This window comes from Arvicola amphibius, chromosome 12, assembly GCF_903992535.2.
Source record: "Arvicola amphibius chromosome 12, mArvAmp1.2, whole genome shotgun sequence".
NCBI lineage: Eukaryota > Metazoa > Chordata > Mammalia > Rodentia > Cricetidae > Arvicola > Arvicola amphibius.
Genome location: NC_052058.2, coordinates 4,905,990 through 5,183,826, shown reverse-complemented (window position 1 = coordinate 5,183,826; position 277,837 = coordinate 4,905,990). Strand labels below are relative to the sequence as shown.

Genomic DNA, 277,837 nt, shown 5'->3' with positions numbered 1-277,837 from the left:
GAGAGAGAGAGAGAGAGGAGAGAGAGAGAGAGAGAGAGAGGAGAGAGGAGAGAGAGAGAGAGAGAGAGAGAGAGAGAGAGAGAGAGAGAGAGAGAGAGAGGACCTGCACTGGGCTTCTGCAACCCCACCCCAGATCCCTGCATTCTCTTCCTTTATCCTGCTCAGTCAGTCTCAGCCAGACCTGTAGCTGGCTGTAAGGGACTGGGGTTCCGAAAGGCATGAGGGGTTAGGAGGTCTGCCTCTAGGGGCATGAACCTGTGGGCTTTGGGGACTTGAGCAGTCATTTGATGCAAATCACTTGTTCTTCCACCTCCCTCCTTCCAACACGATAGAGGCTGGACCTCGCCGTGTGCACCTTTGTACTCACCAGTAACAGCTGTTTACCAAAGACAATTTTACCTGCTCCCATACTGCAAATGGTTGACGCTTAATAACAGCCACGTTCGCTAAAGAGCGGCTTCATTTGTGTCTCTGTAAGCATGCATGACTACTGCAGCATTAAACCATCACATGATAAAAATTATCGCCGAAACAGGAAAGCAGCGGACGATACAAAGCCCAGTGGCTTTTCATATGTCCGACACTGTGCCAGGAATCGGTGGCCAGGCCCCCAAACTATGATCAGCCAGTTCCACCATGCTAAAATGAGTTTCCATCAATGCTGTGGCTGTCTTTGTTTTACCTCCGCTGATCCTGCTTCCCTGGGGAAGTAGAGGCAGCCTGGGTGTACCTAAGGATGGAGTGCTTTCAAGCAGCTGTCAAGAGTCTTTCCTCAGCAAATGGCACCATGGCATAGGTCACCAGGTTCATTAGCATGGCAGTGTTTCACCTCTGGCTACCCCCTGAAACATGTTCTCAACTTGCATTTCCTTCGAGGGCTGCACCTCTTCCCATTGCACCATCCTTCCCTGTTAGTCTGTCGGTTCTTACCAATGTGCAGCTGAAACTCAAGAGATGTTTCTAAAATAAAACCTTTGCTTGCTTTAAAACCTTTGCTTGCTTTAAAACCTACCCCTCTTGGTCGCATGTGTGTGTGCGCACGCGCGCACACGCACACGCACACACACCAGGGATGTTGAGCACTGTTATCCCTCTCCCCGTTTCCTAGCTCCTCTGTCCTCTCCCCCTGCCCTGCCCTACAAGCCCTGTCCAGAACGCCATGCTGTCTACACTCCGAGGCCCACGGCCCTGCCTTCCCTCTCTTCAGCTTGGAAGCCGCAGCCTCCCACCAGGGTTCTGTTTGCCAGCCCTGTACTGTACTTCATTAGGCAGCTCTATTTAATGGTTTCAACAAAAGCCATCATTTTAGCCCAACTGCCTCGACTAAATTAAAATTTCCAATCTCTGTTTTAGTGTTCTGCAACTGATGTATACATAAGCAAAAGCGGTCAACATCTGCCAGGGGGTTGGCTAAAAGTTCTGTAAAGACACACTCCGCATTTCTGAAGCACGTGCAAAGTAATAGCGCCCTTATCCCCCGGAGAGCTCTCAGGGCTCTGCTTCGCCATTTGCTCAGACACACTTTAGCTGCATACGAGCCATCCAGTTGATTCTCCCCTTGGTTCTCGTTTGGTCTGTAGTGTCATTTTGAGTAATTGGGGTATGGTAACTGATCAACTTACAGGTTTCTCATTGGCAGAAAGGGACTGTATTGGCACCAAGAAAGAATATGATGGGTCCTCCCGGTGTGTGAGCAAGTGTCCCTCTCTTGCACTTGGCTACCCGAGGCCATTAAGAAATAAGCTTAATAAAGCCTTCGAGTGTATACATCCTCGCTCTTCCCGGGGCAGAGGGAGGCACCTATAGGAGCAGCATGGCACACCAACCTGGGAAGGTGGTCAATGTACATATTTAGTCAGTGATCTGTGAAACTTTTTGAATTAGTTTTTAAAGCTTTGTTAAGACCAGAACGCACAGATGTTGAAAACAAGTTCAGCTGTAGCGACAGATGGTATTTGATTATGAAGCAGACTGTTCATATAATACAAAGATGCTGCTTCTGCCATACACAAGTAACTGCGGAGAATGCAGGCGAGCTTTTGGAAGGCAGGCAGTTCAAGGGGGCCTTTGTGCGGCAGTAACTCTCCCATTTTGCAGCAGTGCTAGAATTGGGATAATCCCGGACTCCCTTTTTAATCAGGGCCTCTCTCTCTGCTCTTCCCGACTCCACCTCCCTGGCCAGCCTTGTCCTTGCCGTCTCAAAGACACCTCTCTTTGCTCAGCAAACAGCCACCATTTCCTTTACAGCCTCGCCATTCGGGTTGGAGGCAGGCCTGGGCCAGGCAGTGTCGGGGAGGTTAAGGTCGGCGGTGTCCTCACAGTCTGTGTGGAAAGACCTGCCCTTAATGATTTGCTGTGACAAGTCAAGCTTCACTTTGCCATTTTCTTCTGGTGCTGGAGCCGAACCCAGATCCTTGAGCATCCTGAGTCAGTGCTCTACCACTGAGCTACACCCATGAGGTGTGAGCCTTTTCCATAGGGACCAGGATTATGACGTGGCTCCAAATGTGCTTTACCATGTGAGGCTGCCTCCTGAACATGGGCTGGACTGAGCTGCCTCTTCTGTAGAATGGGTGACAATAGCCCTGCTCATATGCATGCATGTCATGAAGACCCCATGAGATCCCGGGTTAACAAATGTCTTGAGTGATCTGAAGTGCTATTCCTAAGCATGTCACCATCACCATCAAGGAAATTGCCCTGTACCTTGGGGATTCTTAGTTGGAAATCCATCTCCCGTTATCCCCAGAGTCCCTAGGAGATGCTGTGGTCTCAGGATGCATGCTTACTGAAGGGTGAGAAGGACATGGCCCTAGCTGTGCCCTCCAGCCAATTATCTCATTTCTTTACACAGGGTTTTGGAGGCTCGGGCATGGAAAGGTTGGGGTGTTTCCCAGACCTTGGCTGATGGCTGTGTGTTGAAGGAAGGGGACAAGACTCAGAAATTAAACGGAAAATTTATCTGGCAGTGCGTCTCCTTCAGAACCCACACTGAAGTCTAGGTAAGTCATCAAGCTTTGTTTCTTTCTTTCTAATTTTTAAAAAAGATTTATTTTTAATTGTGGGTGTGTATGGCTTTCTGTAAGTATACACGCATAGCTTCAAGTGCCAGTGAAGGCCAGAAGGGGGCGTTGGATCCCCTGGTGCTAGAGTGACAGGCAGCTGTGAACCACCTGACACGGGTGTAGGAACTGAACTCAGGTCAAGGGAAGCAAGTGTCCTTTGCTTCTGAGCTGCCTCTTCAGCCCACCCATCCAGCTTTGTTTGCAAAGCCCTTGGGAAATGTTCTCACTTTCCTTTTTTTGGCATATTTGTGTGGTGGAGTGTGTCATGGTGGCACTGTGGGCAGGGATCTAGCGGGCGGGAACAGCCGTGCCAGCACAGCCCCATTCCTGAACAACTCACGAGCCCACCCCCTGCCTCCCACAATCCAAGTCTCTTGTTTTGAAGAGCTTGTAGTGTGCCAAGCAATATTTAACACACACAGAAGAGCAGTAGGAGACGAGGAAGGGGCTGCCATGCCAAGATGTACTGGAGGACAATCCCAGGGAGTGCTGGCCTTCACAGAGCTCTCCCGGGGAACGAGAAGTCTGGAAAGAGTAGAGTTCAGTCTGGAGTTAGATCTGGGGCATAGAGGACATTTTAGGTGCCTGCCTGGGGTGACAGGCCACCTCCTGAAAATACCTCCTTCATTCGTGTTATCCCCGGCGGTCTGCGGGCTAACAGATCGACCTAGCTCTGTTGAAGGTGATACTGATGTGCTAGTCAATGAGAACAAACCCCTGGGGTCTGCTTAGCTGATGAAAAAATAAATAAAAGAAAGGCGGATTGTGGTTCTCCCTCCACATCGCAGATGGAGGATGTAGTTCTTTGTCTCTCATGGAGAGCACTGGTGACATCTTTTGCTTGACCCTATCCAAAACAGGAATGCAAAGCCCCTCTTCAAAAATCATTAACGCTGTTTTGTTTCTCTTTTCCTTCCTTCTATCCTTCTCTTCTCTTCCCTTCCCTTCCCTTTTTTTCCTTTCTCTCCTGCCCCTCCTGTTGACAAAGTCATACTGAGCCAGACTGGCCTTGAACTTTACTAGTAGCCAGAGCTGACCTTGAACTTTTGAACCTCCTCCCTCACCTCTCAAGTGCTGGGATTCCAGGCGCCTACCTACCTGGTTCATACAGTGCTGGGGATTGAACTCAGGGTACTGTGTATGCTAGGCAAGCCCTGTGCTAACTGAGCTGCACCCCTGGTCCCTTAAATTAGTAAGGGTTTCAAGAGGGTGGCAACAGCAGCCCAGTTAAGATAGACTCTTAACGACAAGCTTCTCTTTCATGCAGCTGTCCCCCTGCATGGTGTGGGGCATGGGCCCAGATGTCTCTGATCAGCTCCCACCTGAATGTCTTCTGCACATAGGTATCCCCTGTGGTTTGAGAAGCAGTTTAGTGAACTTCAAGACACAGGCAGAGTCCCATGACAGGGTTGCAGCCGATGGTGACCACAAGCTCACTACAGAAAGTGCTGGAGGGGACAATGGGTTGGATAAGGAACCGTACATCCCAGGAGGTTCCAAATCCTCTCCCTAAAGAGGCGAATATATGTGCCTTGGAGATGGTGATGTGCACCCCAGGTTTGACTGGATGGATGTTAGACTGTGAGGTGACACTTGGGCAACTTAGAACCCTTGGTCAGGTGTGCACATGGCAGGTGGGGGGCAGGCGTTAGCGGATGAATCCACCAACTGCTCAGGATTTATGGAGCATGCACTCAGGGCTGCAGTGTGGGCGACCGAAGGACCAGGCTGCTATGTTTTCCTCTGATCCCGGAGGGAGAACATTTAAGTGGAAGTATCCAAGACCTGAGGAGGTACACAGATGCCACCAGATGTCTCTTTGGGTAAAGAAAATGGCTCCAGAAGAGGCTACGTTAACCCGCAAGCATGACAGCTAGCTGTGCCTTGGTGATTGGCAGAAACACTGTCTACTATGAAATTGGGGCCATTAGAGACCTGTGTGAAACGAGACAGGTTCGTGTGCAGAGGTGCAAGTGGGTAGGACTTTGGCTGTGACTCGGGCCCTGTCATCTGTACCTGGTCCTTCCTCTGGCACACTTTTAACGAGGACCACTCAGGCTTTTGCTCCCTCCCTCCACTTCCTGCACACCTTCTGCTCCCAGAGACAATCTATCTTTTAATGTTATTTTGTTTTTAAATCTTTACATGTATGGATGCTTTGCTTGCATTCATATCTGTGCCCCGTGTGCGTGTGGTCGGTGCATGTGGGGTCAGATCCCCTGGAACTGGAGTTACAGAGGTTTGCTAGCTTCCATATGGGTGCTGGGAATTGAACCCTGGTCCTCTGGAAGAACAACCAGTGCTATTAATGCTGAACCATCTCTCCAGCCCCAAGAGATACACTCTTTAAACCATTGCAGGTTTGGCAAATTGTTACATATACATAGAAAATCAATCTATATTATTTTACCTTCATATAGTAATAACTGCCACTTACTATATATTTGTCAAGCACCTGGCCTTATACTAAGATATATTGCCTTAGCAACCTGGTGATGAAGTGTTTGTGTTTTCTTTTTTAAGAACTTCATGCATGAGCGCTATATCTATCTACATTCTCTTACCCTTTCCTCCCATGACCCCCCGCCAATCTCACGATCTCCTCTTTAATTATCATCATTCAGTGTTTATATATACATATACATATACATATACATATACATATACACATACACATACACATACATATACATGCATACACACATTTATGTATAGCCTGCTCAGTCCATGTCGTGCTGCTCATTGTACAGGTGTCTAAGGCTGACCACATGGGCTTGGCCAACCTATGTGGGAACTTCCCGATGGAGGAGACTGATTATCCCTCTCTGAACAGCCATTGACCACCGATAGTTCTTTATCCTGGGGGTGAGACTATGTGGAATTTCCCCTGTCTGCATTGGCGTGTCAGCTGGCATTATTATGCTAGTCTTGTTCAGGCAACCATATTGTTGAGAGTCTATGGGTGCGTGTCCCTGTCATGTCTAGGGAACACGTCTATCAGAAGGCATCCAAGGCCTCTGCTTCTTTCCATCTTTCCTCTGTTTTTCCAGTGATTTCCCTGAACCTTAGGTAGAGGGTTATGTTGCAGATGTATTCTCTGAGATTGGGCACCCCCATCTGCATAGTATCTGTGTTTTAACCACCAGCGCGCCTCTTTAATAATCTTGTTGGAGATATTTTGAAACCTATTTCGGTTGTAATGAACCTGCATATGGTATGATGTTGGGTCATAGGTGCCACAGTAGAGAGAGAAGCTCACCTAGATGCTAAACCTTCATTTTCCAAAGGAGCAGAGGGGTGCAGCTTTCTTGGAAAAGACCAACACCCCTCTAGCTCCCTCCAGCTACTTTTTCCAAACACGCACAAGGTTAATGGGGGCTGGGAAAGGTTCCAGCTACTAAAGCCATCTTGCTCTTGCTGCCCACGAGAGCAGACAACCCACACACAGCGCAGGCCCTTTTGATTGTGGCTTGCTTAAGAACCCCAGGTCTGCCAGGCAGGAGTGTCTTAGGATCAAGGTCGGTACAGCAGCAAGCTCTCCCGTAGCACCAAGTGCAGACTCTCCAGCAAGACATTTCTTCAAGGTTTAAACGGTCTCCAAACAATTGCTCAGCCTCTGCTGATTAACCCCAGTGTAGCAAGGGCTTTGCTGAAGCATTTCTCTCCAAGCCGGACACAAAGGCTTTACTTACGGATCACTACCCCTGAGCCGCATGTACTGTGTTCTGGATCTAAGAGTAAAAGGTGGGAAGGTTGATTGGAACCCAGACCTGGCCTCTTCCAGAGTCCACAGCTGCACACAAGGGAAGTTTCTCTTTCTCTGATCCCGTTTAGCTTTTATACAGCTCACCATGCTACGGACAGATCATGGGCCTTCTCAACGCTTGAATTTTCCCTTCCCATTCTCTTTCCCCCAAAGGTTTGGGTAACTCTAACCCAAGGCATATTCAAATCCTTGCTACTGGCCTCCAGGCTATAGCCTCGGGGCTCACTAGTCTTCCTCCATGTGACACAGGTCTCGAGAAAGTTCAGGTTGGAAAGAGTTACTTTGGCCCACAGCTTCAGATGTTTTGTTTCCAGTGTGTTTAAGCCTGTGGCAAAGCTGCAGCATTAAGGCAGAAGGGCACAGTGGAAGGAAGCTGCTCACCCAAGGCAGCCAGGAAGCAGCAAGAGAAGGAGGAAAGGACCTTGGCATGACCCACTTCCTCCAGCCCGCCCCTGCCTCCTAATAAGACATTCTGCTATGAACTCATCAGTGGGTCGATCCTCTGAAAAAACTAGCTTTCTGGTAATCTGATTACCCTGCCTAATGATACTGGCTGGGGAGCCACACTGTCAATCCATGACCCTTCGGGACATTTTATACCCAAATCATAGCATTCCCTCATCCTTTGTTAGAATTTTGCTGTTCAGACACCTTCCTGTCTCCTGGGATGAGGTTCTCTGAGCTGGAGCCCTGTTAGCTCAGGGATTCTTCACCAGGGCAGCTGCTTGGCACCCACAATGCCTCAGTGGATACCACAGCTCCTATTACTTTTCTATGTCTTTGTAACAAACTAGCATGGGTTTAATGACATAGAACAGCAGCATTCTCCTGGGAGCAGGAGTCTGGTTCCCGAGGTTTCATGGGATGAGGTAAAGGTGTCAACCAGGGCTGCAGGCTCACTGTCCAAGTTATCCAATTGTTGGCAGAACCCAGTTCCTTCTGGCTGCAGGACTAACAGCTGTTTTCTGATTGGCTGATAGCAAGGGACCAGTTTCAGTGTTCAGAGGTTGCTTCCCGCTTGCTGTCTGGTGGCCGTTTTCTAACAGTTTCCAACAGGGTTGCCTTGTCAAGACCTACAAGGGGCTCACTCACCTGTCTATGTAACCAGGCAAGGAATGCTCAAGATCGTATCTATTTTGGTTAATTCATAGCTTCCTTAAAGTCCTTGATTTTATATCTGCAGATACCTTTGCTTTTACTGTATAATGTGGCATAGCCAGGGCATTATCTTTAATCAAAGTAAGAAGTCTACACAAAACATACGTACCAGCAAATGGAAACACTGAACCCGTTTGAGCCTGCAGACTGTCCAGGCTGAGCATAGTGGAGCTTTCTCGGCACATAGAGGTCCCCAAGATTTTAACCTGGTATCTTTCTTTGTGTGTGCTCACATACATGTGCATATGTGTGCGTGTATGTGCATGCGTATGTGCACATGTGTGTGTGCATGCATGTGTGGTATGCCTGTACATGTGTGTGTGTGTGTGTGTGTTCATGTGTGAGTGGGTACATGTGGAGGCCAGAGGCCAACACTGGGTGTCATTCCTCAGCAGCTGTCCATCTGTCTTTTGAGAGAGTAGCTCTTAGTGGGGCCAGGAGTTGGCCACGTAGGCTAGACTGACTGCAGTGTATCTCAGGGACCAGCCTGTCTCCGCTTCTCCAGTGCTGGGATGGTAAGTGTGCCTCTGTGCCCAGCTTCTTCATGTTTCCAGGGATTGTCCCCAGGTCCTCATGCTTGCATGACACCTTACCAACTGAGCCATCTTCCAGACCTTTGGTGTCATTCTTAACAGTGCCTCAGGGACCTTTCGTGTGGATGATGGCAGCTGTGTAGATGGCCCTCGAAGGCAGAATGTGTACAGGCGGTTAGGAACATCTCACCTAGAGACGGTTTCCCTTCACTTCGCATCCTCCCTCTGCCCATGGTAACATTGTCACCCTCCAGGTCTGTCTCTTATCCGTGCCAGGACATCATTATGACTGTTTCTCCAGGAAAATGATTAGTGTAGCGTTCACACATTCCCTTCTTCCTCTGGGTTCTAACACGGGGTGCTTTTTGCATTCAGATGCAGTTCTTGGGCTCTGTTTGGATGTGGAAAATCTAGGCAATGGGCGAATGTTAGAGAACAGACCAGAGACCCAAAGACTTCCCAGAACAGGCAGGGTAAGCCTTAGGAACATGAGTTCTGGAGCGAGCCTGGGGTTGTGATTTCATCACTTACTAATGCTATGACGTCAGGCAGATAGCTTCTTTTGTCTTCCATGTCCTTGTGAATGGCTCCATCAGCAGCCTTCATCCTACAGGGCTGTGAAGATGTAGTGGGTGATCAATACTGAGACGCTAAGACAGAGCCTGGCCTTGTCAAATTCTATGCTTTCCGTTTTTTTGTTATTATCTCAGCCTGTGAGAGGCTGGGGAGGGCAGGAGGATGTGTGTGCATATAAGGATTCGAGGAGCTTTGCCGTGGACGTGCGAGTAGATGAGTCCCAGTTTCTTCAATGAAGGAAGCAGAGATGGGGACGGTGTATCCTTTAGATGCTGCTGGCTTTACTCTGTCATGTAGTGTTTCACCCAGAGGTTATGGGCGGGTTTAAGGGGCTCTTAATTGTTTGCTTCAAGAGAATTTTTGAGAATATGCTGCCAGGCTCAGACTTGGCTCTGCACTCAAAGATATAATTGGGTTCCACACCATGCTTCTCCAAATGGGGGTTTGTGCGCATGAGTGTGTGTGTACCTGTACATGGGTGATGTGGGAGTCCCCTCTGTGAGCTGTGATTACCATGAATGAATAGAGAAATTGCTTTGGATCTATAGCAAGGCAGAACTTAAGTAGGCAGGGAAAGCTAGGCTGAATGCTGGGAGGAAGAAGGGCAGAGTCAGAAAGAAGCCATGGAGCCACCAGTGACAGACGCTGGAACTTTACCAGGTAAGCCACAGCCACATGGCAATATATAGATTAATAGAAATGGGTTAAATTAATATGAGTTAGCCAATAAGAAGCTAGAGCTAATGGGCCAAGCAGTGATTTAATTAATACAGTTTTCTGTGTGATTATTTCAGGGCTGAGCTAGCCAGGTGGCCGGGGAGAACAAGCGACCTGCTGCTGCACATGGGAGCCAGAAATGGACATTGGCTTTTTCCATTAATCACTCTCTACCTTGACTTTTGAGAGAGGATCTCTTGCTGAACCCAGAGCTGGCCAATTTGTCTAGACTGCTGGGCAGTGTGTGCAAAGAATCCTCCTGCCTCCTCTTCCCAGCACTAGGATTGAGGGTGTACATCTCTGTGCCCAGCTCTCATGTGAGCACTGGGTACCAAACACAAACCCCCATCTTTGTTCAGAAAGCTCTCTACCAACTGATCCATCCTTCCGGCCCTTTGTTTTCATTGATGGACAGAAGGTACGACCAGAGCTCGTGTGTTGTAGCAGCTACTGTGAATGGCACACAATCTCTGCTGTCCAGAAGTCTATGGCTTGGACTTGTCCAGCACAGAAGTGTGAGCTAGAACTACCCGCCCAGGGCACTGCCTCCAGTGGACCTGGTCCTCTCATATCATATCAGTCTTATGAGGGCATTTCCTCAACTGAGGTTCCTTGTTTGTAGGTGACCCTAGCTTCCTATGAATTGACAAAGACTATCCAGCACAAATGGGCAGCATTGTGACCCTGACTTTATAGGCCTTGACTGAGGTTAGGGATGTTACCTGATGCGTGATTTTCCCCATCTGGGGCGCTCTGATGACAAGGATTCCTTCTTCCCACATGAAAACAAGACAGAGGAACAACAATGTCACTCAGCAGAAAGCAGAGGTGGCACCGTGTTTTCTCTTGGATGAGATTCAGGGAAGGTGCTACAAAAATGAAATAAAAAATGTAATCAAGAAAATAGTTTTTTTTTTTTTTACAAAAAAACAAAACAGGAACTACATAGTGGCTTCTGAGGAGACAACAGGGTCTCCTCTGCCCTGGAAATGCATCCTTTGATCACGTCTCAATGCTTTTAGATATGTCTGTAAGTGACAGACATTGCCTGTTGATTTTCAGAATCAAGAATGGAGATTTATCTGTGTGAGATGACACATGCCTGGACCCCAGAGCTTAGGATCATGGTTTTGAAGGTAGTCTCAGTTTTCATGCTAAGACCTTATCTCAAAGGAGCACAAATATACAGGCAAACACAACAACAAAATGATAATTTCACTAATTTAGGTGACAGCCTCAATTCTTGAGCAGCCTCATTTTGTGGTGGCGGTGGTGGTGGTGGTGGTGGTGGTGGTGGTGGTGGTGGTGGTGGTGTGTGTGTGTGTGTGTGTGTATGCACACACATGTGCACACCCACACACACATGCTTGTAGGTGCTGGGGATCTGAACATATCTTCATGCCTGTACAGCAAGCCCTTTGCCCACTGAGACATCTCCTCTGTCCCATATTTTTGACAAGTTCACTGTTGTGCTTGGTGTATGATTCAGAAATGTCTCCTGAGTCCCCTCGTTAGATGAGGCATTCTTCTGAGCTCTAGGGAAGCAGCAATAACCAAGAGGATGATGCTTCTACCACCATAGAACTTTTTTTTTTTTTTTTTGGTTTTTCGAGACAGGGTTTCTCTGTAGCTTTGGAGCCTGTCCTGGAACTAGCTCTTGTAGACCAGGCTGGTCTCGAACTCACAGAGATCCGCCTGCCTCTGCCTCCCGAGTGCTGGGATTAAAGGTGTGCACCACCGCCGCCCAGCCACCATAGAACTTTTATCTTCACGAAGGCAGATGACTGATGAACAAATAGACTCAGGCTATGTCTGATGCTAAGCCAAGAGAGAAAGCAGGGCAGGTGATATGGGTGGCACAGGGGGTCAAGATGCTCGCCATCCAGCCTGGTGACTGAGCATCTCAAGGACTCACGTGGTGGAAGGAAAGAAGGGTTCCAAGCAGAGAAAATAGCATGGTTTTATGTTTTATTTATTTATTTACTCGGGTGTGTGTGGGTTCATCATGTGCCATGGTGTCCATGTGGAGGTAAGCCAACAACTTACAGAAGTCCTTTCTTTCCTTCCACTGTGTGGGTCCCTGGGGATTGAACCCAGGTGGTCAGGCATGGCAGCAAGTGTCTTTACCTGCTGAGCCATCTTGCCAGCCCCATTCTGCATTTTACATGAATCTGTGTTTGTTAACTTGCTGCTGCTCTAACAAAACATTTGAGGTGAGTCATTTATAAGGAGAAAAGGTTCATTTTTACCCACGATTCAAAGGTCATATGACCCTGCTGCTTGGGGCCTGCAGTAAGGAAGGGACCTGGGAAGGTGGGCACAGTAGAGTAGACTGGTCATGCTATGAAAACTGGAAGGGGGAAGAGAGACAGGAAGGGGTAAGGGTCTCCCCCCAGTGACTCACCTCCTCCAAGACTCCACTTTCCAACACTGCTGTCAATTGCAGGCTGTTCTTCAACACACAAGCTTTAGGAGGGCATAGCAGACCCATCCAGAGCAGGGTCAATCCAGCTGAATCTAGCCAATCATACGTGGAGAGCAAGAACAAGATGAGATATAGGAAGCTTGGGTGGAAAAATCATGGCTGGGGGGGGGGTCTGTGGTGATATAGACAGTTCTGGTTTCTCAATATGTTTTAAATGCTAGTGCATAGAAGATTAACAAACTAGTCAGCTATAGAATGTGGGAGAAAAAGAAAAAGCAAAGATTTTGTTCAAAGGTTTGGACATCCGGAGCTAAAAGGCTAGAATGGAGTTTACTGAGTGAGAGAAAAATGTTCTGTGGGCTTGGATACAGAAACACTGGAAGTTCAGGTTGGGGATTGTTAAACGTGAAATGTGTTGTCGGCGTCCACATGGAAATGTTGACTAGACAGCTGGATGCAAGAGTCTGGGGGTTCATCCAGCTGGAGCAGCATGCTGGGGAGCTGTCAGCATATAGATAGGATTTCAAGCTGTAGTCTGGAATAAGCATGCCAGGGGGCTGTGTGCAGGGCAGGGGAACTGCTGGCAGCCCTGGGTGCCCGGACTCTTTCTACTGGTCTCCTATGCCACTGCTGATTTCACCAGGTATCCCCAGTGAATCTCTGCTTTTGTTCTGTTTCCCCCAGCCTGAGACTTGTCTGCTAGGGTGAGGACAGCGGCTGTCTTCTGATGCTGGCCCGCCATCCCATTGCTCTATCATTGCTAATGATGATGGCTTATTCACTTCCCTGGAACCATCTTTGTGTCCTCTCTGTAAGGCCCCTGTGTTGATTCTCAGTGGTGAGGTAACCGGAAACAACTTAGGCTGTTATAATTCTGACTTCTGGGTGCTTCTAAGCCAGTAGGCGGGAGGTGTGTTCCTCCTCTTCTGGGTCAAAGTCATCCATTAAATAGCGGTTGGCCAGCTCTCATAGCTCATGTGCTGTTTCAGGCTCAGCATTGTGCAGAACAAGTCATCTTCCTTTAGCCTGTATATTTTCTCGCATGGCCCCTGTACCACTTCCAGGATAGATGACTTAATTGTTAATATTGAAAGACTTTTTTTTTCTCCTTTTGACACAGACTCTCATTCTGTAGCCCAGGATGGCTCAGAACTCTATGTGGCTGACTGTCCTCAAACTCACAACCCTTCTGCCTCAGTTTCCTGAGTGCTTGAACGATAGTGTGCACTACCCTACCCAGCTAACACGATTTTTTAAACTAGTGGTTCTCAGCCTTCCTGATGTTGAGACCTTTTAATACAGCTCCACATGTTGTGGTAACCCCCAACCATAAAATTGCTTCATCAATACTTCATAAGTATAATTTTGCTACTGTTATGAATCATAATGCAAATATCTGATATGTAGGATATCTGATATAGGACCCTTGTGAAAGGGTCATTCTGCCCCAAACACGGTTGTGACACACAGTTAGGAACCACTGCTGTAAATACTCCCATTGCCAGTCTCCTTCCCAAACAGGAGAATCATGACCCCAGCTTCTTTTGGTAAAGTGTTTGCGAGGCAAATGTTTTTCTAAAATGCATACATGCTTTCTTATGATTCAATAATGAAATTCAATTCTATAAAGCCTTGTTACAGTTTAGGGTCTGTCTTTCCCACTCTTAGTGTCTTTGTTTGGTTTATTTCTTATTCTCTTGGAGTTTCTATTTGATTTATTTTTTTTATAATGAGAAAGATGACATAATTGTATTACCATTTCAACAATCTCTTCCAGCTTCTTACTCACTCTGCAAAGCCCATGTGTGAGTCTCTTTTGTCTTCCTTTCTGAAGACGCCTTCTTGGAACCCTCAAGTTCCTATCCTAACTTGACCCAATTTTGCTCTAAGCCAGCCACTCAGCTTCCGACTTGTCTTGTTTACAACTTCTGTTTTCTCCTTCCTTATTCCACACCTCTGACATTTTATGGTTTTCATTTTCATTCAATTGGGCTACATCATAGGTCAGTTTTTCAGAATGAGCACAGTCACTGTCACCCATTGCAGGCATTGCTCCTGGGTTGGACTTACAGGTTGGGTTGTTGTGTTCTAGGTCCTCTGAAGAGTTACCAAGAGGCATAGCAACAAATTGGGAAAGAAAGGCACCCAAGAGCAGGGGTTGTGTATGCAACCAAGGCATCCAACCAATGGACGAATCCCAATCAACTCAGTGCTGGATAATCCTACCCAAAGGCAAAGATGAGAGCAGAGGGCAGGAGCACCTGAAGCGAGGCTGAAGGGAAAGTGGGGTCCGGTCCATTACCCGAGAGACTTAGCTGTATTACTGCAGTGACAGAGGCCCTCAGAATAGTCTTCTTCATCTGGGCAGCACCATGATGAGAGGTATGGTTCAGAATGATCAATCACTTCCAGCAGCACACATTGGCTGCTTCAGAGGCCAGCAGGAGCAGCCCCTAGAGCAGGAGTAGAGAAGACCATCTGAAAGCCTGTGGACTTTATCACGGAGCAATGGTAAAAGACCAAACTGTAAATAAACAGATTGGTGTTTCATATTAAAACCTTAGGAAAATCGCACGAAAACTTATTGAGGTGGGATAGGAAGAGGCAGGTAGAAAAGCTGATGCAGTAGCTGTGAGGGGACGTGGACGGGAACGGTAGCTAGTATGGAGAAAAGGGTGCATCATGTGATGAAGGAAGGGAGTCATGGGCCCATGAAGTAAGACCAGGGCTTGCGGACTCTCAGCCTGGACCAGCAGATGTATGGATGGTGACAGAAGTCATTTTGGGGGGAAGGTGTCATCACCTTGGATGAAGCACTCTGCAGATGTGGGGTTTGTAGATCTCTCTTCTTTTCTCTTTGAATGTAACTCGCCTTCCTCTGTCAGCCGAGACAAACACCTGCTGTTTTCCCTCCTAATTACCCCAGCCTCTCCCAGAACCCCCTACACGCCTTGGGCTCCACATCTGCACAATTTTCCTTCAGTCCCTCAAAGCTCTACACAGACCCAGAATCTGTACACATTGGTCTAGATCTGTTTCCACTTTTCTGGCCGCTGGACACGTATTCATTCTTTAGAAGTCAGTGTTGGTCATCTCCCCAGGGATGCTTGCCTGGTCCTGCCTGCTCAGGGTGTCTTTTCCCTCTGTTCATTCCTTCCCGAGTCTCTGCTCTGTTCCCAATGACAGATGCCTTAGACTGTGAAATCATTAGTGTTTTATGAATAATAATTTTCCTCCTGAAGAGTTGCGCCTTCGTGAGGGTAAGAAGCATTTCCACTGTTTCCAAGGTTAGAACAAAAGCTGACTGAAGGAATGGTACAAGAGTCAAGTGTGGTTTCACTGTGGTTGGGGCTTCTTCTCCCCTCCTCAGATAGTGTTCAGTTGCTGTTTGAGAAGTTGTGTTACTAATTTCTAGTCAGCAATGTACGCAGGATCCTGCTGAGGCCCCTGTGCACAGTTCATGTGAAACAGTGTCTTCCAGACTCTGAGATGCACTTCTACTCTGGGTGAGGAGAGTCACACTTGCCTGCTCACTGCCCACAGGGAGATTATAGTTTCGCCTGAGAGACAGATACCCACACCTGTTTTGTAGACTATGCATGCAGCCTGGGTTCAGGTCCTGAGTCTTCCTGAGATGAGCTTAGTACATATATATATGCAATACACAAATGCATGTCTTGCTATGGTTCTACTCAGCTGCCAAGAATCTGCTACCCTCTACCTCCTGTGTTTCTGAGCTGCCTGACTCTTGTACAGATGTTCCAGTGTGTTCTGGTTACTATGCAACCAGATAGGTAGTCCCTGCTATAGATGGTGACAGAGGGACCCTCTCCTCCTCGGGATCAGTTGGGATCTAGGAAGACAGGATAAGCTTTGGGTCTCTAGTCAATTGGGTTTCTGTTCTCAATGACTCCTCTTAACGATGTGGGAGGATGCTAAAGACAGGTGGCCCTGCTGAGGCACACCCCTCCCCACAGAGAGTGATGCCTCAGCCTACAAGACTGGGTGCTCTGTCTACCTGAGTCCCCAAATAGCAAGTCTTTTCGGCTTGCGGTCTCCGTCCAGGCTTAGTTGGGATGTGGAGGTGGTCTACCTTGCACTGTAGACATGAAACACTTCATTTCATTCATCTCAGGGACAGTGCTGGTGACCCGCGTGGATCTGGTAGATAAGCCTTGACATGAGTGTGTGAGTCAAATCCTAGAATGGCCAGACCAGGCGGCTCCTATGGAGGAAGGGGCAGAGTTCTTCTCCTCAGCCTCTGCCTCTCCTCTGCCATCACCTGCACCAGGGCACAGGGAGGCTTCAGAGAAGTACCCGGTGAGTTAGTCTGTTTAGTGTGTGAATGAATAGATTGGGTTCATACGATGACTGGGTCTCATCACTCAACTGCATCGATTGCAAGGCATGCCATTGTTCCAGGTTCTGCTAAGAAGAAACTGTGCCCAGACCCACAAAACACTGTTCATGCCATGTGAGTGCCAGAACTATTGGTGCAGGGAAGACTGAATTCAGGGATCAACAACATGCCTTACTACATTATTCTGCTCCTAGGTAGTTTTTCGGTTAATTATTTGCTTTGTCTATCTTTCTTCATTGCTATTAGAAGGGCCCAGTTCACTGCAGATACCATCCATTGATCTCCCAAACAAGGAAGTCGCATAATGTGTTTGATTGTCTGTCTGCTGATGGACAAATTTCTGCATTTGAAAGCAATGTTTGAATGGTGCTTCTTGGATGTTGTGTGTGTCTTCTGAATGCTTCCACGTAGCAGACATAAATTTGCACTGGATACAGGTCCAGGCCAGGGCGGCCCCCTCTCCTCTACTGCTTAGGGTCTTAGCTGGGGTCACCGTGTGGATTCCTGCAAGTTTCTCTAGAGACAGGTTTTCTTGCTAGTCCCATAATGGCTCCCTCAATCAGGATGTCCTTGCTCTCATCTCTGTCCTTCCTCGATCTTGACTATCCAGTTCCCTCAAGTTCTTCTCCCCTCTCTGCTTCTCCCCCCTCTTCCTCTTCCACCCTTCCTTTTCCCCCACCCCCATGCTCCCAATTTTGTCAGGCGATCTTGTCTATTTCGACTTTCCAGGTGGATCTATAAATGTTTTCCTTAGAGTTCACATTGTTACTTAGCTTCTCTTAGAACTATAGGTTCAATATCCTTTGTTTATAGCCAGTATCTACTTATGACTGAGTATATGCCATATTCATCTTTTTGGGTCTGGGTTATCTCACTCAGGATGGTGTTTTCTAGCTCCATCCATTTGCATGCAAATTTCAAGATGTCATTTTTTTAAACCTCTGAGTAGTACTCTAACGTGTAAATGTACCACACTTTCTTTATCCATTCTTCAGTTGAGGGGCATCTAGATTGCTTCCAGGTTCTGGCTATTACAAATAATGCTGCTATAAGCATGTTGAACAATTGCTTTTGTAGTATAATTGAGCATCTTTGGGGTATATGCCCAAAGTGATATTGCTGGATTGATTCCCAATTTTCTGAGAAACCACCATACTGATTTCCAAAGTGGTTGTACAAGTTTGCATTCCCACCAGTAATGGATGAGTGTCCCCCTTACTCCATATTTGAGGGCCTTGGACCTTCCTCAAAGCAATGTGTCTTACCCTCTCTGTGGAGTGGATAAGGGGTAGAGGGGGAAGTGGAGGGAATGGGAGGAGGGGAGGGAGTGAGAGTTTGGATTGGTATGTATAATGAAAAAGATAGTTTGTTCTCTTTTTTATAAAATAAAATAATTGTGAAATATAAAAATTTGGCACTGCCAATTTGTTCCCATTAAAAAAGGAAAGAACTGTCTACAGTCTAGCTACAGTAGTAGGCATGTCCCCATTCCTTGGTCAAATCTGGATAACAATGTTTTCTATTTCTCTAATCTCATTGGCCAAAAGTGACATCATGTTGTAGCTAGCGCTTCTCTGATTGTGAAGATAAGCATGCTTCCCAGTGTGCTTTGGTCATTTGCTTTGACCATTCATACCCCTTCATTTAACCACCATGTGGTCCTACCTACCTTGACTGACTTTCAGATGGCTTTATGTAAGACCACAGGATGGGTAAAAGACGAAGGGAATGAATGGTCCATATTCATATGAAGTGTGCTTCTTCCTGCTCCTCTCTGACTGCCCCATACTCCCACTGCTGTCGTTGCTGAGATGCAGCTTTATGTGACTGCAGGTATCTCATCTTCATCCTCGACTTGACTGGATTTAGAAACACCTGGGAGGCACACATCCCAGCATCTCTGTGAGGACTTTTCTAGAGTGGCTGAGCTGAGGAGGGAAGGTTCATGGCTCAGTCCCTGGCATGGGGGTTCCAAACTGGATGAAGATGGGAAAGTCAGTGGGATACTGCCATTCATCTGTCTGCTTCCATCCACAGTTGTGGATGCAGTGTGACCAGCTGCCTCACACCCTCACCACCACAGCTAGGGTCACCCCTAGGGCCACCCCTTTCCCATGATGATGGGTGGAATCCTCACACCAGCAGCCAAAGCAAATCCCCTCTTCCTTCAGCTGCTTTTCACCACACTCATGAAGGAGTAACTGAGGCAGTGACTGTCTTTCAATTTACTATTGTCTGTGGCTTCTGGATCTTGTTGTGTTTGAAGTGTTTTCTAGACAACACATTAAATCAGTTTTCCAGGTGTGTGTGTGGTATAGGAGGTCCTTCTGTCTTTGTGTTTTTTTTTCCATTGGTTAATAAAGAAACTGCCTTGGCCTAGTTGATAGGGCAGAACTTAGGTAGGCAGGGGAGAGAGAACTGAATGCTGGGAAGAAGAAAGGTGGAAGAGGAGAGAGACAACATGCAGCTGCCAGAGAAGATGTACTAAATCTTTCCCAGTAAGCCACTGCCATGTGGCGATAAACAGATTAATAGAAATGGGTTAAACTAAGATATAAGAGTTAGCCAATTAGAAGCTAGAGCTAATGGGTCAAGCAGTGTTTTAACGAATACAGTTTCTGTGTGGTTATTTAGGGGCTAAGCTAGCCAGGTAGCCAGACGAACAAGCGGCCCTCTCCCTTGTACCGTGTATGCGCACATGCACGCAAGCATACATGCACACACACATTTTCAACCTTTTATCAAGAACTCATTTTTACATATGACATGCAGTAGGGATCTAAGTTTGTGTTTTTAATTGATTTTTCTTATTGTGGTTAACTGGTTTGGTTCTTTGAGGATCCCATTGTACAGCCTGGGCTAACCACAGACTCAATCCTTTTGTCTAAGGCAGCAAAGTTCTGAGTCCAGCCATGTGCCACTAAGCCTAGAATTTGTCTTCGTCTCATGAGCAGATTTACCTCATATTCCTTGCTAAGTGGTTCATCTTCCCCTGACCTGGAAGCAGTTGTTAGCATTGGTTAAGTTACTGTCCCTGTCTGTGCCTTTCCTGGGTTTCAAATCTGCTTCTAAAATGTTCTTTCTCAGCCTTTATTTTAATAATGATGGTGGCTTCATGTTTTGTTTGTATATCTTTAGGAGAAAACCATAGGGAAAAGAGATCAAAATGTGCCTTTACCAAGTGTCCTCTGCATCCCAGCCTCTGTTGTAAGGTTCTAAGTGTCTGACAACTGTACTGAACTTTGATGGCAATCATTTCAATAAATTGTAGTGGTTTAATTCTAATATTTCATCAGCTGATACGCCCTCTAGCTTTGCTGTGGCTTCCCATGAAAGCCTTTTCCTCTTCTTGGTAAACTTTAGCATGGTCTTCAGGGTTCCACGAACCATTTTATGAAATCTGATTGAGGTCGCATTAATTTATACAGCAGATTTATTGCATTGATTTTCAAGGTAATGCAATTGAATAAATTAGGGAAAAGAAATGTACTTATCATTCTGAGTCTCCCCATTCAAGAAGTTACCTTGCCTTGATGTGCCCCAGCTTCCCTTATTATAAAGAAAGTGATAGTATAATTTTAACCACCTGTGACAGTTCCGAGGACATCAAAGAAACTGTTGATGCTAAAGTCTTAGAGGACATCCTGGCTCGCTGAAAGACCACAGCACGTGGTGGTTACTGCTGTCAGTCTTGCCTGTATTTGTGAATGCTTCCTTGTGCTTTTGCAACAGGGCTTTAGGTCTCTGGACCTAATATTTATATGTCTGAGTTCTATTTCATTTCTACTGTATATTCTAGTTATTCATTGCTAGCACATAGGAAAAAGTACATGTTAAATCTTTGACTATTTATTAACTATCTTGTAGAGTCCTTTCTCATTTCTTCCTGTGTTCTCCTTATGGCAGTACTGGAGAGAACCATGGTGGAAGAATAGAAGCCAGATTCAGACAACATGAACAGGTTGTTTCTTTATAAGGTTGGTGTGTCAGTTTTCTAAAACCATAGACACATGCTCAACGTTGCATTGTTTCTTGTTACTTATCTTCCCCAGTTGGAACACGTGGAGAATCCCTGCATTGGCCATGGAAATTGTCTTAGTCAGGGTTTCTATTGATGTGAAGAGACATGACGACCGTGTCAACTCTTACAAAGGACAAACATGTAATTGGGGTGGCTTGCATTTTCAGGTAATGGTGGCTTGCGCCATTATCATCATGGTACAGCATGGTGGTGTTCAGGCAAAAATGGTGCTAGAGAAGTTGTCCAGTGTCCTACATCTTGACTTCCAGGCAAGAGGAAGTGGCCTCAGATGGAATTTAGAATCACCTTCCTCCACTGCCCATTCTGTTTTTCTCCCCCCACCCCTGCAAACACCTCAGCAGGCCTTGGCTCTTTTCCTGGAAGAGTGACCCCCCCATCCCTTCATTCCTCACTGGCCTGTGCCCTTTGTCAGCCTGATGGGATTAGGTTCTTGTAGATCCCATTAGCTTCAATCACAGGGTGCAGTAGCACCGAGAGACACCTAAAAGGATTTCCTTACTCTAGACATAATCCTTACCCCCATTGTAGAGAATCCAGTTTCCCCTTGGTAATCTGGACCTATCCCCATTCCTAATTATTGCTATTCCTTTCTTAGCCTGTTGGTTTAAGAAACCCAAAGTGACCAGGGGGAAGTCTGAGCTTCCAGTTCAGTGGGATGTTTGTTGTGGCTCCTGGAAGGGGGAACACGCCCTCTGGAACCAAAATTTCTAGGCCAGCAGATTTTGGGGTTGTGGGAACAGGAGGCAAAACTTTCCTAGCGGGTTACTAATGGGTGACTGAAAGTGGAATGACTCATCCTTCTACCCTTTGATTCCTGGACCCCTGGATCCTGGCTCTTGGAGAAAACAATACCATATATTGGACACCCATTCAAAGCACATACTTCCATCTGGAGGACCCCGCCCCAGCCCCCCATGCTGTTACCACCTAATTAGTGCTGTGACTGTGTCTTCAAAAGGCTACCCCATCTTTCTATCAGGCCAGCTATTTCAGGATGGGGGAGGTGGCAGAGCCTTGGGATACCTGCTGAAGAAACCTGCGAACAGGGAGTAGGAGCAGCCTGAAAGTGTATTGCATTTAGCAACGCCTGCTGTCTTTCTTTCAACAAGGCCTTATATACTCCAACAAAGCCACACCTCCTGATAGTGCCACTCCGTTTGGGGGGCATTTCTTTCAAACCACCACAGGTACCCACTGCCATCAGCATCTTTGAACATTGACTTTGACCATCTACATTTATGATAGTTTGAGCGAGAATTGTCCCCATCGTCTAAGGCATTTGAACACTTGGCCTCCAACTGATACGACTACTTGGGTGGGTTTAGGGAGCATGATCTTGCTGGAGGAAGAATGTCATTGGTATGGGCTTTGAGATGTCAAAATCTCACGCCATTCCTAGCGCACAGTCTCTGCTTCCTGCTTGTGGTTCAAGATGTGAGCCGGCAGCTGCTCCAGCTGCTACACTTGCTGTTTCCCCACCATGATGGTAATGGGCTCCTATACCCCTGGAACCAGAAGGCCAAAGAAACCCTTTCGTTTCTCAGTTACTTTGGTGCTGATAGTTTGTCACACCCACAGGAAAGTCCCAATACAGCACTGTGCACAGTCCCTTTACCTGAGGCCCTTTTGAGAGCTGAGCGTGTTCCAGGAGAGGATGGAGCTTGGTGGGTTCCAGCCTTGTCGGGATGCTCAAGGGGGAGCGTGCCTGCGGTCCCTCCATAGTTCACCAAGGCATGTTGGGGGCATGACTCTCAGTTGACCACAGCAGTGTGGCTCTGAGCCCAGAGGAACGCCTCCTCTCTTCTGCCCAGCCCATCCAGATCTGCTAGTCCATTGGACAACATGGTTATAAATTTATATTCAAAAAAAGTATATGATGACTGCTGTGCCTATCAGAGTTTTCCCCCCAAATCCTCACCAAGCAAAGTCTCTCCCTTGAGATTTGGCCCCTCTCTCTTGCCTTTCTCCTGTTTGGGTTCCTTGTCTTTCTCTCTCTGGGAAGCACTGCACACCCTCAAGGTGATGTGTAGATTTACGTTCTTTCCAGCGATTGTGGGGCTCACATGGGTCCAGTTCAGCCCTGCCGCTCTGAGCAGACTGAGCCTCATCTTTCCTTGATTCGCTCTTATGAGAACAGCAGCCCCTCCAGTGTGACTGGCTTGGTTCCACTATGTCAAATGTGTGCAGCGGAGAAAGGGGATACGCCAGCAGCTGGAGTGGCTGAGCGGAAGGAAGGAGGTTAAAAGGTATTAATCCCATTTGAAGCAGCAGGCAGTGTGCCGAATGCTTTCAGATACAATGCCATGTTTAATCCCCCTAACAGTCTTGCAAGGAGAACATTGCTACGATTATTTCCACACACAAAGATGCCGAGGCTCAGTGAGGTGGGAGTGATCCAGAGCTGTTTATGACAAGTCCAGGCATGGGTCAACAGTGCCACCTCATTCTTCCTCCCTGCTTAAGCTATCAGAGACCTTAGGTCTCCCAAGAATCCTTCAGACAAGAGCTGTGTCACATGGAGGCCAAAACACGAGTTGCCATGAGCCAAAGGAGTCACCTGGCCATGGACTTCTTGCAGGCAAAAATATTCCATCAAGACTTCACCCGTGGACAAATCAAGTTGTTCCCCAGAGAAAGGAGACTCGTGGTCAGCAGACAATACTGTTGTCTTGTGCTATCCCCCAAGTCTATGTTCTAGAGCCAGGTCACCACCCTTTCTGAACTTTTTCAGTTTTGCTTAGAGAGTTAAGATCAGATGAACAGGGCTGAGGAAGCTGTAGGCAGACAGAATTAGCAAAAATTCTTTCCCACAACACAGCCTTCCATTCTCCTAGCATACCTCAAGTGCATGCCCTCGGCCAGCACAGATCTGGTGAGAGGAAGATTAACAATGATGACAAGAATAGCCCCTGACTTGATAAAACAAATATCAGCTGGGTCAGGGGACAGGAATCGCCTGTAACTGGCCTTGGGGTTCAGTGTGTTCTTCGCTAGCAGGGATTGCACCATCTTAAGTATTTCACCTCGTGCTGACTCTGAAGTTAGACCTTAGACCACTGCCCTTGAACTCGGTCAATATTTGCAAAGGGTGGGAGGGGTAGAGGCTTCAGAACCACAGAGAGGGAAGGGGAAGACATTTGGGGATAAAGTTTGGCTTTCTCTAACTGCCAATCTGTTGACATTTCAGGAACAGTCTTTGAAGTCGTGTGGGATGATGGTCCCTCTGCGATCAGGTGCCTGGTGGGGACAAATGTGGTTGACCAATTTTCATTGAATCAAACGTGGCTTTGCCTTAGTCCAAGTTCCCCAGGCTCCTCTCAAGATAAGGATGAGCTCATTGAACAGATCCCATCTCTGGATCAGCAAACACTCTGCGGGGGTCAAATTCCAGCCCCAGACCTGGGCTCCTGCTCTTTGGGGCACATTGATTTTCCCTTCCTGGGGCTCAGGGTGAGAGGTCAGGGAAGGTGGGGGCATGGGTGATGAGATTTCCTGTCTTCCGGTCATGTTCTTTTGCACACTTTCTCTGGGGCACGTTTCCGATAGTGAAACATTCGGTTTCACTGTCTTTGTTACTGTCCCCCATTCTCCTGTTTGACCATCTACCCAAATGCCCAGGAACATATATGTGTCATCATAGACATGCACATGTACACACACATATGTGTACATATGTATATATATATATATATATATTATATCTATATTTCTGTTTGGGGATGGAACCCAGTGTCTTGGATGTGTAAGTGTTCAGCCATGACTATGCCCTCAGGCCTTGTACCATCTATTTTGTTGTTTGTTTCTTTTTAAATCACTCTTGAACTCTGGTTTGTTCAAAGGAAACTTTCCTCACAGCTTAACCTGTCTCCCTCATCTGTGCTTGAAACCCATCATTCTGTGGATCAAAACAAAAACCTAAAAGCAGCAGGTGTGTGTGTGTGTGTGTGTGTGTGTATGTGCACATGTGTGTGTGCACATGTCTGTATAAGTATGTGTATGTGCTTGAATGTGTATGCATATATATGTGTCTGTGTGTATGTAAGTTTATATGCATGTGTCTGTGTGTATATAAGTATTGTGTGTATATGTTCATGCATGTATACATGTGTATATTTGTGTGGTCATGTGCATATGTGTCTTTGTGTATATGAGTGTGTATATGTATGTTGTCTGTGTATATATGTGTGTTAATGTGTCTGTGAGTATATGAATGTATATGTATGTTGTCTATGTATGCATGTGTGCTAATGTGTCTGTGAGTATATGAATGTATATGTGTGTGTGTGTATGAATGTATAATATGTATATGTAAGTGTGAGTGTGTGTGTACATGTGTGACAGTCCCTTCTATTTCTGACACACGTGTGTGTACACACTCTGCTGGAAGACAAGATACATGCTCGGTTCATTCATTCAGTGTCTGCCTGTTCCTGCCAGGAGCTCCACAGAGGCTTTTTTGGTCTGTTAAGCTGAGGAAAGCAAAGACCACAGCCACCACTGGTGGCACCGAGGTTTGTGACTGTGCTTGGGACCAGCAGGCCTTCCCTTGCTCACTGTGAGTGATGAGTCTCCCTCTCTGACTTCTTCTTCCCGTTGAGCACGGGCTACCCCTGGCACATCTCACCGCACATTCTACTCATTCCTCAGCTCAAAGAATCCACAGCATCTGATGAGGAGCAGACCCTGACTTAGAAGCAGTGGCAGGCTTCTGGTGCAGCCTGAGCTTATCCCCATAGCACAGAAACCACAGAGGCATCTCCCTCCCTCTGGAAACAGAAGTGCAGAAACAATGCACTGAACATACTGACGGGTGGCTCCATCTCAGGGAGGAGCTCAGTTCCTCTCTGACAGCAAATGGTTCGTGTCCCCGTGTCTCCTTATATGCTCCCTGTTAGGAAGTGGCATGTTTGCTTGCTGGTAAAACCCTAAACATTATAGAAGTTATAAAGTCCCCTAATGGCTGTACTAAACAAGTGGCAAGAACCGCAGCCACCAAGTGGTCGGAGGAAAGGGTCCTGAGTTCACATTACCAGGGAATATGACCTTCTTCACTTCAGGGAGAGGGCAAGGACCTATGGAGGATATGAGAGTCCCAGGTCAGAAGCTAGGGAAAAACTTAGTTGATAAAGAGGACCTGAGTTTGATCCCCAGAACCCTAGTACATATGTCAGGTGCAGTAGCAGTTGCTTATAAAGTCGTTAGGAAGGCAGGGGAGGTGGGTCCCTGGTGCTCACTGGCCAGCTCTCTACTTAACAGATGAGCTCTGAGCCAATGAGAGACACTGTCTCAAAGGAAGTGGGCAGTGCTTCTGAGGATGGCATCTGTGGTTGTCCTCTGGCTTCTATAGGCAAGTTCATGTGCACCCGTGTCACACACACACACACACACACACACACACACACACACACACACACTATGTGAATGCACAAATCCCGGAAAAAGGAGTTTGAGGTAGAGATTCAGTTGAACTATAGGGTGAAAGTAAGTAAAATTTTAGTAGGACTACGAATACAGGTCTGGCATACCTAAGTACTCATGTACTCATGTGCAGATCTGTGCAGGAAATTGACCGCCAGATAAGGCGTCCACAGAGATGAGTCCAGCACATCCGAACTTGCGCCAGGCTCTTCTATGATTGGTGGTTCCAGCTCATCTTGCTTATCCCTAGAACAGTTGGACAGAGACATCTAGCCCATGCCCTGCCAAGCTGATGCTGCTGCACCTATTTAGAAATATTTACCTATGTCAAACGGAAAAAGTGTCCCCTCAGGTCTTTTTACCGCTGTTGACTTATGTGAGTTTCAAGTCTACCCTGGGGTTTCTTTCACTTTTGGAGTTCACACTCGAGGATGGAGGAGCGGAGGGGGAGTGCCGTTGTTGAGCTCTGTGTTGTTCCACTTCATTTGTGCTTAGGAGGTTAAAACTAAAGTAGCTCCAAGTAAGTCAGGTTTGGGGGCACACACCTGTTATCCTAACACTGAGAAGCCTGAGGCAGGATAGGGAATTCTAAGCCAACCTGGGCTACAATAGTGAGACCTTATCTCACTAATAAGATAGTTGATAAAAATTAAAAACTGAAAGATAGGGCCGGTGATATGCCTCAGTGGGTAAAGAGACTTGTAGTGCAAACCTAGAAATAGGGGTTTGATCCCTGGAGGTACAAGGTGAGAACCGACCCTATGGGGTTGTCCTCTGACCTCCACATGCCTGTCTTCCACCCCTCCATTGCAAAAGCACATACACACACATGATAAAGATAAAAAAGACATGAAGCAGGTCTCATACCAAAACATACACATCTGCTATCCTAGCATTTGGAAGGTAGAGGGAAGGTGGTCAGAGTTCGTGGCCAACCCCAGCTGTTTAGCAAGTCCGAAGCCAACCTGAGGTACAGGAGTCTCTATCTCAAAGATAAAATAAAATAAGATGAATACTTCATATGTTCCTTTTGCCACAGTGTTATTCTGTATGGTGGGGATTCTGGGAAGCACATTGTGTCTCCTGGAGAGAGTGCTATTTGGGACAGATTTCTCCATAACCTAGCATCTCCCTCTTCCCTTGCCAGACTTGAAGAAATAGGCTGTAACTAGAAGCCAACATTTCAAAAAATAAAAATGCTGGAGTTGCTTTGGTATAGAATGGATAATTTGTCTTTAATTGGCATACTGTTTGTTCTAGACTTCTTGCTTTGTTTGCTACAGACTCTCAAATAGCCCCAGCTGGCATTGTAGTCCCGGTTTGCTCCACCTCTACATCCCAAGTGCTGTGCGATACAGGTGCAACGCAAGTGTTTCTGAGCCTGGAACCCAGGGCTTTGTGTAAGCCCTCTGTTGGCCTGGCTGACCCCAGCCCCGGATTTCTTTCTTCTTCTCTGTTTAATAATTGAAGGAAAGGCTGGAATTCGTTCCAGGTGAACCTGGCTTTGTCCTAAGCCTTCAAGTTCCAAGAAGACAGAAGTGAAAGGTGACTTCAGAGTTAGGCAATGCGGCAAACTGATATGTCAAAGGGCAAAGTCTGCTTTGTGACAGGAACAGGGGACAGCAGGTGGCACTTGAGTGAGCCCGCAGTTCCCACAAGACACACCGATCTCTGCTGTCATTTCTTCCTGTGTCCTTACCTGGGAACAAGTCTGGGCCTTCCTTGAAGTCCACTTGTTTGTGGCGTGCTCGTTGTTCTACACTTGCTGGAATAATTAATTCTACTTGCCTTTCCCATTTGTGTTCATGAACATGAGCTTTGCAAGAGAGAGTTGAACGCCTGTGCATAGAACACATGAGCAAGATGTAATATGAATTGTTTCGAATACTTGGCTATACTCAACCGTAAATCTTTAGAGACCAAGTGCTTTGGGAGAATATGAGTAGATACTGGTTTAATTTTTTTGTAGTTGTTTATTTGTTTCTTGGATAACTTTGATCATTTCTTCTATGGCCCTTGTTTCTATCAAAATTTCATAAATTTGTGTCTCTGTGTGTGTGTTTCCAGGGATCAAACCTGGGACCTCTGGTGCACTAGCCAAGCACTGTAACATAGAGCTAACGTTTCTTACCTCTTGGTAGATTATAATTTCTCTCCTCTTTGCTTATGGATTCACCTACCTTACCAGGACAGTTCATATATGCAGCTATGGGGCACACAGCATGGATGGCTGGATCCCGAGTGGAGGGAAGACAGGGGACAGCAGGTGGCATTGATAGCCACCTATCAGTGGCTATATTCAACTGATAGCCTGTGCATTCTTCGTGGGTTTTCTTGGAAGGTTTGGACTCCTCATATACACGGCACCAGGCTTTGAGGCTTTGATCTAATTACCATGTCACTTGCTCAGTCATGGAGGGAGATGGATGAAACATTTTCTTTCTTAAATGGTTAGCAAAGACTTTCCAGTTGGGAATAACTGGAAGTAAGAATATTGGTTTTGGGGAATCGTCTCCCAAAAGGCCGAAAGTCACAGCAAGGACAAGACATCTGTTGCTGTAGCTGCTGGGACCTCAGGCTCCTCTCACTAAGCTGTTTCCAACACCAGTGAGCACCGGGTGTTGTTTGCACAAACACCAGGCAAACCCAGTCTTTCTACACCGGCAGGATTTATTTGCAGAGACACAGGCATTTTTTCCAGGGTAGCTGCCAAAGGTCTCCTGAGCCCTTTCATTTCACCTGGGCCACCCCACAGGGGGCTTTGCAAACAACGCCCTTTCCTCTGCCAGGGTAGGGTGCCTATGCATTCTGTTTCAGTGTGTGATGGTGCCTTGATCTCTCTAAGCTGCCCCACTCCAGGACTGACCCATGCTGCAGGAGTAGTTAGAGTTCTGAGCTCAGAAAATAGCGGTAGGGAGACAAAGGCTGTGGGTCGCTGTGTCCTCTGTGTTCCTCAAAGTCTGAGTGTTTTCACTTTGGAATCTGGAGTGGGTTAGGGTGTAGTTCTGAGTCACAACTTAACATGCACTGGCAAGATGACAAAAGCTACCGACCGTAAGAGAAGGAGCGCTAACTAACTGTGGTTTGCACAAAGTCTGTGCCAGGCTCGCGCAGTTCCTATGACATAATCTCTCTCTGGAAGGTTTGATGGAACCCACATGCTATTGTGTAGTTTAATTTTCACTGATCACGAAAGATCACGTATGCAACCCAGTGAGTGCTGGGCCATCATTGCTTAGTAGACAAATCTTTTAAAGATAGTTCCATACGACATACCTATTTAATTTCATGAGCACACTACAAGGTATCACATTTATTATTTACCATGTGTGTGTTTATGTGCGCTGTGATGATACAGGTCAGTGGACTGCCTGTGGACGTGGGGTTTTTCCTTCTGCCTTGTGGATTTCAGAAATAGAACCTGGGTCTTTGTGCTTGACGGCAAGCACCTTTGCCCTCTGAGCCACCTTGCCAGTCCTCATGCACACATCTCACACAGAGATCTTTTATTCTATCCAGGAGGTCATTATTTCGAGCAAGAGAAGTGCTTTACCAGAGAACTTTTTAAGTTCTTTGGTATGATAATGAAAATGGTTCTGTTAAGAGGTTTTGACCTGAGAGTCCCAGAAGCAATAACGCATTGCTCTAGAGTTCTGGAACAATCCCCTGAGACTTAGCCTAATGCTGGGGCTGGAGAGATGGCTCCGTAAGCGTCATCACTCATGATGGCACGAGTTCCCGTTCTAGCACCCTGTGAAACCTGCTGTGTCAGTGCACATGGCGCTGTGTCCCTGTAGCCCCAGGAGTTTGCCGGCCCCATCCTTGCTCCAGGCTCAGTGAGAGACCCCGACTCAGGGGAATCAAGGTAGAGGGTGAGAGAGCAGGACACCTGATGTCCCTTCTCCTCTGACCTCTGCACACAAATGTCTGAATCCACTGCACACATTTACACACACATGCACATGCACACACAAATGCACATGCACACATACTCACATGCGTGCACATGCATACACTCACGCATATACTTATGCGCACACACACACACACACACACACACACACACTTCTTTGCTGCTAATTGTTGTTCCTGACTGGTGGTGAAGGGGTCTCATCCTAACAGGTCTTACACCTGGGTTATGAGTCCATGACTGGAGACATTGATGAAATCAGTTCTGGGGGAATGAGAAGGAAAGCTGGAGGCAGAAACTGGGCGAGGTACAAGGTGCAGCCCCTAGCAATACCTCCCAGAGACTAGCCAGCCTTAAGTGGGTGGAAGAAGCCTATCTAGTTCCTTGCCACTCAGTCAGGAGACTTGGGACCTCATGTGAAGACAGCAAGTCTTTATTTGTGCCTGTCACATCTCAGCAGTAGACTGATGGCAAGAGAGGCAGAGTCCTTGATCTCTTAACTCTTGCTTTACTAAACAGTCTGTCCCTGTGTGTCGGGGGAGGGGGCAGGAACCGCTAACACCCAGTGCTTGGCAGTGGGCCAAGATGTTTACTGAAGGGAGGATAGTCAGACACTGAGACAGGTCCATCCACACTTGGCCACCTTCCGAATTTTGCTCTTGCCTTGTTTGCTCTTTGGCCTAAATTTCTCATGAAAAACAAAAACGTTGTAAAGAAAAAAGTATGTTTTCTTCTGTGCCTATGAGTGCTTTGGTGGAAGCCAGCATACTGACTGTATAGGACTCTAACCGTCCTATCTAGCCTTGAAGGCTATCTAACCTAGCTCTCCTGGGACACTGGAGTGTTGGAATTGAGGGAATGTAGGCAGGCAGGCAGGGTTTCCCTCAAATTGAATTTAGTTTTCGTTTCAAAAGTAACCAGTGGGTTTTCGCCCCAGGGCATTCCTCCCTCCTGGTGATGACAGGGCATTTATGTCTTTTGTACATTTTATAATTCTCATAGTTACCAGCGTGCTTTTAGACATGCTTCCCTTGCATTTTATGACTGAATGTGAATGTGATTGCTCACAGCACACCAGGAATCCCAGACACGGGGAAGGCTTGAGTTAGGTTGTGAATTCAAAGCCAACCTGGGCTACTTCCCTAGGGAGGCTCTTTCTCAGTGAAACAAAATGTCTGTAGACCCTAATGTATGGCATTTTATTTAGATTATCAAAGACTTTAAAACACTTTAACAAAACAGTTTGTATTCAGCATGTACAGTGCTGAATCATGAGGAAATCATGAGGAAACTTGTTTCTGAATGAGCTGGACCTTGGGTCCATCTCCTGTCTTCTTTGCCTTTGCCTTCCCCCATTCTGTTTTCCTGTTGGTCACTTTCGTGCTCAGTCTCCCCCTTGCTCTCAACTGTCTGAATGTGTTGGTATGTATCTATGTAAAATCAATCTCCACACAGTAGCACAGGCATGTGCGGTTAAATAGGTTCCTGGGACTCTGATTTGGGATATCTGTGTCCTGCTCAGCGGTGTGTTGGTGAAGCCTCTACAAATATATGTGGAATTTTAATTACTAGCTTGAAGGTACGCCTGACCCTTTGACATCACCACACATCAATGTCATCTGGAGAGTTCACACTTGAGAACAAGTTGCTGAAAAAAATAATCACCAAAAAAAAAAATCTCATTATGTTTAAAGTGAGTAGGGTCTGTATTGGGCATCAGTTGAAGACATCCTTGGCCACATGAAGGCTGGACACACTTGCATGGAAAACTTGTAAATTTTAAAATGAATAGATTGTATTTTTTACCAGCTTGTCAATTATGTGTGCTCCAGTAGAAACTGGGTCCTAGTGTCCCTCAAGAAACGTGTGCTGTGAAGTTTGGGTCTGGAGGGTTATCCAGGGCTGGGGACAGGGGTCTGCTTGATTCTAAGATAATGCCAGCAGACAGTCAGTCCCACAGGGAAACTTTGAGACCAGTTCTTTAGGTTTATTTTTATTGCTTTGTTTGTTTGTTTTTCAAGACAGGGTTTCTTCATAGCTTTGGAGCCTGTCCTGGAACTAGTTCTTGTAGACCAGTCTGGCCTCCAACTCACAGAGATCAGCTTGCCTCTGCCTCCTGAGTGCTGGGATTAAAGGCGTGTGCCACCATCAGCCAGCAATTTTTATTGTTTTTAATTTTGTGTATGTGCTTCATGTGCCTGCAGTACCTTCGGTGGCCAGAAGGGAGGCATCAGATCCCTAGGAGTTGGAATTACAGGTGGTTGTGAGCCATCCAGCATGGATGCTTGGAACTGAACATAGGTCCTTTGCAAGAGCTCTCAACCCCTGAACCATCTCTAGCCCCAGAAGCATTGCTTCAATTAACTCCTGTGCCAGAAGGCATTTCTGCCGGCTCTCACTTGCTTGAGCAACCCTGGATTATCCAGACAGCTCCATGCATGGCAGTGGAAGCTTGCTATATGACCGTGAGCTTCCTTCTAAGAAAAATGGGTGTGAGATGAGTGATTCTATTTGCTCTGTTCTGGGAGTGAATATTTTGGCAGGAGAAACAAAGGCTCGCCCTTTTGTACACTTTAGCTAGGAAAACTATAATTTAAGTTTGTGTTGTCAAGAAAGAACCCAAAGAAGAAAACCACTATTATTGTTTGATAAAGTTACAACATCACATTGACTGCATGCAACTTTGTGCCAATGCAATTGTAAAAATAAGATGAAATTTTTCTGAAAGTGAGAGAGACCTGAGGGGTGGAGGCCGTCTGCAGTAGTGAGCAGAGACTCGGTAGAGCAGTGCAGTGGGGGAGGGGGAGGAGACACTAGTTACCCTCCGGCTAATTCTTCTGATTCTTGATAAAGAAAGATCTAGGCCACTTTTAGTTGTTGTAGCAAATACCAGAGGCCAGACATTTCATTAAGATACAAGGTTGTTTATTTAATTCACGCTTTTGAACAAATTGGGTAGTTCTACCCACTGGTTCGCCCCAGCAAAACCTTCATTGTAAATGGAGGGAACACAATGGGAAGAGCCCTTTCTAATAAGATAGGGCAGGAAGACAGGCAGTGCCCAAATTTGCCCCTTGAAGCCAACTAGTTCTTGGCAGGAACTTACCAGGGCCCCTGCATTAAGCCCTTCCTATGATGAAGGTTCCCCATCCCGCCCCCATGACCTAGTTGCCTTATATGGTATCCCATCTCTTAAAGATCCTTCCCCTTCTTACTGCCATACTGGAGACCAGCCTCTTGGTTCCTGAAACTTTGTTGAGCATCTTCAAACTGTATACAAGCCAAACAAGTGCATAATAATGTTTTTTAAAAGCAAAGTTAACATATGCCGTCTTCTAAAGCCCTGCGCCACACATAGCAGCAGGAGAAATACTGCCAATAATGTCTGAAGGAACATTTTAGGATGCTGTTGGAGTTTTCCTCCCTTTAACAGTGGGACTAACATAAGCACGTGCACCCCATGCTTAAGAACCTTGTTATGTGACTATGAGGACCACCTTTTCTCTTTCTAAGTGATGGCAGCAGGCTAAGGGCTAAGGTTAACTTGGAAGCCCCGCTAGCCCAAGGACAGGTGACTTCCTGGGATGCTCGGCTGTGGGCTTGTGAGATAACAAGTCACGTGTTTCAATTCTGCAAACAAGGTTGGCTGCCCCACCTGTTCAGGCTGTGCTTGATAATAGGGAGGCAGAAGACACAAGATGCGTTGGCAGGAAATAGGTTGGGATATATGCTTACCCCTGATTGGACGAAGACAGGAAGTCCCATAGCCTTGTGGGAATTTGCTTTTACAAGCATCCGACTGACCTAAAATGGGAGCCATTTCGCCCAGGTATGGACCTGGCCGGTGTTTATTTTCCCGGTCAGTACTGAAGAAAGCTCACTGTAATCGAATAATCGTGGTGATTCTCAGGTTTAACTGTAGCAATTGCTAACTTAAAGGGTTTCTATACACTACAACTTAAATCTTTGTGTGTGTTTTCATGTGTGTTAAGTATGCACACAGGCATAGAGGTCAAAGGGCAAACTTGGGTGTAGCTCAGAGGACAATGTCAGGTGCAGGTCCTTAATTTTCATTTTGTTTGAGACCAGGTCTTGTTTGCCTCTGAGTACCCCTAGACTGTCTGGTCTGTGTACCCCAGTACTAGCTGGCCTTAATCCTCAGGCCATCTGGTCTTCATCTTCAGGCTAGCTGGCTTACAAGCTTCCTAGAGGCTCCTGCCTTCACCCTTCCAATATTTCACCCTAAGAGTGCTGGGATTAAAGACTGCTCCCACGTGTGGTGATAGCTGAATTCTGGGTCTCCACCATCTCAGGTCCTGTCACTCACGCAGCAAGTGTGTACCCAGAAGTCACCTCCCCAGGGTGAACTACTTTCTCTCTTCCCTCAAGTTGAGGGGTACTAATGTTAAATCCAAGTGAGAAGTTCTATTAAAACAACAACAACAACAAAGCAAGCCATTCCAGCACGCCTGACACAGAAAGGAGATTTTCGGGCATGGCCTGGAGGAACGTTGGGTTGCATGAGCGAGAACAGCAATGGAAGGAAACCTACAACCTGATATCAGTCAGACGGAAGCCTCAGAGGTCCAAAAACAAAATGTCACACGTTTTCAGAAAAAAAAAAATCCCATGAGATGAGCTTGTAATGTATATTTTATTTTGCACAAGCTTGCATATATACTGCACATACATTCAGTTCAGGAGAGGATGGAAGGCACACAAGGCAGTTGACTACTGCACCCTTTAGTGGTACAAAGCAAACGGTCCAAGTTCGGAGATATAGAAAAGCTTCAAACACACAACGGAAACCCTCCCCGCCCTCCCCATGACAACATTGTCCTTTATTTTCTTCCTTGTTTTAAAATTTAGTAGCTGCCAAACTAAACTGATTTACTTTTTACTTTAAAATCAATTGTCTCCGGCACCTTTGTTTTCTTTTGAAGATGGACAGGGAGTCTCACTGTTTTATCCTATCAATTAATATTACAGTACATCCTTGGTAATACAAAATTGTACACCTTCATCAAATAAATTAGGATAAATTAAACCAATAAATTATGCAGTCTTCAGAACAACAGACAATAACAAAATGCACAATTGAAATTGCCTCTAGCTAAAAAAAAAATCAAAAATGACTTTATCAGTTCAGTTATTGTACTATATTCAAATCAAAGGGTCTTTATTACAAAAAAGAGCTTCATAATGCTATTTACAACATATTGCTAAATCATATAAAGGCAGTGTTTGTCACGGTTTATACTATATACATATGAGAAATGGCTGGGACAATGTTGGGGGAAGCTGTGACCTTTGACCCTTCTTGGGAGCTGAGACCAACTCCAAATACATCATTTTTCCTAAGTCTAAATTTGAAGTGGCAATATACAATTTTAAAATGCCTTATTCCCTCATACGCAGAGGAATCTGTTGTTAAAAAAAATATCTAGTAAATCCATTTTCACAAAGGCAGGACTGCCATTTGCCTGCCTGTTCGCGTGTGTGCACATCAGGGGGGTGTCTGATTTGAGAGCGAGCTCAGTCGAGAAGACTCAAAGTCCACGAGCTTCCACATAGTCTTAGAAGGGTCCTTCAAAAGGACGCAGAGATTAAACACCAGTGTGAACCCCAGCTCTGAGGATGAACATTTTAGTTTCACTTTTTAGGTGGTTTGAAACCAGCTGATCTACAGAGGCAAAGGTGCGCTACCTCGCATGTGACGGGAAGTGCAATGCGGTGGCGCACGTACCAACCATTGTGTTTTCCAAGGGGAGCCTTTGAAAACAGGGCTGTAATCTAAAGACACAGAGTTTACACCAGGAGGAAATGGTTGTGCTGTTCACACCAGGAATACTCTTTAATATACACAGCAACGATGTTCGTGTCCTTACACATGTTGCTGCTCTGGGGAACATCGGCAAACCGCAAACCACTCTTTGATTAATTTATGGTCACTTTGGGGGACCCTCCCGAAACTCTGTAAGTAGTCAATATTAACCTGCATGTGTGTGGATGTGGGGGACAATTTACTAAATGTCTTCATGTACACAGAAAAGAAATGTCACAGATTTACAGAGACGCCATTACCCTTGCCCTTGACATCTGATAGAGACTATTCTGTTTTGCTAGTAGAGAACAGGATTTCTGAGAATGCTTTCAACTGCCTGTAGTTACTGTAGTGTCCCTAATAAATTCAACAGATGCTGTGATACTGTAGATATTTATTAAAATCTCATGTCTTACGTAACAACGGCCATGAGGTTAAATATTTACATTTCCTTATAAAAGTTCCCCTTTGCTTTAGTGTTTCTGTTTTGACGTTTTAAATTTTTTAAAATGATATTTACCCATATTCCTAGCACAGTAACAAGGATTTCTTCAAACATAAAACACTTCAATTAAGTAATACTCGGAGGCACAAAGCAAACTTCAGGAATATGGGAGAGAACAGTTACTGAAGTAATTACTATATCCTAACATCTTCCACATATTCTTACCATTTAATGCAAAACATCTCCATTGAACAGCCAGAGAGACAGTAAGAAGTCAATGTTGTGTTGTTGCAAATAGAACATTCTTCTCACAAAACATAACAAATGCCTAAAATAAGCTCTTAAGTCTAGATAAGGAAAGGTAAGCTTTCCACCTCACACGCATACATATGTATATTTTTTTACATGTGTGTGCCTGTGTGTTTGCACCCACACCTCCGCACACACATTGCACATGGTATGAAATATTGCTTCTATAGTGCTTCTCATTAGGCTAAGAAAACACAAGAGTTACACCACAGTTACAAAAAAAAAAAAAAAAAAAACTGGCTTCTACAAGAATCTCCAAAACTCGAATGCTGCTCGAACAATTGAGGAAAAAAATAATTTGCGGTGTATCAAACTGTTCTAAAAATTTCTCTTCTTCAAAAACATTATTCTCCCGCTTCGTTTTAAAAAGACGCAAAATATGCATAGCTATCAACATTATGTCAAACAGCCAGGAAAAAAAATGTAGTGTTTATTGCAGCTGTAGTATTGGAAATAAAGTAAAAAGAGATGAAACAGAAAGCCTCAGAAGGCACAAGAACAGTTGTACTGGTGGGGAAAGAACTGGTATTTTGAAGGATTCTTAACAATCCCCGCGCTGGTGCAGTTTAGATCTAGGCACAGACTTATCACCTTGAGTGTACGCACAAAAATAATATAGGGCTAGCAGAAAAGAAGTGAAGATATGGAATTGCAACAGACTTTAGAGTTGGTCCCCACTCTCGCACTGTGAAAAGTCAACTTTCTCCTGTGCACAAAAAAAAGAAAAGGTTTCACTTGGAGAGAGCTGAGTCGAGATTTGAAAGGTAGTAGGCTTTTGTTACTGTTATTGTTTTATTTAAAGCCTAACTGCTTGAGAGGAGCATTGCGAGACAGGCTTGTGTGATTTTACCATTGTACTGGGAGGACACATGACCTGATGGCTGTATTGGGAGCAACCACCTCAATGCAAAGTCATGGAAACCTGCTTCCAACATAGGGCTGAGTCTGTCTTCAGACTGCCAGTGTGAAGTCACCTCCAGCCATAGTGAACACTGAGGGGAGAGTCTAGGTACATACGGGCAGTGACAGTCAGCAGAACACACACATTTGTTTTTGCTAAATTTGCCTATTTCAATTAGAAAGGCAGAAGAAAACAATATTTTAAAAATCCAAGTAAGTCTAGAATCAATATTGATTTGCCCCAGATTGTGAAGATACCTAGAAATCTGTCTTCCCAGCTGACTACACTGCACCTTTGCCTTTGACCTTGCGAAGGGTGACGAGGTGGGGATCTGACTGGCATGTGACTCGGAACAGCCAGGACCCTGCAGGGCCCTTGCAGGAACCTTCCAGACAAAGCATGTCAAAGACTTCCATATTTTTTACTGACTGGGTTCCTGATTCTGTCGTTTGACTTTTAGCATTTGTTTCAGTGGTGTGGTTGGTTACCTGGGCTTCTTGTTTCTAAAGACACCCAGAAAAATAAGAAATACACTCTTAACAATTTTATATGCATCTCTGGGTGCGTGAGCGCTAGGAGATGCCATTGTAGTGAATGAATAGTGTTGACCATAATTGTTCATGCTCTGTCCTCATTGCTAGGGCCTTCTGGCCTCCTGGAAGATGCGCGGCCTCGCAGAGCTCCACTGTTTAGCTTAAAGTCAGCAGGTTTTCAGGCTTTGTGCTGACAATAATTGTGTTCGTACATTCCTGTCCATCAGCAGAATTTATAAATGATGTTGAATTACAGCGATCCAGCCAGCTAGACAGGCACAAGGGCTGACCTGCATCCTCCAAAGTCAAATGCTGATTTTTACTTTAAAAAAAATAATGAAAAACAGTGTTTCTGTTCTTTATGTTTTAAATGCCAGATTTGTTACTGTGTTGTTTTTAGAGTGTGTCTGTCAAATTATCTAAGGGGAAGAAGGGGCCTGGACCACACTATTAGAGTGGACAGTGCTGTTCACTGCATCTGTACACAAAAATTCAGCCAAGAAAGCAAGTGTGAATGGTACCCAGCATTTTAAATGCAAGCATAGGACATGGTACGTCATCAAAAAACTGGGGGCGGGGGAGCCATTTGAGAACAGGGAAAATAGCAGCTAGCTTTCTCAGTATGCTGAAATTGTGTCTTCTTGGGTAACCCCAAACTAACCTATTGTATTCTTCTCACACTTTGGTCAATATTAGCTTCTGAAATAGAAAAAAGACATTATCTGTCGCTTTAAGATATTATACCCAAAGTGAAGAGAGAGACTGCCATCCTGGCATACTCATGTAAACGAGCCATTCCTGGGTGGTGTCCTCACAGAATGTGAAGGTCGGGTCCACCAGCAACTGTCAACACGCTCCAAGAGTAGGCAAGGATTTCATGGCCAGTGGCATTTCTGAATTCCTTACTATAGAAAGGGATCCAGAAGTGTGTTAGGAGAGAAACAAGAAGGGTTAAACAGCAACAGCAACGCTAAGCATATGAAGTCAAGCAAAGAATACATCTAAAAGGTACATGCCTTTTAATACCTGAAGCAAAATAAATAGGAAATGAAGACAAAGTACAGGGTCTTCTCTAAGTCAACACCTCTGAGAACACGTCCCACCAAGAGCCTGTTACAAAGTTTACAGGGACAGCCGGTCCACCCGCACAGATTTCCAGTCTCATCTCGAGAGACTCGGTTTTGTAAAAATTTAGTCTGGGGTGTATGCCATTTCTCTTAGAAAAGGCTTGGTGATGATGACCATTCTAAACATCTGTCCTTTGAGGGTACTTTTGAGTGTGGGCTGCCCAGCTGCCGCTGGCATCTGTGAAAACGTGTAAGGAAAAGTTACTTATGAGGCTCAAATTAAACAAGCTATTCCAGTGTGTGAAGCGCTTTCCTTGAGTTCTAGCAGAACTTCTTAACCCTAGAAACCAGAGACACGGCACGGGGTGGGGTGGGGTGGGGGCGGTGTCCTAGTCAGGGTCCACTCTGCTGGTGGCCATTTACAATAGGCTTCCTGGTGCAGAGTGTCCTTAGCTCTTGTAGACTTTACACAGGCTGACATTCCTTTTTTCTGAAAAATCAACCCAACCTCAAGTCTCCAAATATTAAGGGCCTTGGGCAAAAGTAACTAAAGGCGAAGAAGGAAGGTACCCATCCCCCTGTAGTGGGGAAAATTAAAACAACCCAGAGGGGATGAGCAGGAACCACCAGCTGATATCACAACACACCCATGCCTCCCCCCCACACAGATAGGAAATAAAAATCTAGACACACAGAAGTTAGACATCCAAGGGGGACTTCTTCTATTCATACATTCCAAAAAGAGTTGTTGCAATCTCTACTCATGAAGGAGTTCTTGGAGACAGTTCGGGGATTTGAAAATCTCAGGAACTTCACTATCCAGCTTGCAGATGACCTTGTATATGGCCTTCTTCCAGGAAGGGTCAACATCTTTGCCTGCGATGATGGCATTGAAAAACTCCCGTAATGTGATCTGCGCAACTTCCAGGAACCTCTCTGGAACCTGCTGATACAGGGAGAGCACGGCATTAATAAAGTTTTCAGTTTCAAGTCTGCAGTTCTTCAAAGGAAATGGAGCTAACTCCGTGCCCTCAGAGAGGGGCTTTAGACGGCACCTGCATGTTCTAAAAATGGCCAGCCTCTATTCTCTTGTGCAGGGTTGTTATATATAGCAGCATTGTGATAGACGGCGGCTGCTCCACGGATCTCAGGAGAGAGCCTTGTGCTGAGGACAGACACAGGCCCACCAGCACCAGGGTTCCACTGTGAACACCACTGCAGAGAGAGGAGGCCCACAGACTCATAGAGGTGGGCAGATCACTCTAGAACAAACCTGCCCACTCCTTTTTGGAATTTTATTTCTTTCTCCTTTTGACTTTCATTATGAAAGAAAAAAATGTGTTCTCAGAATCGAATAATAAATACTGGGCATCTATTGTCAATGAGGAAACTCTGAAGTCAGTACCATAAATGGTAAGATCACAACACAAAGTCCTGAGATATGAGATTTGAGCTGAACTCCAAATTCCTATGTTTTGCTTGGACATTAGACTTGTTCTTAGACAGTGGGTTGTGTACCTGGTCACTGTTGTACTTACTGGGTGTTAGCTGTGACAGGCACCATGTTACATCTCATACTGAACGCCATTCCCTTCTTCCAACCTCAGTGTAAGACGCTATCTCAATTATACAATGAGAAAACTAAGCAGGGTGAGATCCAAAGAAGTCACTCTAGGTCATCCCAAGATAACAATCCCCAAATCTTTTTGTAATTTCTCTTTGTCAAGCCTTTGTATCCATAGCAACATGAGCTGTCTGTCTGTATCTCTTACTCGCTGACTGGACAGCCTGAGCTCTTGACTGTGAAAAGGAACACTTAGTATTCTTCAGCAGTAACTCACAGAAGAACATGATAGATTCACAGAATAATTACATGAAGTTGTATTTTTTCCAGTACACGTTAGTGAGCCCTCACAGATATACCACGAAAAACCTTCACCACAGTTCAGAAATGCCAGTTAGGGAAACAACAGAGAGATCATTGACCTATGAGCACGTCCAACACCTTCCTCTTGGTCTTTTCTCAACAAGTGTAATGGGCATGTACATGGGCCATACATGTATTAACACACATATATGGATGGCAGATGACACAGAAAACTAAAAAAAAAAAAAATCACTGCATGTCCCTGGATTTCAAATTTCAAATTGGACAAAGTAGCTCATTGCTTCCAATAGCAAGTCAATTGTTCTTTAGGGAAATCTAGTAATTTCCCAGAAAAAAAAAGTGAGACGCACCCAACATGGAGTCTAGAAAAGGAAAGCACCAACTAGTGTCCCACATCTTTAATCCCATCTAGCACTTGGATCTCTGTGAGTTCCAGGCCAGTCAGAGCTACACTGAGGCCCCACCTCAGAAATAAAGAGAAGGGTACTGAGCAATCTCTCCCAAAGGCGTTTCCCCTGGTCTGTCAGGACAGAGCTCAGAGCTGACTGGAAGAACACGGAGGGAGGGCCTTCTGCTCCCTGGCTGGGCAAACAACAGTCTGCTAAGAACCCCTACAGCTCCCCCACAGATTCCCACGGAAGCACCTGCACACTCGCGGATTTCCTGGAGGGAGCATCGCGTTCCCACCCAGTGACAAGTCATAGCAAACTTGCCTTACTGAGAGAGGACACATGGCTGGGGCACAGGTTTGCAGCCAAATGCTACAGGAGCAAAGATCACTGGTGCCAAGCAGCGTGCTCTCGCTGGCTGCTGGCAACAGAACCTCCATGGAAAACGGTGTTTCTCAGACAACAAACCCAGAACTTCAGGAGAGAGGAGCTGAGAGACACAGGTGTGAGCTCTAGAGAAAGGGGTAAGCCAGAAGTCCCATCCACTCTAAGGACTCCCATCTCCCACCCCCCCAATGCACACACAGTCAGGAGCAAGGACATGGGCCTTGTGGGAACTGCCTGGAGCAGAGCTGTCTGGGTAACTCGACTATAGCACAGGCCCTGGAGGAGCAAGGGTGGTTTAAGGACTTTGGGAGAACAGCGGGACTTCAGAGATGGAGCTAAGTCTGTACTCACTTTCTCAGTGGCCGTGAGCCTTAGCTTAGATCAGTGGTTCTCAACCTTCCTAATGCTGCGACCCTTTAGTACAGTTCCTCATGTCGGGGTGACCCCCAACCACAAAATTATTTTCATTGCTGCTTCATAACAGTAATTTTACTACTGTTATGAATCATAATGTAAATGATCTCTCCTTTCCTGTGTTCTTTTTGGGATCATGACCCATAGGTTGAGGCCTGCTGGATTAGTGGTCTGTTTTAAACATCCATTTCTTGAGCTCATCCCACCAGCTGCCTGGTGACAGCTTTTGTATTGTGTCTGGCTTTTCACTTCCTTGTAACTGGTTTCAGCGTCCTCATCACAAGGTGTCTTTGGCTGAGGAGCCCAGGTCTTCCTTCGCTTACACGTTCAGTGGCAGGCCTTTTTATAACTATTCCACGAACATTGTTGTCATTAACAAGAAGACCTCCCCTCTCTGCTTTCTTCCATAATGCTCTGTAGTCTCCTGACATTCCCTCTCTCAGTGCTTTGAGGAAAGGAAGCCCAGGGCTGATACAGCTCGGTGACAATATTTACTGCCTGTGCAAGGTCCTAGGTTTGATCATCAGTATCACTATCAAGACCAAAAAAGAAGCAACTTCATGAAAATTTTCAGCAATATGGGTCTCAGAAACTATCATTTTATAGGTGAAAAAAACCTAGGAGATTCTCTGAGATACAGTAATCATGGGATAAAGATGCTCGTCAACTGTGCGAGCCAAGGCATCTTTCCCCTAGAACATGCTAGATGCTAAAACTTCATCTTTTGAGGCAGGGTCTCATGTAGCTCTGGATGGCCACGAACGCACAAGTAGTCCAAGATGGTGGTCTTGACCTTCAGATCCTCCTGCCTCCTCCTTCCTGGGTGCTGCAATGACAGACCTGTACCCTGAGCCTGGCTTTAATGATTTTATCAAGACGGGCTGACCCACTGTAGGCAACAGATTCCTGACAAGCTATGTGTCTACGACTTCAGAAAACCACCCCCAGGGAGCCTGTGACCTTAATGTAAACAGAAGTGGGCACAGAGAGGGAGCTGTCGGCTGGTTATTGGGAATGGGTACCTTCCCTGTGCACAAATGAAGCAGCTTGCTAACTTACTGCCTGCTCTGGGTAGTGTGCACGCAGGACTGCGCTGGGTGAAAGGTTTCTTGGAGATCCTCTCTCTTTGGTTGGTGGCTCCAGAGGTAGCGTGGGTCAGTGACTGCTATTCTCAGAGAGTGCCGGGGGATTCCACCCACAGAGAGAGACCTCACCCATGGAAACAGGGAGCCTTCTCTCTCTGATCAAAAACTCTCTCCACCTTTATTTGTGTAATAAACTAACATCTTCCTGATGTTTGGGGGGACACTGGGGTTCAGGATTAGGAACGTGATATTGCCTGTATTTTGTGCACCTCCTCACAACTAATGGCTTTCCAATCACTAATAAACATCTGCAGAGAAGCCCTTGGTGACAAGTGATCCCTTATCTAGGTTTCTTTTAATAGAACCCAACAATCTCTACAATGAACCCTCCAGTCTCTCTCCTCAGCATCAGGTGCAACAGTCAATCAAGTCACTGGAATGCAAGACAATGCAGGCTGCTGGGGGCGGGGGAGGGGGAGGCCAGGCCTTTGGACATGCCACAGGGGAAAAACAAAAGGCTTCCAAAGTCTTTGGCAGAGTGAGGAGGCTATTGTGGGAGCTGCTTGGCCAGGAGTTCTTCAGGAGAGGAGAATGGAAACTTTGCCTTGATAAAAAGGCATCCTGGCCAAGGAGCCTCACCCCCAAACGGTCTTGCCTTGACATTTAGAGAATACACTGGTAATGAGGTACTTGAATACAGTGGTCACTCTGAAGGGAGCTGGCCAACAAGCATCTGTCAATTCCATCCCAATGATTTGCTCTTGCTTATTGATCAGAGTGAGCCAGTGGCTCTTGGGTTTCAGGAGGATAGGAGGAGTTCACATCTGCTGGGTCCACAGCTGGGCAGCACACACATGCAGTGGGGTGGGTGAGTGGATGTTTCCCTGCTATCTGCTGGCTCTCCTTCCCCCTCCCTCCCTGCCTCCCTGCCTCCCTGCCTCCCTGCCTCCCTGCCTCCCTCTCTCCCTCCCTCCCTCCCTCCCTCCCTCCCTCCCTCCCTCCCTCCCTCCCTCTCTCTCTCTCATCAGACTGAGTGGCAAAGACATCCCCCTCCTGTCTTCCTCCTCCTCTTCCCAGTTGCTTTACCTTCAAGGATGATTTGTTTTATTAAACTGGCTGTCCCTAGTCTCTGCAGTCCATAATGAAAGCCTGACATAGCAGGCTGCCTGCCTTCTGTGTCCTGCAGACACTCATCATAAGTGTCAGGACATACCAAGGTTAGCGGTCACTGGAAGTGTGCTCGCTGGCCCAAACCTTGCCAAACGCTCTTGGCAGCTGAATGAATGTCACAGAGAATAGAGGGGAATGACAAAGGTTGAAAAGAAGACAGCCTCCCCTATTTTCTGGAGACAGAGAAGCTGAATTTTCACACCTCTGAAGCATCCACCAGTTCATTCATTGGCCTCTTGTGGGGGGACCATAACCCTGCCCTTTGCTCAGGTCCCCGTGGACACTTCTCCACCCTTGATCCCCTTCAAAAACTGGCCCACTGGCCTCAACCCACCGGTGGGATCATCTTTACTGAAATGGCTCGAAAACAAGCCAGGCATTGCCTCTCTCCCGAGCCCCTCCCAAGAACCACAGCCTAGTGGCTCATTCAGCCCATCAATAGATTCTGATCTTAGGAAGGAAGACCTTTTTGACACTATCGTCTAAGCTATTTCCCCTCAAACTTGAACATAAAAACGGAAACGCGTGTGTAAGGATGGACAGGAGTGGCTGACGGTGTATTTTGGTGATATTAGTTTGTGTGTGGGTTTTCTTTTTCTGCTTCTCGACTTTTTTTTTTTAATACTATATAAGGCAATAATAAAACGCTGACTGTAGAAGACAATTGTCAAGGAGAAAGGGGGTGCTGGCATGTTGGATCCTCTTCGCCGCTCGCCTTGAGAGAGGGTTATTCTTGTCTCCGGCCTTTTTGTCTGCATCTGCTGACGGCTTGCCGTAGCCAGCCGCATACTTGGACCGTTTTTGTCACCTCCCAACATCACATGCATCAGCTGTTGGGCTTGTTACGGGTATTGTAGGACTAATCCTCGTGGCTGCTCCACTGTGCAGTAAATAAAACAGAACCCGGCTCCTCAGACCGCTCTGCATGAAATTTCAGACAGCTTTTTACAACTCGGGGAACTCACCAAATCAAATAATAAATATCCCCAGCCCCTCCCCATTCACTGAAACAAACAAACAAAAAGCCTCAAACTCGCCCCAGATGCCCCCAAGTCACCCTGCATGGACGGCAGGGACCCGAGCCGGCAAGCAATTGTGTTGGTGGAGTTGAAAGAAAAGTGGTCTCAACTTGGGCGCTGCTGAATTCGTTTTTACGAGGACAGCGACACGCATCTGAGGCTCAGGCTGGCTAAGCAGTTCTGAAAACCTGCAGGGCCTCCTGGGGGCAGGACTTAGTCTGTCCATACAGAAGCCTATGCTTCCATAGGTTCATTCCATATATGTGTGTGTGTGTGTGTGTGATGTATATATAGCCTTGTTAAACTGCTTTTATCGCTTCTGTGTGCAGTTTCTTCCCTTCTCCTTATCTAGAAGGGTTTAGGGCAAGATGCATGTACTTGCCATTCACCCCAGGGTACTTTTCCAAAATGTGTAAACCTGCATAGAGGTGTGGACAGAAAATCAGACTCTAGAATGTTCTTCGAAACTCAATTATACATCACGAACCCTCTGCAAGTATGAGTACTATCTCGAGCAAACGCAGCTAGGCTTTCCCGGATGATTTCCGAATGCCTTCGGCAGAGTTCAGGAAAGGGCATCGATGCACCCCACGCATGCACACGCCTGGCACATAGAGGTCCCAGGAAAGAGACACGTACTGGACTTCTTTCCCAGCCATTCACCCTGGTGGGCACATGATTCCTCTAAACAAACTCGCCCATCCCTGCTGTTTGTTAAGTCAATATTGATCAAGGAGAAACCTGTCCCCTGACAGCAGTGACACAAGCTGGGGACTCGGACTGCATAGACGGAGTGGATGGATGGACTGCATAGACGGAGTGGACGAGATAGATAAACTCGGATGTTGCAGTTACTCTTCACAAAGACTATCGGGTAGAAAAGCAGTATAGATACACGATTGGAGCTCCTTGCCTCTGTCTTGCTCACCCTAACTCCGCCAGATGCAGAAAAGATAAGTCATGGGACTATGAAATATGGTCACAAGATGCCAGCCACGCATGCACTTAGGTTGTGTGGCCAGTCCAGCCTCCCAGGCCTTTCAGAAGATGGGGAGATCCAGGATGCTAAGGGTGGCATCATCCTGGGAGTCTCTCCCAACAGCTTCTCCCTTCGGGGAATGTGCCTGTGTGGGAAGGCACAAGAGACCATGTCCAAGAAAGATGTTGGGCAGAAACGTTAGAATGGTCCTCACACTTAGAAGTATCTCACTGTGGTTAATGAGCTCATGAAAGCACGGGTCTGAGGGACACTTTGAGGAGGTCCGCTTGGGCGATATTATTGGCTGGGTCAACAAATGGAGAAAGATGCTGTGTGGGACTCAAAAGTCTCACCTGTGCTGTCAGGGGCTGGATGGAAGCAGGCTCTGCCCTGGGAAGAGCCAATCTGGAGTCATCTTTAGAGACATTTTTATGCATTAACCCTGAGTACCAACGCCTAAGAGTAAGGCGTCCTGCTTAGAGTTCTCACCAAAGGGCCAAATAGCATGCAAATGCTTAGGACATTCTACCCATGTGCAGGAGGAGGGCAGCCGCCAGGGATACAGCAGACTAGAGGGAAGTTTCCACAACAATTAAGAGTGGGCCTAAACCTCCCTCTGATGCTACAGGGAACATTCAACTTTCAGGCACCTTGGAGGATTCAATTAATTTAATATTCTTGTAATATGGGGCCCCAAGCGTGAACCCATTTCCTAACTACACACTTAGCTACTTCAACATTTGAAGACTAAATACTCTCAGGAAATGTTTTTGTTTTTTGTTTTTTGTTTTTTGTTTTTTTTTTTAAAAAACACACGCAGAGAAAAAGCCTGCATTTCCTTGGTTTAAGCAAAAGAACACATGATGTAATGGTCTGTGCCCTGTCTTCCCAACACACCCTGCAACCCTACCCCCTTATATCTTAAAACAAAGCTACAAGAGAACAATGTTCCGTTGAGCAAAATTCAGTAGCATTCTGTAAACATTAATTTAAGAAAATCAATAGGCTCAGGGAGCTAAAGCCATATTACAAGATAAACTGGCCAGAGTGTCACTTTGTCAAATAGATTTTCCTTTTCCTTGGCTGGATAAAGACAGTTTCAAAACGGGGCAAACGTGTTGCAACCAAGGTTTGAAAAGTATGTGGCCTTCAAACAGCTTGTCTGTCCCTACTACAAAGCTGGGCAAACACACTTTCAAAATGGTAAGATGGATTTGTGTTCAAATTTTACACAAAGTAAACTTTCTCAGGTGAGGAAATGTTAAGTGTGTGTGTGTGTGTGTGTGTGTGTGTGTGAGAGAGAGAGAGGGGGGGGGAGGGAGGGAGGGAGGGAGGGAGGAGGGGACAAGAGCAGAGGGTGCCTTGGGAAGAGTTTCAGTTGATGTTTGACTTTTAAAAAGGAAAGGAAGAAAGAAATCTTTATTCATGCTGACCCCATGGGCAATAGGCCTTCTTGCCAAAATCCCAAAGCCAGACTCTCCAGTGAGCTGGGGATCAGAGGGTTCAGCTGGTGGAAGCTGCTCCCAGCCCACACTCATCAGGCAATGTCATGGTAATGTGGAAGGGCTGTGGGGATTGAGGGACGACCCTGGCCCCAGGAAGGAACAGGAGCCTTGGTTTACCCCAGAGCCTCAAGGCTTCTCTCTGCTAGATACGAAGGTGATTAGGAAAGCTGGTCAAAGAGAAGCCTGACCCTTTGTGTATTCTCCCAGGCAAGACCTGCGACCTGCTCCAACAGCACCCCTGCCTCTGTCAATGCTAGCGCCTCTGTCAATGCTAAAGCCCATAGAGTCTCCCCCAGAGGCCACTGTGGAAGGGAGCAGTCCCAGGGAGACCAAGAGAGAGGCCAGGGTCGCTGGAAAAGGATCAGAGGGAGGGACCTAGCTGGAGGGGGAGGGGGTGGCCGCACTGTGATTGACACACACTCCATCTGTACATCCCCCTCACGACAACAGCAAAGAAACACCTGGGCATTTCCTTTTGTTTCCTTATCTGAAGTGTGGCTGCCTTTGAGAATTTAAATATTTAGAAAACCCAGAGCTCCACTATAAGATTTTGACACCTTTAAGATGTTGATAGCATACATACACATCACAGACACAGGGTGCTATGGATAGCACCTTCAGTAGCTATGATTTCCGGGTCACAGAAAACATATCTTACCATCGTTTCTTCCTGCTAACAATCCAGGCGTGCATTTTAAACCGCATACACATCCCATGGTCAACTCCGTGGACAGATAAGAAAATAATAAACTCATCTTTTCCACCCTCACAGAAGAGTTGGTGCTAGCAACCCAGGCGCAGAATGAGTATGTCTTGAAAGGTTTTCCACATTTATTTCTGTGGGGCTGAAATCCAGTTCTCGAATATACTTGAAATAGTCACTTCACTTGCTCCTGCATGGGAGTCTTGAAGTGCTACGCTAGGAAACCATTTGTTGTGATTTGTGGGGGAAGGGGTTCTTCCTTCTCAAATTCTTCATCTATCTCAAAAGAGTGAGTCAGAGTTAGAACTGACAAAATAAAACAAACAGCAAAAAAAGGCACGGAAACTGAAACCAAGTATCTCTTCCCATCTTCCCGAGGTGCCACACAGAAACCTGAGATCTGAGACACCACCAGAAACACTCTGCTGAGGCTGCCCCTGTTAGGCTGTGGTGGTAAAGGTTAGACCAAGATGACTCCACCAAACAGCCATACGATTCTGTAGCTTCAGACACTGGAGGGATATCTCAGCCTACTCCGTGTTTTCAATAAGGAAAGTGGCCCCCAGCAGAAGTCCTCAACCTAGATAAAGGGTGGCTCTTAGATACACACGCTTCCTTCTTGCAACTGTTTAACAATACAAAAGCCATGCTTAGCACAGGCACTGTCAAAGAGAAACTAACAGACCTGGCACGCAGGGCATAGCTAGACAACTTCTGTTCAAAACCTGACTTGAAGTCTACCAGATTTCTAGATGCCAAATGCTCTCGCCTTACGTAATAATCCCATGGGCACACCAGATGTTCTTAGGGGGAGCTGGGCTTGACTCCCGGCTTCACCCTGCAATGTCTCGCCGGACGTAGCTGAGGCTGTCCAAGCTAATGGGGATAGAGGTAATAAGGCATACACAGAGGCTGGGATGGACGGGAGTACATCCTGCTTTGATTAGGAAATTGAGTATTTCCTAGGAGTAAAGGCTTCACTGAGCCCAGCAGAGATGCCTGCATGCTTCACGATACACCTCATCCCTTGCTTCCACCTTCAGAGGGGAAACTGGGAACTGAAGCCCGCAGACCAGTTGCTTTGTAGGGCTAACAAAACTACTCATCAAGGCAGCCTAGGGCGTGTGCCCCTGGCATCAAGACAAGCTAAGAGTTCTTGAGGTTAGCGTTCCTGACAATTACAAGCTGAGGTGGTTAAAGCAAACAGAGCCAAGCTCGGTGCCATTCCTGGATAGAAGATTATCCAAAATCAACATGGCCTAATTCTCTGATATTGTGCTAAGGGAAGGCTGGGGCACAGGTAATCCGTAGTGACTCCTGTCCTGCTGGACAATGCATTATGTGATGGCTTTCAGCAGCAGCCTTCCCGTCATGAGCCAGCCCCGCTTAGGCCAATATTAAACCTGGTCTGCTTGCCCTGTGTTCCTGTGCATGGAACAACATGAGCAACATTCCTAGGAAGATCCTAGGTGCAGAAGGGTAATGAGGACAGCCTTGCTCATGGTAAATACCAAAGAAAGCATTGACAGGGACGGAGAGACCACCCATGGTGGGGTCTGCTGACAATGACTTAAGATACCCCAAATAATCTTCCGGTTGTTTGTGGGGGAAGGAAAGATTAACAGACACAATTCCATCACTTGATTTTGACTACAAGATCATTGCTCTGCCAGAGCGTTTTTGTTTTATTTTTATATCTGGGGAATTCCATCCATCTTTACTTCATGACTACACTCTGCAGAGCTGAAGGTAAGCTTGTGGAATTGACCTTCCATCTCCACAGAGCTGACCAAACTCAGATGCATGCTATCTGGAAAAAAAATGCATCTCCCCTGAATACTGCATAGTTTTTTTCCTTTAGCGTTATTACTGAACAGAGCAGTTTAGGAACCATTACCACAGACGGTGATAAGGCTTCTACGTCACGCGATGTACATTCTACATCATGAGATGACTTACAATATACAAGGAAGGTTTGGACAGGCAGCATACTACACCATTTGATATCAGGGAACTAGAACACCCGTGGAAAAGCTGAGCTCCACAGACAACCATGTAGACACAGAGGGGCCACCTGTACCTCAAAAGGCACGAATGAGGATTCTGCTGACTCTGAAATCTCTCAAGAAATATTGATGGCTTGGAGAAGCAAGGGAGAGTTTCTAGGATAAACCAGGGAGCATTGGGGGGCTGGAGAGACTCTTCCCAATGCCCAAGGGGACTTGAGATAATGCTGGGTGCCTTGCTGCCAGGCACACTTAGGAATCCACACACAAGACCGTCTCGCAGATGCTCAAGTCACTAAAATAACAGATCGTTGAAAACGGTCTCTGTATTAAAGGAGAGGTAGTGGCCCCGAGACCAGGGCCTTTTATCTTCCTCCACTCACCCCAGGGTCTGGTCATTTCTTCTCAGTGAATAGATTACCTTGTATTAACACTCACCACCGAATGCAGCAGATTTGACAATGGTAAGGGAGCCTTAAAGAAACAGAAGTTGGGTATACCAGCCCTAAGAAGTGTGAAACACACAAATCCAGGAGGACTTGCTGCCTGCCCACAACATACCCGCACACATGGAAATAATCCCATTGCTGGTCTTGATGACTGAGGGTCTTTCAAGGGAAAAAAAAAAACCCACCATGCCTTGCAGTAGAGGCAGAACACTGCAAACAGTGCTAACTCTTCCTTGAAGGAGGGGAGGGAGAGGGATAGAATAGTGTGTTCAGGTGTTGAGGTCTGCAGCCCTCCCTGGTACACACAGATCCAACCACATGGTAGAAACCCAGGTGAAGAGCCCCCACTGCCATCTCATCCAGTGGATGGCCAGGTCAACCAAGTGAGCAGCGAGAGCGTCTGTGCCAAGTCAGTCAATCAACTGTTTATCAATTTGAAAAATTAGTCGCTATCATCCCAATAAGGGAATTTCCTCATCTCCAAGGGTGCTGTTGAAATCTGGATCTGCGAAGGCGGCCTTGGGAGGAAAGGAAAATGAGCACCCTGGAGACCTTCACTGAGATAATTAAGCTGGGCAGAGTCACATGGGTGGAAGTGGCCCCACGTGGATGCCATCTGGATTCCCAGGACCTCGGCACTCATAGCTCACGGCTCTGAAGCACAGAAAGGGCTCCAGGGGCTTTTGTGAGAGAATGCAGGATGCCCTCTACTCTGGAGTCGTGGCACTGCCATGTTAGAGCAAGGCTGTATCTACTCATGTCCCTTTCCAGGTGAGCTTAGTAGCACCCAGGGGAGGCAAGCATGGCCACAGCCTGAACCTGCGACTCTCCTTCCTGCAGCCCTCTCGGAGTCCCCAGGCAGTCCCGGGATGGCAGTGCCTTCACGGCCAGGACTGGGCAAGGCAGGAAAACCCACCTTCTTTCTGAAAACTAGTTTTGCATTGATTAGTTGACCCAGTTCTGAGAAGAGCTGTTTGGTCACTGCTAAGAGTCAGGAGGAAGTGATGCAATAATTGGCTATTGATGATATAGCAATGATGAGGTTCTGTATGTGTACATGTGTGTCTGTGTGCAAGCGTGTGGAGAGGCCAGAGGTCAGCGTTGGGTGTCCTTTTCAATTGTTCTCCACCATGTCTTAGAAAGGTTCGACAGCTTCATTCATATACATAATTTTATTCTTTCTCATCCCCCTCCCTCTCCCTTGCTCCCCACCACACAGCCTTTTGAGACAGGGTCTTCAGTTGAACTTGGAGCCCAGTTCAGCCAGACTGGTAGGGCCTCGGCCTGCTCTGCCTCCCCAGTTCTGGAATACATCACTATTCAGTCTTCCCCGCCTCCCCAATGGTTCACTGTCTCCACTTTTGCTTCTCCCTAGCTCCCTTGGCTCCACAAACCAATAAAAGAAAGGGCTTTTGCAGGGTTCACATTGTGCTAATAATCCCGCGTGGGTGCGCTGAATTCTCACAACCCTGAATACGTTCAACTCTGGAGCGGCACCTCCACTTACAGATGAAAAAGCTAAGCACAGACCCTTGCCAACATTTCTGAGCTACCAAGCAGCAGAGCAGAGAGTGGGTCCTGACTTGACCGGTTGTAGAGTGCACGTCTTGAACGGCTGCGCTAACACTGGTCCAGGACCACTATGGCAGACATCCTCCAGAGAATCTTCCTAAGATTTCAAGGTGATGCCTGATATAAAATGTTGGCTGCCTGTAAGTAAACTTGCTACACATGACCAGATACAGAAGAGCCAACATGTCTCACCACCTCTGTCCTTGCTACCGACTCTTGTCCCAGACCACAGTTTTCATTTACGAACTCTGTGAGGACACACACAGTAGCAGGGTAGACCTGCCCACTCTTCCTCCTGTTGGATATGTCCTGTGCGCACAACTCCATCTACCTGACTTGCCAAGAATCTGATAATCCTTTTTGAAACTGTACGGTCAGTGAGATCACGTTAACCAATAAACTACTGAGGGGTTAGGAATGTAGAGCGCGTGCCTATCAGGTACAAGGCCCTGGGTTTGGTCCCCAACATAAGAAAATAGAAAGAGGTACTGAGATACATCGCCTAAGAAATCCAACTTCTGAGGATACACTGGTAAAGCAGTCAACAGAGTGCTATTGGGCGTGCACAAGGGACAGTCTTTGAACCGTACCATGGCTACCCACACCAGGAATTCTGCCTTGCGGTTCAGTCACCAAAGTCATCCCTGGGAATAACCCTACCAGGCAGAAACACATTGTACAAGGCAGCTAAAATGATGGGAGCAGCCCACCGACTGTATGCGATTAGGCTTTTAAAAAGGATTACCGCTCCTTAATCTGTAGAGGTGAAGACTACGGGGGAACAGTGCTCAAAGTCTATGAAATCAGAAAGAAATAGAGAAAATGGCTGTGACCCTATCTGCAAATCCCCGAATTCTATCCCTCTACAGCTTCAAGGGAGCCACTTTCAGAGCCATCCACACAGCGGACTATTTTCACAGCAGGGAATAAATTTAGAGAATTATTATTTTGAGAAGTGGTATAGTCTGAGAGGGAGGTTAAGTTTTAAAACGTTTTAACAAGCCCTGGGGTGACAAAAGCAAAGGATCCGGTCCTGGGGGGTCCATCTGAAAAGTATGGACGGCACATTCTAGTTCCTCCTGAGGCTCCTGCCCAGGACTGACATGGGGCTGGGTGGTCCAGCGATCCTCCAGCCTCCTCTCTCTCCACCTCGTCAGCTGGACTGTTCATGAATATTCGGAACAGGGCTCATGCATATCCTTGTGCCCAGTTTTGGAATGTATTCTTTTCGGGGAGTTCTCCTTAGTCCTTACCACAGTCTTTGTCCTAAGATTCTGAATTAGAATTCAGGGGAATGGTTTGACCGTGAGCGCTGTAAAAATCGGACGCCTTTAACGATACCTTCAAGGAAAACTCACAGTTGCTGCTCACAGAGCGATGTTTATAACATGCTGTGCTGTTGAGGGGCTAAAAACCAGTTAAATCTCAATGGGGACGCTGCTGGTCACACAAGAACACAGATCAATTAATTCAAATTTAAGGGGGAATTAAACATACCAATTATATAGTCGTCGTCACAGCCCAAGATATTAAGCTCTGGAATGGACTGAGGTTCCTGGAGGAGGAGCCAGCCCACCTTCCCAGACTGGGCTCTGCTAAACTTTCTAGAGGGAAGAGAATCAGCTCCTTCCCCCATGAGCCAAGCGTTAATCACTTCAAGCATCTAATAATAGGTGATTGTTTGGGGGTTGGGGAGCTGGTTGCAGAAGGAGGGGCAGTGGATTATGGTGGGGGGTGGGGTTGGGGGGCTAAGGCTTCGAGTCCATTTAGAGAAAGCAAACTTTTAACAATATAGCTAGCTTTTGGATCACTGGTAGGATGAGGCACTAAGCAGAAGGGCCACAAGGGGCATGGAAAGGGGGTGCTTGGGGCTGAGAAGAGAGAGGCTTCCCAGAACAAGAGATAGCTAACAACTCATGCTAACCTTGCCTGCCACACAAACTGGAAGGGATCCCTTCGTATCCCTTCAAATTGCAAGTCTGAAAAAAAATCCCATACGTTAGTTCTGGCGGCGGGGAACCGTTCAAAGTCACTATTCACGTGGGGAGCACCAAAGCAGCAGAGGTGGGAAAGGCGGGGGTGGGTACGCGGTAAAGTGTCACCTTGCTTCTCCTTGTGGACTTGGGAGTGATCTGGGCAAGAAAACTGGGCCATCTGGAGTTCAGAAGTCAAGGGAGATGGGGGAAGAACCAGGAAGATGAACACACGTTCATCAGCCACACAAAAGAACGGAGCAGAAAGAAGCCTGGATTTGGGCACTCGCGTCTGGCAAGGAGGCCGGCAGCAGGGCTAATGAAGCATTTGCAGTGTGGGACCTGTGCCAGTGCAACAAAGATGTGCTGGGGCTCTGCAGATGTGCCAGGGCCCCCAGAGCAAAATAATGACATAATCACCAACAGTGTCACAGACCAGACTGTACACAAGGTGACAGGGGAGGGAGGCCTGGAATACACACACACACACACACACACACACACACACACACACACCAGAGGACTTTCCACGGCTGCAGTGGCTGAGGCCCGCCCTGTCTCAAGTTCCTAGGTGGAGTTGGTGTCCCTCTCTGCCCGGGTTCTCACCCAATTCCAGCGAACATGAATGAGGAATGGGGAGATCTGAACCACTTCGGGGAGACTCGGAGTAAACAGCAGAGGCTGAAGGGAGACAGGCAGAGGGAGATGGAACTCCAGGGAACTCCAGAGAACTCTAATAGCTGCAACTTCTGCTCTGTGTGACTCTGGTCACAAGCTAAGGCACAGGGGAAAGGAAAATACGCAAGGAATAGTCTGGGGCAATCTGAGCGGGCAGACCACAAACTTACGAACAGCACAGAAAAAAGGGGTAACCTCAAACTGGGGGTAAAAGCAATGACTAAGCATGAAATGGAAGGCAGACCGGCCCTGTTCATGTTTTAAACAAGATCTCCCAGCAGGCCCTGTCACCTGCCCTGGTGGCTCTTGCTCTCAGTAAGGTGGGTGTGTTGGTACAGCTGTCTGGCTTTTAAGTGACTTTTGTCAGTCTGAAAGTGAAAGTCTGTTTGAGAGGTTGAAAGAACAATAGCTTGGAGCCCGGAAGAAGAACTCCAAGCACAAAGGCCTCCTACACCAGTGTCCCTTTTCATAGCGTCTCATGAAATATTCATAAGAAGAACTTTAATTTTTTATGACCCCTTTTTGGTTTGACTATATTACTTGTGTCAACGCCCACATTCAGGTTCTCCTTAAATACCAAAAAGGTCTGCTGTGACAGTGTTTCCAAAGAGTCACAGGGACAGGGTTGGCGGCGGCCATCCGCCATCCGGAAGGCCTGTCCATACAAACAGAATCACTAGGAGGGACACAGATTTCTTTTCAATATGGTTCCCGTCAGCCTTGAAGCTGCCACCCGCTCTGCACTGTCGATATTTTAAACCTTACTAATTTGCTAGCTCAACTCTTCGGAAGAACGGTTATATTTGTTTTTCTTGGCTTCACCCTACTTAACAGAAAAAAAACCCAGTCTAATGATCAGCCATAGAGAGTTCTTCTTTCTTCCCAGTAGCGCTTCTACCTTCCATCGTTACTTTGTATCTCGGCCAAAAGTGGGAGGGGGCTGGGGAACAGATTGTATTTGTTTTTCTGTCATGTCACCAAACAGCCCTGGAGATTGGCTTAAGGCAATCTTGGAGGGTGAAGCCCGATTTTAAAACTAGAATAATCTACTTTCAAGAGTTAAACTCCGATGCTTCACCCAAAAAGGCTGTTTGCGAAAACAGTGCAGCCAACTCAGATGGGGGGATTGAAGAGACACGAGCAGATGACGGTTAGACATTCTGCCCTGTGACTGACAAGGAAGCCAGTTGTGAAAGCTAAATACTACCCTGTGGGGGACAATGAGAAGATTGGATTTGAAATTGTCATCCAGGTGAAAGGGGAGGGGCAAGTCCCAGCAAGCTCTGGGTTTGCTATGGGAACCTGTTTAATCCAGGCCACATACTCAGGCTGGCTTTCAATGTGGTGTCAGAACTTCTCCAGACATTCAATCCAGGATAGACAGAACACAATAGCTACATCGCACCAAAAGCGGCAGCCACCACCAGCGGCTCTCAGGAGGGAACTTGTGCTCTCCGTCCTACTGATAACCCTTTGTGGGATGAAGGAAGAGGCGAGGCCAAGAGGACGGCACGGCAGACAATACACCCCTCCACACTGTCCTCAGACTTTGCTCATCGTCCAAGGATAATTAATTATGAAGGCCTGAGGGGTAGGCCGGAGCAAGAGAAAGCCCACCACTGCCCCAGCACCCCAGCCGCCACCTCTGTGCTTGCTAAATGCTTTGCCTATTGGGGTACAGCCGCCAGGGAGCCAACAGATCACGGGGAGGGGTGAGCGGGAGAAAAGCAAAAGATTTTTTTTTTTGTATGTGCGTCCACCCTTGTATAATTCCATTCTCACTGTGAACTCATCCATACACAAAACACAAGGACAATTTTTTTTTTAGAGAGAAAGAGCCACAGGGTAGGTTACAGTCAGAAATGGGCTCTCGGTGGTGTGTTAAAAAGATGGTCTTTTCACCAAATCGTTTCACAGAGGCAAAACAGACAAACACAAAGAGTTGAGAGTTTTTCTCCTACATTAAATGGAGTAACTGATAAGGTCAGACATGTGATACCTAAAGACACGGATCCACGAACTCTTGAAGTCAAAGGGCCTCTGTGCGCCGAGGCGCAATCTTTCAAAGGAAACAGATCACAGAACTCCACTGAACCCCCTTTAAACTTTATGAAGCAGGAGGGGAAAAAGCTCTAAGTAGGGAAGCTAGACAGAAGAGCCTTGAACTATTTTCTGAAGGAGAGATGAGGCCTCCCTAGGCCGCCACAAAACACCTTTTTTTTTTCTAAAGGCTCCTCTGAACTTTGATATGTGCCAAGACACTGCTATTGAAAGCTGTATAATTACGTGCTATAGCCACTGTAGAAAATTCTTTGTTCACCCCAACAAAGGACAATGAGCACAGTGGAGCGACATTACACACTATCTTTTTCTTTAAGAATGTTCGTTCGCAGAGGTCATGGGACGCTATCACTAATAAAGCTGTTGAGTAAGGGGGTTTTAAAGTTGTCCTCTCACTGTGCTTGAATGTAGCCCAATGACAAAAAGGGACGTGGGGAGCTTAAAAAATGCAATATTGCCAAACAGACCATAAATCAATGGACCCCTTGCTTCATTATACTGATGAACACTTTGAATCTCAGAAACAGCAAAGAAACGGTGCCTTGCTCTGGGTGAGGGTGTACCCTTCAGCCCCACTTCCAGCCTGCTGCTTACCCTCCCTCCCCTCCCCTCTCCTATTTTGAGTGATCATTCTGTGGGTACCTTCCCAGTCAGCCATGTGTGTACGTGTATTTAGGGATCATTTATTCAGTCTCTTAAAAGATCAATTTGGCTTGTCACCAGTGAGACTGGCACAGGAAGGAACGGAAAGTGTTTCTCCTCCTCCTTGCCACCCACTAAGAGTGTGTTGTGTGGAGCTTGTTCAAATGGCTTGGTGGCTTTGAGGCCAGAAGACAGCAATAGCGGTAAAGGGTTTTCAGTCATGCGCCAGTGAGCCAAGCCATCGCTCATATTTAAGTATCTATTTGGAGCAGAGGGAAGGGCTTCCAAATTCCACCTGTCTTCCTGCTTCTTTATAGAAAGGCTTCCAAACTTGCCCATTCTGCATGGGCTGGCAGGCTGGGTAAGGAAAAGTTCAGTGCATGCCGAGGGGAATGGTGGTGGAAGGGTCTCTTGGGGGAGACACACTTTCATTTTCAATGTCCAAGAAGGAAGTGGGAAATTACATAAAAAATTACACAGACGTACCCCTCTTGCCTGTCATGTGTCATTAGAGAAATGTCAAACCCACAGGCTCTGTGATGGATATACCCAGTGACATGCTATGCCTATTGCTACCGTAGGAAGTGGCATTTACCAGCCCACTAATGAATGAATCAAGTTCCCGGTTCTATTTATTTCTAAGCCTTCCAGCCTCCAACCTGACTGAGCCCTTAGCAAGGGGCAAGGGAGATTAGTTGGTCTCATTGGGAACTTGGACTCTGCTGATGGGCTGACTAGCCACTTGAGGGGCCTGCGAGGGGCCTGCCTTTCCACAGTGGCATTACCTCATGATACCCACTGAGAAAGTGGGCCCCATGTGCCGGGTAACAGTTATCACATCTCTCAATTCATACTCATGTCACCCCAAGTCCCCAGTCTCTACCTCATCCTGTCCTCTGAGTTGCACCGAGGCAGCATCCATACCTTGGCTCTCTGGGCTCCAGAAAAAGTGGGATTAACCTCTGAGTCATACGGGTTAGGCACCGAGCTTGGATTCTTCACAAACTGGTAACTGGCTTTGGGAACTAACAGGCATCATTGCCTTCCTCCTCCCACAGTGGAGGGGGAAACAAAAAAGCAATAAGATCTGACTGCATTGGCCCCTGAAGTCAGAAGTGTGGGTATGATTTAACAACTGGAAAGCAATGCCAAACCTCCTTTCCCTACCCATAAAAAAAAGTCTTTTGGAACCCCTTCAAAGTGAAGTGAGAATAAAACATAGAGCTATACACCATCACACCTGGAAAGGTGGATTTCTTGCTGCCAATCGCATTACACGGGAGAGGCAGGGGTGAAAGATGCTGCTGAGATCGCACACCTTCTCCCTGCACGTCTGTAACTCCATCTAGAAAGGACACACCCCGGGCTATGGAGCCAACTCCCCTCCCTTTGGTACAAACCCAAAGCTGCACTGCTTTCTCCCTTTAGTTCTTCTCCCACGTTCCCCTGGGTTGTCTCAAACTCTCAACACCCCGAGTTTGGATGCCATGCCAAGAGTCCTGGCTATTGTGAAAGCTGATACAAAAGGCAGTCAGAGTAAGCTCTCCAGTCACTTAGAAGTCTAGGGAGGACAGAGCCCTGCAGGCCACTCCCTCCTGCCCGGTGACAAACCTTCCTCAACTGCCGTACTTCCTGGTAGGCCAGGAATGGGCAGCCTTTCCTCTGCAGAGCCACCAGAGTCAGAGACTGAAGGAGGCTGGTGCTAAACAAGGGCAGAGGACACAGGCTGGAGGGTGGCACCCAGGGCCTCCCAGAAACCAGCAGCAGCAGACAGAAAAGAAGGAAGAAAACGTCCTAGTACTGAAGGGGAAAGTCAGAGGGAATCCCTGCTCCTGGTCCGCTGCATGGGCCCCACCCACTTGGAATAACCTAGAAACCATTCAAGCCTTGCCTTCATTGTTCTGTTTCTATCCTGTCACTGCTAGTACCCCCAGCAGGAAGTTAAAGCCATGAATCCCCCTAAAGGAATATCAGTAAACAGTCAACAGGTGCTAGCTGTTTTATTATTGTTATATACAACTGGTGAGAAAGTGTGTGTGCGTGCGTGCGTGCGTGCGTGCGTGCGTGTGTGTGTGTGTGTGTGTGTGTGTGTGTGTGTGCGCGCGCACATGTGCGTGCATGTATATGTTTGCTTGTATGGGGACATGTACACAGTGCATGTGGCAGTCCGAGATTGGCAGCTCACATCTTGCTCTGTAAACCCCCCCCCCCATCTTATTTTTAAGACAAGGTCTCTCGCTGAACCTGGAGCTCACAGTCACTGAGCTCCAGTGATCTGCCCTCCCATTTCCCCTTCCCCAGCTTTAACATGGGAGCTGGGGATTAGAACTCAGGTCCTTGTGTGTGTCTGGCAAACACTGTACCAACTGAGCCGTCTTACCAGGCTTAGGAGAATTTTAATATGTAGTCTATAAGATGTTGGATGGTTTGAGCAGCTAACAGGGGGATAGCCTATTCCTTTGTACTGACTGGATCTCTGAGCATCATAGAGACGTAACCCCTGTCTCTACTACGCTTCATCTCTGTTTAATGTTCTGGAGATGGAGACGACGTCCCCACCTTCCCCTCTAGCTTATGCTGAAGCTCCTGGGCTATTTTAGTTGATGTTAAGAAGAGAGACTTCAATGCAAGAGTGAAGCTGTGCACACTATCATCCCAGGCATTCGGCAAGAGGTGCCGGGGCTACTTTTGGCTTGCAGCCACAGCCCACACTGGCAAAGCTGCAGAGATAAGAACAGTGGCTTTTTAAGCATCTCACTTAAGCAGTGACCTCCATGCTCAAAGGCACGGAAAAGGAGGGACCCCTTATCTGAAGCCTTGTAAGTCAATGTGCCAGACTCAGAGGCTGTGTTAAAATCTATTTAGTGGTGGTGGTGGTGGTGGTGGGGTGTGTGTGTGTGTGTGTGTGTGTGTGTGTGTGTGTGTGTGTGTGTGTGCTAAAGTACAAGCTGCTGAGTCTTGCTTTCCACATTTCTAGAAATGTTTTGTTTTTTGCTGGTTTTTTTTTTGGTTTTGTTTATAAATGAAGGAGGAATCAGCCTCAGAACAGTCCAATAACTTGCCCAAAGTCACATGAGAAGTGACAGGATTCCTGCCTAGGCCCCGCTCTCCTCACAGTGGAGCGGTCTTAAAATAGACTATGCAGATAAAGGAGAGGTGGCCTGGCTGGAAGTGGATTTGATTCCCAGAGAGAGAGCTATCAGATGGTAATCATATGAAGGAGGCTTTGGATGATGCTAAACGGAGCAGCTTGCTGGGTATCTCTTGATGCCAGTGTCCCCTGCTTGTGCCGTTCTGCTCCCTGTGCTGGGAATAGGGGATTAAATTTCAGCAGGTAGGTTTAAGTGCCCTGAAGATCCCAGTGTGCATTTAAAGGACCTGTCCCTTCTGGCCCGAGATCAGAAATTGCCTTGTGAACACTGGGTAGTCTTTTTATGGAGACCGAGGCACCTGCCCAGAATGTATTTGTTAGAATATAATGTGATTAGTTCACTGGTGTGCAGCAGTAGCTCCTGGGGTAGAGTCTTGGAAGAGAAGAAACAAGAAGCTAAATTCTTACACAAGATTTCCTCAAATATCTAGTCACTTGCAATGACTTCAGCTTTGAAAGGCAACGTTGTTGCTGCTGCTGTTGTTTTTCAAGACAGGGTTTCTCTGGCTGTCTTGGGACTTGCTTTAGACCAGGCTGGCCACCAACTCCCATATCCACCTGCCTCTGCCTCTCTAGTGCTGGGATTACAGGCGTGTGCCACCACACCCAGCCTGGAAGGCAACATTTGCTTATGTGTTGTCCACACTGTCAACTAATGCCAGGACATGGGAGACTTTGAAAACGGGAGGGGGCTAGGTGGCTCAGAGGATAAGGTAGTGACCTTGCAGCCAAGCTTGGTGGCCTGAGTTCCTTTTCTGGGATTCACAAGATGAAAAGAGAAGAAATGACTCCCGCAAGTTGCCCTCTGGCCTCCTCTCTCTCTCTCTCTTTCTCTCTCTCTCTCTCTCTCTCTCTCTGTCTCTCTCTCTGTCTCTCTCTCTGTCTCTCTCTCTCTCTCACACACACACACAGTAAATAAACAAATAAAAAGATAGTGGATTTGAATTCCAAGAATTCCTATTTTTAACGCATTCGGAGGAAGAAAGTCTTTCAAACCATTCAAATTTTCAAGGAAAAATTTTGACTTCCCCTTTGTGAAGCTTGCATGCCCCATTCTTTACAAGCTCTGAACTGATCTGCATTGCCCAGAACAACAGGAAGGAGAGCTGGAAAGGAATGAACAGGCAATGAGTATACACTATGAGGGAGAGGGTCAGGTCTCTCTACAGACAAAGCCAGAAGAAAACAAGAATACTAGCATAAGGTCCCTCAAATTCCTGCCTTACAGTGGCACAGAATCTAGCCAGGAAGGTTTAAGGAATGCTCAGCGTTGTCAAGGCATAGCTGGTATGGTTTACTCTCTTCCCAGGGGCTGTCTATAGAAGTCCCACCACACCCCCACCTCCAGCTATTGTTGCCCAGACCAGCAGGGCTCAGCAAATGCCTTTGTGAGCTTTGGGAGCTTGCTCTTATGGTCTCATGCAGTCATCATGTCGATGACAACTGTTTGCCAGGGCTCTGCATCAGTCCATAAAGAAGCACCTGACTCACAGCCCACACACCTTTCATTGTTGCACGGATATGGTTTCCTGGGGACTGTCTGTAGCGCTTTGCACGCGTCTAGAATGTACTCATATGTAAGAGACACACACAAGCTACTCATCCCTCCCCAAAGCAAACATAAATAAAAACCAAAGCCAGGCTGGCGAGATCTCTCAGCGGGTCAACGTTCTTGCCACAATGCCTGAAGCCTCCAGTTCGATTCCTGGGATCCACACGGCGGAGGGAGAGAACCAACTCCCATGGTTGTCCTCTGAACTTCATGTGTACTCTATGGTTCAAGCACAGCCCCTGCTCCCCACACAGTCAAGGCCACACATTTGTGGACACACACTAAACAAATACATAGAAATGCAACTAAAAATTTGTAAGCAAAAAAAAAAATGAATGCAATCTTTTGAAATATGCTCATTAAATTCTCATGCCACTTCCTCCCAGGAAGGACATAGGTGAAGGTGGAAATCATGGAGTCACTTATTCACCATCTCTAGACTTCTCAAGCAGACACTTTTGCAGTTACATTGCACACAGTCTGTACCCTTCAGTGCATGTGTGTACCCCACAACATAAATGAAATCATCCTATGTTTGCCCTTTGCTTCAGACTTTTTAGTTCTCTTGCCTGCGTTCTCTTCCACGTAAGCTGGGATGGGGGGGGGGGTGGAAATGGAATGGCTGTGGGTGAGACACATGATTCTCCTGGTTGCCTGGCATGTTACCATGCATGATTAAATAAGAAACCATCGCAAAAACATAGTGTCTTTCCCAAAGAGCATGAAAACAAGTAACAACAAAGGAGACGGCCAAAGCCTGAAAACTGGCTCCTACCTCAAAGTCATTTGCTTTGTTGTAGTGCATGTTGAGGGCTCGGTACAGCTCACAGTCTCTGGTGATGGACAGCCCTTCTGTGCTGGTGACCCCGTCGTTGATGGCTTGACGCGCATACTTCTCCATCTGAATATAGTAAAACTCACGGAAATTGCTGAACCACTTGATGAGCTGGGAGGTAATGCATCTGTTGAACTGTTAAATTTAAATGTTGAGAACGGTGAGCATGCCGCTGCTCCTTTGTTAGCTGATTTCGTGTTAGTATCAATATCAGAAGCATTTTTAATGTTTCCCTCCCCATTTTACCTGGAAAGCGAGGTGGTAAGTTCCACCAAAATGGTGGCAAGAGGAACAACCATTCTCACAGAGTATTAGAAGGTACACTCATGACAGAAACCACACCACTGCCCCCTACACCACTCCGAGTGGAGAAGCCATAGTCGAGTAAGATTTTCCATGGATGGATTATCTCTTATTTACAGAAAAACCCTCTGTTCTACCTTCAGTAGAGGGCATGCATTTGCTTATTGCATGGAGACCCACTGGAGCCAGGGTCCTAGGCAGAGTTGGTACTTCCAAGCTCCAGTATGACATCAGCAGCAGCAGGACATGGTGTGTGTGTGTGTGTGTGTGTGTGTGTGTGTGTGTGTGAGAGAGAGAGAGAGAGAGAGAGAGAGAGAGAGAGAGAGAGAGAGAGGGCGGGTGTGTGTAGGACTGTACGTGAATGTGTGAGACTGTGTGTCAGTGTGAGTGTGTGTGTGTGTGTGTAGATTGAAGACAGGCCCCATGCATGCTAGACACATGCTCTACCCCTGCACTATATCCCTAGCCCTGTGTATATATTTTAAATAAGAATTTCTATCACTATATGGTAATCATATTCAATGAGGGAAACCTGCTTTTCTCTAAAATGGTAAGACTGATTTGTGCATAGGTTTTGGGACTGGGTGACCCCATGCCCATGTCTCTGTAATCCATCCATTTTAAGAGTTCACCCACCGTATCTACTTCCAGTGGATCTGGGGAAACCTTGATACTTGTCCTGTGCTCTCTGCAACCAGGACTTTGAAGGCCCATGGCCCCTTCCCTTGACTGCCGTGTTGTCTGGGAGGCGTGGTTAAGACACAGTTCACAGATGGCAGAGACAGGACCTTTATTACGTTTCTTTTTAAATGCCACGTTACTATAGCATGATTGGGCTTTAAAAGTCTGTTTACCCAGGTTTCCCAACAACCTTTGAAATGAAGATGTCTTCCTGATGGGCAAATGGTCCCATCCTGACTGACTGCTTTCCTCACGGAGAGGACAGGTGTGTCCTGACTTGCCAAGTCAGAACCAATAAATCCGTCGCTTTCTATGGGGCAGGATGACAGACACCCCTGCCTTTTGCCATCAGGTCCATTCCCTTCCCTGGGCCCCCAGAAAAGGGTGTCCATCCATCAAATATCAACAAGGAACACTTATCAAATCCTGGCCCTGAGAATCTCCAGGCTGCAAGAAGCTGACAGCTAAAGTGTGTGGGGGCTGTAATTACTGCAGAAGTTGTTTCTCTACCGGCACAGATAACACGCGGATGAAAATTTATGGCAGAGAATAGAAGTCACAAGGAAACAGAAGCCGGGGACTGGTGTTCCTCCCAAAAGGCCATCTTGCATCCTAATTGCCGTGGAGTTGCAAGGGCCCTTACAGATAATTGAACAGAAAATGATTAAGTCATCAGCAAACCGCTTCTGCTTGCAAGAGTTCAAACATGTACTTAACCTGTCCAAGAATTATATTTTCACTCTGTGAGCCTGCTCTGTCTCCATTCAGCCTCGCGGGGAACCCGATTAGAAAGACAACTGAAGGACCCCCGTTATCTGATCTTCTGGTGGCCGATTTCAATAGAACTTAAACCCATTACGATTTGCTGAACTTGGACTTCTTTCCATTTTATCTGAGCAGTAAAATACACTGTCCAAATTTCCAGACACTGAGATAAGGCCTACAGGCCCCCGTGACGGCTAACTGTTCCTTTTTAATTCTTTTAGAACAAGAAACAAAACATTACAAAATGATAGCAGGCTGGGCACTGGGGAATGAAAATTGCTTTGACATGGAGATTAGGGCTCTGTATTGTTACAAGACATTGTCTCATATGGACAAGAGTACTGTAGGGGGAAAAAATAGAGGGGCATTTTTTTTCTAGAATGGTCATGAATGACCTAATGGAGGGGGGGACAAAAAAGTAAGTGCGCTTGCCATTATGAACGAACGGGACATAAAGGGAGATTTAAAGCGTATTGTTGGAGGCTGGAAATACCAGAGAGAGAGAATGGGCAGAAACAACAGACTCCAAACCCGAGATAGGCAAAAAGAGCAGTGTCCACAGCTCCGAGAGCGGGGCTTTCGCCGCCACCAAGGGGAAACGAAATGTGTTCTGTTTTCCGTTCCTGGCTAAGAGCAAAATGCAAGCGGCCTGTTTTCTAGATCTTCACGTGGAAGAAGGAAAAGAATTCAACTTTAAAAGAGTTAATTCCACATGCTCTGTGTAGCGCTTTACGAGCAAAGGATCAATTGTTCTATAAAGGCAAGCTCTGTAGTGTGCTAATGTGTTACTGCAAAAACTAATCGCTTCAATAAAGAGGCTGTGTTTCCAGAGTGTGCGAGCCTCTGTGACTTTGATTAATACTTCCCACGGGACATCTCAGCCTCAATATGGGCTGGAGAAACTTCCTAAATATTCAATGAGCATGGTCAAAAGATGTATAAAACAAATCAACCTGACACCTTAATCCGGCTAGGCAGCAGTTGACTCAAGGGGTGGAGGGAACGAGATACATCATTTAACACGGCAGGCTTGAAAGGCTGTGAACGCCTGCTCCTCAAAGCTGAGATGACACCGAATCTGTTGTGCTTAGTGGTCTAGGAGTTATTGGTGTGTATGTTAAAATCACCCAGTGGTGAACGGGAAGCCAGGGAGGCCCTTCCATCCTGGCACCTCTTGTACAATTTACAAACTTGTTGTCAATGGACCTGAAAACAGGATGAACAGAGCTGTTTGCTAAGTGTCCTTGGAGGGAGTAGAGTCTCTGAGAGAACACAGAACTCTCGATTCTCACTGGAGCAGCTAAGCTAAGGTGTCCGCCATCCCTGCACAGCATCTCTGAAGACCTGTGGCCCCTTCTAACTCTTCTCCTGGGTGACTGAAGCCGCCTGGGGATGGCCAGCAGTGGTCCAGGCCTGGAGGGAGACGTGAAGCCGTGTGCCTCACTTGGTCTCAGCTCACCTTCAGAAGGATAAGCTCCATCCAACACCTGATCTCAGCCACGGCTACGGCAGGCATGTAGCTAGCATCTAACTCAAGAAATTAAATAGTTTCTGCATTTTTCTGTTTCTCCTGGTGGTTTTCATTGCAAAGCTAATGCATAGTCACTGTTTGGAGTGGAAAAGACTCAACAATTTGGAAGAGTATATCTTATTAGGGTTAGGACTTTTTTTAAAAAAAATAAATGTGCCAAACCAAGTGTTGTATGTCTTTTTCAAGAAATATAGCCAAGTGGCATTTCTGATGAAATTCTAGGATCCCGTTCTCAATTACTAGGGGTCTCTCAATTCTGAAATGGTTTCTTGCATCTTAACTGCAGTAAAACTTTGCCTTGTGTATCCATACATAGCACAGTATCTATTTCTTTTAGCCTTAAAAACAAACAGATAATGACTGTACGTAGATATATGTGATCAGCATAATAGACATATGCTTGTACAGGAGCAGGGAATCAATAAGACATGGGGTCACCCGAACTTTAGGGTACTTGGGCTACTCTGCTCTGTCTTCTCAAAGTTCTGAAGTGCTTCATTTTAATTGGCTCCCACACACATCACTCAAGCATCGCTCTTGTAAGCTCAAGGAATACAAATTCATTTATTACTAGCCAAATTGAGAGATGTAATTAGGAAACTTAAAAATGTATAATTCATTCCAAAAATGAAAGAGAAATGACCTTCCGTGGCTTTCTGCTGTGGGTCATACATGCTACTGTTGCCTTTCATTACAGGGGATAATTATCATTCAACTAAACTCATACAGACTTTAGCCTCTATCCCTCCTAGTGGGGTTAAAGTATGGATAGAATCTATAACTGAAAATTAGTGCATTTAAAAATAAAACATTTGCCCAGGTACTTTATCGTGGCTTGGACAGAGTAAGTGGTTCCATGTGCAGCTGGTTTACTAGCTGCGTTCTGAGGGAATGAGAAGCTTCTTTTCCTCAGATCTATCTCAGTCCCTTGGCATTCATGCAAATACACAGAACCAGGACATTATTAATGTCCGTATCTACTCCTGAGTAGTGCTATTTGGCTCAAAATGGCTTGGGTTTTCTACCCCCACATCCAAGGAGGCTCATTTCACTACTGTGTGACCAGTGTTTAAAAAGTTCTTTGGTCAGTCTCTGGATGGAAGGTGCTATAGAAAAACATATGAGACAATGTCATAACATTATAAAAATGCAACAGATCATGGCGGAGAGAGGGGTGAACCAGGAGGTAACAGGGCACACGCATGTGTGCACATGACATATACATTATAACCCTCCTCGTCTCCTTTTTAGAGCCAAAGCCAAGTTGGCCAGCTCCTAGAAGACTTTCAGGCATATCCGACTGACAACCAAGGAGAGCTATGAATGTGGACAAGTTTACTAAAAACGTGATGAAAATTATTTTTGTGATGTGTGTGTTTATCATTACTGCTAAACTCAAACTCAGTTCTTGAGTAGCTTTGAAAATGGCAATGTCCTGTCCCAACGTCAAAAGGTGGGGCATGCCTGTGAATGAGACTAACAGTGGCCAGTCCTCAACCACTTGCTCCAACCAATAGGTCCACTGTAGAGCGCCACCCACCAAATCCAAGTTCTTTCCCTGACCCCCTATGGCACCAGCCTTTGGTGTGCCTAGGGCTCCTTTTCCAGCCTCAGGCTACTTCCCCCATTCCATCCAGTTAGTTGGCGCTGGCTGTGGAAAAGAACACACACCTCCCACTTAAGCAACACAGCAAGAGAGAAACAGCTGAAGTTAATACATAGTTCAGAAGCAAACAGGAAGGAAACAAAACTTCTCCCATAAGGCCAAATTAAATATTAGTGACGAAACCAACATGAACTGGCCTGCCAAAATGCAACCATAGGCTCGACGTGGGCCTGAGATGCAGGCAAGCCATGAGTGATGGAGACTTGGAAAACAAGCGCATCTTGGTGGCTTGTGAGACCTGGGTTGAAGAAATCAGAACTTGTGTACACTGAGGTAGGCAGGGGAAGGGTTGGGGGGCACCCAACCCCCCCCCCAAAACCAATCTCAGCTAACGTAATGCTTATCAAATTCCTTGAATAATGATACCGTGAGTGCCATTATAATCACCAAAGCCCAGCCTATGTTTTTAAAAAGTTACACACGATTAACACAACTCCAAGTTGATGCAGATAATTACTTCAATCAAACCCACATACAAAGCACATACAGGCACGCGTGCGTGCACACACACACACACACACACACACACACACACGCACATGCATGCACACACCCCCAGAGAGAACCAGGAGGTCCCAGTATTCTGCAGAACGAGGGGGGCTGCAGCTGTAGGCCGACAGCTTTCATATCCTCATTTGAATAATGTGTCCTGAATCTGTCACTTTATTCATTCCCCCTTATGCTCCGTGTACTCTACATCAACAACAAATTAAGTTGTAAATAAGAGACAATCATCACTTTTGTTCTTAAGCAGCTACTGCATAGAGAATTTCAGCGTTCACTCCTTTCGACAGGAGGCAAGGAGGTGCTGAGAGTTAGCGTTCAGAGGCACACATACAGAGAAACCAACAAAAACAGAAACAGTTTACTGCTGCAAAAACAGTGCATTTTTTTTTTTCTGGAACATCCAGACATTACCAAGAGAGATTTCATCCAGGAAAGTACTAAAACATGTAAAGACAGAAGCAAAGTTCCCTGGACTGCACTGGTCACGCATGTGACTCGGGAAACAACCTCAGGTCTTAATAGACAAGTGGTATTTTTGCTTCCCAACTTTGGACGAAAGGACAAGAATGGCCAATCATCCACAGCCCAGGCAGAGTCAGAAGTTGACTCCACACTCATCTCCATTAACCCCCAAGAGTCCTGACCACTGCTGCACCCACAGACAACGAAAGAGGGGGAATAAAAGCGGCCCCTACCTTCACATCAGAGAAGTAGGTCTTCAGCATGTTGGAGCTGGGGTAGCGGGTGTAAAAGAACATGAGCTTTGCCTTTTTCAAGTGATTGGGTGACAACCCTTCCTGCATGTAGGATGCAATCAGTTAAGGCACAAACAAGGTTAAACGAAAGGGGTTATTCCTCCTGTCCCCATCTCCACACATACTCAGAGAGTCTGGAGTCCCCACAAGCCTGGGAAAGCTGAGTGGTCATCCATATGGGTTGTGGAATCCATTACTGACTGGCCACCTAGCTCACTGCCTGTCTTGGATTGCTGAAGGAAATGGTTAGGACGCTCAATTCGGTTGCATATTCTTGGCTACTTCCTGATGAGGGTGGCCAAGCCCTCCTCCTCCATTTGAAGTCCATACAGTTCACTTGTTGCTAAGGAGACGGACCAGCCTACCACCACTGCCGGAGGCTTACCTAGGAGCCATGCTCCTTGTCTGCAGTTACATTCTGTTTGCTCTTTTCTGTGCACTCTGCAGTTTGCCTGGGGTCATCACACCGACCTAGGGAGAGCTACACAGCACGCTATTCTGAACACGATCATGCAAGCTCCATGTCCCCCCCTGCAGCACTGTCACGGTGAGGCTTCAAGACTCAGTTTCTTCCTATCTTACTCCAATCGTCTTTGAACTGTTTCTTTTAATGGCAATTCAAGATTGGGAGAGGTAGTCTGGCAGGACAGAACAAGGAGTGTGGTGTTGCTTTTGTTAAGACAACAGTTCAACACCAAATACAATTTGCCCATCCTGGATTTATAGTTAACTCCTTTGAGAATGACACAGTAGTCGGGGGGCTAACAAATCAATACATGTGGGTTAGCGGATCAATAAGTAGCCACTTACCCCAAATAAGAAGGCCTATTTATCTGGAAACATCGTCACCTTTTAGATCTGTAAACAGTGGCAAGGAAAAGAGTTCCCAGGAGAATGGGAGGCTAACCATAACAATCCAGGCTGCCTGATTCTCTCTCAGATTCTTGGCACTCCTCAGCAGGCTCCGAGCTGGGATGGCTCTGGTCACATCTGTGCCGCAGCCTGGCCCTGCCATTTCCTCAGCAAATTAATGGCTTTATAATTTATCAGAGATGAAGATGCACGTGGAGAAAATCAATGTGGTCCCCCACAAGGTCAATTAAGGGTCCTTCCTAGAGGTTCCTCTAAGGACTCTCTCTTAAAAGAGAGTGGGGAACAAATAAACGTGGAAAACAGAAAAGCAAGTGTGTGTGTGTGTGTGTGTGCGCGCGCACGCGCGCACTCGTATGTGTGTTGTGTCCCCCACACATGGGAAGCTACCCCGTGAAAATCTCACACTTAGGAAGACAGGTTAGGTAAACAGACATTTAGGAAAGAGAACAGGTTCCCAGTGCCCTCCATGAGGAATGGCACTATGAGTTGTAGGACTAGTGGGGAACCAGAAAGGATCTAGAGATGTACAATCAAATTTATATCAATAAGCTCTTAACTACTCCCGACCAAACACTCAGCCATGAATGTGTTCTGGGGACATCTTCCTTTACATCCTATGTTGTTAAAGGAAAAAAAAAAAAAAAGAAAAGAAGATCGTCGTTTTTTAAATAGAAAAGTTAATTATGGTTGTTCTCTCTCTCTCTCTCTCTCTCTCTCTCTCTCTCTCTCTCTCTCTCTCTCTCTCTCTCTCTCTCCTCTCTCTCTCTCTCTCTCTCTCTCTCTCTCTCTCTCTCTGTGTGTGTGTGTGTGTGTGTGTGGTGTTTAACTGATAATAAACACCAAAGAAAGAAATTTTGATTTTTCTATGTGGAAGCCAAAGCAGCTTAACTGGACTTGTGTTTTTGTTTAAGGCCCTTAATGATCACAAAGACGGCAATTTATGGCTGACATACTTGTTGTGCCAAGGAAAAGCTGAAAGGTCTCGCAGTAACCTCCATTAGACTGATGGAGGCAACGAAAGGAGCCGGGCACTTCAGGACCATCTGCCCAAACGGATAAGTGAAATCTCAGTTGCAAGCTGCTCCCAGCCTCACGATAAGAGTTTTCAGACGAGCCCCAACTCGGATGAATATCTTCGATCTGGGCTCTAATCTTTTCTCTCTCAGGGCCCTCCCTATGATTCTAAGTCCCAAATCTTGTAGATTTGGTCTCATACAAAAGACAAACTGTTTGGCCGTGTGTCTAAGAAAGGCACAGAGCTGCCCAAATACCCTGGGGCTTTCCATCTCAATTTTGCTAAGATATTTTAGCCTCTTGTATTAAAAAAAAAAAATCCATTCCCTTTTTAAATCAGAATTTAGAGACTTTTTATTTAATGAAAAATTAAAACATTATTTTATCCGGATTGCTCAAGTTTTTGCTTCAAGATGTTTCTGGTTGGTAATACCTGGCACCATCCGCCCAAAGAGAAACAGACCCTGCCTCTGTCCCTTGAGATCCTTGTGTAATTAAGATAAAATTCTCATAAAATATATGTTTCTAATAAACTATTAAAAATAGCTAATGAAACATTTAAAAGCCAGCAGTTAGATAATCCTTTTTTTCCTCCTCAAAATCAATCTGAACTGACCAATTGGTTAATTTCCCTTTTAAGTGCTTGTGCTGAAAGCAACTGCTCTTCCAAGAAGGCACTAGCCGTTTCCTGGATACTTACACACGCACAATGACTCACGATGGAATAGATTCAGTAAACATACAGCTGTACTGAACACGCGCTAAGCTCCATTCAAGGCCAGGAAAGAAAATGAGCACAAATAAATATTAAGGAGGTGAAGGGATGGGGGAGGGGAGGGGGTGCAAACAAGCGCTGTCCGGGCAGCTCGCGCTGCTCCATTCTCTGAGCCTCAGCTTTGTGAAGACAGATGACATCCAATTCTATGTGTAATGCAAATAGACAATAACTGCAGAAACTTGAGACGGCTGCCAGGTGTAAAAAAAAAAAAAGGAAAAGGAAAAAAAAAGAAAAGATGATAAATCCATAAATTAATGAAAGACATCTGCTTGGCATATAAAGGCTCAGGGAAGGAGCGGGGTACAGCTGGACCTGAGAGTCCAAACAACCTGAGAGTCTCAATGCGGTTTGTTTACCAAGCACAATATAACCTTACCTAAACAGCAGCCGCAGGAACAGCTCAGGCAGCAAAAAGGCAAACGCAAGAAGAATAGGCCCTGAAGGCTACAGGAAGAAAAAAAAAATTCCCCTAGTTGAACTCTGGGTTTTAAGCTGCGGTTCCACACGGGGAAGAGGGTTTTCCCATTTTCTAAACACTTTGAAACGGAAAGAAGTTTCCTTCTCTGATTTGTTCTGAGGCTTCCCTGAGAAAATTCAACGGATGGAAAAGAGCTAAGCTCTCAGTTAGCCACAGTAACAGAGCTGGCTGTCACTCTCCTGGGAGTCTGACATCAGAGAGCTTCTGGAGACGGTTAGGTGCCTATAGTCATTCAGGATTTCATCTATGTGTTAAGTTCCGAGGGCCTCCAAAGCTTCTAAAAATGTCAAAGATCACACTCACACGTATATTCCCAGCATGAGGGGTGCTGAGGCAGGAGGATTGCTGTGACCTCAAGGTCAGCCTAGGCTACGCAGTGAGACTTTTTCTTTCAACAAACCGAAAAGAAGAGCAACAAGAAAACAACCATCATTTTAAACTGGGGTTTCGTGTTGGACTTCAGTTTGTCTCGTGAAATGGTTTTCCCTTCTCAACCCCAAATATTCCCGGGACATTCTTTGCACATGTCAAGCCTTCTCAGAGAACAGGCTGAGGACCTCCAGCCGCACATCTCTTAATGATGCATCTGACAACCTTGCGCTTGAGCTCGGGGGATGCAAATGTGAAAGGCGCACACAAGGCTATTTTTCTTGAGATGCAAAGAAGATGAGAGACAAGGAACGTCACAGAGAGAGACAATTGGCTAGCGATTCTTCGGGAATTTGACTATAACTTAATATTTGATTAAACTGATCCATTTGCAAAGACAGTGAACACACTGTTTTATACCCAAGACACGAGCTCTTTGACCAGGTGTACTGAAGTTCCGGTGGACATGAACACGACCGTGACTTCCTTCCTTCCTTCTAGGGGGACTTCAAACACAGATGACAGACATGTTCCATGGAGCCTGAGCCATGCGAGAAGCTGGCAGTCAGCACTAGTCCTTATTATGGCCACTGAAACAGGAAGGCCCTTTGGAGTAAGAAAGGAGTGTTCTTGAAGGGGGAGGTTATGTAGCCCTGGAGTGATTGTTCAGGGGGCAGGTTCTTCACCTAGCATGGAAAAGACCTCGGGTATTGCACCTAGTAGGCTGAGGGTCTGAAAATAAAGGTTATTCACGACAATTTAAAGAACTCTAAAAGCACACTGATGATTGGCAGTCTGCTCGTACCATCCCAATACACTTCTACTTGCTCCATCGATATCTTCCCCTTAGGGCCCTGTAGTCTAAAAACTGAAGTTTAACATTTCTTGCTGTGATTCCTCAAGATTTTATTAATCAAAGCTTGAGATACTCCCCACTCCCACTCTAAAATAAAGCAGACAAAATGGTCTGTAGAACAGAAGTCTCAGGCAGGTGAACCACGCTTAGGGGAGCAGGTGCTACATGGGAAGAGGATTCCTGCTGTGGCTTGCCTGTCCTTTCTTCTGACACCCAGGCCTAGTGACAAGCTGGCCGGTCACAGGTACAAGGAGTAGAGGAAAGTGTAAATCCAGAGGTTAGAGGCCAAGGCGTGGGAAACAGAATGGCTAATTACAGCGAGAGGCCCAAGGCCATGGAGCCTGGAGGAAGGAAGCAACTCCAGATACAGAAACCTGGATTTCGGGCCAACATGGGGGTCTCCTGCCACTACTATTTAGAAAGGGGCTCTATGCAGCAGGAGACAGGAAAAGTCTCTCTGCACAAGGGACTCCTTTTTGTTCGAATCCTCAAAATTCCTCAGGGGATTTAGAGAGAAGGATGGCATAGTGAGCTTAGTGGACACTCAGAGCAAACCAATGCCTTTTCTCTCCCTAGAAAACAAGCTAACAAAAAAGGGGGGGCATAACTACAGTTATCCACCATGAGTCCAGGTCCGAACTTAGAAAGCTGCTGTTATCAATGAGACTTTGCTGTGGGCATCTGGGATTTTGTCACCCAACTTAACTGGTCACTAAGATGAGCGTGTGTTACTGGGAGGGGGACATAGCTACTTTACTATGTGGTTTAAAATACAGTTCTCTGAGGTGCAAGGAGTCTAGCCTTAGACATAAATCAGTCTAACAGGATTACATTCTCGGGTAGATTACTGCCCAAGTGTTCCTATCTTCTTCCCTTCCCTTCCAGCAGCTCTGCTTCAGTCGCTCTGAGCAAAATGCACTGCCAGCTGGGAATATGGGGCAGAACTTTAGGGCTCAACTTTTGGTGCACTGAATGCCAGCTTTCGAGAAACTGAGGTTGACCCAGCAAACAAACTCAGACTCAGATCTAAGACCTCGGTGTCTTTGTCTTTGCCTGAGACATTTTTGTCTTCATCAGGGTGGGAAGAGATTCTTGGGCTTAGTGGCCCAAGAGGTCTCATGCTTGTGGCATCAGCTCAAGTTACCAATAGCTGCCCTGGAGGAATGAGAGCATACTTCTATTGTCCTGAGAACTAGGGACTTCGGTGCAGCCTCTGGAGTGGGCTCTGCTACTAAAATGTCAACCTCTGTCATCAAGATTATTGTTCAAAATCCTCAATTTAGTAACAGCCAACTTAATTGCTAAATTTTATATCATCTGCTAATTTATTATACAAGAGGCATGTCTCTACCTGCCCCCAAATGCTACTATCCCCCTGCCTAAGACAACCACAAAATTGAAAAAATATTGAAAGGGCTGATTGACAGAAGAAAAAAGTTATGGATTAAAAATCACTGGCATACAGAACAGATCTGCTAAAGATATATTTGACATCTCTACCTAAGAGTTAGGGTCAGGATGGAAAAGCTCCACTAACCGGGCCATTTTTAGATAGCCGAGTTTTGGATTTAACTGTGTTCTCTCGTTTTCCAAAATAATTTGCTTTGTGTATGTCAGGACAAAAGATTTCTGTGTTTGGCTGAGCAGAGGTCACTCATGCGTACAGGCAGCTGCCCCAGACCACAGAACAGACCTTGGTGATACACAGAGGCTAACGCCGTCGGAATACATCAGTACCTGCCCATTTCCTTTGAAAAAGTTTCAAAATTAAAGACAGAATGCAAGCCGTCCTCACAACCATCGCTATCCCACAGGCTCGGCAGTGGCGTCCTTGCCTTCCTGCGATCTAGTCACGCCTCTGCAGCCACGGAGGCCTCCAAAGCAGTGAGAATTCTGGATGGAATCACAGGTCTGAAAACTGGCTTTTCTCCCCCCTCTGCTCTCCAGAAAGAAGACGAGAAAGTCACAAGGAAGAAAGGCAGAAGGAAGCACTGCTGGGAGACTGCCTCAGAGACAGTTCCTAGGGGCAACTGTGCACTTGTCAAAGTTGCAGGGATGCTGGAGTTAGTGTTTAACTTTCTCTGCAATCAGAAACACCCAGTGTACGGATCCCACAAGGCTATTATGTGAGTATTAGGAAAGACTACATCTTTAAGAAGGTACTGGCTGTGCACTGTTGTGTATGCCTATCATCTGAACATCTCAGGAGACCCAGGCCAGCCAGGCCTACAAGAGTCAAACCCCGCCTCAAAGTCCCCAAACCCGAACAAAACTAAACCCCACAGAACATGCCAAAAACCATACTGACATAGGTCACCCTAGACATCCTGTATAGTGTGGATGGCTACGCTTGTGAGGGGGACCTCCTTTGGACTTTTGTTTATGTTTGTTCTTGAGGAGAAAAATAAAAGGATATTGCGCCTCCCGAATAAGGTGAGATGTCGGACATATCTTGAAGATCGCCACACTCGGACTTTATGAGTGATAAAGACAGTCCTTCTGCGGTGCTGGGTGGGTGTGCTGGTGAACAGGGGTGGTGGCTCAGATGGTGGGACGACATCTTGGTCCTCAGACTCGTCGTGTCCCTAGTCAAGTCTAAGGACTCGGGAGAGGCTCTGTCTTTTCCCGAGAAGGAGCCAGAGGGAGCACCTAGTGGACTCTGAAATGGGTAGGCCATCAGGGGCAGGGGAAAGGGGTGGCGGAAGCTAGGGGTGGTGAAGCCGGCGGTGGCAGAGAGAGGCGACTGGTGCAGGGGCTGGTGGTGGCCACCAGTAGTTGGGCCGGAGGCAGATTGCTCGGATGAGTTTTTGCGGACCACCAGGGGAAGTGCTTCTGTCTGGTCTGTGGAACTGGGCATCTGCACATTGCCAAAGGTGTCCAGGGGGTTCGGAATGATGACGTCACCAAAGCATTGCAGGCGCTGGTTGGCCGTATGGAAATTGTGGTTTTCCCCATTGACTGCAAATCTGGCCTGGGGGATTTGGAGAGGTGGGAAGACCTGAGGAACCTGGCGAGAGGGTTTGGCTGAGAAGACTTTGACCACCGTGTCCACGACCTGTGACATGGCTGTGTTCAGCTCCTGCTTTAACGTCTCTGCCAGATGCTTGCCTTCTGGCTGCAAGGAGTTTGGCCCGTGGTCTCTTTCTTTGTTGCTGCCTTCTCGCTTGGGCTTGTTCTCAGCCATCTCCTGCTCCCTGATTAGGGCTCGAGCCCTGTCGATGAACTGCCCCGGGTCCAGCTCACACATCTCATTGTCTGAGCGCCCCACCGAGTCCTGGGCCCGCGCATCCAGGATCTCCGATCGCATGCTGTCTTCAGACAGGTCGCCATCTTCCTCATTTTCAGAGTCGGTGCTGTCGTAGACCTGGTAGAACTTCTCCTGCAGCTGGCGCAGCTGCTTCTGCATGTCTTCCAGCTGCTGTTTCAGCTGTCGGCGCTCCTCTCGCTTCTGTTCTTTTCGGGCTGAAACCAGCTGCTGGAAACTCTGTTGCTGCTGCTGGGGCAGCTTCTGCTTGCGTTTGTTTTCTCTGTAACTTTCTCGGGGACTAACAGACTGCGGGGCCATCTCTCTTTCATTTTCATTGCCCCTTAATGCCACACTGGGGGAATGGCTCATACCCCGGATGATATTCTCAACCCGGGCGCGCTTTGCTCTCAGGTGCTCGTCGCATAAGCGATCCACATCAAACTGGCTCATAGTAGGCCTGCCAAAAGGGGAAAGACACTCTGGGGGGCTGTCTCTTGAAGAGTTGCTGCATATATCCTCCTGATGTACTTCGGAGCCTGTGCTGGAGAGACCGCTGGCTTGGAAACTGGGCTCGGTGCCACCGTTTTTGTTCATGTTATTTTTCAACAGCTGGGAAATTATAGTTGCTCCTGGAAAAGGCATCATGGCATCTTCATACGAGTTCGCCCTCTTCAGCAGCTTGCGGAGTACGTTAGACTTTTCCCCATCTGCGTGTTGCACCACAGAATATTCAACATCCTGCTCTGAGCCTTGGGGATTCATGGCACTGAAAAATGTTGCCCTTGCCTTAGCAAAAAATGCAGATGCTGTCCCTACTGTCCTTTTCACTCCAATGTCAACCCTTCTCCTCTTGGTTTGCCGGCTTAAGAGGGCTGTGCTGTCATGGTCAGGCATCACTGGGCAGTTATTGTGCCATCTTCAAAAGCTCGTCAGCTGGGCACAGCTCAAGAATCCCGGGACCCTGGCCAACAGAACAAAAGGACTGATGAATCATTTTCTTTAAATTTCTCCAAATTTCCTGACCTCAATCCTGAATCCAATGCAAAATGCATAGGCTCTGGGATTTATGGCACATCACAATTATTGCAATTTATCATGAACTCCGCTTGAAATGAAACATTTTTAAATATTTCTGCTCCACTGGTTTAAGATGGATTAAGATTAAAAAAAAGCAAAAACTGCTTAAGCACCAGTAATATGATTCTCTTTCACAAATGCCTAAAATGATACTGTTTATCTTCGGAAGAAATGGCAGATTATAAGAACACAGCCTCTGACGAGCAATTGATTAAATTTGGGGGCATTAAGATTCTTATTCTAAAAGGAGAGGGGCATGGGTTACACTTAAGAAACAGGGTTAAATTTTGAGGCCGTGCGGAATTTGGATAAAGATCGGATCTGGAAAACACTGCGGTTTTCGTGTTGCTGAAGGAAGGGGAGACTCAGGTAGATGCAGATATTTAGCACACACCTTTATTACTGAATTGAGAAATCAATCTTGTTGTATGTGCAATGGGACGAAGGCAGCCACCAGCACCTTCCAGGCATTCCTGGCCTGCTAAGCACTGAGATAAAGGCAGAGATTCTCATTGTTCAGTGCTGCCTACTTCACACAGCCATGGTTTGGGTCAGGGAATTCACAGGAGAAGATAGTATCTGTTGCTGTGTCTACACATTACAGGGAGATGTTTGGAAATGGCCGCAGTATTCTTTTCGGTGACTGTAATTGTTAGAAAGTTAGATTCTCTGCTGCCACATTTTGGGAGCCAAAATGTATAACCCTGCACTACTTGATCACGCAAGAACACACACATCTTTAGTACCAGTTTTGTTCTGGTAATATCTGCCAAAACAGTACTTCAAATGGCTAAGAAACTCTTAAACACACACCATTTGTAAATCTTGTTGCTTATGCCAAGAAAAGGGGGGGGGGGGAGCTAAACATAAAAAGCAACTGGAGAAACATATAAATGAAATAAAATATCAATCAAATATATGAGAAAGGAAAATGACTTCTTTGTACAGGAGCTAGCATTGTCTTAGGGGCAAGGTATAAAAAGGAAACATCCTTTCTTACATTTTATCAAAGGCCCTTGATACATTGTGTCACTTGGTAACTAGCTCCAGATTTTATATGCATGCACAAGACAGCACATCTTTTTGTTTACAATTAACATTTTATGAAGAAAATGAAAATACTGCCTTCATGCCGGGTTTATCTGATATTGAACTTCGAATTTGCTTAACAGACCACATCTTCACAATAACAGGGTGCATTGCCAAAGGCAGCGTGTGGAGTGCTTGGAATCTCTCCCATCTCTTTCGGTTCACCTGTAAAAACATCTATGTGCTCCCTAGGAGTGCATCTGTGGCTAGTTTTAAAGAATGGCTACCCATGCAAATAGCCATCATTTCAGCATGAAATAATCTGTAAAAATCAAGAAGATGCTCCATGCTTACATGGCAACAATATGTTCTTTTTTTTTAATGACAAATATTTCACCATGCTGTGTTTGCTCTTGGTGTTTTTCTCTGAAGACAAAATGTTTTTAGAAGAGCCTGCTTCAGGGTGTCCTGAGGCAAGGTGGTGGCTCTTTCTCGAGCTTTCTGTATGACTGAGGGTAAAACACTTCAAGGCAAAATATCCTGAATTGAGGCTGGAGTTTGGGGTCTCAATGACTTTAATACTGTGTTTGAAATTAAGTTCAGAATAAGAGAGACTCCTCACCCACTAATAACACAATTGATCTGGGTATGACAAAACCCAGCAACACATATTTTGCTGACAGCACATTGAGCCTGACAGGTAAAACAGGTGAGGCTGTCAGGTGAGAGCAAGACCAGAAACAGGGACAATTTCCAAGTCACAGAAACACTTGGATATTGGTGGTTACAAGGAAGATTCTTTTGTACATATATATAGCAGCTTTCTAAAATCAGGGCTCTTTGCCATCTAAGATTTCTATGTCATTTATATGTGTGTGCAAACCTTTTTTCTCTCTTCAATATCACCTGCATCGCACATGGACCTCCAGTGAAGACTGAAGAAGCTCCTTGCTGTCTCTTCTCCCCCTGTTCACCTTGCTACTCAGACTGGCCTTCCCTCCCACCCATTTTGGACTCTGAAGAACACCTCTGGCTTAGAGGATCCCAGAGGACATGCCAGTGTGTGTAGACCAGCACAAGGTCATCCAGGCATCCTTCCTCTCCCAGCTGCCATTCACCTCTGTGTCAACTGCACTTCCTCTCATGTAGCCTAGGTATCAACAGCTGCATCCCTGCCTCACGCCAGAGCCAAGAGGAGGCTGGGCTCTTCTAAGGTAGGACGGTGCCACTCCTTTATCTTCAGTGGAGAATAAATATTAATTAAACATATGCAATGGTCCCATTGAGACTCAATAGCCTGTAACTCCCTCCAAATTCACCAAGCTAAATTGATTTTTAAAAAATCTGAATCAGGTATCATTTAAAAATTAAATAATGATTTATTCCCATTTTGGGCAAGGAGACTACCTTAGGTCTCTGTGTAAAACGTCCAACTGAGATATAAACAACAGGACAAAATAAAAATTACTTTATCCAGTAAGACAGGGCACTATATTAATAGGTACATTTTGATTTATTTTCCATAGAGCTTAATATTTAAACAGAAATAAAAAGAGAGTAACCATACACTTCAGGGCCATAATCCAGGGGTATTATAGTCAAGATTAAAAAATAATTAAAAAATTAAAAAATAATAGGTGGCTGACCCAGTACATGTGTAGCACATTTTACTAAACCAAATGTACAAAAATATATTTCCACATCAAAATGCACTATCAAGTGACCATGGTAAAATTAAAACTGCTACGAACGTTGTCCAAGGGTTTCCTTCATTTCCAACCTGTAGTTCCCGGGACTTCATCACCCATGGTATCAACCCACTGAGGTACCCAACAACTTCACATCTCTAAGCATGTGAGCTGGGCTGTGGTTTTTAACTCCAATTACTATGGATTCTTATAATGTTTTCACTTTAACATTGATTTGGGGCTTAAGCAGGCACTATAAAACCTCTGGGCCAGTCCTGCTGAGAAACAGTATAAAGAAGACAGGGAAACAGTGATAAGAGAATCTGGACCAAACCATGACTGCTCCGGTACGTGTGCTTCAGAAAGCTCTCCTGAATTTGTGTGGAAACCTATGTCCAAATGTTAGGTTATCAAACACGTGTCATGTGGGTCAGCACGCAGCCTACATGCACGCTCTAGCAGCACCTGTGCAACAGCACAACACAGCAGATGCCTCTTGAAAAAAAAAAAAACCCAGTGGAAAACAACTTCAAGACACAATCGAGTCAGCTCGAACTGCTCCTAATGGCACTTCCTTGAAACCCAAAGGGCCTGCATTTTGTTTCCCAAGGAGGGCAACCCAGAGGACATCGTTGACTTCACGCTGGAACAAATAATCTTCAGCAAAGAATTTCAAAGGAACACAACAATACGAAGCAAAGTGGCTCAGGGCTCAACTTTAATAAAACACGTTATTTTGAGGAGGGGGTGTGCAACTTTTACTACATCTATCTGGAGCCCAGATTCCAGACAAAGAAGTGTTTCATCATGGTGATTATCCAGATAGTTCAGGCAGATCTTTTATGAGCATGGAGCGTGTAAGGCTGGCATGGCTTCCTGCTTCCGTTATTTAGATTTCTGTCTAGGTTGATAAAGTTATTTGGAGAAATGGCTTGGATTTTATTTCTTTTACAAAGTCATCTTTAAAGGGCCTTAATGAGGTAAGCTGGTCATATGGTTTCAAGTGGAGTATCATCATCACTATTAGAAGTCGTTCTGAAAATCAGCCCTAATTCAACAGGGGAAAACCAGGTATTTTGATTCACATATACACTAAGTCACTCGCCGACCCCTCCCTGCATTTCTGTTAATTAACAAACTTTTAATTTAGAGATATTTCTATATGCTACGAGGCTAAGAAAACCTACTTGGCATAAGTTAATGCTTTAAAGAATTGAGATCTTATTGACAAAAATTTTACATTTCCTTTTACAATAAAAGGTTTCAAATCATAACCGTTTCATGTGTGAGTCCTCCATGCTATCTGAAATTCCATTCATTTTTCACCAGAAAAACGAACACAGAACTCTTTCTGAGACCTGCCCAAGATATTGATTTCCACTTATTTCAAAGTTACAATTCATCAAATTAGGCAAATCCAAGAGTGTGAGAAACAATCCTAAGGAATGCACTCACACTTTTTCTTCTTTTTTGCAGAAAACCCAAAATACTCAAAATATCCTTTGAAGCTTTGGAATGCACTAGGCAATAAGATTGGAGAAATTTCTTTTATGCTTCCCTTCCAATTTCTACAAATACTGAATTTGAAACCTACAACCATGGTCATGCGTGATCTGTTTTCACACATACAACATCACTAGCATTTTATCATTTCTATGAAAATTCTAACTAGTAAAAAATTTTTAAAATTGATAGCATATCGTTGAGGCCATACTTGAAGTGATACTGGAAATTTGTGAGAGGGACTTTATGGGTCTAGAACAAATGAGAAGGGGCCTGGCAGCTTACAGAATGAGTTAGCTTGGGTTGGAAGGGTGCACAGCCTGCTCACAGAGGGACCTAGCTAGCAAGTGAGCACGCGAGAACAAAGATGCGTGTCGTGTATGCACGACTTTTTCTCCACAAGGTGGTGATTAAACTAAACAGAATCCTGCATCACGGGCACACAGAAATATCAATAAGTGCCAAGCATGACTAACGCCTATCAAAAATAAGGCATATGAACATAGCCATGGGTGACATTTTAATTATCAAATAATCTTCAAAAGCATACAAAGAAAGTGCTAGGAGGGGAGGGGTGAGTGATGTTTAAGTTAGAAGACTAAGTGACATATACCTGTCATTTTCATGGAAACAGAGATAGCCTCCAAACAACAAAACTAACCAACAAAGACTGTCCACCAGCTGATCTATTCCCATACAACTCAACTCAAGGAAGTAAACTGTTTAACCAGCAGCCTAGAAGGTGGAGTTTTGAGAAGCCAGACACCCAGCCACAGCACTTACACAGAACTCCCAACATCTTCCCTGGCACACAAGCAGGCTTGCTTTTTTCTCACTGCACGCAGCAGCCTGTGTCATTAGCAAACCACTCAGAAGTTCTTGCAAGAAACTCTTCATAGAACTGGCTGCCCGGGTCTTCCATCAGATCGCCAGAGCCGGGTTCCCTCTCACAGACTCAGCTTCTCTCTCTCCATCAGAGTCCTTTCTAGGACACCTGGCACATGTCTGATACAGCGACAGGCCCAGTTCACTTCATGAGAGTATTTAACACAGGGCTTGAAAGAGTTTAAACACATACCTATTCTTTCTGGGCAGGGAGAAAGCCTACTACAAAGACAGGCTTTAGCAGCAAGTCACACTTGGGAACTGACTTTGGTATTTTGGGCAGTTACAAGCCACCATTGCTGTCCAACACACACACACACACACACACACACACACACACACACACACACACACACACACAAAGGATCTCCCTGCCCCCCTCTCTGACCTGCCAGACAGGCAGAAATTGAAGGGAGGCAAAGAGAAAGTCAACTCTCTCCACCTGCTATCCTGAAGTGTCTGCTTTTGGCAGACAGAAGCTTGAGATAGGACCTCAGCAGTCACCTGCCAACATCCTTAAGACAAATAAACAAATACTACCCCCACCTCCAAAAAAAAATCTCATGGCAGGGGCTCAGAACACAACAGCCCGATTCCCATTAGCCTGGCAATCCCATTAACCAGAACCACCGTACATCAGGAACCTCTTCAGTCCTGAAGCCTTGTGGTCTGGAGCTGAACAGAAACACAGGCACCCAGGAAACTTGCACCTGCCTCTCTTGACACAACACACCTGTCCAGCCCTGCCCATGCGCATTCTGCTAACAGACTTTTGTCTGCCTGGTTTAGGAGAGGAAATGATTTTTTTTTTTTTTTTAAACAGAGGGGTATGAGAGGGGGTGGTAAGAGAAAGGAGGGCTGGGGAGGGCAGAGAACCAGACAGGAGACTGACTCTTCAGCCTTGACTTTGAGAGGAGGCCACCCTGGGCCTGCTTTATTTTCATAAGCTTAAGGAGACAACGCAGATGTTCTCGGAAAAACATAAGTAAGCAGGTGAGTTTCCAGCCTTCCCCGAGGCTAAGGGCTCTGGGCTGCCAAGAACAGCAGCTTCACACTCCAACCTGCCTCCTCAAGCCGGTCCCCCAGCCCCTCCTTCTGCTTCTGTTCTTAGTCTGCCCAGAAGACTTAACTTCCCAAGTAGCTGGGCAGGGGCGGGAGAGTCTGAGTGAGGCTCGATGCTCTCTCTGGGGGCCCAGTCGCTCTCAGCACAGGCGCTCAGTTTTAACAGGACTGACTGGCTGGCACTGTCGAGGCGACGACAACTTGCTCAGCTGGACTTTGGGTGATGTCTACCGCCCCCCCTCCCCCGTCTCCTCTCCTTGTCTGTTCAGGCAAGATAGCAGCTCTCCCCTGTCCTCCCGCCCTCCAAGCCGTTCTTCTCAGCAACAACCGCTCTCACCTCTCCACTCCGCTGGGCTCTTCTCCTCCCTCCCAGTCCTAGGAACTGGGGCAACACAGGAGCACTACCCAGCCGAGGCCGGAGCACAGCTGCCCACTACCCGAGCGTGCCTGTAATGGCTGGGGGCTTCTCGCCCACGGGCGGCACAAGCACACCCCGACCCGGGGCCGGCCCTCCGCTGCGCGGCGTCGCGATGGCCCCACGGGCAACCCCTGAGGCTCCTGGGCCAACTGCCCCTACTCCGTGCCGGCCAGCGAGGCGCGCAGACTGGGTGGAGGGGCACCGCGCTCGCTCCTCTGGACTGTCCCTCCTCGGCTGTAGAGCCCGGTGCAAGCTCCCAGCTCTGAACGCGCAGGGAGAGGAAAGTCACCCTGCGCCCCCCCCCCCCTTCTCCGCCCTCCTCCCCACGGCCGGCCCTTAGCCCGGGGTTAAAAAGGAGAAGTGAAAGGTATGCAAACACCAAGCAAATAGGAAAAGCCGGGAAGAAAGGCAGCTAGAATAAACAAGACAAAGGGAAGGGACTGGGGACAGGCCCTGGAGTTTCTACCCGGGTAGAAGGGAAGGAAGGGGCTGGGAAGACAGCAAGAAATCTAGAAGAACAACAAAAAAGGACTCGGTCCCCCTCGCAGCCCCCTCTCCTGAGGAGAGTAAGAGAAAAAAATAAATAAAAATAAAAGGAAGCCAGAGCCTCAGCGCACCCCAGGCACGGTACACAAAAGGTGACAAGATCAGCGACAAGTCCGGCAACGCCAGCCTCTCCCCCATCGCCACCACCACCCCAGCCACGGGCAGGCACGAGAAAGAAAGAAAAGCCAAGCGGATCACTTACTCTTCGTAACTGAGAGGAGAGGAGCTCGGAGTTCCACTGAGGCTCCTGCTTAGAAAACTGTTTTTAGAGGCTATTTGATTACGATTCATGTAAATAACACCATTTTTCCCCCTGGAAAAAAGAATGTTTACACGGGTGGTGAGTAACGGGCAGAGGCTTCTTCTCTCTCTCTCTCTCTCTTCCTACCCATTCAAGAACAAGCCAGTGCGAGCGGTTCTGGAAAAGGGGAGGGGAAAGCGACCGGGTTGAAGATTACTACGCGGTGCGGGCAGCCGCGGGGCGCAACCACTCTCTCTCTCTCTCCTCTCTACTCTCTCTGCTCCTCTCCTCTCTCTCCTCTCTCTCTCTCCTCTCTCTCTCCTCTCGTCTCTCTCTCTCTCTCCCCTCTCTCTCTTTTTCTCTCCCCCTCTCTCTCTCTGCGGGCAGAGAGAAGAAACCCACGCGCGCAAGCAGTGATGTCTTACGAGTGATAATTGGCCCAGGGGTCGGTGAGTCTGTGCGAGAGCGAGTGAGCGGGGTGAGTGCTGGGACGAGAGGGGAGTAAGGAGGGAGGGGAGGGGAGAGGCGCGCAGGGCAGAGCCCGGAGCCGGGGGAAAGAAGAGAGAAAGCAGAGGAGCGGAGGAGGAGGCGAGGGCTGGAGCGCGGAGCGCGGCGCGATGGCCCTAGGCGCAGCAGGCGCGGCGGTGAAGCTCGTGTGCGTCGCGCGGCTTTCCCAGCTGCAGTGGCGGACGCTTTCCCAGCGCTCTCTCAGCTGAAGGCTCCGCTCCACAACAAGATTTACTTTAAGACACAGCTGAAGGAAACAGGAAGACTGCACGTCACAGTCCCACTGACGTACCCGGCCCCAGCACCCAATCGCGAGGCGCCTTCGGATTCAAGGGGGGATAGCGAGGCAAGAGAACTTGGGAGGAAAAAAATACATATACATATACATATATATATATATAAGGGGTGGGGGTGAGGGGCTGGGGAGAGAGGAGGGGAGAGGGGCCCCGCGCTCCCCCGCCCCGGCCTCCAGCCCCGGCCCCCACCCCGCCCTGCCATTGCTTGGGGCGCCTGGATTGCCGCGCCCCGGCCGCTGCGAGCCATCTGCGGGCGTTGTGCACCGCGGCGCCCGGCTCACACTGGCTCTTCCAGGACGCAGGTCTTTTTTTTTTTTTTTTTATTTCACTGATACAGATGTTGGAGTTCTCCCAGCGGCTGAGCTAAGGGAGCGCTCCCCGGACTGGGGTAGAGGAAGGCACGGAAAACTATACGGGAGAAAAAGTGGATTTTGGGGGGGGCATAAAAAAGGGAGTATGTTTGGGGGGGATGTAAATCGTTCCTGTCACTCTGGCTTCCTTTTAAAGAGGATGGGCAAACACAGGTAGGTTTAGGATTTAAAAAATAGGTGTCAGAGATTTCACACCGGGGTCACTCAATCTGATGTTAAAAGCTCTGCCTATTATTGACTGAGTTCCAGCCAGACAGAACCCAAAATTTATAGGACGACGATTCATCCTTGGTTACCTTTAAAAATATTTGAATTGTAGGCAAAGTTGCCACACAGGCTACAGTCACCACATCCCGGTCACTCTTCAGTTCACGCACCCCAGGGTGGACCAAAACATTAGTCCAATATAGAATTTACACAATTTCGAAGTGTGAGTGACAAACTTAAAAGTTTATCAGGCAAGACATCTCAAGTGTCAACATCTCCGACTCTAACGCTTAAAGCCATATAAAAAAGCACATTGGTTTGACATCTTGGATGAAAAATAGCTGCGAGATTTCTTCAGATAATGTGGCTATTAAAGAGAGCCTTTGCTTCAGCGACAAACGCTGAAGAAATCTTCCCGTTGTTGCTGGAACGGCCCCTTCTGTGGGCACAGTTAAAGGCAGTGCTCACTAAGGAGACAGCGTGGACTGAAGCACCTTAGAAAGCCGGACGCTCAGCAGAGCTACAAAGCACTGGTAACATTCATACCTAGGAGACTGGACACTTTTTAGAAAGGGTGGTGTGGGGACAAGTATTCCCCCCCCCCCAGTCCCTCCAATTCAATCAGATCAAAGGTTGAACCGTGTTGTGACAGAGTACGGAGGAGTGTGTGCACCCCCACCATCGTTTGCCATGCACACACTTGTTTCTAGGACGTTCCGATTTCAGCCTCCAATTCATCAGACTGGGAGAGTGTATTAATCCCCTATGACTTGGACAACTGTGTGTGTGTGTGTGTGTGTGTGTGTGTGTGTGTGAGAGAGAGAGAGAGAGAGAGAGAGAGAGAGAGAGAGAGAGAGAGAGAGAGAGAGATGAGAAGTCTGTGAAACTTTTGGCAGGCACAGAATTCAAACATTGAAAAGAAGAAGGAGAAAAAAATAATCAGGTCGGCCAAGCTAGGCTGATGTTTCGGAAGAGACTCACCTGAGCATACCCCAGCCTTCTCTCCCCCTCTCGAACTACCCTAGACCTTCCCCATCCCAGGCAGGAAAACAGCATCGCCCAGAGCCCAGAACACTATTCACACCTTTAAAGATGGGCTCCTGTGGCAAGAGCTCTACTCGGGGCTGGTGGGACTGAAATGATCTTCTCACGTGCCCGTTAGACAGGGTGGAATATTGGTTGTGTACCTTTGAGGTAAACGGATGGATTGAGGAGGGTGGAATTTGGGGTTCTGAGAATGGTCCAAAGTCACTATCTCATTTTTCGTCCCTTTATTTTCTTTTGAAGAATCTGTTTGCGCTTGCCAGCTTGACGTTTAAAAGGGAGGGGGTCGGGCAAGTAAAGCGGTGGGGTGCACGCAAGGGTAGAGGGAGAGAGATCATTCTGGAGTAGTTTGTGTCAGTTGCACCTGGCATTCGGAGGCACGTTTTGCACACGCCACGTCTGGGGTTTGGCAGCGGGAAAAGTTTCCCCCGAGCACCTTCAAATATAAATCCTTTATCTGTCTCGCAGAGGGACAAAGTAGGCCTGAGTCAAAGCTAGGGTAACCTCCGGACAGAGAAGCAAACTCCTCACCCGCAGCTCGCGCCTCTCAGGCTCGCCGCTTGTCATGCTTAGCCCCAGCAGTTCGCAGCCCGCACTGGGGCGCAGGAGCTGCGCGTGGAAACACAGATCTCTAGTCAGGCTGGGCGTGTAAGCTAGGGTGGTGACCCCGAGTCCTGAACGCTGAGAATGAGCCGTATCTTGTCCCCTAACTGTCCGAGCCACGCATAAGCCAGGCTCCCGGGTGCTGTCTGGTCTGAGCTGCGACGCTCTCCCGGGTTCCTAGCGGCGCTGGAGCAAGGCTTGAGGCCCAAGGCCCCTGTCTCCGGGAGACTCCCGGTTTGCTTTCTGATAGCGTGGAAGCAATCAGTCAGCCGAGAGACCAGAAGTCTTCTAGACACCCGCTTCATTTGAGAAGCCTGGGGCCAAGCCTAGGATCCTTACAACCCTTTCTTTTGCCAACCCTGGACAGCACCGCCGTAGTGATATAAAGTGAGCACAAGTTCTGATGGGTGTTGGGACAAGCAGTCCTCGTGCAGGTTGCATTAGCTGGTTTTTCTGGAGAGTGAATTGCGTGTTAGAGAAAGGCGTTTGTGCGTCGGGCTCTAGGCTAAACACACTTCGCCTTGACCTTCCCTCTGGTTGTTTCTCCTCTCCAGTTCTGTCTTTAAACCCTTAGGTGGGGGCTAAGGAGGGGAGGCAGTGTTTGTAGGTCATTTGAAACCCTGCAAGCAGCAGGCATCAGCGGCTGAGAGCTGTTTTGGGGTTTTCAAGCGGATTCCGTGAGGAGCCAACATGGGAGTGGATTTTGTAAAAAGGATGTTGGAGGACCTCGGTGGCTTCCCACCAGCCCACCCACTCACCACCACCCACCTGAGGAGGGGAACAGAGAGAAGAGGCGGCGACGGGAGCAGCGGGAGCAGACCTGCCAGCTGCAGGTTGCCTAGAGGCGGGTTGACGGCCGTCCTCTCACGCTCTCCTCCCCTGTGCCCAGCGTGACGCCGAACCCAACCTGGATTTGTTCTGAATGGAGGGGAGAAAGTGAAATGCCACCAGATCAGTAGCAAGTAGCAGCTGCGGCGTTCCTCTCTTGGGAACCCCACTGCTCAGAAGCCTCCGAGTGATGTTTGTTTAACCAACAGCTTTCAAAGTAAACATCAGCGAGTCAGTCCAAAGAAGTTGGGAGCCAGGGGGTACTGGCAGAAAAAGTAATTAAAAAAAATAAAGCCTTCTCCCCACCAGAACAAAAAGATCCCCCCCCCCTCCACCGTAAAAGGGCACAGGATCGCCACAAACATTTACATAGTAAGGACTTGTTAGCGACAAGGTGATCTCAAAGAAAAACACAACCCCAAAGTGATGATGAGGGGACTGTTGGTGATTGGGGGGGGGGGTCACACGGCAGCTTGATGTGGGGAAGTGGACAGAAACGAACAAAGGGCGAGGGGGGCATTCCCTGCCCTAGAGGAATAAGGAGTCGGCTGAGAGCTGTTCGCCGCCAGCCCGGGCTTTGCCGCAGGCACCGAACTTTCCAATATCAAGATATTAACAGATGGTGCGGAGCGCAGGGAGGGCTCTTACTTACATAACCCGGCCACTGAGCCCGGCCGCGCAGCGATGCAAGAGACGCTGGCCAGGCCTCGCGCTCGCCTTCCGTGGGGCTGCTCTTGTTCCCCGAGATCGCTTGCTCATCGGCAACCCCACCCACCCAGGCTTGGAGGGCCAGAGTTCGGAGAGGCTGTGATTTCGGTTGTTTTTTTTTTTTTTTTTTTTTTTTTTTTTCAGTCCACAACAGGGAAGCTGGAATAGCCTTGGTCAGAGATAAGCTGAGGGACGCCTGCGGGGACAAAGCTCGCCCTCGTACTTGGGGGTGTCACAGAGTAGAATGTGCACACACATACACATGGTCACGCCACCATCATCACTGGGTGTGATCACCCTGTCTTGCTGTCAGAGAAGTACAAAGACAGGCTCCGGCTGCAGTGGCGCAGGAGTGAGGTGAGGTAAGGGTGCAAATGTGAGCGGACGCCTTGCACATGGGGCGCAGTGGCAAAATCACACCAAGTCTCTGGGTACAGCCACCCTTTCCAGCCCAGGCAGGGTAGTAAGCAGCTCTGTGAGAGTGGCAGTGTGGCCTCCCGTTGTCTTCACTCCCAAGGCCACTTCCAGAAGAGAGGCCCAGTCACTCCTCCCAGTGTCCCAGGTCCTGTACGTCACGCTACATGCAGGGGTGTGTTTGCGGAGCCCCTCGGAGCGCTGGCTTTCCAAAACCAGCGAGGAACGCTCCCGAGAGGACTGGAAAACCTGTGGGAAGGGCTGGAAAGCTGGGAGTGTGCCCGGCAGGCGTTGGGCGCTACCGGGGCTTCCTCGCGGTGTCCTCCTGTCCTCACTGCTGGCCTGGCCTTCTCGATCGGCCCCATGCTAGGCGTCACAGCCTCCCAGGTCGGGAAGACGGTGACCTCGAGAGACTGTGGCGCCACTGTCGCCACAAAGCATTCTGGCGGAGGAGGTGGGGGGAGTTCGTCCTGGCCACCTGCCGGCCGCTTGGCCTGTCCCCACCAGGGTCCTATAGCCCTCGCCTCCTTCCCTCGCCTCCTTCCTTGACCGCTGCACGAGTGGTCGCTTGGCCCTGTTTGGATCGGCTCAGCGCACACTGGACCGCACGGGGCAGCCACCTTCTCCGGGGGCCGAGAGCGTCCCACTGGGCCCCAGCAGACATGGGCCATAGCCAGGCCCGCGCTGTCCCCGCCATGTCCCCTCCCCCGCCACCCGCCTGTTGCTGCGGTGGTGGCGCGCCACAGCCGACGCACACACTGGAGCCGAGACAGGGGACCCTCTGCAGCGATAGTGAGAGGGGCAGGATGTAGAAAGGGATGGTGGTCTCCCGTTCAGCCTAGCCCAGCTTGGTCCACAGGTCTAGAGCTGTGTTGCTGGGTCTTTTCCTTTGATGTTTGAGAATTCAGAAGTGGTTGTGCATTTTCTGGGTTTTGGGGACAGGACTTAAGTTGTAGATAGATACTCAGGGTCTCAGAGTTTGGACCGAGGACCAGCGCTAGATACAAACAGGTCAAGGTCAGAAGAACACTAAAGAGAGCCTGCGGTTGTGAATTTATTCCTAGAGAAGGGAGCCCGATGAAGTTGCATTTTGTTTAAATTAGAGCACGACGAAGCTGAAAGCCAGATTTCTATAATTTTTTTCTGGTAATATTTCTTTTATGAAGTATCTAAGTATCTGTTTGTCATCATTTTGAGATCAAAAGGCAAGCCCATATGCTACATAGTTCCCCAAAATTGACGTTTAAATATGTTTTAAATGTTTTATTCAACGTGGAGGAGGAGGCTGCTAGAGGGGCCACCATGGCGATAGGGCTTCGGAAATGGCTTGATGTGGGAGTCTGGGGACCTGCTAATAATCATATTTGCCCAAGATGCTTTAAAGAAGCTTCTGATTCCATCTCAGGTAAAGAAACCCATGAGAGGAACTAGGAATCTGGGGGTCATAGCAGGGCACTGGTCAGGAGCTGCCTCCTCTCTGCAACCTTGCCTCTACCTCTGTTCTCCTTATCTGTAAAATGGAAATAGTACCCCAAATCAATGAGTTAACAGAGACGTTTGGACACAGATGAAGGTGCTCAAGATGTGATTGGTACCTGGCCATTTTAGAACTAGAGAGCAAGCAGGATGCCCGGATTGTGAAACAAATTCTCATACAGGGTCCTCCCTCCTGTTCTCAACCTTCAGTGAAGCCAGTGCCCTATGAGACTAACTCGTCAATGGCCGGCATCTGAACAGTTTCTGTGCCCACCCCCTACCTCATTTAAGTACACAGAATAAATTCAGATCCACATTCGTCTGCAGACTTGGCTGTGTGCTCCCAGGCACACAGAACTGTTTTTATCAAGTCCTGCTGGAAGCAGGGGCTGTTTACCATCATGGCATAGGTAACAAATCTTCTCTGTAGAGGCCATAGGTCAAGCCTATGAAAACAGGACTAAAAATTCTGCTGGACAGGGAACTGCAAGCAGGAAAAATAAGGTCAACACTACTGGGTAAGACAAAAACAACTGTATGTCACATGTCATATGTTTTAATATGTTTGAATAAATACCTCTCCTGAGTGAATGCAAAGTAAAAAAAATATCCTTAATAAAAATTCACTCAAACCCCACTGAATCCAAGCCACTGCAGGGCACTACAGTGAGAGCCCAGCCAAGGGCAGCTGTGGAAGGGAGACAGGCAGGAAGGTGCCATGCCTGGCTGCCACGGTGTAGCAGGGCTAGGGAAGAGAGCCCAGGAAATGGACCCGCTGACCCAGCAGACAGCACATCAAGATGCTGGCCAGCTTGAAGCAGAAGAGTTAGCAGTTAACTAAATAGTCAGTACCAGGGGCCATTGGAACCTCAGAGCTGGAGCCAGGACTCCTAGATTACAGGGCTTCAAGAAAGGAACACCAGTTTGGAGTGGACCAGGTCTGTGTAGATGGACCTGGTGTATGGCGGGGGCAGGGGCACTGCCTGCAGGAGGGCAGTGGAGCACACTTCTCTGCCATACCTGCCCTTGAATAGTGATGTGTATCTTTGGGGAGGGTGGGAAGTCTTATGCTTTTTAGCTAGTCTGTGCACAGGTGGGAAATGCCCGTGACCCTACAGGACAAAGGAAAATTATGGTTAAGACAACTAGAGACGGACATATTGCTGGGCCCAAGCTGTTAGGAAGAACAGGGCAACTTGTGGCTTCTGTTCACAAACCCTGCCTAGTAGAAGGAATACTTTCTTTTTTTCTACACTACTTGTGGGTGAGGGCTCAGGGAAAGAGTGTGAGGGAGAGACTTCTGGTGGGAGAAAGAGAGAGAAAGCATGGGGTGGGTGACAGAAAGAAAGGAAAATTTGAGGGCGTGGGTGGGAGTAGAGAGAGTACAGGGGTGTGGGAGGTATGGGAGGTGCCTGCGGAGTGTGAGTGAGCCAGAGTGGTCACATATAGCTGGAGAGAGAATGAAAGGGGGGGGACTGTGGAAGGAGCCAGGGGATGCAGGAAACCTCCGTGGGCATGCAACTCAGCACCAGTCCCGGCCGTCTTCAGGAGCAAGCAGGGTTGAAGTGGGGGTGAAGGGCCAGGCAAGAGTGAAGATGAGGTGGGAGGATAAATCTGGCCTTGGTTTCAGTCTGGTGAAGGCCAATGTTTCTTGGCTTCCTCTAGGTCAGCCTTTTGAGGCAGCTCACTTGATAATCCCAGGCTGGCTGTGAAGAGACTTGGAACAACACCTTGGAGCCATCAGCCACAGAGGACAGATATCTTGGGTTCTTTCTCTGTGTGTGCATGCATACACTTGTGTGTGTGTGCATGTAAGGAGGGGTGTTATGACCTCTGACCACCGCAAGCACACCCTTAGGTACCTTGTGTGTGCTTTCTGGGCCTCAGACCCTGCACATCAGCTTCCCCTTTCCTCCTAAATCAGTCTCCTTCTGCCCCAGGCTTGGCTCCCTCACTCCTCAGAGGCCAACAGACCTAGTACTTCGCTTTCTCCAACACTGGACAGCTCCCTGCGTCTCTCCTCAGGGATTAGGTCTGGCTGTGGTTCTAGAAGGGTCCAATAGCAGTGAGGCTCCAAGTGGAGTCAAAAAAGGGATCATTTTCTTGATTCCAGGGCATCACTTCTGTGAGCCCCTGCGAAGCCTGGTGTGTGGCGGCCCTGTGGAGAGCAGCCCATGGACAATTCCGACGCTGACCCAACATGAGCAGTGATTAGCTGTGTTTGATTTGGTCAGCTTTCTGAAGCCTCAGTCAGGAGTTCTGTACTAGAAAATCCGGATGAGGCAAAAGCGTGAAGACCTCATTTTCTCATATTCCAGCTTGACCTCTCCATGAAAACAGTGAAGATGCAGTAGGCATGCGCCGTCGCAGCCACCTGCCATAGCGACAGAGCTCCCTCTGGTTAAGAACGCTTGCTGCTGCTCCTCCCGAAGCATCCATCTGGAGTGGTTTACAACTCTCTGTAACACCAGATCCAGGGAATCTGACACCCTTGTTTGGCCTCTGCTGACAATTGCACTCATATGCACACACATATGCACACACACACACACACACCTACACACACACATCACACACACACACACACTTAAAAATAAGTTCTGAAAAGAAAATGTCATAGAGGATGAGAAAAGACTCATGTAAGTGTGGTCTATGGGATAAAAGGAAAAGGTGGTGACCTAAAATGCACAGTGGATTTGGATGTCCTGATTACATGATCATTAGAAAGTAGAAGACGCAGCCGGGCAGTGGTGGCCCACGCCTTTAATCCCAGCACTTGGGAGGCCGAGGCAGGTAGATCTCTGAGTTCAAGGCCAGCCTGGTTTACAAGAGCTAGTTCCAGGACAGCTAAGGCTGTTACACAGAGAAACCCTGTCTTGAAAAAACAAACAAACAAAAAACTTAAAAAAACAAAGTAGAAGACTCTGAGTGAGAACATCAAGTCTGATGTATGTGATTCTCCCAACAGTCAGGGCTATCCCCATAGCATTGATGAGTCAGCTGAGACAGGAGGAGATCTCATACCTTGGTCAAGCCCAAAAGACAGTACATTGCAGAGCACGGATTAGAACCTAGTGTTGTGTAACAAAACCTTTCCTGGGAAGATAAAACACACAACTCCTCCCAGTCAGGGATCCCATGACAGCCCACATTACACACCACTAAAGTCCAGCTTTATTGGGGTTACTTACAGGAGCAGAAATGACTCAATTACTAAGGCCCACCCCAGCATGGGTGACAGCTCACAAAAGCTGGGACACCTGGAGCACACTACACAGCCAGCAGGCCACTCAACAGATTGGAGTGTGTCCTTTTCCAAGTGACTCTGGTCTAAACCTCTTCCAGGCATTTCTCTCAGGCAGCTGGTCCAGTCTCAGAGTCTGAATCTTTGCTCTTGTGAGAGTCCTTGGGCAGCTCATCACTCATCTGAATCTGGTCAGTTTCAGGGACTTCCTGGAGCTATTTTTAGTTGTTTATCCTTTTTTTTTTTTTTCAAGACAGGGTTTCTCTGTGTAACAGCTGTCCTGGAAGTTGTTCTGTAGCTCATGCTGGCCTTGAATTCACTGAGATCCTGGCTTCTGACACCCCCATCCCCCCCCCCCCCCCGTATTGGGATGAAAGTTGTGCACCCCCATAGCTGGTTCAGTTGTTTATCTTCTTATTTCAGGAGGTTTCTGTGAGATGGAACATCTTAGTCTTGGAGGAAAGTGTTACAAACTTACACACCATCCTGCAGTCAAAGCTGACCCCGTTTCTCTTAGACTGCAGAAATCTCTGCCGGGGAAGAGTTTATTTGTGTGTATAAATGTTTTCCTTGCATGTATGTATATGTGTCATGTGTGCCCTTAGTGTCTGTAGAGGTCAGAAGGCATTAGATCCCCTGGAACTGGAGTTATAGGTGGTTGTAAACCATCACATAGGTGCTGAGAGCGGAGCCCGGGTCCTTTGTAAAAGCATCCAGTGCTCTTGACCTCTGGGCCACCATGCAAGCCCCCTGTTTTATTTCAATCAGCCCAGCTGTCATAGCTTCAGCTTTTCCTTGATTATCTTGCCATCCGTGTTCCCACCCCCACCCAAATTGTGGACATTTCCACAACAAAGTTATTGAACAGAGAAACATCACCAAGTTGTCTGTTTATGTTTTCCCTCGGATTTTAATAAAGCCAGTAAAGGTAGAGGCTGTGCAGGCCAGGATTCACTGTGCGCCACAGAAAGCCCATTTTGTTGAAATAGAATTGTAAAAAAGCAGAAAGGGGGGCAGGCTAATCCTGTTAAACGTGATGCGTGTTTCTGCAGTGTGCAGGGAGAGATTAGAGCAGGAAAGAGACCAAGTAGTGTGTCGGTCTCTCTAAGCTAACGTGACAACTTGTCTTTGGCGATCTTTACAGCGTGTTAGGCGACAGTGGCTGACTCAGAAGTGTTTTTTAGCGTTCCTCTGTGTCGCCCACGGGGTTCTTTCATTTCTTAAATTTCCTTTCTTTTCCTGCCCTTTCTTCCCCACGCTGCTCTATTTTGCTGTTTAATCCACGGTGTCTCCCTCAAGTCAAAACATTTAGCTGGCTCTGATCGAGATTTGGTTTTGAAGATGCCCTTTGACCTTGGACTGTGCAAAGCAGCCCCTGAGAAGTTGGCAGTCCACCCTCAACCCTGTGCCCTCTCCTGAGGCTCCAGAAACAGCTTCTGGGGGAACCAGCTCATTCTGGGTTGCATAGCAAAGCTGGCCTCCCTCCCCCTTTCTTCCATTCCTTCCTTCTCTCCTATTCACCCTGATTTCTTTTCTCTTTTACCCCTTCCACGTTTGTTTCCTCCCAGTTTACTGGCTTTCATCTTTTCTAGAAGGTTCATCTCTATCTCACAATTCCTTCTCTCTCCTTCCCTTCCCTTTCTTTCTTTCTTTCTTTCTTTCTTTCTTTCTTTCTTTCTTTCTTTCTTTCTTCTTTCATTTTTTTGCTGTTTTCTTTCTAGTTCTCCTTCATCTCAATGGTTTTCTTTCATGTTTTCTCTCCTAAAATTATCTTTCCAGGAACGAGGTGCTAGGCTCTGAATCTAGGGCTTTGCCAGCTCCTAACACACATTCTATCTCTGAGCCATGTTCTCAGCTCTGCTCTCTTCGATGCTCCTTGCCTTCTTCACAGTTATTTAATCCCCTTCATTCTTTTCCTTTCCTTTAAACAACACAGTGACACTTCTAACGAGAGGTTATGCACCCTTGAAAATTTCCAGCTGAAGCGAGGTCAGGTGAACGGCTCCACTGCTGACATGAGCGAATGGAGGAAGAGCTGATGTAGAGGAAGCATGGCTCTGAGACTCCGTCACTGTCTTTCCGAAGCAGGTGTCCAGCCTGTTTGGCGATGTGGCTGGCTGTCCATCTTTCTGTGGTTTCGGCACCCTCTGGCCCATGGTCCCTTCCCCCGCTTTCCCTACTGGCTTACCACCAGAGGCTAGATGTTGAGTCAATGGAAAAACAACACTGGCCAACATTAAAGGGAGACTGTTTGGAAAAGGAAGGCCCTGCTGAGGCACGGAGGAAGCCTGTGTGTTAACACGGGCCACCTCTTATCTGGGGCAGCTGGGGCTGAGCTGCGTGTGCTCACTCCATCCTTTGGCAAGAGGTCTTCTGCAGTCAGGCAGCCTTGGGACTGAGGAGCCATTCTCGGTCCCGGAACTATAGTGTCCCCAGAACTATAGAGACAAAGGCTATTGCTCCCCCTAGAGACTGAGAAGCTAAGTTTCGAAGGGAGCATGCTCCCTAAAGCCGTATCTCTGGGTCCAGGCACTAATTCTCATGTGTGTGCTGTGAGCACAACCGCAACCCAACCGTTCTGACTTGAAAGCAAGTACTGAGAAAGAAGGAGAGAAAGCAACCTGAAGGAAAAGGAGACAGGGTGTGTGGGTGGACCCGTGGCTCTGAGTTGGCTGCCCTTAGGCATTGAACAGAAGGCAAATGGCTACCCTCGTTTGGTCCAAATCTCCTCGTTTGGTCCGGGCTGTTTCATCATGCTGACATCTTCAGACCTTGCTCTGGCGGAAGACTTAGCAGAACCTTTCCTGAGGAGGTCCGTCTACTCAGCCAGCCACAGACTCACCTGTGGGTGGGTAAAATCATGCCTCGGGGTCACATGCGCAGTGTTTCTTTGGGGTTAAGTCCCTTCGATAACTTCTGGACATTTCACTTTTGGAAACCTTGGCTGCATGCACGGATGCAGAGCAGCTTGGGGTTCCCCTCTGCTTCCAGGTCAGTTTGAATCAGACACCAGATGATGTGAGCTAGTCATTGCTGCCTGGTCCCCCGCCCCGTGTGTGTGTGTGTGTGTGTGTGTGTGTGTGTGTGTGTAGCTCAGAGGACAACTTGTGGGGATGAGTTCTGATCCCTTCTTCCACTGTATGAGTCCTGGGAATGGAATTCAGGTTGTCATGCCCTCATGGTGCCCTTGACCCAGTGGACCATTAAGATGACCAAAACGTGAAGTTGATTTTAATTTTTACTTTTGGGCTTTGTTTTGTTCTGTACGGTTTTTCTGTAGATGTGTGATGTGACTCCAGGCATGTAACTTATATATACCATTAGATGAAAAAAAATCAATTTGGTTTGATGTTTCCCAAGGCCAATTTATAGGTCATGACCCATGAAACACAGTGGCAAACTTTACTTCTGAGTTTGTCCCTTTGAGCCACTTGAGAAGAATGTTCCTTTAGATGGGAGAGGGATTGACTGCAAGAATGTGATTGGTGAGCTTTCGTACCCATCGAAGGATGGAAGATCAGGATTGCGCCAGTAGGCTGCTGGCTTCCAGTTTCCTTGTGTTGAGTCTCAGCCTCTAATCACCAACTGGGCTTTCTCCTCAGAGAACCCAGTCATCTGGGTGCTGGATTAATCCGTAGCTGCTCAGGGGAGTTGTCAGTCAGTGGAAATTCTGCCAGTGATCTGTGGCATCCACTTCAACAAACATGAACTGAATAGCATCTTCTTCCCTGTCCCCAGTCATCCACCTGTCCTTTCTCATCCAAGGCTTGCGTTTCAGACAGGGTAGAAAGCAAGCTTTTCTTCAGTCTCACATTTGGTCTAGGAAGACAATTTATGACACAGATGATTTGTATCTCACTGAAGCCTCGTCAATAAGAAAATATCACTGATTAACCAACAAACTGAATGTAAGCTATATTAAATTCAGTTGTATCATCTATTTCTTCATGGAAGTTTCTGGCATTTGTGAACTTCATGAGTGTTTAGTTTTGAGGTTTCTTTGGACTTTTGAATGATTTAGGGATCCAAGTAGGGGCGGAAGGGTAAGGGAGAAAAAGTGAAAAGCATGAAAAATAGTTATTAAATGTATCCTCCAAGATCGCTTTTTTTTTTTTTTTTTTTTGTTTTTCGAGACAGGGTTTCTCTGTTGCTTTGGAGCCTGTCCTGGAACTAGCTCTTGTAGACCAGGCTGGCCTCGAACTCACAGAGATCCGCCTGCCTCTGCCTCCCGAGTGCTGGGATTTCCAAGATCGCTTTTTATGTGAATTTTTGACTTCCTCAAAACACCAAAAGTGTTTTGCTCATATTAGTCCTGTCAAGCTCACGTGTTGTCTCATCCTGGAGGTTCCGTAGCCGAGTTGCTAACGTGGGGCCAAAACAAATGGCGCTGGAGTCTGCCTTCCCACAGGCAGAAGGCATTCACAGCCACACTAGTCATTAGAGTTGCACGCTGATGACGGGGGAGGGGTGGAGGCCTTCACATCGCCTTATTTAGTTATGTTCACTATGAAGAAAAATTGTTGTTTACCCCTGGGGAATTTCTGAAGGAAAAAAATCAATTTCTATCAATGAGTGATATTTTTCTCCGCAAGGGGTATTGACTCCACAATGGTGAGTTATTTTCCTCAGACACTGAGAATGGTTAGTGGACATGCCTTTTATGATCTCATCAGCATGTCGTTTTCAGCAGAGGCTTCCTGTCCAGGACATCCCAACTTCTGAATTGCCACTGGTTGGAGAATTTTAGAGTCTCGATACATCTGTATGAAATACTCCTATAGACTGTATTCTAAGTTAACAAGTATGGTCTCCCCATTCTGCCGCTTTATGGGGGTGTAGCCTTTGTGATGGGGCAGCAGGTGGTAGAGAATCTTAGCCTGTTCTCTGGCTCTTCTCAGTGTGTTCTCGTGGCTCCTGCACACACCCATGACTCTCTCATGGAGTCACACATCTCCCTCATTGTCTCCAGGACTCCTTTCCCTCTTTTTATATTATAGTGTCATACTGGTATTTTTAATTTTGATAGTCAACCAAAACCAATGTTTTTTCTTTAGAAATGTTCTTACTGGGAAGACAAGGCTGCCTCAATCTCCCCATGTAGTCCAGGTTAGTCCGAACTCATTCCATTATCCTGAGTATTGGGATTATAGGTATGTGCTACCATACCCAGCTTGAACTAAAATTTTATGTTGTCAGAGAACCCTTTATGTGAATGAACCTTTTGAGAGGTGGAGATGGAGGAAAAGTCAGGGAATGCTGGAGCCTTGTGAGCTGCTTGACTTGAACAGTCAACTTGATACAGCCTAGAGTCTTCTGAGACGAGCGTCCCACTTGAGCGATTGCAGAGATCCAATCATCTTGTGGGTGTATCTGTGGAGGATTGTCTTGATTGCTCGATGATGCATGAGGACCCAGCCTAGGGGCAGCGCCATCTTTATGCAGGTGATCCTGGGCTGTATAAGAAAGCCAGGTAAGTATGAGCCTGAGTGAGCACACAAACTGTGTTCCTTTGTGGTTTCTAGTTTAAGTTCCTGCTTGAGTTTGTACCCTGACTTCTCTCAGTGGTGGACTGTGACCTGGAAGTATAGCCAGACAAATCCTTTCCTCCTCTAAGTGGCTTTGGTCATTTTGTTTGTCACAACAACAAAATGAAACTAGGGTGCTTTGTCACTCACTGTGAAGGATCATTCTCTCTGTTAGTTCATTGTCTTGAATTTTGTGCTTTCTTAATATATTTTCCTTGATTGTGTGCAGATGGGGTAAGCTCTAGTGTCATCCCTCGGGAGCCTTCTACCTTATTTTTGAGATCAGAGCTCTGTTATTGGCCTGGAGCATGGCTATTGGAATAGGCAGGTTGACCAGTAAGCCCTGGGATCCATCTAGCTACCTTGCCAGTGTGATTTTGCAAGCACAGACCACTATGTTTTTGTTGCCGTGTTTGTTGCTTTTGTTTTTCGATTGTTTTGTTTTTTGTGTGGGAGATGGAGGTTGAGGCAAGACCTCATGCTTTTGTAGCTAAGCACTTCATCGCCTGAGCCACGGCTCCAGCCCATTACTGTTTGGGGTGCTTCTGGGATACATTTGCTAAATCTAAGTTTTTTTCCTTCTTCCTTCTTGTCTCACTGAATGACTGCAGTCACCTTACACCTAGGGGCATGCTCATTTTGACACTCTCGTCCTGTAATGTTTGCCCAAGAACCACAGGTTAGGAGGTTGGTCATGGTCTTGCTTAATACTCATGTCAGGGCTCTCAGAAGCATGTCTAAAAGCTCCATTGTGTCCCAAGCTTACACACCAATTGTTTCCTGTTCTGAGTTTCTGATATCTTGCTGTTTTCTCTTTGGATATTCATGTCTTCCCCCGACTCTTTATTCTAATACCAGAACATATCTACATGTGGCCTTTCTTGAAAAGCACCAGGCTGTGGTTGAAATATGCCCCTGAGCTCACCCAAGAATTTAACCCCTGAAATCAGACCTCAACAGGTTAGGAGAGTGAAACTCAACCCTGCTCAGTTTTCTGAGATGTCTATGGGAAGTGATCAGAATGGATCTCCCATGATGAGACAAGATGGTCTCATAAGGAGAAGGGGAACCTCATAGAAATCCCTTACAGAGCCCAGGCCATGGAATTTGTCTGCATGTGCCGCCTTCAAGCCCTCAAGTGAAATAAACCTGTCTTTATATAGTGCCCCCTACCTCAGGTATTTATATTCAGTAACAGAGATTGCTGGCCAATAAACCCCTGATCCCTTCTCTAGATAAGTTCTTCTTCACTTCCAAGGTCCAATTTAAATTCATTGCATGAGAAGGTCAGCTTCTGGTTAGTTTGGTCAATTTAATGCAATCCAGCATTATTTGGGAAAGCTAGAACCTCAGCTGAGGAATTGCCTCCACCAGAATGACCCATAGGCAAGGGCAAGTGTGCAGGGACGCTTTTCTGATGATGATTGATGTGGGTGGGCTCAGCCCATTGTGGGCAGTGCCACCCTGAGCAGATGGTTCTTAGTTGTCTGAGAAGGCAATCTGTGTGAGTTGTGGAGCACAGTCCAGGAAATAGTGCTTCTCCTGGCCTCTGCTCCGTTACTGCCTTAAATCCCCACCCTGTCTTCCCTTCACAGTGGACTGTAACCTGTAAGGTGAAGTAAACCCCCTTCCTTCCCAAGCTGCTTTTGGTCAAGGTGGTTGTTAATCACAGTGACAGAAGCAGGCTAGGACAGCTGCCTAATCTCAAAACCCTGGTCACACATGCCTATTGTTGATCAAAAATGAAGTTGTTCATCCAGCCACAGTCTCTGAGTGCTTCCTGTGGGCTAGCTCTTGGGATGTCATATAAGACATCAATGTCCTTGCTCTGTGGAACTTACATTGCAGTCTCTGAGCAGGAAGTGACCGTAGCTCTTTAATAACATCAGGCACTGCAAAAGGACACAGTGGAGTAGGACCGACTGGAAGGTGCCCGAGGAGGGTTGCTCAGCGCAGAATTCCCAATACCTGCCACAGAGCCGGGTACCTGAGGAAACACCCTGGAAGCCTTTGCTAAGTGAGGACCCTGATGGCTGGCATGAGGACCTGGAAGATAAAAAGGCTGCAATTGAGTATCAGCTGAATATATAATTCTCTGCTTTTGGAACCAGTTTTCCTAGCGAGGAACATGTGAGCCATGTGTTAACCATGTTTTCAGGATGAGCTGGGGTCAAGCCTGACCTCTGTTTAGAGTTGGTCACATCCATACCTGTCAAGCGAAGGAATCATATACTTTCTTCTTTCCCAGATTGAGACTGGCTGTGAACGAAATGTGTGTGCCTGAAAGAATTCTTGTTCTCTTTGGTTTCTATTTATACTGATGACCAACTATTTTGCAGTGAGGTGCAGGATTTTTTTTTCTGCGATCTGCGTATGTGCTTTTTAAATGGACTAACGAAGCTGATCTGGACCTGGCAGGCTTTCGCCTCTATGACTGTGGTCCCCACTATCGGCATTCTGCATTTAAAGCCTTTTCCATTTTGTATCTTGTCACTGGTCTGGCTCTTAGCACACCCCCCCCATCCCTTCCTTATTTTTAAGCCCACATTATCTTCTCAAGAATAGTCTGAAGATTAGGGGCTGAAAGGCTCAGTAGGCAAAGTGCTTGCCCGTGTAAGTGTGAGGGCTGGAATTTTGGATCCCCAGCGCCCATATGAAACCTGGGTTGTGGCTGCACGCACCTTCAGTCCCCAAGCTGGGGAGATGAAGACAGGAGGCCCCTTGGGGCTTATTGGCCAGTCAGTCTAGCCAATTAATAAGCTCTAGGTTCAGTGAGAGACAGGTTTCAAAACCAAAACAAAACAAAAAGCCGTGAAGAGTTATTGAGAAAGACGCAGTGTGGAACTTCTGGCCTCTTTTATACATATCCCACACACCATGCATATGAACATGGACACACATATGTAGTCCCCCCACAAAAGGATATTCTGAAGATTAGATATCTTGATTAGCAAAAATATTTTGGGGTGCAGAGTTGAGAAGAAGGGACTGAACCAAATTGAGTCCATCTTTATTCCTGGGCCACGATAACTAACATGGAGATAAGGGACAGGGATAACGGGCTCTTCCCTAGACCTCTGCTGTGTTGTTCCTCCATCCACCTTCCTGGTGGAGATGCTGGCCTTTCCTCTTCCTGGGGACCTTTCCTGGTCTTCTGTCCCTTAGCTGTCAGTCTGCCACCGAGTTCATACGAGAAATGCCAGTGGAAGTTCCCCCTCCCAAGTTCATGTTGGCTCTTAGCCACACTGTTTTTGGTTGGCCCCCATCTCTCTGTGTGACTCCGCTAATCTCCATGATCAGATTCAAGAAGCCTCAGCAGAATGTTCAATGTGATCTGCCTCCCCCCCACCCTTAGCGTCCTCAGTCTGCAGGCCTTGTGATGAGGTCTGTGTGTAGCTGCTGTTGGCGTTAGCTAATGTTTGTATTTGCTCTCTTCCTTAGGTTTATTAATGTTATATAATGTTATGTGTGTGTGTGTGTGTGTGTGTGTGTGTGCATGTTTGTGTGTTACAAGCATGTTTCAGAGTCCCAAAGGTTAATCTTGCTGTCCTTCCTCAGGGGCCTGTCCTCCTTAGTTTTGGGATAGGAATAACTCCCTGGCCTAGAACTCACCAAGTAGGGTGAGATGACTGTCCAATGAGCCCAGGGACCCTTGTGTTCCTGCCTCTCTGAGGCTGGGGTTATAAGCACACCTGAGTTTTTACATGGGTTCTGGGGGGGGGGGGGTCAAGTGTTGGTCCTCATTTTGATGTTGCAGCCACTTTGTGGACTGAGCTATTTCTCCAGCCACAGCTAAGTAGTTTTAAAACTTACTAAATGCCTCCCATATTGTAAACCATAAGCTGCATCAATGTAGGGAAACATGCATGCTTTGTCGACCAGAGTGCCGAGTTCCGGCCAGTGTAAACATGTCTAGAGATGGGGTGCACACTGAAGGAATGAAGGCTTGGGGGTTTTGCACCCGCCCTCCTGGTTTTTTTTGTCTAAATGTGTGCAAATTGATATAGGCTAGAAATTCAATAACTGTCTTCATCAGTTTTAGTCTCTGTGTGGGGACATGTGATTAAGACCCAGAATTTCTGGCCCCTCCCCTTTTATAGCATTAAAAAAAAGAAAGAAAAACTTGGCATATTACATCAACCAGATTTTCCCCTTGTCTCAAATAAGGGCTTCAGCTGAACAGTAGCCTCCTCACCCAGCACAACAATCAAAACTCACAGGCCCTCAGCTGCCTGGGATGAGGTCACAGACCCTCAAGAATGCTTGCTGCTGAGCTGGGCTCGGCTCAGCTCACACAATTTTTCCTGCCACTTTCCAGAGCCTGTGAGAGATTAGGTGGCCGCTCTCTTTCTCTCTTTTTTATTCTTCTTTTCTTTCTCTCTCTTTTTCCTCTTTTCTTTTCCTCTTCTCAAAAGGCATTTTGGTTTACGTCTAAGCACGACATTAGCTCTGGCTGCCCAAATAACATTTTAATTGAAGTCTCAGTCCAAACAAATGCCCGGCCTTTTATTAACCCCAACAGTGTAATTTTTCACCTAAGCCCGATTCAGGGGACTGTCTCACTTAACATGGCAGCTTTGCGCTATCATCTCTTCTCTGACCTTAATTTGAACCTTAATCTCTTTTAGCCATGCTCTCTTTATTAGCTGTCCACAGTGTGCCCAGTGCTAATTTTCTGTTAGATTCTCCAACTACAGATGTGGTTCAGTCCACCTCAGCTCCCCAGTGGTACTATCAAGGTTCTTTCTTGGACTTTTTTTTTTCAACAGAAAGGAAATATTTTATTTGTTTTTGTTCAGTAATTTCAATAGCTACTTTGCAAAATGCTCTGTAGAACTTTAGCTATTTCTGATGTTCACAAAATGTATGTGCATAAAAATAATATACTCTTTAATTGTCAGGAAAACTCTTGAAAGTACATAGGATTCTTCACCTATAGACAGACCCACAATTAGAAAATGAATCAGAAAACCAAGATTATTACTTTACTAATTCAGGCAAAGACAATATTTTTTTATCAGAAACCTCTGACCTTGGGGGGGGGGCCCTGAATTATTCAGATAATTGCTTTAATTCCTTTATTCATTTTAACGCTTAGACATGACCAATGACTAACAACAGAGAAACATAATTTCTCTTTCCTAATTATACCTTCCGTTTTTTTTGACATTGGTGTAAAAATGATCCAAATTAGAATGCAGTGAAAAAAAGCATACTTTTCAATCACAATGATAAAAACATGTGTTTTCTCTATTTGGAGTCTAGCTTAATATAGCAGAAGTTTGTAGGTAGAAAACAGTGCTTATGATCGTGTGCCCAATTAAATTTATTATAGGTTTTCGTACTTTTGGCATCGCTATGAAAGCATATTAGTTATTATTCTTTATAACCTAATTGGCGGCTTTGTGTCTAGTCACCCTTCTGTTTCTCTGCAGAATACAATAGTTTTTGTTGATTGCAAAAAAATTACCATTTCTGTGACTTTAAAGTCTTAGAACTGGGGGTTGCTATTGAAGTTGGAGGCACGGTCTGGTGTTTCGGAGGGCAAGGACCTAGTACCCTCTGGGAGTGAGGGAGGGAGGCAGCTGGGGACAATTGCCTGTTCCCTGCAGTGCTTCGTGGTCTTAACAGCATGTTGGTGTGATAAACTTTGCCTTCATTTCACAGGCTAGAACAATTAGCGGGAATGAACCAGAGTTCTCCTGGATCACAGTTTATTATATGCTATTAAATTCCATTATTCAAGAAGTTGCTACTGTGATCATAAAACTTCTCCCCCAGCCCTCCATGTATTTTCTGTTGTGCGTTGGCTGCCTTGCTTCTTCGATGGGCAAGGTTCTTTCTCTTTCCCGTTAGCACTTATGCTTGAAGCTAATTTGGGAACCAAATCTTTGAAAAGACAACAAAAATGAGATGTGAACACACACACACACACACACACACACACACAGACCCCCAACGGATGAAGGTTCTTTAATTAGTCCGTTATTTGACACGCACCGATTAACATGGTGCGCTTAGTGCTCCACATTCCCCAAAAGAGAAAGGCCTCCTTCGCCCCCCCCCCCCCCGTCCCCAACCTTCCCCCTCTTATTCATTCTTTCCCCCTTGTCACTTTCCATTAACCAATGATGACATCCTCTGCTGGAAGGGTGAGCAAGTAGATTATTTCCAAACTGGCCGTAAGTGACACTCAAAGGTCTGACCCCAAAGGGGGTTTTATGATAGCAACAAGCTCCTCAAGCCCCTGGAGTTAGAGATGTCACTTCAATAACACACCCAAGTCCCTTGTACAGCATGTCTGCAGCAAGTCGCCAAATGTCCAGGAGTGGTGGGCCAAGGACGTGTATGGAAACATACGGGTGTTTGGTACCATCTCAAGGCATCCTCTGTTGCTAGCAGCAACGAGAAGATGCTACGACGACACAGCCCTCCCGCACCATCCATTCTGCAGGCGAGAGACTGGGGACCACACAGTTTGCCTCAGTTGTCTCCGCTCACATGGAAGTGATGGAGCTGAAGTTCATCTCTGTTAGTGGGCTCCAAGCTCATGTCTGTTTTCTGGAAGGGCCATGACCCAGCTTTCTGGTGGGGGGTGGCAGCATTCTTCTAAAATCTGAAGGTTAAACCTACGTGGACAATATGTACTGTCCTCAGGGGCTTCAGAACGTGAGGAGCAGAATAGGCTGGGTAAAAAAAACAGTGGATAGACTTTGCTAAGGAAGAAAGAGGGGTGGCTGCCTGGGTTAGCCTGGTTGTAGGACCTGCTTCTCTGCCTGCTCCCCCACACACTCTCCCTGCTTCTGCTTCTCTGCTTCCCACACCCCTCCTCTGCTTCTGAAATAGAACTTGGGAAGAGAGGCAGCAGACTTAGACTGGAACAGTCAGGATCCAGCGCAGGCTCACGCTGCCTTCTGGCCGCACAGAGCTCTCTGCTCCTAATACAAACAAATGTTATTCATTGACCAACTTTCAGCTTTTGATCTACTTGAACAAATTTTAGCTTCTTTTTCCCAGGAACCCCGGAATCATGTTTTGTTATGAAATAAGATTGTGGACTTACATTGAAAGAAAATTTTTTAAAAAATCACTAGATCATTTGTAGCCAGATAGGCTATCTTTTAGTTGACAAAATGCATGAGAAAGATCAGTTTGTAAGGAAAGCACGTATTTAGACTCACACAGTTTCTGTAGGTTCTCCCCTGGCGGACATTTAGCTCCATCGCTGTGCACACGTGGTGAGTGGAGGCAATCAGAGCTGAGGGGCAGAGCTGTTTCTGCGCTGCTGGGATGTCCAGAAAAGCAAAATAAATTAGTGAGAAGAAAAGGGCTGAGAGCCCAATACATTCTTGAAGGACCTGCTCCCTAATGATCGCTTATTCTATTTATGCTCCCACCCATCAGCTAGGGGGCTGAAGATTTAACATACCAGCTCTTGGGGGACATTTAGGATCAAAATCATAATACCGGGTGGATGGTCCGATAACTCTACAGAGGGCAGCTCTCTGGCACATGTCCATAGCCGGGAAGACATGGTGGTTATGGGGCAAGAGCGGGTGATGCCACCCGCACTAGGTTGGATATTAGCACCATGGTGTAGCCTCACCTATTTGCACCTCAGTCTTCCTAGTTGTTTGCCTTTCTTACGTTTGCCGTGTTGACAGTGACCCCCACTAGTCGTAGAAGGGGGATGGTATGAGCATGTTTTGCCAGTGTGCCCCGTTCTAGTGTTCTTCTTTCTCTGTTCTCTCGTGCCCCAGCAACTTGGTTTACAGACTTGTAGATGACTTCATTCTAGACAGGTCTTCTGTCCCTTCTCAGCACATGTAGTTGGACCACCTTCCAGTTAGAGGTCACCACAGTGGCTTTTCTGAGCTCCGTTGTGTCCATTTGCCCATAATTCTTCAGTTAACATGGTCAGCATCTTACCTATTTTCAATCCTGTCTCCTCTGGGCATCTCTCTGTCTCCACTTCCCAAGCCTGGCACCAGGGCAAGACCCAAGTTTGTCCTTTGTGTTGCCCATCTGTCAAGAACTCTTGAAGTTAGGGATGGAAGAAAGACTAAGAGTTGATGATCACAGAGACAGCAATGGCTCAGCTGTGGTCCTCTGGAATGACAGAGGAAAATAAGTGCCCAGGGGATTGGGGCCACAGTAATGCTGGGTTTATTTGACCTTAAACAAAGGGAGGTCATGGGTTAGGGAGATGGCATTGTGGGTAAAGTGTTTATTGCTCAAATCTGGAAACCTAGGTTTGTATCCCTAGCAGCCACATAAAGGCTGGGGACACTGTAGCGCAAGTGTCTGTAATAGTCACACATCTACAGGAGGTGAGAGGTGGGGACAGGCATCTCCAGAAACACTTGAGCCAGCTAAGCTAACGTGGGGCACGCAGAGGTAGAGAGACCCTGTCCCAAACAAGGTGGACACGTGAGGACCACCACCCAAAGATTTTGCTCTGACACCCACATATATGCCATGGCACAAACAGACCATTATTCCATTATTTACATTGCCAATGTGCATGCACGCGCATGTGCGCAAGCGTATGTTTCACACACATACCACTCTAATAGAAAGATCATTATAAAGAAGTTTCTCTCCCTCCTTCCCTTCTACCTTTCCTCTCTCTATCAGTGTTACCATGTAGTTGAGGTTGGCCAGGTTATGCAGAATAGAGTAGCTTTGAACTCAGAATTCTCCTGAAAAAGGGGTCCTGGATATTAAGATTTATAGGCATGTGTTACCATACCTTGCTGAAGAATTTATTTTCTATTGTCTTTTTAAAAACTTTTAATATTAATATCATCTCTCAGAAATCTTTATATGACTGAGAAAATGTAAAATTTGTCTATTGCCCCCCTCTCTCTACCTACCTACCTGTCATCTATCTATTAATTGATAGGTTTATCTATCATCTATCCATCAATCTATAACCTACCCATCCATTACCTACCTATCTTTTTAAGCTGGAGGAACAGATGACAGGAGAGTGGATGGCCAGCAATAGGAATGGAGGGTGGGGAATCACATGCAATGAAGCTGGGAGTCATATGGACCATCCAGACCTTTTTTAAAAAGGTTGATTTTTCAATGTTAAAGTCTTGAAAGGGGCCTGACGGCTCATGGCGTTGGTGTGTTTCTCCCAATTGTAGATGACGTTTCGCGTTTGGCATAAGCTGGCTAGATGTGCTAGTTCTTTGTACGTATTTCAAAGGAAAGTGTCCTCTGCTTTCAACAGAACACAATGGCTCTTGGCACTAGACGCCCCTGGTCTGGGGATGGCTTGAGGGACCTACCTGAGGGATGTGCAGGGGTGTCATCTAGAAACACTGACATTCTGACATTCTGACTAAGGAAGGAGGGCAGACTGGGCTTCCTGAGTCTTCTCCTCTCCCACTGTGTAGGTGAATCTCAGACTGTGAGCTCAGAAGCTGCCTCTCCAGTCCTCATTCCTGTGGATGGCAGATGCATGGGTCTATAATGTTCCTATTTTCAATAATTTCTCATCCCACCAGTTGCTAGTTGCATGTTACGTCTTCTGCAAAATAAAATTCTAAATAAGTCAGGGTGCTGATAAGACAGCTCCGAGAGGGTGTGGCTGAGGGATTCCACGAGGGGAGCCACATGAAAGGCATTAGAACATCACCTGCTATACAGTGAGTGCTCAAGAATGCTCACAACTGTCATTGTTGCAATTAATAACTGTGAGGAATCATAATTTTTTATTTTCTATGCATCATTATTATTCTAATTTCAAGCAGCTTTTATAGAAATAGTCTGGTCATAAGTCAAGCTATTTATATGTGTGGTGTGACACATGTGTCATGATTACTAAAAAGATTTATTTTTATTTCTTGTGTATCAGTGTCTTGCCTGTGTGTATGTAAGTGTACCACATGTGTGCAGTACCCCTGGAAGCCAGAAATGGGCATCATACCCCTTAGATCTGGAGTTATAGCAGCTGTGAGCTCCCGTGTGGGTGGTAGGATCCAAACCCAAGTTTTCTGGAAAAACAGCCAGTGTCTTTAACCATTGAGATATCTCTCTAGCCTTGAGTTTTTTATCCCTTTATCTACCGATGTACAACAAAGTTGCTGCCATGTCCTGGCTACCGTTAGTCACTCTGCAGTGAGCCTGGGAACACAGGCATCTCGTTGAAACTCTGGTGTACCTTGATGCATGTCTGCACAGAAGGGATTGCATGACAGACTGATGTGAAATCAATCACTGGAGAGATAGGAAGCCATTGGGACTGGACTTGAGTCCATTTCCTTCTGTCCTTATCCCAAACTATAAGCAGAGAATGAGGCAGGTGATGGGGAAGAAGGGGTCACTTCTGTTGGTGACCTTTTATAGAAGAATATGACATTGGCATGCTAGAAAACACTCAAAGTTGATTCTTTCAAAAATGATGTTTTAGGGATCAGAGAGATGGCTCAGTGGTTAAGAGCATATGATGTTCTTGCAGAGGACCAGGGTTTGGAACCCAACACCAACATGGCAACTCACAACCATTCTAACTCCAGATTTAGGGGACCTGACTCCCTCTTCTAATTGCTATGAGCGCTAGGAACACATGTAGTGTACAGACATACATGCAGGACAAACACTCACACACATATAAAATAAATTTTTAAAAATAATTTTTATTTTCCCCATATAGTCTTCCAAGAAGTTTATTTTTTATTTTTGGTTTTCTGCTTTATCAAATGTGGTTTACCTTTTTGCTGTCCATCAAACACAACGGTGAGGATAAGATGATTTTGAGTGGGAGACAAAGTGACTGCAATGGCTTTCTCTCTGGCTTTGGACAGAGTGACAACCCCATCTTTTTGTCTCGACCTCAGGCTTAGAAGCTGCCAGGAGAAGAGAGTAGAACACTTATAAATTACTGTGAAGAGCAAAATCGAGGAAAGCGAGTGTCTTAGTTGCTTGCCTATTGCCCTGACAAAACACCATGCTCCAGGAAACTTAAAGAAAAAACATTTAATTTGAGGTCATAGTTATACAGTGGGAGTCTCTGACTTTCATGGTGGAAAGCTTGGAGACAGGCAGGCAGGTGTAGCTCTGGGTCAGTAGCTTAGAGCCTACGTATGACCCACAAGTATGAAGCAGAGATAACGATAACCTCAAAACCCATGCCCAGTGCCATGCCTCCTCCAACAAGGCCACACCTCCTAATCCTTCCCAAGCAGTTCCACGAACCATAGCCCAAGCATTCAAATGTATGAGCCTGTGAGGGCCTTTTTCACTCAGACCACCATGGTGAGATCCAGCATGAGACAGAACACACAGGAAAGAGGAGGAGAGGGTGGTGAGAGCAGGAGGAGGCTGTGCTGTGATGGGGGAAGCGATGTCATAGCAACAACACAGAAAAGAAAGAATCAGAGTAGCACAGTGAAGATGTGGCTGGCTGCTCAGGGAGTTGGTTAGCCATTTGGGCAAGAAACTGCTCTTGCCTGAACTGCTTGACTGCACATGCAGGACCACAGAAAAATGACTGCTGAAGGTGAGACAGTCCTTCGTGGTTCCTGCTTCATGAAAGAGTCTGCCGGACATTCAGCAGGACACAGAAGAAAGTGATTGATGGACTCAGCCGTTACAAGGCAGAACAGATCTTCAAATTTCCTGCATCATGGAAAAGTCTGCCAGATACTATGGGCCTGTGGGTTGAAGATTGGATGCCCCAATAATACAGAAGAACTTTGGGTGACTGTTCAAGCAGCAAGATGTTTCTGTCAATTCTAGAGCTTTGGCACTTGTTTATACTGCACTTCTTATTAGCTTAGGTAATATTATTTCCTTCTGTGGTCTTTGATGGAGCTGAAGAATAGATAGCTATAATTATAGTTTTCCTTAATTATAATAAAAATAAAGTAGATATAAATATTGTAACTGTAATTCTTGCTTGATATCTGTTTTGCTATATATAAATTTACTATGTTAAAGTTAAAACCTTGCTTTTTATTTAGACAGAAAAGGGGAAGTGATGTGGGATTCCCCTCTGTATGCTGAAAATATGTTTTATTGCCATTGGTTAATAAAGAAGCTACGTTTGACCAATGGCTTAACAGAATAGAGCTAAGTGGGAAAACTAAACTGAATGCTTGGAGAAAGTAGGTGGGGTCAGGGAGAAACCATGTAACCGCCTGCAGGAGACAGATGCCTCAAAACCTTGCCAGAAAGCCACAGTCATGTGGAAATACATAGATCAATAGAAATGGGTTAATTTAAGATAAAAGAATTAGCCAGAAGTACGATTAAGCTATAGGCCAAACAGTATTGCAATCAGTACAGATTTCTGTATGATTATTTTGGGTCAGGACATTGGGAAAACAAACGAGTGGCCTTCCCCAACACATATGTACTGGCAAACCACTTAAATAAATCAAAGACTTAAAAAAATCATAGGCTGTACCAAGTTAAGACTAGACAGCAAGGAGTTATTTATTATTGAAACAACACCTACCCAGTTCTGTTCTGACTTACCTACTTGAATATTCTCCCGAGGAAGGGATACCATATACAGAATTAGAAGGTAAACAGAACTCTTGAGAGGGTTGGGAAGGAGAGATCGAGGAAGTTATGCAAGTGGACACTGATGCTCTCAGCTGTCTGCATAGAAGTGACATACAACCCGCCATCTGCCCCTTGTCTATGCACACAAACACCTGCTTGTGATTACTGATTGAGGAAAATGTCTCTGTTTCTTGCCTCTTCTGCTTCCTGTGATGTCAATGGCAAATCACTCTAAGAATCTTCTTGGCAAGGGAGCCTTGGAAATATAGTTTCTAGACTCTCAGGCCTTGCAGTATGGGAGAATTTTATTTTTAAAATTTTTAATTAAAATATTTGAGATTTTATTTATTCCTATTTTATGTATAGAATTCTATGTCCATGTACCATGGGCATGCAGTACCCAAAGTGGCCAGAAGAGGCTGTTAGATTTCTTGGGACTGGAGTTACATACGTTTGTGAGCTGCCTTGTTGGTTTTTGGAATCAAACTCCAGTCCTTTGGATGATCAGCCAGTGCTCTGAACCACTGAAGCAATCCTCCAACCCAGCAGGGTTTGGAAGAGTGCTTAAGGTACGTGCTGTCTCTCAACAAAAGGGTCGATCATCACTGCTCTTGGTCCTTCTGGTGAGACATCCAACAGAGTAGCCCTTCGTAACTCACATTTTCTTGAAAACGTCTAAAGAAAGATCTTAATGAACCCCTGTCTTCATGCCACACAATAAATTGTTGTGAACTGGTTTCATTAATGTGGCAGAATCAAAAGAAACCCAAGAAAAAACAAATAAGTTAGATCTCAGCGAAAGGCGCTTTCCTTCCTTCCTACCATGCCCATAGTGCGGGCACCCCTGAGTCCTGGGTTCCTTTCTACCCTGCTCATAGTGCGGGCGCCCCTGAGTCCTGGGTTCTGTCTGCACACACAGACAAAGGGTGGATGCTTTGTAGATGCTCTGCCTTACTGGATCCATAGAAACTGTCAACCATAGTTTTTGTTTGTTTTATACTGAATTTGTTTATAAAGTTAGTCAACGTGTGTCAACATTTTATTCGGCTGATTCTGAACACAATCTTGTACTCTTATAAGAGATGGAATTCCTGTTTGAGCATGAGGGGTTTGTGGGTTTAGACTGGAATAGAGTGGAAAGTATTCTTTAAGTGAGGAGTATGGTATTTGAGTACCAAGAAGACCTACTCAGCCATAAAAAAATTGATACCCAGGAAGGGGGGCAGCAGGCCCTGTTTTCATTTTAACAGAAAAGGCACGAGGATTAAATCCATCCTCTTGGCATTTATTTTCTTCATTACCCCCAAAGGCTAAAGCTATTGTGTCTCTGGTAAAAAGGATGGCGGAATGACTCAGACTTATTTACAACCATCAAAGACTTGATAGATATGGATCGTGTCATAATTAAGCTTGTCATAATAAAGGGGTGGCCCATATCAGTGCAATCACGGGGGCTGTTATGATGTCACAGCTGCCTGTGCCCGGCATTTAGCCTCTATTTTTCCACTCCCGCCCACGCTTATCTCCCGCTATATTTGGTTGTTTTACAGTGCTACCTGGACCACGGTCTATTTTACAAAATAAATGAACAGGTTCAGCTCTTTGGAGCCTGTTTCCTGTGCCTACTGATGCTTTTCCTTGGTGTGCTATGTTTTGTCTACTTTGTACCTAGAATCGTGGCTGGGACAGTCATGAGTTTGCTCTGTGTAAAGGAGAGGAGAGCAGAACATTGAGCAATCAGCTAACGAATCCTGCTGAGATGGTTGGTGAGTTTGGAAAATTCCACTCTCAAAAAAAAAAGTTACTTTCTCCATAGCAGATTTCCTCTTGGCCACAATTATCCACAAAGCTGTCCAGTTTCCAAATGGTCTTGACAACTGCTGATATTCCCTACATAAAGCCTTTGGTAGATTTCATTAGATATGCTTAGTGATCCTTTTTCTAAGTAGCCTGTTTTTCCCAGCCTATGTACTTATTTAATAGCTATAGAAACCTGCTTCAGCTACCCACCATTGCTGTTGATAAAGTATTCTAAGCGTAGTGACAATAAGGGAGTGTATTGTGTTACTCATGCTTCTTGGGTTGACAGCTCAGTTGGGCAGCTCTTACTTGGAGATTCATGTGTTCATAGTTAGATGGTTTCTGAGGCTAGAGCAAGCTGAACATTTCTTCATTTGTATTTTTGGCCTTGGGCTAATCAGGACACTCTGTCTACAGGTTAGCTTAGATTTCCTTGTGTTTGGTGGTCTTTGGGACATCAGATTTTCATAATTGTGATCAGCTTCCTCTAGAGCCAATGTCCTGAGACATTTGGGTGGATGTTGCAAAGATTCTAAAATAGTTCCTTGAAAGTCATGTGATCATTTCTTCCCTCTCCCATGTGTGAAGAATTATACTGGTGAATCCACATTCCAAGGCTTAGAGGAATAGATTCTGCCCTAACACAGGGGAATGGTTTGTGCCTTGAAAGAAATACTTGACATGCTCATCTTAATGAGACGTGATCACAGGTGTCCCATGTGTGGCAGGGGCCACGCTCAGTACTGAAGTGTTTTACCCATAGACTGGGACTCATGAAGGTTTAAACTTTAGCCTGTGTTTCACCAGACAGTCTTCATAACTAACAGCTGAACAGTAACTGTGAACACTAAGAGTGTTTGCTCATGAAACGGGCAAACCAACTAATCTGATCACTTCTGACTTTCTCACTGACAAGGTGAAGGCATCTGTATGTATCTGACCCCTCACCCAATGAACAGCTTGCTGCGCTGATTCGTTCACAAGCCTTAACAAAGCCGTAACAGTTTGGGCAACACTGAAGTCTTCACTGTGGCTTGGCAGATGGGAAATTAGCGCTACATGTGGGGGTTCAAACTGACTTCTTTGGCTCATAACAGGGATTATTGAAGAAGCTGAAGAGTCAGTGTCCTCCCCGTTGAGTTTCTCTTCTCCCTAGCACATCTGTTCTTGTGTTCTTTGGAACAGCTGGAGCCAACCGTGGATTGAGATGTTGGGTTCATACAGTCAAGAGAGGCAGAATCAGCATCCGTTCCCACCTGAGACTCCTGCCTGGGAGAGCAGCTGATGAACAGTTTGTCTCCGCGTGCCTCTCCTCTGCACCGTTAAAGGAAGGTGACCAAGGTCAGGTTTCAGGTCAGCTGTGTTGACAGAAGGATTGGTGGCACTCAGCAATCCCCAGGTCTTATCACTTTTGGCACCGTTTATGTCCATTTGAGGGTGGCATTCTGAGGGACTGGGAGAATAGGCTCATGACGACATAAGAGATGTCTTGACATTTCAGAAACAAAGGTCAATGCCGGGAAAGGCGCAAGAGAAGTAGAATTCCCGGGACCTCTGTCAGTCCTGTGCCTTCTGAGGCGTTGTCTCCTGTGCGTGGTGAAAGCATATTTTTGGGTGTTTTAAGTGGACAACAACAACAACGTAATTTTCCTTGTTTGCCAGAATGTTCCAGGGAAGACTGAATTCTGGCCCATCACTTCACTTGCCTTCTGTGAGCTCCTAACTCCGACCTCATGACTGGTGCTGTAGGATCAGTTTCTTCCTCATATCTGTGAGGGTTGTATATGTGGGTATGATTTGCCAGTCTGAAGTCCTTCCATTTTGAATACAGCTTTCCTGATCTGAAAAGTCTTTTTTTTTTAAAGTGGAGATTTGCAATAATCTGACTTTAGTTATATGCAGTTCTTCACTCTGCAAGAACATGCTTGTTCGCTGTTTGAAAATATTTAATTTTTAAAAGTGTATTTGTGAGCAAGAAGGTATGTGTGTGCACCACATGCATGGCTCAAACTTGTAGCGATCAGAAGAGAGCATCCGATCTCTTAGAACTGGAGTTATAGAGGGTTGTGAGTCACCACGTGGGTGCTGGAAACCAAACCCGAGTCCTCTGGATAAACAAGAAATTCTCTTAACTGCTGAGCCATCTCTTTAGTCCCTATCTATTTTATTTTTAATTATGTGCATGCATTTGTCTGTGTGTGGGTTTGTGCACATGAGTGCAGGGATCCTCCTGGAGCTGGAGTTGTGAGCCACCTTGAATGAGCACTGGGACCTGATCCTCTGTAAGAGTAGTACGTGTTCGTAACTGCTGAGTAATCTCTCTGGTCTGTGCTATGTGTTCTGTTGTATTATTCAGTGCCTGCTGGAGAATCACTGTGTAGTGTTTCAAAGGTACATGGTTTTCTCAGGTAGATGGTTGTGGCAGAGACTTCTCTTCACATGGAAATGCTTACATAAGTACACATATATGTATGCAATTGATATGGCTACATACAGAACTGTGCATACAAACTTCTGAAGAAGCGTCTCAATTCCTGATCCATTCTCTCTGCTTCCCTTTGTTTTGCGGGCCGAAGTCAAGCTGAAGCTTTTGAGATGATTTGGTGAATTGAATGTATACATACGCCTAAGGAATACTGTCCTTATAAAAGATCTCCAGCTTGTGATCACAAATATGAAAATCAGATAACTATTCATTTTATGCTCCGGGAATGTTTTTGCATCTATTTATGACAGGCATAAATCTCTGAGTATGTATGAACTTACCATTATTTGAGCCCTCCAAATATCTGTTTTTCCTTTTGTACTGTGGAAGTCTTTAATCCCTCAACATAAAGCTACAGAGTCCTGGAATCTCTGTGCAGACCCAGGAGGATTCATCAGGCCCTTCCTTGGGGATGGAATCGGCAGGGTGCAGAGGACTGTGCTTCTGCCTCTGTCAGGGCCTTGTTGCCCTCCTGACTTCTTAAAGGAACACAAACCTTAAGTAGAAATCAAATGTTAACTTCCTAGAAGCCCTTTAGCCTGTAAGCCACCCTCCCTTTTCTCTTGTAGCCATTGGATGGTGGCTAAATGTTTCTGTTTGGAGAGTGCAGGGCTGCTGCGGCACATCTGGCGAGGAGGCCTGAGATCACGGCCACTAGGCAACCCGTTGCTGTTCCAATACCCTGAATTTTTTTGGTACTTCTGACATTAATGTAAAATACAGCTTTCTTCTCATAATTATACTCGTACTTAAACTGTGAATGTTATGATACGTCCTTGTTCACAGACACATCATGACAGGCAGCGGATCTTTCCACAAACACAGCTTTTCCTGAGGACAAAGTGGTGCTTGGCGGGGGAGAGTGATGGATGCCCACATTTTAAAAGTGATGGATGCAGAAGTAAGGTCTCTCTATCTCATGGGAATTCCGAAGCATTTTATTGGTGTGAGAAATAAGACGATAAGCCCATTTGTGTTCATTTTAATTTCACCTTAAATTTTGGCATGTGTGTTCTTTTTAGTTGTCATGCAACAACCCTCCATATTTATGGGTTCCATGTGAAATGGAACACCTGAGCACAGGCGTAACATTCCTGTGTTCCTGTATTCTCTATGTTCAGAATAGGTTAATAAATGTGTAGTTTGTAAATTAAACTAAATTTAACATTTTATTGTTGGTAGAAGTCCAAAGATCCCTATTTTCAAAAGGAAGGAAAAGTCCTGATGAGGCCGAGGGGAGAGATAGGAGGTGACCTAGGACAGGGTCTGCAAGCTCAGCTTCCCTTCTCCAGTTGTTCCCGGCCCCAGCCATCTAATCAATAGAGAGTTCACTTCCAGTCAGACTCCAGGACAGCCCCTTTTAGATGTCAAGAAATTGCTCAATGCTAGGATGTTGACCAAAGAAAGTAGATTTTAACCATGCTTTTATTTTTTTCCGTTTTGTTTTCTCAGGAGTCTGACGGGAACAGAAAGTTTTGAGGGAGTTCACTGCCGATGCAAGGTGACTGGCTGGATAAAGAAGTCCAAAGTTATTTTTTTATCTGTAGAACAAATAAAGCCTGGCCAAAGGTGAGCAAAAGCCAATGCCTCCCACCTTGTCCCTCTCTCCCTGCCTAAGGGATGTTTGCGTCCGTGGTTGCACAAGGAGAGCCTGCTCCACGCTGGGTGGAGGGGGGTGCATCTGAGAATGCCTGGCTACAAACAGTCTCCGACCTTTGTTCTTCATTTGACAGGCGATTGATAATGCCACCTATACAGAAGTCAGTTAAAAAAATGAAAAATCCAACCGTTGGTATCTTCTAAATAGCTGGGAATTTGTCAGCCAGTACTGGAGTGGCTGAGCTGGGATACTTTTTTATTTTCTTCAGGAATAGACACAATATGGCTTTATAAAATGGTGAGGTACGTGGACTACTTGGTGCATGTGTGGCTGTTAGGCTGGGCCAATGAGGGGGGACACAGCGGCCTGATCCTTGTGATTCCTCGACAATACTCATGACAGCTACTAATAAACAGACATCCTGAAAGTGTTGATTATCCTAGGGAGCCCTAGTAGTCTTTTATTTTTCTATTTTTAATTTTATTTTACTTGAGGCAGTCTTGCTGTCACCCAGGCTGGTCTTGAACTCACAGCAAACCTCCTTTCTCAGTGTTCCTCTTGAGGGGATTATAGCCAGGAACATTCATGGCCCTAGTTGGTACTTAGGAAGACAGCAATGTTTATGGCAGATTGGGAGGGATAACTAACTGAATGATTACTTAACTGCCTACTATTGGGAGAAGATGAAAACTGCTTTGAATCCCAGATATCCATATTATCCAGACATAGATATGACTTTCTCCTATTATTTCTGTTAGAATAGGACAGGGGGTCAGCCAAGAAGTAGGCTACCACAGCCACCTATAGCCAGTTGTGGAAGGGATAAATTTATTAAAGAGATGAACTTTCATTTGAAACTTAGGTTCTGGAGAGTTTTCTAAACCCTCCTAAGAATGTGTGTCTTTCAGAATATTGTCCACAAGGAAATATAATAAATAAATATCAGGGAATTTAGAGAAAATGTGAATTTCGGATTTTCAGAAACAAATTCTGATGGGACTGAAATTTTGAGATGGGAAATTCATGGAGTGTCTGTGTCCAGGAGAGTATACGTGGATGCACACATGGCAAAAGTCATGCGCTAATATCCGGGTTTTCTGAATAGCCACGACATCTTTTGGTGCTTATTTAGTGCTCAAAGAAAATCCCAAATTTTCCAGGACGGAAAAGAGAAATTCCGGTCTCTAAGCCTAATCCCTGCTGTGATCAGGGGCTTGGAATTTTGCTCATGAGCAGCTTGTCAATGGAAAAACTGATGGTTCTAAAAGGTTTAGGATAGATTGTGGGACACTGAACCATTTCAGGGGACAGGGGAGACAGTTGTCTTTCAGAGTGTGTGGATTTGTAGATGGTGTTGTTTGTTTCTGAAAATGAGTTCTTTGGAATCCTGTAAAGCTTAGGATTCTATCAGTGATCTGCCCAGGGCTGACATAAGTGTGTTATGAGCCAGCCATATAATCTGCTTTGGTTTAACAGCCAGGTTGCCTTAGAATTCACTAAGTAGCATAGGATGGCCTTGACCTCTTGGTGATCCTTCTGCCTCTGTGTCCTTGGAACATGAATCTTGGGTGTGTATCACTGTGCCAGGCTAATCTCCTTTTACAATTGTGGGAGGTTGATGATTGTGGGCTGGGGTTGCAAGACAGTGTGCTCTGTGTCGTTGAGCCTATTAGTTTAGGATAGTGTATAAAGAGTAAGGAAAGTGTTCATTCCACAGTCAGCTACGCCACGGCATTTGGTGAAGAAGACCATAGAGTGGGAGAGAGAGATAGGAGGACATTACAGATAGAGCCGTAGCAATGCGTGGTGCGGGGCTGGCAGACGGCAGACTCAGAGGGCCTAGCTTTCCAACTGGCTCTGAGCTTGATGAGTCTGTTTATTCAGCCACAATATCAGACATTCCCTCTTCCTGCCCGAAGGAGTCCCTTTGAAGAGCGGCTCTGCTGGGGAGCAGTTTCCCCTCGGACCAGCTCCTCCCGTGGCAGGACTAAAGGGAAAGAACTGGAAACGCCACAAGAATGTTCTTTAAAGCGATATTCCAGCACCACGTGAGGGGAGGATGAAATACCTCTACAAGATATATTTCCTGGTTGAGGTATTTTTTTCCTCTCTCAAGTCAATGTAACGGCGAACAAAGATGTCACATGAATCGGTTGGGGTCAGATGACTCAGGTACCTCCAGATTTGGGCAAGCAGGCTGAGGCTTGGGGGGGGGGGGAATAAGAGATGGCTGAGCAAAGCCACAGAATTTTTAGCTTCTGTAGGCCTGAAGAGAGAGTTCACATCTGCCAAAGCTGGAGGGGATGCAGCAGGCACAGCAACCTCGTCCACAAGTCTTTATCTGCAAAGGACACTGTGGTGATGACTTCTCAGGAGACCGGATCACGTTTTCAAAGCAGAGCAGCGATAGAACGTTTTCTGGTGAACTGGGGCACAGGCTCGTGATCAGATGGCACAGTCCAGAGGTCAGCATTTTGCTCAGAGATGTCACATTCATTTCTTGATTTCAGAGATACTCTTCTGCCTTTGCAAAGGGTTTCATGGAGCCCTCATGTCAGCGCTGTGAAGTAGCTGGGGAGGATGGGAGTCTCCTGGGTGTTCCTATTTGGAAACGGATATGACACAGAAGGAGACATGGTTTTGTAGCTCGTTACTGGAAGGGGCAGAGTGACAAGCCAGGCCTCCTGACTCTTGGACCAGGCCTCTTTAGTCACCGTTCTTGGGACCCATACAAAGGGACAGTAGGGTGTCAGAAAAAAAGAGGAGGTGGCATTCTTCCTCTGCTCCAAGACACTGCTGGGACTCCAGATGGCCTCTGGGGGCCTGACCTTGGGGAGGAGGACTCAAAGTGAAACCTTCCGAGGCTAAGTCTGCCGTCTTCTCACACAGCTGCCCACATCTGGAGTTGTCTCATTTAGGCTTCCTGGGTGCCTCATAGACCAGATGCTCTCTGGAATGCAAAGGGGCCTTTGTTCCTTCCATGTCTGAGCTGAACTCTCCAGGATGCCTGCTTTTCTCAGACAGAGGCAGGGTCCACACTCTTCTCCTGATGCCTGACCCAGACTCCTATGACCCACATTGGTCCTCAGGGCCTGGGCGCGAGGCTCACATTTTGGGAATAGAGGCACTCACACAGGTGCTTTAACCAATGCTAGGAACCAGAGTTTCCCTCTGGGGAGAGTGGAGTCTTGTCTGGCTTCTCGCTCCAAAGGGACACAGGGAGATTGTGACTGTGGGCTGCGGGTCCTGCGTCTGCACACAGCTTTCATCTTATCTTCCCCCAACATGTAGCCCTGAAGTTGCTCACCATCTGAGCCATATCTTGTAATTGTTTCTATCCTCTGAGGCTTCTGCGTGTTCCAAATAACTGATGTGTGGATGGGAGCCTATTTCCAGTCAAACCCTTATCCAAGTGTCTCCCAGCCTGGAGTTCCAATCAGAGTCACCCGGGAAATGGATAGGATGGTTTGAAATAACTCCCCAGACGACTCCATGTGCTGCAAGGTTTGAGGAACTGTGTTTTGTCCCTTTCTCCTGACTTTGAAGAGTCTTTACGGCTTTGGTCAAGGCTACCTGTGCAAACAAACTCTTGGATCTGCAAAGGGTTTTGTGCTTTACCAAGCACATTTCACGTCTCTCTTTGACGTCATTCCAAGTGAATGCAACTCACTGAAGCCAGGGGTCTTTCCCCATCTGGTTTATAGTGAAATGAAGGTCCTTGGCTCATACCCTGCTGCCCCCCATCTCCTGTCCAGGCGCAGGGTCCTCTCGACCACAGGCCCTGTGGCTCTGCATCTTTGCTAGGCACAGCTGCCCTTTGTGACATCTATACAAAGCTAGCTGAAGCCATAAGCAGTCTATGTTCCTAGGAAAGTTGATGGTCGGTAAATGGCAGAGACCACCAGCAACTTGTTCTTTCATGCAGAGACAGGAAATTTAGAAAAACACTTGTCCATTTTCAAAGTGTCAAAGGCCCCGTGAGAAATGATGAATGAGGAGAATCCATTCAGAGAAGGACAGTCTGCTTGTTGACCTGCAATTCATTAATAAATTAATATTTTTTTGTTTTTGAGGAGCTGGGGATTGGACGTAGGGCCTTGAACTTTAGGCAGTTGTTCTAGCAGCCAGCTACAGCTCACGCTCCATATTTTAAACAGTTGAGACAGGATCTTGTTAAGTTACAAACCCAAGCCAGCCTTAAAATTGTTCTATACCCTGGGAAGAACATGCCATCCTCATGTCTCAGCCTTGTGAGCCCCTGGGATGGCGACACCACCACACTCAGCTGTGTGACCTTTGTTTTAAAGCCCTGAACTCCTGATTTGTTTTCCCATCGAGTTTTTCCAGGAGTAATGGAAACTGGAGGGAAAATATGCTGTGGCCTGGAAACACACCCTGTGCTCTGGAGACCCTGTGACATGACAGTCTCTCGAGGTTGGCTGTTCGAGGTGTCTGTCTGCTTCATATAGCTAGAACAAAATGAGCCCCTTGGGCTGGGAGGGCACAAGAGTGGGAGGCTCTGGGATTGGGTAAGGTGGACTTCACTGGACTCCAAAGAGCAGTAGGCTGCACAGCTGGCTCGGGGGTCAAGAGGACACGTGTGCGGCCTTACTTTCCACGACAAGTTAGCGCCCATCAAGCATAAGCAGGGCTTTCTCTTCTCTCAGACTTTCTCTTTGATTGCTCGCTAAAATGCAGACAGGCATCAGGAACAGAAAGTTGTCAATTCAAAGAGAAGGTGGGCCTGACATTTCTGCTGGGCTACTCTTCTCTTCCACGCAGCTGAGCAGGGACACCATCGTTCACCGTGGAGTAATAGATGATTGATACAAGTGCACCTGATTAGAAAAGGCTTCATTTAACTTGTGCACGGTGCATGGAATTAGTTAAGGGTTGCGTAGGGAAAGAAGTGATGGACTATTGTTCATACTAAATTATAATGACAGCCTTCCTAACACTGTGTATTTATTATGTAAGAAAAGAAAATGTCTGGTAAAATTCTGTATAGGTTAATAACACCTTCATAATCCACTCCTTCTTTTCTGTTGACTTGAATAGCCCTCCTACCGACTTTTAATGGATTATTAGAGTTAATTACATCAATTGCAATATAATTGATTCTTAAATACTATGTAGAAACCTCACACAATTATGGAAAAACAAAAGTTATCTAGACATCTCAAATCAAAAAAGATTTGGAATTCCTGAACATTTAATCCCTGATAATCACCAGTCAGTTTGGACATTAAGATTGTATGGTGTCTTGTTTTCTCTTTGCCAGGTTTTGACAGAATTGATAGTTTTACAACATTTATCTCAATACGCATGGAAATATAAGATTAAAGCTGTGAGAGCTATTTTTTTTCTAAAAAAGAAAGATCTCTTCATGGTTTAAAAGCTGAAATGCATTACCTGATTCACTGTGACAGAAATAAACTCAAGGGAAAAATCAAAGGCGATTTGATGCTGAGCCTTAGAAATCCCTTCTCCACAGGGGTGTAGCTTCCTGGGGGTCTTAGGGTGTTTTATTCTAACTCGGGGGCTCTAAAATCTGACAAGGGAATGAGTCACCCGAAGGGGCAAAAAAGACTCTTCCGTGTTGCCACCGAGTCAGGCACAGCGTGTTTTCCTGTCCAAACCACTGGCTGAAGAGTGTTGTGTCTTTAGCAACCTGGCATTTGATGTCACAGAGATCAAAACAGGTATATGTAGTGGAGTCATTTGATTGTGGCTTGTGGCTCTTTCAGTTTTAACTGGTTTGGGGGACATGTTGGTGAGTGTTGAAGATTATAAATGTGAGTTCCCTAAAGGACTCTTTCTGCACAGATTAATTACGAGTGTTAGATCACTCTAAAATCGTTGGCAGCTGGGTGCTGTAAACAGAGTGTTCGCTCGTGCCTCCTGTGGCTGCTCAATCCTAGACTTAGCCTTTCCTGGCCTTCGTTTCCTTTCCTGTAAAGTGAGAGAGAATGCCTGTAAGTCTTCCCTGAGTCTCCTGACCTTCACTGCTTAGGGCTTTTGTTGTTGACAGCAACTCATCTGACTCCAATATTAGCTACACTATCCCAACTCATCTGACTTCAATGAGTCTATACTCTCCTAACTCATCTGACTCCAATATTAGCTACACTATCCCAACTCTTTGACTCCAATGAGTCTATACTCTCCTAACTCATCTGACTCCATTATTAGCTACACTATCCCAAGTCATTTGGCTCCAGTATTAGCTACACTATCCCAACTCATCTGACTCCAATGAGCCTACCCTATCCCAACTAATTTGACTCCAGTACTAGCTACGTTATCCCAACGCTTGTACATCCACATGCTTTACGTGCTTACATGCGTGTTTTATAGTCTTCACTAGGTTTTAAAGCTCTGAGAGCCAGGCTGTGCCCATCCCTAACCATGTGACACACATGCCACAGAATAGGCTGCTTGGCTGACGGAGCAGCGGGTCAAAGGGAACACTTTCCGCCTGCTCCCTAAGAGACTGCATGACACCCCAAGAGTAACGACAGCGCACTGTGTTGTGTCATGACTTTAAGGAATGTTCATTTCTTTGTGAGTGTAAGTCTTACTATATAGACCCAGCTGGCCTTGAACTCAGAGAGATCTGCCTGCCTCTGCCTCCTGAGTTCTGAGATTAAAGGCATGCGTCATCATGCCTGGCTCAATTATTGTTATTTATTATTTTTGAGAGATTTATATGTGAGTGCACTGTGTTTACATTATTTCTACTCCTCCCGCTACACTTCCATTCTTCCAATGTCCCTCTCTTCCATGTCCCCCTCTCAGATTCATTCATCATCATCCTCTCTCTCTCTCTCTCTCTCTCTCTCACACACACACACACACACACACACACAGAGAGAGAGAGAGAGAGAGAGAGAGAGAAAGAGAGAGAGATAGCGAGCCTATTGAGTCTAATTAATATTGCCATATGTAATGACTCTCAGGCAGTCTGACAGGGCTTTATCCCTGAAGAAAACCAACTCTCCCTCCCTCAGTAGTTCTTCAGCTAAAGGGTGGAGCTAAGAATTTTAGATCATTCTAAAGTGTTGGCTTATCCATGTTGGCCTGTCTGCTAGTGTGGTCCTATGTAGGCAGCTACATGTTGAGAGATCATTGGTGCAGCATCCTGGTCATGCTCAGGAGAGCCTACTTTGCAGCAATTCCTTTAGCCTCTGGCCTCTACACTCTTTCTGCCTGCTCTTCTGCAATGTTCCTGAGCTCTGAGTGTCAGAGTTATGCTACAGATGTCCACTTGACAATAGGACCTCCATGGTCTCTTAATAAAGCATAACTATATATATGCTACTTAACGTGTAACGTGAATTGTGCTTTACTCAGATGCCGATAAGATGTAAAAATTTCATTTGACTTTTCCATAAACTGAAATGCTATCCCATTTCTAACAAGACATTTGGTCAACTGTTTCAGTTCATCATAAAGTTCCCGCGGAAGAGCAGGAACAAACAGTTTCTTTTGTACAACCACAGACCTGTCCCAGTAGTTGTCAAAGCAAACCGCACATCTTAAACAATGCAACACATGCAACAAACGACAGAGAACTCAGTTCACCACGATTAGAGTCCAGAAGCAGACGCAGGACTGGGGAGGAATGGCATGGTGAGTGGAGGCTTTTCTGATCAGCAGCTCAACAGTAGACTGTTCCGTGCACAGTGCCGGAACAACTGTTTCTCCATCTGGACTCAAACTATACACAGAAGTAAATTCCAGATGGAACAGAACTCTGAACAGAAAACTCCAGATCTGGGTGCGTGCAGTAAGAAGCCGCAAACACCTTTAAATATGTAATCTGGAGTTAGAAGTGCTTTGTAAGCAAGGTGACGAAGCCAGAGGTCAGTAAGGAAGACCTGACAGACATGATGTCATTAAAAAAATTGTTAGAAAATTAATAGACGTGACAAATTGGGACAAAGGTTTGACTTATACATTTTAGAAAGGGGGTCAGATCCATTATTGAGAGAGTACATACAAGGTTTGTAGACGAATGGACAAGACACATAAAATGAGCAAGTCTCAGAATAAATGTATGTGACTTGGGGACATCTGATTAATTGGTATAACCATGCCATGGTAAAAAGGGGCTGCCATTTCTACTACCAAGCGTTGGTTGGATATATCAGTTAATGAAGATACTGCATCTAGGTTACCAAGGACAGACATCAGTTGTGTTGCTAGGGAAAAAAAGTTCTAGAACATCCCACACTGTAATTTCTGTAATAGTTTAAATTTTAAAAATTATAATATTTTTAATATTTATCTGTACAATGCATACACACGTACAATGTATTTTGACCATAACCACCCCCTCTTCCTCCTAAACTCCTCCTGGGTTCTTCCTCCCACCTCAACCCATCTTCTTCCAACTTCGTGTCCTCTTTGGTGGTCTCGGTTTTGGAGCATATGTGCATATAAAATGAATTTTAGTAATTTAAGCATATTGAATATCTGTGGCACAGTGGGTATCTCTTGAGGTAGCATTTGGATAGGAGTAAGTACATATCTTTTCTGCTGGAACATCTTCCTCTTTTTGTGCTTGATTGAACTCTATTCAAGCCATGTGACTTATTTAGGAGGCAGTTAGGGCATTTAGCTGCACCAAGCGCTTGTGAATGTGGTGTGGTTGTTGTTTCAGAATCTCAGTGAATTCTGCTCAGATTCTTTCGGTTAGTAAGTTCCAGTTTGACACCGTGGTTCTAGCCTTCTTCTCAGGGCCTTTTGTACTTCAAATTCTCTTGATTTGTACAAGGGTTGCCATAGATAGGCTTTCCCTGTCAACTGTCCTGAGGCATCCAAGGTACCCCATCTGCCCCACGAGCTCTGGTTGCCAAATCTGTCACAGCATCCTTGAACCCAGGAGTCAGCAGGGCAAAACAAGTCAATGTAAACAAAACCTTGAGTTTGCTTGATGCCAGCTTTCAGTTGTTTGGTAGCAAGGAGTTAACTAGCTAGCTCTGACCTTTGGTTGTCTGGGTCTTTAAGGAAAGCTTTTCCCCCCATCCCAACAACGACTTCCTGTTCGTGGGAATTGGGAGGAAATGAAGCTGCAGCAGGAGGATGGGCCCACCCTTTTCCAGTCGTGTGGCTCATTTGTCAGGTGTCGTATTGGCACCTGGTGGCTTGTGTTGGCCCTCTGCCCACTCTTACTGGGGAGTATCCAAATACTTGTAATAGGCGGTAGGAGACTTCAAAGGCATTTGCAAGAGAAAAGGATATTGTCATTAGGGAACTTAATGGAGAGCACTCCCAATCATTTAATGATGTCAAGATGAAAGGAAAATTTTAAAAACACATTATCCAGAGTTTTCGCTTATGTGTACTCTGACCCGTTAAAACAAAGCCACGTAGTGTAGTCGGTTTAGTGAGACCATAGCCCCATCGGTACGTGTGTGCTGATTGCTTAGTTACCACGTTTGGGTGAGACTATCAAAGGGACCAGTTTTCGTATGGATACTATAGGTGGTTTCTCTGTGGGTATAGTCCCTGCTCTAACTCAGCTTCACATAGGGACCCTGTTTGCGTCTACTAGTGGAGCTGTATCCTTTGACTCAAAGCAGGCAGCTCCTGTGGTGTTGAGTGGGTGTGGTAAATGAAAGGGGCAGTGTAAGCTTTCAGAATTTATTAGGAATTCTGGATGGGCACGGCTGGTTCCATCCTATACATTTCTATTTTCAACAAGACATAATGACTGTGGTTGGAGAGAGGGTGCAGAAGTTAAGAGCACCGGTTGTTCTTCCAGAGGACCAGGGTTCAATTCCCAGCACCTGCATGTCAGCTCACAACTGTCTGTAATTTTAGTTCCAGGATAACCAAAACTTTCTGTGGTCTTCATGGCACTTCAGAAACATGTCGCACAGACATGCATGCAGAAAAAATACCCATACACATAATATAATAACATAAATTGAAAAAAGAAAGGAAACGATTAATACCTTTTGAACAATGATACAGGTAATTGTCTGGCAATCCAAGGTAAATTTATCTATGTATGTGATTTGACTGAACTATGGCCAGAAGTCATTCAACCATAATGAAGTCTACACGATGCTGTGATCTCCTCTAGTTTCTGTGATTCATATAAACTGACTTGGCTTGGTGCCTCAAACCTCATAACATGATCAGTATTGTAGATATGAAAGATGGGTGGATCAGTCTCCTGAGGTATGTGTTTACGGACTCATTGCCTGTAAACCTCAGTCAGCCTGTTAAACAGACCATCAGCAAGTTAACATTTTGATGACCTAACCTACAGCACCAGATAAATCTAATGCAGTTTTAATTGAAAAGATATTTGTTGGATATGTGTTACATCAAATAGGATTAGATTTGCTTTATTAGAGACAACATCTGACCAGACAGGTCGCACAGAGGCCCCTCACCTCTCAGCGACAAAGAGGAGGAGGTAAACTGTCTGTCCTTGTTGGCTCTCTCCCCTCTTCTCCTTCTACCATGGTCCTCAATCTATAGGATGGTGCCCCCCACACTCAGGGCAGGACCTTCCCAGTCAGTGGGCCACAGACACACCCTGAAATATGCTAATTGGAAACATGAAACTATGGACTAGTAGCCACGGAGCCAAGAGAAGATCTGGGTAACTGATGGTGGCCAGGATCTGGCTTTCTGCAGGTGCAAACCCTGATTCTCAAGGCTGCTCTTGCCTGATTTCTGTTTCTCCTCGTCCCTCTTCAGCTTCGCTGTGGTCTGTGTCCCTCACCCTGGCTCAGCCAGTCAGTGCACCATGTTCTGATTTTTGTCTGTATTCTCACTGTTCGTTGTTTTTCAAACCTGTCTCCTTGGCTTCTAGTTATGAACACCTCTCCCTGCTTCAGGACCAGCTCAGCTCCTCATGCCCTCCAAATGTTTTGCAAAGACTCTAGTCTCTCCCTCATCTCCCTTTTCAAGCTCTCAAGCATTGCAGATTGATGATCTATATAAGCAAATCACACACAAGTCTGCGCTGTTTAACCAGGTCAAATGCAGATGCCTTCCGTGTTCTGCCAGTGGCTATACACACGCCTAGAGGGTAAGGATCAATGTTCCTCTTGTACCAGTTAAGACTACTATTTAACTGTTTAAACCCAAGGTCCCTAAACAGTGGATTTCAAAAGAGAGGTTTTATCCTTCTCACAGTATGAGAAGCACGGAGTAAGGTACCCAGGGATGAATGTGTGTTTCGGTAAGATGAGAAAAAGGCCTTCTTCATACTTTTGCTCAGTTTTAGCATGGATGTGCTGTGTTAGTGTCACACACTGACTGATCTTCTTCAGATACAGCATCTGTGCACCGGACAGTAAGGAGCAGCAAGACAAGCGAAGAACGGCCCAAGCTTGCTGTGATGTGATATGATGTGCCCCATCCCTTAACTTCTGCATATCCTGTGTGTCAGCCGTGTAGGCGGCTCCTCCTTTTTGTAAGTGATGCTGAAAGTATTGGTTTAGTACAGTGTATAGATGTCCCCACAAAATATGTGCTGTTTAGGAAAGAGCTATGGGTAATTAGTTTTCTAATGCTCACTTGTTTGTCTTTATGACCTAATATGTATTTATAATGCATGCCTCTATATGCAGAGATGTATGTAAATATGCCTATGTGTGTATATATGCTTACAGGTATATATATATATATATATATATATATATATATATATATATATATACATTTCCTGAGGGAATTGGTTCTAGAACCCCACACAATGCCAAACTCTGTGTATGAGTCCCATACATAAATTGGTGTATTTAATTGCGTTTAACTACACATATCCCCCTATGCAATTCAACTCATCCTTAGGCTACTTTTTTTTGATACAAAAAATCTCACACTGAAGTCCTGACTGGTCTAGAAATTATTATATAGCCCTGGCTGATCTTGAACTTGCAGTAATCCTCTGCCTCAGCCTTTAAAGTGCTGGAAATTGCTAACAATATCTAATACCACAGGACCCTATGTAAATAGCTGTCATAATGCAGGAGGGTAATAATGGACAGAAAACTGCCTGTGCATAGGCAGTTTTTTTCTGCAATAATCTCAATCCATACTTGGATATATTCACAAATCTAGGATCCATGGGTGCAGAGGCCAACTCTACATTTAAATTTCTATTCTTATTTTGACACAGATATCACATATATCTTATGCACTGTGTGTAGAGACAGAGGTGGAAGCAGAGAGAGAGATTATACTTCATCTGTGTCCCTATCTGGCTGTACATACAGAGAAATGCCATGTCTCTCGAAAGATATGCACTTGTGGGCAATGACAGTGGCATATTGTTGCAACTCACCACCAGCTATTATATTAACTACCATGACCATTATGGCTAAAGGCAAGTGGAGATTCCTTTCCATAAGTGTCTATTGCTACTATTTGTATATAACTGAGACAGGCTTTTGGTACTGCTATAGCTGGTTACTTTTAATCGTCTAGCATTTATTTATTGTGTATCTGTGCATGCGTGTGGGCACACAACAATCATCAGTTGCTAATAGCTACCCAGCCAAGGGCGAGAGTTCAAACATCTTCCTCCATCCATGCTGGGGTGTTGTCTGGCTCGCTCTTACTTAGATCTCATACATAAGGTCACAGCCACTGTTGGTGCCAGTGTGTAGTGACCCCGGACAGCTCGATTTCACTGTAGCCATCCACCTCCTTTTCCTGCCTGATCCAGAGGCATGGCAAGCAATTTGATGCCAGGGCTTCATGGTCTGTTTGCCTGAGCGTCACAGAGAGGGTGGGTGGAGGATCTGTGGTCTATCTACTCAGGGGCTGGCAATGCTGAGGACAGGAGGAACCATGACGTAGGACAATGGGGGGAAATGGTTAAAGGCAGACAGCACTCACTGGAGCTGCCTTGTTTGTTTTCTTTTGAAACCTTAAAGTTATCCAAATGGAGTGTTAATTTAAAAAAAAAGACTGTTTTCTTGGGAGAAGACAATATTTTGAAATGTTTTAATTTATGAGAGCCTGTCTTCTTCAGTCTCCCGTTGCTGCATGAGCTTGAACAAATGTTCACCACAGCTAATTAATTAAGTTTGCGGAGAGGACCAGCAGGGGACTGGAAACTTGAAGTAGAAGTGAGCATTTGACTATACACATGCTGCCTGCCTGAGAGACTTTATCTGGATCGAGCCGTGGCCGACGTATCCAAAGACATGCTGTATCTCTCTGGGAGGATCAGGCTTGGCGGGGATGAAAAACAAGAGCCCTTGCTGGCAGCTCTCATTCGTTTCCTGGGTTTTGCCTGGTTCTGTCCATACACTGTTATTTGAATGTCTTCTCTATGGATGAAGGTGATTCCATCGCTGTGTCTCAGAGATGAGGGACCTCCAGGGAAGGAGTATTTCTTTCTTTTTTTTTTTTTTTTATGAGCTAGGCTCTTTATAAGTTCTTTTTCCCCTGCAAAGAGTCTTGTTTTACAGATGAGGAAACCCAAACTCAGGGGACTTAGCAGCTCATACAGGCTCCATTTAGAAGCCATGGAGTGGGGATGTGAGCCCATTCTTGTCTGATCATTGGTCTTTTCTGTGGTACCCATGACACAGGGTGGCCAAAGACAGCAGGGCATCCTGGTAGCCTCCTCCTGTGTGGTTTTGTGAACAGGTAAGGACAATCCAGGGAAAGACGCAGAGCCACAGAATTTAGAAAATGATCCTCATCCAGGATTTGTAGACCACCATCAAGCAATTCCAGGTCAGATAGATTTCCGAAAAAGACTTCCTAAACTATGGCCTTTGGGCTTCTGGTTACAGTGGGCTGGCCCTGCTTCCCTCAGAAATTTGAGTTCAGAACTAATATTGAAAAGAAGGTGAGGGCATTAATGTCAGAAATGGAGACTGAACAGTAAAAGTGCAGAGAGAGCCCATGACAGCCTTGGGGTTCAGGAAACTTCGGGGCTCTGAGTAGAACAGCCATGACCAGCAAAAGGAGGCTTTTTCCAACAGGGAGGTCATATAGAGGCAGAGACACCACCATCTTCTGGTTCCTGCATCTGTGGGGCCTCTCAAGGTCTTTGCCTTCCGGTCATCATGATGATGCTCTGTCTCATCACTTGCCCTTTGCACTCTGGTATCACCATGGAGACTAAGACTCGTAGAGACCTTTGTTCGAAATGCTCCAGGCAGATTCTCAGTTGGGTTAGTTTGCTTTCTGTTGCTGTGATCAACACCGACACCAAAAGCAATTCCAGGAAGAAAGGGTTTATTGACTGAGAGTTTGTAGTCTATCATCAAGGGAAGCCAAGGAGGGAACCTGGAGGCAGGAACTGGAGCAGAAGCCATAAAAGAATTCTGCTTCCTGGCTTGCTTCCAGGTGCATACCTAACTACGCAAGTCCACCCTACCAGGGATGACATTGCCCACAGCACATCCATCTTAACAGGAATGGCACTGCCCACAGAGGCTGGACCCTTCTATGTCAATTAGCCATCAAGAAAATGCCCCACAGATATTCCCACAGGCAATCTGATGGAGGCAATTCCTTAATAGAGACCCCAAATTCCTGGGTCTATCAAGTTGACAGTCAAGTTTAGCCATCACAGGCCAGATCCTAATTCTTACTGAATAGGCCAATAAACATTTAAAAAAAAACCCTTGTCCTAAACAATTGTTACTAGAATATCTGGACACACTGCATATGATTTTCTTAGAGATTAAACACAACAAGCATCCCGTGAGTCTTTCATTGAGTTTATAATGACTATTACCATTAAAAATTTATGAACACAAAATCAAAATTACAGTGTCTGAAGCTGGAGTTAGTGAAATAAAATACAGTGGAAACTTTTTACAAAACATAATCTTGATAAAGCGAGATATCCGAAATTTGAATAGATGAAGAGAAATCTGCTCACAGCTGAAAGCCCCTGCGGTCACAGATGACAACGCACAGTGGTGGGTGCTGTGAAAGATGGATTTCCTGCGGTCAGAACTGCTGACCAATAAACAACAGTGCTCCGTAAATTCCTACGGAAAGAGTCAATTGCATGAAAATGGTGCCAGTGAATTCAGATCGATATGGGGGAAACCAGCCAAGCCTTGACTGTGCTATACAGAACATACTCTTGGAATTTGTTTGAGAATCTCACTTCTGAGTAGTTTGCAGCAAGTTTTTTGTTTCTGCTTGGGTAACTACAAAATTAGGATAAAGCAGGAACATTTTCACTTAAAGTTCTTACTTATAAACACATTGTTATTAAGCCTTTGAGAATTTCATGCATGTATACGACGCAGTTTGATTATATTCATGACCACTTCTTCCCCTAACTCCTCCCAGATCAATCCCTCACAGCCCTAGCCCCTCCTTCTTCTTTCTTTTTAACAAGTGACGGAATCCAATTTGTGCTTTCTACATATCCATGATCATGTGGCCATCCACTAGCGTGACCAGCCTACCAGAGGAGACATCGTTAAAGAAGATGGACTCTCCCTCCAAAAGCTCCTTAGCTATGGGGAGGGACAGATCATGAGCCCCTCCACACTCCACGCTGCATCGTTGACTGGCTTGGTCTAGTGTAGGCAACCACAGCTCTAAGTTCATAAGTGCAGTGGTCCTGTCCAGAAGACCCGCTTCAATCCTGCTCTGCCCTTCTCCAACCTCTGACTCGTAGAATCTTGCCATCCCCCTCTTTCTTGATGGTCCTTGAGCCTTGTTGAGCGGGTGTGATAGAGACATCAGCATCACACTTGTGGCTGAGCACTGCTCGGTGTTTATCCTCTGTGCTCTGACCAGTTGTGAGTTTCTGCATTAATCCCCCTCCAGCACACAAAGAAACTTTTCTGATGAGGTCTAAGAGTTGTGCAAAGCTATGAGAGTGGGGATAGAAATTAAGAGGACAGTTTGATTCTATGTCTATCAGCAAAATTGCAGTAGTAGATTCACCCCTGGAGCCTATGAACTCGCAAACCATGGGCTCTTGGCTGGATTTACAGAGACTAGGTATTGTGAAGTGGGCTAACGTGGAGCAGAAAGTGGTTGGTTACCCCTGTGACATTTATGCCACTGTCACACCAAAGGCATATTTTACTACACTGATCAAACATTTCACTTTAAAAAATACTGAAGGAGAAAGAAAACTGTTAGATAAATTAAAATTCCAGGGGGGGGGGGACCCTTTTTGTGTGTAAGCCAAGGACACTGGTCATTATCTTTCCTGGATACAACTGTAAACACGGATCAGTCAGACTTGGCTTAGACTGAGGGGCTTTACTGGGGAAAGACAATCCTACGGAGAGAGTTTGCCAGATGTGTCCTAGAAGCCTCAGCCAATCACCTGAAAGGACTCTTGCAGAGGTAGAAGCCTCAGCCAATCACCTGAAAGGACTCTTGCAGAGGTAGAAGCCTCAGCCAATCACCTGAAAGGACTCTTGCAGAGGTAGAAGCCTCAGCCAATCACCTGAAAGGACTCTTGCAGAGGGATGAAGTTTGGTGGGGGATGAGACGGCTGGGAAAGCAGATGAAAATGTCTCCTAGCCTCAACGTGCTTGGGAAATCACCTAGACGGAAGTTCCCACAGCAGACATGCAGCTATCACTCAGAATTCAAAAGGGAGAAAAACAGAATCTCACTAAAATGTATTTTGTTAGTGCCACCAAGTTTGTTTCATTTTGGACCAGATTCAGACGGTCAATAATACCTGTTCCTACTTAATGTGAAGCAGAAGACAGTGTGAATATATTCAACAATTGCCTCAAAGAAAATCGCCATACTAAGTCACAGAAAGAAACAGAAATTTAAGGGCTAGAAGGATGGGTCAGTGGGTGAAGATACCTATCATCAGGGCTGATGGCCTATATTTGGTTGCTGGGACCCATGTGGTAGAAAGAGAGAACTGATTCCCACAGATTGTCTCAGACTTCTTCATACACCATATCATCACTTCTCCATACACATAATTAATAAATAAATGAATAAATAAACATTTGAAAGAGGAGCTGGAGAGATGGCTAAGCAATTAAGAGCACTTGCTATTTTTGCAGAGGACCTGAGTTCAGATCCCAGCACTTACATCAAGGGCTCACAACTACATGTAACTTCAGTTCCAGAGAATCTGACTTCTTCTTCTACCGTTACAGGTACTGCAAGCTTGCAGTGTACATACAGAAAAGCCGGCACACATGTAAGTAAAAATAAACTTAAGAAGAGAAAAATTGAAAGAATTGAATGGATAAAAAGGAATATTTGGGACATAAGTCTAATATATGTGTGGGTAGAAGTTCAGAGAACAGGGGAGTGTCTCAGGGTTTCTGTTGCCTTGAAGAGACAACATGACCACAGCAACTCTGTAAATTTGCAAAGCTGTCTTTCATTGGCCATTACTTTTTCATGGCAGGAGTTTCTTCATGGCGAAAGAATGTGAAGCTATGAGGCTGTGAGGAGAGAATCAACCTGTTGCTCTGCCCTGGAAACAACATTTAGCACCAATAACCTTGATTATCACTAGCGTCTGCTACTGAGACAGACGCAAGCAGACCAGAGGGAACAGTGCAAAGCAAGTACTTGCTTTTCTTCATTATTTTTATTTTATTGCATGTGCATGTCTGTGTGCACGCGAGCACGTGTGCACATGCATGTGCATTTGTGAGTGAGAAGTCTACCAAGGCCGGACAAGAACATCAATCAGATCTCCTCATAATAGCAAGCAGTTTTGAGTCACCCTACTTGGGTGCTGAGATCCAAATTCAGATCCACTGTAGGACCAGCAGGCACTTTTAACTGCTGAACCATCTCTTCACTTCCTATATTTGCTTTTTCTAGATTTACTCAAATGATTATATATATATATCTATATATATAATATATATATTATATAGGTAGGTAGGAATACACCCAAGTTCCTGGCCAAGAAGTGTTGTAATTAATATAGTTTCTGTGTTATTATTTGGGTCTGGGTGGCTGGGAAACCAATGAGCAGTCTCTGCTTACAATAACCAAAACAACTTGGAGAGGAAAGGGTTTATTTCAGCTTTTAACTTGCAGGTTATACTCCATCACTGAGAGAACTCAGAGCAGGAACTCAAGGTGGGAACTAAAGCAGAAGCCATGGTGGGTTACTTATATGGGATTCCCTCTGTATGCTGTGAATATGTTTTATGACTGTTGGTTAATAAAGAGTCTGCTTTGGGCCTATGGCAACAGAGAATAGAGCAAAGCAGAAACTCCAAGCAGAGATAGAGGAGAAAAGAAGGCAGCGTCAGGGAGATACCATGTGACTGCTGAAGGAGAAAGACACCCACTCTGAAACATTAGTGGAAACCACGAGGGTCATGGTAAAATACAAAATAATAGGAAGGCATTAATTTAATATGCAAGAGTTAGTTAATAGAAAGCCTGAGCTATTAGTCCAAGCAGTGTTGCAATTTCTTTCTGTGTGATTATTTTAGATCTGTGTGGATGGGAAATAAACAAGCAGCCTCTGCCTACAGGTTCCTGCTTGCTGGCTTGCTCATCATGACTACTTTCTTTATCACTCAGGATCACTAATCCAGTCTCTGGGGAGATTAAGGCAGACACAGTTATCTCAGTTTGTAGACTGCAGACTTTTCATGACCAAGCTTGTTAATGGGTTCTGGTCACAAGGGGAAAGGGGAAAAATCTGGAAAGAATGGGGTAGAGGAGTTTAACTGGAAATCCTTTGTAGACAGATTCCAAGGCTGTTTCATAGCACCTTTCTCAGTCTGATGTCATCCCCAGCCCAAGCCACACTGCTTTGGGGAGCCCACCTGAGATGACCATGCAGACACAGTCTATCGTCAATTGAAAGTCTTTATTCCATCTGGCTGGAACTATACTCAGGTATTTGGGACCCAAGTGTAGCACCAAGCATTTAGGGTAAGGTTTTTTGTTTGTTTGTTTTTGGTGAAAATCACATCTTGGTATCTCAGCAGTTTCAGGGGAAAGTTTTGTGCAAGCAAGCAGTTTCACAGAAGCTAAGGTAAGCAGTTAGGTGGAGGGGGAGGTTTGCTTAAACAAGAAGTTTAACAGAAGTCAAGATAGATTAGCTGGATATATTGACCTCAGGTTCCTAGAACGAAGTTGAATAATTTTCCATGGGATTCTCCATCAAGGAGATCAGATTTTAGTTAAATCTGAAATGTCCTCAGCAAGAATACAAAAATGTTTCCAGGTTCTGGTCATGACAAACAAAGCAGCTATGAACATAGTTGAGCACATGTCCTTGTGGCATGATTGACCATCCTTTGGATATATACCCAAACGTGGTATTGCTGGATCTTGAGGAAGGTCATTTCCTAATTTTCTGAGAAATTGCCACACTGGCATCCAAAGGGGCTGTACCCTTGACCAAAGAATGGATAAGGAAAATGTAGTACATTTACACAATGGAGTACTACACAGCAGAAAAAAATAATGACATCTTGAATTTTTCAGGAAAATGTATGGAGCTAGAAAACATCATTTTGAGTGAGGTAACCCAGACACAGAAAGCCAATTATCACATGTACTCACTCATAAGTGGTTTTTAAACATGAAGCAAAGAAAATCAGCCTACAAACCATAATCTCAGAGAACCTAGATAACAAGAAGACCCTAAGAGAGACATACATAGATATAATCTACATGGAAAGTAGAAAAAGACAAGATCTCCTGAGTAAATTGGGAGCATGGGGACCTTGGGAGAGGGTTGAAGGGGAGGAGAGAGGTAGGGAGGGTAGCAGATAAAAATGTAGAGCTCAATAAAATCAATAAAAAAGATAAAAACATTAAAAAAGAATACAAAATAGAGGAACCTCTGAACTCTCTTGCCCTGCCACATTTTCCACTGGTTCTATGGGAATGAATCAAATCATTGATTCACCAGTTTTTGTTTTTGAGGGAGTACATAGTTGGTCCTAAGGAACAGTAGCTTAACTGAGTTTATTCTGTTTGATGTAGTTGGCCATACAGTTGAGGATGCAAGGTTTCATCTTTAACCTCATCATAATAATAATCAATGGCCAGGCTAATGCTGACATCAAGGTGGTCAACCATGGGGACCAGGTTAGCAGAGACCAATACCAATTATCTGGTATGTCTCTTTTCTCCCCTTTCTTTGAGGTTTTCTCTGACCATGGAAAGATTTCCCCTAAGTATCCTGATTGGTTGGCATAGAAACAGCAAGTTTCCCCTAAGGCCATGCAAAGTCCTCCCTGTCTCAAAAAACAAACAAACAAACAAACAAAACAGCAGTCTGCTCTCCTTCATCTGGCTCTCCAGCCAGGAAAGAGAATTCACCAAATGGCTAGGTTTAAGTCTATCTGGGACCTGAGTTCTTAAGTTTTGATTTCCAGAAACCAAGGCTGAGGAACCTGTGGTAGTTGCACTGGCTGTTTCTGTCCAAACTAGGACTGGGGCCAGACTTGGTGTCCATTTGACTTTGTTAATATTGAATCAAGGTCAATATGAGCTCCCCCATTTTCTCTGTTATAGGCATATTCCTGGAGGATAACAGAGACCAGTGAACATAGACTGGGTGTGGGGCTTTCCAGTGAGCCCGAAGAGGCACATTTAGTTGAACCATTAGTACAAGCAAGCCAGGTAATTTGAGGACTAATAGAGCTTTCATAAAATTATAATCCCTGAAGGCCTTTTTCTGACCACTTTCCTCCATAGCCTGATTTACTGACCCCCATATTGTTCCATCTTTGGAAGGCTGGAGCAGAGGTCCGCCTGAAAGATAGAGTTTCCCATTCCCAGTTTTTCTGAGCTCCCATGTCCATGTTTGGGGCTGATGGAGACTGCATATCCCAGGTTAGTAAACTCTAAACTCTAGTCAGTTTTACCTTTAGGGGTCCAAGGTCTGTCATTTGTTTTGCTTTCTCAAGAGAAAAGAAAGACACCAGCTACTTTGACAGCAGTTGGGATGGTAGGGATCTCTGGGTAGGGTCCCTTACAGGTAACTTTCAGGACCAAGGCAAGGATCTTCTTTGTCCAAACCAAGCCTCTTGGTTGGAACTCATGGGTAGTTTCAGAAGCGGAAGATGGCAGGATTCCCTTCTCAGTCTGGTCAATGGCTTGGCCAACTTTTTGCAAAGTCTGTAAAGACTTGAGAAGGGAGTGACTAGAGAATTCTGCCTGGGGGATCTTGCAGAGGTGGTCTCCTAAACATAATTTCAAAGGGAGCGAGCCCTTCCCAGTAGGGAATATATCAGGCCCTGAAAAGGGCAAAGGGAAGGAGGTTGGCCCAGGGTTTCACCAGTTTCCAGGACTAATTTTGTCAGTCTCCTTAAGAATCTTATTCTTTCTGTCTGACCTCAGCTCTGTGAGTACAGAAACAATGTAATTCCTAATTAATACTGAATGCTTTTGTCAGATTTTGAGACACTTGGCTGTGAAGGTCTGGCTATAGTCTGACTCCAAAGCTAGGGATGACCCAAACTGAGGAATTATTTCATGAAGACGTTTCTTAGAAATATTGGAGCAGTCTATTTTGGGCTGGGGAGGCCAAAATAACCACCCTGAGAAGGCATCTTCAAATAGTAGCAAATGTTTACAGGAAGAAACAATAGATCAGTTTCATAAAGTTCATCTCCCAATGTCCCCTAGCCTATTTCCTTGAGCCTGGGTCCCTTGTGATATCTTTTTCCCCGTTTTGGGGTTTACCTGAGCACAGGTGGCACATTTGAACTGGTATCCTTAATCAGAATCTCCGAATGTCTAACATAATACCTGTATCTGAAGGGTTCAGCAATCTTTGTGGTCCCTAGGTGCATGACTTGGTAGAGATCGGTGACCAACTGCCTTCCCATACTTGTGGGAAGGAAGGGTCTACCAGTGGCAGCGTTTGCCATCCTTGCCTATCCTGTAGGGCTAGTTCTTGTCTCACCCAGTTTACTTCGGGGTATATTGTGGGTGACCTGGTACGCTGGACTCTAGTAGGGACATCAAGACTTGAGGAAGCTCCACTGGTTTGAGGACCACTTTCTTGGTGGCCAAGTCAGCCACTCTGTCACCTCTGACTTCTGGGGGTCCCACCACTGTCTCCTCTGACCATGTAGGTTCTGTTTTTGATTTTCAGAATGACTTACACCAAGTCATATTATATCTCTTGATAAAAAAAATAGGAAAACACATTTATGAACCCTTTTGGGGTGTAGTTTTATAATAGTCCTGAGTCTTATCTGCTGCCCTTGCTTACCTGATCCTATCTCGGACAAAACTGCTCCCATCTGTGAACAAGACCTTGTCTGGTATCACCAGTGGAATGTTAGTCAGATAAGGCTAGAGATCAGGTCAGTCACCTGCAGGAAACTGGCAGGGTTGAGGGCTGACGTCTTGTGGAACCAAATGCAGGGTTCATCCAGAAGCAAGACTTGATATTGAGTCACCCGGGTGTCACATCCATCATTGGGGGGCCCCTTGAGAGGGCCTTTACAGAGTGTGGGACTCCAGAAACCGTTAGTGCTCTAAGATTCGTTTGTCATCCTCTTTAACCAGCACAGCTGTGACAGCTGTGGCCCTTACACATGCTGGTCATCTGGTGAAATGTAAAGTGACCTCTGCAAGAGTGCAAGACGGAGGAATCTTAGCACTGACTAGCCTGCCACACCCATTGATGGCTGCTGACGTCAGGACGGGTGTGATGAAATAGGATGTGTTTCTGTAGACATCTCCCACTGTCTCCTCCTACCCCTACCCCTGTAGGTTCCGGGTTTTGTTTTCAGAATGACTTACACCTGGTCACTTGCTCTCTCTTGACAAAAATAAATATAGAAACATGTTTATGATGCCTTCAGGGTGTGCTTTTATGACTAAGGAGTAGAATGGTGCTATTTTTTCCCTTGGGTCCTTAATACTCAAACTATCAAAAAGGTTTAAGCGAGTGGCCTTCCTTTCTGCAGCTCCCGGTGAAGCTTTCTGTTGAGCGGCCTCTTCCTTTCCCAAATGGCAGTTGCACCAGCCATCTTGGCTCTCCTCTACCATCTGAGTGTGAACTTGACTTACACACTAATCATGTTTATTTCGATCTGCCAAGAAGGTGGCTGTTTCCAGTAACACCTTTCTTATCCAGGAAGGGACTCAATTATTTTTGCCTCTGAGATGATCAACTTTAGTTGACTTACTAAGAGGACAGGACAGAGAGGATGGGCATCCTCTTTCTACCACTGAGAAGTCTAGAACACCTCATTGGCCAGCATTAGCATGCAAATACTTGTAAAGTAAAAAATAATACACTTCCCCAGTTCCTTATCCCTTGGTGGAGGGCAGGGTGGGAGGGGAATCAGGACAGGAAACAGGATGACAGGGTCTGTCCATGGTGCAATCACATTAGCGTGACATGGAGCTACATGACTGAAGCCACTAAACCAGTATCATGTGGGATGCCAGCCAAATCCCGACCTTGCTCTCTGTAAGAGTGACTGTGGACTTCACCTGCAGTGATGGCAGGCTGGGTTGGTGGTATGGATTTCTGCGTTTGTTGTATTGGATGTTTGTAATGCCTCATTTGGGCTGTGTTGTGCTCCTATTCCATTGGTGTCTGCAGACATCAAGACACTGTCCTGGTTTGGGGTTATGAGCAGTGAGCAGCCACTTGATCCCAAGAGATGGGCAGCCCATAGGATTCCTTCTTCCCTTAATTCTCCTGCCCACTGAGGGCATAGGGAAAGCTGGAGTGATGCTCAGGTCGGGGAGGGCAGCGCCTGGCCCTGTGTGCATCTGGAAGGCGTGTCTCCTTTGACATCTTCTTCTGCATTCTTGCTGCTGCTCCGGCTCATCTCACTCCCTTCTTTGTCCAACCTTTACTCAAAGCTTTCAGTAAGTTGTTTCAGTGTTTCCACGAATCCAGGCTTTTAGATGTGGGTGCTGGCTCTTCCAGGGACCTGCTTGGTCATCATTTACAGTGTGATGGGTAAAGAGGCAGCAGGTACAATGGAAATAGTCAGGGTTACAGCAAAAGGCTGCTGGCGTCCTTCCCAGCTCTGTACCAGCTACTGATGGCTCTTGGCCTTGGACATGCGCTTGCTTGGGGTCTCAGGGTCCTCATCAATGGGGTAAAGATCATTCAGGATCCCAGTCGCTCTTCTCATTTCCTCTTTGTGGAATTTGCTGGTTCTCTGTGGGCTTGTCACGTTAGGAAGCACCAGCCTTGTGTCTGTTTCTTCTGAGAAACTTTTATTGTTTGACAAATAAGGAGGGAATGTGAGGAAAAATCCCTGAGGTAGATGGAATGTGACTTTTCTTGGGGAGACATGCACAAATATCTATTCACCCCAGATAGGGAATCAAGGAGAGATCAAAGAAACAAGTCTACCCACTATCTAGCTTAGTGAAACAGTGAGATTATTGCAGTAACTTACAGGATCATGGGCGACACAAAGGCAGTGGCATCTCTGAAGTCTCCGGCATGGGAGATGACTCACAAAAGCTGAGTCCTTGGCGCTCCCTGCCCGACTCACAAGCAGCTCAGCAGAAGAGCCTCAGCCCACCAGTTGCTACTGTTGCTATAACTTTGGGTGGTGGGGGAGAAGGGCAATAGGGTTTCTGAGTTGTGCAAGTTTTGGGAACTTCCTGAGACTTGTGAATTATTCGCTTCCTCAACCTTATCATTTCTGTTTACTTCCTGAGTCTTAATGAGCCTTCTTCTAGTAGGGACTGTTACAATTCTGAAGGAACTGCAACACTTGGTTTTTCAAATGCAGTAGTATAACGAGGTCAAAATCTATTTTATTAAGCTGCAGCTTTCAGAGGCTTTAGCCTACAAATAAGATCCGACCTCCTGCCTTGAAGGGGAAACAGTATTTTTTCCCAGCTAAGAGAATGTTTCAAGGGGAGTTCACTGTTGATCTTAGGGATTGTACTTCAATACAGGACATAAAATTATTCAAGTAAAACTGTACTTTTGGAAGGAAAAGGTTAAAGTTGGCTACTGATATTCATCAGGAGATGGATATTTAATCTTTAATCTCTCGTCCGAGGCCTTCACTTTGGATCAACTCATTATCCCGAATAAACGATGTGTCATTCCCATTATTCATGTTTCGCTGCAGCCAAAGTATCTGGACCTGGTTTTAGTGGGGCCATTCATTTCAGCCCATTCAGTATTAATCTCCCTGCTCACATCTTTCCTGTCCTATGTGCTGTTCCTTGTTTGCTTTTATGTTTTCTGCACAATGTTTATAAAAGGATAATCTTTTACAAAGCAGACAGAATTTTTGTGTATGAACGGCTCTGTTTAAATGCCTCATTGATATATCATCTGAAAACTCAAGTTGTCAGCAAGCCCTGAGCTGTTGAGCCGAGAGAAAACATGAGAACTGCTCTCTCCATGCAGGAGCAAAGGTGACAGAAGAGGCCCTGGCTTTGTGGTCATAGACACATAGAGCCTTCATAGCCCCAACAGACAGGGGCACCCGGAACTTAGAGGGGAATAAGACAAGCTGCGTTGAGCTCACCTGGTCCGGGTGAAGCGTGTGATGGCTTTATGACGTCTTTGCGGGAATTTTCTCAGACTGTGTTGTGGTTATGCAAACCCTGATTCATATGTTCGCCTGTCACAGTTTTTGCTAGGCCCATTTGAATGTCCGGAGAGTGACCATGCAATACCACTCAGAGGCTCCTTTATTTCTGCCCTATAGAGAAGGCAGTAGAAACCAAGAAGGAAGCTACATAGAAGAACAGCTTCTTCCTTTCTTTCTCCATCTTCTCTCTCCTGGACCTGGGACCATATCCAGACAGCTCTCTTGCTTGGAAGAGGTAGACACCGTTGCATTCTATTACGGACAAGGAAGGCTCTTTTGTGAAAATTTGCATGGGGTCACAAATATGCCGCCGATGACAGCCTTAACAGATGGACTCTGAGAATAGAAATGTGTTAAAGGAAAAAAATTGATTTCAGTGGAACAGGGTTGGAAGCCTGGCCTTGGTGGAAGCTGAGCACAGGAAGCCACACTAAGCAAACACTCTGTCCTTTAGTGCGCATTCAGCTGGTAGAGAGAGACGCGTGCTGATATCTGAGACACAGGCTGTACTTGGGCTTGTGGTTGGCAGGGCTATAGGAGGAAAAAATAAAACCTCCCAAGTTGCACAGTGCCAGAATGGTATGTGCCTCCTTCAAAGAGGGGGTTCTCTCCAGCAAATTGATCATTTTGATAGCTCAATAGGAAGGCTTGCTGTTTTCCAAGGCCTGTCTTTCACATAGGCGAGAATTTTTGCTAACACTTTTTACATTTCTTAGGGAAAAATTAAAAACAGACATGTGGTTGTGTCATTCCAATGACACAGACCCTGAAATACTAAGGGTCTGCCAAAATCTCTTCTAAGATCTCGGCTATAAAAAACACTCAGAATTTACCCATCAAGACTCTATCAACAAGAGACATTATTTGTGATTTTGTTTTAGCTAATTGCTCCTATTGTTGGCCATTTGTTGCAGTGTTAATCAGGGTAAATGCTTGTCTGAGCCTGTGGTCCCCACCAAGACGAGGCCAGCAAACTATAGGGAGGGAACTCCCTAAGGTGCTCTGTGTAGTCTTTGAGAAACTGACAATCAAAGGGTAGATCTTCTAAATCTAAAGCTCTGTGTTTAGATTGGGTAGCACCTGGGAGAGACCGGGTAATTCCCATAGCAAAGCTTGGTCAAGTGCAATACCTACAGACAAAATGACTAGGTACCATGACAAAGAGTTCACTTCTTACTGCAGGGAAACTGAGCGTGGCTCCTTCGACTTTGAAGAGCTCCTTCAGAACACTCAAGACAGCTCAGGAGGGGCAGCTCTGCTTACTCCATGGGTGTCAATTTTAATGGTGCATTTATGATCTGGGGGCAGAGCTGTTCCTGTGAGCATGTGAGTATGCGTGTACATGTGAAGTCATAAGTCAACACAGAATGTCTTCTTTAACTACTATTTTGTTTTGCGAGACAAAGTCTCTCACTGAGCCTGGAGCTAGTGTGAATCACCTAGACTAACGGGTCAGTGAGCTTGAGGGAGATGCCTCTCTTTTTTTCTCCGGAGCTGGGATTATAGGCAGTGCACTGTGGTGACTGAGTGTTTAAAAACTTGTGTATTGGAGATGGATATGCATGCTGTTTGCATGGCTCTATACACTTTATTGACTGAGCCATCTCCCCAGCCTGTGATAACTTATTTGGAACTTTCATTTTTCTAGTTCTTATTCCTCTTTTCCCTCTACAGATATTTGGCCCAGCATTCTTCTATTTCATTCTTTTGCTTCTCTCCCTCTACTCCTCTTTCTCTCTCATTTTCCTTCATCTCAGAGCGACTGGAGGTCATGTTGCGTACAGACGTCTTGATCTCCTCTTCTGAATGTTTGCAGTGTTATTATAGGCAAACACAGGCAGCACCCAAAGCATCTAGGGTGAGGACAGCCAGTCCAGCACATTCTGCAGTTCGGCATCCGCCACTCAGAAGAGACTGCCCGCAGCCCTGTGTAGAGAGGGCTCTGGGTTCAGAACAGCGCTTTGAGGGGATTTTCTAGTTGTCCTGATCAACTAGATGTGACAGCAGAGGACACAGGAAGACTGTCAGAAATTAGTCCATCCTGGTCTATATTGGGGCTTCTTCTCTGTGGTCCAGTTGACATTGCAGCTGCCTGAGTCCTTGCTGTGGGGTTTGTGCAGTAGACATGTAGCCAGATGCCTGACCTCTACCCAGCATATACCAACAGCACCCCTGCATTGCTGACAGCCAAAACTGCTTCTAGATATTACCAACTGTCCTCTAGGGAGGAAATAGTCCATGCTCTAAAACCAGTGTTTTAAGTAATTCCCACAGAACTAAATAAATGAGGACAAAGGGGTGTAAGGACAAGGGGCTTTGTGAATGGGGATCTGTGTGAGGAGTGTCTGCTGCATCATCTCTGGGGCCCACCAGGCTACGTGCCAATGCCCCTACTTTCACATTTATGAAAAGATGGGGCTCTTGGGGGAATGGAGCCCTAGACCACAGTCAGAGGGACTAAAGCAACACTGGACAGCTTTACCTGAAAGGTGGGTGGAGCTCTGGGCACCATCACCGGTGCCGAAGATCACAACAGACATGGAAGGATACTGCTTAAGGCAGCTCAGGAGTGGAGCAGGTGGAGGAGCCCAGACATGGGAGGCAGGACAAAGCTCCCTTGAAATCCTGTGTGTGTGTTGCACGTGTATGCACATATGCATACATGCTCCTCTGTGTGTGTGTGTGTACACATGTGTAATATCACACATGACCATGGAGGGCCAGAGTCAATGCTGGGTATTCCTCAGCCACTTTCCATTTCATGCATTAGAAAGGATCTCTTGTGGAAACCAGAGCTCACCGATTCCTCTGGGCTAGCCAACTAACTTGCCTTGGGGATCACTTGTCTGTGCCTTCTAAGTGCTTGGATTGCAGGTGGTCACCACATCTTCCTGACTTTTTGGTGGGCTTGGGGGATGCAAACTCTGGCCCCCAGGCTTGCATGGCAAGCATTTTATCCATGGAGACATCTATTAGTCTTTTATGGTGAGACACTTCCTAGATCCTGGGATTCTAGGAGATGATACGTGGTACCCACCATAGACTCTCGGGAGGGGGAGGCTGTAATGCAGACATTCTTTATTTGACTCGGTCATAAGTTGGTACTCAGCGAGTAGCTGCTAGCCTATTTGATGGAATGAACCGGTGGCTCCAGGACACATTCAGAGTGTGCCAATCAATTCCAGGCCCTGGTTCCAGACATGGGCACTGACCTTGTAGCACAGGTCATTCGAGGGGACAGTGATGCAGTCTGCTTTAGTCTGAACTCTGCTTCTAGTTCAGAGACTGAACGACAATGAACACGTCCAAGCATACCTCCGAAATATCTGAAATATGGGCGAGTGTGCAGGGAGGGCAGTGTCCTGCGTCGTAATGAGGGTCGGGAGAACTGACCGAGCCAGTCAGGGCCTTAAGCGGTGTCGTCTTCCTCCCCCGAGTGTCTCGTCCTGAATCCTGCCATCATCCCCTCCCCCTAGTCATATAGGAAGTAGGAATAGAAAGAGCCACCTGGTTTCTTTCAAAAATTTTTCTATGTGCATGTTTATATTTTTCTGGTGTGTGTGCATGTACTTACGTGTGTATGTATGTGTGTGTATGTGCCTGTGCATACACAAGTGTGTGTGTGTGTGTGTGTCTATGTGTATGTGTGTGTATTTGAATGTGCATGAGAGGGTCAGAGGTCCACCTTGAGTATCATTCTTGGGGTGCAGTTCACTTTTTTTTAATAAAAAATTTTATTTGCTTAGAAGCATTCAGAATGTCAACAAGTAGCTGCAATTACTATTATTACTATTATTATTATCTGCAACTACAGAGTGGTATTCAATTAACAGAACAATTATCTTTGTATAAGCTGCATCAGAGACAACTGAAGATAAAAAACGAAGCTAAAGCACTATACTCCCCATATATAACTAATTTGTGTGGTGCACCAGCAAGAGTTTGCTTTAAATTCCCGTGTCAGTTTCCATTGCCAGACTGCACCAGGCAAGGTTAGTGGATACTGAAAACTCCACAGAGACAGGGCCAGTTAAAGACACATTCAGGAGTGTGTTAACTGTACAAAAAAGGAAAAACCTTACACCGTGTATCGGGGAGTTAAATGCTTTGTAGAAAAGAAAAAATAGCTGCACTGGAGCCAACTCATTCATCGTCTTCTTCCTCTCCCTCCTCTTCCCCCCTTTGCTTGCTCTTTCCATCCTTGACCACCCCATTTTTGCTGCCCCGGGTTCTCCTTTAGCCTCGTAGGCACAGTGTGCTTTTTGTATTTTCCCTTCAGCTTGGCAGCCATCTTTCACAGGGATGCCTGTCATCTGCAACAGCGTCGGTCCACATGGCTCCCAATTGCTTGGCAGCATCACGAATGGATAAGCCAGGATGGCCTCCTTTGATTTGGGGATGGTGTTCAGCACAGAACAAGAAGAAGGCCGAAGGAGGCCTCCTGAGGGCACTTGGTCCTTGAACTTTTCTTTGGTCTCCCCTTGGGGAGATGCAGATTTTCATTTCTTTCTCATAGGGAGCCTGGTTAGCCTCTGTCATGTCTGCACATGCCCCCTTTATTTTTCCCCACAGACAGAGTCCCCACCTCTCCAAGACTTCTTAGAGAACCCCAAGAAGTTGACAGAGGCATCCAGGCTTCCTCCTGAACCTCCCTGGTAAGCTTGTACTGACGTCCTGCCTCTCAGCTTCTTAGCTCTCCTTTGCCCGTGTTTAGTTGGTTTTCCTCTGTGAGGCACAGAGTCAGTCGCCTGTGCCTGTCTGGCTCTTCTTGCCCAGCATTGTTTTTATGAAACTCAGTGTAGCACAATAACTGTCTCCTCTGTCCCTTCCCTCCCTCCCTCTCTCCCTCCCTCCCTCCCTTCCTCCCCCCCTCCCTCCCTCTCTCCCTCCTTCCCTCCCTCCCTCTCTCCCTCCCTCCCTCTATTCCTCCCTCCCTCCTTCCCTTCCTTCCTTCATTCTTCCTTTCTTTCCAGGCAGGCTTTGCATTAGCTTGAAACTTACCAAGTATGCTTTGCTAGCTGGGTGAACTCTAGAGGTCCCCTTCCCCTGTCTCTTTTGCCCCAGCCCTAGGATAGCAAGCCTGCACTACCCATACAGTGGGACTAGGATCTGTAGTTGGACTTTCCCCAAACTCATAACAAAAATGACCCAAAGATTCATTATTAATTATAAAAGATTAGCCTTTAGCTTAGGCTTGTTTCTAACTAGCTATTATAACTTAAATGACCCTGTTTCTATTAATCTACATTCTGCCATGTGGCTATTTACCTCTCTTTCATTCTGTATGTCTGACTTGCTTTGTGTCTCCCTGTCATCTCTCTACATGTCTTGTTCCCAGAGTTCCTCTTTCTCCCCCAGAAATCCCACCTATTCTCTCCTGCCTAGCTATTGGCCATTCAGCTCTTTATTGAACCAATCAGAAGGTGCCTTAGGCAGAGACACATCTTTACAGTATACAAAAAGATTATCCCACAACGGGGATCAAATTCGGGTCCGCACAAGGTCAATACTTTACCCATCAATCCATCTCCCTACACAGAGATTTCTGGTTTTTAAGTTAGGTTGACTGAACACAGTCAGAGCAAGTGAACTATTCAGTCTGGGCAAATGTCTTAAGACCAAGGTCCTCCTGGCCTTATTCTGCAACGGCTGCCCCCGCCTCTCTGCAGCCCATTCCTCATGCAGAGCAAAGCACTGTAGCGAGCAGATACTGTCATCTCCCAGACCCTGAAGAGATGCCTGTGACTTGAGGCAGTGCCTTCTCAGGAGCTGGCAGGACTGAACCGGAAAGGCTCCGTATGTCCACAGGAAATGCTGTCACTGAAGAGTCTCTCCTTAGGATTGGGAGCGAGTCCCCTCCAGACTAAGTAAGATGTCTGATTTGGAGAAACCTTGAGGCTGAAGATAGTCTCTTCTGTCTGTCTGTCTGTCTGTCTGTCTGTCTCTCTCTCTCTCTCTCTATCATCTGTCTATCTATCTACTATCTGTCTGTCTATTTACCTATCATTTGTCTATATACCTATCCATCTGTCCATCTGTCTATCTATCCATCTATCTGTCTGTCTTTCCATCTATCATCTGTCTATCTATCTATCTATCTATCTATCTATCTATCTATCTATCTGTCTATCTATCTTCTCTCTGCTGTATAGTTTCAACTTATAATATGCATCTACGTGTTTATCATCTACCTTTCTACTCATCTTCTATTATCTATTTCTCTGTCTTTCTGTCTATGATCTGTCTTTTAACTATGTATCTATAATCTATCATCAGTTTCTCTACCAGTTGTCTCTTTATCATTATTATTTGTCTATGACCTACCATTTATAGTCTAACTACTTATCATCCATGTATCTTCTAATCTATATTTATTTTCTAAGTATATTTATCTCATATATATATGCATATATATGCAGAATAGGGGTTGACAAACAGGACCCAGTTATTAAACTTGGAGGACCCTTCATAGCATCTTAGTAAATTGTTTTTTTTAAAAACATGGATAGAAGGCAAGGATAAAATAGAAGAAGGTGAGGGTGCTGAAGAGGGCAGGGAAAGGCAAGATGGACTTCATGCTGTCACACAGGGCCCCATACTTTAGAAGGCTTGGTTGAAAACTTTGCTGTTTCTGTGTCAAATTATGTCATGATTTTTGAAGACTCTTTATTTTTTTGCTCAAGGCCCTAAAATCATGTAACTGATTCTAGAAGAACAGGGAGTCCATAAAGAAAGGTGTGCAAAGAGGAATTTGTAAACTCCCTGTGTTCTGTGGTTTCAGGTTTCCCACCCCACCCCCTGCCCTGAATTCCGCAGGCATGAAAACTGCCACGAGACATTCATTTTTAATGACGTGTTATGGGCTTCATAGCAATATATCTTTGGGTATTAAGGTGTGGAGTCAGAGACTTAAAATGATTAATGTCTTCGCTCCACATAAGGGGTCTCCCACACTCACCTAGCATCAGATTCCATTGGGAAAATTTATGGGCGCTCTTGGCAGCCTAAGCGGCCATCAAATATTAATCAAAAATATGTAATAACTAATATATACTTAAAGAATTGAAGAAAATTAATATTCAAGAGAAGCACTCAGGGACCCATAAAAATAACAAATGCTTCAGAGAGTCAGCTGAGGTTGGCAGGTCCTGCTCCCCAGCTTTGAGATGGCTTGTTGGGCGGTGTGCTCCACGGAGGACGAGGGCCAGGAAGAGGGATTTGTGCTTCCCATAGGATCAGAACTCCAAGAAAAGGAAGCAGGCTCCTTCTGGGGACATGCCACTACTGCCTTCACTGTGCCCTCTTTCTTTTGGATAGCACAACCGATTTGCCGCTAATTCTCTCTCCTGGAAGACCCTCTGGCCATCTTTATTGCTTCCATCTGGGGGCAGCAGTTTTCAGACGCAGATGCCTCTCAGCTGTTTATCAGTGGTCCATTTTGTAAACGTGAAACCTCAGCAATGATAGGAACGCACACTGGTTTTCCACTAGCAGAGCTAGGGCTAAATGGTCCCCCCAGACCAGGCTTGGGGAAGTCCCACAGTCCCCATCGGTCTGAGGGGAACTTGAGCTGATCCCTACGCCTTGGGTCAGTAGTCAGTTGTTTATCGAAGAAGGCTTAGGGTTCCCTTCCTTAGCCAAAATAAAGGGTTAGAGACATGGCCTTCCTGGCAAGGTGAATTCAACTGTGCCCAGTGATGCGTGGGCCGAGCATGTGAGCACCTGCCATCTTCTTCTATCTCTTTCCCTGTTTTGTCCTGCCCACTGTATGAACACCAGATGCAGAAAGATGAAGTGATATTTTTAAAAAAAATTTTTATTTAAAAATAATAAAAGAAAAAAACCTTAATGTATTGGTGATGTGCAATGTAATGTTTTGATATCTGTGCATGCTGGGAAATAGCCAAATCAGTCCTATTAATATAATGTGCCCATTCCTGTGTCAGGTGTGTGTACTGCCAACAGGTAAAAACATACTCTTGAGGGCTCATGTGGGTTATTTTTACTTGCAAAAAAGAAGGAGATAGAGAGGGAGGGGGGAGAAAGAAATTGAGCATCAATCAGGACTCAGACCTGGTGTGGAAGGTTGCTGCTTGTGTGTGACTTTGAAGGCAGGGGTGCCTGACTGCTCTGGGGACAAGGGGCTGTTCTTCCATCCCTGGGAAGGGGCGAATACAGCAGACCGCAAGGGCTTGAAAGCAGAAGTGTGTTCTGGTGTTTGGACCACACGGCAGTTGCTGGTGTCTTCTGTTGTTGTAGGGAATCGGGAGCAGGGCTGTCACTTGTCATCTGGTCTTTGAGCACAACCAACTTTTCTTCCATGGGCCATTTGGTGTGACTGCGAATGATGGCTCTGGCTAAATGGCACCCTCCTGATGGTGGGGTAAACACAAGTGAGCCTGGAGCAGGCGCCCGCCTTGCATCCAATTTGTGTTTTCTGAGAGCCTCAGAAAGGGCCTGGGGCTGGAGCTTTGCAGCACAAAGGGGACACAGACCCCCCTGCCCAGTGCCACCTGCAGTCCCTCCTGTGCCGGTCCCGGATCCCAGAATGACAGAGCACACATGCCATGTAGGCATCTGAGAAGCTCACTCTCCCAGTGTCCAGAGAGAAGCCCAGGGTGCCCCTGAGATGCCCAATGGCTTGGCCCCAGTCCTTACTCTGTTTCTAAGTCAAACAATGGAGGCTTAGAGAAGCCGAATGGTTTACGCAGGTCATATGGCTTGAAGCGACTGAGCAGAGATGGGAATCAAGTCTCCCTGCATCTATCCACCCCTCTCTCTCTCTCTCTCTCTCTCTCTCTCTCTCTCTCTCTTTCTCTCTCTCTCTCTCTCTCCTCTCTCTCACTCTCACATACACACACACACACACACACAGAGAAAGAGAGAGAGAGAGAGAGAGAGAGAGAGAGAGAGAGCGCTCTACAAACACAACCTGCTGTGTGTACATGATTTCAGGACTAACTAACTAACTAACTATGTATGTATGTATGTATATATATGTATATGTATATATATATATATATATATATATATATATATATATATATGTAAAACTTATGAGGGAGCACGGCACAGCCTTAGGGAAGACTAGCTTTCTCTCAACTGAAAGACATTTCAAAATGAAAAACTCGTTAAGAAACAGTTCCTAGATTTCGAAAAAGCACATCTGCCTCCTCCTTTTCCTCTGGGACACGTTCCTCTCTGTGTCTCAACTTCACCATCTCAGAGCCTAAAGCGTTACCTACTCCAAGGGTCAAAGCGGGGGCAGCGAGGCAACACGCAGTCAAGGCTCTCACCGTGCAGATGTGGGGACAGCAGCCCTTGTGTTTGACGTCTCAGTTGTGTGTGTTTGCAAGAGAGAGGCAGCACCACTCTTGGGAAATCTTCCTGGTTTTCTGTTTTAATTTGCCTGTGAGGGAGGACATTTTCTGCTTTTGCAGGCTTTCCTAAGCCTTGGTTTCTGGAAGCATCTGCTGGTCAGATGCCAGGCACTCCTGAAATGGGAGTCTTTGGCCTGTCCGTGACTATGAGCTACCCTTCCCTGCATCCCCTCCCGGGGGTTGGTTAGTGTTGACAGAGGTAATTCATGCCTTGTGCACATGGATCTACCTGACCCATAGATGGCACATAGTAGTTGTCTAATAAACATCTGTAGCAACTATTCTCTGAAGCTGTGATTGAGGGACAAGAACAAAAGATCCTGTAAACAACTCATGGTCCTCCCTTCCATGTGGACTCATGACCCAGCTGGGGGGAAGAAGATTCATTCTTTCTGTTGTACAGATGGAAGGTTGAGGGACTGAAAAGTGACATCACCAACAGACAGTGACCTAAGGAGTCAGGGCCAGAACCAGGTCTGGAACACAGACTTCCTGGATCCTGACCCAGGTTCCCTTCTGTTGCGCGGCCTTCGGAAGGCTGGAAGGACCAGGGAAGTGTTTGCTCCAGGGTGCGCTTCTTTGCCCTTAGAGATTTATCATCTCTCCCCTGACTGCTGACCAAAAACACACACGTTCCTGAGGAACCCTTACAGGATTTCCTGTTGAGACCCCCCTTTTTTTGATCAGTGCTTAGCTGGCAGATGAAAATTCAGTGGGCCCCATTTGTAGGAAGTCTGATAAAATATTCTCATCTCTATTGCAAACAATTTCTCCATCTGCCACTTGGCTGAGAGGATCAGACTCAAACACTCTCATGAGAGGGAGAGTGACGCTCGGCAGAGCAAGGCACAGGAAGCAGGAGCGTTTGTGTCCGGCGCTGTCTACCTGAGCCTCTGTTTGATGATTAGTTGACTTTGGTAAGCAGCTGGGCTTTAAAAGAATCACCCAAACAGCAATATGTATTGATAATGACTCTGTCTGTTATTTGAAAAAGCTGCAGCTTTTAAATAGAGTGTGTAAATTTGTACAAGGAGGGCCCAGCTCAGTGAGCGGAACACTAGAAGTCCTGGGTGTGGTCCTTAGCACTGCATAAACCAGGTGTGGTAGTTCTGCCTATGATCTCAGAACCCGGGGAATGGGGAGCAGAAAGATCAGAGGTTCAAGGTCACCCTAGACCATACGGTGAGCTCAAGGGCAAACTGGGCCATATAAGCCTCCATCTCAAGAAATAAACAAGAAAATAAGTAAATAAATAAATTTGTAAGAGAAACAATAGCAACCGAGGGCTTGATCTGGGGCATGGATAGATGATGGGAAGAAATGGTTGGAGTCGCTATGAAGTCAGATCAGGACCCCAGCTTGGGAGAAGAAGGCCCTGCACAGGCATTGCCAGAAATCTGTGCATTCAGTTAGGGAGGTGTTGGTATTATGGAGGGATTGGGCTGAACACAAAATGAAGAGGGGTAGCTTCAGAGCTACATTGGAGAGGGGACATCTCTTCCTTCTCAGACTCTCAGTAAGGGCCAATGACATGACATGCAATATGCTGGACCTTGGGAACCTTAGGGAGACCAGGATAAACGAGAAGCCCAACCTCATGAGACTGGCATAATCCTGGCAGAGAGCAATGGAGAAAATGGGACCATTGCTCTGAATTGATCCTAATAATGTTCTACAAGAAAATGACCAAGATAAAAGTTCACCCATGCCAAATGTGAGCATGTGGGGCCACCAGAATTGTGATGTATCTGAATAGGATTGTACAACTTCACACTCCCTTTCGAGAACTAGTTAGTAAATTCCTAAAGTGCTGAGCTGTGTCTACTCCATGGCTTGGCAATACGAAATTACTAAGTAATTACTCAAGGAAGTGAAAACATATGTTTACAAAATGACTTCGATGAAGATGATTATAGATGTCTCAGTCATAATCGTCAAAGAATGGAGAATGCTCTAGTTTCTCCTGGTAGGAGAACGGCTAAGCAGATGACTGCCTCCCTATACCAGGGAGTGATGCTCCACAAGAGAAGGGGGTGACTGTCTGGTGGGAACGTCCTTGTGTAGACACATTTATGTGGGCATCTAATGGCTTGCTTGCTGATTGAGATACGCATCTCTCAGGCTGAGCTGTGCGTGTGTGGCCATGTGGACACCTTGTCAGATTAGAGACCTGAAGTTCTTTTGGGTCCAGTTCTGTGAAGTTCTTTTGGGTCCAGTTCTGTGTGACTTGCATGGGTGTCCCACCTGGTGTGTGCCAGCCCCTGGGGGTGCTGACCTTCCTGCAGGTTTCCAGAAGGTCTTGTCACCTCTCTGTGTCTTTCTCTCACAGTATGTCTCTTCTCTTTCCTGATTCACAGAGGGTAATGTTTGGCAGGACTGAATATTTGTTGAAGGAACGAAGACATTAATTAATAAGGAGAAGGCCCACTTGGTAAAGGACTTGCCAGGCTTGTGTGAGATGCTGCCTTTGGATCCCAGAATGTGTGTGAAAAGCCATGCACTACAGTGCCTTCTATAAACCCAATGCTCTTACACAGAGAGAGGCTGAGACAGTAAAGTCCCCAGAAGCTCTTGGGCCAGACTGCCTGTGGCACCCAGTGGGATCAACAAGAGACCTTGTCTCAGACAAGGTGGAAGGTGAGAAACAGCACCTGAGGTTGCCCTCTGACCTCCACCGTGCCCATGTGACAACACGTGTCCATCTTCAGTGACACACGTGAACACACACACACACACACACACACACACGGCATGCATACAGAGATTCAAAAGAGAATAAATTAGTGAATATCAAACACATGGCATTGGTGTGAATATGAAAGTCAGATGTCTCTCTTCATAAGGATAAGTGTGATGTGAGCTTACTGGAAAGACAAGGGATGCCTTTGCCGGGTTCTCTTCAGTCTGCAAACCAAAGAGGAGCACAGACGAAGATGTCCTAGACAATTCAATGACTGATCTTGTTTTCCGTCCTTTTCTTCTCAGAGTAAGGGCCAAGATGATGACAGCTGCCCCTGTGGTCAGGCACTGGGCCATTAAACTGTTATGCAAGAAATAGGCATGCCTATGGGAAGCAGGCGTGAGATAACCCCGTCTCTGGTCAAGAATGACAGCAACAGTTGGGACTTCTGCAGAAAACACCAGCGAAACAACACCCAGAGTCCCTTCCAAGCCCAAGGGGCAACGGGATATAAAATGCATTAAATTAAGCTAAAGACGCCAAGAAACCTACCCTTGGAAGATGTGTTACTGGGAATTTTTTAAAATCAAAACTTACTAACTAATCTATCTCACAAAAAGTAATATTTTGTGTCCAGAATGTATTTATAGAAATAAAACAGAATTAACCCAGGTCAAAAACAGCTTTGTTCTAAGAATTCTTAACACAGTGATAAGACAAAGAAAGAGGAAATTAACAATGTGTTGAAAATGGAATATAATAATTCCAAGCCAACAACTTTAATGAAGAAAAGACCAATTATGTACATTTGACTTGAGATGTTAAATATTTGTAAATTTATTTGAACTGAAATTTTATGCGTTGACTCTCAAGTTTAAAGCCCAGGAAATATGAATTTATTTGTTTATAAAGACTTCTGAGGTTAACACAGAAAGTTGAGAGATTCGTGTTGTTTCTTTGTTGCTCCATCGAGTTTGTGTTTGTGTTTTGTTTTATTTTGTTTGCAGGAGTGTACAGTCTACTATGTGGTAGATATATCATAGTCTTGATAAAATTGAAGACGAGGAGCATGTGTTATGTTTTGGGGATGTGGTAAGAAAGAATTGCAGAAGGGGAAAATTTTCCCAGATATATTCCTTGTCCCTTACCAGGCCCCAGCCTCCTTTCTTCTTTCTAGAGTCCTGCGTTCTCTTGTCCTCCCCAATCGTCCAACAGCTCTTTCTTCTCCTGTGGCCTCGTGTCTTGTTCTCTAGCCTGTATCCACACTCATACACATTATACTGTTCAACTGACACGAAATTTCCAATTTTGCTATGTTCAAATGATCAAGTCAGAAAGAGAATCAGGTAGGAGAGATGGCTCAGTGATTAAGAGCACTTCCTGTTCTTCCAGAGGACCTGAGTTTGGTTTACAGCTTGCATGTTGGGAGGCTCACACAAACCAGTAACCCTAACTCCAGAAAATCTGATACCTCTAGCTTCCATGAGTGTCTCACTCACATACACACACACACACACGTGCACACACTCACACATGTCATTAAAAAACACTGATTTTTTTTAAGCCAGGAATACAATTTATGGGCATGATTTAGAACAGAATTTATGCTTACTAAACTGGTCTTAAGCAATAAATATCTTAATAAGAAAAAGCGTTTGGATTCTGAGTGTTCTTCACGGACAATCCTCCTGGCCTTTCTATGACAACTCAGTCCTTCAAGGTGACCGTATTTGTGACAGCTGCTGATATGTGCAGCTCCTGTCCCGCCACTGATTAGAGGTGACACCCTTAGGCCCTGGTGCACATGCTGCCCAGACCTTGTTACTAAACTTCCACTAAGCTTCCTTCAGTTCTTAGCTAATGCTGAGCTGGTGTTGAGAAGTTGGTAGGTAGTGTTTCTAAGTAGGTGCAAAGTTAACAAACATTTGGAGCAGACAAGTACTGGAGGCCCCGGTGGATGCTTGTGTGTGGTGTAGAGGCTGGCAATGCTCCCTCTGGTGGGGCTTGCAGCAGAACGGACTCATCCAGCCCCGTTCCTCGAGCTGTGGTGTCCTGGCCATCTTCTTGTGCTCTCTCTAGCCCTGCTACACCCATAATTCAAGGGACCTTGACAATGGGAATCCAGAAGAAAAGACAGAACAAAAACATGTTTGGAAATCATCTCCACATACACACAGATTGTAGGTGTGTCTGGAAAGCACCTGTGACCCTCCAGGATCTCCAAAGTAGTAGGGGAGAGGCATGTGAGCTGAAGAGACTCCTTAGAGAGCCAACAAAGGCTCCTCCTGGCCCTCTCTTGTCTTCAGCTATTCTTAATTTTAATATGATTTTAAAAGATAGAAATATGGCATTTAAACCAATGTGTTAATGAACAGTGTTTTTTTTATTCGATTTATGTCTAATTTACACAACATAAAAAGTGGAGCATGGGTGTTGATTCAGCAGTAACATAAAGACTAAAGAGGTGTTTTTACCAGATTCTTTGGCAGAGAGTTGTGGGATCTTGCTTTCTGTGACCAAACACAGGGCCATGGAGGTTGACAGAATATAATTAATTATTTCTTTACTCCAGAGGACACCAAGGCACACTGTAAAGCCATCTAGATCTTAAAGAGAAAAGAGAAAGGGCCACAAAACCAATTAGAGTCAAGCACAGGAAGAAAGGCTCTATAATGTCATCCAAGACAGGGAAGGACCTGTGTTGATAGGAGGTAGAAGATGACTTACCTTGTACAAGGATGTTTGTCTTCTCCTGGGCTCCTTGGATGATGAATGGTACCCAGGAGTCTAATAATGTTTACATGATGACACTCTCCCCTTAGGGAACAGGGCTCTGTCAGGGATCAAAGGTGGCCAGGTGTCCCTGGATATGACTAGTGTGCTGTGGAATAATGCTTTTATACACTATAAAAATTTCTCACTCACATTGGTTTACTAAAATGCTGATTGGCCAGCAGCTGGGCAAGAAGTATAGGTGGGGCAACCAGACTAAGAGAATTCTGGGAAGAGGAAAGGTAGAAAGATCCAATCACCAGCCTTTTGCAGAGGAAGCAAGATGAGACTACCTCACTGAGAAGAGGTACCATGGCTAAACATAGACAAGAATTATGGGTTAATTTAAGTAATAAGAGCTAGTTAGTAATAAGCCTGAGCTAATAGACCAAACAGTTTGTATTTATTATTTAGCCTCTGTGTGTTTCTTTGGGATTGAATGGCTGCAGGACCAGGGGCGGGCTGGGGGAGGGGAACAGACTGAAACTTCATTCCACACTAGTGAGTGCATTAAGATTTAGTTAGATGGGGTGGAACTTCATGTCTGCCTCCCCTGCTCCATGCTGGGAGTTTGTCTGGCTGGAGTATATACAGCTCTTGTGCATGCTGTCTCAGTCACTATGACACCAAACGTACCACTTCCCTGCTGTGCCTGGAGAACTCTTTCCTTGTTGCCATCCATCACATCTGGTACTTGTGGTCTTTCTGCCCTCTCTTTCTGGAAGATTCTCTGAACCTTATGAGGAGGGGTGTGCTAAGTGTGTCCCATTGTGGGATGAGTCCTCTGAGAGCTCGTCTTCTCTGCACTTTGGACAGCTGTGACCTCTGTAGGAATCACCATCAATAGCTGCTGGAAAAGGAGAGTTGGTCTCTTTTAAGGTGTGGCCCCCAGTTGCTTGGCCACACTGCAGGGTGGTCCCCACTTCCAAGAGTATTTGCATAACACCAATTGGACTACATAATTTAACAAAGATAGAAAGAGCAGGAAGGGAGGTGGAGAAGTAGGGCTATGTCTGAAAGGAGTTGAGGGAGGATGCACATTATCAAAATACGTCATATGAAATTCTCAAAAAAGCAATAAAGCTATTCTTTTTAAGGATTTAGGAAACTACTCACTGAAGGAGGGCGCTAGCAGTAACTGCTCTGGGTCTAGCCTCATTTAGGTCAATTTTGAACAATCGATGAGGCTTGTGCATCTTTGATCCTCAGCCTTATTTGGGCTCTGAAAAGAACATTATCAGTTCTATCACAGGTTCAAAACCTGATCAGGACCAAAATGTTGCTCCTCCTTGGAGCAATTAAGGTTTATTCTTCTTCTTGTATTTTAAGAAAGGGTCTTACTGTTTAGCTCTGGCTGTCCTGGAACTTATTATGTAGACCAGACTGACCCTGAACTCATAGAGATTCTTCTGCCTCTGTCTCCTGAGTGCTCAGATGTGAACCACTACACCTAGCCTGAGTATTTAAATGTTAGAGAAGAAGTTTAAGAAAAGAAGGAAAGAACAAAGGAAGACTCATGTGTTGGGGAATTGGTCCCCAGCTGGTGCTATTTTGAATCTCCTCTAAATTGAAACTTTCCTCAGGAGGGAAGCTTGTTCAGACATGAAAAGCTAACATACCTGACAAGTCTTAGGAAGCTCTTGAAACATACAGGATCCCCAAAGTCTTCCTCCAAGTTAAAAAAAGCAGGGACAGTTGATGAGGGTTGGAGGTTCTTCTGCCTGCAGAGCTTTCTACAAGTCCTCAGGGAGCTCAGGGATGCATCTTAGGTGAGTGTCATCCGTGTTGGGGTGGGATCTTTGGTCACATACCTGCCTTTGAGTCATCCCTGTTTTTGTAGGCAGTCCCTCCCTCCACTCACATTCCTGTAAGTAGCCGCAAGAAGCTCACTGTTTCACTGATCAAGCTTGGGTAGGATTATTATTATTATTATTATTATTATTATTATTATTATTATTATTACTATTTGGTATTCTTTGGAGAATGGACATTTGTTCACAAAAGTCATACAGTGGGGAGGCTTTGGAGACTTTAAGCAGTAAGACCTAGCCAGAGTGAATGGGTCGCTTTGGCTGAGGCCTTGAGTTTATCTTGCCCGTAGGATCTTTCCTGTCTGTCACGAGGTGAATAGCCTCTTCCTTCCTGTGCTACCACCACCACCACGATGTCCCACCTCACCATGGGAGGAGAGAGACCCGGTGAAGCTAACAGTGCTGCGGATATTTTGGTAGTGGCTAGTTGTGTAAAAGTGAAAAAAAAATAGCTAGTACAGCTCGCACTTCAGTAGGATGGAATCTTTTAAGACTTTGAGAGTAAGGTGAGACAGATTCACTTAAAACATTCTGAAGAACTATTACCACTTGGAGATACTCTCCCAGCTTCCCGGGCTGGGGTAAGGGAAGAATGAGAAAAAGCGGCTAGATAAGTGATGGTTAGGATAAGTTTGCTTCCCAACGAAGACAAATTGGAAGCAACATACAACAACTGGGCTATTTCTTAGAGCCAGGGCACCTCTTCGACATGACCTTGTATCATGGCACAATGGTTTGCCTCTTGGTGAGTACAAAGCAGTATTCGGAACCAGCGGACAGATAGTGAGGGTTTTATCGCTGTATGAGTAAGGGGATCACCGGGGATAACTCCCAAAGCAGTGGCTATCTAAGCAAAGAAAGCCAGCAAAGACAGGTGTTTACCATCGAAACTCATGCATATTCATTTCGGAAAGTTCCACCATCGTCTATAGAGGCAGACACATTTATTGAGCATGCTCAGTTTGAGAACAGGCTTCCTCATATGTCACATGCTCAAACATGGCAGACAGGAACATCTCCAGGGTAGAAAATTTAGCATTATAATAAGATTATAATGAGCAAAGGTCACCTACGAGATTTTGGCTGATTCCTTGAGTTTCTCTCCGGAGAGCCTTAAGTGAAACAAACAAAACCTCGAAGGATTATTGACAGCTGTTTAAAGGGGCAGCAGTCCCCCCTACCCCCCCCCCCCGGCAAGCACAGCTGCCTGTACATTCCTTCCAGCAGCTAGTGCAAGGCTGGTGGAATAGAGCCCCTGGGTTCTCATCAATGTTCTTACCCAGTAGCTCAGCCGTTCTGGTAATTCTGCATACTTAGCTCTGCATACCAGGTCATATCCAGCCAGGGAAAGTTCTGCTGCTTACAACTGAGAAGGTATATCTTGCGTGTGGGAAGCAAGACAGCTCTATGGAAGGCGCTGCCACTGGATGCCCACCAAGCATGTTCTGGGTCAGGTGTTCTACCTAGATTGTCATTCTTCAATAACCATAGGCTGGGATTGCCCTTCTCCATTGACACATGAAGAGCTGAGCTTTGAAGACAGAGATCTGTCTCCTGAATCTGTTCCTATCACAACCAGGCACTAAACACAGTCAGAACCAGACCTCCTTCAAGGTTGTGTGAGGGTCTGAGTGAGAATGTGCCCTATAGTCCCAGGCACTGGAACACTTAGTCCTCAGTTGGTAGCAGAATTTGGGGAGTTTTAAGGGGTGCAGCCTTGGAGAAAGTATGCCACTGGGAGGGCTTTTAAATTAAAAGTTTCACACCGCATCCAGCTTGTTCTCTTTGCTTCAGGCTTATGGTGCAAGACATGAACTCTCAGCTTCCTGTTCCTGCTGCCATGCCTGGTGCTAGCCACCTTGCCTATCCACCATGATGGGCTCTTATCCCTTAGAACCATGAGGTCACTTTTGGTCATGGAGTCTTCTCGCAGTAACAGGAGAGCAACTAGTATAGCTTGTATCAGCTGCCAGGTTCCCACCAAGAAGTGACCCATTCCTCACCTGGTTCTGAGTATAAAGTTATCTTACCTATATTTATTTAAATGTGTGTGTGTGTGTGTGTGTGTGTGAGAGAGAGAGAGAGAGAGAGAGAGAGAGAGAGAGAGAGGAGTTCTTCTGTATATGTGTTTTATTGGTTAATGAATAAAGAAACTGCTTTGAGCCTATAGGAGGGCAGAACAGAGCTAGGCAGAGAATACTAAACTGAATGCTGGGAGAAAGAAGGTGGAGTCAGGGAGACACCATGTAGCCTCCACCTGGGACAGACAAGCCAGAACCTTGCTGGTAAGCAACAGCTATGTGGTGATACACAAATTAATAGAAATGGGTTAAATTAAGATGTAAGAGCTAACCAATAAGAAGCTGGAGCTAATAGGCTAAGCAGTAATTTAATTAATTATTAACTAATACAGTTTCTGTATGGTTATCTCAAGTCTGGGCAGCCAGGAATGAGCAAGCAACTTCCTACAGCATGAATATGTGTATCAGGGCATGTATATTCCACATGCATGGAGGTCAAAGGAAAATCTTGGGTGTCAGTCCTTGCCATTGACTTGTTTGAGACAAGATATATTTTTGTTGTTGTTCACCTGTGTACCTACCCACACGCTTGCCAGGGACTCTGCTTTCTCTGTGTCATTTCAGTGCTAATGCTGGGAATACATATATGTGCTACTCTACTTGGCTTTGTGTTAGTTCTGGAGATTTGAACTCAAGTCCCTCACTCAACTGTGCATTAACGACTTAACCTATTAATGCATCTCCTCAGTCCTGCTTACTTCACCTGCAAGGTTGTGTCTACTGTGTGTGCCTTCACTCTCAGGCACTTGCTTTCGTGTGATTTTTGAACTATTTGAGACATTCCCTGGGAGCATCTTCTTTAGCTACAGTGTCAGCCCTTGAGAGTTCTGACCCTCAGTCCACTCTCATGAGGATGCACCCAGGGGCTAGACGCTGACCTTGCAGGTTTGGTGTGGACAGATGTGATCTACAAAGTGTCAAGTTTAGCACCTGCTTCCAAGAGAACTGACCAATCCGGAGAGTCCCAAGCTGTGACTCTCTGAAATGCCTGCTCAGTGCAGATGGTTATACCCAGGCAACAGCTATGAACACTCTCCCTGGGCTGGAGGGCGTGGCACAGATTCATGTTTTGCTTTCCGTGTCTCTGAATTTCAGCTGCTTCCAAATCAGTGTTGGTGCTGGAGAGATGGCTCAGCAGTTAAAAGTACTTTTAACTCTTGCAGAGAACCCAGCTTTGGTTTCTAGCACCCACATGGCAGCTCATACCTGTCTGTAGCATCCTCTTCTGGCCTTCATAGGCACTGCATGCATGTGGTGGTGTGCATGCATGGAGACAGAACATGTACACACAAAATGAAAATAAGTGAAGCATCAACTTGTCTATCTTACTCCTGTGTGCTGCATGGACACTCGGCGAGCTTCTGAGCTCCGGGAGGACAGTGCCCAGATCTTATTCCTGTGTGCTGAGTGGACACTCGGCGAGCTTCTGAGCTCCGGGAGGACAGTGCCCAGATCTTATTCCTGTGTGCTGAGTGGACACTCAGCGAGCTTCTGAGCTCCGGGAGGACAGTGCCCAGATCTTATTCCTGTGTGCTGAGTGGACACTCGGTGAGCTTCTGAGCTCCGTGAGGACAGTGCCCAGATCTTATTCCTGTGTGCTGAGTGGACACTCGGCGAGCTTCTGAGCTCCCGGAGTACAATGCCCAGATCTTGTCTCACAGTTTGCAACTGGTGAACATCAAAAGCAATAATTCCATATTTTGGTTGAACAACCTCACCCTGGGTCTTGCCTCTATTTATTTGGCAATGAAGGGCTCACAGAGTTCTCAGATAATTCCCCCACTCTTCTTCAGCTTTTGTTTTGTGGGAGATGTGGCCCAGGCTAGGCTGGAACAGTAGCTTCTCTGGCAAGAGGCCCCTAGGCATGGGGGTTGCAGGTGTCACCACCACACCGGCATACTGTGTAGGTAGGACTATGTTATTGGCAGCCAAAATGATATTTCATGCTGTGTCTTTAGAGATACAGAGACTGGGGTCCTGCAATCCAGCGAAGGGGTGCTGGTGAAACAGTCAGACAGCTTCCCTGGGCCGCTGGCTCTGGTGGGGTGATGGTCATTGTGTACTGTTCTTCACAGCAAGAGGGCTGGCCTAGCTGACCAAGGTCTCCGTGAGGCCGTTTTCCTCCAGGGAAACCCGTGGCTATGGGTGCTCCCAACGGATCAGCGTCGACCACTGCAGAGCCCACCCACCTGCCCGGCACCCACAGTGTGTTGCAGTTCAGGTTCCTGTCTTCCTTCTGTCCCATCTTGCATCCCTCTCATGCTGACAGCTGCAGGAACACATGCAGAGTGTTTGGCAGCTGCTTGCCGCAGATGCAGGTCTCTGTAATGTACCTTTCCTCCCTGGCTTGCTGCTTCTCTGTGCTTCTCTGGCTGCCTAGATGTCTTCATCACTGCCGAGGGGAGGGGCGCTCGGAGGTGTGAAGCCTCTGGGGACCAACACTGCTGAGCAGGCAGGATGGCTGCGTGCTAAAGATCCTATTTGCCTTGCTTTCTTTTTTTTTTTTTTTCACTTAGAGTCAGTTTTAAACACTACCTTGTATGCCTGGGAGTTTGTGGCCTTTCAGGCTGGCCTGGGGGAAACAGTACCCTGGTATGTCATTCCTTCCACTCCTGTGGAGCCTGCCTCCAACCCAGCCCCATCATGGCCTGGCTCTTCCCTTCAGCTGTCTCCTGATTTAACTGGCCTCTGCCTCCGACATGCCTCTTCTGCTTTCCACGGTACTACCCTGGCGATTTCCTTATAATGGAATCTGGCAGTGTCCCTGCTTCCCTTCTAAGAAAAGTTTTATAATGCTTGTAGCTGGTGAGGATGATCCTGAAACACTTGGCGTGGTGGGAAAGCCCCCATGGCTGGACAGAACCTTTCCACTTCTGCCTCAGCCTCTCCACAGTGAGTGATGGAACCCAGCTGTTCTAAGCCTGTCTTTGTTGTTGTTGTTGTTCCTGTGCGTGTGTGATACATGCATGCACCTGTATGTGTACAGACATATGTGTGTGCTGGTATATGTATGTGCAGGTGCACGTGTGTGCACACTTGTGTGAGGGTCTGAGGTTGATGTTGGATGTCTCCTCAATCGCTCTATCTGTATGTTAAGGCTGTGTCTCTCATTTGAACTCAGAGTTCCTTTGGATTCCCTGTCTCCACCTCCAGAACACTGATGTTTTATGTGGGTCTCCACAGCCATGTGGGATCTGAACTTAGTTGTCACATTTGTATAGCAAGCACATGACCCATGGAGCCATCTCTCAGCCCCGTCGGTGTTTCCACTGTGCCCCATCAGCCTAGAGTCTGCTGCTGTGCTGCTGTCCCCCATCTGAGTCAGACAGGGTTCTAGGCTGATGTCCCCTGCTTTGGCCTTGGCCTCAATAGTCTCAGGGCTGAAGCTGCTTCTAGACCCTTCTCAGAGAGTATCTAGGCAAAGGTGCTGACTAAAGAGCCTACTTCATAACAGGAGCTGGGCAAGGTGCAGGTCTGGTCCTTAAAGGGTTGGGTGGTCGCTAGAGACACCAGAAAGCAGCCAGAGACACCAGAAAGCAGCCAGAGACACAGAAAGCAGCCAGAGACACAGAAAGCAGCCGGAGACAAAGAAAGCAGCCGGAGATACAGAAAGCAGCCAGGTTTTAGAGAATAAAATCAGCATTGTGATGAGGCAGGTGCACAGGGCCCCTCACATCACTGCCGTCTTTCCATGTCCTTTGCAGACTCTGAGGTTTTAAACCACGTCTTCAGACTGTCTTCCCAACAGCCTTGAGTTTCCTGAGGACCAGGATTAGTCCTGGTGCTCACCAAGCCCAGAGTGGGAGCTCCAAAGGTGACTGGCCTCAATGGCAGCCAGTAACTGTCCAAGCGGTGGTGGCACTGCCAGGGGCCTCCCACTTCGGGCCAGTCACATTTGTTTCAAGGAAGTGCCGCCATCACCTTGGGCTGAAAGACGGGTCTGTGAAACGTGGACCTCCATGCCTGCCATGCTGAGCTTCTCATGGATGTGTCTCACTGTCTGTCTGTGTCCCCGGTTGTGAGAGCTGGGTTGCCCTGTCCTTTGTTGCGTCTGCTCTGATGTAGGTACCATATTCTGGGATGTTGCTTTGGTTCATCCAGCATTTCTCTGAGAAAGACATGGACACTTAGTTAGATGATGGTGGCCCGACTCTCTTGGCGGTGTATTTGCATTTTATACTAAAAGTGTCTGGCATGTTATAAATTTGACTTTTCCGTGCTTCAGTAGTGGCATGATTTTAATACTAATGAACAGTCCATCCAGCCTTGCGGTGACAGCAGTGGCCATGTTCTCATGGGATGAAATATGCTGGCCAGTTTATGGATCGCAGTTGGGTGCATGTCTGTGTTTGTCTCCATGCGAGGTTCTGGTGTGGCTGTATCCGTGTGTGTCTGCATATACTCATGCCTTCTATGAGTGGAGCTCAGAAAACAGTGTGTGGATTTTGTGTGTCTTTGTGAAATGATACAAGGACTGGTGTGTTTCAGTGCCCCAAATATACCTCCTAAGGGATGCTTAGTGCAAATTTGTACTGTAAACTGGGCATGGCAGTTCCCACCTGCCATCCTAGCACCTCAAAGGCTGGAGCCGAAAGTTTGTAAGATGAGCTAGGCAGAGAGCCTGTTTGGGAGCAGCTCCTAGTCACCACCTCCCACAACATCCACCATCCCCTTCTGAGAACATGGATTTCTAAATTTGCTGAAGCATTGCTAAAAATGTATCCTCTATATACTCAGTTTTCCTCACACAAGAGCCTTTTGCCTTGGCCTCTGACCTCAAAACTGGAATTTGGGCTCTATCAGGTGCCCTGAAAAAAAGACCCAACCTACTGACTAATGGAGAATTAAATGATTTTGTAGGGAGATAAAAGAGAAAGCAACGCCCCATAATCAAGAAAGATCAAGATGTCACCTCCCTGCGTCTGAGTTTGCTTAGTCAAGGGCTTCTGGGGTGCTATCTCTGTGCCCCCCTCTCCCTCCCTTTCTCCCTTCCTCCCTCCCTCCCTCCATTTCTCCCTCTCTCTCTCTCCCTCCCTCCCTCCCTCCCTCCCTTTCTCCCTCTCTCTCCCCCTCTCCCCCATCTCTCTCTCCCTCTCCCCCATCTTTGTTTCTCTCCCTCCCTCCCTCCCTCCCTCCCTCCCTCTCTCCCTCCGTTTCTCCCTCTCTCTCTCCCTCTCCCCCATCTCTCTCTCCCTCTCCCCCATCTTTGTTTCTCTCTCTCCTTCCCTCCCTCTCTGCCTCCTCTCTCTCCCCCTCCCTCCCTTCTCCCCCCTCTCTCTCCCTCCCTCCCTCCCCCCTCTCTCTGTCTCTGTCCCTTTCCCTCTCCCCCTCCCTCCCTCTCTCCCCCCTCTTTTCCCCTCCTCTCTCTCTCCCCCTTCTTTCCCCCTCCCTCTCTTTCTAGCTCTACGTACCACCTCCACCTCCACCTCCACCTCCACCTCATTCCCATTTACACTTCAGTTTTGTTGTCCCTATCTTAGTCTTGGCCTTGACCACACACATCCTATATCTCGGTTTACGGTGATGTCCAGTCCCTTGTGGCTGGCGAGGTGGACGACTTAGAGTCTTTACTCACTTGTGCATTCCAGCTCCTTTCAACAATGCTCCCACCTCCTGGTCCCGAGAGCCTTGCTCCCTAAATAAGTATGCTCCCTCAGTCCAACCCAGAGCTAGCCCCACTTCCATCTCTGACATTGAGCTAGCGTGCCTCCAGCCTGTCCAGCTTCCTGCCTCTCTGGGCAGTCAGTCCTCACCCCTCCTGTCCAGGCCTGCCCTGCTGGGGCTCCTGCCTGGCAGGACATGGCACCTGTAATGACTAAAAATAGGTGTTGCATAAAGGAACGGTGAGACCCAGATGATGTCTGAAGCAGGAGATATAATGACCCTCCAAAACTATGGTTCTGGAGCTTCCCCAGGAGCCCAGCCCTCGCTTCAAAGCCTGTGAACTATCTTTATTTTGCATTCAAACTATCTTTTGGGGCCAGGTTTCCTTCACAACACAGCTTATTGCTAAACGGATCTGAAACCCTGGGGAGTTTATCTGTAGTTAGGGTTTCTTTTTTTTCCTCCATTCCAGTAACCATGGGTCGGAGGTATTCCAGCAATTCTTAACCAAAGGGCGACTCTGTTTCATGACATCTAATCAGGGGGACATCCCACTGGGAGGACAGATTGTGTCCTTTTTCCCCACTCTGGACTGAGGAGATAAAGAGATAAAACTCAGAGGTTGTTTTATTTTCTGAAAAAAATCAACAGTGCAGTCTTCTGGTGGGGGGATCCTCGTGTGAGCCTGTTATGCATAGAACCTGATGGGAGGATGCCAGTGGGCTTGTGAGTGGAAAGGTTTGTGCCTACAATGACTGCTCTTGGTCTGCTCTGAAAAAGCTCCGGTCTGGGATCCTGGCAGTTCAGAGGAAAATGGAAAATGTTGTGGCTGTGCACCTGTGCTTTCGCTGGCTGTCTATACGGGTGGGAGGTGGCTGTGTAGACCTGTGCACTCCCTGAGTACCTTCTCAGGCCCAAGACGCTAGGTCCACCTCAGTTTGCAGCTGAGGAGGCCCAGCGGTTGCAGTAATGGGTCAGGACATGCTTAGGGTCAGTCTCCTGCCACCTGCAGCCACGCAACCAACGCCTACCATGCTGCTCTCGGAGGCTCTAATGCGTCTCTGTGAAGAGTGTAGGAGATGCTTCCAGCGAAGCGGGAGAGATTTGCTTTTCTGCAAAGGCCCAGGGCAGAACACCAGTGGGGATCGTAGAGTGAGCAGTTTGGGGGAGGATTGTCTTGGGATTAGATAGCAATGGAAATTCTAGATCCATGGAGAGTCCAAATCTGGGCAGCAGCAAGTCGGCCCCCAACTGGTCCCAGCATGCATCGCTGGCTCCTGACTTTCTTCACTTCTGCTCCTTTGCTCTCTCTGGGTGCCCACGGGTTTCTCGATCTGTACCCCATCTTCCTTCTTTTGTCATTTGGCACCACATTCATTTATTTATCCCTTCAGTTCTAATGCAGAGGTTCTGAGACCAAAGCCAAGAAAAGTTAAGGTGCTAGGGGGCTCTGCTTTCATTGCCACTGGGGTACCCAGCTTTCCCTTGGGGTGTAACACCAGCTGCACCATCCCCACCCATGAAGACTTATTTCCATTGTCAGTTTGTGTGGGGTATGTCTCTGTGGGCATTTCCAGGGAGGATTAGCTGGAAGGAGGTGCCCTGATGTCAAGAGGCAGGATCCCATCAATCCCATAGTCTTGGGTCCTGAGCCAAACAGGGGTAGACATTGCCATTCCCCTTTCTTTGATCTGCACAGACAGGGAGAGAGGAAAACCCACGACTCTACCTTCCCTGCTTGATGGACTGTGTCTTCAGAATCTTCAGCCAAAGTGTGCTCTTCTCCTGTAGGGTGCTCCTTGCCGGGTGTTTGTTTGCAGCAAAGGGAAAAATAATGCATGTACCCCCATGAAAGCCCATCCTGAGATCATCTACCCTGGCCCATGCTGTCTGTTGAGGTTTTTTTTGTCTATAATTTCCCTGCTTCCATCAAGGAGCTGCCCCAGCCTCAGAGCGTAAGGTTTTCTCTTTTCCTTATAATTTTATTTTACTTTTTTTTTTTATTAAGACTGAGGTTTCACTGTGGCATTTTCCAAGTGATTTTTCTCTTGTTGTTTCTCTCTCCCTTGTCTTCCCTGTGCCCCCTCCCTTCCTTCCATGAAATAAGTCTTCATGGGTGGGGATGGTGCAGCTGGTGTTACACCCCAAGGGAAAGCTTTTTCTTAGTAGCCCCCTCCGATCTCATGTCACACAGCACCCCTGACACCCTTCCCCTTCACCTGTTTTCCTCTTGTGGTTTCCTATCTAGTTTCAAATTCTAGTCCCACAATCTAGTCCCTCTCTCTGGACCCTTTGCACAAACAAGCATCATAAGTCAGTGTGGGCAGGAGAGGACACTTGGCATTTGTCTTTCTGAGATGGGGTCACCTCACAATACAGTACTTTCTAGTACTATGCATAATAAATTCTGTTTTCTGGAATTTTTTATAATTTCATTTTTCTTAACAGCCAAGTAGAGTTCCACCATGTCACATTTTCCTTGTCCTCTCTCCTGTTGGTGGACACCTTGCCTGGTCCCATTTCCTGGCTGTTATGAATGGAGCGGCAACGAACATGGCTAAATAAGTGTCTCTGTAGGGTATGAGCTTCAGGCGCTCTGAGCAGAGCGGTCTTCACTCTGCCTCTCAGCATCGGTCGTTCGGAGTCTGACTTCGCAGCAGGAGTAAGGGTCCATCCTCCAGGCTATGACACACAAAGATCTTTCCATCCCCATGATCATTTGAGGCTCTATCAGAATCGTCATCCAGACCTTGACATTTCAGCAAAGTCACCGGCAATGGTCCCACCCCTCTGGATTACGTGTGGCACCCCTCGTCTCTTACCTGCTAGTTCGAGGGGCAGGAAACTCTCTCTCATCTGTCTCAGCCCAGGTCTATGGAGCCCTGCCTTGATGAGCATGGAGGATGTGGGTTTGGGGGATGAATCTGTGATGGAAGACTTTTAGGAAAGTCAGCAACAGTGGCTGTAGCTCAACCAGTCTCAAGGTTCAAGGGTGTTTTTTTTTTTTTTTGATGAATTAGAGAGATCTTTTGAGCCCCAGAACAGGACCCTCTCCTGTGTTTCTGCAAAGGTTTTACAGAGTATAACTAACATGCACAGACCACCTGGTTTAGCAGGTGAATGTCCGGGCTCTGGTTCCCGCTGTGAAATATGAACCTTGGTTTTACCACATACTCAATATTGGCGTGTGCCTTATCTTTCCTATGTAAACAACAAAGGGAGGTAATGAGGCTTGTACCTTGCAGGGTTATTTTAGGGATGAAATAGAAGTGTTGGGAACAAATGTCCCTGGAAAGGGCATGGCAGCATAGACACTGAGGAGTGCCAATGCCCGGATGGATGGTTTCCTTCTGTCTCTTGCTGGTCTCCTGGAGGCAGGACCCAGGCCACAGCAGTTCCAGGAGGCACTTGTGACTCGAAGGCAGAAGTTTCACCTTAGATACAAGTGACAGAGGGGTACAGGTGACCATGACATCATGGTGAACACCTCAGCAGGTTGGGCTCTGAGAAGTCTTGTCCTCACAAGAATGGTGTGAAAGATGCTAGGGACTCCTATGGTTAAGGAAAGAGAGGCTTTGAGAGAATTGGAACCTGATGAAACCACGCAGGCCAAGACCTGAAGCCTGTGTTCTCCCAGCAGATCCTCTATGTGTCGTTGGTATAACCACTGGGGCCCCTTCTGGTCTTTCCCTTTGGTTTCCCTTCCTCAGTGAGTTCCTGTTGTTGCTTAGGACTTTTATATACAGACTCAGCCCTGACCGAGGTGTCATGACACCCAGAATTCTGGTCTCTCTGTACCACATACTGTGCTAGCTTGAACAAGCTGTTGACCACAGCTGGGATATTAAACTAGAGCTGGGGTACGTTCCCTGCCCAGCTCAGGTCAAACGGGGAGAGTCTAATAAGGTCATTCACGTATTTGTATTCATCAGATATGGTTGCTCTGTGGTTTTCTTCATAAAATTACTTAGGAAACATGGTTAAGCATCAAAGAGTTGTCCTGTGAGTGTGGCCAACATGAACCAAATTTTCTTAGGGCTTGTTTGTCCCAAAGCAGAGCAACCACCAGACATCAAACCATGTACTTTAGAGAGAAACCTCAACCTCGGTGTCCTGCCTAGCTCCCAGGCCCAGTGTGGGGCTGACTCAGGACGGAAATGCCAGCTAAGGTGGTAAAGCCATGATGAAGTTCCCCGCCCTGCCCCCAAGCATCCCTGTGGTGTTGGGGTCCCTACCTACATGCATGGAGACGGTTTTACAATTGTGAGACACTGGGTTGGCTTGACATGCCATTCAGAAGACACCTTTAGTTAGGGCAGGGGAAAACCCAGAAGTCAAGGGGAAATGGAAACTCAAATCTGGGTGTTTTGGGGTATACCAGGGGTACCCATGATGGGCAACTGGCAAAGCATATCCCTCACCCTAGATAAGGCTCCCAAACCTTCAGGTTGGTCCAGTGTCTCCTTGTTTCAATGGACCAACTCTTCTTGGCACTGCCTTCTGGGACCACAGTGGGAGCAGAGTAGAGATCATGCAGTCTCAGGCCTGTTCCACTAAGGGCTGATGGTAGACAGCAGAGGTCCTGGCTTCCAGCTCCCACATGGCTCTCCACGGACAGGCTTCCATTCACCCTGCAGGCTGAGCTCTGAAGACAGCGTCAGGTCCTCAGTTCTCCACCCTTTCCAAAGCCTTGTACCGATGCTTAGAGCGTGCTTAGTGCAGAGCCGTCGGTAATGTGCTTGCCACACGTGTGTGAGAATCTGAGTTTGAATCCAAAGCTCCCACATAAATTGCTGGGCCCATCAGTGTAGGTTTATAATCCTGTGCTAAGGAGGTAAAGACAGGAGGAGACAGGCAGGTCCCTGGGGTTCCCTGGACAGTCAATCTAACCAAGTAGCAAACTCCAGGTTCTGTGAGAGACTCTATCTCAAAACACAAGTGAGAGAATGATGAAGATACCCAGTGCTGACCTCTAGCCTACACATTCATGTACACATGCATGCACACACATACTCAAACACACATACATGATCACACATGGATATACATAGCCAAGCACCCATATATGATCACACACAAAGACATGTTCATGTGTGCATGCACACACATGCATGCACATGTACACACACAAGCACACACAGCGTAGAAGATGGTGACTGAGCATCTAATGAAGGAGGGACAGCCCCATCATTAGTGACGTTCAGGTTGTCCAGTGTGGATGGCAACTTATAAAGGCTGCTGTGCTGTTCTCGGGGAATTTCCCGTCCACATTGGCAGCTCCATCTCTAGATGACATGTAGGACGGGTATACAAGCTGCTGGCATTACATCATTTTATTTGTACATGCGATTAAAAAATAATAAGAGGTTATCGCCATGTGGAATGAAGAAGCAAAGGATATGGAGTGAGAATAAAGATTTTGCTTGGATAGGAAGGCCCAAAGTAAATCCCTCTGGAAAGAACCCAGCCCGTGGCATTTCTCAGCCCTCCCTCTTTCTGGGTCTGCTCGGGTTGGGTTTTCAACAGAGAGCCTCGGGATGAGGGAAAGATATCTCCCCGGCACAGAGTTCCCCGGCTCTCCAAAGGGAAGGCAGATTTGGAAAACTGGCACTGCCCCTGCCCAGATGGCAGCCAGCAGCTGGCTCTGGCAAGGGGAAGTTCTCACTCTCTGCTGCTGGCTGCCTGGCCCCTCCCAGCCCCAGCAAAGCAGGCCTGGCCATAGGAAAGAGAGCATGTGAGAGCCCGACCCTGCCAGCCGCTCCCCACCACCCCGACCTGGTGACTCTGGCTCTGGCACCCCGGTGGGGGGACGCAGGGGGAGCAGACCCGGCCACCCAGCCAGCGGCCCTGGCCTCCCTCTTCTGCCTCAGCTGCTGGCTTGGCACCATGGTGTCTGGCGTAGATGGGGCTATGGCAGGAGGGACAAAGGGTAGTGGCAATCGCAGAGAGTGTCCTGGCCTTGAAACCTGGAGCATCCAGATGATCGGGCCAGTCTGTAGCTGCCTCTCCCCACTCTAATACCTCTGCCTGTCAGTGGGCCTCTGTGACCTCATGGTTCCCACCCTTGGTGCTTTGTCTGGCCTCCCTCCCTCCCTCCATCCCTTCTTCCCTCCCTCCTTCTTAGTCTTCTCTTTCAATTCATTTTCTTCTCTTCTTCTCTTTCACCCTCTTCTCCCTGTTTTTCTATTCCTCCTCTCTCCCCTTCCTCTTCCCTCCTTCCTTTCTTTCTGCTTTCTTTTCCTCTCTCTCACATCTCTTTCTTCTCCTCCCATGATGCCTTTCTCCTACTTCACTGCCTCTCTCCTTCTCTCCTGTATCCCTCACCCAGTTCAACTACATGTTGTGCAGCTCAGTGGGCCCTCTAGGTTCTGAGATCATTGTCCAACAAGGATGCCTTGTACTGGGATTACTTTGTGATCACTGATAGTTATGGTGTGTGAGCTACACACACACACACATACATACATACATACACATACATACACACACACAGAGAGACATTCATACACACATATACACACCCACACATACATACACACACATATACACATACATACACACACCCACACATATACATATACATACACACACAGACAAACAAACACATATACAACCGCACATATACATACACACACACTCCCACATATACATACACACACACACACACACATACACACATATATATACTAATACTGGACCCAGGCCCACAGTGTTTTTTTAAAATAAATTTTATTGCTCATTTATGTATCCAGGGAAAGATTTAATGTATAGATCTATTGGAAAATGGAAGGCTGGTCTTTGGATTCAGTGTTTGTTTCTGATTCAAATCACAAGGTTCCTGCCATCAGTTAGGCTCCCTTAGCTAAGTCCCAGGTGGTTTTAAGATCAGATGCTGTATATTTGTAAAGAGAAGGGAGGGAGGGAGGGAGGGAGGGAGGGAGGGAGGGAGGGAGGGAGGGAGGGAAGGAGGGAGGAAGGGAGGGAGGGAGGGAGGGAAGAAAAGAGAGAGAGAGAGAGAGAGAGAGAGAGAGAGAGAGAGAGAGAGAGAGAGAGAGAGAGAGAGAGAGAGAGAGATCTTGGCATGTTAGCTCTCTATCACTGTGGTAAAGTACCTAAGGTAATTTATATATAAGGATAACTGTTTGTTTGGTTTCAGAGGTTTTAGTCCAGTCAGTTAATCCCACTGCCTTTGGGCTGGTGGAGAAGCAAGGCATGAGATGGTGAGAAGCCAGTGGTGGGGTCACCAACCGCTTCCCTCACGGCAGCCAGAAGCTCAGAGAGCAAGAAGGACACACGTCACTGACTCGACTTTCTTCCCTCAGGCCCCACCTTCTTTCTGCCACCTCCTAGTCATGACACAGGCTGGACACCTTTGGGGGCACTTCAGGAAGTGCGCTTCTGCTCCCAGAGGTCTTCTGCAAGGACGCTTTAACCTCAGGGAATATTCATGCTCTTAGTGCAACGGGCCCTTCTCCTCAGTGTCTCCCCCCACCCCAGACGAGAGACGAGTCCTCCATGTCCCTGTCCCCCCTCCCCAGTCCGAGAAATGAGTACCTAACCATGGAAGTCTTCCCAGCCATTTGTGGTGTGATTCAGAAATTTCCCCTTGAAGCCAGAAGCAGCTGTGGGTCCAGATTCAGTCTCTATGCTGCCTGCCTCAGGGGTCTCCCCCACCGCTGAGGTGTTCGGCTCCACAAAGGCATCTTGTGTTTTGAAACATAGGTATCTCATCTGGGAACTTTAGGAAGGGCTGAAGACACATCTTGGTCATTAGTGTCCCCCTGGTAATGTGATTAGCAGGAACAGTTCAAGGTGAAGGGCTGGCTTGAAGAACACCAGCTGATCCTCACAGCTGGAGGCCAGTGGCAGCCTCATGGCTCCAAAGGGACAGCCTAACCGCTCTGTGTGTCTGAGCTAATGAGAGGGTCAGGGGTCCAGTGTCACTTGAGATAAATTAGTGAAGGCGAGCAACGGCAGACTACACCCTGAGCAGAGCTGAGTTCCTTGAAAAGGAACTTGCCACTATTGTGTGACTTGCACGTAAACACACACACACACACACACACACACACACACACACACACACACCACACTCAAGAAGCTTTCATCATGGTAGCTTTGTTTCTGTTTGGTTGTGGGTGTTTTCTGGTTTGTTTGTTTTATTAGCTTAGTTAATAATAATTAATAAAATTCAGCTTCTGGATGTGGGGATGTGAGGGTTTTCAAGAATGCAGTGATGCATGCCCTAGCTGTCATGATGGGAGCCCTGACCACACACCAACCTGCTTCCTATGTGACCCTTTATATCCAGCCCCTTCTTTTTTCTTGCAAAGTCTGACAACTGTGGACCTGTTTTGCAGGTCTTTGCCAGAATGATCTGTAGATAGATTCATACCTTACAGAGCCAGTCAGAGCTGGTTTCTTTCACCCTGCGGTGTGCACTGGGGCCCATCCTTGCTGTTGAATGTGCGGAGTCTGAGATGTTCATTGCTGAGGGACATTCCGCCACTCTGCCGTTCACTTGTTGACAGGCGTGCGGTTACTCTTGATTGGGAAAATCATAGTAAACATCTGTGTGTAACATTTATGTGGTATGTTCTTATCTCCTTTAGGTAAGTATCTAGGCATGGGATGGCTGGGTCCTGGGTTTCACGTCTTTTTAACATCACCAGAACTGACAAAAGGCCCCGTGCTGCCTTCCAGCTGGGACTCTGTGAGAATCCCATCTGTCCTGCACACTTGGACTCACTGCAGCCAGATTTTGAGAAATGTTTCTAGCAGTTCCAAAGGGGCCGTGGAGGTCTCTTTAGCTTTGTGTTTTCTGAAGGATCACAGATACTGGCCTTCTCATCTGCATGCCCCCTGTGGAAAATGTTCACTAAGACCTTTAGCCTGGGTCAATGATGCAAAGCTTTGCTTCCTATTACCTTTCAGAAAGATCATAACTTAATAATTTTTATTTATACTCAGGTCTATGACCCTTTTGAATGTATCTTTGGATATAGTATATATCCCGGTCCTCTCCCCTCTTCTACACTCCCTCGTTACCCAGAAACTGTTCATAGGGACAAAGTGCCCTACCTCTGACCTGCAACCCCAGCCCTTTCCTTTCCTTCCCCTTCCCTTCCTCCTCCTTCTCCCTCCCTCCATATAAACATTCAGTTGTTTCAGCACCATTATTTAAAAGGCAACTTTTCTCTATGGAAGGTTCTACACCCTTATCAAGTGAGCAGATCACCTTTGGTGGTCCATGCTGGGCTCTTTGAGAGCTGTCTCTAGTCTGACATCTCCCTCACGTGCTGTCTTTCACAGTGAGTCTCCCTGCAGGCTGACGAGTGACCCATGCAGGCTGAGGAGTGAGCCACGTATGGACAGAGCTGCTCAGCACCTGACTGAGCCAAAGAAAAGCAGTTTTATCCAACCGAGATAGGAGCTAACTTTACATTGGTTGTAGTACAACTTCTGCGTCTTGATCTTGAAGAAACACAGGTGAAGCTCTCTGAGCAGTGCCGTGAAGGTTAATGAGGGTTCTGTCTGGGAGAGGGCTGGGGGTTCGCCTCATCAGCATCTAGGTATTTATACACACACACACACACACACACACACACACACACACACACACACACACATATACACCTTCTGTTTTATATATATGAAGTGGGCTAGGCGAGTGGAGGTAGTCAGGAGAATAAGCATGTTGATAGACTGAAAGTTCTGTGATGTGTGCACATGCAAGTGTGTGTATGTTTGCATATATGTGTGAGTGCATGTACATATGTAAATATCATGTATGTGGAAGCCAGAAGACAGTCTCAGCTTTCCTTCCTCAGGTACTATCCACCTCTGGGTAGGCCAGGGGGATTCTCCTCCTCCTTCTCCTCCTCTTCCTCCTCTTCTTCCTCCTCCTCCTCCTCCCAGTTTCGGGGTCACCAGGATGTGCCATCACCCCCAGCTTTTCTACGTGAGTTCTGAGGATCAAACTTAGACCCTGCTGTTTCCAAGGTGAGACCCTCAATGTATCCCAAGCCGAGTTCCTGCATAGAAAGCGCCATCGTCTTTTGTAGGCTAAGACGCAGTTCACATTTCCCTGCACCAGCCGCTCTCTCTGCATCACCGGGCTCACTTACTTCCTGCTGGGAGGTCAAAGGCACAAGTTATCCGAGCTTGTACTTTGCATCTGAGTGCCCATGGCATTTCTCGGTCTGTCCTCATGAGCAAGATTGTTGTGGCATTTGGAAAGTGCCTTTGTATTGCTCAGATAGTTTCTGCCATGCCACTCATTTCTGATTTTTCATGGCCTTAAAGCCACCATCTGGTGCAAGTCTGGGAAGGACACTGCAAGAACCCTGTGGCTTCAGGCCTGCTCTCCCCGCCCCCCAGGGCCACGAGGAACAGTTCTTACTCAGAAAGCTTCTCAGAGTTTGCTTCCCGCCATTGAAGTCTTGACCTTTTGTGTAGGCCCTAGCTCACCCTCCAGGGAACCTACATGCTACTGATGGACGATCACCCCTGGAGCGCTCTGGAAGGTTTGAACTATGAAAATGATTTTGTGTTTCTGACCAACCTTGCTTTGTAAATCATTAGAGCATCTCCGCTCTAAACACCAACAGTGGAGACAGCTTGTGATTAACCTCTCTCCCTCCAAGAAGCGGCTGGTACAAATGATTCTTCCTTTTGGAACAATGTAACCAGTTTTTAATAAAGCTGAAAGACTTCTGCCCAGAGCCCTGTGGTCATCTGTTTTCCTTAATGGCCTTTTATGAGGGACCTTATCAAAAGCTGGCAAAGGAATCCGAGTGAACGATGGTCCTCCATTCACCTTTACCTACTGCTTCATTAACTTTTTCAAAAACAATATGACACAGTTTTCCACATAATTAAAGGGGTTGGGAGAAGGGAACTTTAAGTACCGTTTGACAGTTCGCGACGTTGCTCAGGAGGACCAGGTCACAGCTCACATTCTGCCTCTGCTCTCGGACACTAATTCATTTCCCAGGCTCTCTGGCGAGGTCAGCCGCAGGTTCAAGGTGGAAATGACAAGGATGCAAGCTTTCAAGTGTGTAGCGCTCAGTTCTCCAGAGAGCCCGAGGAAGGAAGCGGCAAGTTTATCCAGGTCTGGCCCAGAAAAAAAGGAAACTGGGGGAAGAACTGAGTGGAAGGCAGAAGAGGGGTACCTCCCCACCCAGGGGAAACTCCCAGGCAGGTTGCAGATATTCTCAACTGCTCTCTGGGTTCTTGTATGAGGAAAAGGGGAATTGGTGGCAGAACTTGGAAAGACTTTCTGTCTTCCATAGGAGGAAAGCAAGGCCAGAGGTGAGGGTGGGCAGTGCATTTCTGAGTAAGCTTATGCCAGGAGTGGCCTCTGTAATAGAATGATCTTGTCACCATCCCAGTCACGACTCCACTTGGAAATATCTCCTGGGTGCTAAAACGGGTTGTTTGAATGTGCACACCAATCTCTTTAAGCTTCGTAGCCCAGCTTGCTAGATGCTATTATCCTCATTTATAAGTGAGAGGGGGAAAAGGGAAATACAGCACAGAGCACTTAAAGGCCCTGGCGATGACTGCACATCTAACAGGATAGCAGACTGGCTGAATCCACTCCTGATTCTGAAGGGCAGGATGCTCACGCGAGCAGCTGGTGAATTCTTAGCTTATTCAGGGACTAAATCCACCCACAAGACAAACAGGCTGGGGAAAGAGATATTCTGAGCATTCTAAAGATGAAGTACTAGTTTTTGTCAACCAAGTGTTATTACTCAACAGTGAGAAAAATAGGCCGATGCCATTTAATTCATGATAATGACTCACAAGGCCATTCCAGGGTGCTGTACTCGCTGCGTCTTTGTGAGTCTCCATTTTCTCTGGCCTGAGAATTTGGAGGATTACAAAGGATGCTGGCTGACAAAATGCTGGCGGAGTTGGCTCCGCATGTAGGAAGGAGGCAGTAAGGAAGAGCGGAGAGCTTCCGCTTCTTTCTGGCTTACTTCTCAGTTTCCACTGGCCCCGTGCCTGCTTTTCCTTATGTCCAAAAAAATTGGTCCATTTTTAGCCTTTTCTGTGACTCCAGAAAACTCATCATTATTGGCCACCACATGCTACATGTTCTATGGGATATGATGCCTGAATGTTAGAAAGCAATTTTGTTTTTAATGACACACAGTAACTGTGTATATTTATAGGGTTACAGTATGGTGTTTTGGTTTAGGGATTCATTTTTTAAATGATCAAATGGGGGCATGAAACATACTTGCATGTTAAAATTCTCTTTTACTACTTTAATATAGTCTCACCATATCTGATGTCAAGGGTCTTCCTCCATTGCTTTCAGCCTTGTAACAAGGCTTGTAACTTGAAACAAGGCCTCACGGAAGATCATGTGCCATTATCCTTCAAGCCGTCTCCCCAGCCCTCTACTTCTTCCATTTAACTGTAAACATTGTTGCCAGTTGACCCCTCCCCCAACAATCCCAGCCTCTGGTGAGATTAGTTCTCCTTTCACTTCTGTGAGATCAGCTTCTTTAGACTCTGTGCAGAAGTGAGACCTTGAAAGCATCTTAAAAAGTGCATTGCAGAGATCTGCACTTCCCCCGTGATGCTCTTGCTGGCTGTCATACTGCCTTCTGGGCATCATGTGAATCTTGTAAAGAGTTCAGTATCTAAGGGGTCAGAGCGATGCTACGATTCTGCGTGCTACTCTGCCAGGACAGGCAGCTCAGCTAATAGGAAGATTTGGAAAAATCTTGATTTGTTAAGACAACGGCCCCTTCAGACCTAAGAGGCTGAACCACCCAAGAGGCACCAGGAGCTTTTTGTCAATGATGGAGCTGCAGATTGGAAAGAATGTTTCACCAGAATGGCAGAGCATTGAAGCTGTGAACTAACATGAAAAGAATCAAGGCTCTTGCCCTGGAGAAGCGATGCCTATGCTGGTGGTTCTCACTGGGATCAAATAGAGCCAGAGGTTGATGTTCTGAAGAAGGGTTTCGAGGTCCATTTCCAGGAGACAGTTGATAAAAACCAGGTATGTTCGTGGAATATGCAGGCATTACAGAGTATGCAGGACGTGCTGAGGTAGAGGAAGAGAAGCAAAGGTTAGACCTCTAGCTCAACACCCCCAAGCCCTTAGAGGTCTTGGATGAGGCAACTTTGACGTTCACCAGAGTTTCACTGTCTGCATCTGTAAAGGAGAAATCATGCTATGGCATTGTGGCTTATCAGGTAGTGCAAGCAAAGTGACCAGCACTAGCAAGTGGTTCCTCTCCCATGAATATCTTGATTTGTTTGAACTCAAATGCTACATCTACTTTCCCTAGGAAGACTATGCACATGGCTTTACGCTTTCTGTATTTCCTCTACTGATGTTAAGAAAATAAGAGTGTGTTTAGAGACACACACGGCTTTATGGCTTCCCCTCAATTGGACCTATGACATGAAAAGGAAAATCATCATGTAAATTTAATAAGAGAGGAAAAGATAAATCTATAGAGTTTATATGACATTACATGTATTTCTATCCAACCCAGTGTCCATAATTTAAAGCAATGGCAGAGACTCTGGTATTTGACTAGTGACTTTGCATCATGAATACATACTGAAGTTAAAAATGGTGTGTTGTATTGGGCTGAATAAGAAGTGTAGAACATTTTATTTCCTTATCTCTCTATATCCATCATATCTATTATATATGTGTGTGGATGTATATACATGCATCTACCCACCCACCCGTCCGTCCATCCATCCATCCATCCATCCATCCATCCAGCCAGCCAGCCAGCCAGCCATTCATCCAATCTATTAAATATGTGTGTATGTATGTATGTATGTATGTATGTATATGTATGTATGTTTATATATATCCATCCATCCACCATCCACCCATCCAGCCATCATATCTATTAACTATGTGTATATATGTATTATGTGTGTATATGTGTGTGTATGTATGCATCTACCCACCCATCCATCCATCCATCCATCCATCATCCATCCATCCATCCATCCACCCACCCATCCATCTACCCACCCATCCATCCAGCCAGCCAGCCATTCATCCAGCCATTCATCCAATCTATTAAATATGTGTATGTATGTATGTATGTTTGCATATATCCATCCATCCACCATCCACCCATCCAGTCATCATATCTATTAAATATGTGTATATATGTATTATGAGTGTATATATGTATGTGTGTATGTATGTGTATGTATGCATCTACCCACCCCCACCCATCCATCCATCATATCTATTATATATGTGTATATATGTATTATGTGTATGTATATATATGTATGTGTATGTATGCATGCATGCATCCATCCACCTACCCATCCATCATATCTATTATATATGTGTATATATGTATTATGTATGTATATATGTGTGTGTATGTGTATGTATGCATCCATCCATCCATCCATCTGAAGCATAGTTATCAGAGTCACATTCTGTGGCCCCAGTGACTTGGAGCTCTCAGCCTCCTGTGTGCTGCAGTTTTAGGCTGTCTTACTTGTTGATGTTGCTTCTCATCTTGCTGCAACTCCACACTGAACTCTTGCAGGGGGATGGAGGGATCAGTTGGGATTCCTACATGATGCTCAAGACAGATCCTTCCTGACAGCAGCCTTTGAGGAATGAATGTGCAGTCTTTCACAAAAGCTCCTCTCTCTTCCTAGCTATCTGCTAGATAGAATACCTAGAATACCATTTGCTTTGGCACTTCAAAAAATCTTATTTTGATAGTAAGTACTAAACAATGCCTCCTTTTCTGCTGGACACTATCTACTACCCACGGACTGGGAAGATTTGATTCCGTGGATCAAGTCCACAGAGAGCCATAAGCTAAAGAGGAATAAGGAGCACATAGCACTCCAATATGAGATGGGCAGCAGCATACGGTGGTGTAAACACACACTCTGCTAGGATAGGCTGGAGACTGTGCCAGTCTGGTCACCTGCTGTCACTCAGGTGTAACGTTCAGGGACAGTAGACCCTTGTGCGTCTGGAACAGCAGTACCTGGACAACGCCGACATTGAAACCTCAGGTATTCCAGTGGAATCTCTGATCTTTCTGGTTATCTTATTTCATCATTTGATCATCTTCATATTTCTTTCCTATGAATTTCTATGATCTTCCTGCAAGTGTTGCCAGCGAGCATGGAGGCTGACCTCTGACACAGTCTCCACCCATCTTTATCGCCATGCTTTACATACGTGTTACATCACATGGAGGCAGGTTGAAGTCTTTTTAATATTTGGGTACCATGCCACCCCAAATCCTAGATATTTACCAAAAGGTGATGATTTGATGGGTGCTCTTGCCACCCCACCCCACCCCTATGTACTGTGAGAGGAAGAGTGACATTGACTTCTGGGGTCCAGCGGGCACAATGTGGGGGTTAAACCTTAAGCGATTACATTTCTTAACCTCCGTGGGCTGTGCAGAACGGCACTCCTGACAGGCCACACTACCAAACCTTTACCAGCAGAGACAGTAACCATTACCTCGGTGGTTTGCCATCTCTGCATTCTCCTCTTTCCCCAACAGCTGGAGGCAGAGGACTCCAAGATGGAAGAGCCTCAGGATGGAAGGAGTCTCGACTTCAGAGCTGTCACGTAGAAGAAGGCATCCAGCAAGTGGTCTGACCCAAACCACGTGTCCACGGGTGAGTCATATCCCCATATGAGGTTTTAACACTTGTGTTTGGAAGCCATATTTTATAGCAGACTGTGTTGATAACTCTGATCAATAAATCATTCCAGTTAAGACTAGTGCTAAAAGTCTAGCTCTTGCTCTTCTCAGAAGAGAGAAGCAGACTTATCGTCTTCACTGTGGTTGGCCATGTCCGTAATTCAGGCTGTGGAATAGATACACACCCACTAGATATGCAAACTATGGAGTAGAGGCTCAAATCCTAAGTGCAACACTATGAACCTCCAGTGCCATCCACACTTTGAATGTGGGGAGGGGCAGAGAGGGATGAAGTCTTGTTGAGGAGGTGACACACATGGCAGCGCTTTCAGGATGAAGAACATTTTCTAGGCCAATAAGGGGCAGGGAGACACCATTGGGGAGAGCCTATGCGAATGGAGATCAGGAAACGATGAATCTGCTTTTATAGCTGGAAATGAGAAGCATAGTGGTTAATTTCACCAGTAACTTTATCAAGAATGGTTGGTTTCTATATAGAATGGCCAGGCCGTGTGGGTTTGACTCTGGTCTTCAGAGGTTAGCCAGATCGGTGGGGACAGGCTGTGGCCTGTGCACTGTGCAGGTGAGTTAAGCTCTGAGTTCCTCCTGCCATATGGACCACACCAGGTCGTCTTTATTTCAGTAGCCCTGCTGTGCTACAGTGGGAACTCATATTTATTGTATCAGCCCTCATGGAATGGTTGGGCAAATCCAGTAAGAAAAACACATGAAACATGATACAGAATGACATGCAGCTCTGTGTTTCCAGACAGCTGACTGCATGGTGGCCCTGGCATCACAGCACCGCGCACGTCACCACTCTGAAGGACACATTTCACTTCTGTGGCAGTGGACTTGTATTCTCAGGCACATGTACCTGAGCTGAAACACCCAGCGAGAGCGGGTTGTTAGGGGTGAGGGCATGCTGACATCTGGAAGGCCAGGAGGTAGGGAGTGTGTGTGTGTGCTCCAGGATAGATACGCAGAACAGGAGTCAGGACTGAAGCTCGAGGACCCCGGACACCTCAGCCGGGGCGGCTAGTTTTGTAGTTTTGTGGGGAAGAAGGCTGTCAGGGAAAAGTAAGTCATCGGCTCTGAAGAGAAGAGGATGAGGACCAAGTGAGAACGTGGGATGTGTGAGGGGAAGAGGATCAGAACTGAGGTTCACACAGTAAAGTCCTCCAGGGTGCACCGGCCAATGTGCTCCATCCTTCAGGACCTGGTGTACAGCACAACACTGCACCTCGACACCGAGACGTCCAGGCTGTGACACAGAGATGGGGACCTCGACCATCAACCAGATATTCTTGTCTAAGCCTGCAGACCCAAGTGAGTGAGTCAGGTGTTTCCGTGTCATCTACCTTCCTTTTTCTCATTTCCACGTGCGAGTACATCTCAGAGTCTCCACACATCAGTGACTACCTACAAGTAGCCATTACAGAGCCCTGAATCAGGCACGAGGGGTGTCTTTGGGCCCCATAATTGAAAGTCTCCATGATGGGACTATAATCAAATTCCTCTAAAGCACCAGGAAACCTATAGAGTTACCTGTCTACTGTCTTGTGCTCAGGTCCTTGTGTGTCCTAAGAAAATGCTCAACCCCTGAGCCGCAGGGCCAGGTGGTTACAGTTGTGTAAGTTTGCAAAGTTGCGGGTCCCTCATCACCAGCTACTCTGTGAGACTGGATTTCCAGGAATTTGAGCTTCTGAATGGGCCTCATCAGAGTCTTTGTGGACCTGATGTTTGAGATGTGGTAAGTCACTTGGGTTTTATCTACTGAGCTTTTCAAGGATGTGACAGAGGTGGAGAGCTTTATCTTCCTAAGTCCCCACAAGACGGTGTCCAACTGAGTGTTCCACGGTGCTCTTGGGAGGTTTGGACCAAATGAGGCATGGACTGGAGGCTCTGGAGGCTGTTCAGACACGGCAGCCATCCCGCCCGCCAGGAAATCCTGGGGCTCTCAGTCTGCCCTCCCTGTCAGAGCGCCTGCACTTTGGGAAGAAGGGCCATGGGATTACCCCGCATTGGCATTGATGCTATGGAGAGCTGCCTTCTCATCCAAGCAATGCTAATTTGCCTCCATCCCCAGTCATTTGCTACCTAGAGAAATACCCTAACAGCCTGGGACTGGGTTCCGCATGCCCAGCTTTCCAGAGCAACCTGCAGAGGCTGAGAGGCTCGCCATGACTGTCTGATACCACAGCACTCGCGCCCGGATTTTCAGAAGCATCTCTCAGCTAGACCAACCTTTAGTGTACTGTAGGTACTTTTAATAATCTCCATAAAAGCCTGATTTCCAATCCCTAGGCTCAAGCTGACAGTGTAAATAAAATCACCCAAATCCACAGGGACAGAAAAATGAAAATGACATGGATTAAAATTTGGTCAAAACCTCTTTCTTTTTAAAAATTCTGCATCCCTTCCAATTGGATCACGACCCTCTGTGTGTTCAGCTTAAGGCCAGACGGCCTGCTTTCACTTTTATTCCTCTCTGTAGCAGGCTTACAGTATTTAGTGAGGGGCTGCAAAGAATGTGCACCGGGAAGAGAGCTAATACCATAATCCCCCATCGCTGGGGTCAGATGCTGAATAAAGTGAGAGAATTAGCAAATGTGTGACGTACAGTGGAAGCAAAAACACACCAGCACGGACACATCAGCATGGTGTCTTGTGAGCAGGAGCATCCAATGCCCAGGAGTAATGGCTGTGAGGTAGCGCAGTGTGCACACTTAAAAGTTGACCGTGGAAACAGGGGTGGAAGACTCTCGCCAATGTCTTAATGCGCTCTCTCTCTCTCTCTCTCTCTCTCTCTCTCTCTCTCTCTCTCTCTCTCTCTCTCTCATTGCATCTGCCCAAGCACCTGCCTGGATCTGTTTCCTAAGTCACACGTTAGCCACTGAATCATCATACAGAGCAGAGTAGGCATCTTCTCTTCGCTCTTCTGCCGAGGGTGTGAATGTGGCTCTGAAAACGCCGTGATGCGGCTGTCTCAGGAGGATTCTCTCAACGAACGAGTAGAGATTGGCGGCACTGTGGAAAAAAAAAGTGTTAACAGCCACGATCTCCTGTGCCTTGGGAAAGCCAACCACGCTTCCCTGGAGTAAGATTACAAGCAAATAAACAGCCACATGGAAGTAATTTCAGAAGTGGTGCATGCGAGCGTGGGCCCGTGTGTGTGTGTGTGTGTGTGTGTGTGTGTGTGTCCGTCCAAAAGTGCAAGCTGGATTGTTTCTTTCCAACGGTATCTTTCAAAACCATACCTAGTAGAGATCAACATTAAATATTAATTTAGTTTTAAATTTGCATGTAGTAAAAGGCACTCTTTGGGGTGTAGTATTCTATGCTCTGACAAGCCTGTGCCATTGTGTAGGGCTGGCCAGTCAGGAGGTGTAGTTTCATTAAACCCCACAATGCCTTGTGGCGCTTCCTTCATCAGACCTTGCACCTGAGCCCTGGGAACAACTGACCCACCCTTTGGCCTTTTATGCTCTGCCTCCCCAGAATGTTATGGATCAGAACCTCAGGGTACTTGCCTGTTTCTTCTGACTTCTCTCATTAGCAAGCCTATTTAATGTCAGTCCAGGGCATGGCGCCTGAAGTTTACTGAACTCCACCGTAGTCATTCATCTTTGTGGATCTCAGTGGTGCTTCAAGAGCCTCTTGTTTCCCAGCTTTGATAGATAGTATGTAAAATAAATGTATCTTTCTTAAACGTTCAGTTTTCACCAGTACTTTTACCCCCTTGGAAATCATTTGCTTTGAGACAGGACCTCACTATGGAGTGAACTTGCAGAGTCTTGGGACCATACTCTAAGCCAACCATGTGAGTGTCCACACCCTGAGAAGTTGGTGCAAGAGAAGGTGTCCACTGAGGGGCTGAGCCAGTTTTACTCAGGATTATAAAACTTCCTGACAGTCATATTTGAGATTGTAAGCTACAGGCAGAAAGAGAGGTGAAAAAAATGAAGAAGTGGGGAAGTGAATAAATGTGTGTGTGTGCATCAATGTCTGAGGATATCTATGTGTATGCAAGTATGTGCACATGAGTGTGAATATCATGGGTATGTGAGTGTGCCTGTGTGCACATAGAGCACACATGTGTGCATCTGAGTGCATGCATCTGCTTGTGGCTGTGCATGTATGTGCAACGGTATGCATGTTAATGAGTGTGTGAATGTGTGTGCACGAATATGTACATGGATGTGTGCACGCGGGTGCGGTCGAGTCCCTATCAGTTCTCGTAGCCACCAGCTAAATGATGGGGACTGGCTTTCTGCTCCACCAGACAGTATCCCACTAAGTAACTGAAAAGGAAGGTCTCCGGAGAAAACACTCAGGGACATTATGAATCAGAGATTGGAGCTGTTTGTGAAGAATAACCTTCTCTTTGCTATAAGACACTCCAGTACACGAAAATCCCCAGGGGAGGCTGAATCCTAACCGGGAAGCATAAGCTAGGCTGCGGAGAGTAATCTGGCATATTGTCTCTTTCCCACAGGGCATATTGACTAAGTCACAGAAGAGATCTTGTTTCACGTAAATAAAGCATTATTGTTTGGTGTCTTTAATGTCACTCACTATCATATCTCCATTTCTATTGGCCCAAAGTTAGCCTCAGTCTTCCTTACTGTCTCTTCCTCCTTTACATCCCGCAACTATCCCTGTTCTCTCTCTCCCATGTCACCCATTTTCATGGGGAACTTGTTCACAGCCATGAGAGCTGGGGCGGGGGCAGGCTACAGCTCCCAGCCAGGTTTCTGCACACTTCTAACTTCCTGATTTCTCTCCCTGGATGTCCCACCAGCAGACCAAATCCCACCATCAACAGCTGAGCTCCTAACTATCCACACAAAGCATTCCTCCTCCGTAGAACTTTCCATATACTTCCATTAGCTCTTATCTCACTTCCTGTTTCCTCCCTGGCTGAAGGTGACAAGCACGTGTCTTCCCCTGGTGCCTGGCACGGTGCCGGGCATCTGGTGGGCATTTATAGATACTTTCACAGGGAAAGAGAACACAGAGTTTGTTCTTCCGTAAACCCCGATGTTTACAAGTGACATTTAAATGGACAAGTGACTGTGAAGCCTCTGTAAACACATGCAGGCACTCAGCGTCCCCCCCCAGCCTCTACCTCTGCAGGATATTGAGATGTTAAGCAGCATATGTTTTATTCGGCACAGAAAACAGTAAGTCCACGGCACTCTTTGGCTCTCCTTTCTCTCACTGAGCACAGGCACATTGTTCTGCATCGTAGGTACTTTTCCACATCGTGGACATTTGGATGTTCTCATCTCTGCCTGGATAATATTGTTGAGAGGAGCCTTTCTTGGTTGACAGCAGGAATCTAGTGTGAAGGATCCTGGGGGCCTCATACAGAGCTTAACTCCCATTCAGCAGTCTAGACTCCATGCAAAGTGTGGACCCTAGACCGGTAGCAATAATATTATCAGGTAGGTCATTAGAAATGCAAATTCTCGGGCCAGAGAGATTCTCGGGCACAGCAGGTAAAGATGCCTATGGTCAGCAAAGCTTTATGACCTGAGTTAAGTCCCAAGGTCTGGCATGGTAGGAGAAAACCAACTCCCACAAGCTGCCCCCTACCCTCCACACAGGACACACACACACACACACACACACACACACACACGTGTGCGCACGCACGCACGCAAATTCTTGGCTTCACCCAGACCTTCTGAACGAGAGGCTCTGATGTGGAATCTTTGATTTAAGAAGTTTCCTTGGGAGAAGGATAGTATCATTCACACTGCAGGGAGGTCCACCCGCTCTGGAAACTCTTCTCTACCCATGCTGATGGCTCATGCAGGCCTCTTATCATTCCCAAATGGTCTTCATATTGAAAAAAAAAAAAACCCTCTACTCAATGTAGGCTAGAGCCTGCTATGCACAAAATCTAAGAACAGCAGAAAAGAATGGTGCTAAAACTTAGTTTTTATAATAGAAAGTTTCTTCAAATGAAATATTAGTCAGGTGTGTGTGTGTGTGTGTGTGTTGTGCCAGTCAAATGTGACTGAATAGATGGAAAAGACCCCACTCTTCTGGGCTTACTTTCACTCAACCCCTTTCCCAGGATACCTCCAAGAAGGAGCTGGGAACTGGGAGCCCTCTGATGCAATGGGAAGAGATCTAGATGGACCTTGCCTCCATCCTCTGAGATCTTCAAGCATCTCTGGACTGTATTAGATTCCCCACTGAAAATGCAAAACAATAAAATGTAAATGAATAAACTTTCTCTTCTGGGTGGAAATTATTTATATATCACACACACACACACACACACACACACACACACACACGAATCCAGGCTATCTCTGAATTGATCCCTTTCTTGGGGACACAGGAATAGATGTTTACTTTGCCAGTTGTTGGTCCTCTGTCTTCCCCCTTCAGTGCTGACTAAACAGTCGGGGCCAACCAAACCCACAACATCAGCTTCTGCTACCCTTCTCCTGGGTTCCACATGGACTTTGGAATGGGTCCATTTTACAGGTACCTCAAAATAAAATGTTAAGTCAAAATAACGATATTAAATTGTCAGCCTTCTGTTTGATGAACAGCATCATTCTGCCACCCAAGGGAGAAACTGACACTTGCCCTAGTATCCATCAAGACTAAGTCAGTCAAGCCGTTCTCCCGGACACTGACTTGAACTTTTCTTGCTAACCGATCCATTAATACGTCTGTCCATGTTTTTGTTCAGATTCATGACAGCGGCTCATCCATGCTGATGCCCTTGGGGTCCTCACTTCATCTCCAACACTTCCATGTCACCTTCAGTCCAGTGCAGATAGAGGGTCTTTCTAGAGTGAGACTGCCCAAGCTCGTGACCGCTTTAGAGCCTCCCACCACTCAAGCTGCACAGAGAAATGTAAATTTAAATTCATTAAGGTGTAGTTTCTTAGAAACTGGGGGGTTGTCTCAGAGGGAAAAGTGCTGGCTGTGCAAACATGAGGACCTGAGTTCAAATCCCCAGAGCCCACATAAAGAGCCAGGTTTGGTATTGCGTATCTGTAACCCCAGTGTTCCTAGAGGGAGGTGGGGGGGGGGCTGAGATGGGAGAATCCCGAAACACAAGGGCTAGCTAGTGTGGTGGACCGTGAGGGCCGGCACCCGTGCGCCATGGCAAGTGAGCACCCACACTCATGCATTTCACATGCGTGCACACATACAGGCACAACACATCATCCACACACACCACATAGCATACCCCCCACACCCAGTTCTGGTTCTCATTCATTCAGCCACATCGTAACTAACTGCACACACGGCCAGTAGTCTCTCCTAGTGAATGCTGCAGATAAGACATTTTCAGCATCAGAGCATATTTAGTGGACACTGTTGTTCAGAGCTTGACGTGTTACATACATGCCGCTCCTGTGATTTTTCATAGAAGTCATTTGAAGTGCCAAACTCACCGTTTGGCGCGCCAGATCCTGCCCCGCTGCACCTGGGACCTCATGCCTCAGTCAAGCCCGTCTCCTCGCCACCCTGTCTCTTTGAACTCAGTGATGCCCCACCCTCCACTCAGAAAAGTGGTGTCCCCTTAGAATTCCTGCAGAGTCTCTAGCTCCGCCCAGCATGGCTCCATTGTGAAGCTTCTCCTTGCTTTTCTAGCCAGAGTTCGAGCTCACCTGTTTAAGATCTCATTTGGCATTTTCTATCTTGCAGGACACTTGTCCTTTGCTCATACAAAACAGTGTGTTCATTCACAGTAGAAAGTTGAAGAACAGCTGCCCAAAGATGCCACATTCCGGTGTCCACCTCTGCACACGTTTCTTCCAACAACAGGGACTTTACAAATGTGACTGAAGTTTATGAAGCAGGAAGGGCCACCCGGATGATACAGAGGACCAAAGAAGTCACTGCAAGAGTCCTTTAGGCTATGCAATGCCGGAGGCTGAGATCAGCAGGATGGAGATGGAGAAGAGGAGTAGGAACGCAGGCATTCCTGAGAAGCAGAAGAGAGAGAAGCAGATTCCCCTCGCTGAGTTCCCGGAAGCAGCCCCGCTCTGCTGATGGGTTTCAAACTTGCAGGGTTATATCACAATGACTATTTGCCATATAGTTTGTGATAATTCATCACAACTGCCGTTAGAAAGCTAAGCTGGCCGCCCTGAGCAGGATCTTGCAGGTATTCCAAGACCCTCAATGGATGTATGAAGTCCATGTAAAGCCAAGCTCTACCGATACACTACTCCCTACATTAGTATAAACACATAACACTCAACTTACAAGCTAGGTATATTAAAGGATTGACAGTGTTAGCTCAATGGTCTTAGCAACCCAAGCATAAAATTCTTTTCTTATGACTTCCCATGTGATGTCTGATGACCCAGTATCTTTTTTTTTTGTACTTTGGGACCATGATTAAGTAAAATAAGAGTTCTTAGGCTGAAAGAACTGCAATACAACAGCAGTTGATCTGGTGGCTGAGCCAGCTACTGAGCGGCTGAAGAGAAGGTGGCATATATAGAGTGGATACTCAGGACAAAGGATTGTTCAAAATCTAAGATTCCACCATGCTACTCAGAATAAGATACAATGTAAAATTTCAGATTGTTTACTAGGGATTTACTCATTTCCTAGTCTGAGGTTGTGGTTGACCCTGTGACTGGAACCACGGAATGCAAAAGTGCCCACTGGGGTGACCATTCTGATCCCTCTACTCTTCCATCTGCCAACCCATGTATCTCTGCCCATGTCAGATGTCCATGGCGGACTCTTGCTCTGTAACAGAGCTGCCTCACCATAGTAAGTTAGAGCCAGCCTTGTTGTTGAGGAAGGAGAGGGCCCTTCCCAGAAACTAAGAATTTTCTTAGGAAAGGAAAAGGAAGCCAGAGGCTGAAGTTCATGGCGAGGGGTGAGGGGGCTTCCTTCTGCTGTGTGATGTCGGGGCTCTAATCTGTAGATGGGACTGAATGGTGAAGGATTTTGCACGACTGGTTTGTGATCAAACCTGTGTGTAACCTGGTTTGGATCTGAATCAACGCTGAAGGCTGGCAGACTTAAGGCTGCCACCGCTCTCTGGATGAGAAACAAGAAGGGCAATCAGGGAAGAGAGGGTGATATTTAGGTGCTATTCCAGAGACAGAGTGGAGAGGGCTTTGTGTTCAGTTAGACGCTGTGCACGAGAGGGCAGAATCCAAGATGACTCGGAGAACAGATGACTCTAAGCTCAGTGCCTGGCACAGAGTGGATAAGACGCGATTGTCTTGAATTGAATGGTGTGGCGAGAAGACAATGGGGTGGATGATCGCTGGGAGGAAAGGATGATGCCAATGAATATGAATAGTGGAGGGAAATAAATAGAAGAATAAGCATGTGTGTGCGCGCATGTGCGGGTGTGCAGGGGGCTGGAAAGGATGTGAGGCCTGTGCCCTGTCAGCCGGTATGATTTCTACGGCGCCGTTTATGCTTTACCCTGTGAGCCAGAGCCCTGCTCTGAGAGCACATTTAGAAAACTCGACTCACCTCGCAGATGCCAGCTCTCTCAATGGCATGCTTACCAACTGTTTTGATCTGGAACGGTCTGAGAAGGAGGGAGGGAACAAGCGGTGTGGGTCGACTTTCAGGTCACTCGTTGGTCCTCCCTGAACAAAGGCAGCACTCCTGGTTTCTCCCCGCTTGCTGCCTGTGGGTGCGGCAGTGCAGACCCCTTTAGGCTGGAGCCTCTTCAGGGACATGTGGCGGTGCGTGTTCCGTCTATCAAAAGGACACGCATGATCACTGCTCCCAGAGTGCATCCTGGTTCCACCGCACCGATGGACTGATAAACAAAATGATCCAGAAGAGGCCCTGCCACCACTCTTTCTTCCTACCACCCTTGTTCTGCTGTGGATCAGCTGTAGTCCCAGTATAACATGGCAGGGACAAGGGCAGGAGGACCAATCTTTTCCTAGACTCCTGTTTCATCTCCAGACATCATTGTTTTAACTGCTGTTAGCTGTGAGCTCATAGACTTAGAGACCTGGGACAGCCTTACTGTCTAATTAAGTTTAGAAATCCTGGGTTGAACAAATGTTCTTCAGTCTGGGTGAATTCTGAGGCCTTTTCTCCTTACCTGTGGCCAGTGACTGAGGAAGAAGCAGAGATTTCCACAAACACGCTTGTCTCCAGAGTTCCATGAAGCCTGTGTGGAAAGGCAGCTCATGAGGCCACAGCTGGAGTGGAAGGCCCACCCAGGACTCTGTCCTGTACCTGCCACACTCAGCAGGAGGCCACAAGAAAGAACCAGCCCGCATGCGTCTTCATAGCCACCAGTGAGCGTCTGCTACCAGAGCAAGACCACGGTGGTAACTGGACTGGTGGCCTTGCTTTCATTTCATCTGGGTTCTAAAATTCAACTCTTCTGCTGAACCAGAGCATAGTTATAAGTCAGAACCATCTGTCACCACCCTGTCACCCTGGAAGCTCCACCCATCTTGCTCCCATTGGGACACTTTACTAATCTATGGCACTCTGAAGTTTTCAGAGAGCCTTTGTGTGTGTGTGTGTGTGTGTGTGTGTGTGTGTGTGTGTGTGTGTGTGTGTGCTTGCGTGTGTATATTTTTGGTTATGTATGTGAGCACACGTGTGTATACGCACGCAGGTGAAGAGGCCAGAGAATGGTGTTGGAGACCATCCTTCTGCTTTCCCGTTTTATTCATTGAGACAAGTCTCTCAATCAAACCCAGAGTCTGCCAGTATGGGTAGTCTGGTAATCAGTTCTCTGTGGGGGATGCCCTGCCTCTACCTTCTGAGGCTGGCGTTTTATGTGGCCGTGGGGATTTGAACTCCTCATTCCTGAGCAGCAAATCCTTTAGCTGAGCCATCTCCCCCACCGTTTTCAGAGATCTCTGTCGGCAATTCTCTCCTTGGATCCTCAAGCAGCCCTATGAGGAGGAGTGGCTTAAGGTTCTCCTATAAGAAAGCAGCAGACCCTCATTTGAAAGTCTACTTTGAGCCAGGTATTCTGTGAAGTGTGGCACTTGAACGCCCTGAGAGCTTGCCTCATTCTCAATGGTAGGGTGTATTATCCTCATAGTATTGTTGAAAAATTAGGGGCAAGAGAGTAAAATAGCTTTCCTAGTGCCTTTACTTTTAAAAAGTTGGATCTGGCATTTAAACCCCTGATGTTCTACCATAAGAATCCACTCTCCTGTCTCTAAGCCGCCTTAAGGAGGCCCTGATACCAGAGCTGAGCATTCTGTTCTGAGACTGTAGAGTATGCGAGTTAGGTCCCGACCCCTGGACCCCAGTCCTAGGCTCTGGCTTCCACTGAGTGCTGGCCACTCAGGGAAGTCAAGTGTAGACATGGACCTGAAAAATACCCTTGATGGCAATGGCTGATATGAGCAATGGAAAGAAAATGGTTAGTGGCTCCAAGTGCCCTACCCACCCCCAGAGACGCACACCTCATGTTTGTGTGTGTACGTGTGTGTGTGTGTTTTCATGCTGTGTGTATACAAATGTGTGTATTATGACAGAACTTTTCATCTTCTTTTCACTGAACCTGAACCTCACTGATCCCCTTAGGCTGGCTGTTGGCAAGTCCCAGGATCCTCCTCTCTCTGCCTCCCTAGCACTGGGTTGCAGGTGCATGCTGCCATTCAATGGCTGTTTTGTGTTTGTTTGGTTTTTAAGAGCATGCTGAGGATCCAAATGAGACCTTTCCTGCTTGCACAGCAGGGAATTTATCAACTAGGTCATCTCCCCAACATTCTTCTTTCATTTCTGAGTTAGTTTCACTATATAGCCTAGGCTAGGCTGGCCTGGGAGGTGTAACCCATGCTACTTCTACACTGCTCTGTGTCAGATGAGATGATGTAGCTACACTTGCTTACTAAGCATCCCTGCAGGTGTCAGGGCCCAGCCAGGCGCATAACCTAGGGGCGTGCATGGAGTGCTGGGAGAGGGAGAAGCACCTCTGAATGGATACCAGATACCTGGAGGACAGGAAATGAGGTAACTGACCCCTGACCCGAGGGTTGAAGAGAGAGTGCTGGGCTCCTCGTGTGTGATGTTCACCTCCGTCCCTTATAACAATGACCAAGGCATACCTCCTCAGCCGTCTGCACTAAGCCCGTCAAGGGTAGTTACTGTCGTCCCCATTCTAGTAGGGTGCATTCTCATTACCATTTCCTCCTATTCACGGCTCTTAGAAGTACTTTGAAACCAGGATAGAACAAGTAGATGGGTAGCTACCCCATCCGGAGGTCTTTGGTTTGAGACTCTTCCTGTCCTCTGTGACAACACTTGACATAGCCACAGGATGGCCCTTTTCCTTCCATCCCATACTGGTACACCATTCCCGCAGCCCTGGACCCCAAGACATTGGCATCCTAGCCTCCCTAAGGAAAAGTGATCCCACTGGCCCAGTGGGCAGAGGTAGCTTCTGAATCTCCATTGATAAACTTCCCTCTCCTTGAGTGGTCTTGAGTAATGGCCGTTCTTGGCCCCGAGAGATGATGTGTCCGCTCACAACCCCAGATGCAGCAGGGCTCCTGCATTCCAGGTAATTTTTGTTTTATTTTGACTCTCCAATCTTTAGCCCTAGCTGATCAAAAGCCCCTGCTTCCTAGCTTCTGTGGGGTTCTGCTCTAGTTTGGAGACTGTCCGTCCTCCAAATGTGTGGCAGTGTGGGAGGTGGTAGGACACCAGAGAAGTGGCATGTGGAGCAGTCTTTAGGATTCTGGGGGAACTGACTATAGGGGGTCCAACGTGCTTCTCACGGGGCCTGGAGTAGTCTTCAGAGATGGCGGCCATGAAATCCTGAGCCTGGCTTCACAGTCTCTGTGGCCTCCTGTCCTTCACTGTCACCTGTCAGTTTCGCGCCCCCATCACTGTCCTCTACCATGAGGTGATGTCAACAAATCGGGGGGCTGGGAAGGGGCACACACAAACAATGTCCCTACATTTCAGTAAGCTGTTCTGACTGTTTCTGTTCTCATCCAGACTCTGGGGGTTGGGCAGATGTGGTACAGCCCCCTGGGGGACCCTGATGTGCAGAACAAACACTGGGTAGAACAGAATCCACTTCCAGCCCCCTTTAGACTCGATCGCTGGCTCGCCAAGGCTTCTCCAGCTATTGCGTGGAAGTCTGTATTCCAAGCCTGCCTGCCTTCTGTGATGAAGGAAAAGTTAAAGGATTATGATGGAAATATGGAAAAAGGTTCCCAGAGAAGAAACGGAACTGTATAAATCTAAGGCAATTACAGCCTCCTGGGGAGGGCTTCCAGGGGCTCCTTGGCTTTGGCCATGCGCACGTGTGCCTGTTGCCCAGTCATTGCCCCGCTGGCACACTTAGGCTTCAGGTCATTAGGCTGAGGGAAACATGCACTTCCCTTGAGGAAATTTAGTCACTCCCCTCCCTCCCCCACTCACGACCACAGACTCCAGGAATCCCTGAGCATCTCTTGGAAGGGACTTAGAAGTCATTTAGCCCAACTGCCAGGATATTCCCTTGGTGAGCAGGCTAGTGGGGATGCGAGATGACAGTGTGGTTAATTCTCCATCATTGGACGTTGAGTCTTCGGAGACAGCGTGAGGATGCGCTCTCGTGGTTGCTGGCGGCGGAAGCTCCTTTCTTATCTCTTCCCTCTCCAAGCAAAACAACCCCGTATCAATCTGCTGTTCCTCAGAGGACGGGTTTTAAACTTCTGAAAACACATAAATCGAAGCCACCTTCATCTAACTAACGTGGATGCCGGCTTCATGTTCCTTCCAAAAACTTTTGGCGACCCCGCATTCCGGAGGGATGGACGGCATTTGAAATCAGATGGCAGGGGATTACTCTCGCTGACACTACCCTTCAGCTACATCCCAGGACCAAGCGAACTGAGACTGCCATAATGATAGCAATCACGGCGCCATCCCTGAAATGAATTCAATTATTAATTTCAATAGCACCCCACGGTGCGTTTATAAATCCCACCATCTGGGGAACATAAATATGGAGGTCTACATTCTAAACTTGGAGGCATGGTGCTGAGTGCCAAGGGCTGTATCTTTGAAGGCAGCAAAGATTTTTCAAGATACTATATGTGGAACGGCAAGCTGTGCAATTCTGAGAAAGCTGTCCCTGGGCCTCTATGGCTCTGCCATTTATTTGAGGCTCTGATGGGAGCCTTTTTCTTTTTTAACTGGTTCTTACCAATAGACCCAATGAATTAAAAACTTTTCAGTTAAGAAGGATAGAGAATGGGGGATAAAATAAAAACGGTGACTTGGCTGTTTTGTCGCTTCCCTGTCCCCCCTGAATTGAATTTCCTTTCATCTTCTCCCAAAGTCTCTCTTCTTACTCAGTAGCTTCAAACATGTAGCTATCTGTGTTAGCATGTGACCCAGAGCCAGCTATTCTTAGACATTGAATATTTTCCAGATCTGTCTAAAATGTCAGGACAATTGTTCGTAAAGAAAAAGGGATGGAAGACCTAGGGTGGGCATTTAACAGACTCCTGTAAGAGATTTAATTCTCCTTCCTTATGTGGAACCATTTGGCCAGATGTTGGGGTTCAGGGACCTTCCCTGTTTGCCATCTGTGACATCCCCAAGGGCTGGCGAGAGAGGGATACTTCTAAAGCACGCATGTAAATGACTTTCATGGAGCCCTGCAGGGGCACTGCAGGCTGCCTTCCCCTAATGTGGGTTGCCAACTCAAAGCTAAGTCGCAGCCCAGCCTTCAGAGGGTCTCCATGCCAGGGTCCTCACACCCACAACAGCCTGATTTCCATGGCTCAGGGTGTCTTCTGACACCAAGGAGAAACACAGTGTGTTCTGCAGAGCACATATGCTGAGTGTGATCACACAGCTCTTATCCTGTTTTCTGGGTGGCCAGGCCTTTGGTGCGACTTTCTGTCTTGACTCATTGATGGTAGGGAGCAGCGTTCTGCAGCCCAGTGACTCTCCAGGGCATATACACTTAAAATTGGACGTAGCATAGTGTGCGGTGCCAATCAATGCATCCTACAGACCACTGCGCTGTCTTCCCCCATACGTGCCACTGACAACCGCTCTAGAGTGGCCAATGAAAGATACTCCTAGAATGTGAAGAGAAAGGGACGCGTTTGGGGATGGGATGTTTCCAGACTCTGCCTTGTAGGTGGATTCCCTGTATTCCCAACAGAGGTAAGCATCAGTGTAAAGAGTACATGGGGAGTCCTGGAAACAGGTGGCTTTGTGCCCAGTTAGAGTTTCATCTCTTCAACATTGTACATGCGCGCCTTCTATCACTTAGCCAAATTAGCCTTCCGTGAGCCCTCTTAGGACAAGCAAATAAATCGAAGCTGCAGTCACCATGGGTTTAAATGAAACTTCTGATCTTCATGGCAAAGTCCTTGCCCGCAGCCTAGCCTCCCCTCTCCTCTCTGGGTTATAAAATCAATGTACATGGAATTTGAGGGAGCTGATCCTTTGGGGGCTTCCATATCCTGAGCTTATTAATGACAACGAAGGACCCAGAGTCGGTGATTTATGCACTATAGACAGGGCTCTCCCCAGCCTCTGCCGGAGTTAGTAGGCTGAAATAATTGCAGACTAAATAGCGATGGTAAGAGAGAAATGTACTGTAGTTGGAGTTAGTAGGCCGAGAAAACAAATGCTCCCAGTCTCAGAAGAATCTGTTTGCTGCAACAGGGGAAGAAAAGGCAGAAGCGGAGAGACCTTGCCCTGATCTGCTTGAGTTCAGTAACTGGGAGGAACTGTGCACGGCCCTCCTGACCTCGACAGTATGATAATCAAGGAGAGCCCTCCAGCAGTCTGCCCTGGGGAGCTACCCACCGGCACGCACGCCGTTGAGGTGAAAACACTAGAATGTGCATGGCTCTGCACCCAGTCCGGCTGCTGCTTCTGAGCTGAGCCTGGAAGAAGCAGCGTGAGCATGCACTGGAGCTCACATTAGCTCTCTGCAGAGGAACACGCCCTCAAAAGAACGGAGAGACTCCCTGCCGAAAGCAAGCTGTGCTGTGAGCAGCGCATGACTGCCCTGGAAATTTCAGGATGTGGTGGCTGGGGTTCATTGCCAGCTGCATCCTAGAAGCATCTGAAAAGTGAGTCTTCAGGAAGCATCATTTCGATTAGGTTGGCGGGCAGGCATGTCTATGGGAGATTGTCTTCTCGGTGGGCAGACTGCCTACTATGGGTATCACCATTCCTTAGGCAGGGGAATGTGCATTGTACAAGCATGGAGAAAGACAGCTAAGCACTAGCAAACACACACATACCGCTTTCTGCTTTTGACTGTGGATGTAATGAGATTAGTGGCTTCAAGTTCCTTCCTTGATTTCTCCACAATGATGGTCTATACCAGAAACTGTGTCACTTTTGACAGGATGTATTTTCACAACATTGAGAAAGGAAACTAAGATACAGGGCTTCTTTTATCTTGGAGTGTCCCAAGGACTCACCCTAAGTAAACAGTACTTACGCGTTTCCAAGCTGAATCCCGTGGTGTCCAGTTCAAGTGTCCTGGCCCAGTAATGGCTCAGTGTTCACAGAGAACCTGGTGAGCATGGCTTCCTGCGGCAGAGAACGGCTGTCCTTCAGGGTTCCTAGATTCTCTACCAGGAGACAGCACTGGTTGACACTGCCCGTGGTGAAGAAGGGGAACAGAGAAGACATCCCTCGTTTCATACGGCGCCCTTGAACAGGCTGGGAAGAAAGACACAAAAGCGCGCGGGCAACGTCTTCAAGGACAAGCGGCACAGAAGAGAAATTTTCTTACTTCTTGGGCAGTGTGTAAACAACCTTCACCCTGGGAGGAGAGAATGCCTGCCTGAGCTTAGAACACCGGCACTGAATCCCCTGAATCCACTCAGCACTTCCTGTTTGAGGGTAAATGCTTATCCTAGCAACTCTCTTTCAGAGAATCGTTTTTTTTTTTTTAAATAAGATGTGATGGCCAAATTAATTGACCCCAAGGCCACAGGATAGAGAAACAACAAAGCTCTGTAGAGAATTATCTAAGGAAAAGGGACACAGAAATCTAGAGCATTTGTGATTCAACCCCATATAATAGGGTATGTGTGATTCAGCAGACATGAAATAAGATCTTTTGAAGGTGTGTGTGTGTGTGTGTGTGTGTGTGTGTGTGTGTAAGGGTATGTGCATGTGAGTGTAAGTGCTCACAAAAGCCAGACATGGATCCCCAGACTTGGGGGTCACAGTAGTTAAAAAATGTCTGGTTTGGACGTTTAGGACGGGTCTCTGCTCCCCTATATAAACATTACTTACCTTTGATTACACAGTCATCTCTTCACCCCTCAAATAACACCTGTTTTCCTACAACCTTCACTTTTCTACTTGGTTGTGTACCCCAGGAAGAGATAGGGCCAAGGGGAAGGCACCTCTGTCTGGCCAAGGACAACTTCCACAGAGAACAGCTGGCTGAGCTTTGTCAGCTGGCAGCATGCCAGACAGCTGGGGACGTAAATGCATTCTTGAAGTGGGCTCTGGTGGCGTGTCCCGGAACTCACCATACCTGGCACAGCCACTGTAACACACACACACAGAGAGCTCAGAGCTGCTTAATTCAATCATCTGTCAATGCCACAGCGTTTGAATATCATCACTTCATTTAGTGTGGGTCGCCTCTTAGCCTCCAAGAGCCTCCGGCAGGGGGTTATCTCTATCTCCCAGTCCCCAGCAGGACAGCAGATCCTTCATCACTGAACAGTGTGCCACAATACCCCAGCTCTTCTACACCCCTGGAATCAAATTCTATGCAAATTCCAGTGGTTCCCGCTAGTGCCATGGGCTACATCCACACAATCCTGGTCACCAGCCCCTCAGCGGGCACAGCTGGACTGGACTGGAACCCGCCTCGATTCTGGCCTGGTAGCTGTATAGAGAAAGGGGACGATCTCGCTGATCACCAGCCCCTCAGCGGGCACAGCTGGACTGGACTGGAACCCGCCTAGATTCTGGCCTGGTAGCTGTATAGAGAAAGGGGACCCATCTCGGGGTCTGCGCTGTCATGGGCAAGGGCAGCATGTGTCCATCTCAAGGCCCAGGACCCAGGTCTTTCTAGACCAGACCTTTGTTTCTGGCATGGAGAATGAGCTGGGATGAACCAGTCTTCTTGGAAATCCCCAGTCTTTAAACCCAACAACAGGGCTTGATTCTTACATTTTTTTTCTGGTATTTGGAGGCAAGGGATGAAATTTTAAAGATTTTTTATCAGGCAGGTCATTGGGTGTTCTACCGAAAACTGGAGATTAGCTAGCCTCAGGGTCTCAGCTACTCTCCTCAGAGCAGCTCAAGTACTGAGGAGCGACCATCACATCCCATCATCCTTACAATTTCTACGCTCCCCGGGGCTCTCAAACACTGGAGAGTCTCTACCTCCAGTTCATCTCGCGCGACCGGCACCACTCCCCTCTCACCAGGGAACATCTTAGCAGCTGGACCACTCAAGAACCTGGGGCTCGTTGCTGGCATTTATCACCTTATTGGGTTCCTTGTTACCAGCTGACCAGCAAAGGCCCAACTTCCAACCTCTCTTAGAATGTCTTTCCTTAGACTGCTCCTGATACCAATCCCCTGTGTCATGTTCCCAAGAAAATTGTTTCTGAGATGGAGACAGGTTTGCATGTCTTCTTGGGATCCTGCTTTTAGAGCAACACCTATGAAGGGAGGAAGGGAGGTGGTGCAGAACACGCTTAGGCCTTTGCAGCAGCGGCAGCAGGCCGTGCACGAGATGCCCTGGACTAGGCTGTACCTTATTAGTGACTCCTAGCTGAGACAGGGTGCAGAGATACCGAACAGTCATTGGATGCAGACTGAACACGGGAACCCAAGAGTGATCTACACTCCTGGCAGCAGGGTGGCATCATGAGGAAAACTGGGCACTGCACCCCAGCATTCCCACACCCTTCTAGCTCTACGGGTCCTCTATCTCCACTGAATCTTTGCCTTAACACACCCCAGTGACTAGGCCCTGCCTCATAGCTCTAATACCTCCAATAGTGCCAAGCTGGGAACCGATATTTTAACCTGTGTGCCTTTGGGAGACGTTGCAGAACCGTATTAGAGCAGTCCTGGAGGCCAGCATCAGAGACCAGTGTCTCCCTGGTGAATGCTTGGGGCAGTCGCTAACTTACTCAAGGCAGATTGCCTGACTTAGATGCAGGCACTGGTCACAGCTGCCTCCTTTCCGTTGATAACATTTTGGCATATGTGTAAATAGTTATGCGACTTTATATTTTCTACCCATATCAAGTTCGGGGTGTTCTGCCTGCCGAGGTTCACTACATTCTAGGTAGCCCATCTGCTCTGACGTGCATCTTCTCTCACCTGGCTGAGCCCTCTTGCCTAGCACACTTTATTTTGAAGATGTTGCTCAGGGCACACACACACACACACACACACACAATCTTTCTGTAGCTCTAGCCAATCTTACATAAAACCGATGGTCTGTGTGCATGTGCATACATGGACATGCGTGTGAGTCTGTGTGCATGTATGTGGAGGCTTTTCTGACTTTCTCCTGACACCCACCTCTCCTCTCTGCAGCTCGGTGGCCTCTGGAGATACACGGACACAGAAGTACCCACTGCTTAGTAGGCTTCGACATGACTTATAGTCACCTTTTGCATGAAAAAGAGTGACTCCCTAAGGAAAATCCCAACTCCTGTATTCATGCTGAAAACCTAGTGAGTTCCCACTGGATACTGGCTGATAAAGACATTCTATATGATTAGTTCCCTGGCCAGATTAATCTGAAGCAGCATCATTGCCCCTGTGGTATGCAAGGAGCTAAAGACGTCCTGAAATTGAGGCTCAACACTCTATCCACCAACCTACATATTCTCTATCCTTTGAGGAACTTGTCAACATTTGTGCAAAATCATAAGTTACTTCTTGAAGGAGTTCCACTCTAGAAAATGCCACTCCACTCTTTGCTAGGTGGTCTAACCAAGGTGTGCCTCCCGGTGAAGACCACTTCACTGAGCTTAGAGCCCAGCCTATTTGGCCACATGCCAAAGTCCTTGCCCACCCTCGTATGCCCACCCCTCTTGGAGCAAAGCTCAGGAAAAGTCTTGGGCACACCACAAGCAGTCTAAAGAGCAGCAGCACAGCCCTCTGGGACTTGGAATTCCTCAGGCCAGGGACTAGGAAGCAGAGTCGTTGGTAAGACTCCTTTCTGAGCTGTACCCTGGGCCTGAAAAGTGGGTCCTGTCTCACTCCATGTCTCAAGACTGCAGCTAGGAGTCCAACATCAGCCTTTTCAAGGGTCTATTAGATCATGCATTACCTTATTGCTGGGTGACCCCCTGGCTCTCCCGGTAATGAACTCAATGGAAATTTTAGTATAGATTCCTGTCTTATATCAGTTAAATCTCTCTCTTCCCCCTCCTCTGTGTGTGTGTGAGCATGTTTGTGTGTAGGTACACATATAGGCATATATGTGTATGCATGTGGAGGTCAGAAGACAACCTTGGGTGTCGTTCATCAAGTTCCCTCCACCATTTTTCTTTGAGTTCTAGTCTTTAATTGTCCTAAAACTTCACTCAATAAGCTGGTCTAGGTGGCCTGTGCTCTCTAGAGATTCACCTATGTCCCCTTCTCTTCTTACCAATGCCAAGGTTACAATGCAGGTTCAAGGGATCTGGATTCAGGTCCCCATGCTTGTGATGCAAGCACTTTACCGACCTAGCTACCTCTCCATCATCTCGAGTCAGCTTCAACCCCAGTCCTTCAGCTAATTACTGCCCAAGTCCTTGATCTGTCTGTAGGATAGGACTTTTTCAGTATTGCTACAGAATTTGGTCCCTCCAACTGCTACTGTAGGAGCAGATTTATTATAGAAGGTCTTCCTTCTCAGGTTGCCATGGGATTTCACACACGATTCTCTCCTTGGAAATGAGAGCAAATGGCATTGAAACTCGTGTGGCTTCCTGGGAGTATGCATTGTTAACTTGACAACCAAGAAAGAAAGCAAATGGAGAAGCAGCAAGGAGAGGAGAAGCTGAAGGCCGAACCTGATGGAGGTTGCACAGTGTGGGGGAGCCACACCCGGAGAGGTTCAGACAGGGTCTAAGTTCCAGCCAAGGGAGGGGATGCAGCACACTGCCCCCTCCCTGTCTGCGCTCTACGCACTACAATACAGTTTGTGAGCTTCGGGCAAGGGGCTGGAAGTTGAAACACACACACACACACACACACACACAGAGACAGACAGACACACGGATGTCTAATCACTGGTAAAAAGCTTTTTCCTTAACAGCACCATGGAGGCTTAAACACCCAGTAGTCAAGTGGGCCAACAGGTGAAAACCCCCATCCTCTGATCCTCTAGGCAAGGCACAGCTTTTAGTAACTCCAATCAGAAGTCTCTAGCAGGGAAGAGCAGCTGAAGGCCAGGACTCCAATTGGTCCCGACAAGGGGATGTTATACAAACGCAGGGAACAGGAAGGGGAATCCCAAAACTATGGTGATAGAGACTGTCCAGTCCAGACTCAGGCTGATGTAGAAAGAACTGAGGTATGGATCCAGTTATGTGGTCAGCACAGCAGTCTTGGTCCATCTGCAAGGAGGATTCTGAGACTCCGAGCGGATGCCTGAAAACACGCAGTATGAAATCCTATGTGCTGTGTTTTCCTAAATATGCAAACACAGATCGAGTGTTTCATCCATCTTTGACAAAGAGCCAATGCTCTATCATGTCTGTAATTTTGTTGTAACACAAAACTAGCATGGAGTTCTTTTCCCTATCAACTTCACAGAAGGAAGATCCTTTCTTACACAGATGTCAACAACTAAGATTTACTTTTTTTCTATTCTTCCTGCCAAGTACATCTACCCTTTCATACAAAGACTGGACCTCATGGCCTCTTTTCTGTGTCCCCCAGTTTCCAGAATCCATACTCTTACACACTGGGGACAAGAGTAAGTAAAATAAGGTGACATGATCTCATGTGTTCTGGTATCTTAACACTCTCTCTGATAGCCAAAATGTCCACCAGATGACTAAGGAAAAGGCAGCCTATGTAGTATGGATACTGTGGGCAAAGGAAGTATTCACATCCCAGGTGGGAGGGAGCCGGGTAGAAAGGGATAGGATCATGCTATTCAGGACGCAATTTAAAGCATAGGATTATTTGCTTCCGAAGTTAACCTTCTCAGACCTTAGTTGGTCTTGGGTAAACGGATCTGTGAAAGGGGAAACTGCAGCTAAGGGAACGCACATCTTTTATTTTAGTGGGCACCCAGGTTCCAGGACCTGGGTACTGCCATAAACATCTAAGGTGACTAAATACTTTCTTCATGGCTGTGAAAGCCAGGTAGACTCTGGAAAGGAACATCCCAAGTCCCCATGATTTAAAGCAATGAAGACTGATTCCTTGTGTTCTCTAAGATCTAAAGGTGATGATGTAGGGTCTGTCCCTCTGTACTCCACGCTGACAGGACCCGAGGATGAGCCCATCCAGTGTTAACTCTCAATAAGAGGCTCAGGTTTGCCTACAAGTCTGTTGATGCTGACTCTAGAGGGTGAAGTATAAACATTGCGATGTTTTTTGGAATATTCTGTTCATATTTTGTTAGTCTAAACCACTCACACTGGCCATAACTGATTTCAAACTCTAGAGCTGAGCTGTCGCCTCCCTTCCTGGAAGCAGAGGAGAATGGGATGCGGGGGCATTAGTGATACATATCATATCATGATCACGATACATACCATATCATGATCATGATACTTATCATGTCAGGTCATGATCAGGCTCTAGATCTTGTGCATAGTTGGTGGGAGGAGAGGGGAATCTCCTTATTGCCTTGTGTTGGGAAGAGCAAAGAGTGGGGGGAGGTGGGTGAGTCACTGAGATCTTAGGTCACACGGGCACCCCACAGAAAGGAATGCACTCTAAAATACAGCCAGTCCACAGCCAGGAACTGTAGGCCACTGGGAGGAGCCAAATCTAGTCTCCTAGAATGGTCTCTTCGTTCTTTCAATAACAAACACTGCGCTTAGCAAATGAGAGCAACGTGAAGCTGAACTGCTGCTCTCAGGCTCGGCTCCCCACCCCCACCCCCACCCCCACCCCCCGAGGATGTCTCTTCAGTGAACTGTCCATATTCTACTTCTTGTCGTCACTATGTCAATCATCCCGTGTGTTGGCTTCTGCTAATACTATGGGCCATGGCAAGAGAAAAGTCCTGCACCTGGTCCAGGGATTGAGCCACCATCCTTGGTTTTAATAGCATCATGTCCTGACTAACTCTGTCACTATATCTCAGGATCTTACTGAAATAACCCTAATCTATAAAAATATTAAGTATGATTACATATCCATGCATCCTAAACAACTATATATGATTAGCGTTGTCAACTTGATAGAATCCATTATCACCTGAGAGATGAACTTCTTGGCATGCCTGTAGGATACACACACACACACACACACACACACACACACACACACACACCCTAACCCTAACCTAATATATATATATTATATATATATATGTATATAAATTTATTCACTTATTTTCTATCCCTACTGCAATTTCCCTCCCATTCCCTTCCCCACCTCCTCTCTGCACCACCCCAATCCATTCCTCCTCTGTTTCTGTTCAGAAAGGGGCAAGCCTCCCATGCTATCCACAAAACATGACTTACGAAGTTGAGGTAGGTTGAGGTAGGACTAAGCCCCTCCTCTTGTATTAAGGCTGTAGGAGATTATATTAATTACACGAACTTAGCTGGAAAGACCCACCCACTGTCGGTGACACCATTTCCAGGATGGGATCCTATATAGGTCAAGGAAGGATGCGAGCAGCAACATGCATGCATTGTTTTCTGCTTCCTGTTTACAGATGCAATGTGGGAAACTGCTTCCTGCTGCCTTGACGTCCCTGCTGTGGTGAATTGTAAACCTCTTCTCCCTCAGATGCTTTTGCCAGAATGTCTTATCATAGTGACAGAGGCTAAGCACCTAAGACACACATACATGGAACATATGCATACAGTAACATAAAGCTCCCTTTCCAGACACTCATAAAAACCCAGTGTGGAAATGCCCCAGCCTCAGATTCTGCAATCCAAGACACGCTCCACTGCTAAGCAGACACTCCTGGGTCAAGACCAGTGGTGCAAGCTGGATCCAAAGGGTGTGCCAGGGATGGGGTCACAGCTGCCAAAGGCCCAACACGGCCTTGACTTGACAGCTATGGGAGAAGGAACACCCGCACACCCTGAAACCGCCATCGCCTTGGAGACTGGGAGCCACACTGACCACTGTTCAAGTGAGCCACGCAAGGAAGGGAGGTGTTTTGGAAAACTCCTGTGGCTGTGCAGGTCCCGATTAGCTCACTGCAGCCACGAGCTCTCAAAATCCAGCCATCTGGGCTTTCCTTGGCCCCAGGTGAAGAGGTGACTTCCTTCTTTGAGTCGGTGTCTGTTGGGGAGAAAACAATGTTATAAGAGGTCAGAGGTTCAAGGCCCATGTGGGTTAGTTAGTGTTCTTCTGTTCTTTGGCCAAAAGTCTATGTCCTCTACGTCTGCCAGCCCCTCTGATGATAGCAGCGGGAGGGGTGCTGTGAGTGTCTCTCTTTCCAGCCCCGCTCTTCCTGTTACAGAAAACGAGACCTTGCGTCAGCGATGCCATCTTCAGGGCCAAGGGCTGTCCATTAAGCAGCAGTGAAGAAAACAGCTGTTCTCATTCCCCAACCGTGGCCAGGAGACTGAGGGACAGAAACAGTGGTTACAGCCCAGTACCAGCTTGGTCACTTACTGGAAATCCTTGTTACCCTGACGTGGGTTTTTTGTTGTTTGTTTGTTTGTTTGTTTGCTTGTTTTGTTTTTTTTTTTTCCATAGTTGCCAGAGTTTCAGCATTAGCCCCACATGGTGGGAAAACCACAAGCTACCACATGGACCACGTTTGGTCTTATGACTCCCTAACTTCATGTGTGTGTGCCTATGGTGCCTGCTTGGGAAAGCTGCCCTGCTTCAAGAGTCTCCCCTTCATTACCGTAAAACGGGAATATTTTAGCATGTATCTCGTAGGGCTGTCAGGAGAACCATATGGGGATGTATACAGTCTGGCAGGCCTAGAGTGATACTTGGCTTATGTTGAAGCCTTTTCTTCAATGGTTGGAGTTCTCAGTACAACTCTTTTCATTGTTACATTTCTTCCACCTTACCTCAAGGCCATGTGCTGAGAACATTTCTTTCTAAACTGTCATGGCAGATGCCGTGGAAGTCTATGGACATAAGACAGCTTATCAAGCTTAGGAGACAGTAGGACTCACCACCCGGGGAGACTGATGACTCTGGGTGCTGATAGATGCTGTTTCACCCCAAGCCAGAATGTTCTGAGTGCTCAGTACCTGTGAAGCCTATATTCCCATTCCCGTTCTCTTCCCTTTGCAGGTCTCTGCTTTAGCCGTCCTTCTGCATGGGTTGCCCTTTTGCCCTCACACCAGACCTCTCACTCCTGATTCCTATCACTTTTATCAAGGGCATCCCCAGCTGCCCCTGTCACTCTCTTGCCATTCCTACCTCGGCCTTCAGTGAGTTAGGAAGCTGTGAGTTCCTCCAGGGCAGAGGAGGTCTTTATCACGCAAATGGCACCTCTGTCCGAGGGATGGATGGGTGCACACCTGAACGAATGAACGAACGAACGAACGAATGAATGAATGAATGATTGAACGATGAATGAATGAATGCTTTCATTTTATCTCTGTCTGGGACTTCCCATTGGATGTCTCCTCTGAGCACGGCCACAATGCAGCCTCTTCGCAGTCTGCGTGGGTCCCTGCAACTCCCTCCGGGACCCTGCTTGCCGTCAGCCAAGCACACGTTGCATCTTTGACAAGTTGGATGCCGAGTGGAGAAACTTGAATGCTTTCATCTATTTACTTTTACCACATGCCATAGAAATTAAAAATACATTGTACCACCAGTGCTGTATTTAGTGTCTCCCTTTAATTACATTCAAGTGTGTTGCTAAACAGTCTTGAGGAAACTGTAATGACCAGCTGTTCTAGCCTTTTCCCATATGTCAGAGACGGTTTCTAAAATCGCATTCTGGGACGGGCAGGTCGTATAATTAGACAGTGTATAGTTAACACTTCTAGATTTCCCCCTCAAACTGTGGGGCCTTTACACTAACATATTGCCTGGTCCTGCCAGTTTGGCACAATACAATTAAATGACGTGCCAATGAGCAAGGAGAATAGACCAACACCATCAGTCGTGCGATGGCAGCGGAAGTGTGTGTGCACTATGCAAGATTCAGTGTGCTCAGCTGACAAATACACTTAGTAAAGAGGGCTCTGAATTTTTAATACCCCCTCATAGTGCCATTTATCTCATCATAATTAGATGTGAAAGTAGCCCCCTTTTCTAGCCCTTCCAAACAAAGAGGGATCACTCAAAATAAATGGCGGCCATTTAAGAAAACAGATCAAAACTGAAAATCGCCAAGAGGGGGACGAGAAGACAATATTTCACATGGATTCTTCTAGGGGAAATGGGAATTTTTTTCTATTGCCAGACTAGATTTGGAAGATGAGAGAAGATGGATTGAGATGAACAACTGATGGCTTTGACACAAAGTTGGGGCTCCTGCCTGGCATTACTTCCTCAGCTTGGGAAGTTGTAACTTGGATCATAGTAATATTTCACTTGATCAAAATCAGCTAGTTCTTTGATTTTTACAATACAACAGACATTAAAATAAAAATATAAAATAAAAGAAAGAGACAAATCTGACTAGATATTGTTCCTCTCCTAAGGAAAACTCCCTTGATGGTTGTCCTGAGCCACGAATCAAAAATGTAGCTGTGATTTCCAGTCAGACTTATCCTCGAGAATATAGTCAACTCATGGCCAAGGCTTTCTTCACTCCTAAAATAACAAAATCACTTTTATAAAAGCCTGAGAGAGGGAGCTCCACTCTCCTGAAAAGACCGGTTTACAGCATTTTGTTTGTCCATTTGAATCTCCAGTGACTTATTTAGATGTGAGCGCTGACAGCGTAATCATTTTAAGTCTTGCTTTGTGTCTGGAGTTAGAATAGTGTTCAATTGATATTCAGAATAACAGAATAATGGCAGCAGTGTGGTGTGTTCCTTTGAAAAAAAAAACCTGGGTACAGTCCAGTGCTCTGGGAAATGGACTCGCTGGAGGCTTAATCCACATTTAGAGCTCGCTTTAATGAAAACCCTACCCTATGCCACAGGGTGTTCCGAAGACTCTGTTTTTTGAGTGTTTTAGTTCAGCAGCATGGCCTCCTTTGTCCTGACCTTTAAAGGGGTTTGAGAGTTGTGCTCCTGCGACTGTCCTACACCGCCTGCCACACCAAGTCAGACACTCAGCTCCCAGGTACGAGGAGGTCTTCTGTGTGGTGCACTGACCTACATTTCCACAAATCAGCCCAGCCATCGTGGGCAAGGACTTGATCTCGGTTCCTTAAAGCTGTGTCTCCAACCCATGTCAAGCTGTTGTTTACTTCCCTCCACCTTCTCCAGATTTTGGTTAGCCAAAGCCGATGCATAAGAGAGCCGAAAGTTGTTTAAAGGGGAAAGATCCACGGACGAGACTCCTCCGCCACAGACGGTATCCGTCATCGGTGACTAGAGGGTTCTTTTAAACACATAAAACTGAGTCCCTCATGTATAAACAGGGTCTTGTATTCAATTTAAAATAAATATCAAGATGGAAATGGAAAATAACCCAGTTCTTCAAAGAGTGGACCTAACACTCTAGTTTATCGCTGTGTGGAGAAAGATTGAATTAGAGAGAATGGCAATGAAAACAGCAAATTCTCTGTTCTGTGAGCAGAGCGGTGCATTCCTTTAGGACCTGGAGTAAAGGCAACAGCCGCGTGCTTCTGTCAGCGTTCTCCTTACATAGGCCTGTGTGTGCTTAGCCCATGACTAGCCACTTCTCCTATGCTGAGGGAGACTCAGACCCACGAGCAGGAGGACCCCTATCTTCTGTGCAAACGGTGTGTGGAGGTGGCAATCCACCTGTGTTCCCAGCACCCTGGAGGCAGCGATGGGGGACCCCTGGAACAGATGATCAACTAAACTAGTCAAATCTGAGGGCACTGGGCTCAAGTGAGGTACCCTGTCTCCATATATAAGGTAGAACATAGTCAGAGAAGATGCCCCCACATGAACCTGTGACCTCTACATGCACAGACACCTGTACACAAATGTACATCCCCCACAACACACATATATACATGTATGCACACCACAAACATACATGTGAAAGAATGCTACCCCTTACTGTGTGCTCTTTCTAGCAGGCCCTTGTGTGTTCTTTAGCTTCACTCCAGAAGCTACTCACCCTCTAATGCGCAGCTCAAAAGTCACCCTGGCTGTGGTTCTTGCTGAACTCCCATGACGCATCCTCGTCCGTCGTTTCTTGCTCTCTGGCCGCCGGGTTTCTGCACTGTCTAGCACTTATCACAGGGGTTCTGGCTACTTTCTTCTTTTCTCCCACACAGTTGTGTTATTTAGGATTCAAAGTTTGTATACCATCCATTTTTGTTAAGGGGCACTTGCCCTTCGAGATATATTAAGCACACTTTAGACTTTAGAGAATATCAAAGAACGTGCATCCCAGTGTTAAATTCTTTCCTTAGACTAAGTAAATAAAATAGCTTATAAACTAAGAGCTTAAGCCTACTGTTGAAATATAAACATTTTTCAGGTGAATGTTTGTGTGTGTGTGTACACATTTCTCATTTTCAATATCAAACCGTAAAATGCAATGATATAATACAATGTAATGAATTACTTTTCTGATCTCAGAGGAAAAATTAGAATGTAATCAGATTGATTTATGATTTTGATTGTATCTGGTCAATCTTCCTACCTCGAAAAAACACTACTGCCTACATTATACATATCTCACAAGATTTTGATCTGATTCAATGTAAGTACGTATAGATTACATTCGGGACCTGATAAGAATAATTTTCTGTACTACATGACCGAGAGAGAAGTTTTTTTGTTCTGTATTGATTGAAAGCCAAGGTGGCAAAGGGGAAAACGCCCCTTTTCTCACCATGGAGGGTAGTGGTTGTCATCACACACGACGTTGTCTCCCCAAGCAGATCTCAGTGAGACTCATACAGACCAGGCTTAGACCCCTGCAGGCACAGGCCAATTCGGCGCCCCACTTAGTCCTGTGATAATCAAAGACTACTGAAGTCCAGTTGGGCTCTGTGGTCCTTACTCCGTCCCTGCCTGCGTTCTGCTCACCTTGGCACAGGTGAGGCATGAAGACAGATACTGACCAGCAAAATAAAAAAAAAAAAAGTTTGCTCTCAAGCTCCTTACTGAAAATATTTGCCAATATTTGACCTAGAAGCTTCCTTTTGTCTTGAAGACACTGCAGCTAGGTGAGCCCTGCTCTGTTAGTATGGTCACTTGTATCTTTGCAACATACTGAAATGATTCTCATTAGAGACTCTAGTTTGGGTTGTTTTCGTTTGGTTTTGGTCTAAGAAGTTCTCCCTAATTCATGCCAAGCATGCCAGGTGTCCCTAGAGGAAGCACATGTGAGCCCGTACTTGATTCACCCCTGCATGCTACCATAGGGCCTAGCGTGGCCCCTGACGCCATCAGATGCTAACGAAGCTTTGGTTAAGTGAATGTCTATAACAGAGCAGGAAGAGAGTGCAGATCTGTGGCTTCAACCATCTCCCACTCAAAGCCCCAGTGGGCCTTCTCAGGTCTTGCACACACTTCCTATTTTTTATGGATTTTCATTTCTCTGTCCCAACTCAATCTAACCTAAGGAGACACAAGGGCCATCCATTGTCTGTGAGTCTGAAAAAAAATAAATCCGAGAGCATCAAATGATGCATGCCTTCCTCTGGAAGAAAAAGAGCATGGGCACATTCTCGTTGCTCAGGACATGCAGGGAAGCACAATTGGACTCGTCCTGAGAAATGGTGCAGATGGCATATTTGGCATCACCAACCTGCATAGATCAGACATGCATTTGTTCCCACGACTTTGTTTGCATTGTGACCATTTATCTGGGATCCTGCTCACATCTGACCTCTGAAAGGGTCAAGAGAGAGTGAAGTATTTTGCTCCTGGGATCAGAAGGCATGGGGATGCTTGCATTTCCTTCTACCTGCAAAATACTCATTTCTTGCAGCATCGGAAAACATTTGGTTATGTTATCTCGTGGGTCCAGGAGGAGCATGCAGTGTGCCAAATTTAAGAGGCACTGCCAAATGCCGTAGCCTGCATTATGTAGCTGGGCCTGCCAGTAGAACTGGTGCGAACTAGTTGGACATTCTAGCTCTTGCCTCAGAAGAAAAAAAAAAAAAACGTTACTCATTTCCATCAGGGCTCCCAATGCTCGCCCTTGGTTATAAGATGTCTTTGTTTCTGATGCTGGCCTGCAGGCACAGCTGATTGGCTGCCGTGGCTGACCTCCAAAGGCTTGGGACAGTGAGTGCTGATCACCACAACAAATGACTAGGACCCTCTGGGAACTCAGACGTGGTGATGTTCTTAGCAAATCCCTCTGAGGCCCAGGCTCTCTCCTTGACCTGAGCCATCCTGCCCAGGGTCTTCTTAGAGTTCTTATTTGTGAAATGGGGATAGATCACTTAGTGCCCTGGAGCACTGGTGTCTGCCCCCTCCAGCAAGGACAGTCATAGGGCTGTTGTGGAAAACTTGCCTTTTGGGTGGGTGCATTGGGTACAGACGCCTTGGTGTCACGGGCTATTGGTCTGCGGACACGGCAAGTGTTTAGTACCTGAAACTATATGAGGTGCTAGAGATGGGGCCCCCATGATGGCATCACCACAATATCCTGCACTCCTACTTGACAAGAAGACCATCTCCAGTTGTGGTGCATGACCTTAGACCTCAGGAACTATGATTCGAACAAACCCTTAGGCTTCACAAATTAACCAGTCTGTGGTACCCTTTGTAGCAGCAGAAAACAGACCAAGACAGACTGATACAATCAATCCAAAACCTCTGGCCTATTAACTAAAACAGAGAGGGCTCTCAGCAAAAAGATTGATTAATTCTTAGTATTATTATCATATTGGCTACTATTGGCACACACCAGTCGAGGACATCAAATGAAGTACAGGATGTTAAATACCTAGAACTTGACGGATGTGGGACTTTATGTCGATTTAGGATGAGTACTTGACTCTTGCTGCAACATGGCAAAGCCTTTAGAGCCCACCTGTGCTCCACCAGTCCCGACCCTGGGTGATCAGTTTTGCAAGGTGTCATCTGTCTGTGACATGCCTCTGGCAACACTCCTGAGTAGAATCAGGCCGCCAAGACCTGCTAGGTCATCTCAATGGAGACATTCTTCAAGAGAGACTGGGTAACGACAACAGTGTGTGCCGAGGGTCACCCACTGACGGCAGTATCAGGACAGACCTTTCTGGATTGCCTGCCACCCAGCTGTCTCAGGTGACCTGCCTCACCCTCCTTGGCTATTGCGGAAGGGTTGATACTGAAAGAGACTGGGCAGAGGTGGGAAGCACTCTGGTCTCAATATGGAAAGGAGGGACTGAGACTGCTCTGGGTGATAATGAAGGGTGTGGCTGTCACAAGCCATCCTTTTTGTAAGCACAGTCTCTTCTGAAGAAAGGTTCGTGCAGTGCTCTCACGGCCTTGTAGTGAGAGAGCAGAGATCCCAGATGCTCAAGGAGACAGCTACGAGTTACTACAGCAGAGACCTTGGTGTCACATGTGCTTCCTGGGGAGGCAGAGAGCCTGGCAATCCCCAGGCCTGCTGGCCTAGCCAAATAGGTGAGCTCCAGGCTGCTGAGAGCTACTGCCTCATCTCAGAAAGTAAGACGGAAATGTTGAGGAAGACGCCTGCTGTCAAGTCCTAGCCTCTACACGCATGTACACGTGTGCATTTGAAAACTCACACACAAATACAACGGGGGCAGGGACGTCCCCCTTCCCAGGCTCCAGCAGTGTGAGTGACAGAGAATACAACCCAAAAAATCTTATTCGTCATTCTCTGACACGCGGTAACTGACTTCAATACAAAGCAAATCTGCTGTGTATTTCTTTTTAGTGCTATGGGCTGAAGTGAGTTCTCTAAAGTTCATCTTGAAGTTCTGACCCCACACGATGACAGGAGCAAGGAAGTAGCCCAGCTAGGTGGGGTACTGAGATTGACATCATGCAGGATCCACCTCCTCCAGCGCCCGTTCTCGCTGTCCTTCGCCACGGAAGGACACAAGGTGAAAGCAGTTGGCTGTCAGCCAGGCAGAGGTCACATAGGCGGGACCTTGATCTTGGCTATGCATCCCCCATAACTACAAATGGGTGAAAAATGGATTTAAGCCACACTGTCTGCCTTGTGTGTCAGTAGCACGGGACGGGCCTGGGTGGAGGATGGACAGGGCCCCATCCACTCCTGAGACTGTCACCTGCTGCTGCATGGTGCCAAGAAGTTACCCAGCATGGATTGAGCACAAAGGCTTCTGTTTTGGGGGTGGGGGGCTCTGTCAGCATTTTAAAACATTATTTAGTACTGCTGTTTATGTGTGCGCGATGTGTATGGGGTGGCTTCATGTGTCACTGCACATGTGTAGAGGTTCAGAGGACAGCTTTTGGCATGGGTTCTCTCCTTCCACCTTTATATGGGTTCTTTATGCAGGCCACCAAGCGTGCAGGCCACATGGCATTGTTTGCTGAGTTATCTCACCAGCCCTCTATACGCATGTCTGCAGATGTAGAAACTAAACCTGTTAGATTCATGCATTTGCAAAAACAGAGAACTACTACAAAAAAGTTAGGCACATCTTTATTGTCTGGAAAGTGTGAGTAGACCACCTTCAACACTGAATACTCCATTCTAAAAAGAAAATCCATGGAAGCTCCATGAGGAGTCCCCAAACAGGCTCAAATCAACTCCATCAACAAAATCAGGGAACTTTTACAAGGGGAGAGTTCGTTTTGGAGATACCGGTAATTCATTTTCTCATAGGGTAAGAAAAGGAAATTGATTGGTTGGTTGTTATGGGGAGTAAGGTGTGGGACAACAGCCTGTGTCTCTGAGGGGTGTGCAGCTCCCCTGCCTGTGGGGCCATCTTCCCCCCCTGCTTCTGATGAGGAACTGCTTGCTCTGTGTTCCAGTCAGGGACTCTCCCCTTACTGGGTCCAACAGAGGTAAGTCTTTGTAAACCAAGGGCTGCAGGAGGAAACCATTCGTATCTCCCTTCTCTTAATGCTGATGGAGTCTCAGAACGACCAGGCTCGTTTGTAGTTAGGAAGGAGGACGAGGGCTGAGACGTGCGGGCATGGAGTGACGGGTCAGGTGATGCAGGTTTAGGGGGAGTCTAGGGAGCGAATCCAGTCACAGGCAACTGCAGGCCCCCTGGGACCATGGGTCCGACCTGCGTTCTTCCTCCTCAGTGGGTGGTCCGGTGGTGAGGGTACTGAAAGTACCGAATTAGTGTTTATTAAGTGGGTCTTGAAGAAAGGACAAGCAATAAATTTGGGATGAAAATGGAGTCCTAGACATAATTGAAGAAAAGTTCAACATAATAACCCCTTTCCTATAAACCCATGGAAGGGACCCATTTCTTCTTGTACCATAGATTATAGCACGATTAATAAAAACCCAGAGACAGAAATTGGGGTTTAACCCGAAGGTCAGAAAAATGAAAACAATCAGCCACTGGCCCTTACCTCTACCTCAGTCCAAAATGGTGATTCTGCTTCCAGGAGTGGCAGAATGAGACCATGTATAAGAGCTGTCTCCTCCCATTTTTTATTCCTCTCTAGCCCTAGGATTAAGGGCATGCACCACTATCACCTGGTTTCTATAGCAAACTAATGAGGCTGCTGGGATTAAAGGTGTGTGTCACCACTGCCTGGTCTGTAAGGCTGATCAGAGCTGCTGTTTTACTCTCTGAACTTCGGGCAAGTTTTATTTACTAAAATACAAATGGAATATCACTACAATAGATCATGGACTAAGTAGCCATCAATGACAGGAAGCTAGGAACCTTTTGTGGCATGGACTTAGTGGGGCATTTTAGATCACATGATTCTGTAAGAAACTTCTCATTTTGTGTGTGTGTGTGTGTGTGCATGTGTGTGTGCATAAGTATGTGCAAATGTGTATGCATGCTGTGTAAGCTGATTTTGTGTGTGTGTGTGTGTGTATAAGTATATGCAAATGTGTGTGCATGCAGGTGGAGGCTGATTGTGTGTGTGTGTGTGTGTGTGTGTGTGTGTGTGTGTGTGTGTGTATGAGTATGTGCATGCATGTGGAGGCTGGAGGACAGCCTCAGCTTTGTCTCCTCAGGAGCCATTCCCGTTGGTTTTGGAGTCTGGCTCTCTTCATTGACCTGGAACATGCAAATAAGGGTAAGACCACAGGCCCTATGGCTCCACTTGTGTCTGCCTCCTCGGAGTTGAGATTACATATGGGCACTACCATGCCTGGCTTGTAAAATGTGGGTTCTGGAGAATGAAAATCAGATCCTCATGCTGGCATTTCATCGACAGAGCCAAGCCCCCAGCCCTGACTCTTATTTTAAAGATGGGGTATTTGAAGCTCAGAGAGCTTGAGGACAGTGTAGGGGCCCATCTTATAAGGGGTAAAGACTGTGACACAAACAGGGATCTTTCTGGGCATGACCTCCTCAGGTGCTTGTGAGTCTGGAAAGGTCACGAACCATCTTGGCTCCACTGGGTTTTGATGAATGATGGACTCTGAGCAAGATGAATGGATACATCCTCTCCCTGGACTCTGCCATGTGGCCAAAGGCCATGGCGTCATACATTATTTCTCGTCAAATTGCTGACTGCACCCTCCAGCAAGGGGCTGAGTTCAGGGATGGGACTTGACTGGCCCACGATTTTGTAAGCTTGCTGGCCGAGTGTGAACTAGCTATTCTGCCTTTTGACAACTATCTAGGGCTATCTAGAGGAATGGGCTGGATGTGAAGTTGAATGGGAACAATGGCACAGACCAGAGAACACACGGGCCATGGGGGCTTCCTTTGGAGAGCCCACCAGCCCCTAATTATCACTCCTACACTTGAATGTTTTCAATAAGCTGTCAACACTGGCCGAGGCACTGGGTCTGCTCCCTGTGGCCCTAAGATAAACATGAGTACTGCCATCAGTACTTGGTGGTTCTTCTGTGTGTCCATCTGGGCAACTCTGTGTCAGTTTCTCGTGTGTGTCGGGGGACTTTTACTAATCTCTGTGCTAAAAGGGTGTCTTTGGGGTAAGGAAACAAGGACAGAAAGGACTGACCCAAGATTGTGTACAGCTACATGGAAACAGACAGACCCCAAACAGACAGATATTCTAAAGGTGCTGTCATGGACATCTACACAACAGTATGGGAAAGTGAAGTAAACAGGACCACATAATGAGTAGCATCAGGAACAGGGCTCAGAGAAGGGGACTTCTGAGGCCATTTCTTTTCTTTTTTTTTTTTTTTTTTTTTTGGTTTTTCGAGACAGGGTTTCCCTGTAGTTTCTAGAGCCTGCCCTGGAACTAGCTCTTGTAGACCAGGCTGGCCTCGAACTCAGAGATCCACCTGCCTCTGCCTCCCGAGTACTGGGATTAAAGGCGTGCGCCACCACTGCCCGGCCTGAGGCCATTTCTAAGGTGGATTTGGGGTTGCTATTTGTAGAGGAGGGGTGCAGAGTCATCAGTGGGAAGAAGACAGGGACCGTGCTGCATGTGGGGAGGGGTGGACCACGCTGCATGGGGGTGGGTGGGAGGGGCAATGAGATGAGAAGATGGAGCTGGTGGAGTCTGAAGATGAAAGGGTCTGAAGGGAAGAGCCCACATCTCAAGGGCGACTGAAGATTCTTAGTTTTTGGCACGAAAGTGATTTAATAGAACTTCTCAAGAATGAAGATCTCAGTTGACGATTATGTTCAGAAATGTTTGACAAGGTCAAGATCAGAGCAGACAAGTTTTATTTTTAAGGAGGGAGAAATGTGGGCAGGATGTGGAAAAGCCAAGAGGTTGGGAAAATCGCAGTTCACGGGCAAACACTCAGAGCAGAGGCTGTGGCCAGGGAGCTGAAGAAAAAGAAGTGGGTCAGGGTTGCCAACAGGATGGGACACAGGAGCAAGGAGAAGGACAGAAGCTGGAAGAGAGATCTTAGAAGGACTCCAGAGTGAGAGGGGTTGGCCAAGGGGCCCCGTTTGGCTTTACTTGGTGGACAGTTAGGACACTGATGGCCAAGGAGAGATTTGTGGAGAGGAGGAGACTTAAAAGGGGGGCTGGTAATACTGGTTTGAGGTGTTTGTGGAGATCCAAGTGATGCAGGTGCCATGAAGTTCAGAAATATGTGCCTGGGGATGCAGCTCAATTGATGGAGTACCTACCTAGCACACACGAGGCCATAGGTTTAATCCCAGCAGTGTACAGATGAGGCAGGGTGGTGCACAAGTTCAATGCTATTACTCAGGAAGTGGAGGCAGAAGGATCAAAGATTCAAGACCACTCTGACCAGATGGCTCAGTGGGTAAAAGCCCTTGCTGCAGAGACACATGGTAGAAGGAGAGAGCCAACTCCTACAATAAGTTGTCTTCTGACTTGTATATATGCATGTGCATACACAGATAAATGATAGATAGGCAGACAGATGATAGATAGATAGATAGATAGATAGATAGATAGATAGATAGACAGACAGAGACAGGCAGGCAGATATACAGATGATAGATAGATGGACAGATAGAAGATAGATGGATAGAGAGATAGAGATAGAGAGACAGACAGACAGACAGACAGACAGACAGGTAGGCAGATTATAGATGATAGATAGATGGACAGATAAAAGACAGATGGATAGATAGATATATAGATAGGCAGATGATAGATAGATGATAGATTGAAGACAGACAGACAGACAGGCAGATAGATAGATGATAGATAATAGATGACAGATAGATAGATGATAGAGTAGATAGGTAGATAGATAGATAGATAGATAGATAGATAGATAGATAGATAGGAGATAGATAGAAGATAGATAGATAGATAGATAGATAGATAGATGGATGATAGGTAGGTAGGTAGATAGATAGATAGATAGATAGATAGATAGATAGATAGATAGATTTTAAAATAAGTTCAACTCCATTTCCAGTTTTATAACAAGTTCTGGCTATATGCCTCCTTGTCTCAAAATAGAATAAAATAAGGCTGGATTCCAGCATCCAGTGATCAAAGAAGCAACTCCCATGCCTACACTCACAGTCAGAGTGACGCTGTTCTCCTGACCAAGTAAGGTCAAATATGCAAGAGTCCCCAAGTTCAGGACTAATTCTGGAATTCTCCATACCTTCTCCTCATTCATGCTCTTACCTACAGTTTCATAAGGAAAACCACCCATCCTTCAGCATGACATCAGCCCCTTTAATCTGTCCTACATCCCATTTGGATGTGTCTTATTAGGGGCTGTGTTTTCCTTAGCCAAGATGGAGCATACTACATCACACTGTGGTGATGTCAGAAAAATGGACCAGAAGACCGTTGCTTTGAGGGGACAGAGAACATCCTCAGACGATAGATGGCCTGACTAGCCTAGAGTAGAGCATTTTTGTGTCTTAGGTTTATGGCCAAGTGAAGGCTCCATCTCTGGAGAAGCAGTTGATTCCTCAGAAAGAGCTTGTGGTCCAGGTAGGCATCAGGAACTGGGGAGATTTATCAGTTGGTAAAGCTGGCAAAGAAAGCAAGCTTCAAAACATGAATACCTCAGTTGGATCACATGAAAAGGCCAGGCTAGAGAGTGGAAAGATGGCTCAGAGGTTAAGAGCACAGGCTGTTCTTGCGAAGGTCCTGGGTTTGATTCCTACCACTGGGAAGGTGACTCACAGCTCTCTGGAACCCCAGTCCCAAGGAATCTGATGCCCTCTTCTGGCCTTTGCATCCATTGGGTATGCATGTACATACACAAATTAAAAGAAAAAGGAAAAGCCCAGGCTAGTAGAATTGGGAAGCTCCAAGTTCTAGTGAGAGACCTTGTCTCAAAAATCCTAAGGTGTATGGCTCCTAAGGAACACCCAGAGGTGACCCTCTGCATTCCACATGCACACACATCCACACACATGGATGCACACATACATTTGCACACATGCATATGTATACATGTCAAAACAAAACACCACTGGCCAAAAAAAGCTTCAGACCAAAAGCTGGTACAGCTTTCTCAGTCAAACAGACAATATCTGGGGAGAGCTAGTCAAGACAAAAATGTATAAACTGAACATCAGTCACCAACCTTAGAACCGCTTTATAATCTAGTAATACAAACGTTTTACCTTGAGGCAACTTAAGATTTCTCTCTGAAACCCACAGCCCATGTCACACTTCACGGGGAAATCATAGAGCCTTCTTACCAAAGTCAGAGGAAAGGTAAGGATGAATGTTGTCATAATTACTTATTTAATACTCTTCCGAAGCTACTGCCAGGGAAAGGAGCAGAAACAGAAACAATAAATATGATTATTAGAGAAGAAAGGAAAATTCTTGATACTTACAAATGATATGATTATCTGCTTAAGCAGTCACGAGAAGGAATTAGAAGGTTTTTAAGCAATTAGAAAGCTTTGAAAGATCGTTAGTTACAAGATAAATATATGGAAAGTTTAGCACGTGTGCCAGAAATGATCAGTGAAAAGCATAATGAAAAAGAATGTTCTGCCCACCAGGGAAACAATTTAAAACACAAAGGTATAAATTTATTGAAAGTTCTACAAAAGTCACATAAAGCCAATTGAAAATTTTTACTGAGAGACATTAAAAAATAAAACAAACCAAATGAGACTCAAGCCTCTGTTATGTCCATAAAAATCAAAGTGCAGTGTTATACAGGATGATATTCCCTGAGGAGACATATTAATTTAATGTGAATTATCTACAAATTCCCAATTGTTTTATGCAACTAGTTAAAATTATTATGACTTTACCTTTATACATGAGCTTTTAAGGACAACCAAGAGAAAAAAAATAAAAAAAAAATATGAGAAAGAAAATCGCCTCATGGCAGCCCATGCATTTATGCATAGACAGAGACTCAAGACGACGAAGAGAGGATGCTAACCCCACTGCAAACCAGCAGGAGCGATTGGCTGCTTGGGGAACAAGCCCCAAGCAACCCATTTGTGAGGCTCACCCTCAGCTCAATAGCATCAGGAGGTCACCTGACAAGGTTTCCCTGTCTGCCCAGGCATGACCTCCACAGAGCAGCCTCCTCCTGCCAAAGTGCAGCCACAGCAGTTCTTCCGCTCTGTGGCACCTGGTGGACTGTCCCCGCAGCCCTCTGGGGTGCCGAGACATCATTCCTGTTGCTATGGTAAAATATGCTGACAAAGGCGATCAAGGGAGGAAGGGCTTGTTTGGAGTCATAGTTCAAAGGTACAGTTCATCAGGGCGTAGACAAGCGGCAGGAGCTCGGACCAGCTGGTCACATCACATCCACACTCAGGAAGCAGAGAGAAACGCAGGTTGGTGCTCAGTTGGCTTCCGCTTTACACATCCGGGATACCAACCCAAGAAATGATGCCACCCACCATGACCGGGTCCTCAAGCCTTAGTAACCTAGTCAAGGTAACCCCACACAGGCATGTCCAGAGCCCGTCTTCCAGGTGATTCTAGATTTTATTGAGATTAATCACCATACTGGGCGGTGCCACTCAGAGGCGCTGACTCCAATCCCTGGAAGCTGATTGGTGATTCCTTGTCCCGCCCTCCACCTCTGCATCACTGGTCTCGCCCATTGGTTTTCTCAGCCTCTGTGGTCCCTTAACCCCAGCCTTAGCTACATCTTCCCGTGACTCCTTTCTCCCCATTCACCCTGACACCCCGGGATCCATCTCTCCCCAAGCCTTGAAAAGAGCAGCACCTCAAATTCTGTTTCGTAAAGGACTACAGTTAAGACACACTCCTCTTTCATGACTCCTACCAATTAAATCCTAGACAACCCAGAGCGCGACAATATCCCAAAGACACAGAATAAAAAAGAAAATATTAGCTTATCCATCTGTAAATGAGTTCTACTGAGATATGAAAAAAAACTGAATATAAGAATTTAATAAATTTGACTTTCTACAGAGCTGCACCCTCTGCAGGTTAGAAATATCTTAAACAACATTAAATGACAAGAAAACCAAGAAGAAAAATTCAAACAACTTCTGGCAAAAGCAGGACAGTGTGTGATAATAGACTAATACAAGTTAATATAGAAAAAGCATTTGAACATCAACAAAACCCATGAAAAAAAGAAATAGAATATGGGCCTGATAAGAAGATATAAAATACCCAAAAACAGCATGTGGAGAAATACCCAGTTTCACAAGTCAGGAAAATGCAAATGAAACCATTCCTATTAACATATTTGCTGACATTAATCCCAAAGGAGGGGCAGGGATATGGCTCAATGAGAGGAAGCTGGCCTAGCCCTGGGTTCAATCCCCAGCAACACACACACACACACACACACACACACACACACACACACACACACGGAGGACAGTAATGAATGCCTGTAATACCAGCATTCAAGAAGCAGGATGGGAGGCTCAGAAATTCAAGGTCATCCTTGGCTACAAAGCAAAAAGTTCCAGAGTGGCCTGGGACACGTGAGACTCTGTCTCAAAACAAAAACAAAAGCCAACAACAACAAACAACATCCCTGCCCCGCCCCTCTTCCATCACCCACCTCTCACACCCTCACCCCACCCCTGCCAGGTCGGCTTCTGGAAACCCCAGGAGGTCTAGTCCTATGAGCATTCTCTTTGGGATACTCTGGAACCCTTAAGAATGTTCTGTCCTACCAGGCAGTGGTGGCACACACCTTTAATCCCAGCACTCCGGGAGGCAGAGGGCAGGCGGATCTCGGTGAGTTCAAGGCCAGCCTAGACTACAGGAGCTAGTGGCCAGGACAGGCTCCAAAGCTACAGGGGAACCTTCCTCAGAAAAACAAAAACAAAACAAACAAACAAAAATAAGAGTGCTGTTCTCAGTGGCTAGCTACAAGCCATAATTTATCACAAACAAATATTGGAGAACTCTAACTTCACCCCAGGTTCCGTCAAGACAGCATTGCTGACAACTGGAAACCAACAGGTTATAGCCACAGTTTTTAAAACAACCAGCAGCAAACAAGGAAAACCCTAAGCAGGGCCTTAGTGCCTCTACATGTTAACTAGACGTGATTCCATGCCTTGCTTTTAAAGGGCTGTTTTAAAAATATGATGGGAAAGTTTTCAAAAATATTCCAGAACATGAAAGTTTACAAATAAAGTTACAGCAAGTAAAATCTGAAGTACAAAAACTCCAAAGTGGTCGCACCGTGTGCGCAGACAAGGCTCTTGTCTCCTTTCTCATGCTGGAATGCCGAAGGAAACCAAGCAAGAACACGAAGCTCAGACTCTGAGAAACCAGGTATCAGTCTCACAGTGGTATCTGAATAAATGATTCTTGTGAATTTGGTACTAATGTTATTGATATGCTTTTAAAATAATTTTAAACTATAGACCTAAATGTAAAAGCTAAAACTATAAAAAGTATTTCAAGACAAAAGCCCGAGGGGAAATTTGGGAGAGTGTAAAACAGGAGATTATTTCTTAATAAGATGTAAAATCTTAAACCATCTATGGAAAAAAGATAAGTATCAAGCTTAATCAAAATGTCATGCTCTTGTCCCTTAAACAAGACCAGGGGTCCAGAAGACGGCAAGCTGAAGCATGGATGTATTTTGTATCTGCATTTAACAAAAGAACTGTGTGTGCAATGCATGAAAAGCCCCGTGTTAACAAAAAGATACCTCAACCTGGGAAAAGGGGGAAGCTGAACAGATTCCACAAAAGCAGCGCTAATAATAAACACACCGGGAGAGGTAACGGACAATACAATGAGATGCCACCACATGCCACTAATATGGAACCCAGTGACAGCGAGCAGGTGGTACAGCCGTGGCACCCTCACAGTGCTGGGGAAAGGGAGCCCCATTTTAAAAAGCCGTTATTAGCCTGACAGGGAAACACTGACTTCCTACCACACCATCCACTCCACTCCCAAGTACTTGCATCAAAGACATGAACATTTGCTCACAGGGTTCTTATGCAAAGCGAACATGGTGGCTTAGCTGAAACATTCCCCAAGTGGAAGCAATCCAAATGCCTGCCAATAAGTAAATAAAGGAATTATCATCCATCTGCACGATAATAGAGTGTTAGGCCACAAGGAAAAGAACTAAGGAAAAACAAAACTCAACTCATTGATATATCCATCATTGTGGAACAATTTCACAGTTATCTTGCTAAGTGAAGAGTACCAGAGATGAAAGAGGTACACGCAGGGTGATTGCATTTATACAGGGATCCAGAAAACACAGGCTGAGTCAGAGCTGCAAGTCCGCGGTCACCGGTGACCGAGGGGGGGAGCAATGGTGGAGGGTGTCCTGCTTTACTCTCTGTTGCTGTGAGAAAGAGTTCATTTCATCTTACAGCTTACAGTCCATCATGCAGGGACATCAGGACGGGGACATGAGGAAGGAATTCAAGGCAGGAACCAAAGTAGAGATTCCAGAGGAACATTGCTCACTAGCTTGCTCCCACGGCTTGTCCAGCTACCTTTTTATACATCCAGGACTGCAGCGGATCGGGCCATCCGCATCCGTCATCAATCGAGGGAATGGCCCACAGACATGGCCACAAGTCAATCCAAGGGAGGCAGTTTTTCAATTGAGGTTTCCTCTTCGCAGGCATGTCACGCTAACAACCGAGAAGACATCACAGAGGACCAGGGGACGTGGTGGAACTTGGGGCACCCGTGGTGACAGTTCTATTGACATTCACTTTCCTCAAAGACAAACTGTGTACTTTGAACAGTTGTAGCGAGTGATGTTTACATCAGACACCGGAGGAGTTAGTGAAGCTACTTCCCTTCTTCTGTGCTTCTGTGTTCTCTGATGGATGAGAGCTACACAAACGGCATCCTTTTGCTCATGGTCCTTTGTCCTGCCTGATGTTGTATTGTCTTTAACTGCTTTTGTGGAGGTTGGCATGTGCACCCACGAGTGTGTGTGTGTGTGTGTGTGTGTGTGTTTGTGTGCGTGTGTGTGTGTGCGCGCGCGTGCACATACACGTGCATAATCGGGGAGCATCAAAAATTCCCAAATGCTGGAGTATGTGTGAAGGGAAAGACCCTCTGTCATGGGACCGAGGATGCAGATGGGGCCATGGGGCTTGGCACGCAGCAGGGCTGGGATGAGCTGCTTTGGGCTGGTGTTCTGTAGGAACCAACCAAGATGTGAAGAATTCAGCAGAAGCAGAAAAGCTCAAAGGAGGGTGGAAGGTTCCAGACCATGAGGAGCATGCTCACCCCCTCCTGTAGCAAGCATGCAGCTTTCTGCAAGTCTTTATTCAGCCCCACGTCTGAGTAGACTATTGGAGGGGAGAGATGCGGAGAAAGGATCTTATGTCTATGACAGATGGATCTTTGTCTAGTTTGGGCAAGTGTCACCAAATCAGGGCTCTCTCCAGCTGATGGGGGGACAAGTACTGGTGTAGAAGAGCCGTCTCCACCGAGCAACCCCAGAGCCTGCCCTTGCTGTGCTTATATTATTCTGCATATGATATGTGCATTAGACGCTCTTTGCCATCCCCTGGCAAAAAGCATACATATCAGAGGGGAATTCCATGAACCTGCTAAGTGGAACGCCAGGACGGAACTATTGTCGGGGTCTATGCCAAATGCAATTTCTAATACCATTGGCCTGTCATCGGTCTTAGATAATTGTGCTGTGGCAGATATGACGTTCTTCTAGGAGTGGATAGAATGCATGACATAATAGCACCAGGATTGATCAGACCCAGTCATCGCTGGAGAGCTAAGAGGCATCAATTCACAGGCTTTTATCCCCGCTGTAAAATCCTTCTACATGGCACACAGGAGTGAGACGTCCGCCTTAAAATATATTGTTAAAAATAATAGACGGTGGACCAGCAAGGTGGCTCAGTGGGAAATACAGAGACCTGAGTTCAATCCCCAGGAAAGAACCACCTCCCAGAAGGCGACATCCTTGACCCTCACGCGAGTGCTATGTCACACAGATGCACCCATTTGTTAAATTAAAAAATAATATTCAGAGTAAAGAAATGCTTGGGTTCCTAGACCCCTATAAAGAGGACAATGCACAGATGACAAATGATATCTATTTCTGTTATTTCAATTTGAGATCTCAGAACTTTGCCATGAGTTATTGGTGTGAGTATATTACGTTATTATCCAGATCGCTAGAAGATTCCCCCTCTACCATACCTCAAAATAGGCAATATCATAGACTGTCTAAAGCAGAGGGGAGAAAGTCTCAGAGCCCCACCGTCAGACAAGAAACTAGAGACAACTGATGGCTTCTGAGGGAGAATTAGCTTCTCCCGGGGATGAGAACCTTCACTGGTCATTTAATATAAAGCGGTCAGCCCTGAAATCACACATACATAAAGAACAAAAGGGATTCCACAGGTTTTATATATGTGTGTGTGTGTGTGTGTGTGTGTGCATAGATATACATATCTATCTCTCTCCATATATAAAATATATATTAGCAATAATAATTAGGGGAGAAAATGCTGTCACTTTAAGCGTAGGTGTGGGACATGGAAAGAGTTGGAAGGAAAGGATTTTGGAGGAGCTGAAGGAAAGAAAGGGAAAGGGCAAAGTGATTTAATTCTATTTAAATTAAAATAAAAAAGGAATAGTCTGAGAGAGCAGGTCATTAAAAGCAGAAACTGTACACACTGTTGCTGAGGGATGCTGGGCAAAGGCTGGTACCAAAAGTACCAGTCCTCTATGACGTCACTGTGCTCTTGATTGGCTTAATTGCCAAGATAACAGGAAAGAACACCTTCACTCACTTCTGATGTTTGGTTTTTGATCAGGGTTGTAGCAGAACCAAGAAAAAAACAACTTTGAGAGACTAATTAGTCAGCTAATTAGTCTGCTTATGTCTTTATTGCCAGCATGTTTACTGGGCCTAGGTTGTCTTGTTTCTTTGAGAATATTGGGGCCCCACAAGAGTAGAGAGATGACGGTATTGGATCAGTGAGTGTGCTGAGCGGAGCCCAGCAGGCCTGACTTCAGTCCAGCTGGGACCCTGTTCTCTTTTTGTCTATAAACTCAGGAAGAGATGGTAGCTCCCCGATGCTGGGGGAGCACTGCTGGGTGGGGAGAAGGCTCCGAGGGACTCCAGAAGCCCAGAATCCAGGTGCACAAACAATGCTATTCGAAGGTTTGTGTTACCGTCCTCGTGCCCACAGAGGAGGAGGAAATTTTATTGCCCCCATTTTTCAGAGGAGAAAACTGAGGTGGGGAGTGAGCAGATGTGTCTTCCCTGAGATGGGGAGTGGAGGGGCTGCAGATTTTCCTTAGGCAGTGTAGGATGAAGCTTTTGTGGCCGCAGTAGGATGAACTCATGAGTTTTCAGCGAGGTGTCCTTCATGCAAGTGTAGGTGCTCAGAAAGGGGCCAGCAGGGTTAGTTAGCTTTCATAATAGGGACAATCTCAACTGATGTCTGTACGGATCTGAAGGTCTTAAGCCGACGAGCAATAGGAAGCAGGATATTCAACAACAAATGAGCTTTTCTGCATCCACAGCCTGTGTAGTGAGAACTAACTGTTCTCTGCAGGCTGGAGTTGCACGGGTGTGGGTGCTTCTCAACACCACATGGTGAGGTGACAAGGAGGAGGAGACCCGTCTCCCTAACCACGTAAGGATGGTACCTGAGTTCTTTTGTCTGGCCTAATGGTTTCAGAACAGCAAGTTAAGTTAGTAACCGTGGTCTGGAAGTGGAGAGAGTTAAGCTTATTAGGCACTATATTGAAGGCAATCATTTCTTGGCTGGTCACTCTCAATCAAATTGCAAAGCTGGGAAAGATATTCGAGTTGGTTATTTGCCCTTCTTCTTCCTCTTCTTCCTTTTCCTCTTCTACTACTACTCCAAACCCCTAGCTCTTCTGCTAAAGTGCTTCAATGTGAAGCTAAGTCTTGGCCCTGTTCCTATTTTGGGGGTTGGGTAGAGGCAGGATGGGACTATGTGTCCTAAGGAATGGGCATTTGGGGAATTGTCTCTGAAGTTCCTATACACCTATAACAGACAGGTCAGTACACACCTTTTCTCCTTCGTTTTACTTTTCCAAGGTATGCCTGTTGGCTAGCTGTTTCGGTTTTAAGCTTTTAAGGTGTCTCTTGTAGCCTAAGAGGACTTTGAACTTGCTGTGTAGCCAAGGATGATGGAACTGATTCTCGATCCCCTTGCCTAAGTCCTGGGATTATAGTAGTGTGCCACCATGGCTGGCCTGGATGGGATTTTAAAGAAACCCAGTTCATGGTAATTGACTGAAGAACTCAAAGCAAATTTATGCGTTTTCTCCATTCACACGAAACAGAAGTTTGGTTTTTAAGCATTATCTTATTTGAACTTGACACCTGGATGTTCTATCACTATGTTCGGGAGGACGCGATTTTCGAGCAAATCATGGTTTATTCTATTTTTTGCTTTTGAACCTTTCTGTCTCTTGTTGGTAACTTCAGGAAGAGCCCATCCGGGCTTACACGGTTAATCAAGGCAAACTGCAGCAAACGCTTCCCCTTCTGGAGCGTCTTTCAGCTTATTCTAATTTTTTAATGGAGAAAATGCATTCTTAAATTAAATATGCATAATAAGGAATACTAATGATAAGAATAAAGTGGAATATGTGAGAATGAAGCTAGTGTTGTAAGCAAAATGCATTTGATTTGCTAAGGCTAAAAGCTAGCTCACATCAGTAAGACTTGGTGCAAAAAAAGAAAAGCCTCATAATGCTCACAAATTGTCCATAATTGTATGGATTTTAAATATAAAAGTTGGCAGTGGCAAAAGCTAAAAGCCATTAGGAGAGACACTATTGTGCAGTACACTGGGAGCAGCAAGTCACAAGCTTAGGAAAAACTCCCCAGCTTGAGTTTTCTAAAAATTTGATAATCGTACTTGAGGCTTGTCTTGATGTTTACCACAATGCGCCCATTGTTCTTCGTGGCATGGCCTAATGCACAGAAGAAGAGAGCTACTAATTAGCATGAATAGTCTTCTTCTCCGAAGGTCGCTTACCGTGAAGTTCATTCTTCCTTCTTTTCCCCTTTGTAGCTGAACGTTACTAAAGTAGTTTTCCACGACAGCCATTAGTCTAAGAGATCTGTGTTTCTCCCTGACACTGGGTCACAGTTTTTAAAGAGTCTTTTTTTCCTAAGCCAAGAAGTCATAAAAATAACATTTAAAGGCAAAGAGGTTGAGAGAAGAAGGGCCCCTTTCCATTCCTTGGGTGTCCTTCCAGCGCAGGCAGCGCTTCCTCTCACTGGGTTCCCTGCTACAGTTTGTAAGAAGTATGTTGGGGCTAGAGGGTTGGATGGCTCAGGGGTTAGGAGCATTTGCTGTAAGAATGGCCAAGATCAAAAACACTGATGGCAACTTATGCTGGAGAGGTTGTGGGGTAAAGGGAACACTTCTGCATTGCTGATGAGAATGCAAGCTGGTACAACCCCTTTGGATGTCAGTGTGACAATTTCTCAGAAAATTAGGAATCAATCTTCCTCAAGACCCAGTAATACTACTTTTGGGAATATATCCAAAGGATGCTCAATTGTGCCACAAGGACATGTGCTCAACTATGTTCATAGCAGCTTTGTTTGTCATAGCCAGAACCTGGAAACAACCTAAATGCCCCTCCACCGAAGAATGGATAAGGAAAATGTTGTACATTTACACAATGAAGTACTACACAGCAGAAAAAAATGACAGCTTGAACTTTGCAGGAAAATGGATGGAGCTAGAAAACATTATTTTGAGTGAGGTAACCCAGACACAGAAAGACAATTATCACATGGACACACTTATAGGTGGTTTTTAAACATAAAGCAAAAAGAAAGCCAGCCTACAAACCACAATCCCAGAGAACTTAGACAACAATGAGGACACTAAGAGAGACATACACAGATCTAATCTACATGGAAAGTAGAAAAAGACAAGATCTCCTGAGTAAATTGGGAGCATAGGGACCTTGGGGGAGGGTTGAAGTGAGGAGGGGAGAAGCAGGGAGGGGAGCAGAGAAAAACGTAGAGCTCAATAAAAATCAATAAAAAACTATTAAGAAAAAAGAGCATTTGCTGCTCCTGCAGAGGACCTGGATTCAGTTCCCAGCACCCACGTGGTGGCTCTCAACTGTTTGTAACTGCAGTTCCAGGGCTCCAGTGCCCTCTTCTGACCTCCTTGGGACTGCACACACATGGTGCACAGACATACATGTGGGCAAAATGCTCATAGACATAAAATTTAAAAATGAATGGATCCCTAAAATGGATATGCCTTTATACTGTTAATAACAGCAAGCTGAAGCATCCCCTTCTTATAGTGCTTCTTTCAGCTTTTTTTATTATTATTATTATTATTATTATTATTATTGTTACTATTATTATTTTGAATGAAACTTTAACTTTCCCAATGTCTTTCTGGAACTTAGTGGGATGGCCCTGAAATGTTTTCCAGATACGGAAAGTACTTGGGGACTTTGTGCTGGTATTCTGGGCCAAGGGGGCTTTTTTCACTGTTTCCCACTGGGGACCAGCAGGTTTTCTGGGTCAGATGTTTCAGGGAATTTAGCTAAATTGAAGGGATTCCCATGGTTGCTGAGAAACAGTGCCATTTGCTAGAGCTCTTTGTCCATATCAAATGACTGACTGTCAACTCGTGTGTGTTGTGGGAGAAGGTGTCGGGACAAACTTCTGTCTAGATGTCACCATGAAGGTATTTCTGAGATGGGACTAGCATTTCCACCAGTGGAATCTGAGTGAAGCCAGCAACTCCCCATCCACCTCAGCCAATGTGTTGAGGTGTTGACACGCCTCTGAGCAAACACCTGGGTGTCCTGAAGCAGAGCTGTCTGCCGTGTAGACACACTGTCTGCCGTGTAGGCACACTGCCTTGTAGACACACTGTCTGTGTAGACACACTGTCTGCCGTGTAGGTACACTGCCTTGTAGACTCACTGTCTGTGTAGACACACTGTCTGCCGTGTAGACACGCTGTCTGCCGTGGAGGCATGCTGTCTGCCGTGGAGGCACACTGTGTGTAGACACACTGTGTGCCGTGTAGACACATTGTCTGCCCTGCCGTGTAGACACACTGTGTGCCGTGTAGACACACTGTGTGCTGTGTAGACACACTGTGTGCCGTGTAGGCACACTGTCTGCCATGGAGACACACTGTCTGCCATGGAGACACTGTCTGCTGTGTAGGCACACTGTCTGTGTAGACACACTGTGTGCCGTGTAGACACATTGTCTGCCCTGCCGTGTAGACACACTGTGTGCAGTGTAGACACACTGTGTGCCGTGGAGACATACTGTGTGCTGTGTAGACACATTGTCTGCCCTGTCGTGGAGACACTGTGTGCCGTGTAGACACACTGTGTGCCGTGTAGACACACTGTGTGCCATGTAGACACACTGTGTGCCGTGTAGACACATTGTCTGCCCTGCCGTGGAGATACACTGTCTGCCTGTAGACACACTGTGTGCCGTGGAGACATACTGTCTGCCGTGTAGACACACTGTGTGCCGTGTAGACACATTGTGCTGTGGAGACACACTGTCTGCTTTCCATAGTACACATTTCAAACTCAAGGCTGTGAGACAAACCAATGCTTTCCTAAACTGTAAGCCTTCTGGTAGGTTCTGTAGATAGTCTGGTCCCTGAAATCATATACAAAAATATAATTCCACAAATCAGCCCATTGATTATATGTGTCTAATTTGTTGGTAACAGAATATATGAAATGTAAGAGATAGCAATGAAGGCTACCCAAAATGAAATTATATAAACTTACTTAAAACAGATGATTTTGTGACTTTTAAAATTCAGCTGGGCCGTCTCAAGAGTGGATATGCTACAGATGACAACGTCGGGATTCGGGAAGACGGACACCGCTGGTAGGGGGAGAATCTCAACTCATCTGATGCAGAACTTCAAAAATGAGTAATAAAATTCTGGTATGAAACATACTCTTTTAACTGTTCAGCCTCTAAGATAGGGATAAGCTTGGGGCCAAGTTTGTTCTCCTAATGGGATGATATGGATGTTTGTTTGACAAGCACACACTGTGAAACCGCTTTCTGTCCCTGGACCCAGGCAATCAACTTAAGAAAGAAGAGGTTCATTTGGATCATGGTTTCAGTTTTGGAGGGTTCAATCCGTAAATGTTTGCTCAGTCCTGTTGATTTGGATCCTCTGAGCCAAGGGAGAAATACATGGTAGATCATCTGTTCACCTTGTGACTAGGAAATCGGAGTAAGGAGGAAGTGAGGGGGACAGAGTGGGGAAGGAGAGGAGAGAGAAAGAGCATGTGTGTTAGGCTCCACGTCTTACAGGAGCACCAGACAGAAGCCTCACACTGAATCTGCAGGAGTCCCTTTACTTTAAGTTTTCAAACATCAAAGTATTTTACAACTTGAAATAAAATTAAAATTTCTTCAGCTTAACTCTGTCTACCAAATTAATCAGTGCCAATGAGAGAGAGAGAGAGAGAGAGAGAGAGAGAGAGAGAGAGAGAGAGAGAGAGATAGCAAACAATGTCAGGGGTAGGAGGAAGCTGTCTTCCTGGAGCACTCCATTACGCTCATTTTTTATGGATTGAGCTCCTCAAGCAGGCATTACTGAGGGGCTCATACATAATATGATGTGGGATTTCATTTATGCTGAAGACCAAGAGGCCATGTGACCAGGAGAAGCCCAACAGCCAGCATTAGCCAGAGCCTCCAAGTTTAGCACAGGAGATGTAGTCAGTGATGGGTGGATCAAGGACTGAAGACATCACAGACAAAGCCAGAGAGGGAAGAGGGAAGGAGCGTGAGGTCCAAGAACATACACAGGTCTGGCTTGTCTCAAGCTGGCTATGAGTGGAGCAGGAGGATGACGGTAAAGAGGATACAGAAACCAGAGGACCTGGAGGCTGAGACTCAAAGGACCAGCCCTGAGGCTCGGAGGGCTGTCGCCAAGGAACTGCTGCTTCCTCCATCAAATTCCTCAACCAGCCTCCCTCCAGCTGCCTCTGGACACACTGCCTCTGACATCCCCTCTGGAAAAGTCTGATTTTATCATCAAAAAAAAAAAAAAGTCAGTCCTTAAAACAAGTATCTGTCCTTCTCCAAATGGAGCCTTGCCCTGGTGCAGAAACATGTCTCCTAGGATGAACTCAACCAGACCTGGGGGTGAGAGTGAGGGTGGGGGCGGAGTCTGGGAAAGAAGGGGTTTCCTCCGAAGCAGGATGGTAAGGGAGGTGTTCGTGTTTTTCGGTTTAGGGAGTTTAATTCTTCACGCTTTGCTTGGTTGTCAGAACATCTCATGTTTTTATTTGTGAGCATACATGGTGATCATGCTTAAGACAAGAAAATTGACGGCGAGTCCCTGGATGCGCCCTCTTCCCTTCCCCTCTGCACGCGCGCAGATGTTGCCAGCTGAGCTGAGTTTTCGATGCTTGCTCCTGAGATGCAGTAACCTGAGTTTAGAAGGCTCTCTCCTCCTCTGTTCTCCTTGCACAGAGAACTTACAAAGATAATGTTGGAGTCAAGGAATTGAAACTGGCAAACCAAGCGGTCTGAAGATGACCAGAGAGAGACAGCATCGATACTGATGACGTTCCCCACAGCCCAGGGACTGTCAGACAAACTCAGCACATTAGGGGGAATCAGGACAGAGAGCCATCGGTGTGGAATAACACTCTGGAGTCGGTGGCTCAGAAAGCTTGAAGCACTCCTCTTTTCAGGAGGTGGTGCATGAGGGGCAGAGCAGTGGGGGCCCAAAGGCCATGTTCACCGTTGGAAAAAGGCTTCTAGGAGCACAGTTTCCAAGCTAGGGACAATCAGGGTGCTATTCGTGGGAAGGTGAGCCTTCATCTCTACATCTGTTAGGCTGAAGCCTCTCCCCCTGAATCCCACTGTGGGGGTCCCCCCTTTTCTTCTCTTTAAATCTTCCTGAAACAGAGTCGTGCATTTCCACTTGTTTGAACCTCATATGACAGAGCCTAAGTCTGGATGGCAGGGTGAAAATTGGATAAACAGCCACACTGACTCAGGGGAGAATTTTTTTTTCAAATGTGAACATCTGTTTCTTGAATTTGGCCATGGTAAGACCTAGGGGAAGGAGAAATGCCAACTGATGAAATAACGCCAAGAAGATACAGCCTCATCTTTTTGTATATTTCAGGAGGATGCAACCTGGATCCTTCCAGCGTGAGAGGGAGGATATTTGCATTTCCTCAGGTTCTGAGTTGATGCCTGATTTTCCTTTAGCAGGGCCCACAGATCTTTTCTGGTGCTTGGTGAGTCTACCAACGTACCTGCTTTGAACAAATTCCCACACCTGCACCCGCAAGTATAAACCTCAGATGAAGAGGAGCAGAGTCACTCACAAGAATTCAAAAAGAACTTGCCGTCTTCCAGGCTCTCGGCAATGCACTAGGTCCATTCAGAAGCACAGAAGAAGGAATGAACCTCGCTCAGATGCAGCTTGAAATTTAGAGAAGATGCAGTTATAAAGAACAATATTGGGCAAACCACAGCCTAGTGTTTGATGCCAGGATACCCAGGATGACAGCTATATTCACTTACAAGACGAGAAGAGGCTGGGGTTGCTGCAGTTGGGGGAGATAAGAGAAAGTTAGATTCCTTCAGGATCAGAGTGACAGCCCAGCAGAACGCTTGCCTGACAAACACTAGGACCTGAGTTTTGCCTCCAGAACCCATGTTTTAAAAAGTCAGGTGTAAAACTAGAACTGGAGAGATGTCTCCGTGGTTAGGCACATTTGGTGCTCTTGCAGAGAACTGGGATTTGGCTCCCAGGACCCACACGATGGCTCACAACCATCTGTAACTACAGTTCTAGGAGAGTCAATATCTTCTTCTGAATGCCACAGGCACCAAACAATGCATATGACATATATACATACGTGCAGGGAACACATACACATTCGTACACATAAATAAAACTAAAAAAATTAAAAAGCAGGGTATGATAGCATTCCCTTGTAATCCAAGAGCTGGAGAGGCAGAGACAAGTGGACTTCTGGGGCTGACAGGTCAGCTTCCCCTGGCAGGACATGCTACACCAAGGGGGAATTCCAAGGTCAGCCAGGGCTCAGACTACATGGCTCTGTCAATACAACTTCCTCTGTCAGAGGTTATAATATTAAGACCCTAGCCCGAGGGAACCTGGCTTTGCATAACACATTTGGCTAACCAATCCTTATGACATCATACCTAGAGGTTTTAAGCAAAGAATTTAGTAGGGATTAATTTTCTTCAAATGAACTCCTACGTAGAGTCTCAGCTCTTAAGCTAGAAGGTGAACAAGACTAAGAGAATCAAGCCAGTCAACAGAGAGAGTCCACCTGGCAGCTTCCAGTCTTTGTCTGCCTTCCCGCCCATCTCCGACTTTGCCATGGGATCTCTGGGCTGTAGAACTTAATCAATACTTTATGTATCTCAGCTAGGATGGATGTAGCATAATATTTGACTAAGAAAAACCTAAGTCATGAAAATAGACACCCAAAGGTAATGGCCAAGTGTTGGTTCAATGATTTGGAGGTCTCAGAGCCAATTAATTTTTGCTTTTCTTGGTTTCGGTTACACAACCTGAAAGAAGTGGCTTCAGCTCCAGACCTCACACCCTTACTCGGGAAACAAAGAAAGAAGGATGCGGGGCAATCGCGGCTTGTTGGGTTGTGTAGGGCACTGGGTTTGATGCCCAGAACCTTGTCAAAAATTAGTCTCTGCTAGGAAACCAATGGCTCCTCTCTTGCTTGGAGCAGCTTTGTATAGGTTCCTACAGGATCCTACAGGATCCTACTGAGGAAGGAGAGCGTGACAGAAGATAGAAGCAGAGGAGAGAGAGGGGCATCCCCGAGGTCCTCTGCAATTCTGACTGAGCAGACACATGTCATCTAGTGAGGATTTCATATTTCCTAGAACCGCGAGTCTTAAGAAAACAGTATTTTGTCTTATGAGTGAGCAGCATAGGTTGTCCAACCAAATGCAATTGTCTGATCAGCCAGAGGGCTGGCTTGCTGAACAAAATGAGCTGAATATAGTATAATAAAATTGAGTTGACTGTGAACTCAGTGAGATGTGCCCCAAAGCCCATATGTGTACACACACACACACACACACACACACACACACACACACCACACTCCTGACTCACACAGCTAGGGACCCTTGACCAGTTTATCTCTGGCTATAGTACCAGGGCCTTCTCTGTGGAGCGTGGGACTGGACCCGACAGACAGACAAAAAGCAATTCTTGGTCACATGTCCCTTTGTCTAGTTATTGCTTTGCTTCTGGAGTGTTAGTCCAGGAAGAGATTCAAAATTGGGAGGCAGGCCATATGGGCAATTAATGGGATTTTAAACTTTTACAGAGAGAACAGAGTTGCTGGATTTTATCAGAGGGTCCTTTAAGTCTGTACAGTTTCAGACCAACATATTGAAGGGAGGTTCCCTCTCATACGCAAGCACCTTGACTCCTCCTACTTTATAAAGGCTGACCCTACAGAAGGGAAACCCAGCAGCAAGGAGACAGCTGCCTGAGGAGTGACCCAGGGCTTCATTCAGTCGCAGCCAACAAACCAGCTCTTTGGTCCTTCTTAGTTGAGGTTTAGTTTACCCTCCATCTCAAGCCTAGAAAGAAACCTAAAGGCGATCCCCACCCCACCCCACCCCCGCCAGGGTCTCCTGCACATTTGTGAGCTGTGGAATGGGGCTCTTCAGCCAGAGATGCAGAGGCCGGAATAGAATGGAGGAAGACTATAAAGGATGCTCACAGGCAGCCAGGACCAGTTATGGGGGCAGTTGTGTGGCTACAGGACATCACACTGCCTCAGTCTGATAACCTGAAAATGGCTTCAGATTAAGTGCAGGAGGGTGGAGCCTTATTGGGCCCAATGACTGGAAAGCAAGAGAGGTAAAGGGCAAAGCAAGAAAAAGGGCAGGTGAGGAACAGGAAGAGGAAGGAAGTGAAGAGGAAGAGGGGAGGAGGAGGAGCCTAGGTCCAATACTAGTGAGGTGTGTGTGTGGTTTGTGGTGTGTGTGTGTGTGTGGTTTGTGGTGTGTGTGTGTGGTTTGTGGTGTGAGAGAAGGGGGAAGACAGAGACAGAGAAGAAGGTAAGGAGGGGGGGAAGAAAAAGGGGAAGGAGATGGAGGAAGAAAATGAGGAGAAAGAGGAAGGAGGAGAGAGAGATGGGAGAGGGCCTATGGAACAGAATCCTTCGGAACCTTTCGGAACCCTTCGGAGCTGTTACCAATGCCTTGCAACTGCTCGGCACCTGCCTCGCTGAACATGACTCTTCATTGTTTATTTCTCATCTGATCTTGCAGGATCTGTTACCCTACGTGGTCTGGACACTCTGCAGGTCATGCTGGTGGTCTCGCTCTGGGGCAGTTCCCCAGGTCAGAGGAGAGTGAGACTGACTTGCCTTGCTGTATCAGTAGCCAGGTGTCAGATGCTTAGGAGCCCCTCTCCTCGCAGGGGGCGTGGTCTCCTCGCAGGGGGCGTGGTCATGGCTGGGCCCTGCTGGGCGGCAGATTACCTTTCTGGCTCTGCAGCACTGCCCTGCCCAAGCTGGCTACAGACTCCTTTAGAGAAGGCAGGAGGTCTCAGCTTCTCCTCTTCCCTGAGAGACTGACTAAGGGGGAAGCCACCCTGAGTGTGAGTGTCACCACCCAGTACTCTTGGGGCCCAGAAAACTAAAAAGGAGAAAAGAAGAAACTTTTGGTTGCCACCCTACACCCCCAGAACCTCCGACCCAGAAATTCTGCTTCCTGAAGTTCTTTCTCTCTGTTGCTGTTGCAGTGGTGGCAGGGTGGGCTACTACAAATAGTTCCTATTTCAGTCTCAGAGGCAAGAAGACAGAATGTGAAAGTTTATGCAGGGTGAACTAGTATAATAAAAATAATTCAAACATAAATCTTTGTTTCTAGAGAACACAGCGTACTGTTCCCTATTGCTACTGAAACAAACTACTCAGTGACTTAAAACAATGTGTGTGTATGTTATCTTACATTTCTGAACCTTAGAAGCCTAAATCAAAGTGTTGGCAAGGCTGATCTTTCAGAGCTTGCAGAAGGGACACCCTTACCCTGAGCCTTTCCAGCTTCTAGTAGTCACCTTCATTCCATGGCTTGGGGCCCCGTCCTTAATCCACCCAAGCCCTTGCTCCCACATCCTGTCCCCTTTCCCACTAATAGCTAACCCTTCTAACTTCCTCCTGAAAGTTCTGCGATGGGAGTAGACCTAGCTGGACACCCCTTTCTCCCACTCTCAGGACACCTCACTTGACCACATCTGCAGAGCCTTCATGGCCACGAATAGCGACTCTTCACCTGTTTGTCAGATGAACACATATGCTTTTGTGTTTTGAGGAAAAAGTATTTATTCTATCTACTGCAGATAAGGCTGGAGCTGGGAAGCTGAAGGAGGCAGGAGAGAGGGTTTTATCCAGAGCAGCCAGAAGCAGAGAGTGGAGACAGGGGTCTCCCACATGCACAAATTAGTGGCGACTAGCTGTCAGCAAAGATAGCCCCCATCTCCAGCCAGCGGAGGGATCTCTGAGCTGCTTGGAGCAGTATGACCAACACAGATGGCGAGACCAGCTCTGGGAGGCTGCAGCAATAGCAGGAGGGCATCTTGTAACTAAGGTGATGGAGCCAAGGACAGTGAGCATCAGGCAAGAATGCCCACCCATCCCACGGGCTTTCTAGAATCCTGTAGGCGGAGTTCTTTAGTGACCACATATAGCGTAGAGTAGGGGAGAGGCATCCCCTAATCGACAAGCAATGACTATCTGGACAGGATGACAGAGGAGAGGAAGCAAGACTGGGTAATAGTTCACAATTTTATTCTTAAATGCATGTGACATGAAACCTTAGTGTTGTGCTCCCAAACTGACACTTGTGGGTGTTAACAGACTTCATGCCGTGATCCTAGAGGCCAGAAGAGCAGGTGAGGTCAGGGCTTCCTGACCCTCCGAGCCTCTCACAGCAGGATCAGCCACCGTGAGATGCCTTCTTGCACAGCTCCTTCCTCGGGGTCTAAACCTACACAACCTGCCAGTTAGTCAGGCTCAGTCCACAGCGCACAATATCTGAATAACAATAACCATATTAATCAGTGGATCCAGCAGGAGGAGGAAAGGAAAGGTGGTAGGGTATTCCCAAGATGAAATTAATTTCTTTTTATAATCTGCAAGGGTTTATTTCACAAATTCATGACCTACCCCATGATGTTTGTTCTTTACGACGAGCCATAAAAACGACACAATACATTAGCCAAGTTCTTCGTTCTGCTAAAATGACCATATTCAAAAATAATAGTGGAGACTTGTATCCACAATGCAAAAGATGCTTGAAGTAATTGGGGCTTAATTTGTACACAAACTGTCAAGGCAGTTTTCCTCACGGCCTGCATCTTCTGAATTCATTAGTCTCTAATTACGGCCAGTGGGGACCAGCAGTTAGAAGGTTAAAGAGGTTCTGACAGGCCTAATCATTGCTCAGGAAGCTGAAAATGTATGCGCAGTCTCGGCAGATGGGGTGAGAGCGGCTGCTGCCAAGTGATAACTGTTTACTCCTTTGCACCTCCAAAGCTGTCATCCTAATAGGCACATTTTAAATTTATTAATGCTCTAGTTACAATGCATACCCAGGCTCTAATGGTATGTCAGCCTCGGTATATAAACGGAGCAATTAACACGTATTACCTGGTAATGGTAAAATTATTTGTTGCCTGTTTGATGTTTTTTTGGAGGGGTGGGGGGAATCTCATTCCTGGAAGAACTGTCCCAGGAAAAGCCTCCTTGAGTTAGGATGTCACGAGAGCACCGCTGAGGTTGGCTTTCCTCCTCTGATGTAGCAAACGAACCAGAATGCCTTCTCCTGGCTTCTCCCCAGCCAGTTTCATCAGCTTTGGTTTCTGACCTCTCCTGCTGGAATCTGGTAGTTGGGGACAGCTTATGTGAAAAGCTGGTTTGGACTTTGGGGAAGAGGCAGTGAATGCCAGGCTTTGTAGGAAATGGGTCTCTTTCCCGACCACATGGAATGAGTGTATTGGGGTTGCTAAGCACTGCTGGGGGACATGGGTACCTGTGTCATCAAAGTTACTTACTGGTCATGAGTAATGATTCTGGAAAGCTGTCCCTTTGGAGTCCCCGCTGAACTTGCAGACAGCTGCACCCCAGGGTCTTGCTTACTGTATACTTCATGTGTCTTGTGAGGTTCCTAAGTTTCCTGATCCTTGTGAGGACCCCGTGCTTCTAGAGTTGAAGAGGCCCCCTGCTCCCTCTTGTAGTCTACAGGCCACAGTTGTACAAGGGACCCTTTAGAGTGAGAGGCCAGGGGGTTCCAACTTCATGCTAATTCATAAAAGTAGAGGTCTTTTATGATTTTTAATTCCCCTTTCCACAGTTGCCAGCATCACACGGCCTTTGTCCTTCAGCCAGGGCTCTAAAGCTCACTACTCATCAGCAAGAAGTGCCAGAGAAAGAGAGAGAGAAAGAGAGAGAGAGAGAGAGAGAGAGAGAGAGAGAGAGAGAGACAGAGAGAGACAGAGAGAGAGAGAGAGAGGTCTCCTGTCTTCCCTGTGACTGCTTCTACTGGGCTGCACGGGCCGGTAATGAAATGCAGTGTTTAGGGCACCAATTGTTTCTGTATAGGAGGCTGCAGATGTGCAGACAGCCGGAATGTGCATTCCCCCTCTGCGGGCTTTGTGGAGATGGCAAGATTCATAAGTGTCCTGAGAACGCGATAAGGTGTTAATCTCAGCAACAAAGCAATTATCTGTGTCTGACCACTGCTCTTGCTAGCTGTCACTAGTCTGTGATGGCTAATTGATTTACACCATATAGAGGCAACATAACAGCAACAACACGTGTCTTGGCGACTTTGTATTCAGTAAAAGCTGTGGTTACATTTCCCCAGTAGGTGATCTGTTTAGAGTTTGGGGTTTTCTGTTGTTGTGGTTTAGGTTTTTGCTTTTGTTTTTGTTTTGTAACCACAGTGGAAAGATACTGTGCTGGATAGTTTCGAGTCACCTTGACACAAGCTAGAGTCATCTGGGAAGAGAGAATGTCCACTGAGGAACTGTCATCTTCAGACTGACTTGTAGGCATGCCTGTAGAGACGGGTGCAGGGGGGCAGCCCACTGTGGGTGGTGCCACCCTAGGCAGATGGTCCTGGGCTGTGTAAGAAATCAGGCTGAGCAAGCCACAGAGAGCAAGCCAGTAAGTTTTGCTCCTGCATGGCCTCTTCGTCAGGTCTTCAATTTCTTCTATCTCAAGAAAAGGAGTTGGCTTAGCCAACTTGTAACATCTGAGATTGTTTTGTTATTTCTCAAAGCCCGCAGTCCTATGAATTCAAATGTCATGTTGCCAGGAAGGGGCTGTGCCATGGAGCCTGTGACTCAGGGACGGGTCACGTCTTTTATCTTCATCTCTCATTTTCAACTTGGATGTTTAATCTGTTTTGACCATTCTATTTATTTTTAACCTTTTTTTTCTATCTGTGCACAGTGGATTTTTCCAGCTGCTTGCTGTATTTTTGCTATATGAGACAACCATTCATTTTTGAAGATCGAAAAAAGAAAGGAGGAAAATAAGCCCCGTTTTCAGCACTGCTTTAATGGGAAAGCCAGGGAAGAGTGTCTAGACACACTCTGCAGTGGGTGTCCATTGGTGTGGTGGGACATCATAGGGAGAAGGGACGCCCTTTGGGTCTATGAATTGGGAGTATGTGGGGTCTGCCTGTGTGGTCACCCCATGTAAGATCCCTGTCTGTGTCTCTGGTCAACCATCTGGCCTCTTCAGGTCCCCCTTTCCCTGACTGTGAAGTAAAGATGTTTGGATGAGTAACTCTAAGATCTTTTTCATTGTCAGTGTTGATGAAAAAAAATATTTTCTTCAAAATTAGAGCAATGGAAAGCAGTGGTATAGAAGAACCAGCATCTGGAAGGAGGAAAAAGAGGGGGTGGGCTTTGAAAGCTATTTGTGGGAGAAGTTACTAAGAAAGCTTGTCCTTAATAGAGAGGAGATCATTGTGTTACAACCCATTCTCAGTAAAAAGAAAAATATTAGTCAGGACTATTATAGTAACTATTTAAAGAGATGGTTCTGTGTTCTCCTGCTCCCTTTGGGGTCCTGAGGATGCTGCTTTAGTCTCCTCCTCTGAGCTGCCTGTGTTCTGAACGTGCTGCTGCTCTCTCCGTGATGGAATGGAGCCTCCCTCATCCTGTAGAGGATGCTTCAGAGAATGTGCCTTCCACATTAGCTTCCCGGAAGCTTTGGTCCAAGGTGAGAAAAGGGTCCACACTTCAAAGCATTCTTAAGAGATGCACAGGCAAGACTAAAGTTGGAGAACCAGAGTTCTAGAATGTAGAGGCAAAGGCCACACAGAGGTCTTCCTTCTGGAGGCTCTGCTATCCGCCTCCCCACATGGCAAAGCTGCCTTTCAGCTTTCTCCAGGGAAAGTGAAAGCCTGGTATGGTGGTCCCTGTCTCAGGAACAAGGTCACAGCTTTGATCTACAGGTCAAGGGCGATCTAGACAAACTTAGTTCTGCCCAGAGGCTCTTCCAGTGTGCAGTGGGTTTTGTAACTGGAGCATGGAGGGCTTTGTGACAGAAGTCACTTTTGCTGTTGTTCTTAGATGTTGAGCTTCTGCAAACATTCACTATGAAACATCAGTGACATGCGGAGATCCAAGAGAAGCCACTTCCTGCTCCCAACACGCACATTTCAATGTGTAGCCTAAGCGTGCGAAAGGTCCCTTTCATTGCGGTTTCCTCCGTCTGCGGCAGCCCAGGGCTTCCTCAGGATAAGTGCTTGCTTTAGAGACGGGAGATGCCACAGGATGGAAATCTTAGTTTCTAGGTTTGGTTTTGGAAAATGATCTCAAGCTGCAATGACTTAGCACCCTTGGTCTAGGGTCTATTTCACCTGGGTGCAAATGCTGGCTCCCCGCTGTGCCTGTGGAAACAAAGCCAGATGGTTCCTCTTCTGTGCCTCAGTTTCCAGAGGACTTGAGGTAGGGCTTATCTTCTAGGGTGGTGCTAAGGATTCAGTAAGCTGATACATGTAAAATTCAGAGAAAGCAAGCTCCAGTTACAAAAACCATCACACACTGGAAGAGCCTCTGGGCAGAACTAAGTTTGTCTAGATTGCCCTTGACCTGTAGATCAAAGCTGTGACCTTGTTCCTGAGACAGGGACCACCATACCAGGCTTTCACTTTCCCTGGAGAAAGCTGAAAGGCAGCTTTGCCATGTGGGGAGGCGGATAGCAGAGTCTTCAAAAGGAAGACTTCCGTGTGGCCTTTGCCTCTACGTTCTAGAACTCTGGTTCTCCAACTTTAGTCTTGCCTGTGCATTTCTTGAGAAAGCAAGCACCGGCTAAATGTTAGGGCATTTAATTCTAGAGCATCTGTGAGCAGGCTCCATGGCGACAGGCCATGTCCAGCAACGGAGCTCAAGTTCAGATGAGCCCTGCACTGGCTTTAATGTTCTATGTTTACTGTCTTGGAATTGTAGTCATTTTTGGCCAGGAGCTCCCCTCCCCCCACCCTGTTTTCATTTCTTTTCAGCGAAGCCCCAAAATGATGCAGCAAGTCTCCTCCTGAAGGTGGGTGAGTCTACAGGCTAACATCTCCGTGGCAATGAAATTAAGAAGGCCCCACCTTCGCATTATCAGAAAGGCCAGATGCTCCCTAAAGAAAATGTGCTTGATAATTGTGCTAAGGTAAATATTCTTTGTATATTTGCACAGAGCCAGCGATTACCTAGCTTCGGTTGTGCAACTTAATGATAATACTATGGCACACTTAGATTCCTGTTGCATCGACAGGACTTCTGTAGTTATCAATGCTGAAACTCACAGAAGTCAGGTCTTAGAGTTAAAAAAATGTACAGTATGATTCTAAGGTTCTTGTGTAGCTTGAGGTTTTTTTTTTGTTGCATTATGATTTAATCTAATTGCACACACACACACACACACACACACACACACAAAATCTGCAACCACAACTCCTCCAGATTTCTAAGAGACAGGGTACGCATGCCTCCATATTCAACTGCGTATCGTTACATTTAGCTGTATGGTAGATTTTACATCATGATCAGTTTGGAATCCCATGCAAGACCTCAAGTTATCAAATGAAATCAATTTTTAAACTTTGTTGAATGTTTTCATGCTGAAGATAAAAGCTACTTTTTATGGGCAACTTAAAGAATTACAACACCACACTGGTGCTACTTTACAATGTTAGTGACATGATCTTGAATTGGCTTCAACTCCTAAAAAATAACTAAATCTTAGTTAGGTGACAGCCAAAGGGGAGAAAAATTCACTAATCCAGTGCCTCTCAGTTATATTTCTTACAAAGAAATAACTGGGTAACCAAATGCTTTCCCAGGGATAACAATGGTAACAGTGGGTTTGCTCAACTGACTACTACACAATTAGGCTAGTATTTTATTAATCCAAAAGCGCTTTACAAGAAAATATAAGTATGGCTTTTAATAGGAATGTTAAACTTGGACTTGATACCAAGCTCACAGATTTGAGTGTGTAAGGAAAAACAGGCTTTCAAGTTAAACAACAATTTGTAACCAAAGCTTTAATCCCAAGGACTCTCACAAACATATTACAAATGACAGCATAAAAAAAATCTTGCACAGTAACTCACAGGTTCAGCTCTACAATGTACCCTTAAACCAACTGGTAACTTAGTCTTCCATTTCCAAATAAAGAATGTTACAAACAGCTTCCTCCATAGATAGCCATCAGTGAGGAACCTCTTTGAAAATCTGCAGAGTACAGTTCCCACCTTTTCCCTGTTAACTTGTGTTAACAGCAGCTTTTAAAGACTGCTTATCATTTCACCCACAGCTCCAGACTGTGTCCCAGCTACTAAAGAAACTAGTTTTTTCAATTTCCATCAGTGGTTTATCATTAGTACATCACACTTTAACTGGGCAGGATCTAGATTTATTTCAGTCTATGAAAAACTAAAGTTCAAAGCAAATTCAATCTTGCTTAAGGGAACATGAACAGCTAAGACATCTTAAAAATGTACCAAGCTTATGAAGTCTCAAACAAAACTTGAATTTCCTGTACATACTCCTGTCAAACGAAGTTACTTCCTGTACACCACTTCTTTTGCAAACTGATCTTCTACTTCCTTTCATTTGACCTAGATCGGCTATGAGACCTAGAGAAAGAGCGAGATGACTTGTGGTTTCTCTCACGAGACAGAGACCTCTCTCTTCTCCTATCTCTAGAAAGTGACCTGCTCTGGCTTCGAGAGAAGCTTCTCCTTCTTGGAGATCTTTGCCGAGGTGGAGGACTCCTCCTATGGTAATCATCTCTAGGGCGACGACCCCAAGAGGGAGGGGGGCCACAATTCTGACTTCTTTTCTCACCGTTCGACAGCTCCACTCTTACTTGGCAGCCACATAGTGTTCTTCCATCTAGCTCTCGGACAGCGTCAGCAGCATCTCGGGCATCCTCAAATTCAACGAAAGCAAAGCCAGGAGGGTTTCGAGCAACCCACACACTTCGGAGCGGTCCATAATAGCCAAATGCTCGTTCTAATTCAGTCTTGTTCCCATTGTTTCCACGATTACCTACATACACCTTACAATCTAATGGACAGGAGTCACGATGCATTTCGAGATACTGGGTTCGAGAACCGCAGCTCAAATCCCAACACTCCGACGAGGCCCACCTGCGCCCTCCGAGATCTACTTCCGTAGATGCTATCGATGCCCTGGAGTCCACGAAATGGCGGCTTGAGGTGTTTTTTATGTGTTCCATTTTTTCCCTCCTGAACATAAAGACAGTGTCTCATTTGTTCTCTGCATTCTGCGGTGTCTGTCATGCCCGTTGGCAACCAGTCATTACTGAGTGACTCTAAGGACAGCCAATAGGATGATCATATGTCATTCATCTTGAGAGTAGGGACGAAACCGATGCACAGTTGGTCCTCCTTCCAGCACATATTTTGATTGCTTTCAGTTCATTTGCTTTGGTTCAATTTTAAAACCCAAGGAGACATATAATTTATACATATAATTTAAAAAGTTTTAGGAGGAAGGGAACCTTAGTACACGTTTGTATGGAGATTGTTAGAAACATCCCACAATGAACAAAGGATTTGGCTCCCTAGTATCCCAGTTGTATGGTCTTTTTTAATACGCTGATTATTAAAGTTGTGTTTGAGCTCAGAGCTATTTTACAGTGTCTGACTTTGAAGATAAGGAGACTGAAGCCCACGGAGGTTGGGATTTCTGAAGGATAGACAGTTTGTCAGTCCTCGAAAGGGCTTTGGTGGTGTCCCAGGTCAAAAGCTACCCATGTGGTGGGGATACAGACTGGGGTACCAATGGGTCCATCAACCTGGGCAACAGATTGACCATGGACTGGGTGTCACTGGATGCTACTGACAAGCTCCCAGAATAGAGCATCTTAGTCTTAACTTGCTTCCCTCTACCAGGTCAGGTTCTCTCTTAGACAGACTAGAGTTCATCAGTTGTGTTTTTCTGTCCCTGCTTGTTGATGTGTCCTGGTTTTGTGGAAAACATGGCAAGCATGGCTCCAAGCATTCCGTATCCACATGGATACCACACTGACTTCTGTTAGGATTAGTGGGATACAGGCAGTTTCTAGTTCTGGTCCAGCAGATCTGTGAGAGGGATGCTGGGCCCCCTGAAAGCACCTGGTGACTCCAAGGGAAGGGTAAGGTAAATAGGAAGCATTTCTTTGAGGCTTCAGAGCCTCAGCTGTAGCTTGTGTGTCTGGCTTCCCAGATGGGCTAATGCAAAGCCTCTTGGAATTTCTCCCATGAGTCTCTTGTCTTGTCACTTGGGAAGTGAGTCCTTCTGCTCCTGAGCCTCTGGCCAGCACCGCTGGAGAGTGCCTGTCACTCTTCAAGCAGCAGCTTGTGCATGCCACAGCCAGGACCAAAGGAGGTAGACAACCTCACGAGATTCCAGTTTCTTGCCAGTGCAAACCCTAGGCCATTTCCCAGAAGGCACACTCTTTAGTTTGGCTATCATCTGGGTGGGGTCCACAGTGGGGGTGGGTCCAGGGCATCAGGATTCCTGTTTACCAGGTGGAGGTAGGCTAACAAGGGAGGTTGAAAATAAATGAATTGCTACACAGATCCAAATTGTTCACCTAAAAATGTGAGACACATGAGCTTCAACTGACAGGCAAGAAGGACCTGCCCTAGGGATGCGAAGAACCCTTAGAGACCAGTGATGCACAGAATTCCACTACCAATGACAGGATCACATTGCCTGAGGAGACCTGGGTCTAGAGTCTTTCTCACTGCAACATAGGACCGACCCTCTTAATGCTCGACGCCCTTGACTTTATGGGGCTCATCAGAGTTTGAGCTGTCAGGACACAGGGAAGATGAGGCAAGTGAGAACCACAAGCCTCACAGGCACAGATTCTTTACTCTGACTGTCTGAACTGTGAGACGTCCCATTCGTGCCTCCATTTGCTCCTCTGCCAAGTCTGCACCCGCTTGATGGGTGAATAGGCCATCTATGCTGGGACAAAAAAAAAACTTTTAAAAAGAGCCGTTGCTTTACTGTAAGATCTTAATGACGTTCTCTTATTATTTTGCCCTTGTGTGTGTGTGTGTGTGTGTGTGTGTGTGTGTGTGTGTGTGTGTGTGTGATGATATCCAAATCTGAAGATGTCGCAGTCACTACGTGAAGAGTGAAGACGATGTTTTGGATGTTTAGCGAAATGGAAGGGGAGAGCTGAGCTGGGGCTACCTCCCCTACCTGGAGGGAAAAGGGAGTAGGAATCACCGCATCTCAGGAAAGCAGACTAAGTGTTCCAGATTCATATTCGATAGACTCCCAGCCCGTACCCCCGTGTCATTTAATGATTGGTCCAAGGTTTTCAAATACCAGCTGTTCATTGAACTCTCAAAAGACGCAGAAAGGAGAGCCTGACTTGTGTGCTCATCGGTGCACTCGTTTGCTTAAGAAAGAAATGCCGAGCCTCTGTTGTGTGTCAGACGCTAGGAGGACCTTGCCAGAGCCACCAGAAAACATAGACTCTAGTAGGACTAGAAAGAGGACTCAGAACTGAGGCTTGCACGATACTACAGTCTCCATTCTAGGAAATGAATCAGGAGCCTGGAACAGTTTGAGCGAGCCCACTCAGGTGCTACATGAAAGGGTGTTGTTGGTTGTCCTTTTACTTTGCTCCTTTAGGGAGCCTACCACCCAGCTCCTAAATAAATACACAGAGATTTATTCCTTCTTATGAATGTCTGGCCTCCGCTTGGCTTGTTTCTAGTCAGTTTTTCTTAACTTAAATTATCCCACCTACCTTTTGCCTCTGAGAGTTTTCTTTCTCTATTTCTGTATATCTTTCTTTACTTCTTTCTCTGTAGCTGACTGTGCAGCTGGGTGTCTGGCCCCTGGTATCCTCCTCTCCTTTGTTTCTCATTCCTTGATTTCTCTTGCTTCTCATCTCTCTTTTTCTCCATTTATTTTCTCTGCTTGCTGGCCCCGCCTACCCTTTCTCCTGCCTTGCTATTGGCTGCTCAGCTCTTTATTAGACCATCAGGTGTTTTAGGCAGGCAGAGTCAAACAGCTTCACAGAGTTAAACGCAATGTAAAGGAATGTAACACAGGTTTGCATCCTTAAATAAATATCCCACAGCATGAACAAATGCAACGCCTCCTAAAATAATATTCTACAGCCAAGTGGCTTGGGTGAGTGGAGAGAGGCTGCTAGAGGGAAATAGGAACTGAGGGTCCTGGCGATTCACGGGGTGAGCAAGAGATGGGAAGAAGACAGGCAGAGGGGTTTTGTTTCACTCTGAGTGCTGTGCAAGGGAAGTAGAAAGATGGGGTAGTGTGAAGTGGCAGCTTAAGGGTGGAGAGATAGCAAGATGCGGGCCATAGCAAAAGCCCTCACTCTGACTGCTGTGCAGAGAAAGGGCTTTAAGAGTAGAAGCAGCAACCAGGTGAGGGCTCTTGGGCTAGCCTGGGCAACACCACCAGGAGCTTTGGTCTAGAAGGTAGGAGTCTGACAGAGAAGTGAGGCTAGACCTGTGCTTATGGAGATGGGGTGTTAGTGGGGTGTATGGGTTGGGAACCTAAGCAAATGGAGGCATGAGGCTGTCCTTGCAGGGAATAACCTTGTCAAAGAGACTTTTAAAAACCGCCATTTCACCCAGGCCACCTTCATCATTCTGTGAGGCCAAATAGACCCATAAACCAGAGTTATGGGGGAGAAACACCCTTGGCTGCACTTTGACAACTTGGCAACATCTACGTCCTTAGTAACTTGGTAATGAGTTAGCATTTCCAGACTAGCAAGCTTGCATGTGCATCTTGCTCAGGACTTGAAAGGAGGGGAGCTGCACTTCCTTCTTCTTGGAACATCTGAGTCCCAGCATGCATCTGGTAACCTTGTCCTTGAAGAGGGGAGCAACCTGGCAGCACACTGACATCTAGGATGACACCTGCTCTGGAGTGGTCTTGTTATTTGGAGTTGTTTCACAGACCCTGAATTAGAAGTTTGATGCTCAAGCCAAGACCACTGCCTGGCTATGACACAGCTCTTAGGGTTCAACCTGACATCTAAATCTATGACCTAGAGAAGATCAAGGTGGGTGGGTGTGTGGAGAAATCCGAGGAATGAGCCCGGAGTTGCTCAAACAATGAAGGAAGAAAAGAGGAGAAAGACCCATTTGTGGGACTCAGGTTCTCCCACCAGGGGCTCTGGTTCTCACAGGAGGGCCTGGGTTCTCACCCCGGAGGCTTGGCTTTTCATGCCAGGGACTCAGGCCCTTCCACCAGGGGCTTGGGTTTTCCCACCAGCAGCTAGGGTTCTCTCACCAGGGTCTCGAGTTCTCACACTCCACTGGGGCTCGGGTTCTTACTCCGGGGCCTTGGGTTCCAGGGCAGCTTGATGGATATTGTTCCTAAAGAAGACTGTCTAGAGTAGAAATACTAAGTGAGAAGGTATTAGTTAAACGGGGCTTTTAGGGCCTCTCTGTGCACACTGTGGAGGTGGCTGACTAGTTTTATTATAAGCCAGCTCTCTAGAGTAGAACTCTCACCAGATGCATGCTGGGACTCAGATGTTCCAAGAAGAAGGAAGTGCAGCTCCCCTCCTTTCAAGTCCTGAGCAAGATGCACATGCAAGCTTGCTAGTCTGGAAATGCTAACTCATTACCAAGTTACTAAGGACGTAGATGTTGCCAAGTTGTCAAAGTGCAGCCAAGGGTGTTTCTCCCCCATAACTCTGGTTTATGGGTCTATTTGGCCTCACAGAATGATGAAGGTGGCCTGGGTGAAATGGCGGTTTTTAAAAGTCTCTTTGACAAGGTTCAGGTCACCAGTTCCAGCTGGACCACTCTTGTTGCTGACAGTTCCCTCATATCTAACTAAACATTTCTGTCAAATTCTAAAGGCATATTGAAAAACAAATGGGTTGAACTGGGGATTGTCATGTTAAGCATGAAAAAAATAAGACACAGAAAGACAAATAGCACATTTTCTCTCGTGCGCGGGTTCTAAAATAAAAAAGATGGAAATGTATGGGAAGTGGAAGAGGAGTCAGGGAAGGCAAGATGGTAACGACGCATGAACATGGTCAAAATGCATTGTAGCGTGGTTAATAAAAACCCTGAGACAGATACTGGAGTTCAATCTGAAGGTCAGAAAAGCAAAAGCAGCCAGCTACTGGCTCTTACTTCTACCTTAGTCTGAAATGGCGATCTTGCCTCCAGAAATCTCAGAATGAGACTGTGTCTGAGAGCTGTCTCCTCCCGTTTTATATTCCTCTCTAGTGATGGGATTAAAGGTGTGCACCACTACCACCTGGTTTCTATGGCAAACTAGTGTGGCTACTGGGATTAAAGGTGTGTGTCACCACTGCCTGGTCTGTAAGGCTGATCAGTGTGGCTGTTTTTAACTTTCTGAATTTCAGGCAAGCTTTATTTATTAAAATGCAAATGAAATGCCACTATAGTGCATTGTACACATGTGTGAGAGTGGCATAACGAAGCCCATTATTTTGCACAATTAACAAGCATTCTCATTTTTAAAAGAAGAGTCAGGCAGAGTCAGGCATGTGGGACATGAGGTGTCGGGGAGGGGCTTCTGTTGCCCCTCCCCCCCCCCCGGGGGCAGATTCTGGACTAGGTGGAAGGATTTGTTTTTATTTCTTTGTCCAGTCCCTGGAACAGTTTCAGGACGAGCTTGCTCTAACCAGACGGTTCTCCTATCAGAGTTCATTCCTCATGGGTCTATTGGAGAGAGGCTGGTATCCCAGGCTGTACTTGAACTCCGAGTTCCAATGGGGTAGAAGAAGCATGGAGAGGGTTGTATGCCCTCTTGACCTTTCAGAGCTGGCTGCTGTGGGTTTGCAGGGAGATCATGAGAAGCTCTCCTGGCATCACCAGCGACGCCCTTTTCCCGGCCATTCATCAGCGCTGCTGATTAGGGAGCGGGTGCCAATATCCTCACCCAAGGCAGCTAAATCAGGATAAATGAATCAGTTTTAATAAAGTGCGATTTCGATTTATCAAATCTACTTGTGTTTCTTTTATTTCTCAGTTTTCTATAGATGCTGTGACACGGCCTGCAAAGACTTCATGCTATGGTCACAGGCTTGCCAGCTTTTCCGTGGTCTCCGTGGCTACGGCAGCAGCCAATGTTTCATGATTCTAGGCATCACGGCACACTTCGCATTTTCTGGGCACTGTGTTCAGTACTTTGCACCTATGACCTTATTTAATTCTCAGCGATTATATATCATAGTCTCTGTTTAAGTTGCATGTAAGGAAACTAACACTCAGCATGCCACATGGGTGACATTTGCATAGAGCTATTCTCCATCTTAGCTTTCCAAGTCCAACACATTTCAAAGAATGGTTCTTGAACCACGGAAATCATAAATATCTGGGGACCTTGGTAAACATATTCCTGGGCTCCTCTTAGATTTAGACAGTCAGAACCCCTGAAGACATGGTTCTGGAATCTGTGTTTTGAACACATTCTCAGAGAGACTTGTAATATGGTGGTTTGGATGAGGAGTGTTCGCCCTAGTCTTAGGTATTTGAATTCTCAGTCCTTGGTGGGCAGTGCTATTTGGAGAGGCTATAGAGTCAACCTGTCAGGAGGCAAAGCCTTGCTGGAGGAAGTTTGTCCCTGGAGACAGGCTTTGCAAATCTCTAGCCTCCCTGACTTCTAAGTCACTGTCTCTGCTTCCTACTTGTGGCTGGAGATGTGATCTTTCAACTTCCTGCCATGAATACCTGCTGCCATGCCTCCCCAGCACTATGGACCCACTCTGGAACCATAAGCCAAAGAAGGTTTTCTTCCTTAGGTCACTGTTGGTATTTTGCCACAGCCATTGCTAATACATTTATGAACACCAAAGCCAGAGAATCATCTTTCCTGGCTTCTGTGATGCTATGACCACATGGTATAATTTCAAAATCAAAGGTGTTGGGCTATGGGATGGGTATGTGGGGGGAGCAGAGGTGGCAACCTTCAAGAGGAGCAGTGGAAGGAAGCTGGAAGCAAAGGCCTATGCTTTTGTCTAGCTTGAGCATATGTGATATACTTAATCTTGCGCAGGCCCCATTGTACGGTTAGCAAACCTAGAGGGCTGCTGCTCTTCTCCAGACAGTTGTAAGTGCCAGCAAATATGATTCAAGAGTATGATTCACCAGTATGCAATATTAATGGCGAGGCTGCATGAGCCAAGGAGGTGGTTGGAGTACATGCAGAATGTTGGGGAGCTTTTAAAGATATTGAGGTGCAGAACTGAACACAAATCTTTCAGGGCTGGGCATCTTGGAGATGTGTCAACTTCTTAGGGGATAAAGGAACCCATTGCTTTCAGGCCATATGCTTTCTCTGCTGTAGCCCTCATTTCCCAAGTTCTTCCTGTGGGATTTAGATGTGCTTTCTGCCTCAGTTTCTCCCATATACATAGATTCCTTCCTGGTTATGCCTGTCAGCATCACTTTCTTTGGTCAGACCTTCTGAAATGCCCTCCATATGCTGGGTTTAGAATTACCATGGTTTGGGTATCAAAGGGGCCATACAGCACATAAGAGATAGACATACCATGTAGACAGAGCTTACGTGGGGAGTTTACTGAGAGAAGGGGAAAGGGGAAGGAGGAGACCAGCCTCTGGGGACAGGAGCGGTGGAAGAGAAGAGAGAGAGAGAGACAGAGGAATGTAGAGAAAGAAAGATGAAGAGGAAGAAGAGAGAGAAGTAGGTGGAGTTTCACCTTTTAAAGGGGCAGGCACATATGGCGTGGTGTAGAGGTGACTCACTCTGTCACCTGGACGCTAACAGTTGGTCCTTAGCTTGCAGTGCTGTTGATGGAACTTTCTGGTTAGGCCCACCAAGAGAAACTTAGGTCATCAGAGACATGTTTTGGAGGGGATATCAGGGCCCTGACTTCTTCCTGTCGTTCTTATAGTTCTTAGCCTCCCTGAGGTAAACAGGCTACATCTTCCACAGGTTTCCACAATGATAGGCCTCATGGGTCTGGAAGCATCTGAAGCAGTTGAGGCAATAAAAACCTTTCATCTTTGTGAGGTGGTTGTCTCAAGTATTGTTTTAGAAGCTATGAGAAGCTTCTAAACCTGACCTATATGGCAGTTTGTTTACTTTTTCGCCCTTTACAGACAAGAGAAAAGACACAGGGAGCTCACCCTACCTGAGCCAGCAAGTGGTGGAACTCCAGATCTGGCCTTCCTCCCCCCCCCGTCCCACCCACCTAGGAAAGCTGTTGGGGCAGAGTTGGCCTGAGAGTGTTGTAGGCCTCTCGCTCTTCTGAGATTCTGAAGGAGCGTCCCTGTGGAGCAAGCTCTTCCTCTCCCCAGTCTCAGATAGTGTGGCCTGAGTCATTCAATTAGAGAAAATAATTGGCAGTGGAGAATGCCTCTAGCAGTGGTAATTACCTCCAGTGCCTTGTTGAAATAGCCAAGCTACATTTCAGTTTATGCTGTAAAACCTTAATTATAATATAAACAGCTGCCCTTCATCCCCGCAGGGGCAGACCTCCCCCGCCTGCCTTTTCTGGCCTGGGAATGGCACTCCCTCACAAGTGGTCAGGGAGGTCCAGAAGTGCAAAGGGGACATGGGAGGGGTGGGGCCGGTGTCTGCGTGTAGAGTGGGCCTGAGTGACTGAATCAGGGAAAGCTGAGCTCCGGAGCCCGTCTTCCTAGGAGAAAGCCACAGACACAGCCCTACTCCAGAGGTAAGGGTCTGGGAGACTCCACAGGGCAGATGACCCTAGAGCCAGCCTCAACCTGGTTGGCATCCTCAGGAGGGTGTGCAAGCATGCGGACTTTCTTCAGGACAGTGTCACTTTCCATGTATGCTCCTGCGGGGGGGGGGGGGGGGGGGGGGGCTGAGTCTTCCCTCCTGGAGTCCAACTCCATGCTTGGATAAAACCCTATTTAGGTCCCAGTATACATCAGAATCATACTAAACATGGCTCCAAGTGTTTCCCGCTGAAACTTCCAATTATATCCGTGTCTGGTGTGTTACTGTCTACATTTGGATGATGAGCAAAAGGTGCCTTGAAAATTCTGTAGAAGGTTCAGTTTAAAATGCAGCACCCCAACGATGCACACACACACATACACACACACACACACACACACACACACAGAGAGAGAGAGAGAGAGAGAGAGACTTAGAAGGTTTAGGTAGTTTAGTTCAGAGAATGGGGGACAGAGGAAAGCCTGACCACCAGGCATCTGCAAGGACCCAGGAACCCGGCACTGATGAGGATACCCAGAAGAAGGCAGAGGGTTAAAGATGCCAATGACTGCTTCCAGAGACACCAGCCCATTCCTGGACCTTCTGTGCCACGGGGGCAGTTCTGCTGGACAGAGAGAATCATAAGTCTCTGTGATAGCATAAGACAGTGATCATCTGCTAGCCAGAGATGGCTTTTCATAAGCAAGTCCTCAATACTGAGTGACCAAGATAGTCCCTGAAGAGCAGGCATCATGATGAGAAATTCTTATTTTTTTCTCCCTTTAAAATACGTATACCAATATATTATTCTGTACTGGAGTATAAGAAGACAAGAATCTCATTCGTAGAGATCATCTATGTAAATACATGCAAATGAATGATGTGCATTTACGTGCTTAAGGATGTTTTAGAACTTAGGGTGCACGATCAAACTTTCCGAGTCCACTGGGTTACACTGTGATGTAATGCCTGCTGTGATGTAATGCCTGTTGTGATTTGATGCAATGCCTGCTTGAGTGCCGTGGCCTGAGCTGAACAAACACTTGGCATGACAGTGACCACTCCTCATGGAGCCTTTCTGAGATTGATTTCATTTAGTGGTGCAGAAGCCGGGTAACATGGAGTATGGATGGCCTGTGTAACCAGATGACCTAGCTCCAGATCCCCGCTCTGGCATCTCCCATTCTGCTTCTCAGGATCTTGGTGGACCGAACTCTCTTTCTATTTTTATTCCTTAATCTATTTTTATTTATGTGTATGCGTGTGCACCTGCCTGTATTCATGCACACCGTGTGCATGCTGGTGCCCTTGGAGTTCAGAGGGAGTCGGATCCTCTGCAGCTACAGGCCATTGTAAGCCTCCATGTAGATGCTGGGAATTGAACTTGTGTCCTTTGTAAGAGCTGTAAAGAGTCTCAACCACTGAGCCACGTCTCCAGCCCCAGGACACACCTTCTATAGGCTCCAGCCTGCCGTAAGGGTTACATTGAAGTGGCTGTGGGTGCAGAGCTTGGCCATGGGTCTCCCTGTCTCAAATGTCAGTCAGGAGAGGATTTACTGACTGTGAAGCGAGGAACTGGCACTTCAGCTCCTGCCTGGTGAGTCTAAAGCCCCACAGTTCGGGACCCGTGATGGAAGCTAGTCTAAGTTCACCGGCCCCAGATATATGTGAGAAGGTCGGTCTGTCTTTGTTTCTAAGAACTCTTCTCTCCTTCTATCTGCACCCTCCTCTCTATCCGTCTCCCCAAACCAGGACAGAGAATGTGGCAGACACACAGCAGGCTTTCCCCGCCATCCCCTGGTGGTTGTACATTTGACCTCCATGGTCTTGTAGCATTCCCTTCACCTCTTGGTATCACCTTGCTCCAAGGAGGGTTCTGAAGCCTTCTGGAGCTACAGGCAGGGCAAGCAGGAGTACCGCAGGAGAGAAAGTGCTGCAAGGGAAAGGAAGCGTAAGAAATGCTTCTGCTGGGTCCAGTGTGTCTGGCCAGAGAGCCTGAACCAGAGTTTGCATCCCTCCTCCTGCTGGCTGCTGGCTGCTGGCTGCTGGCTTTCCTTGACAGTCCCTGGGTGCCCCACCCAAATGTCCTAACATCGTAAAAAAAAAAAAAAAAAAAACTGGGCAACATGTCTTTGTATAGAGATCTTGATTTCTCTCGTGAGAATCAAGTGATTTCCTTTCATAGGGCTCTACCCTTAAACTCCCACGCTGGTAACAGCTGCTGGGTGTGTCTCAGGCTCAGTCTAATGGGGGTTCAAGTTCAGATGGATGGGGTACTGATCATCACCTAAAGAGAAAGCCACCAGACCTGGGGCATCTCTGGGTCATAGAGGAAGAAGCCATCTCTGTGGAGATTCTGGGGAATCGGCACACCTGCCTCCCTGCCCAGCCCCACCTGTTGTTCAGCTTCGGTGAGTACCATACCGGCTTCCTACCGCACTTCTCCCTGATAACAGTGCCATTCAGAGCTTTCTGAGGATTTTTAGTGTGAGAAGTGGTCAGAAACAGAAAGTAAAAGTCAAATTTCCAGGGGGAAAAAAAGGCAAACTTATATACGTTCTGAGACACTCTAAATGAGGCACTTAAAACACATTAGGATGGAAATTAAAGTCCTTGAGCGGCTTTTTATATTTTTTTATTTCGTGGTAGCCTGACCGCAGCTTTCACTTCTCCATTCATTTCCTAGAAATCCTTCTTCAATGAAAGCTGAAGGAGCGTGCCCATGCTTGCTGAGGCTGGAACAGTCCGGGTTGGCCTCATCTTGGGGCTTCTCTCTTGATGGAGTGTAAGGAAGCACGATAGCTCTCCGGAGACTCTTAAAGTGGAGCTTTAAGAAATAAGCAGCCAGTAAAAAGTTGCCCGTGGAGTTATGGGGCCTGGCTGTGTGGCAGTTTCCTTAACCTCCTAATCCCAACTGTCCAATTCTGGGTTTACGAGCCCGTGGGGACTGCTACATTAAGTAAATGAAGAGGAATGACCATACGCAGTGGAGGCAAACATATCCACTGCTCGTTGGAGGAGAGGTGTGTCTAACGGGGCGTTCGTGAAAGCAGTCCCCGAGGCAGACAGGGCAGCCCCCTCCAGACTCCCTTCCGCCTCGTCTGCGTGGACTGTTGTTCATTTTTATAAGCTAATTTATCTGGGAATAACTCTCTTTAACACACTCAGCTAACTTCTGCAAGGAGTTCTCCTGGATGAACTGTCGCAGAAAAGGACTCATCACTCTTAGAATCCCCATCTCCAAAAGCTATCATGCTGTTCAGCCCACTAGGCAACAGAAATCGTGGACTTTAATAGACTGAAAACTCAGTGTTTGGTCCTTAGTTAAGAGTCGTCTATGGAAAGGTGCTAGCTCCGTGAGTTCAAGAACGTCTGTTCTGCAGTGACTCAGGCTGCTGTTGGCTTTATGCCTGCCTCAGTTTCTCCCCTTGTGTGCAGGGGAGAGACATGGACCATTGAACATGAGAGGTCTCCTTCCCTTTCTTCCCTTCAAACACTTCCTCCAGGGCAAAGACAGCACATCCCACAGAAGCTAACATGATGCTTTGGCTTTTTGTTTGTTTGTTTTATTTGATTCTGTTTTGGGTTGTCTTCTCGTGGGTGGGTGGGGAGGAAACTCATGCCATCTTATATAACAGAGGTCAGCGGGATTTTATTAGCTATTTGTGCTGAGCCATAATTCACATACAATAAAACTATCAATCTTCAAAATTGTTTGGAGTCGTGAATTAAGTAAGATTAAAAGGAACATACACTGAAGTGTTTCAACCTACGCTCAGTATCAAGAGGTGTGAAGGCCACACAGCCACACAGTTTGCGGAAACCCTCATGGGCTTTCTGTTTCTCGTAGAACAGTCTAGAACCCAAAGAGCAATAAATTCCATTTCACCACTTCTGCAGCTGGTCTGTGGCCATACAGCACTACTCAGTTGGCAGATGAAGATGAGGGCAGAAAGCTGGTGCCCGCCGCATACTCCCTTCCATGGCTCTGTGTCTGTACACCAAGGCCTTGCCTATGTTGAGGTCAAGAGCCAATCCCTCTCTGGAGCTGGTTCTCCTAACCTCTCTGGCTAGTTAAAAATTTCCTCTTCTCAATGGTGTATTTATAAGATTCACATTCCCATGATGACGAAATAACCAAGACAAGCAACTCTAAAGGAGGAAAGGCTATTTGGGTCACAGTTTCAGAGCTGCCAGTCTCTTGACGAGTTAGATGCTTTGGGTCTGTGATGAGAGACAACAGGTCAGGTGGGAATGCATGGGAGAGGAGGCTGCTGAGTAGGGGAGAGAGGGGGGAAGAGAGATAGAGAGGAGAGAAGAGAGAAGAGGGGGAAGGAGAGAGAGAGGGGAGAGATAGGAAGAGAGAGATAGAGAAAGAGAGAGAAGAGAGGGAAAGAAAGAGGAGAGAGAGAAAGAGAGCAGAGAGAAAAAGAGAAAGGGGGAGAGAGAGAAAGGAGAAGAGAGGGAAAGGGAGAGCAGAGAGAAAGATAGAAAAGATAGAAAGAAGAGAGAAAAGAGAAAGAGGGGGAAAGAGAGAAGAGAGAGAAAAAAGAGAGAGGGGGAGAGAGAGGAAGAGAGAGGGGAAATAGAAAGAGAGGGGGCAGAGAAAGGAAAAAGAGAGAGTAAAAGAGAGAGGAGAGAAAAAGAGAGGGAGAGAGAGAAAGAGGAAGAGGCCTTCCTCCTTTGTGCCTTTACCTCAGGCAGCTCCTCCAGGCCTCAGCTTGCCTGATTCCCCATTAGCTCCAGTCCCCAGTGGTGAAGCTCCCCAAGGTTTCTCCATTTGAGCTGTAAGAAATCAAACAGTGAAAGCACATGAGTGGTCATTGTTCATGGTGAAGAACAGGGAACGGCTGACTGTGGAATGGACCTGACCAAACAGGCTATGCCTGGTGGCCAGCAAGCCTCAGAGATCTGTTTCCACCTACCCCGTGCCGGGCTTACAGGCATGTCCCATATGTGATCATGCTTGCTTTGTTTTCTTGTTTCTCACATGGGTCCGGGTTTCTTCCACACTCTTGTGCTTGACAGAAAAGCACTTTCCTGGCTGAGCCGCTTCTCTGCCCCTCAGCATTGGCTCAACTCTGTCTTGACCTTGAAACACTCCCAGGTGATGTCCAAACTATCAGCAAGCAGCCCCGATGGGCAACCGCAAGGAGTACGCCGTCGGTATTGAAACATGCTGTGCTTCGTGTGATTCTTCAAAGTTACAGGAACGATGCAGGCAGAGGGAAGGCCCACATGTGAAATTTTGGCCATCTGGAATATCTGACTGATGTGGACGTAACTCAAAGATGTAAGAGTTTATTGGTCATCCAGTCTCTGCTGAGTGTATGTTAAACTTCCTATGTTGGCTCTTTCTTCTTGTACACATGTATGTGCATGTGTGCGTGCGTGCATGCGTGCATATGCCTGTGCTTCTATATTTGTGTGTGTGTATGGTGTGCATGTATGTATTACTATTTGCATGTGTGTGGATACATAAGTGTGGGTGGGTGTGCATGGGTGTGCCTGTGTGTGGGGAGGCTAAGGACATCAGGTGCCTTTCTCAACCGCTCTCCATTTTAGTTTACTGAGTCAGGGACTCAATGGTTGGACTAGCCTAGATAGCCTGCTTACCCCAGGGGTCCCCTGTCTCCAATCTTCCCAAATGCCGGACTTACAGGCAGATATCACACATGCCCAGCTGTGTACAGTTCCCCAGGATCTGAACCCTGGTCTTCACACTTGCTTGGCAAGCACTTCAATCTATGGATTTCTCTTCCCATGCCTGGAGTAAACACTTCTTCATCCAGGCCTGTGGTCTCTGCTAGGTCTCAGAATGGATTGTGAACTCTCTGCACCTGCGGTTGAAACATTGTATGTGCTTGTCCATGTTTCTTGGGTGTTAGGAGAGAACCTGTCACCTTCAGCTGGTGCCCTGAGGGTAGACGGTTGTACTTCAGGGCCCTCACTTGATCAATGCCTTCCCTGGGGTGCTGTAGTGTAGAGTATTGAAAAATAGTTTCCAATTATTAACTAAAATGTCCTGTCAGGAAACAGATAACGTGAGAATTAGGTTCTGGTTGCAGCAGAACAATGGCAGAAGCGAGCCAGTTCTCCCGTTGTTGAGATACAAGCGATGCTGGAGGAGAAACACATTTGGAACCCAGCTCGTACCCACCCCATCGCTCACCGCTCACCACAAACCCCTATTCTCATTCCGCTGCAGCCACCTGCACTTTTCCCATCCTCCTCTTTCACTTGTGTGCCCCAAATTCTTCCCCCTGCTGATTCCCTCCCTGGCTGTCTCACATTCCCTCCAGTTCCCTTCCTCTGCCCTTGGCTGCAAACCCGCGCTGTCATTCACAACAGGGCAGCTGTCCTTGGCCTGGAGAATCGGGCTCTTGCTTTCAGGCGGCCCCGGAGCAGGGCCGCGACTTTGGTCTCCGGGTTCCTCAATAGCCTGGACAACAAAGGCCTGGTGAAAGAAGGAAGTCTTCGGAGGAGTTCGCGTTACAGCCCGGAGGGAAAGAAAATGCTGATATTGTTACCACCGCCAGTTTCTCCCCATTGTGCTCCTTGTCAAGAACATGCCCCCTCCAAAGGGACGGGATGTGTTTCAGGACAATTTGAGAATGTTCGGTAATCTGATATTATCTCCATTTCTCTTCTTGTTTCATGTTGCTTTCTGATCCTTGAGTTCTCCCAAGTTCACAGTGGTCCGTGACATTACGGTGACTCGCTAACTCCCATTATCCTTACAGTCAATGGGAGGACAGTGAGCTGTGTTATCCTGTACTCCACCTCCCTGTCACTCAGCGTTTTATCTCGGTTGATACCCCAGGACCAGACGCGGAAACCAAAGTAGGCTGTCTTGTCTTCAGGGAATCTTGAATGCCTTTTGTATTCATCAGTCAACTGAGGACTCACTCTGGAGAAGCCTCTGTCAGCACACAGCCTGGGTGAAGAGGGGATGCTCGGGCTGTGAAATAGTCACAGGCATGGGTGCCTCAGTCGTATTCACCTTTTTGGCCCCGTGAGCCTGACGGGATCCCCAAAGGGAGCTGCCAAAGCTTGCAAACATGGCTGTCGCTTGGATGAACGAATGCGTGTGCCTCATTTCCACTTCTGATATTAAACCTATTCACGCGGGCACATTCATCTTCCTCCTCCATCTGCCAACCAGCGGTGTCAAACATCTGTGATAAAAGTCCACAGGTGATGGCAGTGATCAAAGCAACCCTGATCCCCCACTTCTTCGAAAGTTGTAATGGCCTTCCACCATCCCCAGACCCTGCATCTTACTGTCCCTCACGTAGTCTTCAGACAGTACACATGCCAAATTAAACGGCATGCTATTTGTGTTGCCAAGAAACAAAATCTTAGCAGATCAATAAACTTGTGTCCAAACAGAAAGCAAAGGGAGGATGTAATGGCTGTTAATTTGAGGTCAACCGTTGGTGACGATTAAGTATCTAGTCTAACCAGAAAACAATTGACAGATACCATAGAGTAGATGAGAGAGGGAAAAGAGAACAAAAAGAAAAATCTAGAACACCACTTTAAAAGTTCTTATTAGAATACGCCCATTGTGCAAAATAATTGGTTTTCTTGGGCTGAGGACACAACTCGGTTCAATTCATGCTGGGCAGACATGAGGATCCAAGTTTGATCCCCGTGCTTGCCTGAAAGCCAGGCAGGCCTGCTGATATATATATATCTAACTCACACACTGGGGCGGCAGATATTGGTGGACCCCAGGGCTCACACACTGGGGAGGCAGAGACTGGTGGACCCCAGGGCTCACACACTGGGGAGGCAGAGACTGGTGGACCCCAGGGCTCGCACACTGGGGAGGCAGAGACTGGTGGACCCCAGGGCTCGCACACTGGGGAGGCAGAGACTGGTGGACCCCAGGGTTCGCACACTGGGGAGGCAGAGACTGGTGGACCCCAGGGCTCGCACACTGGGGAGGCAGAGACTGGTGGACCCCAGGGTTCGCACACTGGGGAGGCAGAGACTGGTGGACCCCAGGGCTCGCACACTGGGGAGGCAGAGACTGGTGGACCCCAGTTCTTATTGGCCAGTCCATTCAGCCAAAGCTATAGGCTCCATGTTCAGGGAGACGTTGGCTCAAAAACTAAAGTGCAGAGGGAGGCCAAGAGGGAAGAACCTGGCATGAACCTCTCACCTCCACACATGTCAACACAGCCATGCCTCCCTCCACACATCTCTGTCCACAGGTACACATGCAGAGACCATGTACACAAGCATACACAAAAGAATGCTTTTCATTATATTATTGTCACGTGTGCATATTATAGATTTTGATTATATTTACCCCCTGACTCTCTCTTGTATGTTACTATCATACATGTATATTATAGATCTTGATCATCCTTACCCCATGATTTTCTCTTGTTCTCCTACTGATACCACTGTCTCCTTCCTCTTCCCAAACAATTCTTATCCCGGGTTGGGTGTGGAGGTACACACCTTTAATCCTAGCACTCAGGAGGAAGAGGCAGGTGGATCTCTGTGAGTTCGAGGCCAGCTAGGGCTACATAGTGATGAGACCCTGTCTCAAAACAAATAAATAAATATTCTCACCAGATAGTCTCCTTTATATTTTTAGGCCCTTTGTTTCAAATCCAGATTCTAATGATGGGAGGAGACAGAGCCTTTCTGACTGACTTATTTAACACATTCTTTCCAGTTCCCTACAAATGATGTAATTTCATCCTTATGATGCAAGGGTCCATCAAACATATAATACATTTTCTTTAGCCTTTTTTCTATAAGTGGGAACCTGAGCAGATTTTATACCTTGGGTAATGTGTGTAGTGCCATGTCCAGGGGTCTCTGTGGCGTGTTGGCACATGTTTTGCAGTGCTGGAGATGGGTCATCTCTGGTGTTTTGAAGAGCCCCCATACTGAGATCAGGGTCCCATTTCCCTTCCATTAGCATCAGCATTGTGTGATGATAACAAAGCTCAGGACCTTGAGCTTGAGAGGTAAATATCAGACACTACACTCTAGCCCTTAAACACCGCTTACAGGGAGATATACTTCCTCAGAGTCCTTGATGAAATTAGACCTAGATATTCAGAGTTCCAGGATTCACAACAGACCACTCTCTTATCAGCAGAGAGAAGTTTTTTTATGTAAATCTGAACTTCCTTGTCAAGAAGAATCACTCCCATGGTAAAATGTACCTAGACTGTAAAAAATGGTGAACAATGTCTGGCGAGATTACTTAGTGGCTAAGCGTGCTTGCCTCCATGCCTGATGACCTGAGTTTGATTCCTAGACATACATGATGAAAAGAGAGAACCAGCTCTCTCAGGTTGTCACCTGACTTCCACACATGTGCCTTAGTGTGTGTGTGTGTGTGTGTGTGTGTGTGTATACATGTGTAAAATATACAGAGAACAAGTTTTGTGTATTCATTCCAGGTAATTCATACCAGGTTGAGATGGCAAACAATGACTTTTTACTTCTTATCTCTGACATCAGGAATTTCCCTGGGCATTGAACAAGCAGACATAGAATGATTTAAAAGAAGTCCAAACATGTATTCATAGATTTAACTGCAATTAGTGCATTTTAACAACTTTATTACTGTCTAGTTCATGGCTGTCCTATGTAGTTTCTGACCAAGTCTATGTTCAGCTAGGCAGATCTTCACAGAAGGGTTGGGGATAGCCTGCCTGCAGCTGTATCCCATAGCATTTGTCTGTGGTTATGGGAATGAGAAGCATTTAATCAGTGCACAGCAAAGAGTGCTTCATTCAGAGTCTCTCATAGCCCATGTTAGGAGGGTTTCCGTGTTGAGAGGGTTGCTGAGACCATTCCTATGTTCAGAAGAAAGAAGAACAATCTTAGCATTAATTAGTGATGTCTGCCAGCAAAGAAGAGAGCCATGCATGGTGGCCCAGCTGCTTGGCTTTGTCCATCTAAACCTAAGCTGATGAATTCTCTATTTCTGAGCATGTTTAATTTGAGAGCACAGGAGAGATACAAATGCTTACAAAGCAGTGGACTTTGTTGGAAAATCTGAACAGCCATTTCCCAGGCACTGAGCTTCCAAAAGCAACCTGGTAATAAAAGGGTTTGTTTCATCCTATAGCTCACAGTCTATCACTGAGGGAAGTCAGGCAGGAACTCAAGCAGGGCAGGAACCTGGTCATGAAAGGATGCTGCTTACTAGCTTTCTCCTCTTGGCTTGCTCAGCCTACTTTCTTATACACTCAAGATCACCAGGTGTTGACAGAGGTTTCTGTCCCGTCTGGTCCTGCAGCAGTTCAGTCCCAAAGAAACACACAGAGGTCTACATTAATTATAAACTGGTTGATCTATTAGCTCAGGCTTCTTATTAACTCTTACATCCTACATTAACCCATAATTCTTGTCTGTGTTAGCCATGTGGGTTGGTACCTTTAATCAGCGAGGCATTCTCATCTTACTTCCTCTGTGTCTAGGTGATGACCACAGACTGAGCCTTTTCTCTTCCCAGATCTCTGGTTCTGGTCATCCCACCTATACTTCCTGCCCAGCTACTGGCCAATCAGCATTTTATTAAACCAGTACAACTGACAAAACTTTACAGGGTACAAGACCATTGTCCCACAGCAACCAGGCCAAATGGTACCAGCAGCAGTGGGCTGTGCCTCCAACATGAATCACAAGTCAAGAAAATGCCAACAGACTTGCCCACAGGCCAATGTTATCTAGGCAGTTCCTAAGTTAAGATTTTTTTCTTTTCTTTGGGCTGAAAAGATGGCACAGAGGTTAAGAATATTGGCTGCTCTTCCAGAGGTCCTGAGTTCAATTCCCAGCAACCACATGGTAGCTCACAAACATCTGTAATGAGATCTGGTACCTTCTTACAGCAAGCAGGCAAACAAGAGGACAGAACCCTGTATACATAATAAATAAATATTTAAAAAAGAAAGATTTCCTTGTCCCAGATGATGATGGCCTTTGCCAAGTTGACAAAAAACAGTGCATCAATCTGATGAACAAGTAAGATATAAACAAGCTTCATGCCCCAGCCTGTGCACAAAGTGAGACAGTCTCCCATAATCCAGCATCATGATGCTTAGACTCAACTGGATCCACCAGATAGACCAGGCTTCATCAGTCAGTGCCCAGACTCCTAGGTCTATCACAGGCAAACTCAGCTCCAAAGAAAGTAAATAACCAAGCAGGTCATTAGAAAGCCTACTAATACTACATATCTAAAGTGTAGATATGTAGTTCTGTCCCGCTCTCCTATTAACTTAGCCAACAGGCAGAGGCTCTTTACAGCAATGGAGAAAAAAATGGCAAAATTGAAGCTGTGTTAGTTATGCCAAGGGCTGCTGGGGTGGGAGTTTCTGCTAACAGATCGCTGCGCCCCCGGTCGGCAGTGGCTCCCCAGCTGCTTGAGCTGCCTTTCTAGAAGTCACCCAAGACAGGTTAACTGTCCCCAGCATCTGCTGTGCACAGAACTATCCTCTGGCATGGATGGGAGCAAGGCACTCCCCGGGAGGCTTATAGACCAAGAGCTTGCCTTAAATGGAGCAAAACTAGGCAATGAGTCTATGCATTTCCCTCCTGGGGGCTTTCCCACCCATGCTCGGTGACCTCAGGGTGACCCGGGTCTGAAACTCAATTATTCTCACATGTAAATGACCCAAATGTGCTCTCCAGGTTAAGTTCTGCAGAAGGGGGGTGATCTTCAACGGTGGGGTTCTGGGTTCAGCAACCCTTGTTTGTGGACAGTGCATCACACTCTTAGAAGACTTTTTTCTCTTCCCCGAATTAAGCTTCCTATCTAGGCAAGGCTAGAACTCCCTATTCACCCTCAACCCCCAACCCCCACCCTGGCCTCCATGTTCCAATGGAAGCCAGGTCCGCAGCTCCAAGGTGGTTCTAATTTCTAGACTTCAAATGGCTCTCATGGCTGCACTGGAGCACACTAAGCCTCTAGTGTCCTCTAGCTCCTTTCAAATAGAATCCAACCCCAAATGGCTTGGAGCTCGTGGGAAAATAAGAGTTGGAAGTGCCTATAATGGAGAATTAATTTGCCCAGGGTGAGGCTGACTCCAAGTATCCATTTGGGAAAGTTGCCTGGATAGTTTCATTAATCCTACCTTCCTTCTGTCCACCTTCCTGCCATCAACTGGAAATAGCGTTTCACTGGTGAGTTTTTCATTTTTACAGGACCATGTTCTTTCACTAAAACTTATTTATCTAGCAGAGCCCTGATGTGATGTAATTTGAGAAGGACAACACTGAGCCGGTGTAATTATTTCTTAATATTTAAAAGCTCCCTTGGTTAATGTGTTTTCGGAGACAAGCTGTTAAATCATTAGGGATGGTGTTTTGCAGCCTTTTTCTAAGCAGCAGCTAATGTGGGCTTGAGCTGTTGGGCCAGGGGACTACCCTCGCTCTGCTCCCCATTAGCGTGCTGGTAACGAGCAGGCCACTTTGACAGGTCTTACCGCCACACTCACAGCCGACAGATGTGATGATAATTGAAAACTTTTCTTTAAAAAGGGAGAGTCAGGGAAGCTGGAGGTGTGCTGTAACAAGCTGGAAAAGGAGAGGAAACCTCTGGAAGTTTGTGCCTGTAGAGAGCTCCTTCGGATGGTGGCGGGAGACTTCGGGATAGAACAAGATTGAATGATTTACCTACGGGACTCCAAGCCGACACATCCCAGAGACGCTTGCACGTCGGCGTTTATTGCTGTTCACAGAGCTGAGTTATAGAGCCCACCTCGGTGTCCAACAACAGAGGGGTGCAGGAGGGAGACGTGGTACATACACGGTGGGATATTTTCCAGCCATAAATAAGAATGAAATTATGTCATTTGCAGGAAAAATGGTGCCACTAAAGACCGTCATATTAAGTGAATTAAGTTTGTTTCTGGCAAATACCTTGTTCTTTCTCATTTGCGGTTGCTAGAGTTTATGGGATATATAAAACTATGTGTTATATATATATATATGTGTGTGTTTATGGGCATGAGTGGGGAAGTGGAATGATGGGGGTGGAAGATGACAGACGGGGGGAGGAGCAAATGACGGAGGATGGGTGGACAGGCCCAGAGCTAGTATTTACTTGTATTAAAGCATCCTTGTGTGCAATGAATGTGCACAATGAGGATGTTTTATATACTAAACTATTATTGTGTGACTCTCTAGACTAGGACCCAGGGTAAAGCATGGTCCACACGGCTTAATGAGGCTGTTTCCAAAACATCCGTGTTCCCGTTTTGTGGACTGTGGCTTAGGCCACTCTTTTTGTCCAAGTCCTGGATGTGCGGTACCAGCGAGGTGGGTCTCAAGTTCTCTCTTCTAGGCAGTCATCATCTTGTCCTTACATGGCAGAAAGTTCTGGTGCCTTTTGTCCTCCTTATAAGGACTCTGATTCTATCAGGAGGGCTCCATCTCCCAACCTATTCTGAACTAAACGACCTCCTAAAGGCCACACCCCTAATTACTATTGTGTTGAGGACTGGGGCTTCTCCATATGGCTCTGCTGGGGAGGTAGAGCACAGTCCTAATAAATCACATGATTCTGGGCTATGGGGGGGGGGTGCAGGTGAGCTACTGGTATCTCTAGCAGAAGGAATCTCCATGGAATGGGTCATTGGTGGTTTGCTTCCTGTTCCTCCCCCTACCATGATGCTTCCTTAGTTACCGTGTGAGTCAGCAGAAAAAATGAGAGCTAGAGGAGCCAAGGATTGAGGTCAAGGTGCTCACTGAAGGATCGCTACTGTGGATGACGTTCATGGTCCAGCTGGACGAGTCTATGGATGGAAATGAGAGTGGCCCATGAAGACAGGAGTGTAATCTCACATTCTAAGTCACAGCTGCATTGTGCTGCCCCATGTGAGGGTCATCTGGTGACCTGTGAGCCAAGAGTGGTGGTATTAATGGACTGGTACAGAGGAAGAACAAAAGAGCCACCATCCTGGAAGAGACATTGACCTTGTCATGAACACAGCAGCCTTTTGAGCAAACATTAAGCTATTGCATGGGGGAACATCAAAATTGGTCCCCAAACCCATGGCCTCTGGAGGGCAGAGATTTCACCTCTAATTCAGCATATTGTTCAGATCAGAATAGAGTGACTTGTAATTAGTGGACCTCAGATGTGGGGGTTTCCGGAACTGCACATCAGAAGCTTCCTGGGTGGAGAGAAGAAGCTCACCCTGGCTCTTACTTCCCAGGGCGCTCTTCTCAGCCATGTTCCCAGCAGCCCCCATCTCCATGCCCTCATCCTGGCAACTACCAGGAAGTACAGTGACGTCTGCTGAGCGAGTGCTTTCTTTCTCACCTCCTCTCTGATGGACCCGTTATTTTGTTGTCTTAGTGGCGCCTTAATGCAGCCCCCTCTGCATGAGCCAATGACAGTGATACACTTATGATGTTCTTCTAAGAGCTCCAACAATATGCAAAGGGAAAGAACCCTCTTAAAGCAGCACACACAGACACACACACACACACACACACACACACACACACACACAGAGCAAGTTTAAAAATGTGTAAGTTTATCTTCTCTTCATCTCATCTTTGAGATGTAATTGTGACTCCGCAGATGAACTCACCAGAAGTTACTGGAAAGGGGGAGGACTTGGCAGGTGTATTCATGCTGAGCACTTGAGATTTTGAAGCCTATCACTGTAAGGGGATTTTCCTCTGAGGCAGGTGTCTGGGAAGAGAAGAAAATAATTTGGATAAGGAGAGGTGACCACTTACAGGTCAAATGGCTATGGCACTGAGTTACCAAACAGAAATCCCCTTAGATTTCTTATCTCAGGTTCACTTTCCAAAGAAGGCCAAGGACTGTGGCATGAACAGAAACACTCCACAGGCTCAGTGCTTTTGGTGGTCACTGGTCAGCTCCCTGCTGCAGACTGGGAATTTGAACGCAGATGGGCGAAGGCCCGGTCTCTCCACGAAGGTGTGTAGGCTCTGAGAGAGCTGCCAAGCCCCCTCAGCATCTCTAAGAAACAGAAAAGGCAAAGGGGTGGGGGAGGCTCACTTCCGCCAGCTCTGCGGGGTGTGGCCCTTGTAGGGTGGAGCGTGACAGCAAAGCTCCCGGGCAACACTATATGGATTTAACTCCACCGCCACTGGGATTTGCGTATTTCTAAATCACTTTCCGACAGAGAAAGTGTATAGTAAGAATTCACTCTATGGGGCTCAGTGGGTAAAGCGCTTGCTAAGTTAAGAGTGAAGACCAGAGTTTAGTTTCCAGAATGCATGAAAAACTGGGCACGTACCTGTGAAGCAAGCACTCCTGCTACGAGGTGGGAATTGGAGATGGGAAAGTCCTCAGAAGCTCATGGGCCGTCTAGGCTCACACCCACCCACCCACCCCCCCACACACACCCCACACACGGACACACACATGGACACACAAGAGATTATCTCCAAGAAGGTGGAAGGTGAGGACCAACGCCCCCAAGCTGCCCTCTGACCGCTGTATATCTTCCGTGGTATACACAAGCCTGCATGGCACTCATATACATGAACATGTACACACACCACCACCACCACCACCACCACCACCACCCAAAGATAAAAAAATAATTAGAAATATCATTCCAATCCACTATTAAAGCTCTGTGAAGCTAAATATCCACAATGATTTTTAGACTATTTGATACCAGACAAACCCCTTACCAGTTAGCCAGCCCCCCCATCTCAACACCTAAGCACTGATAATTGAAAATGAGCTTGGCTTTTACCATAAAGACAGGCCTTCTCATACCAGGGAAAATGCAAATATTCATCTTCTGATGGACAAATCCACATCTCATTTTAAGAATGTAGGTTTTTTTGTTGTTGTTGTTGTCGTTGTTGTTTTATTTGAGGTGGGGTGGGGGGGGTTGAGACAGGGTTTCTCTGTGTAGCTTTGGAACCTGTCCAGGAACTCACTCTGTAGACAAGGCTGGGCTTGAACTCACAGAGATCCGCCTGCCTCTGCCTTCCTGCCTCCCAAGTGCTGGGATTAAAGGCGTGTGCCACCACCGCCTGGCTAGATTGCAGTTTTATGGTTGGGGGGATTACTGAAGCTTCATTAGCCAGGCAGCACACCTCTTTATAATGGTGATTTGGAAAAAGAGCATTTCCAATGTGTTTGTAACTTGCAATGCTTTTGATCAGATTTGAAAGAACTTAAAGTTAGTATGGATTCTCAGTTTGTGAGCAACATGAGCCTTCTAGTCTAGGGGGAGAGTGAGAATGGAGAGGGCATTCCATCTCTGTTTTTCCATCTCCGATGATGCTCGGGAATGGGGAGAGTCCCCACCTGTGGTTGCTGGCACACTTTCACCCACAGCTCACAGTCCACATCAATGCTCAGAAGAACTGAGCCCGGTGGAGAGAAGGTTTCAGAGAAATATAATTACTATCTCCAAACTTGGGAGAGGAATTGTGGAAGAGGGCAGATAAGGGAGATAATTCTTACTGGTTGCTTCAGTGTCTTTTCCTATTGCAATGAAAACATGCTCACTAAAGTGACTTCAAGGAAGAAGAGTGATTTTGCTTTGATTTTGGGAAAGTCAGGGCAGCAGGAGCTGGAGGCAGCTGGACACGCCACTCCCACGTAAGGGAGCAGGGAGTGATGGCCACATGTGGCTGCTCAGCTTCCTTTCCACACTTGCACCATTCAGTATCCCAGTTAGGGAACAGGGTTGCCTATGGTGCTTGGCTTTCCCACCTCAATTAACGAGATATTTATCAAGATCACATGCCTAGAGGCCCTTTCCCCAGATGATTCCTGATTCTGTTAATTACCAATTAAGACTAACTCCAAACCGAGTGACTACATCCTCACAGGCACACTCCTAGGCATTTCCTCGGGCCTTATTTGTTCCTCAAAGCAGCCTTGAGTGGCAGGCAGGTCGTTTAGATTCAGAAACTAGAATGGAAGACTCAGTAACTGTGCATCTAGTGTTAAAGTGGCAAGGTTGGCCATAATTTTAAAGCAAGCTAGCATCTTAAAGCCCTCCTATCACCGAGGTTATTTTAATAAGAACCCCTGGGTCCATAGATATTACAAGGTAGTAGATTTTATCCCTCTCAATATAGCAGGAGAATTTCAAGAGAAGGAAGTGTCAACTCTGAGATAATGGAGAGCGAGAGAACAAATTTCTCTGGGAATGACTGAATGTCACCTCCACACGGATCTTCATTTCCCAACAGACTTCCTGCAGAACATCCTGAGTCCCAGGACAGGGGAAGAATGTGAGGGTGATGTTGAAGTGGGGTCTGTAGTTGAGTACATTCTCTCAATGGGAGGCTGTGGCATGCCCATCGCCACACAACTAACTTCCCTGCGGAACCTCCCGAGCCGTGAATCTACCAAGTGCAGACCTGATCTCAACCTTGGAACTTGTTCTTCCTGGAGTATCCTCAGGGACCGAGCTTTCAAAGAATGAGCCTGGGAAGGCCTGCTGTGGTGTGTCAACCCTTGGGAGGCTTGGGTCACAAGACTTTTCTAAACACGGCCTTCACTTATTCCATACATTCATTCATTTCCTGAGCAAGAATGGCTAAGGATTTCCCAGGTACCAAACCAAGCAAGACAGCAAGCAAGCAAAGATAAATGAGGTCTGACCTCTTATCTCTCCTCCCAACTTTGGTCAGGGCATCCCCTGCCTCCTCACCTTGCTGTCATCTCTCCCACTAGCTGCTCCTTTCTGTCCCAGACACCCCAGTGTTCTCAGGTCCTGCATGACTGTGATTCTCTCCCCCACAGCCTTCCTTCCTCCTGATAATAGTATTTGTATACTATTATTACACCTTATAACATGGTATCGCCACCCAGCACCCAGTGGGACTAAGTTTACTGTATTAGTCTGTTTTGTTGTCAATTTATCTTGAATTAGTCACTGTTGTGACAGAATGTTGACAAAAGCGACTTCCGGGGGTGGGGAGTAAGAGCTTGTTTTGGTTTATAGTTTGTGATAGAGTCCATCCAGTCAGAGAAACATGGGGGCAAGAGTAGCTCTAGATTGTGGGGGAGGTCATGAGATGGCTGCTCAATGCTGTCTGTCTACATAGTTACATAGTGTCTATGTATAGTTACATAGTATCTGTCTACGCATAGTTACATAGTGTCCGTCCGTGTACAGTTACATAGTTTCTATCTGTGTATGGTTACATAGTGTCCATCTGTGTACGGTTACATAGTGTCCGCCTGTGTACAGTTACATTGTGTTCATCCATGTATGGTTACATCGTGTCCAACCGCATATGGTTACATAGTATTCATCTATGTATGGTTACATAGTGTCCATCTGTGTACGGTTACATAGTGTCTATCTGTGTACATAGAGTCCATACTGTCACATAGAATGTCATTTCATTTGATTTAGATGAATCAGTAATGACCGAATGATGAAATGAAGCACAAGGCTCCTGCCCTGGTGGAGGAGGGTTTCCTAAGATCCACATGGGAAGAAGCTACCCATGGTCAGAGTTTTATTTTATCTAAACTGAATCTCAAATTCACCTTAAAATGTAGATAATGCCTCAGGTAGTGAGTTTTAAACACCAGATAGATACCTTACTAAGGACAGTCTTATGATTTGGAGCCATGGCTACACTTTAAACACAGTGTCCTTCACTCAAACCTAACTGAAGTCACCACATGAGGTCCGCAAGAGCTGAGCCTGACCCAGAGCACAATTAAGGTCTATTTATATTTTAATATCTCCAAGACCTGAGTCAGGTGGCATGGAGTTGAATCTAAATATGTCTGGATGCTACCCACTCAACGCTTTCAATTAAGTAGGGTAAAGTTCGTCCTGGCCTCAGCATCACTTTGCCTTTGCAGGGGAGCAAGGACACTTTCAGAGAGAGCAGTATCTTCTCCTCAGGCTAGGTAGTCCCATTCTTCCCGGCAGGTGCAGGCAGGGCACACTTTCCAGTGTGGTGGGACAGGAAGCCAGGCTGTCTGCTCCTCAGATATGCAAATGCAGTGGTTTTTACTGGAATTTTAATTTAAAACAGACTACATTTGGATACAGGAGAATTTAATTGTTTTTTCTTTGTTAAAGAAGGACTGAGATGTGACCTGAGTTCCCCAGTCGACTCTTCGACCCTTAGCTCCCTGCTTAGATGTCTAATGCTTGCTCTCACCACAGTCCTCCACACTGAGAAGGGTACTAAGGCAAAGGACTGCCCCAAACCCAGAAATAAACAACAAGCCTGATGTTGTCTGTACAGTTATAGAGTGGTCACGTTTTGTTTCGTGTGTGTGAGAGATGATTAAATGTGTGTGTGTATGTGTGGGTGAGTGTAACGCCTGGAAGTGAATTAGAATAGTTAATATGGGTTTTGAACTTCTGCCAGTTGCTTCTATTTGCATTGCTGCATTTATCCATTTCCAAACATTAGAAGATCCATCTATCAGATTCTGTGTCAATCCGGCACATGGATAATTTGTAAAAAAGCTTTCCTTCAAAATGTTCTGCGGTTTTTCTAATCTCATAGCTTTTCTCCTTTTCTAATCACATAACCTTGAAGTCGAAAGACGCAGCCTGTGATAATCTGTGTACACTGCCTTCATTACTATCACAGACAATTCTGGAAAAAAAGGCAAAGAAAACACACATACAAAACACATACTCTGAACCTCCTTTCTGCCCTCACACATTCAAAGCTGCCTTTAAAGTCGTGGGCTTTCTCCCAGTTCAATCACACCCGCATTAGGCCGACTCATCAGACAGAAAAGTGGTCGGGAACATAAGGGGATATTGACTTTAAAAATTTACTGGCGAGGCGTTCAGAGCCTGCAGGAATGTCAAAACTCCAACCTGCATTTTGATGTTTTTGCCTCCGGTTAGTCTTGACTGACATGCTTGGAGCACTCTAGTCTGTACTCGGGTATCCATTAACTGCCCTTGACTCAATGTTATCCAGGCCTTTGCAGGGTTTCAGTGGATTCTATGCCCCAAGGTGTAAGAAAAGCTCATGCCCGGTTTTAAGGGATCACATTGGCTATTCCTGGCTTCATTAGGGGGGCATTGTTTGATCCTAAATAATGAGAGCCTGTTAATTATTATTCTGATAATTGGGCCTCATGTGGGAGCATGGCAGGCAGGCAAGAGGTGTTTGAAAAGGAAGCAAGTTGGAGAAAGGAGAAAGAAATGTCAAGGTTGAGGCGTCTTTGAGAGGAGTTTGTTTATATGCAAAGCATTTTCACCTAAGTGGGGACCGAGGGGGCTGGGGCAGGTGTAAGGCTGTACTTACTTCAGCTAGGGTAGGTTGCAAAATTACTACCCTGCACTAACTGCTCACCAAGGCTCACCCATCACTTGACTGAACCTGTAATCCACACAGGGAGAAAAAGGAATTGGTTTCTTTAGGTGAGGAGAGAGATCACAGGGAGCAGGGAGCTGGGTGTCTGCCCCTGCTCGCCAAGGAAAAGAGCACTTGCTTGCTCTGCGCGCTCCTGGTTTTACTGTTTTCTTTTCTCCTATGATGTGACAACCAAGTCCACACAATGCAAGGTGATCACCCTGCCACCTGCTCAAACACAAGATGACTGTCCAAGAACCACAAATACCAGGAGGACCTGATGTGGCTGAGG

At 46.5% G+C, this 277,837-nt stretch overlaps 3 protein-coding genes across 57 annotated transcripts; 1 reads left to right on the top strand and 2 right to left on the bottom strand.

Annotated features, from left to right (window-relative positions):
* Window positions 1–34,605: 34,605 nt before the first annotated feature.
* Window positions 34,606–86,532, bottom strand: Prox1 (prospero homeobox 1). 6 transcript variants are annotated; one of them, XM_038348861.2, is made up of 6 exons: window positions 86,205–86,532; window positions 85,741–85,851; window positions 76,500–78,291; window positions 69,656–69,763; window positions 63,448–63,642; window positions 34,606–39,995 (listed from the first exon to the last, which is right to left on the bottom strand). In XM_038348861.2, the coding sequence occupies exons 3-6, from the start codon at window positions 78,222–78,224 to the stop codon at window positions 39,807–39,809; spliced, it is 2,217 nt and encodes a 738-aa protein (XP_038204789.1). In that variant the 5' UTR covers window positions 78,225–78,291; window positions 85,741–85,851; window positions 86,205–86,532; the 3' UTR covers window positions 34,606–39,806. The 6 variants fall into 6 exon arrangements, with proteins under 6 accessions (XP_038204789.1, XP_038204788.1, XP_041911964.1 ...); XM_038348860.2 differs by lacking the exon at window positions 86,205–86,532 and adding an exon at window positions 86,000–86,046; XM_042056030.1 differs by lacking the exon at window positions 86,205–86,532 and having other exon boundaries at window positions 85,741–85,937.
* Window positions 86,089–189,478, top strand: LOC119827306. Of its 50 annotated transcripts, none has more exons than XM_042056031.1 (14): window positions 86,089–86,228; window positions 116,510–116,665; window positions 116,987–117,114; window positions 118,596–118,710; window positions 119,262–119,378; window positions 119,543–119,711; window positions 130,707–130,849; window positions 131,555–131,761; window positions 136,506–136,549; window positions 139,858–139,965; window positions 149,460–149,542; window positions 184,767–184,884; window positions 186,096–186,239; window positions 186,481–189,478. In XM_042056031.1, the coding sequence occupies exons 8-14, from the start codon at window positions 131,656–131,658 to the stop codon at window positions 186,514–186,516; spliced, it is 639 nt and encodes a 212-aa protein (XP_041911965.1). In that variant the 5' UTR covers window positions 86,089–86,228; window positions 116,510–116,665; window positions 116,987–117,114; window positions 118,596–118,710; window positions 119,262–119,378; window positions 119,543–119,711; window positions 130,707–130,849; window positions 131,555–131,655; the 3' UTR covers window positions 186,517–189,478. The 50 variants fall into 50 exon arrangements, 1 of the variants encoding a protein (XP_041911965.1); XR_005287592.1 differs by lacking the exons at window positions 116,987–117,114; window positions 131,555–131,761; window positions 149,460–149,542; ... (1 more) ...; window positions 186,096–186,239; window positions 186,481–189,478 and adding exons at window positions 136,763–136,925; window positions 137,410–137,451; window positions 138,124–138,225; ... (1 more) ...; window positions 156,625–156,904; window positions 157,253–158,598 and having other exon boundaries at window positions 86,091–86,228; XR_006020940.1 differs by lacking the exons at window positions 116,987–117,114; window positions 186,481–189,478 and adding an exon at window positions 185,680–185,857 and having other exon boundaries at window positions 186,127–186,167.
* A 58,677-nt stretch (window positions 189,479–248,155) lies between these two features.
* LOC119828103 (serine/arginine-rich splicing factor 3-like) lies at window positions 248,156–248,662 on the bottom strand. The gene has a single exon (XM_038350159.1). The coding sequence runs from the start codon at window positions 248,648–248,650 to the stop codon at window positions 248,156–248,158; it is 495 nt and encodes a 164-aa protein (XP_038206087.1). The 5' UTR covers window positions 248,651–248,662.
* Window positions 248,663–277,837: the final 29,175 nt, after the last annotated feature.

Excerpts from the sequence above, each read along its gene's own strand:
- Prox1 (XM_038348861.2), bottom strand. The coding sequence starts at position 78,224 with ATGCCTGACCATGACAGCACAGCCCTCTTAAGCCGGCAAACCAAGAGG. Across the intron at positions 69,764-76,499 it reads CACCTTATTCGGGAGGCGCA|ATGCAGGAAGGGTTGTCACC; the intron begins ATATCCTTTTAT and ends ATTGCATCCTAC. Across the intron at positions 39,996-63,447 it reads ACAAAGCAAATGACTTTGAG|CAGGTTCCAGAGAGGTTCCT; the intron begins GTAGGAGCCAGT and ends TCCCTGTATCAG.
- LOC119827306 (XM_042056031.1), top strand. The coding sequence starts at position 131,656 with ATGCCATGTCTCTCGAAAGATATGCACTTGTGGGCAATGACAGTGGCA. Across the intron at positions 131,762-136,505 it reads CATGACCATTATGGCTAAAG|GTACTGCAAGCTTGCAGTGT; the intron begins GCAAGTGGAGAT and ends CTACCGTTACAG. Across the intron at positions 184,885-186,095 it reads CCCAAACCACGTGTCCACGG|GGTGCACCGGCCAATGTGCT; the intron begins GTGAGTCATATC and ends AAAGTCCTCCAG.
- LOC119828103 (XM_038350159.1), bottom strand. The coding sequence starts at position 248,650 with ATGCATCGTGACTCCTGTCCATTAGATTGTAAGGTGTATGTAGGTAAT.